Source organism: Pelophylax lessonae (genome assembly GCF_965119305.1).
Source record: "Pelophylax lessonae genome assembly, chromosome: 3".
NCBI lineage: Eukaryota > Metazoa > Chordata > Amphibia > Anura > Ranidae > Pelophylax > Pelophylax lessonae.
The window spans coordinates 304,141,653-304,430,010 of record NC_138770.1 but is presented as its reverse complement, the minus strand read 5'-3'; the positions used below and the strand labels follow the sequence as shown (position 1 = coordinate 304,430,010).

The 288,358-nt window shown below is 42.7% G+C and overlaps 3 protein-coding genes across 5 annotated transcripts; 2 read left to right on the top strand and 1 right to left on the bottom strand.

The window, feature by feature from the left end:
- Positions 1-2,505: 2,505 nt before the first annotated feature.
- LOC309551890 (receptor-transporting protein 3-like) lies at positions 2,506-20,967 on the top strand (the record flags this gene model as incomplete). Its single annotated transcript, XM_082252604.1, has 3 exons — positions 2,506-2,552; positions 14,344-14,519; positions 20,502-20,967. The coding sequence occupies exons 2-3, from the start codon at positions 14,380-14,382 to the stop codon at positions 20,965-20,967; spliced, it is 606 nt and encodes a 201-aa protein (XP_082108730.1). The 5' UTR covers positions 2,506-2,552; positions 14,344-14,379.
- Positions 20,968-56,926: 35,959 nt separating this feature from the next.
- LOC309551762 (receptor-transporting protein 2-like) lies at positions 56,927-87,436 on the top strand. Of its 2 annotated transcripts, none has more exons than XM_082252455.1 (3): positions 56,927-56,969; positions 62,397-62,582; positions 86,812-87,436. In XM_082252455.1, exons 2-3 carry the CDS (start codon positions 62,401-62,403, stop codon positions 87,158-87,160), a joined length of 531 nt encoding a protein of 176 aa, XP_082108581.1. In that variant the 5' UTR covers positions 56,927-56,969; positions 62,397-62,400; the 3' UTR covers positions 87,161-87,436. The 2 variants fall into 2 exon arrangements, with proteins under 2 accessions (XP_082108581.1, XP_082108580.1); XM_082252454.1 differs by having other exon boundaries at positions 56,942-56,969; positions 62,384-62,582.
- Positions 87,437-97,029: 9,593 nt separating this feature from the next.
- On the bottom strand, positions 97,030-272,116 carry MASP1 (MBL associated serine protease 1). Of its 2 annotated transcripts, XM_082249635.1 has the most exons (16): positions 271,942-272,096; positions 249,232-249,457; positions 208,103-208,280; positions 195,555-195,686; positions 191,135-191,331; positions 187,655-187,802; positions 187,320-187,438; positions 186,025-186,103; positions 163,059-163,196; positions 160,241-160,315; positions 136,913-137,053; positions 133,737-133,841; positions 126,800-126,985; positions 115,315-115,382; positions 111,925-112,024; positions 97,030-97,240 (listed from the first exon to the last, which is right to left on the bottom strand). In XM_082249635.1, the coding sequence occupies exons 1-16, from the start codon at positions 271,944-271,946 to the stop codon at positions 97,050-97,052; spliced, it is 2,088 nt and encodes a 695-aa protein (XP_082105761.1). In that variant the 5' UTR covers positions 271,947-272,096; the 3' UTR covers positions 97,030-97,049. The 2 variants fall into 2 exon arrangements, with proteins under 2 accessions (XP_082105761.1, XP_082105760.1); XM_082249634.1 differs by lacking the exons at positions 97,030-97,240; positions 111,925-112,024; positions 115,315-115,382; ... (1 more) ...; positions 133,737-133,841; positions 136,913-137,053 and adding an exon at positions 154,523-155,401 and having other exon boundaries at positions 271,942-272,116.
- Between the last annotated feature and the right edge of the window lie 16,242 nt (positions 272,117-288,358).

Here is a 288,358-nt window from a genome sequence, read left to right as displayed (position 1 = left end):
ATAACTGAATGCGGCAAGGCCGCTGCTTCACCTTGACAATGCAGTGAAGAAGTAGAGCTGTACTGTACTGTAGAACACTCTTCAGGGCCCTACTTGGTACCCCCTTTGTCCCTATTCTTCAGGGTTCTCTACACGGCACCCCCTTTACTGTAACACTCTGTGTGAGCTGGCTCCCTGATACTCTGACTTCACTGGAGTGGTCCCCTTTCCTGGGTTGACCCTTTGGCAAGTCCCTTTAGTACTCACGGACACTGTTTTTCCTGGAAGACTCTGCCAGCAGCTCCACCGTCAGCTTCTCTGGATCCTCTGCAGCTCAACTCCACACCCAGTTCACTAGGCCGACTGCCTAAGACCACCTTCCTCATACACAGCAGGAGGAGAGACAGCCGTCAGCCTCCTCCTGGGACTCTGCTTCCCACCAAAGATACCCTGTCACATTGCCCCCCCCCCAGCTTTTTGGGCAATCCCAGGATACATTGCAAGAATGCCCTCATAACTGGGACTCCCACAAAAGCCAATGTGTCACTGGCTGGGTTTCCTCCACTGTCCAACAAGCTCCCTCATTGGATACAGTGGGGACACTCCCTCAGACCCAGTGAATCCCACCTAGAAACATGTAACAGGCAACCTAATAGATCAGGCATACCTGCCAACTGTCCCGTTTTTCCCGGGACAATCCCGGCAAATAGGAGCCTGTCCCGGGTATTTTACAGTGTCCCTGTTAATCAGGAACATTGTAAATCATTTAAAAAAAAAAAATGTTTTTTTAATTTTGTGCCACACAGTGTCGCTCTCACCCCAGCTAGGAGTTGTAGTTCTGGCAGCAGGTTGTCTCTCTCTCTGTGCCCACTCACTCTTCCCGCCTGTCGCAAATTTAATGTGTCACCGAAGGCAGGGTGTCAGCATGGTGCACTTTCCAAAATCCGCCAGCAAGGGGAGGCAGAGCACCTTCCGACAAGCTGGAGGCCTCACACTCCATTAATTACTACTATCAATAATGTTTTTTTTATAGATATAATTTATACACCTGTTAATTGATACATATATATATATATATATATACAGTTTTCTAGCTCTAGATAAATGTGTGTACATATCCGTGTATGTGTATGTGTGTGCATATATATATATATATATATATATATATATATATATATTGCTCAAAAAAATGAAAACAGACCTCAATCCTCAATGGGAAAAATCTCATGCTGGATATCTATACTGGTATGGACTTGGTAATGTGTTAGGATGATATGGACTGGGTAATGTGTTAGGATCTATACTGGTATGGACTGGGTAATGTGTTAGGATGATATGGACTGGGTAATGTGTTAGGATCTATACTGGTATGGACTGGGTAATGTGTTAGGATCTATACTGGTATGGACTGGGTAATGTGTTAGGATCTATACTGGTATGGACTGGGTAATGTGTTAGGAAGGAAAGGATGCTACATTGTTTTATGTAAATGAAAATTATCACCCTACAGAGGGCTGAATTCAAAGACAGGTGAATAAAGTGTGAAATGTGCTCAGGTGTGACCATACAAAAAATGGAATATGGAAATATAAATTAAGTATTAGGTGTAAATAAGTACAATAAAACCTAATTATACCAGATAGTATAATCGTACTTATTTACACCTTGTACTTTATTTATATTTACATATTCCATTTTTTGTATGGTCACACCTGAGCACATTTGACACTTTAGAATTGCAGGGAATTGTGATGAGAATTTTAAACTTTAGGCAGAAGTAGTGCAGCTGAATGGGAGAATTATTCCAACTCTGCTACTTTGGCCTCAAGTTTTCAATTTCCTTTTCAATTTCCTGTAATTCTCTCTTTATGAAGTAGACCCTATAATCTGATAAATAGGCGGAGATTAATTATGCGGAGTGGGCGGAGCTTCAGGGAAGTGGGTGTGGTAAGTAATTGATAGCTGTGCTGCAAAGTGTCCCTGGAATTTTTTTTCAAATGTTGGCAACTATGGATCAGGCTCCCCTGAAAAGCAAAAGGAGCAGTAGATGCTTTTGCTTAGCATCTACCTACCTAGGAGGGTGCTACATTATATTATATACAGTGTAACACAACTTTAAATGTATCTAACAAATTGTGGGTAACTTTCATATGTTTTACAAATGTAGTTTTACTGAATTGCTTCTTGCAGGTTCTACATTCAACCTTTTGAAAGAAAGCAACAAGGACTTTTATTCTAACAATTTCCTGAATGTCTTTTTAATGTTACATTTACATTGTACAGCTTGGTGTATCCTATAAATAGGTATATATTTTATACACACGTTTGAAGTTTATGGTCAGCATTTCTGCTATACAAGCGCTGGAAGATCAGAATCAATTGACAGTAACAGATGATGCCTGGCACAAAAATAGGAAACTGAGAGATGCTTTAGTTTCGTTTCTCAGGTGATTATCCCATGGGTGGAGAAAAGGGAATGACAAACCAAGCATATATAAAAGCAGAATAAAGGGTCTATGTGATTCTTAGAGAGCAGCTGGACTGTGCCTGAGCAGATTCCCAACACTAATAAGGTAATAATGCATTACAGATTCTTAACACAAATGCTAAATATGATTTTACTCTGTATTGTATTTTTCTTTTTTTTTTTTTTCAAAGTGCTATTCCTAATGTAAGTGGTATCAATGGTGACATGTGTATGTGAAATCATACACATTTGTACATAATCCTATATTTTTCTAAATTATTGTATACAAAATAACCTTTAGATGTTTTTAGAGCCAAATGTTTTGCTAAATTATTTGCTACAGTTACCATATCCAGAATTTAAATTTTTTAAAAGAAAAGTTCAGCAAAGATTCATTTCAGCTTTATTGCAACAATTACCTGAATTCAATTGTAATGCTACTTTCACAGTTTAATTTCTTGATGTGTCTCATAGTTATAATTGGATGTTATATACAGGGTTGTAGATTCTCCCTTTTTATTATTATTTCAGGTACTTATATAGCGCTGTCAATTTATGCAGCGCTTTACATATACATTACATATTCACATCAGTCCCTGCCCTCAAGGAGCGTACAATCTATGATCCCAAACTCACATTCATACATACATAGTAGGGCCAATTTTTTATACAGGATCCAATTAACCTACCAGCATGTCTTTGGAGTGTGGGAGGAAACCAGAGTACCCGGAGGAAACCCACGCAGGCACAGGGAGAACATGCAAACTCCAGGCAGGTAGTGTCGTGGTTGGAATTCAAACCAGTGACCCTCTTGCTGCTTGGTGAAAGTGCTAACCACTACACCACTGCTTTTTAGGCTACGTTCACACCTTGGCGTTGCTATTTACCGACCTTTTTTTGGGAGTTTTTTCAGGCGTTTTTTCAGGCATTTTACAGGCGTTTTTACAGCCGTTTTTGTGCAGGCGTTTTTAGGTTAACAAGTGACCAATGGAAAAAAAATAAAAACGCCTGTAATCTGCCCAAAAAGAAGCTCATGTACTTTTTTGAGCGTTGGGCGTTTTGCTTAAAACGTCAAAACGCTCAGATGTAAACAGGGGCCATTGAAATGAATAGGATCTGTCTTGTTGGGCATTTTTTGAGCTGATCCTAGAGCAGAAAAATGCCCCAAAAACGCCCCAAAACGCCTACATGTGAACGTAGCCTTTTAGGCTACGTTCACATCTTGGTGTTGCTTACAGGTGTTTTTTAGGCGTTTTTTCAGGCGTTTTTATAGGCGATTTTTCAGGCGTTTTACAGGCGTTTTTACAGGCGTTTTTAGGTTGACAAGGGACCAATGGAAAAAAATAAAAACGCCTGTAATCTGCCCAAAAAGAAGCTCATGTACTTTTTTGAGCGATGGGCATTTTGCTCACAGCGTCAAAACGCTCAGATGTGAACAGGGGCCATTGAAATGAATAGGATTTGTCTTGTTGGGCGTTTTTTGAGCTGATCCTAGAGCAGAAAAACTCCCCCAAAACGCCTACATGTGAACTTAGCCTTAGGCTATCTTCACATCTTGGCGTTGCTATTTACAGGCGTTTTTTAGGTGTTTTTTCAGGCGTTTTACAGGTGTTTTTACAGGCGTTTTTAGGTTAACAAGTGACCAATGGAAAAAAATAAAAACGCCTGTAATCTGCCCAAAAAGAAGCTCATGTACTTTTTTGAGCGTTGGGCGTTTTGCTTAAAACGTCAAAACGCTCAGATGTGAACAGGGGCCATTGAAATGAATGGGATTTGTCTTGTTAGGCATTTTTTGAGCTGATGCTAGAGCAGAATTATGCCCCAAAAAAGCCCCAAAACGCCTACATGTGAACGTAGCCTTAGGCTATGTTCACATCTTGGCGTTGCTTACAGGCGTTTTTTAGGCGTTTTTTCAGGCGTTTTTATGGGTGATTTTTCAGGCGTTTTACAGGCATTTTTACAGGCGTTTTTAGGTTGACAAGGGACCAATGGAAAAAAATAAAAATGCCTGTAATCTGCCCAAAAAGAAGCTCATGTACTTTTTTGAGCGTTTTGCCTAAAACACTCAAAACAGCGGCCATTGAAATGAATAGGATTTGTCTTGTTGGGCGTTTTTTGAGCTGATCCTAGAGCAGAAAAACTCCCCAAAAATGCCCCAAAACGCCTACATGTGAACTTAGCCTTAGGCTATCTTCACATCTTGGCGTTGCTATTTACAGGCGTTTTTTAGGTGTTTTTTCAGGCGTTTTACAGGTGTTTTTACAGGCGTTTTTAGGTTAACAAGTGACCAATGGAAAAAAATAAAAACGCCTGTAATCTGCCCAAAAAGAAGCTCATGTACTTTTTTGAGCGTTGGGCGTTTTGCTTAAAACGTCAAAACGCTCAGATGTGAACAGGGGCCATTGAAATGAATGGGATTTGTCTTGTTGGGCATTTTTTGAGCTGATGCTAGAGCAGAATTATGCCCCAAAACGCCTACATGTGAACGTAGCCTTAGGCTATGTTCACATCTTGGCGTTGCTTACAGGCGTTTTTTAGGCGTTTTTTCAGGCGTTTTTATGGGCGATTTTTCAGGCGTTTTACAGGCGTTTTTACATGCGTTTTTAGGTTGATAAGGGACCAATGGAAAAAAATAAAAACGCCTGTAATCTGCCCAAAAAGAAGCTCATGTACTTTTTTGAGGGTTGGGCGTTTTGCCTAAAACGCTCAAAACAGCGGCCATTGAAATGAATAGGATTTGTCTTGTTGGGCGTTTTTTGAGCTGATCCTAGAGCAGAAAAATGCCCCAAAAAACCTACATGTGAACTTAGCCTTCGGCTACCGTCACATCTTGGCGTTGCTATTTACAGGCGTTTTTTAGGTGTTTTTTCAGGCGTTTTACAGGTGTTTTTACAGGCGTTTTTAGGTTGACAAGTGACCAATAGAAAAAAATAAAAACGCCTGTAATCTGCCCAAAAAGAAGCTCATGTACTTTTTTGGGCGTTTTGCTTAAAACGTCAAAACTCTTAGATGTGAACAGGGGCCATTGAAATGAATGGGATTTGTCTTGTTGGGTGTTTTTTGAGCTGATCCTAGAGCAGAAAAACACCCCAAAAACACCCCAAAACGCCTACATGTGAACTTAGCCTAAGAGTAGTCATAATTTTTTTGCTTGATAAATGAAAGACCAAAACCAATTCACAGCACAGAGATGTCGTTATTTTCGGCTGAGCACCTAGAGCTGCCTCAACATACCTGCAACATCCTCTAATCCAGGGGTGCCTAACCTATGGCCCAGGAAAAAATCATAAACGTACTTAAAAATGTTGATTTTTTTTTTTCTAATTTAAACAAAAATGTATTTACAGTTAACAAACGCATGCTGCCAATAGACTTTTATAGGTTTGATCTTTCAATAGAAAAATATTCCACTCTTCACAATCACGCCTTATTCATGTTTCAGTTTATGGCAGACCCTAGATTTGTAAAGAACTACAGTGAGGGAAAAAAGTATTTGATCCCCTGCTGATTTTGTACGTTTGGCCATGTGTTTTGGGTCATTGTCATGCTGGAATACCCATCCACGACCCATTTTTAATGCCAATACCCAAGATTTGACAGTACATGGCCCCATCCATCATTCCTTTGATGCGGTGAAGTTGTCCTGTCTCCTTAGCAGAAAAACCCCCCCAAAGCATAAAGCTTCTACCTCCATGTTTGATGGTGGGGATGGTGTTCTTGGGGTCATAGGCAGCATTTCTCCTCCTCCAAATACGGCGAATTGAGTTGATGCCAAAGAACTTGATTTTGGTCTTATCTGACCACAATACTTTCACCCAGTTCTGCTCCGAATCGTTCAGATGTTGATTAGCATTAGTAAACTTTAGACGGGCCTGTAGATGTGCTTTCTTGAGCAGGGGGACCTTGCGGGCGCTGCAGGATTTCAGTCCCTCACGGCGTAGTGTGTTACCAGTTGTTTTCTTGGTAAATATGGTCCCAGCTGCCTTGAGATCATTGACAAGATTCTCCCGTGTGTTTCTGGGCTGATTTCTTACTGTTCTCATGATCATTGAAACTCCACAAGGTGAGATCTTGCATGGAGCTCCAGACCCAGGGAGATTGACAGTTATTTTGTGTTTCTTCCCAGTGGCGTACCTACGGGGGGGGGGCGGGGGGGCGGGCCGCCCCGGGTGCCACGCACTGGGGGGGTGTCAGGCTGCTCGGAATATGTCAGTGTGAAGGAGCTGCAGTTTCTAAAGTCCGCGCTGCTCGCGGGGGCGGCGGCCGGCGGGAAGAAGGTGAGCACTGAGCAGCCTCCTCCTGTGTGTCTGTGTGACTGTCTGGACTGGAGAGGAGATGGGACAGCTGGATATAGAAGGATTCATCTTTCCGTATTTCTCCTGCTGCCGTTGAATGGCCGATTCTCCTCTCCCTCCTGCAGTCAGTTAGCGGCAGCAGGAGGAATATGTAAAGATCAAATCATCTATATGCAGCTGTCCCATCCCCTCTCCTATACAACTTGCTGGCCCCCTAGTGCTCTCCAGCCCCCCCCCCCTTGCTCTTAACACCCCCTTCTCTTAACACCCCCCCTGCTCTAAACACCCCCCCTGCTCTTAACACCCCCCCTGCTCTTAACACCCCCCCCTGCTCTTAACACCCCCCCCTGCTCTTAACACCCCCCCTGCTCTTAACACCCCCCCCTGCTCTTAACACCCCCCTGTTCTAAACACCCCCCTGCTCTTAACACCCCCCTGCTCTTAACACCCCCCTGCTCTTAACACCCCCCTGCTCTTAACACCCCCCTGCTCTTAACACACCCCCTTCTCTTAAAACACCCCCTTCTCTTAACACCCCCTTCTCTTAACACCCCCTTCTCTTAACACCCCCTTCTCTAAACACCCCCCCTGCTCTAAACACCCCCCTGCTCTTAACACCCCCCTGCTCTTAACACCCCCCCTGCTCTTAACACCCCCCCCTGCTCTTAACACCCCCCCCTGCTCTTAACACCCCCCCCCTGCTCTTAACACCCCCCCCCCTGCTCTTAACACCCCCCCCTGCTCTTAACACCCCCCCTTCTCTTAACACCCCCTGCTCTAAACACCCCCCTGCTCTAAACACCCCCCTGCTCTAAACACCCCCCTGCTCTAAACACCCCCTTGCTTTTAACACCCCCCTTGCTTTTAACACCCCCCTTGCTCTTAACACCCCCCTTGCTCTTAACACCCCCCTTGCTCTTAACACCCCCCTTGCTCTTAACACCCCCCTTGCTCTTAACCCCTCAGTGCTCTTAACCCCTCAGTGCTCTTGCCCCCCAGCGCTCCTTAGCCCCCCAGTGCTCTTCAGCTCCCCGCAGTGCTTTTCATCTCCCCCCTATGCTCTCTGGCTCCCCCAGTGCTCTCCACCCCCCTGTGCTCCCTGCCTCCCCCCTCAGTGAGTTCCACCCCTGCGCCTTCCAACCCCCCTACAATGCTTTTCAAACCCCTCTTAATTCTCTCCAGTCCCCCCCCCCCTCCCCACGCCCTTCAGCTCCTCCAGTGCTCTCTGCTTGCCCTGTGCTCTCCGGCCCCCCTAATGCTCTTCTCAGTCTCTGACCATCTCTTGGATCATGTCCTCAGTCTCTGACCATCTCTTGGATCATGTCCTCAGTCTCTGACCATCTCTTGGATCATGTCCTCAGTCTCTGACCAACCATCTCTTGGATCATGTCCACAGTCTCTGATCATCTCCTGTATCATGTCCTCAGTCTCTGACCATCTCCTGTGTGTTTTCTGCAGTCTCTGACCATCTCTAGTATCCCGTCCGTAGTCTCTGACCATCTCTTGTATCATATCCTCAGTATCAGATTTCTCTTGTATTAGGTCCGTAGTCTCTGACCATCTCTTGTATCATGTCCTCAGTCTCTGACCATCTCTTGTATCATGTCCTCAGTCTCTGACCATCTCTTGTATCATGTCCTCAGTCTCTGACCATCTCTTGTATCATGTCCTCAGTATCTGATTTCTTTTGTTTTAGGTCCGTAGTCTCTTACCATCTCTTGCATCATGTCCTCAGTCTCTGACTATCTCCTTTAGCATGTCTCCAATCTCCTACTCAAACTTAAACACATTGATAATAGTATTAGCTATCTGTCTATGCCAAAGGTAGGGAGGCAGAGAGTGCAAAAGGGGGAACTGTGATTAGAGAGACAGGGGGGGGGGGCAGACTGCAAAGGGCACTGTGATAGGGGGGCTGGGAAATTTGTGCAATAAATATTCTTGGAGACATTACAATTTTTTGCGGGTGTTTTTACATTTTAAAGTGGGGGGGGGGGGGTGCCAGATATAGGATCCGCCCCGGGTGCCAAATGCTCTAGGTACGCCACTGTTTCTTCCATTTGCGTATTATCGCACCAACTGTTGCCATCCTGTCACCAAGCTGCTTGAAGATGATGTTGTAGCCCATTCCAGCCTTGTGTAGGTCTACAATCTTGTCCCTGACACAGTTGCGTTGGGAGGGGGGGGGGCCTTACAGGGGCTATAGCCCCGAGTTGGCCCCCAAAAAGCCCTGGGTCTCATATTACTTTTTTAAAAGGATTAGCCCCGAATCACTCCCAAGGCCTGGGGTTGGGGTTCGTCGGGGGTCAATACCTCAGCATAACATCCATCCAGTGATTGGTGTGGCGGCAGCAAATAAAGAGTGGAGCTGTCAAAATGAAGAATTGATGTCGGGGTGGGCGGGGCCGATATGTGGGCCTCCGCCCCTTGTTCCAATTACCTTATAGACAAAGGTAGTGGCTAGTTCCTGCCCAGTAGAAGGACCCTGGTGATGTCAGCAGACAGTCACATGGTACAGAGAAGAGCAGGAAGTGGACATGAACTAGTTACAACCCATTTGGCTGCTCTGCAAGACAGGTATGTTCAAGGCTTTTATCTGCTTAAACTTTTGGAATCCCTGCCAAGGAGTAGGACTGTCTCAAGGGGTGTCTCTGTCTGTATATGATGGGGGGGATGTCCCTGTCTGTGTATGAGGGGGGGTGTCTCTGTCTGTATATGAGGGGGGGGGTGTCTCTGTCTGTATATGAGGGGTGGGGTGTCTCTGTCAGTATATGAGGGGTGGGGTGTCTCTGTCAGTATATGAGGGGGGGTGTCTCTGTCAGTATATGAGGAGGGGGGTGTCTCTGTCTGTATATGAGGGGGAGTGTCTCTGTCTGTATATGAGGGGGGGGGGTGTCTCTGTATATGAGGAGGGGGTGTCTCTGTATATGAGGGGGGATCTCTGTCTGTATATGAGGGGGGGATCTCTGTCTGTATATGAGGGGGGATCTCTGTCTGTATATGAGGGGGGGTCTGTCCCCCTGTACTCCTCTCCTCTACATGTCTGACCCCCTGTACTCCTCTCCTCTCCATGTCTGACCCCCTGTACTCCTCTCCTCTCCTCTCCTCTCCATGTCTGACCCCCTGTACTCCTCTCCTCTCCATACCACCCCATGTCTGACCCCTTGTACTCCTCTCCTCTCCTCCTCATCTGACCCCCTGTACTCCTCTCCTCGTCTGACCCCCTGTACTCCTCTCCATTTCTGACCCTCTCCTCTTCTCTCCATGTCTGACTCTCTTCTCTCCTCTCTATGTCTGACCCTCTTCTCTCCTCTCTATGTCTGACCCTCTCCTCCTCTTCTCCTCTCCTCTCCATGTCTGACCCTCTCCTCTCCTCTCCATGTCTGACCCTCTCCTCTTCTCTCCATGTCTGACCTTCTCCTCTTCTCTCCATGTCTGACCCTCTCCTCTCCTCTCCATGTCTAACCCTCTCCTCTTCTCTCCATGTCTGACCCTCTCATCTTCTCTCCATGTCTGACCCTCTCCTCTTTTCTCCATGTCTGACCCTCTCCTCTTTTCTCCATGTCTGATTCTCTCCTCTTTTCTCCATGTCTGACCCTCTCCTCTTTTCTCCATGTCTGACCCTCTCCTCTTCTCTCCATGTCTGATTCTCTCCTCTTTTCTCCATGTCTGACCCTCTCCTCTTTTCTCCATGTCTGACCCTCTCCTCTTCTCTCCATGTCTGACCCTCTCCTCTTCTCTCCATGTCTGACCCTCTCCTCTTCTCTCCATGTCTGACCCTCTCCTCTTCTCTCCATGTCTGACCCTCTCCTCTTCTCTCCATGTCTGACCCTCTCCTCTTCTCTCCATGTCTGACCCTCTCCTCTCCTCTCAATGTCTGACCCTCTCCTCTCCATGTCTGACCCTCTCCTCTTTTCTCCATGTCTGACCCTCTCCTCTCCTCTCCATGTCTGGCCCTCTACTCTCCTCTCCATGTCTGACCCTCTCCTCTTTTCTCCATGTCTGACCCTCTCCTCTCCTCTCCATGTCTGACCCTCTTCTCTCCATGTATGACCCTCTTTTCTCCATGTCTGACCCTCTTCTCTCCTCTCCTCTCCATGTCTGACCCTCTTCTCTCCTTTCCTCTACTCTCCGACCCTCTTCTCTCCATGCCTGACCCTCTCCTCTCCATGTCTGACCCTCTTCTCTCCTCTCCTCTTCATGTCTGACCCTCTCTCCTCTCCTTTCCATGTCTGACCCTCTCCTATTTTCTCCTCTCCATGTCTGACCCTCTCATCTCCTCTTCTCTCCATTTTCTTTTTTTCCAAATTTGTTCTTTGTAAGTCTTTTTTTGAGTCCAAGTCTCCTTCCACCCTCTCTGCCTCCCTGTTTGGTGAACAGCAGAACGATGTACTGCATTCCTCTCTGGACCAACTGCTACCCCATTGGCCCCCACCCTACTTGGCACATACAGTATGTCACATTTCATTAACCGAAAGCTTTTATTTCCTCATTTGCCATGCCTATCAACATTCTGACGGTTAATGCAAGGGGCCTAAATCACCCTGAAAAATGCAGGCCACTATGGAGAGAGGCTATGCATCTCAATAGGGATATCCTGTGTGTTCAAGAGACTCATTTCTGCAAACTGTCACCGCCGTCCTGTAGTCACCCCAGATACCCTCACGTGTTTGCTGCCTCATTCACTAAGAAGAAACGTGGGGTGATGACCGCAATTAGACACTCTGGCCTTCAGCTTAATCTCCGAAATTTCAGATCCAGCGGGCAGATACTCGATCCTGATTTGTGACATAAACTCATCACTGACAGGAGCTGTCTAGGTCTATATCAGATGTAAGATTGCTGAACCGGGGCTGAAGGAAAGTATAAGCACAAGCATCCGAGGAACACATGAATGGTGTCACCCTTTCATACAGATATATACAACTGGTGACTAAAGCACGTTCAAAATGATTTTTAATAGTCACGCCACCAGACTCTGCTGGACCTTACAGTAGGAAAGTATTTGCCATGAGGCTCCCACACTCCACTGGATCTCTACAGGGAAAAAAAATGAATGATGAATTAAAACAAAACTTTACCCATTACAGTTTGATAACAATTAATGTTCTTTAACACAAAAACATACATTCCACATATAACACAAATCAACAATTATGCCACTAAAATCAGTGTGGGCTGTAAATTGTGTCCTGTATTGCTCCTGTCTCTTCTTGGCTCAGTTCGGTCCCTTTCACATGAGGGCAGGCTCTGCTGGGGTCTACCTGCTCAGTGGGGAATCTATCTGCTGGTAACCGCTGAGCAGGCAGATGGCTGACCGTCCGTTACGTGTCGTGACGTGACGTGTCCGCTACACTTATGCAGAGTGGAAACAGACACAGCCAGGTCATCTCTATGAGTGGTCGAATGTAAACGGATCATCTGTCTGTTCAAATTTGACTGCCATCCGACCGACTGGTTCAATCTCTCAGCAAGCTGCTTGAGCAAGCCAGATCGACCAGCCAGATGGATCGAGAACAGATCCCCACCCCTCTGTTTTTAGTGGACAGGATCGGATGTTGGCGGGTGTCAAGGGACACATGTCTGATGACATCCACCACTCCACAGAGAGCAATGGATGGTCCAATCGGAAAAACTGGCAGGCGGACCCAATTGGTCCACCTGTGTGAAAGATCCCTTAGAGAGGAAGGCTGACAGAAGCTTTACAGTGCTCAGGTTAGCATTGCAAATGTCATAGAGCTAATATCAGGAATAAAACATGAGACATATTCTTGTAAACTTAGTGTTCCTAAACCCAGGAGCTTGCATTCACTGTATCTGGTCTCCCACAGTACACAGAACATGGAAATGTAATTATTTTAGTAAATATAAACTCCTAAATACCATTTCTCATCAGCAGTATATAGCAGTCTTGTGACTTCTATCAGTGTCTGGTAAAGCTTGTAGGAAGAGTTTTAATTTTACTCTGACTGTCCAATGAGGCTGCAGGACCCCTGGCCCTCTGTCTGGACAACACCGGTTAGCCCTGTGCTGATCGCATGCACCCTCCTAAGAAAAAAAACTCTCTAGCCACTTGCCGACCGCCGCACGACTATCTACGGCGGCGGTCAGCCCCTCACAGGCAAAGTGACGTAGGTCTACATCGCTCGCCTGTGAGGGTTTAGGGAGCGAGCGCGCGCCGCCGGAGGCGCGCTCCCGCTCCTGCGTGGTCACGGACCCCCCCCGCGCGTGTGACCGGCGGACCCGATCGCCGCCGGCCACTCTACGATCGGCGGGGGAGAGGGAGAAAGTCAGGCAGCTTGTGTAAACAAGCTGCCTGTCATTCTCCTCTCTGTATGAGAGATGATCACATGGATCTACTATGTAGATCCATTGATCACTCTGCATACAGTTGAAGCCACAGCCAATCACAGTTAGAATCACGCCCCTAGGGACACACACAGCCCCTCCCTCTCAAATAAAGTTAACCCCTTCACTACCAGTGTATTTTTACAGTAACAGTGCATATATATAGCACTGATTACTGTAGAAATGTCACTGGTAACCCCAAAAGTGACAAAAATGTCAGTCAAGGGTCCGATCTGTCCGCCGCAATGTCGCAGTACCGCAAAAAAAATCGCAGATCGCCGCCATTACGCGTTAAAAAAAAAAAACAACAAAAATGACAAAAATCTTTCCCTTTGTTAGTAAACGCAATAACTTTTGCGCAAACCAATCAAAATACGCTTTTTGCGATTTTTTTTTTTTTTTACCAAACATAGGTAGCATAAAACAAATTGGCCGAAAATATTAAAAAATTTTGATTTTTACATTTTTTTTGGGGGAATTTCATATAAAAAAAAGGGAAAAATATTGCTATTTTTGCAAAATTTACGCTCTTTTTTTGTTTATAGCGCGTGATCAAAAAATCGCACAGGTGATCAAATACCGCCAAAAGAAAGCTCTGTTTGTGGGAAAAAAAGGACGCCAAATTCGTTTAGGTACAGCGTCGCACGACCGCGCAATTGTCCGTTAAAGTCACGCAGTGCCGAATCGCAAAATACCCTCTGGTCGTTTAGCAGCCAAATCCTCCGGGGCTTAAGTGGCTAGCAAACCCACCTGAGCATGTGCAAGTGATTCCAAAGGCTCTGTGTTATTAGGAGATGGATTGGGGACTGGAAGTAGGGGAGGATCAGAGAAGACAGGTTCAAACAGACTTTTTACACAATGAGGATTAACCCCTTAGGTTCCACAGTGAGTGTAACCAGCATGCTTTACTGCATATACAGGCTGATTTTACTGTGGTGGGTTTAGTAACACTTTAACTCTATTGTGTTTCCCTAGCAGCAGAGTTTGTCCTGTCACCTCTCCTACTTTTCATTTCTCTCTACCTAATCTGTGTTAGTGGATTTTAAAAAGTATAGGAACATATTTTTAATGTTTTACATAGCTATACTTGGAAAAGGGGCCAGCCTAAAGTGATCTATCAGGACTTCATTTTCTGACTAAAGTTCCACTTTAAAGGGAATTTAAAAATGGTTACAAAAGTAAATGCCTAATAAAAGTCTAAAAGCTATTACTCTTTTTACCAAGGAATTATTGGTTGTTTTTATGCTGTTATTACAGGAATACTACAAGTGCAAAAAATAACATTGACTGAAAATGAATGAGCTTGTGTGGAAAGAAGCATTTTCCAGCCAGATTGAGGAATTAGAAATTCCCGATAACTGGAATTTCTGTTTTGATATGAGCATTGAAAAGCACAACTCTGGACTGGTTTATACACAGCCAACCTTTGGCAGGTATGTACATTTTTCTTATAATGAAATGACATCACTTGTATAACAAACACATTAATAAATGTAATTTTAAAGCCTATGTAAACCCTAAAACAAAATGTAAAATATTGCAGTTTCCAAATCCTTAGATATGATGACCACATTAGTTTTCTTTTCTATTCTCTTTTCCCTTCATTTTTTTACCTGGTAATCCTGTCACTTATCTTCATCCACACCCTTGGACAGCCGCATTGTAGCGTTAGATGCACTAGCAGATTTAGATGGACTTGACTAACCAATTAAAACTGAATTTTAGCGAACACTTTTTTAAGCAGTTAGAGTAACAGTTTTCCTTTGGGATTAGTATTTTGCATAAATGAATAAAAGCTGGCCATTGTAAGCACCCCTGTAAATGGTTTGTCCCTACCCTCTAACTGCCACTTTTGCTGAACACTTTGGTCTGTTAAAGTTGAAAATAACAGACTTGCTGGCCGGATTAAAAGGTGAAAATAAAGCCTAAGGAAACTGATACAGACACCACAAACAAAAGGCAGACATATTTCTCTTTTTACATGAAGGTCAGGTTGCTATAACCCAGCACAAAGTTTCCTCTTACATCAGAGTCTGCAGGTTTCCCCTTTACAGTGCAAGGGAGAAGTCTGCAGACTTTGATATAAAGGTGAATTCTGATGTAAGTCATGTAGCACTGTACCTGTAGGGCTTGCTGTGTGATGACCATTCCTGGCCTCCCTCTGGTTACCTGCAGACAGTCACTAGGGGATTTTTCAAACATCCATCCTTACTGCTCGTTACTCAATCAGTCCAGGGAATTTGGTTTTGTATTTATTGTTGGAACATGGATATGAGAAGAGAATAGATGGATACTTCAACTCTACTATTCACTGTAGATAAGCTGGTGAGGCCAAGTGAGAGTTGTCCTTATTTGTGGAAGCAGACACACTGCTTTAACCATACTGCCACTTGTATGCATGAATTAAGTCTTCTTGCTCTCTATAGCAGCAGACTTGATGCATCTACTTTCTCTTCAGGACACTCTCTAGCATCCCCTTGACTGACACCCATCCACTGACTCTTCCACTGAAGGGATGGCCCTCTCAGGACAGGCCCCATGACACAGATATGAACTCATTGTTGGCAGAATCAGATCCTTTCCAGTGTCTCCCTTCCAGTCAGCTCTGCAGAACCTCTGGGTTCAGCTCCTATCTGATTTTCAGGCCCTCAGGTCGACCACTTGAGGCCACATGGCAGCTTCTACAGAGGAGGGACAGCTGCCTCCTCCCTCCAGAACCCCGCTCTCCAGCCGAAGACCCGAGCATATGTTCCCTTGGCATTTATACAGTCACCCGTCATGCACCAATGCACTTTCCTCTGCCAATCACAAGGGGTGTAACAATGCCTGTGCCCTCGCTTTTCAGGTTTCCTCCCTCTGTCCAATATGCCTCCCTGTTGGACCAGTGTGAAACATTGACAAGCTAAGGTGCAACTGATCCTGCTCTCTGATAGGCAGAGAGCAATGTAAATTTACCTGGCAATCTCTCTGGTATGCAGAGACCCAAAAACTATACTCTCTTCTAGCACCTACATATGAGGGTGCTACAGTGGGAACTCTGATGTAAAGGGGAATGCTGTGGATCATGATGTAAGGGAGAATGCTGTGGATTCTGGTTTAAAGGGGAACTCTGATGTAAGGTGGTCTCTGGTCACCAGAGCCACCCTTATATCAGAGTCCACAGCAATCCCCTTTACATCAGGGTTCCCACTTACATCATGGTCTGCAGCATTGCCCTTTTACATCAGTTCCTTTTTACATCAGGGTCCTCAGATGTTCCCCTTGCCATTGCACTGTAAGGGGGAATCCTGCAGACTCTGACATAAAGGGGAATTTTAGGGACACTGATTTTATGGGAAACGCCAGGAACTCTGATGTTGGGGGGGGGGGGCTCTGGTGACTACAGGCCACCTTCTCCCAGATAGCAAGCAATTATGCTGAAAGTTTGAAAGTGACTTGCTAAGCTATTGCTAGAGTTGCCAATTGTTGCACCATTGCAGCAAGTCCGCAGTGCATGACTCCAGATCAACTTTCTTTGCAAATATTCTGCAACTCTGCTGCAAGTTCTAGTTCAGTTATGTTGTGCAATAGTCATCCCACCACAGGGGTCACTGTGGCGGAAATGTCATGCTGTAGACTTGCAGAGCTCTTGCTGTAGACTCACCACTGCAACTTTGCTCTTGCAAAAGACTTGCCATGCAAATTTGCTACAAATTGGGAAAAGTGTCGTCTAGAACCTGTCCTTCAAGTGCTCTGCAAATGTACAAATTGCCAAAGAAAATGTGCAGCAAGTTAGCAGACTTACAATTCAACACAGCCACAAATTTGTCCTTGCTATCTGGGCTGGAGAGTGAATACACTAAGGTAAGGTGGGTGGGGGGTTACTGATAGAAGGGGGAACCTTTTATATCAGTGTCCTCCCTTACCTTAGTGTATTCACTCCCCCCCCCTTACATCAGTGACCCACCACAGACTTTGCGTGGTATGGATGGAGGCTGGAGCTGTCTCTGACCTGCCACCTCCATAAAACTGGGGGCACTGAGGGCAGGTTTAGTCAGACCATGGTCCTTCTCTGCTTCCTGATCCTCCATTCTGGACTCCTCCCCCATTGCCATTCCTGGCAACCCCACCTACAATTCGTAAAAGGTGCTAAGTGGCCTTCCCGAGCTTGAAGCCATATATTTTTCCTGCCAGCCACCAGCTGTAACTGACATTTACGGACAGTGTAAAAATCGGGCAAATTTTACAAACTGTCTGTTACATTTACAGACGGATGGCAACCTTGGCTTTCACTAAAGCAATTATAAACAATTACACATTTATTTTTATTATTTATTGATATCAGGCAATGTTACATTTTAGCCCTACTTGCAATTGGGCATATTTTTCACCTCCTGTGTCGTCCTTGTGTTGCCATTAATTGTTAATAGCACCTCAAACATGGCAAAATATATGCGTGTTTTTTTTTTACACGAAAAACATGCATCAAAGGTGACAAAACGCATGGTTAAAAAATGTGTTAAGTTCAAATCTCAAAAAGGTGCATGAACTACTTTGCTGCGTTTTGTCGCACGATACGTATGGTGCAAAAAAACACCAAAAACATGCATTTGCATTTTGCGCTTGCTCACAAAGCTCAAAGTGTGAATGCAGACTTTTAAATAATAAGAAAAAAATACTTGCTGCTAAATGCCATTTCCCCTAAATCAAACAAAGGGCATGGGGGAACCAGGAAAGTGTGGCAGCAAGCGTGCCGCCCCCCCCATCTGAACCATACCAGGTCACATGCCCTCAACATGGGAGGACCCCTCTGGCAAAGTGAAATGTCTCAATGGTGATAAGGACTCTTTTAAGCTCCCGATACCATCCCCCATTCGTGAATGAATAAGAGGCAGTTACTCATTGACAAAATAACTAAAGTAAATAAATAAACTTTGACAAAAAAAAACAAAAAAAAGTCCCACATGTAAATCAATTATTAATCACGTTGCTCAGTGATAAAGACCTACATCATTCATAAGTGACGCCTACTTTCTTCAGAAATGTAGGCCAATATATATTCTGCTTCATATTTGTGGTAAGAAAAAATCTCAAAAGCATATATTGGTTTGCGCAAAAGTTATAGCGTCTACAAACTATGGGATATTTATTGGATTTTTTATTTAGGGTTTTTTTTTTATACTAGTAATGGCAGCGATCAGATATTGACTGCGATATTGCGGAGGACAGTCTGACACTTTGTGGGAACCAGACACACTAATACATTGCTAAAAATATCACTGTACTAATGACACTGGCTGGGAAGGCAATCAAAGGGTTAACTGTGTGCCTAACCAGTGTTTTTTTGTAAACTCTGCGCTGCTTTTAATAAGGGAAAAATCCATCACTTTCTACCTGTCAGAAGAGAGCGCTGCCTTGTTTACATTGGCAGAGCTCCATTCTGTGTCTCTGGCTGACGATCAGCGGGTGCCAGTGGACATCCATTGCCTGGCACCCACAGATCGTGAGTAATCACAACAGAAGTGGCCCGCTGGCAGCGTGCGCCCCCTAGGCGGAGGTGCCAAATTACGTGTATGTGATCCTGCTCAGAACGGCTGTCCTGTAGCAGTATATCTGGTATGGGACGGTCGGGAAGTAGTTATATTTCCTCAGCTGTCAGCAGAATGTAAATAAAGGAGCAGGGTATCCCAGGTCACATCTATTATAGAATTTTGCAAATGAGTAATTTTTTTGTTCATAAATTTGGGCCAACGTTTTATACTGCTACGTATCTTTGGTAAAATAACCCAAATTAGTGGATATTCTTGAGTCTGTGTAAAAGTGAGAGTCTACTCCCAGGTTCACACTGGGAAAAGTTTGAAATCGTGAGAGTTCAGCTGGACTTGCATGATTTCAAACCAGCATTTTCAGTCCAAATTTGGGGGCGATTTCACATACATCTGTGTGAGTTCCTGCACATATGTCTATTGAAATTGCCCCTGAAGTCGCCAAAAGTAGTACAGAAACTACTTTTTGGAATTGGTGAGGCGCCACAAAGTCAGCGTCACACCGATTCGGAGGGTGCCACTGCCGGCAGTTGGCTCCGATTTGACATGCAATTTGACATGTCAAATTGGACCAATGTGAACCTGGGCTAAAAGCTATGGTGCCAATCATTGAAAATCTATCACACCTGATGTACTGATGGAATTTCATTTCTTGAGGCCCTAAAATGTCAGAACAGTACAAATACCCTCCAAATTACCCCTTTTTGGAAAGTAGATAGTCCAAGGTATTTGGCAAGAGGCATTGTGAGTTTTTTTTTTAAGTTGCAATTTTTTTCCCACAATTCTTGGGGGGAAAATAGAGAAATTCATTTTTTTTTTTTTAAACAAAATTATTAGTGTATACGTTTTTTTTTTTTTTTTCTCTCAAACATGATATAGGCATACTTGCAATTGCACAACAAAATACATTCTGCTACTCCTCCGGAGAATGCTGATACCACATGTGTGAGACTTTTCCACAGCCTCATAGAGAGGTCCAACATGCAGGGAGCACCATCAGGCGTTCTAGGGGCATAAATTACACATATAATTCCCTGATTACCTATCGCACTTTTGAAGGCCCTGGGGCACCAGTACAATGGAAACACCCACAAAATGACCACATTTTTGGAAAGCAAACACCCCAACATATATTCTACGAGGCATTATGAGTCTTTTAAACGAGGAGTGTGCACAAAATCAGTGCATGTGACCAGCTGTGATTGGACATTTTCATTAGCTCTTCACCCTGATCGGGGAGGGGCTGTGTCCCAAGGGACATGCCTCACCCCCGATCGCTGGGGGCGCGCAAGAGCGGCGAGAATGGGCAGACTTCATATGACGCCCACCCAGAGGGGAGGGAGGAGAGGTTCCTGCAATGCGCCGGTAGAGAAGGGGTTAATAATACCCAGGACCCCCTGTGATGCCACTAGCCAAATATGGTCATGTTCATATTTGGTCAATGGTGTCAACTGGAATACCCCGTCTCTTTGTTTACATTCAGCTGTGGGGCACTTAGTTACAGGCATGTCACACCCAGCTGACTCCTAAATCAAGAAGTCAACTTTTTTGGATCCTTAAGTGATAAGAAATAACAGGATAGTTGATGCTCTTTTACAGTATTAATTCTGCTATAAATCTGCCAACACTGAGTAGCATCATTCCCAGCTCTTATGAGATTTTACAGATGGCCTAATACAGTATAAAGTAGTCAAAATTAGAATTCATAACAATGCCATAGTTGTACATATTTTAGAAGCTGAACATCGCATTGTTACTGATTGAACAGAAGCAGAATATTCTAACAGTCAGTTTGTTGATTACTGCTGCTCCTTATAAACTATTTATTGTTTAACCCTTGTAATACAAAGAACTTCAGTTGTGACCTACTGTATTTTTCTTCTCCCTTAGCTTCCGTTGCTCACGTTGTGCACGCACCTGGAACTCCTCAAAAGTACTGGTATTGTTCCTTCTAAATCTAAACCAATATTCGAGGCGTGGAACAGTGAAAACGAGAATTTTCAAGCAAGGTTGTGATCGTTGCACCGGTCCTGAGGGAACCCCAACGATGACATCTGACAACATTGAAAGAGTTGTTTGTAATTTAGTCCATAAAATCCAAAGAAAGTTCTATAGGGTGAATGATCCATATCAGGAAAAGAAGTCAAAAATCTATGGGCCCTTGGAAGGTTCACATAACCAAGAGCGTTGTGAGGCATGCAGATATGGTTTATGTGAACAACAGGAGATGGCTTGTGGATATAGCGCACATAGGGAGTCTAATGGGGAGGGAGAATCGGCTGCACCTGCTATTTTGTCTGTCGTGAGCCTGGTCTCGGGTGTAGCAGCATTGGCACTGTATTTTGCAAATAAATGATTATTTTGAGAAAAAAAAAGTAGTCTTATATAGTCATATGTACACATGCATATATACCATAAAGTATATCTCTAGCCACTTTTTTTTTTTTTTTATAGGATAGGTAAGGGTTAAATCCCTGCCAGGCAGTGCCATCTTAAGAGCATTATAGGCCCCCGGGCAATGCAGTGCACTAGGGCCCTGCCTACACAATCACCCACGAGAATGAAAATGCAAATTATCAATAAGGCGATATTTATTGGTACAGCAGTGCCAAGCTAATGACAACTTTCAAGTTTGGCAGCTAAGTCCAGTGAACACACACACACGGACGGGAGTCAGATTTCACTGTCATGTGTGTGCCTGTTCCCGTGGAGACAGACAGGCATTCCTGCATTTGTGGGCATCCCCTCCATCGCCCAAGTGGCCTGACAGCAGCGCAGGGCCGACAGGCGCTTGCCACCTTCTAAGTTCGGCGGCAGGATGCACACAGAATTCAGGACTAATGCTTGGCTGGGCAGGTGGGGCCCCCCAGGCAATTGGGGCCCCCGGGCAACTGCCCAGCGTGCCCATTCGGTAAGATGGCCCTGCTGCCAGGTTATTTTTTTGTTAAATGTGTACCATTGTGTAAATGTACATTTACTTCCTTTGCCAGAAACACAACAGGAATTTAGTGGATATCTCCCAAAGTGAGGGGAATTTCATTCACAGCAAGCTTTTTGCATAAACGCAGGACATTTATTTTTAACATGGTCTACTATGGAACATGTTCACATCAATGCATTTTCATGCATCTGCATTTTTGGAAAAAGTCATGGACGTTTTTAAACGCAAAAACTGTGCTTTTTGTGGTTCAATAGATTTCAATGGAGAAGCTGTAGAAAAGCATGTAATGCGTTTTTACGGCATTATTACTGCGATGTACCCTTTGCATTTTTTTTTTTTATCTGGTTAACAACAAATTTGCCCAAAAAAAAAAAACAAGCATAAAAAATGCAAATCGTTTCAAAATTGCGGTTAAAAAAAAAGCCTTTTGGATCACCCTGTAAGATTTTATTTACTTCAAGAATGTTGTTTATTTAACCACATAAGGACCAGGCCTATTTCTGACACTTGTTGTTTACAAGTTAAAAATCTGTATTTTTTGCTTGAAAATTACTTAGAACCCCCCCAAACATTATATATATTTCTTTAGCAGATACCCTAGAGAATAAAAAGGAGATCATTGCAATACTTTGTCACACTGTATTTGCGCAACGGTCTTACAAACGCAATTTTTATACACTTTTTTTTAATTAAAAATAAGAAAACAATAAAGTTAGCCCAAATTTTTCTATAATGTGAAAGATAATGTTATACAGAGTAAAGAGATACCCAACATCTCATGCTTAAAAATTTCGCACGCTCATGAAATGGTGACAAACATTGGTACTTAAGATTCTTCATAGTCGACGCTTTAAAAATTTCTACAGGTTACCAGTTTAGAGTTACAGAGGGATCTAGGGCTAGAATTATTTCTCTTGCTCTAGCGATCGCAGTGATACCTCACATGTGTGGTTTAAACACCGTTTACATACGTGGGCGCGACTTGCGTATGCGTTCGCTTTTGGGTGCAAGCTTGGAGGGACGGGGCACTATAATTTTTTTTCTTATTTATTTTACCTTTTTATTCTTGCACTGTCCCTTTTTTTTTTTTTTTTTTTTTTACCTTTTTTTTTTTTTTTTTGAATGACTTTTATTCCTATTACAACGAATGTAAAAATCCCTTCAATAGAAATAAGCAGGACAGTTCCTCCTTTTTAATGTGAGATTCGGGGTCTAAAAGACTTCAGATCTCACATCTACCCTTAAAAGCAACAAGAAAAAAGGGGCCCTTTAAGGCCTTTGGGCGGAAGCGACTTATGATGTCGTTCCAGTCCTCCAAGGCCATAGTTGAGTGGGGGCCATCTTGCCCTCACTCGACTTCCTGCCTGGGACTGCAACAGACCGGATTGTTTTCCCCGCTACCGATGGCTCCGGTAAGCGGGAAAACGACTGGGAAGTGGCAGGAGGAAGGGGGGCACCTCTCCCGCCACCCAAAAAAGTGATCTGCGGCGAATCTGCCTCTGGGACCACTTTATTGTGAAAGAAGACAGCCGGCCGTAAAGGAAATTCCAGGGTTATGGCAGCTAACGTCAAAGTACCGATGTAAAACTGTGGCGGGCGGTCCGGAAGTGGTTAGAAAAAATATGACTGCACTGCTATCAATATTATGTGTTATTTAGTAAAGTAGAAGAACTAAGGTAGGACTATATCGTTTTACCTTAGTCCCCCTGTAGAGTGCGAGAAATAACTATTGCTCCCGCCACAAAAGAACAAAGGTTCCGCTCAGTTGGTGGTTGTTAAAGCAAGATTTTTGTTTACGTTATGAGTGTAACACCCTCCTAAATAGGTGCCAGGTTAAGTCAATTTAGTTTTAAGCTCTCCTGTAAGCAATGGAGCAGAGGGGTTCTTGCCCAAGAGGGGAAGATCCCAGCTTGAAGGTGAAGGATTAATGGTGTTTTCATGCTGTATATTCTTCTCTATTTTTTCATGTAGCTATCCTTGATTCATCTTGTTTGTTCAGATATGTCTGACACTGCAGAAATAGTTTCACATGAGAATATCTTGATTAGCAAGTCTGTTATGGCAATACCGTAACTTGGGTAGCATGCCAAAAAGTATCATGTGACTGAATCATATTGAAACCAAACCCCTTATTGCGAAATCGATCTCTCTGATTCAAATTGTATATATGCTTAGGAAATTTCCTAAAATAAACGAACATGCATTGACTCTACCCTCGTGTGTGTCTCTGTGTGTTCCCGAGGCCTCGTAGGGCAGATACCAAGCCATCCAGTTCTGAAGTCTCTAACAGCTTGGTGTCAGTGCGTGGGATGCAAGATCATCTAGGATGAGAGAGGTGCATTCTAAAACCTTAGCTCTGATTTTTTTTTTTTTTTTTGCATTAAAATAACCACTGGTCAATAAAATGGGACAGATATAAAAGATCTGTTAGTACAGATCCGGTTGCGCTCTGCATAAAAGTTGCAGGAACTGTGTTGGAACACAGGAGGTTCGGATGGCTGGGTACCTTCCATTGTGTGCACATAAGCTGTATTATGTGCTGCATGCTTAAACTTATAAGATATACAGAATATGTATGTATAAGAGTTATATGTGAATGTGTGCTCCGACACTGCACTCTTGTGGTTGACCAGATTGTCGAACGTCTCTGTAAAAGGAGATTTGTACAGCCGATCCCAGTGAGAAGCAGGTCTTTGAGACACTTAGTCACATAGCCTCTCCCTTTGCTATCCCTATTTGGTATACGGTGGCTTCCCCGCATCCTTATAGAGTTTTTAAGGCTTGGTTTAAAATGGGCTCCCAAAGTAGCAAATATGCACCTCTGAATTATGGAGAAAATTGTAAGGATTATGTAGACAGAATGTCATCAACTAATTATTACTACATTAACCCTTGGGTTTAAAATTTAGCGGGCTGGACAGAGACTATGGGAAGCAGTAATTCTTTCCCCCGGGATGGTGCAAATGATGAATTTCACATGAATATGGTAAAATGATTTTGTCTGGGAGACAAAGCAGCCTTTGATTCTTTTGGCCCAGACCCAAGTTGGGATATGACTTGTATAAGGGGAGGAGGATTAAATTGGTCAGATGTCTCCCCCTGTGGAAGGCAATGCCCCCACCAGACAATAATACTAAGCCTAAGAAGGAAGGAAAAAAAAAATAAGAAAACACAGCCTGGCTCTGAGCCAGAGAAAACAGCAATGCCCTTCTCCCATACTAATCCATTTTGTACCGCTAACTGTGCCTCTGCTCAAGTTTATCCTCCAGGATATAGCCAAATATATCTTAGCTTGAGTAAGGATGATCTAGATGCTCTGATGGCCAGACATCTGCATCCTACAGCTCTTGCCACTCAAGATCAGCAGGTGTCTGTAGTGGCACCTCCCCCACAGGATCAAGCTGAAGGAGTGGATGGTTCTCAGGCAAGTGGAGGAGTATCTCCCAACTCCACTGAAACTGATGCGCAAATAGCAGGTAGAACATTTACAAAAAGAGGTAAAGAAAATGCAAAGGGTAGAGGACACAAGTGAAAGTAGTAGTGAGCCAGAAGCAGTACAGGAAGAAGAAAGTGTAGAAGAAACTGACCAAATAACCGTTGTAACATCTCCAAGTCCGGGGAGGGTAAGGAGCAGTATTACCTACACCCTTAAACCAGCTTTCTCCCACACTGGGCTATGGACAAAAGCTCCTAAAAGAAGGATGAAGGGGAAACTGAGGGGTAAGTGAACTTAGAAGCCCCTTATATTATAATGGGTAAGGAAATGGTTTTAAAACCTCCATATATTGAAGAGTATTTTAATTGTAAAAGGTGCTCCTCGTCCACAGTGCAATCCTGCTGCGTTTAAAAAGATGTACCAAAGGAAGACAGATGACACAGGAGGACTATAAGTTGATTATAGATGGAATTTTAGCATATGACATGGAAATTGGATGGGATCGGCCCAAAGTTCTTTCCATCAATACTCCCATTGCAGCAGTGGCCCAAGTTGATGCCTATACTTTGGCAACGCCAGAAGGGAAAACATAACTTTGGGTGGAAATGACTGCAGAAGCTGAGAAGTTAAGTAAAGTTACATAGTTACATAGTAGGTGAGGTTGAATAAAGACAATAGTCCATCCAGTTTAACCTGTGTAGGTGTCAGGACCCAGACTTGAACCTGGGACCTCCAGTGTGTCTGCGAATGACTCTACTTGCTGAGCCACCTGGAATGCTGGACAGCTCCTTGGACAAATTCTTGAATGATCGTGCTGTGAATCTTTATTACCTTGAACCTTGAACCCTTTGCTCCTCCCATGAACTTCCTGTTATAAGCCATGTCTTTGCACTTCCTAGTTGCCAGAATATTGTGCCTTAAACAGCCGATATCTTGCTTGTCTCTCCTGCTGCCGTCCGTATCTTTGCTATCATCCGTTATCAACACTTGGCTTGTTCCTCGACTACGCTTTTGCCTAATCCCGAACTGCAACTACTTGTTACCAACCTTTGGCTATTCCTAGACTACGCTTCTGCTTGATCCTAACCTGCTATATCTGCTACTGGACCCTGGCTTGCTCACCTCCTGGTGGGGCGATCCTGAGGACCGCGACCTGGTACTAACACGCAGCAAAATCCATCTCCACCTTCAGGAGCGCTGGTGAACACCGGTAAGTACTTAGATTCCGCACCTCAGGTGAGCCTGCGTCATCTGCCAGTGTGACCGGCCTGTGTTCCTATCCAGCTGGTTCCTGTGTAAGCTGCTATAGCTATTGGTCTTCGAGCCTGACTCCAGATCGTGACAGTAGGTGTGTGGCTGTAATCATCTCACATACCCCTGAATGTTCTGATCCTTGAGATGCACGTCCAATAGTCTTTTGAAAGCCACCATACTTCCCGCAGAAACCACCTCTTGTGGTAGAGAATTCCACAATCTTGTAGCCCTAACAGTAAAGAACCCCCCACGTTGCCTGAGGTTAAAACGCTTCTCCTCTAATCGCATTGTATGCCCCCGAGTCCTCATGCAATCCCTTCGACTAAACAGCTTTTTTTCTAAGCTGAGATCCCCATTGAGATATTTAAAAATTGCTATCATGTCCCCCCTCAGGCGTCTCTTCTCCAGGGAGAATAAATCAAGTGATTGTAGACGCTCTTCATAATCAAGGTCCTCCAATCCCCTAATTAGTTTAGTTGCCCTTCTCTGGACTTTCTCCAGCTCCAACACATCCCTTCTGAGGACTGGTGACCAGAACTGGACAGAATACTCCAGATGCGGTCGGACCAGAGTTTTATAAAGTGGAAGGATTATAGTCTTATCTCTGGAATACATCCCTTTCTTTATGCATGCTAATATTCTGCTAGCTTTGGCAGTTGCCGCTTGACTGTTGCCTAGTCTATCATCAACCAAGACTCCCAGATCTTTCTCCATTTTTGATTCCCCCAAGGGTTCCCCTCCTAACGTGTATTGTGCTTTTATGTTTCTAGTCCCCAAGTGCAAAACCTTACACTTCTCTACGTTAAACCTCATTTGCCAAGTCGTTGCCCACTCCGTTATTTTGTCCAGGTCATCCTGTAGGATATCTGCTTCATGCTGTGCGGTTATTGCCCTGCCCAATTTTGTGTCATCTGCAAAAACTGCTATTGAACTACTGACCCCGACCTCAATGCTGTTTATGAATAAATTGAACAAGGTTGGACCCAGGACTGAGCCTTGGGGGACCCCGCTTACTACCTCAGACCAGTCTGAGTATGCGCTGTTTATTACCACCCTTTGGACACGCCCTTTTAGCCAGTTCCGTATCCAAAAGCAAACCCTGCTGTCAATGCCTGCAGACCTTATTTTATAAATTAAGCGCTTATGGGGAACTGTATCAAACGCCTTAGCGAAATCTAGGTACACCACATCCACTGGTCTGCCCCTATCTAGCTCACAGCTCACCTCCTCGTAGAATGCTAATAGATTGGTTTGACAAGAACGTCCATTTGTAAACCCGTGCTGGTTATTACTGATGATGCTGTTGTCTTTAGCAAACTCTACGATATAGTCCCTTATCATTCCCTCCAGAAGTTTACATACTATCGATGTCAAACTGACAGGCCTATAATTTCCCGGGACATGCCTCTGACCCTTTTTGAATATCGGAATCACGTTAGCTTTCCTCCAATCTCCTGGTACATCTCCTGTCCTAATACTGTCCGCAAAGATCAGGAACAGTGGTCTGGATATAACCTTACTGAGTTCCTTGAGTACTCTCGGATGTACGCCATCCGGGCCTGGTGATTTATTTGTGTTAAGTTTATCCAGCCTTTCCCTGATTTCACCCTCTGTTAGCCATAGTGGCAAGTCCTGTGTACTACTACTAACCAAACAGTCATGGTCAGTGTACCCCCTCCGTTTCCTGTGTAAATACTGACGAGAAAAAAGCATTCAGCACGGTTGCTTTTTCAGTGTCTTCTGTAACCATCCCCCCATCATCGCTAATTATGTGTGCAATATGCTCTGCCCTAGTTTTTTTGCTGTTGATATACTTAAAGAATTTCTTTGGGTTTATTTTACTATCCTCCGCTATTTGTCTCTCAGAGTTGATTTTAGCCATCTTGATTTCGTGTTTACACTTCTTATTAGCCTCCTTGTATTGGTCGAAAGCCAATACTGTGCCCTCTGATTTATATTTCCTGAAGGCCAATTTTTTTCCCCTAATAAGGTTTTTAATGCTACGGTTTAGCCAGCCAGGTTTGGCCTTGTCTCTTCTAAATTTATTTCCCATAGGAATGCACTGCAAGATGCCTTTGCTTAATATGTTCCTAAAGCATTCCCATTTTTCCTCTGTGGTCAGGGATCCCAGGGTTTGGTCCCAGTTTACCCTTTCCATCAATGAGTACAATTTTGGAAAGTTTGCCCTTCTGAAGTTAAGGGTTCTTATGTTCCCCACTTGCTTTGTTCTATTGTTATTTACACTAAATGTGATCATCCTGTGATCGCTAGAGCCCAGGTTGTCCTGGACTCCTACCTCCGAGATTATGTCTGGGTCATTAGTGATCAATAGATCCAGGATTGCGTTTTCCCTAGTAGGAGAATCCACCAGCTGTGACATGTAATTTTCCTGTAAGGTTTCCGTGAATAGACGGAAGTGTGTAGTCCCCTCTCCCCAGTCAATGTCGGGATAATTGAAGTCCCCCAATATGATGACTGATCCTAGCTTTGCCACTTTACCAAAAGTGCTAAAAATTCCAGCTCTACCTCCTCCCCTTGTTTAGGTGGCCTATAGCAAACCCCCACAATTACTTTTCCCTTTACTCCTTCCCTAAGGAGTTCTACCCACACGGATTCTAACTCCATACTCATCCCTTCCGTAATATCACTCCTCTCTATCACCCTTACATTGTTTTTGACGTAGAGACATACCCCTCCCCCTCTTTTTCCTACCCTGTCCTTCCGGTACACCGAATACCCTTGGATATTTGCCAGCCAGTCATGTGAACCTTCAAAGGGCAAACTTCCTTGCCTACCGCTGTAGCTAAGTTGTAAACAAAAGTCAAAGGGAAGTATTCTTGAATTTTGGAAAAGGTTTGTTAAAACTTGGGAAGGAAGAAGCAGGTTTAACTACAGAAGAAAATTTGAGGAAGATGATAACAAACATTTATTTCAGGATTAAAGCCAGAACAGGGTCTTCTGGTAAAGAAATTAATTTAAGGATGGCCTGGTCTGGATGTGAAAGCTTTTAATGAGAAAATGTTAGAGAAGGAAGCTGCAGGTTGTTTTGAAAGTAAGGGATGTTAGAATGTACAGTATCTTACAAAAGTGAGTACACCCTTCACATTTTTGTAAATATTTTATTATATCTTTTTATGTGACAACACTGAAGAAATGACGCTTTGCTACAATGTAAAGTGATGAGTGCACAGCTTGTATAACAGTGTAAATTTGCTGTCCCTTCAAAATAATTCAACACACAGTCATTATTGTCTAAACCACTTGTCACAAAAGTCAGTACACCCCTAAGTGAAAATGTCCAAATTGGGCCCAATTAACCATTTTCCCTTCCCGGTGTCATGTGACTCCTTAGTGTTACAAGGTATCAGGTGTGAATGAGGAGCAGGTATGTTAAATTTGGTGTTATCGCTCTCACTCTCTCATACTGGTCACTGGAATTTCAACATGGCACCTCATGGCAAAGAACTCTGAGGATCTGAAAAAAATAATTGTTGCTCTACATAGATGGCCTAGGCTATAAGATGATTGCCAGGACCCCGAAGCTGAGATACAGCATGGTGACCAAGACCCTACAGCAGTTTAACAGGACAGGTTCCATTCATGCCATGGTCGACCAAAGAAGTTGAGTGCACAAGCTCAGTGTCATATCCAGAGGTTGCCTTTGGGAAATAGACATATGAGTGCTACAGAGGTTGAAGGGGAGGGGGGTCAGCCTGTCATTGCTCAGGCCATACACTGCATCAAGGTGGTCTGCATGGCTGACATCCCAGAAGGAAGCCTCTTCTAAAGATTATGCACAAGAAAGCCTGCAAACAGTTTGCTGAAAACAAGCAGACTAAGGACATGGATTACTGGAACCATTTCCTGTGGTCGGATGAGACCAAGATAAAATAATTTGGTTCAGATGGTGTCAAGCGTGTGTGGTGGCAACCAGGTGAGGAGTACAAAGACAAGTGTGTTTTGCCTACAGTCAGTGGTGGCAGTGTCATGGTCAGGGGCCACATGAGGGCTGCCGGCATTGGGGAGCTACAGTTCATTGGGGTAACCATGAATGCCAACAAGTACTGTGGCATACTAAAGCAGAGCATGATCCCCTCCCTTCGGAGACTGGGCAGCAGGGTAATATTCCAACATAACGACCCACAAACACATCTCCAAGACGACCACTGCCTTGCTAAAGAAGCTGAGGGTAAAGGTGATGGACTGGCCAAGCATGTCTCCAGACCTAAGCAAGCATGTTTCCAGACCTAAACCCTATTGAGCAGCTGTGAGGCATCCTCAAACGGAAGGTGGAGGAGCGCAAGGTCTCTAACTTCCACCAGCTCCGTGATGTCATCATGGAGGAGTGGAAGAGGGCTCCAGTGGCAACCTGTGAAGCTCTGATGAGCTCCATGCCCAAGAGGGTTAAGGCAGTGCTGGAAAATAATAGTGGCCACACAAAATATTGACACTTTTGGCCCAATTTTGACATTTTACTTAGGGGTGTACTCACTTTTGTTGCCAGTGGTTTAGACATTGATGGCTGTGTGTTGAGTTATTTTGAGGGGACAGCAAATTTACACTGTTATACAAGCTGTACACTCACTACTTTACATTGTAGCAAAGTGTCATTTCTTCAGTGTTGTCACATGAAAAGATATATTAAAATATTTACAAAAATGCCAGGGGTGTACTCACTTTTGTGAGATACTGTATTATCAGGAGGGTTTGCAACATTGTAATCCTCGTGAGGCAAGGGCTGGAAATAACACAAGAATGCAGAGGCAGTTTCCATTGGGAGGCAGAGGAAGGGCAGGGACACCCCAGGGTGCTCGTAGGATACACTGTTTCAATTGCGGGCAGGAGGGACACTGTAGGAATAAGTGCCCATACCCTCTGCGACAGAATGTGACATACACCCCTCAGGGTAGTGCCCAACGAGCCCCTGCTCCACGGCCCCAAGCACTTGCACCCTCCCAAAGTACACAAGGTTTGAGATATCCCTTACAATGGCAGCAGCAAGGTCAGCAACAATAGGGATGCCCTGAAGGTACTATCCCGGCATTTCCAGCTCTCTCTGAACATCATCGTGATAATCCATATATACATCTTCGTGTGGGGGAAGATATTATGCCTTTTCTCGCAGATATGGTCTGTGGTCCGGGAGAGAATGCTGAACCTTCAATGGGAATAAATGGGATGGTGACCAAAACTTACAAGACACCTCCCCTAGGTGTACATAATGCTAGAACAGGAGATCTTATGTTTCACCTTTTAGGTTAATACCTGGATGTCCTGTTAATGTGTTAGGGAGAGAACTCATTGGTAAACTACAGCTGCGCATTTCAGCCTACACAACAGGTGGTTTACATGTAGATTCCCCCTTTTGTTTTTTGAGCTCTGATTTAACAGCACTGATTGATCCTAAGGTATGGGCCCAGAACAAATTTGATGTGGAACACATAGATTGCACTCCCTACAAAGCAAGGTTATAGAAAGGAATAACACCAGTGTTTCTTAAGCAGTATCCACTGTCACAGGAAAAGGTTGAAGGCATCTTACCTTTGGTGCAATCTTTTCTGAAACAGGGGACAATAAAAAGAGTAATATCACTATACAACACCCCAATTAATTCTGTGCCTAAGGCAGATGGTACCTACAGATTTGTACAGGATTTAAAAGCCATAAACAATTTGGTCATCCCGATTGCACCCATTGTCCCAGATGTACCATGGCTGATTACTTCTATACCCGCAGTGCCAGAGTTTTTTCTGTAATTGATTTTAGTAATGCTTTTTTTTCTGTTCCTGTGGATGAAGAGACACAACTACTTATGGCTTTTTCTTTTGAAAAAACCCAGAATACCTGGGCAAGATTGCGTCAAGGCTATGTTGACTCACCTGCAGTCTACTCAATAGCACTGCATGAGACCCTGCACTCATGGTCGACTGAGAATGGTTCCGTCCTCCTTCAGTATGTTGATGACTTACTGTTGTGTAGTCCCTCCCTCGGGGCTAGTCAGGTTGATACTGTAAGTGTGCTGAATTATCTGTGTAAAGAGGGTCGTAAAGTCTCCCATTCCAAGGTCCAACTCTGTCTTCCACAGGTTGAGTATGTGGGGTTTACACTCACCCCAAAGGGAATGCAAAATAAGCTCTGCAAGGGTTACAGCTGTCGAGGGAATGGCACGCCACCGTAACAAAAAAAGACATGCTGTCCTTTTTACGTATTATTGATTACTGCTGCCAATGGATACCAGATTGCTTCCATTTTAATAATATACACAGACAAAGCACTTTGACAGAAGTTCCAGACCTAGTGACTTGGGATGATGAAAAAATACATGCTTACACAAGATTGAAAACTGCAATGGTAACTGCCCCAGGGCTGGGACTCCATGATTATTGTAAACCTTTTCATTTGTACAGGAGGAACAACTGTAAAACCATGGCAGCCGTCCTGACCCAGGATCATGGGGTTAAGTTGAGACCGGTAGGCTTCTTTTCCAAAGTAGTTCCAGTTCCGGTACATGGCATGCTGGCATGTCTGCGCGCCCTAGTGGCCTGCGCTATGGGGGTTGAAATGTCTTCCACAATAACTCTGGGACATGAAACACATTTACACACTTCACATCAGGTATTACATCTGCTTAAAATTTGAATACTCAGCACATGTCCACTCAGAGGCTCACTGGATATAAGGTTATTCTCCTCTCCACTGCAGCTCTGACCATTTCTTTTGCTTCACCCACCTCTGGGTCAGCTCCCATTCTGAATGCCATGCTTGGTTTGAAGGAAGAGGGAGATGAGGTGACTGTATTGAGGTCATACATACTGTAACTTGGCCTAGGCCTGATTTACTGACAACGCCCATCCCAGATGCGGTTGATGTTTTTGTGGATGGTTCATGCTCAAGATCCTATGACAACATGTATCATGTAGGTTATGCTGTGGTCATGCTCCCAGACATTATTTTGGAAGCTAAACCACTTAATGTCCCATCTGTACAAGCTGTGGAGCTGGTGGCATTAACAAGGGCCTGTCAACTTTTTAAAGGACAACAAGTAAACATTTATACTGACTCCAAATATGCTTATTCAACTGTTAATGACTTTGGAAGGATCTGGCAACAGAAAGGTTTTGTGGCAGCAGATGGAAAATCGATTTCCCATTCTGCTCTCATAACTGACCTTTTAGAAGCCATTCAGCAACCCTCACAGCTGGCCCTCATACACTGCAAGGCACACACAAGCAGAAAGAATCATGTGTCTTTGGGAAACGCACTTGCAGATCAGGCTGCAAAAGAGGCAGCTTTGTCTGTTTTTAGAGCAGTAGAAATGGTTGCCCTGTCTCCCCCAACTTTACCACATGATCATATGATACAGTCACTGCAAAGTTTTGCAACAACAGAAGACCTTCAGTATTGGTCTTCACAAGGTTTGGAAAAGATCCCTAAAGGGATCTTTGCCAAAGAGGGGAGAGTAGGCATACCTCAAAGTAGTGCCCCACTTTTTATCTCCCAGTATCCTGGGATAGGACACAGAGGGTACAAAGAAACAGCAAAAGTTTTAAATGTGGATTTTTGCATACAGAACTTACAAAGTCTGTGCAAAGAGTATGTACAATGATGCATTACATGTATCAGGAAAAACTCTACTGTTCTACATCATGTACAACATGAACATCTACTGCCACCTAGTGCTCCTTTTACACATTTGCAAATTGACTTTACACACATGCCCAAAACAGACAGGGACATTGCTAAAAGTCCCTTTGAATGCTGGAATTTTTAGGACGTTTGAAACGTCCGTCAGGTCGCGTTTGCACCCGCGTTTAGCGGGCGTTTGCGGGCGTTTGCGTTTAGAACCGTTCCTAGAGGTCAAAAAAATTATTCCCCTTTAAAATGGAAAAACTTGAACGCTAAACGGTGGTCATCGCATTCGGTTGCGTTCAGCCGCGTTCGTTTGCATTCGGTCGCGTTTTTGCATTTGAAATGCCGGGAAACACACGTTCGAACGCAAATAATTGCGTTCCAAAAAACGTCCCTGAACTCAACTGCCTGCAAATGACTGTAAACGACCCTGTGTACATGGACAGATAAGATAACATGTAGGTGGGTTCAGGGGCTTCTGAAAAAAACGCCCAACTGCTCCTAAAGGGCCATTTACAACGTCCCGTGTACATGGAGCCTGTGACTGCAGAGTCAGGGAAACATTGGGGGTCTCTGGCACTAGAGCACCCCCCACCAGACTTCCTGGATCCACCGCCCATTGTTGTGACGGCCACCCGTGTAGTTCAGTTCCTTTTTGCCCGATGGCTCAAGGACAGTCTCCTCAAGCTGTTATTTGTAATCCGAAGATCCTGGCCATGGCCCAAGGGATCTGTAGAACAGTAGACTTGCGGAGTTAAAGAACAAAGGTACAAGTCTTTACCAAACAAAACCTTTTATTTTTCAGCATTATATTCCTTTCCATTGTGTCGGCTAGCCAGCAATTTCTGCCTCTTCTCTTTTCTTTGAAACAATAGTTCCTTCAAATATAGTATTCTGGGTGGGGAACCCTTACAAAGTTTCCCTGGCTGTCCCAAATTCGAACCGACCAAGCCTGGCCTGATCAGTCTGGGCAGCGGACTTCCACCCGGTCCACATAAATTGAGCGTCCAAAGTACCACTGCGTTTTCACAGAAGTAAATTTATCCCATAAGTCTTTCCTGGAGGAATCCCGGAGGGGTTTGGGAACAAAAAGAAAGTCCCAGGTTGCTTCATTGCACCATGACTCTCTCTTTGCCTCAATTTCCAGTATTATCTCCCTAAGAGCATACGGATAATCATAGCCATATTCCATGGCCACTTTACGCTGCAGCCACCGCTGCATTCTTGAAAATCTGGGGAGAGTTTTCCTATTTCCTCTCCCAGCTAAAGAGAATGGGGTCTCCTCTCTCCTGATGAGGGAACTGTAGGCCTCATTCTGGTCCCGAGCCCGGGCATAATTCATGGGTGGGGTTAGGTCTGGGACCCTACTTGAATAGGCCTCACAGAACCCCAAACTTTGGGCCAGCTCCCCTCTCTTCACAGACTCTTTGGTCTCCTTGTCAGGTGCTTCCAGTACATGAGGACCTGGCAAACTGCTTCCAGCCTCAGATCCCCAGTCCCACTCCTCAGACCTCCAATTGTCAATTCCCTCCTCAATTGACCCAAACATGTTCTGGATGCTGGGAGATCCCACATTGATGGCCCCGGCCTCCTCCTCACTACTCACACTGGCCAAAGGAGTCTTGACTGCCGCCGGCCATCTTCTCTCCTTGATTGAAATGGGAGCAGACATTTTCACTGCTGTGGGCACCTTCGGTGCATCAGGTGGCCACTTCCCGACCCCCACTACCTGCACGCACCCTTTATCTGGCAAATGGGTTCCCGGTGATGCACGAGCTGAACCACTGCCTAGGTTGCATGGCCTCCAGCTGCATCAATATTCTGAAGACTACTATCCCGTCTCCGCGGAGGGGTCCCGACTCCATAGCCGTCATGACTCGAGTGGTCCCGGTCTCCCACGACACACACAGCTGTCTGGGCCGACCCTCACTCTTCTCTGCCCGCTGCACTGGCTCCACGCTCGCACCCGCATGGTCACACTCACATACTGAGGACATACCAGGCCTAGGTGATACATGCCTCCTCCTGTGCACAGCACCAGTCCTCCTTCGGGCACCATCCGTACTTCTGTATCCCACAGGACAGTCGCCTCCGGCTCTTTAGTCTGCTCCCAGGTCTGCCCAGCAGGTTCTCCGCCGATGGGTGAAATGGTTGCAGCTGCGCACTCTCGCTCTCCGGTGAACTCCATACTGCTTCTTCTCGCACGTGTCTCCCTCTCAGCCACACCTGAAGGAGGAAGTGATTTATAGACTTCCTTAGTCACTCCTGATTGGCTGGGCGCGACCGACGTCTCCACCCATACTCCTTGTTTGGCGGTAGATGCTCCTGCTAGGCAGTAACCCCTCCAATGCCATGCTCTCTCACCTCAGCTGACACAGAAGTTGCTGCAAAGCGGACCATGTCCCTCACCAGACATGCATCCACTCTTCTTACTTGTAGCAGGGTCCCAGCTGCGCCTCCATCTCCATGAGCCAGCTGTCCCTCTTTACCAGTCCAGAGAATTGTCCCGCTGTCGTATGCACGGTCAACAGTCCTCTTCCCAGCACATGTACAAGTAAGGCCCGTCACCATATTGTCTCCGAAGAAAGCTCCACTGCCCTTCACAGCATGGCCGACTGCTAACTTCACAGTATTGACTCTGTCACCATACAGAATAAATGTCCTGCTGTCTTATACACGGTCAACACCATTCCATATAGCCTTAACACACACACGGCCCCTGGCACTCTGCTCCACGTGCCCCTGGCCGCCATTTTCTATGTCCGTACTTGGACCTTCTCCTGTCAGGCAGATACAGTCTTTATTCACAGTCTGAGGCCTTTTCCTTGTCTCCCAATAACTCATAGGAGTGTACATTTTGTGGCTCAAACTGAAGCTTTCCGCCATTTGTAGATACAGGTTGCGATTCTGACTGAAATCTTTGCGTTGCCACGGGCAACCGTCTTTGTGCAATTTTCTCTTCATCTCACTCTCCCTATCTCCTGTAGAGCAGGCCTCACACTTGAACTGGACTTTAGAACTAAGGAGATTTTGGAAATTTTCTTCAGCCGTTGCCGTTAGCAACCAGCCTGGTAACCCAGGGCGACATCCCGGACAAGCCCCCAAATGTAGCACTGGGTTCCCCTGGGTTACAATTAGCAATAGCAGTACCTTTAAGCATGTTGCAAGTGTGAGCGCCTCAGACAATGACCAGTCCAGTTTCTTTGGTTTTTAGGGTTTATTTGAGAACTTGGATGGGAGAAGGGATGAGTGGGATACTCCAACAACTGAACTATGCACAATTGAGCAGGGAGACTAAAAGGCTTCTTGACGCTGCTTAGTGCTGACTGGCGCTGACTGATGATGACCCCGACTAGGCCAGTTCCTAGAACTTCACCTCTGACTGTCAAAAGTCCCTTTAAGCTCCCCAAGATACTCCTTCCTGAGGCAGCTGACTTTACTGTACTGTACTGCTGAACACTTCAGGGCCCTTTCCTGGCACCCTCGGTACTCCCCAAACTTCAGGGCTTTACTACTTGGCACCCCCTTTACTGTGCACTCCTGGTTAGCTGGCTCCTGGATTCCTCTTGACCTCTCTGGAGTGGTCCCCTCTTTAGGCAGACCCCTGGGCAGACCTTAAGTATTCACAATACTGTTTTTCCTGCAGGTTTCTGCCCAGCAGCTCCACACGGGTAATACACCCTGGATCCTCTGCAGCCCAGCTCAACCTCTGGTCCCTAGGCTGACCGCCCGGACCACCTTCACACTTGACAGGAGGAGAGACAGCCGTCACCTCCTCCTGGGACTGATGCTCCCGTCAAAAGATGCTCTGTCACATGCTCCCCACGGATTTATTCCCAATCCAAGGGTGCACTGCGGCATACCCCGCCCACTGGGACAGTCATAAACCCTGATGTGCTATTGGCCAGATTTCCTCCACTGTCCAACATTGGATACATTTGGGGAGACTCCCCAGACTCAACAGACACACTTGGAAACATGTGACAGACTAGCTAACAATTCAGCCCCCCCCCGATAAGCAGACAGGGCCACATATGTGTTTACCTAGCACCTACCTAGGAGGGTGCTGCACACATATAATAGAAACAAGTGATCTGGAATTAAATCAAGAAGAATATTGTGGGAAGTTAATTCAGACTTTGAATGGCGTCTATGGTGATGTGGCTGTCTCTTTTCCTCTTCCTTCACAGGAGCCAACACACCCTTTCCAACCTGGAGATGTGGTCGTAGTGAGACAATGAAACAAGGTCAATGGATATGAATTCCCCTTTGGACCACAGACGGTGATCACAGTGACCAGAACAGCCGTCCTAACTGAATAGAGTCCCCAGTGGATCCATGTGACCAGAGTACAGAGACTAACAAAGAGGGGCGAAACAGGTGATAAAGACCCTGAAATTAAAGCAACAGACAAGCCAGAAGAGAATACAGAAGATGCCCTTGCTACTGTCTCCCCAGATTTCTGGGAAAGCACTGTGTGGACTTAGTCTTTTGATTTTGTTGGTCTTTCTGCCAACATGGATCATAACAAACTGACTTAGGCCCATTCAGGCCTGTGTGTTTTGAGGACTATGACAAAACAAATAAGCCTATGCACTCCCAATAGGTTATTTTTTCACTGCCCGTAGGTCCAATTATAGATGTACTTAACCTCTTGCCGACCGGGCCATAGCTGAATGCCGGCTACAGCACGGTTGGCTTGTTCTGGGAGGGCGTACAATGACGTCCTCCCAGAATCACGTTCCCGCTTGCCCCCTGGTGTGCGCACATGGAGCTAACCGTGCGCATCACGGATCATGGTAAAAGGCCAATGACAGCGGCCCTTTATCACGTGATCGCTCCGTCCAATGATGGATCGATCACTTGTCAACAAACCGGCGCATGCGCGGTTCATTTCTCTCCTCGCACACTGTACACAACGATCGGTACAGTGTGAGAGGAGAGGAGAGAAACTGCAGCTGCAGCCATCCTCTGCCTCATCCATGCCAGATTCATGCCTCATCCATGCCAAATGCATGCCACATCTATGCCCACCCATGCCGCCTCAGTGCTCATTCATGCCACATCCGTGCTCATCCATGCCACATCAGTGCACATACATGCCACGCCAGTGCTCATCCGTGCCACATTGCTCATCCATGCCACGTCAGTGCTCATCAATGCCACGCCAGTGCTCATCCATGCCACATCCATGCCACGTCAGTGGTAATAAATGTCACATTCATGCCATGTCAGTGCTCATCTGTGCCACACCCATGCCATGTCAGTGCTCATCCATGCCATGTCAGTGCACATCCATACCACATCAGTGCTCATCTGTGCCGCATCCATGCCACGTCAGTGCTTATCCATGCCACATCCATGCCACATCAGTGCTCATCCATGCCACATCCATGCCACGTCAGTGCTCATCAATCCATCCTCAGTGCTCATCCGTGCCATATCCATGCCACGTCAGTGGTAATCCATGCCACATTCATGCCACATCAGTGCTAATCCATGCCACATCCATGCCATGTCAGTGCTCATCCATGCCATGTCAGTGCACATCCATACCACATCAGTGCTCATCTGTGCCGCATCCATGCCACGTCAGTGCTTATCCATGCCACATCCATGCCACATCAGTGCTCATCCATGCCACATCCATGCCACGTCAGTGCTCATCAATCCATTGTCAGTGCTCATCCGTGCCATATCCATGCCACGTCAGTGGTAATCCATGCCACATTCATGCCACATCAGTGCTAATCCATGCCACATCCATGCCATGTCAGTGCTCATCCATGCCACATCAATGCCACATCCATGCCATGTCAGTGCTCATCCATGCCACATCAGTGCTCATCCGTACCACATCCATGCCACATCAGTGCTCATCAATGCCACATCAATGCCACGTCAGTGCTCATCTGTGCCACATCAGTGCCCATCCATGCCACATTAGTGCTCATCTGTGCCACATCAATGCCACGTCAGTGCCACGTCAGTGCTCATCTGTGCCACATCAGTGGTCATCCATGCCATATCAGTTCTCATCCGTGCCACATCCATGCCACATTAGTGCTCATCCATGCCACATCAGTGCCACTACAGTGCTTATCAGTGCCCTACAGTGCCTCACAAGATTGCAATGGGTAGTCAGGAAATTACAGTGCTCACTGCATGTTGGGGCTCTGTATTTGGCAAGGCTGAGGAAAAGTGTCACACATGGGATATTGTCATTCTCAGGAGGAGTAGCAGAATGTATTTTGGGGTGTCATTTTTGCTCTTTACATGCTTTGTGTTAGAAATATCTTATAAATGGACAACTTTGTGTAAAAATGCGTTTTTATTTTCTTTCCACATTTTCCAAAAAACTTGAAAAAATGACATGTTCAAAAGACTCATTATGCTGCCTAGATTATGTGTTGGGGTGTTTTCTTTCCAACATGGAGTCATTTTGTGGGCGTTTCTATTGTCCTGTTGCTCCAGGGCCTTCAAAATGTGATAGGTAGTCAGGAAATTATATGTGTAATTTATGCTCCTAGAACACCTGACGATGCTACTTGGATGTTGGGCCTCGGGATGTGGTCAGGCTGTGGAAAAGTGTCACACATGTGGTATCGCCATACTCAGGAGGAGTAGTAGAATGTATTTTGGGGTGTAGTTTCAATAAAGTGTGTGAGAAAAAACTTGGTAATATGACCATTTTGTGAAAAAGAAAATATTTTTTGTGGAAAAAAAACTACAACTTCAAAAAACTCACCATGCCTCTTACTAAATACCTTGGAATGTCTACTTTCCAAAAAGGGGTCATTTGGGGGGTATTTGTACTTTCCTGGCTTGTAAGGGTCTCAAGAAATAAGATAGGCCATCAGTACATCAGGTGTGATCAATTTTCAATGATTTGCACCATAGTTTGTAGACTCTATAACCTTCACAAAGACCAAAAAAATTATACTTATTTGGGTTATTTCTACTAAAGATATGTAGCAGTATACATTTTGGCCAAAATTTATGAAGAAAATTGACTAAATTTACAAAATTTTAAAACCGAAACGAAGAAAAATGCATTTTTTTTTTACAAAATGTTCGGTCTTTTTTCATGTATAGCACAAAAAATAAAAAAACAATTATGATTAAATACCACCAAAACAAAGCTCTGTTTGTGTGAAAAAAAAGGATGAAAATTTCATATGGGCAGTGTTGCATGACTCAGTAATTGTCATTCAAAATGTGAGAGCACTGAAAGCTGAAAATTGGTCTGGTTAGGAAGGGGGTTTAAGTGCCCAGTGGGTAAGTGGTTAAGCAACAAAGGATATTTTTACAGCACCTTAATAACATATAATTTGACAGTGCATCAGGCAATTGTAAAAATAGGCATTATGAGGGGCAAACTTGCAGCAGCTACCACTCAGTTGTCACAGGATACCCACCATTTATGGTATGATGTGTTTACAGGGTGATCACTCACAGGTAGTGAGGTGGTGGGAACTTTTTTCTACCCACTCGCTGTCTGTGTTATTGTTTTGGTTATACTTGTCCTGTATAATTGCTACTTGGTATGCACTTTTAAGAAAAAGATTAACAAAATGATTTAAAAAGGCTGATGATCAGGCTTGGACAAGCCTGTTGCCCAAATGAGTTAAAGGGATTTATCATATTCATGATAAAAAAAAGGGTATTAAAGAGTTAATGGTGTTTTCATGATGTATAGTCTTCTCTATTTTTCACGTAGCTATCGTTGATTTATAGTCATAATATCTTGTGTGTTCATTAGGGATGATCGAACTTTTGAAAAGTTCGGTTCGGCCAGAACATCCGAACTTCCCGAAAGTTCGGCCCGGATTTCAGAACCCCATTGAAATCAATGGGACCCGAACTTCGGTAATCAAAAAACACAATTTTTAAGCCCTAAAACCCAATAAACGCCCCTAAAAAGTGCCCAGGATTCTGGGTCATGCCCCATTAACTATTAATCACACAAAAAAAAGTTCTTAAAAATTGTCATTTTTGATAAAAAAGCCAATTATTGAAAAAATTAAAAAAAAAAAAAAGAGAGATTTTAGTATCTGGGGGGTCTAAAAGGTGTGCATGTGAAGTTTCAGCTCTGTAGCATGTCCAGAACCATGGAAAAAAAAAGATAATTTTTCAGTAGAACCGGGATGTGGGTCGGGAGCCTCCTTTAACTTTAACACCTATATGATCTTTTTTTCTGGTTCTGGACATGCTAAAGAGCTGAAACTTCACAGGTACACCTTTTAGACCCCCCAGACACAAAATCACACAAAAGTTCTTAAAAATTGTCATTTTTGATAAAAAAGCCAATTATTGAAAAAAAAAAAGATTTTGGATTTCGTATCTGGGGGGGTCTAAAAGGTGTGCATGTGAAGTTTCAGCTCTGTAGCATGTCCAGAACCAGAAAAAAAAGATCGTTTGTATGAGAACACTTTCTTTCAGGACAGGTAGTTAGCTTCTCTCCCAGTTTAATAGAAGGCATTTTTTGGGGTTCTTTTCAGTCAGGAAAAACATCTGAACTTGTGTATAGTGGTACTGTGCACAAGTTCTGATGTTTTGCCTGCCTCCAAAAACCCCCCAAAAATGGCAGCAAAAACACACCTGGGCATTAATTTAATAGCAGGCATTTTTTTGGGTTCTTTGCAGTCAGGAAAAACATCTGAACTTGTGTATAGTGGTACTGTGCACAAGTTCAGATGTTTTGCCTGCCTCCAAAACCCCCCAAAAAATGCCAGCAAAAACACACCTGGGCATTTTTTTTTTGACGCTAGCGTTTTTTTGGCATTTTTTTGGGTTCTTTTGAGGCAGGCAAAACATCTGAACATGTGTATAGGGGGTATATATACACATATATGTCTGAATATATAACCCTGGACATATATAGGTGTGATAGTAGCAGAAATATATTACTGTAAATGATTTCATTAGCGCTAGCATTTATTTCTGCTACTATCACACCTATATATGTCTAGGGGTATATATTCAGACATATATGTGTATATATACCCCCTATACACATGTTCAGATGTCATGTCTGACATCAAACATGTCCTCAAAAAAGCACTGACAGTGGCAGCCCCTGCAGCATAAAAAATGCTTGCTGGTGAGAAGCCATAATGGTGTTCCGAAGCTATTCAGAGAAATGATCATTTCTCTATTGCGGTCACCCTGACATGGAAGGGTTTGGTCACCCTGCCATGGCAGTCACTGTCAGTTAACCCTACACTACATTATGGTCACCCTGGTATGGAAGGGTTTGGTCAGTCGGTCAGCCTGCCATGGCAGTCAGTTTCCCCTACACTACATTACGGTTACCCTGGTATGGAAGGGTTTGGTCAGTCGGTCAGCCTGCCATGGCAGTCAGTTTCCCCTACACTACATTACGGTCACCCTGGTATGGAAGGGTTTGGTCAGTCGGTCAGCCTGCCATGGCAGTCAGTTTCCCCTACACTACATTACGGTCACCCTGGCACTCCATACTTTCCCTACAGAAACAAATTTTTTGAAGCTAACTTAAGTGTAAAGGAGCACTCTAAGTACACTAGATATCCCTTTCCTCACACTAAAAATAGCTAAATGACACTTTTAAAGTAAAATTAACAGAACTGCTTCCACTCTCTTCCATGTCCAGTATAACAATGCTAGGAATTTGGCGGGGGCGATCTTATATACTGGGGGGCGTATTCACTAATGATTGGTCTAGGGACCCCCTAGTCACTCCAATCACATTCCTAGCATTCTCCTGCCCCCTCAATTGGCTTTTGCTAATGGTTCTGGTCCAATCACGGGCTTTTAAAGCCCATTTCCTGAAGCATTGCATTTTGGGCGGTTCTGGTTGCCGAATTCCGAACTTTTTGGGCAAAAAGTTCTAAATTCGGCCGAACCTCGAACACCCAATGTTCGGGCCGAACCGATGGTCGACCCGAACCATTCGATCATCCCTAGTGTTCATATGTGTCTGACACTGCAGAAATAGTTTCACATGAGAATATCTTGATTAGTAAGTCTTGTATGGGAATACTGTAATTTGTGCAGTTTGCCAAAAAGTATCATGTGACTGTGAGTCATACTGAAACCAAACCCCTATTGCAAAACCAAACTCTCTTTTTCAAATTGTATAAATACTCTGGATATTTCCTGAAATAAACGAACATGCATTGACTCTTGTGTGTGTCTCTGTGTGTTCTCAAGGCCTCGTAGGGCAGATACCTAGCCATCCAGTTCTGATGTCCCGAACAAAAGGGCTGCTGCCCTTCTGGGCAGTCCAGCTGTGTTTCTTCATTTGCTTATTAAGGTCCCAGCTGTAGTAGCTGGGGGTCTATTCTACTGAACTTTTCTGGAGCTGATTGAGAAATTTGGTCTGAAGAGTTCACAAAAGAAATGGTTGGCTAATATTGAAAGGAAACATCCAAATATCCAGGGACATTTGTGAGTGCAGACCAATGTGTAAGATCCCAGTGACTGTGTGCTGCTGCTATCCCTCTTGCATGAGAGTCAACCTGTACCTAAATGTGGACATTGCATAAAGTGTCCATGTGTAACTCAGGCCATTAATTGCTGCTACAAGGAATGTGCTAGGAATCTTTGAGAGGAAGACAGGTGTCCTCAACTACTTTATGTTACTGGAGCACTGGTTACCCTGCACCCATCCAAGTTCAAGTTTTTAATAAAGCATCAAAAAAAGATATCCCTAGACTAATCATTGAGCCAGAAGAGTGACTGAGATTGTGTGCCTGGCTGCTAGTGCACTTAAATTGTATATAATACTCGCGCCTAGGTGCAATTAATTAAAATAAATGAAATAAAAAATGGTTGTTGTGGCAAGCTGCAAAGTAATCAGGTGCACTATAATGATATAGTGATCTAAAAATGTGTAATGTAAAATGAATACTGCGCTACCCTATTCAGTCTGGCTGAACAGCTTATAAATGCAATATACAGTGGTATAAATATTATAAATAATTGTTATAAAAATATAAGTGTGGATCACTCCAATAAACTCAAATCCATAAAGTGCATATATAAACATATACAAAATCCATATGTGATTATGGAAAATTACTCCAATAAACTCAAATCCATAAAGTGCATATATAAAAATATACAAAATCCATATGTGATTAAGGAAAATTAGTGACTGTCCATAAGGCCTGACTAAAGTGCAATGGTGCTGGATAAAGTCTCTTTGGTGCAGTATGCAATCGGTGATTGCTCCAGTGACCCTCTGTTTCACCACTCAGTGCTCAAAGGTAAGGTAGCTCACTTACCAGATGTAGTGGATTCTTATGGCGTACGCCAAAAAGAATCTATATGCGCTTGTGTGTTTCTCCTTTTATCGGATGGTCTGGTTCCGTGTTGAGCCCATATACACTCGGGATAAACAAAGAAAGATGCTCCTCATAGCGTAACAAGGTAACGACCTTTATTTTCACTTGAACACATTATACACCAAAAACAATCTTCATATTAAAAACATCCGATAAAAGTCCATAAAAAACACTGTGATAAACTCCAAAACACCGTACAAAAAAACTTGTGCAAACTTGCAAAAAAACCGTGAGGGGTCACAGCAAAAAAGGTACCTGTGTAGGGTCAACAGGTAAGGTAAGGTTACCGCTACTGAGCTCCTGTGTTGCCTCGCGGCACGATATGACAGGACGCTGGTATTCTCCGCTGTTTGCGCCGTACCCGGAAGTGGTGTTACCGGCGTGCATTCCAGCAATGGCTCAGAGCGAGGCAGCGTGCGTACCAACTTGATGCGTTTCGTCAGAGATGTGACGTCTTCGGAAGACATAGTAGCTAGATTTGGTACTTGTTTCGACTGTCATACAGGAGCCTTTAGATTCAGTTTACACTAGTGCAGTTTGTCATACGACTTGGCACCCATTCCAGCGCCTTTAAAAAAGGTTCCTGCACTACTTTATTGTGACTCTCCTGAGACTTGAGTGCCATAGAGTGTAATAAGTCACATTAAAGTCGCATGAAAGTCGCAATGGAAATAGCGTGAATTTAGAGTCACTCCAGTGTAAACCGAGCCTTAGATGTAAAATCATAAGTGCCAAATTAAGAAAACATCAGAATATCTGATGGTACAAAAAAGTTTGCAAAATCCTCTCCATTCTATGTAGCTGATCTGTTCCACATTTCAGACAGCGTTAAACATATTCGGCTTTAAAAGTAAAGGTATGTCCTAACTAGGGATGAGCCAAACATACCTGGGTAAAAATTACTGATATTTAAACCAGTGTTTCTCAACTTCTTTCAGTCAGGGCACCCTTTAGAACAATGCACAATCCCAAGGCATACCCGTCTGTGGACTCATTCACACCAGGAGGTGCGTCTGATCAAGCACTTTTTTTGCGCATTCTCATACGTCATGTTTTTTAAAAGGCTGCTCTATGCATGTAAAACATGCAAAAAAAAATGCAGACAAATTAGCAGGTTGTTTGTTTCACAGGGCATTCTGCACCCTGATTGGGCACAGCTTTGCCAAATCACGGCACAGTGTAAGCTGGTTGTTAGGGAGTTGGCCCGAGAAGCCGGTCGAGGCGTCCTTAACAACCAATGAGTAATCAGCTGTCAATAGGCTTCCCTGCTGACAGCTAAATTAAAAGAAAAAAAAGTACTGGTAAAAAGAATTAAGAAAACAATAGCGTGGGGTCTCCCCCTCCCCCTCCCCTCCAGTCCATACCAGGCTCTGCCCCCCCACCCCAAAGCCCCTTGTCTCCATGTTGATGGGCACAAGGCCTCTTCCCGACAACCCTGGGCTGTGGTTGTAGGGGTCTGCAGGTGGAGAGCTTATCGGAATCTGGAAGCCCCCTTTATCAGGGGAGCCTCCAGATCCTGTTTCCCCTATGTGAAAGTGTATCGGGTACATCGTACCCCTACCCTTTCACCACAAAAGTGTCAAAAAGTAATAACCACAAAAAACTGTTTTTGACAAGTCCTTTATTAAAAAATAAAAATTAGTGTCCCTCAATGTAAATCCGTCACCAATCACGACGCCCGCCAGACCATAAAAATAGAAAAAAATTAAAAAGGGCTCTTGCCTCCTGGGAGGTCTCCCACTGTATGCCCGCTCTGCCCTTTGACATTTCTTATACAGGCAAGGAGCGGGGCCACCCGGCTATGTCACTTGGTGGCACCGCCCCATCTGACGTCACATGACATCACATGACGTTGGAAGTAGGCGGTGCCACTGGGTGACGTAGCTGGGTGGCCCTGCCCCTTGCCTATATAAGAAATGTCAAAGCGCAGAGCGGGCATACGGCAGGAGGCCTCCCAGGAGGCTAGAATGTTATTAGTATCTTCAGTTTTTTAAGTCTGGCGGGCATTGCGTTTATAAACTGTGACAGGAAGTCAGGTAAATCTGTGGATGTAGTCACAGACAGGAGATACATTTCCACCTGGTTTGGAAAGTTCACCAATTACTATAGGGTGTCGGCTGAAAAGGTAGCCAGGATGGCTTAAGGAAGTTGAAAGGCCTTCAGCTGTTCGGAATGAGGAAGTTAAGGCCTCTATAATTTGTCCAAAGGAAGTCAATTGATTGCTGCCTCCTGACGCTGTGTGAAGCTAGGGAGAGGAGGACAGTCAGATGTGTGCCTCCCGACGCCGTGTGGACATGGGAGAAGGACTTCTGCCTCCTGACGCCGTGTGGGTAGAGGAGGACAGTCAGATGTGTGCCTCCCGACAAGCTGTGTGAGCATGGGAGAAGACCTCCTGGAGCGATGGGCGCTGAGGAGGGTAAAAAAGTGTGAAGACTTCTCAAGGTAAAGAAAATGAACTATTTCTATGTGGAAGAAATAAATGAACTGTTTGCTATGTGAAGAGACAAGCAAAGGGACATGTTCAATGTGAAGAGGAAAAGGGACATGTTCAATGGACATTTGTTGTATGAAGAAAAAACATGGACTATTGAGTGTCTGCTGTAGGATCCGCAAAGTTTGCCCAACAGTAGGTTGGAGACAGACTTCCGTAGGTAGGTTCCTGTATGTGAGAAGGTAGCCGCCCACAGTGGCAAGGATTTATTTTGTGTTTTATTTTATTTTGGCTGTTTTTGACGCTTGCACTTGTGTGAAGAAAATTGCAAGAATAAAACCTAACACTGTTGTTTGCAACCACTTCTCGGCTATCTCCCTGTGTAAACGCACCCCCCAAGGGGTCATCCACACCCGCCACAGAGCTAATCTCCCACAAAATTTATAAAACGACCCATCCAGTTTAAAACAGAAATGAAAACATTTTTATAAAAACCTCTGAGGGAATCAAAAATGGAGGTCCTGGTAGATCCCAGACCAGACTCAGCAAAAGCATCCCGTGCCAAGTTGCAGCAAGCAAGGCTAGCAGATTATTAACTTGCATCAGAAAAAAGGAATTTACAAAATATAAAACTATAATTGTATAACTTTACAAAAGTCCGGTTCATCCACATCCTAAGTATGGCATTGAGTTCTGGTCACCAATCATCAGGAAGGATCCGCTTGAACTGGAGAGAGTCCAGAGAATGGGTCAAAGCTAATAAGAAGACCTCAGTTTTGAGGAACAACTGAAAATACTAAAGTGGTTATAAATCCTTTCATATACCCCATAAAGTGACTGGCCTCAGGTGATACACAGAGATGAAACAAATCCTCCTACATCCTCCTACATAGGTTGTACCTGTTTATCTGCAGTCTTCTCTTCCCTACATCCATTCAAAGTCCAGAATTTATAAAGCGTGTCTGATCTTTCAGACAACAGGGAGCGGAGAGCTGAAATTACAAACTGCAGAGATCAGGGGGGAAAGCTCTGAAAGCTGGTTGGAGGGAAGCGACACACCTTCACGCAGCACGGAGGAACAGGGCTGAGGCTGTCAATCACAGGCTATGTACTGGAGCTCCCTCCTTTGTCACCTTTTTTCTCTTGGTGTCAGGAAAACCTGTCAGAAGTGATTCATAGCAGAGGAAAGAGGCAACAGACAGAAATTACGCTTAGTGCTCTTAATTGAGACAAGTGCACACTATAAAGGGATATGCTTTGTTCATAATTGATGTCTTAGATTTACAATCACTTTAATCTTCTTCTCCCTGGAGAGGGGATGTTTAAGAGAGAATATGCAATCACAATTACAATCACAATATACAAATCACAATCACAATTTACAAATCTTTTAATGGTAACTGTTAATGGGAGAAAATGATTGGAGCGAGCCAGTCCCCCGGCAATGTCATCTCTTTGACTAAACTAGTTGGGCGTGGCTACAATGCTTCATCATCACGCACACTTGTTGACAGGAAGGAGAGTCCAGTGCAGCCACACAGCCTGCTGCTTTTTGGGAGAGCAATTGTATCTGTTTTTATTGCTATATACACATTTTTAAATATATTGCCCAAGGATTCGCTTAGTGTGATTCCCTTTGCAATTATAACTTGTTATTTTTGAATAAATATTTTTTATGGGTTACACTATGGGCATATATGCTTTTTTATTTTCATCCTGCTGATGAACCAACTGTGACTGAATCCCGTTTAGTGCTTTGGAGTCACCCTTCATAAGGAGATGTAACATGCGCATTTGACCATACTACATGATGGTCCACAGGATCCGGTAAGAGGCTTTAAAGTGATTGTAAAGTCTGTTTTTTTTTTTTATTTTTAATAATATCAAACACATTATACTGAACTCCTCTGTGCAGTTGGTTTTGCACAGAGCAGCCCAGATCCTCCTCTTCTCGGGTCCCTGGCCGGAGCTCCTGGCCCCTCCCTCCTGTTGAGTGCCAACCACAGCAAGCAGCTTGTTTCGGGGGGACCCGAGCTGAGCTGCAGCTCTGTGTGTCCATTTAGACACGGAGCTTCTGTTTGGCCCCACCCCCCCTCTCTCCTGATTGGCTAACTGACTTTGATTGACAGCCACAGGAGCCAATGGCACCGTGGCTGTATCTCAGCCAATCAGGAGAGAGAATCCCAGACAGCTGAGGGACTCGTGGACATCGCTGGACAGAGATGGGTCTCAGGTAAGTATTAGGGGGTGCTAGAGTGGCTGCTACACACAAAAGTTTTTTTTTATCTTAATGCATAGAATTCATTAAGATAAAAAAGAAACCTTCTGACTTTACAACTCCTTTATGACTTGATGTCACCTGGTGGTGGAAGCACTACGAATTGTGATTGTGGGGACACTGGTGGAGCAAATGAATTGTGGATGATTTGTTTCCTTTGGACTCTCTTGTTTCACATATATTTTTCCTTTTTAGCCCTTGTGTATGGGCTCTTATAGTCACTATTTACAGTATACAGTATATTTGGTGTGATTTCTTTATACACGTTTTTCACCTAATAAGTTTGATGTCATTATCTCAATATTGAGATCTAATTTTTTAGTGCTGCTTAATGTATTTATCATTAGTTTTACACTGTACCTTTACATTTTTTGTTGCTGTCACAAGGAATGTAAACATCTATTGTGACAGCAATAGTCACGTGTCAGGTATTTTTTTGGAGGGATCTGGGGTCTATAAGACCCCAAATACTTCCTTTGCACTTAAAAGCATTCAAAACTCCAAGTTTGGCTGTTTTAAATATGCACATTTCTTTTTAAAATCTGGTGCCTTTATAGCTCCAGTAAAATGGAAGTGACTTTGTGATGTTGCTTCCGGGTTACTAGATTCAAGACCCAAACAAAGCCAATTATGGCTTTGTTTGGGTCTCCGGCCAGCCGGCTGATGTGCCAGCTGGTCACTCGGGCCTCCCAGTGGGACGGGAGAGCTCAGGCAGAGCGACAGATGGCGGCAGGAGGAGGGGAACATCCCCTCCCATTGCTTGTGATAACAATCGAGTGGCTTCTTAGCTGCATCAGTTGTTATACAAAAGAGGAGCAAGAAGTCAAACACTGTAAGGTAAAAGAACTCACTCACCCAGCGATAAATCACAATAAATTGGTAAGAAATAGAAAAAAAAACATGAAGGCTAAAGCTGCTATTATAATCAAATAAATTAATAATAAAGATGCCCTCAGTGGAAGTCTTTGATGACGAAACGCGTCAGAGCGTGACTGCGCGGTTGCCTTAGCAACTGAAGACGCCACGCCATACTGTTTGATCCGGCTCGCTGGGCGCCGAAAGCGGTCGGGTGGAAGACAGAGACGGATGGACGCTGCTTTTATGCATTCGACAATGCCGTTTATTATGCTGTGTTTGTGAGTATCAATTTGTGGGGAAGTGGTGTTTATTTTCAATAAATCATTGCAGAATTACGCTATGTGTCCCCTTGTTGTGCTTACACTTGCATGAATTGATGGGCGAGTATGAAAAGGATTTCCATTTGAGAGCCAAGCGGTGGGTGCCTATGGTCTAGTGGAGGAGTTAGCTGTGATGCTTACAGGCCTTTATTCATTTTATATCTGGTGAGTCTCCATTTTGATGGGTGATCACGGCTTGGTGGTGGAGGCACACGGACTATTCAATTAGTTGCACCTTTATCCTATTTCTATCATCTGCACTGATATATGGGACTGTTCTTTGGCCGAATGTTAATCCTACCTTTTAACGAGTGCATATGATTCCTGATGGACATTCAGTTGTTGACATTTTAACCATTCATGTTCAATGATTTTTTAACCATTTTATGTGCAATATATATGTTTTTAGCGCTGCTAGTGTCACAGATTGGCTTGTCTAAACTCAATCTGTTGCACCTCTGCATCAGTTGTTATCACAAGAAAGCAGACCGTCGGCTCTCAAAAACAGTATTGGGGTGATGCCTGTAGCTGCAGGCATCACCCCTATACAACCACCTGAAGCAGAATGACATACAGGTACGTGATTTTGCGGCAAGTAGTTAACTACTTCACTCTCCCATACCCTGCGGTTGGATACATGGGGTCCCCGTACCATAGGTTTAGTCCCAGTTACTTTTTTGGGGGGAATCGAACGCTAGGCAAAATACTGACTCCCTTGCTACCGGAGGACCTGTCACTTGAGCTGTATGGTACTGCTCCTTGCTGTCTGGTTGCTATTCATTCTCTCCAGTTCATGGTTACCCATGGTAACTAATCTCTTACTGCCAAGAGAAATCTTTGTAGTGACCTTCCTCTTGTACCCCCTGTGCGCTTTACAGGCCATGTTTTCCTAGATACACCATATACCACCATGCACCCCTTTGAATAATTTCATCCTTCCAATGCGGTCCGGCTGGTGGCCCCTGAGTCCAGCCTTCCCCCTATTTTTATATGGATCAGGGTGAAGGGCAGAACCCAAAAAGTCCAGGAAAACACAGATCCCGTAATAACCTTTCCCTACCAGGGCAGTCTAAAACTAACTAAACAATAGCTCACCATTTGTAGGCACCTGCCTCCATATGGAAATGCTTATGTAGTAAAACAGTGAGCTCTCTGTTGATTGCTCTGTCTGTTTGTATCTCTTTTAAATCTAATTACTGTTTAGCTCTTGCTCGCAGAGCACTAGACTGAGATACCCAGATATTGTGAGATACACGTATATAGTTATATATAATTTTAGTCCTCAGACTACAGACAGAAGTCATCTATTAACCTGTGCAGTGTCATTCGACAATGCCTCATGTTTGAACATAAACAAATTTCAGACATCGGAAGATCTACTACAGGCTGTGTGTACAGGGCAAGAAATGTTGCCATGAAATTCACATCTTATGCAGGTGAAGAACACATGGTGCAAGTAGGAAGGTTTATAAGGCCTTTAAAAAGAAGAAAAAATAAATACATTTTTTTTCACTTTGTAGTATTTCTGCAAGGGCAGTTGCCAGAAAAAAAGCCTGTCATCTGGATGTATCTAATTGTAATGCAACAAAATAGTAGCATTGCATTTGTCAACAATCACTGCATTCACTGTACTGTCAGCAGTTGTTGTACATGCACCAGGTTCTCTGCTGCCAACTAAACCTAGTTTGCAGCCGTGGCCAGAAGTTTTGAGAATGACACAAACAATAATTTCCACAAAGTCTGCTGCTTCATTGTTTTTAGATCTTTTTGTCAGATGATACTAAAGCATACTGAAGTCTAATTACAAGCATTGAAAAGTGTGAAAGGCTTTTATTGACAATTACATTACGTTTATGCAAAGAGTCAATATTTGCAGTGTTGACCCTTCTTTTTCAAGACCTCTGCAATTCACCTTGGCATGCTGTCAGTCAACGTCTGGTCCACATCCTGACTGATGACAGCCCATTCTTACATAATCAATGCTTGAAATTTGTCAGAATTTGTGGGGTTGTTTTTGTTCACTCGCCTCTTGAGAATTGACCACAAGTTCTCAATGGGATACGGGTCTGTGGAGTGTCCTTGCCATGGACCCAAAATGTCAATGTTTTGTTGCCCAAGCCACTTAGTTATCACATTTGCCTTATTGCAAGGTGCTCCATCATGCTGGAAAAGGCATTTCCTCACCAAATTGTTCTTGAATGGTTCGGAGAAGTTGCTCTTAGAGGATGTTTTGTACCATTCTTTATTGATGTCTGTGTTCTTAGGCGAAATTGTGAGTGAGATCACTCCTTTGGCTGAGAAGCAACCCCACACATGAATGGTCTCAGGATGCTTTACTGTTGGCATGACACAGGACTGATGGTAGCTCTCACCTTTTCTTCTCCAGACAAGGTTTTTTCTGAATGCCTCAAACAATCAGAAAGGGGATTCATCAGAGAAAATGACTTTACCCCAGTTCTCAGCAGTCCAATCCCTGTACCTTTTGCAGAATAGCAATCTGTCCTTGATGTTTTTCTTACAGAGAAGTAGCTTTTTTGCTGCCCTTCTTGACACCAGGCCATCCTCCAAAAGTCTTCTCCTCACTTTGCATGTAGATGCACTCACACCTGTTTGCTGCCAATACTGAGCAAGCTCTGCATGGTACCCTGATCCTGCAGCTGAATATAGGAGACAGTCCTGGCGCTTGCTGGATTTTCTTGGGTGCCCTGAAGTCCTTTTCACAAGTGCAGTGGACATTTTTTTATGGGATTAGGTTAATTTTCAAGGCAAAGAGAGACTTTGCAACTAATTGCAATTCATCTGATCACTGGTCATAACATTCTGGAGTATACGCAAATTGCCATCATAAAAACAGAGGCAGCAGACTATGTGAAAATTAATATTTGTGTCATTCTCAAAAACTTTGGGCCACGGCTGTATATAGAGCACAATCGTTCATTGGGTGGCTATGTTTGCCCACTCCACTCCACTCCAGTCCGACATCCTTCTATTGAAAAACTAATGGAGATGGACAGAAAATTGTCAACTAAATAACAAATCCTTTCAGATGCATGTACTGTTTGGGTATTCTGACAGCTGGTGACGCCAGCAGTCAGAATACAATAGTTGCAGCAGTAGATTTGTTAATCTACAATGTTTAATGTGGTTTGAGTAGTTTGTTAAATTTTTTTTTGTTCAGCCTGCAAGGACCAGCTAACAGCAGGTTTTGGCAATGATACATTCAAATATGTGCAAGCCACAGGAATGTAGAAAATACTCGACACATTCTGGTGGCTGAAGGCCTGCAGTGTCTAGTATGGCCTTGGCCCATAAATAAATACAATTTTATTGTGCAGGTGAATAAAAAGACTGTTTTTTATGTGATTACAGGTTCTCTTTAAAGCGACAGTGTCACTATGTTGTTCTAAGAAAACGACACCAACTCAGTGAAAGGAGATAATGTATACTTGGCTCTCTGATGCTCCATGTCTTAAAAACTCCACCACATTACTTTAAGTAGTATTCAACCCTCCGAGTTTTATTTTTAGTGTAACACATTCAGCACAATGAAATAAACATTCCCCGATAAACTATTTGTTCAAATTCTTACCCCAGCACTTGCGATCCACAACTTTCATTGCTGCTGACTCCTGCACTCTTTGTGTTGCTTCCCTGAGCTTCCAGTCTTCACAAGAAAAAAGGTAATGGTGGGCAGTGCAGTCCCAAATCAATCTGTTAGCTTGAGGAAGGAAGAAGGGACAACGAAAAGGGAGGAGCAGGGAAGTGCCTTGCTATCCTACGCTATGGGGCTGCGTGTTTCTAATGGTGCATGCAGGGTAGGGAGACACAACTCTAGTCCCTGCATGCAAGCATGGCTCCATTGGATGCTGCAAGAGAAAGGAACCATTCGAGACATGAAAGTTGGCACAGCAGTTGTGATACCAGCCTTAAAGCTTAAATCACTGATGCATCCCATACTAGCACATTATGAGAAACTTCCTTTAGAATGAAGCCCTCCCGTGCCAGGATATCACCAAGAGACAGCTGACATCTTCCCCCAATCTTCCTTCTGGGTTCGCAGCCCCTGGCTACATAAGTGGCAAAGGATGTGATGATGTCACTCCTGTGCATGTGCCCTGTAGCCGCCGTTTCTGGCACGGCTCTGAAGGTCTGGCACTGTAAGCAGGACCTTCAGAGTGCATGCACCGATGAGGTCATCATACTCAGCAAGTGGAAAATCACCTTCTGGATGTGTCAAATATCTGCTCTCACACCAAGTACTGTGATTTCTCCTGCTGGTTTCTACATCGCTACAGGTTTTAAGGACTGACAGAAGTGTCAAATACCTGCCAGAGATCTGTGTGTGTAGAGCTTTAAGACACAGGCTGCCAGCGAGGTAAGTATAAATCATTTAACATTTCAGTTAGTGTAGTTTATCCTGCAACGCATAGTGGTTTATTTACTAAAAGTGGATAGTGAAAAATCTGGTGCAGCTCTCCATATAAACCAATCAGCTTCCAGGTTTTATTTTCAATACTTAATTGAATAAGCTGAAGTTAGAAGCTGATTGGCTACCATGCACACCTACACCAGATTCTAAGTGCACCAGTTTTAGTAGATCTACCTGTAGCACCCTCCTAGGTAGGTGCTAGTGAGAGAGTATATTTTCTGGCTCTGTCTGCCTATCAGAGGAGCAGCAGGCACATCTATATTGCTTTTCTTCTAGCAGAGAGCAGGATCAGTGAGTTAGGTCTGCTCAGTGTGCTCAGTGTGTGATTCATTGGGTCTAGAGAGTGTTTCACACTGGTCCAATAGGGAGGCATTTTTGACAGTGGGAGGAAACCTGACCAATGGGTACATAGATATTGATACAGTCCTGGTGATTGGCGTAAACCGGCTGTCCTGGTGCATTCTAGGATACTGTATAAAATCCAGGAGCACATGTTCTGTGGGGTCTTTGGCTGGTGAGCAAAGTCCCAGGGGGAGGGTGGCGGCTGCCTCCTCCTCTGTAGCAAGTGACATGTGGCATCAGGAGGTCGTCCTGAGGGCCAGAGGAACGGAGCTGAACCCAGGAGGGCTGACTGAGGGGGGGGGGGGAGACACTGGAGACCCTGGAAAAACAGCATTGTGAGTACAGGGGATCATGCCAAGGGGCCTGACCTGGGGGGGCCACCACGGAGTAGGATAGTCAGAGGACGGGTGTCAGTGGTCGAGAAAGAGGATGCTAGGAAAGTGTCCTGAAGAGAATTTAGTTCATCAAGTCATCTTGATAGAGACTTAACCAAAATTCACCTAAGTGGCAGGGTTAATTAACAGCCTGACTGTATCGAGAATTAGAAGTCCTCCATCTTGTGAATAGTTAATTTGGAGTATCCCACTATTCCCTTCTCACATCCCTATTTAAAATAAAACACCAAAAACAACTACATATCCATGGACTGATTATTGACTAAGCCAAGAATAAAGTGTTAAATTGTGAATGCCAGCATTGCTAATGGTAACCCAGGGGGACCCGAAAGTGTAATATCCAGCAGTCCTCAAGGGGGCAGTGCTACATACCCCATAGTCACAGAGTCACTTTAAGACAAAGTCACATACAGTTTATATTAATATAATAGTGTCAGACCATCATGTGCTTATGAGTGTTTAATAACATGGGTGTCTTAGTAATACAGCTGATGATGTGCCATTTCTTCCACCTCATTTATGCTCTATTGAAGCTAGTGGAGTTAATGATAAATTGCAGCAGACTGAAATGGTTTCAGTTTCCATTCCCTTCTCAGACTGCTGACTTATTGGGAGTGGATTGTCTACATGAATAACATTACATTCTCTGCACTTCACATAGAGAGAGAGAGAGAGAGAGAGAGAGAGCTACCATAACACACCAGTATCTAGTATTCTGGTATGTATACTGCAATTTTATCCTTCATTTAATGATTTTTATCATTGTTCATACTATAGAACATCTTAATTAAATTGATGAGGTAGACATTGCAAAGCAGTTTGCTACATATTCATTTTGTGTCCTGCAAATTTAGCGCAATGTTCTAGGTGGACTAGTTTAAAATAAATATTGTTAATGTGAGTTATTATTTTTATGGGGGTAGCTTGTAAAACGTGGCAAAGAGTTAGAGGGGAGGGTATGGGCATTAAATGTGTACACACTAGGGAGTACTTACTTTTGATATATTTTGTTTCCAGTATATATATATATATATATATATATATATATATATATATATATATATAAAACATCTACGTATTACATAGTGATACTTGAGATAAACTTATCTTTACTAGGGGTACCAAGGTTGCCAACTGTACATTAAATTACGGACAGTTTATCAATAAAAGACATCCTGCTCCCGTTTGTGATTGCTTATGCTCAGGGGCAAGCGCTAGTAAAGAACATCGACTGCTAGTAAAAGTAGACTGCCCATGTGCAGTTCCAAAGCTCCACCAACCTAGAATGATATCACTGTAACCATGGCTGGGCCTGGAGTTTGTACAGAATGGCTTCTGAAAAGTCCATCTGCCTCTATCTTCTTTCCAGTCAAGCAACCAGCCAGAATAGTGTCACAGCTTACTAGTAGGGATGGGCTGAACGACCCCCTTTTCGGTTCACACCAGAACTTTCGAACATCATGAATGTTTGCAACCGAATAACGAACCCCATTGAAGTCTATGACGTGAACTGGAAAAAACAAAAGTGCCCATTTTGAAGGCATTTATGCAAGTAATTGGGCATGCCATGGTTATGGGGGGTCCGGGTACTGCACTGGGAGACATGTATTAATGAAAAAAAAGTTTGTAAAAAACATCATTTTTAAATGAGTAGTGATTTACTGATGCCTAAAGTGAAAGCATAAAAAAAAGAAATAACAATAAAAATGAAAAATCCCTTTTAATATAGTGCCTGGGGGTCCCCTTAGTCTACCTGTAAAGTGTCACATCTATACTGTGTCAAAGCCAAAAAAAATGACATTTTCCCTGCAAGCTTTCTTTATTGTGTAAACAATGGCTTGGGGAGCCAGTCTGTATGATGAGGTCACAATGTAGTACACTGGGAACAAGATTAGTGTTTTTTTGGATAAATTCTGTTGTCTCTTCTGTAGACTTTGGATAGAAGTAACGCACAGAAATATATTGCATAAAACGTATACTAACGCACAGAAATATCCTGCATTAAACGTGCAATAAAGCACAGTAATATACTGCATTAAACATGCAGTAATGCACTGAAATATACTGTGGTAAATGGCACGAACGCACTGAAATATACTGCGTTAAACGACACGTAACACACTGAAATGAATGCGTTAAATGCCACTAAATGCACAGATATATACTTCATTAAACGTGCACTAACACACTGAACTATAGTGCAGTAAACCTGCCCTGACAAAACAAACTGACACTAAAGTAAAAATTAATGGTCACTCACTAGACTCACTGAGCCATCACTAGATTCACACTAAAGTAAAAATGAACGTTTACTACACTCACACTGACTGAACTATCACTAGATTTACACTAAAGTGACACTAAAGTAAAAATGAATGGTCGCACTACATTCACACTGATTGAACTATCACTAGATTCACACTAAACTGATATTCTACACTGACAATAGAATCAGAATAGCACACTATAGCACACTAACTCTCTAGTAGCACTGAACAGAGCCCTGTTCTATCTCTCTCCACGCTGATATCACACTACAAATGGCTACTATTGAAAGATTACTTTTATAGTGTGGGGTGGGACTAAGAGCAATGAGCCATGATTGGATAGAGTCATCATTACTTTCTCCAATCATGGCTCTGACAGTGCTCTGTGCCCTGATTGGGCAAAGCTTTCATTGCTTCAGCCAATCAGGGCTTCCAATGCACTGTGCGGTAGCGCAGTGCATTGTGGTCAATCAGCGGGCCGAACAAACATTCGAACACCCCAATAATTCATCAAACGAGCGAACAGCCAGTGTTCAGCCCGAGCTCATGCTCAGGCCAGAAACATTTGCCCATCCCTACTTACTAGGTAACTCCACTTAAAAGTTACATCTGTTGCCAGAAATGGACATTCACAGGTTTACAGTGACACCCTTCTTTCGAATATGATTAACTACCACAGCTATTAGATGTCAGTTGATTACCCAAGAACAATTAATTCAGCATAGAGATATGACTTGCTGAACAACAGGTTCAGAATACAGGGAATAGCAGAGGATGGATGGGGTATGCCTTAAAATAAGATATAACCCAGTAGATTTCACTACTTTTTGAGTCTGTAACTATCCCCAGGACCTGGGGACCTTTCATTCTGCACTTTTATTTATATATCTGTGAATAGTATGCTTTTTCATATAATACATATAGTGCAATTGTTTTGTTTTGGGACATAGTATTCATGGCATCTTGGCAAAATACAATCTTGAAAACTAATCTGTGAAAGACTGACCTTATTCACTGTCCTGTTTAACATGTGCCAATTAAAAATATATATATTTGTTTAGTGGGGAGCAGCTTCATTAAAAAGGTTTAAAGGGCAGCATTAAAAATACACAACTCCTATAAAAAAAACATGCTGGTGGGAAGGCTTAAACCCTGCAGATGAGGTGGCACACCTGTACGATGTACTAAAGCAAAAGTGGCACAAAGAAGACAGGTTTTTCCTTAACATCCATACATGACCCTTATTCAAGAGGAGGGTCCGTTATGGATTGTAAGGAGACACACAACAAATTAAAAACAAAGGAAAAACGGCACGAGGCTTCCTTAAAAAAAAAATTTATACCAGATTCTTAATTCAGATTCCTAATTCTTCTTCAATTCCAAACAAAAACAATAAAAACAGTCTGAGGTCCCCCACAAAATTCATATTGGACCCTTATCAGAGCATGCACGGGAAGGAGTATGCACTTTGACTCGCAAACTATACCAGGCCACATGCCCTCAACATAGGGAGGGTGTCTTGCCAAGAGAGGAACCGGCAAAGCAATCCTGTCCTCTTATTGATGGTGATGATCATGTTTGGTCAATGACGTCACCTGGTATCCCTCTTTTATATTCAGCTGCCAGGCCAAGAAATGTAATTTATGGTCCATTCATCAGGAGCACATCTTCTCGGCTGTCAGTGTGTTTTGTTTCTGTGGGCTGGCATGTGTTGTTCATTGAGATTAATGTACAGTGGGTACGGAAAGTATTCAGACCCCCTTAAATTTTTCACTCTTTGTTATATTGCAGCCATTTGCTAAAATCATTTAGGTTCATTCTTCTTCCTCATGAATGTACACATAGCACCCCATACTGACAGAAAAACACAGAATTGTTGACATTGTTGCAGATTTATTAAAAAAGAAAAACTGAAATATCACATGGTCCTAAGTATTCAGACCCTTTGCTGTGACACTCATATATTTAACTCAGGTGCTTTCCATTTCTTCTGATCATCCTTGAGATGTGTTTGATTATACTGATTGGACTTGATTAGGAAAGCCACACACCTGTCTATATAAGACCTTCCAGATCACAATGCATGTCAGAGCAAATGAGAATCATGAGGTCAAAGGAACTGCCTGAAGAGCTCAGAGACAGAATTGTGGCAAGGCACAGATCTGGCCAAGGTTACAAAAAGATTTCTGCTGCACTTAAGGTTCCTAAGAGCACAGTGGCCTCCATAATCCTCAAATGGAAGATGTTTGGGACGACCAGAACCCTTCCTAGAGCTGGCCGTCCGGCCAAACTGAGCTATCGGGGGAGAAGAGCCTTGGTGAGAGAGGTAAAGAAGAACCCAATGATCACTGTGGCTGAGCTCCAGAGATGCAGTCAGGAGATGGGAGAAAGTTGTAGAAAGTCAACCATCACTGCAGCCCTCCACCAGTCGGGGCTTTATGGCAGAGTGGCCCGACGGAAGCCTCTCCTCAGTGTAAGACACATGAAAGCCCGCATGGAGTTTGCTAAAAAACACCTGAAGGACTCCAAGATGGTGAGAAATAAGATTCTCTGGTCTGATGAGACCAAAATAGAACTTTTTGGCCTTAATTCTAAGCAGTATGTGTGGAGAAAACCAGGCACTGCTCATCACCTGTCCAATACAGTCCCAACAGTGAAGCATGGTGGTGGCAGCATCATGCTGTGGGGGTGTTTTTCAGCTGCAGGGACAGGACGACTGGTTGCAATCGAGGGAAAGATGAATGCGGCCAAGTACAGGGATATCCTGGACAAAAACCTTCTCCAGAGTGCTCTGGACCTCAGACTGGGCCGAAGGTTTACCTTCCAACAAGACAATGACCCTAAGCACACAGCTAAAATAACGAAGGAGTGGCTTCACAACAACTCCGTGACTGTTCTTGAATGGCCCAGCCAGAGCCCTGACTTAAACCCAATTGAGCATCTCTGGAGAGGCCTAAAAATGGCTGTCCACCAACGTTTACCATCCAACCTGACAGAACTGGAGAGGATCTGCAAGGAGGAATGGCAGAGGATCCCCAAATCCAGGTGTGAAAGACTTGTTGCATCTTTCCCAAAAAGACTCCTGGCTGTATTAGATCAAAAGGGGGCTTCTACTAAATACTGAGCAAAGGGTCTGAATACTTAGGACCATGTGTTATTTCAGTTTTTCTTTTTTAATAAATCTGCAACAATGTCAACAATTCTGTGTTTTTCTGTCAGTATGGGGTGCTATGTGTACATTCATGAGGAAGAAGAATGAACCTAAATGATTATAGCAAATGGCTGCAATATAACAAAGAGTGAAACATTTAAGGGGGTCTGAATACTTTCCGTACCCACTGTAGATATTCTATTCAATATTCTATATCCCTGGACGGCCTCCCAAGCACAAGTACCCTCCCCATGTTGAGGACATGTGGCCTGGCATGGTCTGGCCAGTCAGGCTTCATGCTCTGGCAAGGGTATGGTTTTTTGAGGAGGACCCCACTACCAACCAATGACTGTGCAGTTTCTGGAATCCTAGCAACCAATGACATCATTGACGTAGGATGTGGGAGGGCAGAAGATGGCCACAGGTTGCTAGCTGGCACAACATCCTTGGTGGCTGCCAGCATCATAGCAACAAATGATGCTTGCAGCCTGCACCATAGAAATTTGTCATTTAGTGGCATTAGTAATATCAAAACTAAATGAATGACTTCTGGCTGCAGTAGCCATCAGAATTTTGTGTGGGTAAGCACACCAAATCTGGAGATTTAGTTATTTTGACATCAGATATTGTATTACTAATCTGTGAAGGAATAATGTATGGTATGAAAATATTGGGGAAGCAATTACAATATAACATGATCAAATTTATTTCTAGTGTTTTTTGTCAGAGAAATGCCCAGGGAACTATCTGGAAACATCTGGATAGACATTTTTGATGATCTGCAAGAGACAGAGCTGGAGCAAAGGTATGGAAAAACCTGGATTCTGCAGTTCAACTACCGTTTGAAAGCTACTCTAACCCAGGAACAGAGACAAAATGGCTGGAAGATATCACAAACCACCACTAATGCCAGGTAATAGCCTATAAATCCCCATTTCTGTTAATGCCTGTGTGTATATGCATGAGGTAAAGCAACATGTCACCAGGATGCCTTCATCTTCATTTGGCGGAACTTGCCTTCCATCAGAATATAAAAAGTGAATACGTTGTTTTGGGGCAACACAGCAAAGCAAAATGACAATAAATAAGTTCAAACAGAAGTCTGAATACCAATTTCAGATCAATAGAAAGACCAAAAAATATGCAATGTGATGGCTACATATGATTCTCTATGACTAAATGAAGGATGGCACACAAACAACTGGCTATGTGCTAAAAAAAACAATTAAGTACTGTCCAAGATACTTGTTTTTTTTAAATGCACTAACATCTTAATTTTCAGGACAAGCTTTTCGGGTGTACCTCTTCTTCAAGGTCCAAGTAGTACTAATACACAAAGTTTTAGCAGAATGTTAAGAGCCGGTTCACACTGAGGCGACACGACTTCGGGGGACGACCTGTGAAGTCGCGTGCACCGCTGTGCACCGCTGTGCACCGCGACTTCGGCGCGACTTGCAGGGACTTCACATAATGGAAGTCTATGCAAGTCGCTCCGAGGTCGCCCCAAAGTAGTACAGGACCCTTTTTCTAAGTTGGAGCGACTTGTGTCGCTCCTATTAGAACGGGTCCTGTACTACTCAATGGACCGCGACTGACCGCGACTTGTCAGGCTGACAAGTCGCCTGACAAGTCGCGGCAGTGTGAATGGGCTCTAAGACATTCTCTGAGAAAAAAAAACACACAGTCATACACAACAATGATAATTAAACTTGGATAGTTAGGGAGATAAGGCAAGGAAAAGAGTATGGACTGGGGAGGAAGAAAGAGTCACGGGGGTGATACTGGTAATAAATATTTTAGATAGTGATTTAGAAAACTGAGGTCCTCATGTAGTCCATTATCTTTTGTGTCAAATAGAATTGTCGTCAGTTCAAAAGTTTTCTTTTCCTGAGTAGTTTTGAAGTTCTGTTTAATCACTTGGCGCCAGGCACTGAAAATTCCTCTATACGTCCCGGTGTACTTCTTGGTTTGGCAGAGCGCATGCGTGCACCCCCTGCTGACTGGTGCTGTGATTGGACACAGCATGAGTTTGTCAGCAGGGTACAGCCAATGATTATGGCTGTACACCTACTGATCGGCTGTGGCCAATCACAGCACAGAGTTCTGTGTTGGCAAACTCTGAGTTCAGGGAGCAGCCAGATCTGTTAGTGCCGGTTCACACTAACGCGGCATGACTTGCGGGGCGACCTGTGAAGTCGCGTGCACCGTGACTTCGGCGCAAATTGCAAGGACTTCATATAATGAATGTCTATGCAAGTCGCTCCGATGTCCCCCCGAAGTAGTACAGGAATCTTTTTCTAAGTTGGAGCGACTTGAGTCGCTCCTATTAGAACGGTTCCCGTAGCACACAATGGACCGCGACTTGTCAGGCTGGCCAGTCGCCTGACAAGTCGCGGTAGTGTGAATGGACACTAAGTAAAAGTAGTACACATTACACTTGTTAGGCATGCAGTTAAGCCCTTGATTTCCCCTTGATGTTAATTCCTTCCTAGCCAGTGTCATTATTACAGTGGACAGTATTATCACTGATCACTGTATTAACCTCTTCAATACCAGGTACATTTACCCCCTCCTAAACAACCTTTAACACAGCGCTGACTAATATTCAAATCAGGTATTGCTATATGCAATCACAAATCATCAACACCTATGCCAATATAAATTTACAGTCCCAAATAGTGTATACTGTATGGAAGCCCTCCTGGGTATTTAAACAGCAGAGTTCAGCCTTGCTCTTCTCCTACTTGGTTCTTCTCTCCCAGTATCCTTATATTTCTCCTATTTCCTCGTATACCTCCAATAAAATGCAAGGGGACAAAGAGGGGGAACTCTCATGACGCAGCATTGTTCATTTAAAAAATAGGTTTAAACACATTAAACACTCACATTGAATAGATGTCAAAAACCACATGTAAAGACCAGAAACGCCGCCACAGTGTGCATTCCACAGGCTGGAAATGACGGCACCGGATGTCCCACCCAACATACATTTTGCCCAGCCAATCTGGCGTCTTCAGGAGCAGGAAGTCCCCTTGTACACCTACCCTTATATAGTCCATGCTCCGTCTACTACACACAACTAAACCCTACTGTTTTCTGTAATCAGCCTCTTTCTTTACCTAATTTCCCCTTGCGTGTAGTGATTTCCCGGCATATCCGCCCTCTTCATAGCGATCTTTTTATACAACATCATAATTGTAAAGTCTTGTTTGTTTAAAAAACAAAAAAAATAACAAACATGTTATACTTCCCTCCTCTGTGACAGTTGGTTTTGCACATAGCAGCCCGGATTCTCCTTTTCTTGGGTCCCTCTTCGCTGCTCCTGGCCCCTCCCTCCTATTGAGTGCCCCAACAGCAAGCAGCTTGTTATAGGGGCACCCGTGCCAAGCTGCAGCTCTGTGCGTCCATTCAGATACAGAGCCATAGTTTGCCCCTCTCTCTCTCTCCTGATTGGCTAACTGACTTTGATTGACAGCCGTGGGAGCCAATGGGGCCACGGCTGTGTTTCAGCCAATCAGGAGGGAGAGTCCCGGATGACCGAGGGACTCGTAGACATTGCTGGACAGAGATGGGCTCAGATAAGTATTAGGGGGGCAGAGGGGGGCTGATACACACAGAAGGCTTTTTATCCTAATCCATAGAATGCATTAAGATAAAAAACCTTCTGACTTTACAAATCTTTTAAAATATATGAACAAAACCTTCATATTAAAACACTTATTGTTATTTCTACACTCTCTAATACTGGCTCTTCCGTGTATCTGTATTTAGTGCCATCTAGTGTTTAAATTCATATATATATATATATATATATATATATATATATATATATATATATATATATATATATATATATATATATATATATATTATTACCTGCATTAACATATCTATATTAACAAATATTACCTTTTGTACATTTCTATTGCTGTCGTCCTTATAATATTACAGGTTGTTATATTAAGGATGGTATATAGAAAAATTGTTATACAATTTGCTACTACTCAGTCAATTATGTTTAATGTCTACTCAATAATTAGTAATAAAGCAATTCAGAGCTATTGAGTTTTAATTTTTTAATAAATGCTTAAATATTTTTACATTTGATATATATATATATATATATATATATATATATATATATATATATATATATAAATATGTATGTATATCTTTACCCCCCTCGTGCCCAGGCCAGGCCAGCTTTCAGTACTGTCACACTTCCAATGACAATTGCGCGGTCATGCAACACTGTACCCAAACTACATTTTTCTAATTTTGTTCACACAAATAGAGTTTTCTTTTGGTAGAATTTAATCAGCACTGGATGTTTTATATTTTGCTAAATAAACAAAAAAAAAGAGACTGAATATTTTGAAATCAAATGTGTTTTTCTTCATTTCTGTTATAAAATTTTGCAAATAAATAATTTTTCTTTATAAATTAAGCCCAAAATGCATTCTGCTATATTTCTTTGGTGAAAATAACACCAATCAGTGTATATTATTTATTCTGTGTTAAAGTTATAGTCCAAAAATTCAGGTATACAGTATATCTGAAACAACAATCTAATTTCTTGAGGTTCTAAAATGCCAGGACAGTAGAAATACCTAAATAACCCCTTTTTGGAAAGTAGACAGTTTAAGGTATGTAGTAAGAGGCATGTTTTTTTTTTTTTTTTTTTTTAAGTTGTAATTTTTGTCCTTATTTCTTGGAAAATTAAGAAATAAAAAAAAAATATTTTCACAATTCATTTTGTTTTTACTGTCACCAGTGAAATACAGCGTCATCATATAACTGGTGTGGCAGTGACCAGGGACACTGACCGGTGAAAAAAAAAAAAAAAATACCCTCCCAGCCAGTGTCTGTTAGTGCCAGATTGCCCACCCCACTATAAGTCTCTGATCACCGCCATAACCAGTATAGCATCTATAGCTGCTTAAATTCCATTATATAAACACTGCTTAAAAAAAATTAAACAAACACTTTTTATTCAGAGTTCAGCATCAATCAGTTAAACTCCTCTGATATTGATCTGGTTAGATAAGTATCAGAGGGGGTTGTTAACTAGTTTCAGCTGCTTTGGTGTTCATGAAATTAACAACAGGTGCACTAGATGGGCAACAATGAGACAACCTCCAAATCAGGAATGGTTTTACAGGTGAAGGCCACTGACTTTTTTTCCCCTACTCACCTTCTCTGACTGTTTTTCACTGGTTTTGCATTCGTCTAGGGTCAGTCTCACGACTAGTAGCATGAGGCAAAACCTGGACCCTATAGAGAGGTTGCACAGGCAGTCCAACTCCCCCAGGATGGCACATCTATACCTGCCATTGCCAGAAGGTTTGCTGTGTCTCCCAGCACAGTCTAAAGAGCATGGAGGAGATTCCAGGAGACAGGCAGTTGCTCTAGGAGAGCTGGACATGGCTGTAGAAGATTCTCAACCCATAAGCAGGACAGGTATCTGCTCCTTTGTGCATGGAAGAACAGGATGAGCACTGCCAGAGCCCTACAAAATTACCTCCAGAGGGTCACTGGTGTAAATGTCTCTGACCAAACAATCAAACAGACTTGATGAGAGCGGCCTGAGGGCCCAACATCCTCTAGTGGGCCCTGTGCTCACTGCCCAGCATTGTGGAGCAAGAGTATGCAGCCAGTTCTTGGAGGATGCAGGAATTGATACCATTGATTTGCCCTCATGCTCGCCTGACCTAAATCCAAAAGAACACCTTTGGGACATTATGTTTTGGTCCACCTGACACCGCCAGGTTGCATCTCAGTCTGTTTAGGAGCCCAGTGATGCCCTGGTCCAGATCTGGGAGGAAAAACCCCAGGACACCATCCGTCATCTCATTAGGAGCATGACCGATGTTGTCAGGCATGCATGCAAGTACATGTGGGGTGATACAAACTGAGTACCATTTTGAGTTGCTGCAATAAAATTTCAGCAAAATGGACTAACCTGCTGCATCATTTTTTCACTTTGATTTTTGGGGTGTCTTTGAATTCAACCCTCTGGAGGTTGATCATTTTTATTTCCATCAAATTATGTGGCATCCTTTCATCCCTAAAACATTACCCAGTCCATATCAGTATAGATATCTAGCATGACATTTTTACCCTTTGAGATCTGATGTGTTTTTAAAAGTGTTCCTTTAATTTTTTTGAGCAGTGTAGTTTGTAAACGCTATAACTTTATCACAAACCAACTGGACAGGAACATGAATAGGCTGCACAAAATGTGCCACTCCAAAACGCACAAAAAAACACATATGCACTGTCACACCTGAATACCTGTAAACTGAGCATTACCCAGGATATGGTACATTGTGTAGCTTGCACTGAGGGGAATTTGTACAAAGAAAGACAGTATGAACTACAAACCAGTAGTGAGATACTACAAATTGTAATTATCATGTGCAAAGTGAAAGGCCTTACCCCAGCACTTGCAGTTTGCCACTTTTAACCTCCCTAGCGGTATTCCCGAGTGTGGCTCAGGGTTAATATAGTGTACCAAAAGCAGTAACCCTGAGCCACATTCGGGATTACCCCAGAAGCACACTCACCTTCCCTGCGGATGTGCGTGGTTTGTTGCTCGAAAAGAGATGACAGTGGAAAGAAAATAAGAAAAGAAACCAGATTCTATTGTCCCGATTGGGACGTTGGACTTTGTGCAGTCCCATGTTTCAAAATATTTCATACCCGAGATGTTTACTGAACCTTTATTACGGTGACTATTAATATCGCACCCCTTGTTTGTACATATTTCAGTGTTTTTGGTTTGATTATATTATTGAATAAAATGTATTATTATTATATTATAATTTTACGATTTTGTGTTTCAAACTTTATCATACCCGGGATGTCTACTAGACTCTTGTTTGGACAGATTTAAGTGGGTTAGTCCTAAGAATTACAGGCTTAAATTATATAAAACAACAGATTTCCATGTAAAACAATGTACCGCTTTTAGCACCAAAATTCTGACATAATCAGACCGCCAGCGAGGTTAATAGAGAAAATCTTTGTCTATGCAACTTTTAATACTTCTGCTCTCTCAGTGCTGCTTACCTAAAACTCCTGGTCTTTACAGGCAAGAGTTAACAGCGAACAGTGTAGTCTCTAGTCTGTCTGTTCGTTTGGAGAAGGGAGAAGCAGGAGAGTGTCTTAGGTTCTCATAGGGGCACACAACTCCAGTCCCTGCTAGCAAGGCTTGCGCCATAAAATAGTGCAAGAGAAAGAAGCTACTAAAGCCTGGTAGACACAATCAGATTATCAGATGAATAGTCGTCCATTTTTTGTTGCATGCTAGTCTCATATCAAATGTAAAGAGATTACTCAATGTACAAAAATTTTCGTACGACAGAATACAACTTCAGAAGTGAAGTCATGTGTTGAATTGTTTTGTATGTATTTTTTCCTGACAGACTCCATGGCAGCATACGTTCGGGTAGCCCCGCCTCCTCTCCTACCCTATTGGACCCCACTCCCATAAATCTTTGCTCCCTTTCAGCATCCATGTTCCTTTTTTGTCCTCCTCAAGCATATAGTGATGCGTTACTACAAGCGGCCTATATATATATATATATATATATATATATATATATATATATATATATATATATACTGGAAGCAGGATTGGGTCAGCATGGAGCCTCCGCTAAGCCCTTTGCCCTTTGCTCTTAGCAGGGTATGGAGGGGGCAATCGAAGAGACCCTCTGCAGGAGCTTTGTGGTCTGGCCAAGAGAGCCCAGCGGCTGTGGGTGGCCCACTATTGCCCGAAGATAGCCCGGTGTTGCGTCTCCTTGCTCCAGGGGGCAGGGTGGTAAGCCCTGTTATGGGATCTGTTGTTTCCTCTTTATTTAAATGTTTCTTTCTTTTATGTTTGTCTCCTTTATATTGCCATTGTCATGCTATTTTCCCTTGTTTTTTAATGCTAGGTGCCTGGGAAGTTATTAAATACAGTCCGGGTTGCCCTTTTGTTTTTTTGGTACAAGTTAACTCCTTTTCCGGTTCCTTACCTCATGAGCATTTGCTGCATTCGGTCCGGCCGCAGCCGCGATTGCGCCCGCCGCTTCCGGGTTGCGCAGACGTTCTTTGTTTTTTTCCATTTGTGATTAAGTCAAGAAAGGGACTTATTTCTGTGCCTTAAGTATGGAGTCGTCTCCGCCCCCTGGTGGCCAGCCCGCTCATACCAGGTATGTTCAAGGAAAAGAGGGGGGCAGGGAGGCTTTGATCTATCTATGGCCATTGTCTCTTGCTATGTTTTGTCTGTCTGTCTCCAGCTCTTCTAGGTCTGATCAGCAGCACAATGCATGCAGAGAAGATAGGCATTTAAAATCGCAGCACCGGCACTCCTCATCCAGGTCCAGGCGCAAATCCCCTCATAGTCCGGGGCGCGAGGGCCAGTCTTCTTCCGCTAAACATCATGGCCTCTCAGAGCGTCCTCATGGAAGGAAATGCTGGGGATGTGGTATACAGGTTCCGGACGGTACATCCCTCTGCAACCACTGTTATGTCCAAGCAACGGGCGAACGGGAAAACTCAGACCAGCACATAGAAGACGTGGTGCGCAAGGTCCTCAAGGACTCTCTGGCCAAGCTTCATTGTCCAAGTGCATCAGCAGGGCCGTCTCGCTCGCCAGAGGGAGATAATCTGGGTCAAGACCCATTAGAATCTTCTCATCCCAGCCACCCTTCTATCCTTCCCTCGGATTCTGATTCTGAAACGGATGACTCCTGTCTGGGGTTTGAATTCAGTCTTGTTTCCCCCTTGGTAAGAGCTGTAAGGGAAGCTCTTGATTGGGAGGATCCTGCAGTCTCCCCCCCGAAGCAGAAGAAATTCTTCAAGCAATTGTGTAAGGAACGCTTGAATTTTCCATTCCTAGGGGAGTTGGGAAATATCATCACCGAGGAATGGAGCAAGGTCGAGAGAAAAAACTCTATGCTTACTAAAATGGGGAAACTATACCCATTCAAGCAGGAAGAAGTGAAGCATTTGGAGTCTCCACCTCTGGTGGACGCCGCGGTGATGAGGCTTGTAAAGCATGTTACCCTACCAATGGAAGACACAGTGTCCTTCAAGGATCCTCTGGAGAGGAGAATTGATGCTGACTAGAGTTGAGCGGACACCTGGATGTCCGTGATCGGCGGGTTCGGCCGAACTTAAAAAAAAAGTCCGGGTCCGTGTCCCGGACTTTTGCCAAACTTTTCCCGGACACCGAACCCCATTGAAGTCAATGGGGACCCGAACCTTCAGGCACTAAAATGGCTCTAAAACACCAATGGAAAGGGCTAGAGTGCTGCAAATGGCAGCAAAACGTAATTAAGAGCATGGCAAGTGCTCTGCAAACAAATGTGGATAGGGAAATAACTTAAAACAACAAAAAAAAATAAACTGAAAAATAAAACAATGTTCTTCATCTCGGAAGGACGAGGCCCATATGGAGTAGGAGGGAGGTTGAGGTGGTGGTGGATGTGGCGGTGTCAAAGGCGTGCGCACAGGGTGTGCCGGGTGTACCTGGGCACACCCTAATCACCTAGGGCACATAGCATTATCGCTCTGTTTGCCAGTGAGGAGATGGGAAAGATCTCCCTCGGACCTGCTCTGCTCTATTTCTCTTTGCCAGCAGGGAGAGTAATCGATCGGGGCCATGTACATGTAGGCAAACACATGCATGTGTATTTAAACTTTGGGGTGCACACCCTAATGCAATAGGCTGCGCACACCTATGGGCGGTGTAGGTGGAAGCGGCGGTGGAGAAGGACCAGGGCCGGATTAAGAGCATCATGGGCTTGGTGCTGAGGATTTTGAAGGGCCTTAAGGGCCGTGCCTTGGCATGCACCCAGAGGAGGAAGGGTGCAGCCATGCATGCCTAATTCAACATGGGATGCTGTCTCTGAACCCCATAAACACATCCATGCATCGGCAACTGTCCCTCCTTGTCCGGCCTTCGTGCTGTGTGGGGAGGTTCTGAGGGAGCTGCCTGGGGAAGCGAGCATAGAAGCCAGACTTCTGTGTTTACAAGTGACAGAGAAGCGGTAACAGTGAATATGGCCAACCCGGGGCCTATATTAAGGTAGGGGCCTGGAGCTGCAGCTCCAATAGCCCCTATGTTAATCTGGCCCTGAGGAGGACGAGGTAGCCAACACTGCTTTTTTTCAGAAATTTTAAATGAGGGTACACCCCAAAAGAGTGAGAAAGAGCAAAAATAGAACAATGGCTGGGTAAGGTCGGTATCCATCGCTATTCTGCACAAGGTACGGAAAAGTCCCGTGGGATCCATGCCTGGTTCATTTTAATGAACGTGAGCTTGTCCACATTGTCTCTGGACAGGCGGCTGCGCTTGTCTGTGATAACGCCCCCAGCCGTGCTAAATACCCGTTCAGATAATACACTGGCTGCAAGGCACGCCAGCACCTCCAATGCGTAAAGGGCAAGCTCAGGCCATGTGCCCAACTTGGAGACCCAGAAGTTGAAGGGGGCAGACCCGTCATTCAGTACGTCTAGGCGTGTGCACACATACTGCTCCACCATGTTGGTGAAATGCTGCCTCCTGCTAAGACGTTCCATATGAGCTGCTGGTGCTGCTGTTTGTTGTGGCGTGCTGACAAAGCTTTTCCACATTTCGGCCATGCTAACCCTGCCTTCTGAGGTGCTGGCGGTGCCCTGGTTGCGTTGGCGACCTCTTCCTCCTCCTCCTCCTCCTCCTCGTCTGCCTTGGCCTTGTGCTTCCACTGTGGCCCCGCTGTCAGGTGGGAATGCCAGCAGCATCGCGTCTACCAGCGTGCGCTTGTACTCGCGCAGTGAGTGAATTAAGGACGGTACGTTGTCCTTGTAACGGGGATCCAGCAGCGTGGCCACCCAGTAATCAGCACAAGTTAGAATGTGGGCAACTCAGCGGTCGTTGTGGAGACACTGCAGCATGTAATCGCTCATGTGTGCCAGGCTGCCCAGAGGCAACGAAAGGCTGTCCTCTGTGGGAGGTGTATCGTCTGTGTCCTCTGTATCCCCCCCAGCCACGCACCAGTGATGGCCATAAGCTGGCCTGGGTGCCACCCTGCTGTGAACATGGTTCCATCTCCTCCTCCAGCTCCTCCTCCTCATCCTCCTCATCCTCCAGAACTGTGCCCCTGCTGGACAATTGTGTCCCTGGTGTTTGTGTGTGCAGGAACCCACCCTCGGAGCCCCTTGTGAATGACTGCCCTGAAAGCCTTGGAAATGTTACCTCTTCATCCTCCTCCTCCTCCTCATCCTGTGCCACATCCTCTTCCATCATCGCCCGAATATTTTTTTCAAGGAGGCATAGAAGTGGGATAGTTAAGCTGACAACGGCGTCATCGTCACATATGAGGTGGTGAGCGGGAAGGCCGAAGTTACGCTGCAGCGCTGACAGGCGAGCAGCAGCAGGGTGAGAACGCCGAAAGTGCGCACAGACGGCCCGCACTTTCTGCAGCAGCTCTGACATATTGGGGTAGTTTTTAAGGAACCTCTGCACCACCAAATTCAGCACATGCGCCAGGCAAGGGGTGTGCATCAAACCGGCTAGGCCCAGAGCTGCTATGAGATTTCGCCCGTGATCGCACACCACCAGGCCGGGCTTGAGGCTCGCTGGCAGCAACCACTCATTTGTCTGCTGTTCCATGCTCCTCCACAACTTCTGCGCGGTGTGTGGTTTTTTCCCCCAAACAGGCAAGTTTTAAAACTGCCTGCTGTCGTTTACCCCTGGCCGTGCTGAAGTTGGTGGTGAAGGTGTTACGCTGTCTGGATGAGGAGGCGGTAGAGGATGAGGAAGCGGAGTAGGAGGAGTTAGGAACAGGAGGCAAACTGAAGCGCCCTGCAATCCTCGGTGGTGGAAGGACATGCGCCAAATTGCTATCCGCCTCAGGCCCATCCGCCACTGCATTTACCCAGTGTGCCGTTAGGGAGATATAACACCCCTGACCGTGCTTACTGGTCCACGTATCGGTAGTTAGGTGGACCTTGCCACAGATGGCGTTGCGCAGTGCACACCTGATTTTTTCCCCCACTTGGTTGTGCACGGAAGGGATGGCTTGCCTGGAAAAGTAGTGGCGGCTGGGCACGACGTACTGTGGGACAGCCACCGACATAAGGTTTTTAAAACTGTGCGTCTCCACCAGACGGAATGACAGCATTTCAAAGGCCAAGAATTTTGAAATGCTGGCATTCAGGGCTAGGGATCGCGGGTGGGTAGGGGGGTACTTCCTCTTCCTCTCAAGTGTTTGGGAGATGGAAAGCTGAACGCTTCTACGGGACATTGTGGAGATGGTTGGTGACCCAGGTGGTGGTGTTGCTGACAGATCGTCTGTTTGCGGGGTGGCAGGTGCCGGTATCACTACAGATGTGGCTGGAGCGGCCGAGACTGCAGCAGAAGAGGAAGCAGGATGAGCCAGAGACCTTTCTTGGTTTTGAAGGTGTCTACTCCACTGCAGCTCGTGCTTTGCACTTAGATGCCTGATCATGCAGGTTGTGCTCAGGTTGAGAAGGTTTATGCCTCGCTTCAGGCTCTGATTGCACAAGGTGCAAACCACTCGTGTCCTGTCATCAGCACATTTTCTAAAGAACTTCCACGCTAGAGAACTCCTTTGAGCTGGCTTTGGTGCGCTCGTTCCCTTGCTGCGTTGGGCAGTAGCAGGCGTAGTGTCTAGGGCACGGCCGCTCCGCTTCTGCACCATGCTCCCTCTTCTGCTGGGCTGTTGGCTCTGTGCGACCACCGCCTCTTCCTCCAAACTACTCAGGTCACCTGCATGACCTTCATTCCATGTGGGGTCGAGGACCTCATCGTCCTCCACATCATCTTTCACCCAGTCTTCACCCCTGCCCTCCTTGTCGGTCTCCACAATTCTGAACGCCGCAGCAGTTGGCACCTGCGTTTCGTCATCATCGGAGACGTGCTGCGATGGTCCTTGCATGTACTCATCTTGAGAAATAAGTGGTTGGGCATCACTGCACTCAATCTCTTCCACTTCTGGGGCAGGGCTAGGTGGATGGCTCTGGGAAACCCTGCTGACAGAGTCATCAAAAAGAAGAAGAGACTGCTGTATGGCTTGGGGCTCAGACTGCTTGCCTGATTTGCAAGGGGGTGAGGTGAAAGACGGTTGGACATCAGCTGCAGGTGCCAACTCTGACCTTTCTGCAGTAGACTGGGTGGGAGACAATGTGAAGGAACTGGAGGCACTGTCAGCAGCAAACCAATCTACTATCGCCTCTACGTGTTCTGGCATCATCACTTCTAGAGGCGTATGATACCCTACCAAATACTGATGCAGGTTCTGTCGCCTACTAACACTTGAGGAAGGTGTTTCACTTGTGCGTGTAGCTGGCACAGATCGACCACGTCCTCTCCCTGCAACAGGAGCTCTACCAGCAGCACCACGACCCAGGCCACGGCCTCTATTTGACAGTCTCCTCATATTTCTGTAATTTAAGATCTTGCCCTAGAAAGGTGTTTATTGAATAGCGGAACAAAACAACAACAGTATCGCACGGGTGTATCTCACAGTCAAATATGCAAACTATGCCGCAATTTAATGTTCTTTACCCCAAAAGGGTGTATATTGAATAGCGGAATAGGAAAAAGGATAAAAACAGTGTATCTCACACGTACAAACACAGACTAGGCCCCGATTAAATTTTTTTGTACCCTACAGGGAGGATGAGGAAGAGGAGTAGGAGGAGTTGGGAACAGGAGGCAAACTGAAGCGCCCTGCAATCCTTGGCGGTGGAAGGAGATGCGCCAAACAAATTTAAAAGGTGTATCTCACACGTACCGATACAGACTATGCCGTAATTTAATTTTTTACACTCCAAAAGGGTGTATATTGAATAGTGGAATAGGAACAATTTTATAATACGGTGTATCTCACACGTACAAACACAAACTAGGCCCCGATTACAATTTTTTGTACCCTAAAGGCAGGATGAGGAAGAGGAGTAGGAGGAGTTGGGAACAGGAGGCAAACTGAAGCGCCCTGCAATCCTCGGCGGTAGAAGGAGATGTGCCAAACAAATTTAAAAAGGTGTATCTCACATGTACCAATACAGACTATCCCGCAATTTAATTTTTTACACTCAAACAGGGTGTATATTGAATAGCGGAATAGGACAAATTTTACAAAACGGTGTATCTCACACGTACAAACACAAACTAGGCCCAGATTACAATTTTTTGTACCCTAAAGGCAGGATGAGGAAGAGGAGTAGGAGGAGTTGGGAACAGGAGGCAAACTGAAGCGCCCTGCAATCCTCAGCGGTAGAAGGAGATGCGCCAAACAAATTTAAAAAGGTGTATCTCACATGTACCGATACAGACTATCCCGCAATTTAATTTTTTACACTCAAACAGGGTGTATATTGAATAGCGGAATAGGACAAATTTTACAAAACGGTATATCTCACACGTACAAACACAAACTAGGCCCCGATTACAATTTTTGTACCCTAAAGGCAGGATGAGGAGTAGGAGGAGTTGGGAACAGGAGGCAAACTGAAGCGCCCTGCAATCCTCGGCGGTAGAAGGAGATGCGCCAAACAAATTTAAAAAGGTGTATCTCACATGTACCTATACAGACTATCCCGCAATTTAATTTTTTACACTCAAACAGGGTGTATATTGAATAGCGGAATAGGACAAATTTTACAAAACGGTGTATCTCACACGTACAAACACAAACTAGGCCCCGATTACAATTTTTTGTACCCTAAAGGCAGGATGAGGAAGAGGAGTAGGAGGAGTTGGGAACAGGAAGCAAACTGAAGCGCCCTGCAATCCTCGGCGGTAGAAGGAGATGCGCCAAACAAATTTAAAAAGGTGTATCTCACATGTACCGATACAGACTATCCCGCAATTTAATTTTTTACACTCAAACAGGGTGTATATTGAATAGCGGAATAGGACAAATTTTACAAAACGGTGTATCTACACGTACAAACACAAACTAGGCCCCGATTACAATTTTTTGTACCCTAAAGGCAGGATGAGGAGTAGGAGGAGTTCGGAACAGGCAGGAGGCAGACTGAAGCACCCTCAAATCCTCGGCAGTATGAGATGAGCCCCAAAAATTGGAAAGGTGTATCTCACACGTACCGACACAGACTATCCCGCAATTTAATTGTTTATACCCAAAGGTTTTGATTAAATAGCGGAATAGAAAATATGATATCAAAAGGTGCATGTATCTCACACGTACCGACACAGACTATCCCGCAATTTAATTGTTTATACCCAAAGGTTTTTATTGAATAGCGGAATAGAAAATATTATCAAAAAAAGTGTATGTATCTCACACGTACAGAACCAGACTAGGCCCCAATTACTATTTTTTGTACCCCCAAAGGCAGGATGAGGAGTAGGAGGAGTTCGGAACAGGCAGCACCCTCAAATCCTCAGAAGTATGAGATGCACCCCAAAAATTGGAAAGGTGTATCTCACACGTACCAACACAGTCTATCCCGCAATTTAATTGTTTATACCCAAAGGTTTTTATTGAATAGCGGAATAGAAAATATTATCAAAAAAAGTGTATGTATCTCACACGTACAGAACCAGACTAGGCCCCAATTACTATTTTTTGTACCCCCAAAGGCAGGATGAGGAGTAGGAGGAGTACGGAACAGGCAGCACCCTCAAATCTTCAGAAGTATGAGATGCACCCCAAAAATTGGAAAGGTGTATCTCACACGTACCAACACAGACTATCCCGCAATTTAATTGTTTATACCCAAAGGTTTTTATTGAATAGCGGAATAGAAAATATTATCAAAAAAAGTGTATGTATCTCACACGTACAGAACCAGACTAGGCCCCAATTACTATTTTTTGTACCCCCAAAGGCAGGATGAGGAGTAGGAGGAGTTCGGAACAGGCAGCACCCTCAAATCCTCGGAAGTATGAGATGCACCCAAAAATTGGAAAGGTGTATCTCACACGTACCAACACAGACTATCCCGCAATTTAATTGTTTATACCCAAAGGTTTTTATTGAATAGCGGAATAGAAAATATGATATAAAATTGGTGTGATTTATCAATAGCACATGTGAACAGCAGTGTCTTATATCATTCAGCTCTGCTGCAGGCTATGGAGGGAAAAAAAAAAATTCCCCTTTTAAGTTTGTAATTTTTAACTAGATTAGTACAGACTATGCCACAATTTAATTTTTTTAACCCAAGGCTGTATATTGAATAGTGGAATAGAAAAAAGTGTATGATTTTTGAAACCACTCAATAATAGCACATGTGAACACACACAGCAGTGTATTATCACAGTCAGCACAGCAGCACTGAAGGAAAAACGCTGCACACAGTGACTGATAGAAAAAGACTTTTCTCCCTCCTCCTCAGTGGGCAAAAAAGATTGTTTTCACTGCACCCCACACACAGCAAAATCGATGTGGACCAGCTCTGCTGCAGGCTATGGAGGGAAAAAAAAATTCCCCTTTTAAGTTTGTAATTTTTAACTAGATTAGTACAGACTATGCCACAAATTAATTTTTTTAACCCAAGGGTGTATATTGAATAGTGGAAAAGAAAAAAGTGTATAACTTTTGAAATCTCTCAATAATAGCACATGTGAACACAGAAGTGTATTATCAGAGTCAGCACAGCACAGCACTGAAGGAAAAACGCTGCACACAGTGACTGATAGAAAAAGACTTTTCTCCCTCCTCCTCAGTGGGCAAAAAAGATTGTGTTCACTGCACCCCACACACAGCAAAATCGATGTGGACCAGCTCTGCTGCAGGCTATGGAGGGAAAAAAAAATTCCCCTTTTAAGTTTGTAATTTTTAACTAGATTAGTACAGACTATGCCACAATTTAATTTTTTTAACCCAAGGGTGTATATTGAATAGTGGAATAGAAAAAAGTGTATAACTTTTGAAATCTCTCAATAATAGCACATGTGAACACAGCAGTGTATTATCAGAGTCAGCACAGCACAGCACTGAAGGAAAAACGCTGCACACAGTGACTGATAGAAAAAGACTTTTCTCCCTCCTCCTCAGTGGGCAAAAAAGATTGTGTTCACTGCACCCCACACACAGCAAAATCGATGTGGACCAGCTCTGCTGCAGGCTATGGAGGGAAAAAAAAAAATTCCCCTTTTAAGTTTGTAATTTTTAACTAGATTAGTACAGACTATGCCACAATTTAATTTTTTTTAACCCAAGGGTGTATATTGAATAGTGGAATAGAAAAAAGTGTATAACTTTTGAAATCTCTCAATAATAGCACATGTGAACACACACAGCAGTGTATTATCAGAGTCAGCACAGCACAGCACTGAAGGAAAAACGCTGCACACAGTGACTGATAGAAAAATACTTTTCTCCCTCCTCCTCAGTGGGCAAAAAAGATTGTGTTCACTGCACCCCACACACAGCAAAATCGATGTGGACCACTGACACCTGCCTATCTCCAGCCTCTCCCTAAAAGGATTGATAAGATCGGTCACTGCAACCCCCCCCCCCCCCCACACAGCAAAATCGATTGTACAACACTGACCCTAAAAGTCAGCAGCCTCTCCCTAAAATGCCCTACAACTCGTCCTGCCTAACACACATTCCGACCTGTCCCTCAATTCTATCCGGACACAAATGATTTTTGTCTGTCTGTCCCTAATCAGCAGCCAGCACGTATGATGTGTGCTCTGTCCCTGAACTACACAGCAGAATGACGCAGCGGCGCTGGCTCGAACTTATAAAGACTTGGTCACATGCTTCAGATGGCCAATCACTAATACATTTGTAGGCATGGCTGGGATGGCTTAAGGCACACCAGTTAAACGCTTGTTAATTGGCTGTTAAAAGCCTGCCATGAAAAGCGCGCCAATGCATACAAAACCCGGAAATAAAATGACCGAACACGGATTTTTACTCGAATATACAGTAAAGTTTTCGGGTAACAAAAATCCAGTTATTCGGTACGAACACGAATAATACAGTCCGTGTTCGCTCAACCCTAATGCTGACCTCAAGCGGGCATATCTCACAGCAGGCATGGCCTGCAAACCAGCTTTAGCCCTGGCTACAGTGTCAAAAGCCATGGAGGTCTGGATCAATAGCCTTGATGAAACCCTCAAAGGAGTCTTAGAAGAAGCAGCAGCGATTCAAGAGCTAAGGATGGCTGCGGGGTTCATGTGGGAGGCTTCCATCGACATCATTCGCCTCATGTTATCCTCCGTCACCGCCAAACGCGCCCTCTGGCTTCGGTTTTGGGTGGCTGATGCCGCGTCAAACCAGGCATGGTGCCGGATTCCCTTTGAGGGTTCCTTCCCTCTTTGTGAACAAACTGGATGCGGCCATATCTCGGGCCACGGGTGGTAGGTCTGGCTTCCTCCCCCAGGACAGACGCGCAGGTGCTCAGAAGCGGGCCCCTCCAAGGAAGCAAAACAAAAGCCGCGCCAGGGAAGCGCATGGTTACAGACCAGGCAATAGCTTTGGGAGAGGATGGAAGTCCAGACAGTCTGCCTTCCAAAAGGGCTCCAAGGGTACTTTGTCTGGGGACCGGGAGGCCACTAAATCTTTTTGAGAGTGGGCCCGCCCGACCATCCCCAGTAGGAGCCCGTTTGCTCCGTTTTCGGGATGTTTGGGCGGCCTCGATTCAAGATCCCTGGGTCCTCAGTACGGTGTCTCAGGGGCACTCCTGGGTTTTCAACAGTGCTCCCAGGGCCAGGTTCATCACCACGTCTCTTCCTCCCTCGACAGAAAAAAGACAGATTCTTCTTTCTTATCTAGACACTCTGGTGGTCCAGGAGGCTGTAATACCAGTTCCATAATCGGAAAGAGGTCAGGGAATCTATTCACCCCTCTTCTTAGTTCAAAAGAAAAAAGGCACCTGGAGGCCCATGATAGACCTTACGTACCTCAAAAAGTCTATCCGTAGGGAAAAATTCAAGATGGAGTCTCTGGTCACGATCCAGCATTCAGTCCAACCAGGAGATTGGCTAGCGTCAATAGACCTGAAGGACGCTTATTTTCACGTTCCAGTGGCGAAGGAGTTCCAGCAGTTTCTCCGCTTCGCCATCGGACAAGCTCATATGCAGTTCACCTGTCTCCAGTTCGGGCTTTTAACATCGCCTCATACCTTTTCCAAAACCTTATTGGCAGTAGTGACCCTTATCAGGATCAGAGGCATCAGGGGACACCACTATCTGGACGACCTGCTTCTCCTGTCTCAAGACAGGTCTCAACTGCTTGTGCATCTAGAGCAAGTGATTTCAGTTCTCCAAGAATTCGGTTGGATCTTGAACTTCGAGAAGAGTCACCTGGTACCCACACAATCTCTTGTGTTCCTAGGGGCTCTTTTCTAAATGTACCATCTCCCTGCCCGAGGAAAAAAATCCTGGTGGTCTGAGACAGAGTGGCTCTCGCTCTTGCTTCCTCTCATCTCACTGCTCGGCAGTGCCTGAGAGTAGTGGGAACCCTGGTGGCCATGGCCCCCATGGTGAAATGGGCCTTGTGGAAGTTGAGGCCGTTCCAGAGGGGTTTCCTCCAGCAGTGGGCATCAGAGAGCATGTCCCAACACATCCATCTGACTTCATCCATGAAGAGGTGCCTTCCCTGGTGGCTACTACGGGAGAATCTCGTCAACTGCCATTCCATAGCCCCAGTTACGTGGATCACAGTAACCTCGGATGCCAGCAGCACCGGTTGGGGAGCCCACTGCCTGTCAGAAGTGGCACAAGGCAGATGGGTTTTTCCCACCCGCGGAGTAGTCTCCAATGTCCTGGAGCTGCGGGCTGCCTTCAAAGCACTGCAAGCCTTCCGCCATCTGATCCAAGGAGCCTCGGTAATGCTCAGGTTGGACAATACAACGGCGTATGTGAAGAGGCGGGGAGGGACCCGCAGCCTGTCACTGCTCCAAGAGACGGAGCCGATTATGTCCTGGGCTCAGGGGTACCTGGCCAATCTCTCAGGAGCTTATGTTCCAGGAACACTGAATGTGGAAGCGGACTTTCTTTCCAGATATAAACTCAACAACAACGAGTGGTCTCTCCATCAGGAAGTGTTCGACTGGATTCTGTCTCTGGGGTTCTGTCCGGAGGTAGACCTATTTGCGGCCCCCGCAACAAGAAGCTCCAAAAATATTATGCAAGGTTTTGGGATCCTCGGGCGTTTGGAGTAGATGCTCTTACGGACAGCTGGAATTTCCAAAGAGCCTACGTGTTTCCGCCAGTCCCAATAATTCTCCAGTTCCTACGGAGATTGAGGGTGGAGGTGGTAGAAGTCCTGGCAGTAATTCCATATTGACCCAACAGACCTTGGTTCCCTCTGTTGTCTCTCCTCAGCTACCAGGATTCAATCTCTCTGCCCCTCAGACCAGATCTGCTGTCTCAAGGCCCTACACTGCATCCATGTCCTGCACGCCTGCATCTCAAGGCTTGGTTCTTGAGAGGGTGAGGTTGGAGATCCTCGGATGTCCAGTGGAAGTGATCCCTACACTTATGAATGCAAGAAGGAGTAGCACCAATATGGTCTATGAGAGAATTTGGTCAAAATTTGTAAGTCATCAAGCTCCTAGGTCTGGTTCAGTAAGTGCACCTACGGTCCAGGAGGTACTGGGGTTCTTGCAGTCCGGCCTAGATTTCTCTCTGTTGGTCAGCTCGCTCCGGGTGCAAGTCTCGGCCATCTCGGCATTTACAGGAGTATCATGAGCCAAGCATCAGCTAGTCCAGCAGTTCTTCAAGGGCGCAATTAGGCTCAGGCCACAAAGGAAACCAAGGTTCCCCAAGTGGGACCTTCCTCTAGTCTTGGACTTCTTTTCATTTCTTGGTATGGCTTCTCTTTCAGTCAAGGAGCTTACTCTCAAGACAGCATTTTGGTGGCTATTACCTCCGCTAAGAGGATCTCTTCATAACCTAGGATCGAAGGAGCCTTTCTTAACCTTCTACCAAGATAGAGTGGTCCTAATTCCTATGCTGGTGTCAAATCACAAGGTGACCTCCGTCTTTCATGAAAACACAGATATAGTCCTTCCCACCTTCAGGACTGATGAAGATTCTCTGGTTCATCCTCTCGATGTCGGTGATATCTTGAAACAATATCTGGCAGCCACATCCTCCTTTCGTCCGTCAGATTTTCTCTTCGTCCTCCTTCAAAAGAAAAAAAGAGGAATGCGTGCTTTTTCCAGAGTGGTTGCTGTATAGATTGGCCATTCAGTGGGCCTACAGAGCAAAGGACTCTGAGGCGGTAACGGCACATTCGACTCAAAGCATCTCCAAGTCATGGGCAGTCTCTAGGCATGTTGCTCCTGATGTGATCTGCAGGGCAGCTTCTTGGTCGTCTATCAACACTTTTCTTTCTCATTATTGTGTTGAACCAGCTGCCTTATCCTCTGTTAACCACTTAAGCCCCGGAGGATTTGGCTGCTAAACGACCAGGGAGTATTTTGCGATTCGGCACTGCGTGACTTTAACGGACAATTGCACTGTCTTGCGACGCTGTACCTAAACAAATTTGATGTCCTTTTTTTCCCACAAACAGAGCTTTCTTTTGGTGGTATTTGATCACCTGTGCGCTTTTTACTTTTTGCGCTATAAACAAAAAAAGAGCGTAAATTTTGTAAAAATAACAATATTTTTCACATTTTTTTTTATATGAAATTCCCCCCCAAAAAAATGTAAAAATCAAAATTTTTTAACATTTTCGGCCAATTTGTTTTATGCTACATATGTTTGGTAAAAAAAAATCGCAAAAAGCGTATTTTTATTGGTTTGCGCAAAAGTTATCGCGTTTATCGCGGTACTGCGACATTGTGGCGGACAGATCGGACCCTTGACTGACATTTTTGACACTTTTTGGGTTACCAGTGACATTTCTACAGTAATCAGTGCTATACATATGCATTGTTACTGTAAAAATACACTGGTAGTGAAGGGGTTAACTTTATTTGAGAGGGAGGGGCTGTGTGTGTCCCTAGGGGCATGATTCTTACTGTGATTGGCTGTGGCTTGAGGTGTAAGGACACTGATCAAGAACCGTGTGATCAGTGTTTTTACACCGAGGAGAATGACAGGTGGCTTGTTTACACAAGCCGCCTAACTTTCTCCCTCTCCCCCCGACGATCGCCGAGTGACCGGCGGACATCGGGTCCGCCGGTCACACGCGCGGGGGGGGGGTCCGTGACCGCACGGGAGCGGGAGCGCGCCTCCACGGGCGCGCGCTCGCTCCCCAGACCCGTCACTCTGCCTGGCTGACCGCCGCAGTAAATTTACTTGCGGCGGTCGGCAAGCGGTTAAAGCGGAGTTCCACCCTGGGAAAGTTTTTTTTAATAAAAATACCTCTGGGACAGTCAGGGCTAGTGCATTCCACAATGGATAGCCTCTGATCTGTCCCGGGTTGCACTTACCTTTTCGAAGAAATACTTACCTTGAAAATGTATTGTCCAGCGCTGCCATCTCAGGTGTGGGCAGCTTGAAGCCAGCGCGATCCTCTTCTGCGTCCTCTTCCGTCTTCTTCGGTCCCACGATGCACTGCACCGGCCCCGCCGTCACTTCCGGTTCCACAGCGTCATCCCTGCATGCCCAGAAGCTGTTTAGCAAGGTATGACGGCGCCTGCACCGGAACTGACGTCGGGGCCGGTGCAGGCGCATTGATTCCTGGGAGCGATGACGTTCAGCTCCCAGGAATCATTGCAAGCCAGGAAGTGACGAATCGCCGTGGCCGCCGAGGGGAGGAAGAGAAAGTAAGGTAAGTATATTTTCTTCTAAACAAGGTAAGTAAAAAAAAAAAAATTGCGACTATCCATTTGTTTTTCAGGTGACCCGGAGCAAGAAGATGGAGGTAAGTATAATTTTAGGGTGGAACTCCACTTTAATTTTGGTGTTCAAGTGCTGTCAGTTGATGGTACTAATTAAAGCTTTTGTTCAGCATCTTCCCACCCAGGAGTGTATAGCGAGTTATTTCCCGAACTTATGCTGCCATGGAGTCTGTCAGGAAAACGGAAAATTGTTATCAAATACTTATTTTAACTTAATTTTTCTTTCCTGATGGACTCCATGGCAGCAGGAGTCCCCTCCCGATTCCTGAGTAGGCTAGTTACAGAACACGGATGCTGAAAGGGAGCAAAGATTTATGGGAATGGGGTCCTATAGGGTAGGAGAGGATGCAGGGCTACCCGAACGCATGCTGCCATGGAGTCCATCAGGAAAGGAAAATTATGGTAAGTATTTGATAACAATTTTCCGTTTTCTTTTCCGAGCATGTGTAGTTTTGCTCTTACAATTTTTTGGGGAAAAAAACTGTACTAATCAAATGAAAATCGGACGTTCTGTACACCTACGATAACAATTTTATAGCCTGCACATCCAATTTGTGGCATCCAAAAAGTCGGAATTGGCTGTCGAAAGCACCATACTAATGATCTGAAAATCGGCCGATTGTTCATTGTATGAACGTTTACTTCTGATATTTTTATTGTGTGTACGGACTTTCAGAAACAGGAAACCTGGAAAAAAGCTGCACACTCAGTAAGTAATCTAATCAGCTGTTAAGTTTAATATTCAGCTGAAAGTTTAATATCATTTTAAGGAAGCAAAGTCCTGCTCCACTTCCAAGATGGCCAACTCCATGCAGACACACAGTGTGGAAAACAAATTAATAACTAGGAAAATATGCTCTGCATAGAGTTTATGGGCAATACTATTCATTTATCCTTTGCCCTTGCACTCCAGGTCCTCTATCTGCTGAATCTGAATGCACCATGTTGTCAGCTTGTATTATAGATATATTGATGCTCTATTTTTTTTTACATTTAATCAGATTTTTGATAAAGCATAATAATGTTAGGCTGAATTTATAAAGTTGCCAGCACTATGCACTGACATATTGATGTAATTATTTTACAATGTTTGCTCATTTAATAATCAATTACATGTGTTCTGTAGTCTACAATTACAAATGCTCAAAGTCCACAGTCTCTAAACTTTGTTTGACAAATAGATTCTGCAACTAAGGAAGTTGGTGAAAGGTAAAGCTGGCTTACGGCCATGGCCGTTATTTAAAGTGCCAACATAAAACCAGACCTTTGCACATATCTGCTGTAAAACTTTCAGTGACAAAATAACAATGTAATTTTGTGTTAAGCCCCTGCGATTTGACATGCGTTTTGAAAGGTCAAATCGCAGCCTATTGCTGGCAATGGCTCCGTCCCAATCAATGCAACGCTGACTTTGCAGCGCCGCACCAATTTCCAAAAGTAGTTCCTGCACTACTTTTGGCGACTTCGGGGGCGACTTCAAAAGACATCTGTGTATGAACCCACACAGATGTCTTTCAAGCCACCCCTGAAGTCAGACTGAAATGGGGCTTTGAAACCGTGCAAGTTCAGATGACGTTACACGATTTCAAAGCCGCGTTCAGTGTGAATGAGGGCTAAATACTGTGATATCTTGATGCTACTGGGTTCCAACTGCATGATTTTTAATATAATCAAAATGATTAAAAAAAACAACAAAAAAAAAAAAATCTCTGGTGTTACTTGATATGTTTTACAATAGAAAATACTGTACATGGGTCATGGAACTTTAGATGAGGCAACACACGAAATAAGCATATTAATACTTTTATTACATGGTAGAAAAAAAAGATTTTATAGTACAATCAAAAGACAGATATCAAATTATTATATATATTGAGCTATTTCACAATCAATAAATAAGTATAAAAATATAATTACATATTAATCGCAGTATGTATATGAATATTACTTGAAGCTTACTAAAATAATCGCTTGTCAGCCTAACACTCAAAATTATTATATATAATGAGCTAATCCATATAATAATTTTGATTGTTAGGCTGACAAGTGATTATTTTAGTATGCTATAATATTCATGTCCATACTGCGATTAATATGTAATTATATTTTTATAGTTATTTATTGATTGTGGATTAGCTCATTATATATAATAATTTGATGTCTGTCATTTGATTGTACTATAAAATCGATTTTTTTCTACCATGTAATAAAAGTATTAATATGCTTATTTTGTGTGTTGCCTCATCTAAAGTCCCATGACCCATGTATTTTCTATTGTATTGTATTTAAGGATGGAGGCATCTCGCGTTTTGATGCATCAGATCATTTTCTCTTTTTTGACTTGATATTTTTTGTTTTTCTAGTTTTACTTGCTTCGGATGCCAACATTTTTGGAACTCTGGTCGAGTTACACTCATCTTTCACTACTGCCTTGGCAGAACCAAAAGAGGCACAGTCTTGCTACGGCTTTTTGAACAATCATGTCGAGAGTGTAACAACAACTTCTATATAAAACCTACATTTAACGAGGAAAAGGTGGAAACGATTCTGGAAAAAGTTATTTTAAAAATCAGAAAAAACTGCTATAAGGAGGATATTGATACCGGCGGGCAAGTTAGAGACCGACGTGTACTGAGGACCAAACCTCATGAGAAAGACCTTTGTGAAGCTTGTGCTGAAGGAGTGTGTAATAAAGAACTTGATGTTGCCTAGCCTGCATTTCTGTGTACTTTTCTGTGCTTACCAGTGCTTCACTCTAATTCACTGATGAGAACATTTTTAAACTGACTCCAGGTATTGCCCTACCTATAAAACCTTTGTGATTTGATTTCTAGTCCTGCACGTTATACACTCAGTGACCATGTTATTAGGTACATCGGCTCCTTAAAGTTTTTTAAAGCTAAAATGTTTGATATTAGTTTGGATTAGGAGGATAATGGTTGAAATGTCTGTCAGGTTTTTGTTTTTGCTGTCTAGTGTCCCATCAGGATGATCTCTTTTCCATTTCCTGTCCCAGGGACACAGCAGGAAGTAAGAGGAGATCTCTCTAAAATGGGAAATATCCTCTTTTAACCTCCCTGGCGGTAACCCCGAGTGTGGCTCAGGGTTAATTCTCAGTACCAAAAGCGGTAACCCCGAGCAACACTCAGCATTACCCTGTAGTGAAATCTACCTTGTCCCTGCGAACCCCTGATGTCCTCCGGCCGATGCTGGTGTTCTATCAGAATACTGCTACCTATCAGATTCTGCAACCGGAAGTGATGTTGGTACGAGAAAACTTACTGCGCATGCGCCATGCGCTCTAACATGGCCGCTATGCGCTCCAAAAGCTTTCCTAATGTGACAGAACACGAAGCAGCAGCAGGCATGTTCTTACAACCAAGCAACTCTTGAATTTCAGACTGATTTTAGCAGTAAAGCCACCTTATATACAGAAATAGACTATTTAGCCACAACTGAGTGAAATAGTCTATTTCACTATATAATCAACTCAATGAGAGGAGGCGGGGTGGAGGCGGGGCAGAGAACGGCCTTAATACATTCATACAATGCAACTGAATGAGAGGAGGCGGGGCGGAGGCGGGGCAGGCACGGCTCAGTACAGATACAGCTACTGAGATTTCTGGAATAGAATACATCCCAGCAGACACTGCGGATCGCCGAATGACGTCATCGCCGATCGGACCAGGAAGTGAGGAGAGGAGGAATAAAGCCGAAATTAAGGTATTTACTAGCAAAAAAAAAAAAAAAAGTTTCCATTGGTAAAAGCCGTTTTAAAGGGGATTACAAAGATCTATGTATTCCAACCTATTAAAAATGGGTGGAACTCCGCTTTAAACAGCTGTCACTAGAACAGGTTTCCCCATTGGAAGATTTCCCCTGACCTCCTGTTCCTATAAAAACGAATAAATGATTGGATGTCCTATCACTTTCTCCACTAGCATGCTAATCACCAGTACCAGCAGAGAGTATGAATCTATAAGGTGTAGACAGCAATAACAGCCCTAAAGGGTTATTTTCCTTTAATCTTTACCTACTCCATCCTCCTACTCCAAAGGTAAAAATAAAAGTTTTTAGCTTTGTAAACTTAAAAAAAAAAACAGACGCACATCATATGGCTGCATAATACATGCAGATACCAGGACATTATTTGCTCTGGTTTGTTCAAATGTTAGAATGGTTCTCCAATAAATTAGATGGTGAGATTATTGCAGGCTGAAGATGTTTTGGGAGCCAAAATACCAATCTTCTGCATGCAATTGGGTTGATTTACTAAATTTGGAGAGTGCAAAATCTGGTGCAGCTGTTCATGGTAGCCAATCAGCTTCTAACTTCAGTTAGTTCATTTAAGCTTTGAGAAAAAAAAATGGAAGCTGATTGGTTTCTATTCACAACTGCCCCTTATTTTGCATTCTCCAGTTTCAGTAAATCAACTCCAATGTTTCTACCATTTACAGAACAATCAAAAACATTTAATTAGTAGCATGTTGTTGGCAGAAACATTATGTTCATTGAGGTTTTAAAGCTGAGTTCCACCCAAAAGTGGCACCTTTCAGGGGGGAGGGGGGAACAGGTACCCGCCCCAACTTTCGTGAGACCCCGCTGCAGCAAGGTCCCTCGGAAGTTCCGAATGGCTTCACTGCCGGTTTTCCTTACCACGAATGGTGGCAGCAGCACCTGAGAGACAATCTGAACATGGGCTGGGGTGCCGACATTGCTGGATTCCTGGACAGGTAAGTGTCCTAATATTAAAAGTCAGCAGCTACAGTATTTGTAGCTGCTGACTTTAAATGTTTTTGCGGGGTTGGGGGGGGGGGGGGGACTCCACTTTAGGAAGAAAGTAGTCAGACTTGTTTTAGAAGGCCGAAAGTCCCAAATAGCTACTTTTTTTTTACAAAATCTATACGTTTTGAGCAGCAGACCTTTCAGGAGCTGATGTTAAAGATATCAGAGGGTTTATCTCTGTAGTTTCATGTGTCCTGTGAAATTGCCTCTGGATCTATTGTTAAACCTATATGTCATGTGTTTATGTAGAAGTTCATAATATGCTCATTGGATCCTGTATATTTTAGGATGCCTTGGCACGTCATATTTTATGTTCATTCATTAATAAAGATTATTTTATTTCTCTTCAAACCATTCTCCAGTTAGAATTTCTCTTTGCCTTTTATTGCTGTCTGTGTCTCCATTAGGGAGATTCTGATAATGCTGATAATTGTCACTGAGACTACAATGGAAAATCAAATATTTTGAATTGCCACAAAACATCTATAGAGGAGACATCTTCTAACTGAACACATATAGTAAAAAATATCCTAAATGGGGTTTTAATCAGTCTCTACTCTATCAAAAAAAAAAAAAAAAAAAGTTTTGGCTTTAGATTTACTTTAGGCTGGGTTTACATATGCTGCAGCTCACAGCAGGGGGTCCAGTGCGTCCCTGTTCACCAATTCAGGTGCAAATCAGGTCTGAATTTTTGCCTGAATTAACACCTGAATCGGAACCAAAGATGCACAGGAACTGACTCCAGGTATTGCCCTACCTATAAAACCTTTGTGATTTGATTTCTAGTCCTGCACGTTATACACTCAGTGACCATGTTATTAGGTACATCGGCTCCTTAAAGTTTTTTAAAGCTAAAATGTTTGATATTAGTTTGGATTAGGAGGATAATGGTTGAAATGTCTGTCAGGTTTTTGTTTTTGCTGTCTAGTGTCCCATCAGGATGATCTCTTTTCCATTTCCTGTCCCAGGGACACAGCAGGAAGTAAGAGGAGATCTCTCTAAAATGGGAAATATCCTCTTTTAACCTCCCTGGCGGTAACCCCGAGTGTGGCTCAGGGTTAATTCTCAGTACCAAAAGCGGTAACCCCGAGCAACACTCAGCATTACCCTGTAGTGAAATCTACCTTGTCCCTGCGAACCCCTGATGTCCTCCGGCCGATGCTGGTGTTCTATCAGAATACTGCTACCTATCAGATTCTGCAACCGGAAGTGATGTTGGTACGAGAAAACTTACTGCGCATGCGCCATGCGCTCTAACATGGCCGCTATGCGCTCCAAAAGCTTTCCTAATGTGACAGAACACGAAGCAGCAGCAGGCATGTTCTTACAACCAAGCAACTCTTGAATTTCAGACTGATTTTAGCAGTAAAGCCACCTTATATACAGAAATAGACTATTTAGCCACAACTGAGTGAAATAGTCTATTTCACTATATAATCAACTCAATGAGAGGAGGCGGGGTGGAGGCGGGGCAGAGAACGGCCTTAATACATTCATACAATGCAACTGAATGAGAGGAGGCGGGGCGGAGGCGGGGCAGGCACGGCTCAGTACAGATACAGCTACTGAGATTTCTGGAATAGAATACATCCCAGCAGACACTGCGGATCGCCGAATGACGTCATCGCCGATCGGACCAGGAAGTGAGGAGAGGAGGAATAAAGCCGAAATTAAGGTATTTACTAGCAAAAAAAAAAAAAAAAGTTTCCATTGGTAAAAGCCGTTTTAAAGGGGATTACAAAGATCTATGTATTCCAACCTATTAAAAATGGGTGGAACTCCGCTTTAAACAGCTGTCACTAGAACAGGTTTCCCCATTGGAAGATTTCCCCTGACCTCCTGTTCCTATAAAAACGAATAAATGATTGGATGTCCTATCACTTTCTCCACTAGCATGCTAATCACCAGTACCAGCAGAGAGTATGAATCTATAAGGTGTAGACAGCAATAACAGCCCTAAAGGGTTATTTTCCTTTAATCTTTACCTACTCCATCCTCCTACTCCAAAGGTAAAAATAAAAGTTTTTAGCTTTGTAAACTTAAAAAAAAAAACAGACGCACATCATATGGCTGCATAATACATGCAGATACCAGGACATTATTTGCTCTGGTTTGTTCAAATGTTAGAATGGTTCTCCAATAAATTAGATGGTGAGATTATTGCAGGCTGAAGATGTTTTGGGAGCCAAAATACCAATCTTCTGCATGCAATTGGGTTGATTTACTAAATTTGGAGAGTGCAAAATCTGGTGCAGCTGTTCATGGTAGCCAATCAGCTTCTAACTTCAGTTAGTTCATTTAAGCTTTGAGAAAAAAAAATGGAAGCTGATTGGTTTCTATTCACAACTGCCCCTTATTTTGCATTCTCCAGTTTCAGTAAATCAACTCCAATGTTTCTACCATTTACAGAACAATCAAAAACATTTAATTAGTAGCATGTTGTTGGCAGAAACATTATGTTCATTGAGGTTTTAAAGCTGAGTTCCACCCAAAAGTGGCACCTTTCAGGGGGGAGGGGGGAACAGGTACCCGCCCCAACTTTCGTGAGACCCCGCTGCAGCAAGGTCCCTCGGAAGTTCCGAATGGCTTCACTGCCGGTTTTCCTTACCACGAATGGTGGCAGCAGCACCTGAGAGACAATCTGAACATGGGCTGGGGTGCCGACATTGCTGGATTCCTGGACAGGTAAGTGTCCTAATATTAAAAGTCAGCAGCTACAGTATTTGTAGCTGCTGACTTTAAATGTTTTTGCGGGGTTGGGGGGGGGGGGGACTCCACTTTAGGAAGAAAGTAGTCAGACTTGTTTTAGAAGGCCGAAAGTCCCAAATAGCTACTTTTTTTTTACAAAATCTATACGTTTTGAGCAGCAGACCTTTCAGGAGCTGATGTTAAAGATATCAGAGGGTTTATCTCTGTAGTTTCATGTGTCCTGTGAAATTGCCTCTGGATCTATTGTTAAACCTATATGTCATGTGTTTATGTAGAAGTTCATAATATGCTCATTGGATCCTGTATATTTTGGGATGCCTTGGCACGTCATATTTTATGTTCATTCATTAATAAAGATTATTTTATTTCTCTTCAAACCATTCTCCAGTTAGAATTTCTCTTTGCCTTTTATTGCTGTCTGTGTCTCCATTAGGGAGATTCTGATAATGCTGATAATTGTCACTGAGACTACAATGGAAAATCAAATATTTTGAATTGCCACAAAACATCTATAGAGGAGACATCTTCTAACTGAACACATATAGTAAAAAATATCCCAAATGGGGTTTTAATCAGTCTCTACTCTATCAAAAAAAAAAAAAAAAAAAGTTTTGGCTTTAGATTTACTTTAGGCTGGGTTTACATATGCTGCAGCTCACAGCAGGGGGTCCAGTGCGTCCCTGTTCACCAATTCAGGTGCAAATCAGGTCTGAATTTTTGCCTGAATTAACACCTGAATCGGAACCAAAGATGCACAGGACCCTTTTTAAATGCGGTCCGCGGTGGTTATGTTCTCATGTCAATACATAGACCAAAATTCCTAAGGAACATTTTGATAACCTTAGCTAGTATGAGGTAGTCTATGCTACTAAGAATTTAGGCTTTTCAAAATCCAAAAGGGTGCTGTCTTTTTTGATTTTTGTACACCAATGCATAAACATAGCAAGTAAAGGAAATTGTAGGTAGTACATAAGCATACATCATTCAAAAAAATGAATACAATGAGATAAAAAATAGTTAGGTCAAGCACCTCTTAAAGCCTCATTCCTTCTTTAGTGATATAAATTAAATCTCTACAATTTCAGGTGACAGAGGCATGGTTGTTTTCTGAATGCAGTGGGCCTGTGTGCAAGATCATAAGGCAGGACCTTGTCCTCAAGAAAAGAAACCCAGAGAAGAATGTGAACAGAGCTTCAAAGTGAATTGTAGATGTAGTCATATTGTGCTAATAGTGGGAGGGGTTTAAAACGTTGTACTCTACTCTTCGTACTTTACATACAGAGTGCATGGGTCAGGAGTATGTAATATATAGAGTGCAGGAATCAGAAGTGGGGATGAGCTTCGAGTTCGACTCGAACATCGGCTGTTCGCTTGTTCGTCGAATAACAAACAAATGGGCTTCTTCGCGGGAACTTCGACTTCCTGCATTATCATGGACTCTCTGACTTCTGAATTCCAATAAATAAATCACTGGCTGGCAGGGGGAATTGATCTCCCTGCTCTTATCATTACAAGCTTGGTATTCTACCACCTACACCAATAAGCCTGCTTAAACTGAATACACTCTCCCTAACTTTTATCTCATCCACTGTGTGTAGGGTGAGATAGGAGTTAGTTAGGTAGGGAAAGTGTATGCAACTTAACTGTGCTTGATGGTGGCGTAGCTGGTAGAATACCAGACTTGCAATGGTTGTGAGATTAAATCCCTTGGCCAACAGATGATTTATAAGTGGAATATTATAATTAATAATACATTGCTAGCAGGGAAAGAGATTTTTGATTTTAAGTTTGTTGCGATCAAAGATATATATATATATATATATATATATAGGCACTTCAGTTTATATCAGTTTATGTCAGTATTGCTGAAAAAAAACAGCGTGGGGTCCCCCCCCCGGCCAAAATAAAAAAACGGCATGGGGTACACCCATACCAGACCCTTATCTGAGCACACAGCCTGGCTGGTCAGGATGGGGGTGGGGGCGAGCCCAGGCCTGGACTGTGGTTGTGGGGGTCTGCGAGAGGGAGGCTTATCGTAATCTGGAAGCCCCCCTTTAACAAGGGGACCCCCAGTTCTCGCCCCCCCCCCTATGTGAATGGATATTGGGTACATGGTACCCCTACCCATTCACCAAAAAAGTGTACAAAAAAAATAATGACAAAAACCAGTTTTGGAAAAGTATTTTATTAAAAAATGAAAAAATACTGTCCCCCGATGATTGCCTGAAAAATAGAAAAAAATAAAAAGCTCCTGCTTCACCAAAGGCTTCCCGCGGAATGAGCTGTTTTGATTTTGACAGCTCTTATATAGTGACCTGACGTCACAAACCGTCCCACAATGCACTGCTCAAGTGCAGTGAATAAATTACTGACGTCAGTAATTTATTCACTGCACCTATAAAAGAGCTGTCAAACTTAAATAGAAGCTAGTTAGCCAGAGAGAGTCCAAGGTTAATCAGCTAGCTTGGTGGCTTAGCTGGTAGAATAAACAAAAGGTTGTGAGTTTAAATCCCCAGGCCAGTGGGTGAACAATGTTAATTATGGATTTTAATTAAAACCTATTAAATGTCCCGCCCCTTCTGAAGTGACGTCAGTAATTTATTCACTGCACCTGAGCAATGGATTATGGGGCGCTGGTGATGTCAGAGCCCTATAAAAGAGCTACAATAGAGAATTGTTAGGCAGAGAGAGTCTTAGGTTACACAGCTGCCTTGGTGGCCTAGCTGTTAGAATAACAGGCTAGCAAGTGAGAGCCTGTGGGTTTGAATCCTTGGCCCAGCAGATGATTAATAGTCACTTACATTTAAGCTTTTAAAATGAGGACTTGTGATTTTTCGTGTTCGTATGTTCGCTAGAACATTTCCCCTGTTTGAGATGTTCTGGTGCGAACCGAACAGGGGGGTGTTCGGCTCATCACTAGTCAGGAGTATGTAATATATAGAGCGCATGGGTCAGGAGTATGTAATATATAAAGTGCAGGGGTCAGTAGTATGTAATATATAGAGTGCAGGGGTCAGGAATATGAGGGAGACTATTCCACATTTTCACTGCTCTTTTGATGCACAAAATCATGATATTAAAAAGCCTTTCTGTATTTGGAGGTTAAATATCTTTTTCTCCAGACATTAAGAGCAACCCTTGTCCTTTGCAATGACCTTAAAGTTTCCTATATTGACCACGTATATTTTTATACATGGTGATCATACCCCTACTTAATCTCCTCATCTCAAGAGAGAATACATTCTGTTCAGCTAATTTTTCCTAATAGCCTCTAATCAGTTTGGTTGCTCTTCTTTGCACTTTCTCCAGTTTCCCAATATCCTTTTTGTGAACTGGTGTCCAGAACTGCAAATTCCAGGTGAAGTCTTACTAACAATTTGTTTAGGGGCAAAATTATGTCTCTCGCTCTCTTTGGAGTCTATACCTCTTTTAGTACAAGAAAGGATTTTGCTTGGCTTGGTATTGTATGCTGTTAATAAGGCCTGCCATACACAATTCGAATCACGGCCGGTTCAGCAGGAACCCACCGAGATTCAAACCGTTAATGGGCAGGCTGAATGTACCAAGTTGATCATTTGAACATCTTGGGTGCAACCAGCCTGCCAGTTTTGCTTGCAATTATCGCTAGCGGCTGCTATAGCCGCTAATGATAATCACGGTCTTCTCCCAGTGGGGATGGCTTCCCCTGATCTCCCCCACCCCACACAACAGACAAAGGCCCAGCAGGAGGGATTCCCGCATCAACACTGTCTCTGTTGATGGGGGAATCAAGCAAATTTCTTTCCTGCAACAGATGCAGAGAATGGCATGGACAGAATGAGTGCCAATCTCTGCACTAGTACATGTGAATGAATGGCAGTGTCTCACAGTATAGGCAGTCCCCAACTTACATATGACTCAAACTTACAAATGGAGGGAGACAACAGGAAGTGAGAGGAAATCTACCCCTAGGAAAAGAAATTCACTCCTGTAAGAGTTCTCATGGGAAAAAGGTGTCTACACTGAAGTTTATCACTAATCCTTGTTTTCACGACAACCCATAATCTTCAACATCCAGTTGTCACAGGGACAAAAAGTGAGGTGAAATCTTCTGAACAGGGACAAATACAGCAAAACAAATGTTACAGTGGTGTTAACCAAAAAACTTAAAAATTATGTTTTTGGCTGGAGTTACAACTTACATACAAATTCAACGAACAAACCTACAGACCCTATCTTGTTTGTAATCCAGGGACTGCCAATATGTGCTCATTTTTCTGTGTGGAGTAGCAGTATATTTTGGTAAAGAAGAGGTATTGTAGTGAGAGTTCCAGGTTGAAGATGAACATTTCCGCCCAAGTTGCCTTTTCTAAAACTACCTGGGGGATCTTTTGATAAAATAAAATATAACCCAGAGTTGGCTTTAAGCTTAAAGGGAAAACTTTGTTTGAGACCTCATCACTGAGCAACATGGAGGTATGTGTACTTCAAGGTACTTGATTTGCAAGGTGAGCAAGGACAAATTCTTTTAAAGTCTTGATTTTAAAGGAAAATAACGTGGCTGTTTTTGTCATAAAACTCATGCTTTATCTACACATGATCAGCATGGTGGCTTCGCAGTTAGCACTAGCTTGGTAGCACTAGAGTCATAAGTTTGAATCTCAACCACGACACTACCTGCCTGGAGATTGTATGTTCTTTCTCTGCCTGTGTGGGCTTCCTCTGGGTATTCCAGTTTTCTCCCACCCTCCAAAGACATGCCGGAAGGTTAATTGGCTCCTGTCTAAATTGACCCTAGTATGTGTGTGTATAAATGTGAGTTAGGGACCTTAAGCTGGCCATACAATTTTCTTTTTCCTTTAGATTTACCTTTAACTATGTACTGCAAGGGCCCACCTGATTGTTTACAAATTTCAGTGTTTAGGTTTGACCACATATTATATGGATCTAAAGTAAAATTGGACAAGAAAATTGTATAATGTATAATTAGATTGTAAACTCAGGGCAGGGACTGATCCGAATGTACAATTTGTATGTAAATCATTGCGTAAATTGTCAGCACTATATAAGTGCTTCAAATAAAACAATAAATACACATCAAATCTACATTTTAAAAGAATTCATTTTATTATAATGTTGCTCCACTTGTTGACTTTATCCAGTCTACATTTTTATAGACATTTGAATATACACCATATCTATCACTATCCCCACAGCCAACTCCCCAGGACACTGTTCCTGCCAGATACCAGTTATTTTTGTGCTGACTGAAGGTGACCATTGGACCACCAGAGTCACCGGAGCAGGCATCCTTCCCTCCTGCAAAAAATGAGACTGTTAGTTCAGTATGTGCATTTACCTTGTAACAAGAATTCAAAAAACTGTGTTTAAAAGTGTTGTAACATGCAACAACCAGTTTCTCAAAAAAAAAAAAAAAAAAAATGAATATAATTTTAAAGACTTAAGAAGTTTGGAAATAAAAAAAAATAAAAAAACAATTATTATAACTGTAATAAAAATACAGCACAATGTCAACTCATCTGTGAATAACCAACATTGTTTCCACATAAAAAGATCTTTAAGTATCGTGAGTAAGGATATAAATTGACTTAATACAAAAAACTCCAAGTGAAATAAACATACAATGTATCTATTACAACATGTTCAAAGGAAAGAAGTCTCCAGTGATATTCAATCGATCCAAAAAATATATAATCAAATGAATCCTGCCACCTCTGTGAGGGATAACAAACTTAATCAGTCCAAAGGATCAACGGATAATCCTACCACCTCTGTGTGAGATAAACAACTCAAAAACAGGTGCTCAAAAAGACTCCACCACCAGTGATTCCTAGCAGCTCACCTCCAGCTTTGACTCCTGTTTCACCAGAGAGTCAAAGAACGCTATTCCCCATTAGAGATAGTCAAACTCTGAATGGATGGTTGGATGGATGAATCTGGATGCATCAGGATCCCGGCTTTTCCTCCGGCTTTAACTCCTGTTTCACCAGTCAAAGAACGCTATTCCCCATTAGGGATGGTCAAACTCTGAATGGATGGATGAATCTGAATCAGGATTCCAGGATGTCTCTGGTATCAGGATCCCAGTTTTTCCTAGTGCTCTCTGTAAAAACTTTTATTATCACACAAATAAAAAAGAGCTCACTCACATAATGTAATATGGGGGTAGTGGGGAGTAGTGGGGTCCCCACTGAAGAAGTTCGTTTGAGAACGCAATGCGTCTGGAGGCAGGAGCTGACATTTGGCTATACCCATGACCATTACTGATTTTTACGGCTGAAAGCCAGTGGATGTATACTAGGAGCATATTACAGCGGTCACGGTTTAGTGCTACATCATGTGAGTGAGCTCTATTCTTTTGTGTGATAATAACAGTTTTTACAGAGAGCACTAGATATATTGTTTTTGTTCCCTATGGTGGAACATTATATATGAGGAAAAACTGGGATCCTGATACATCCAGAGACATCTATCCATCCATACATTTACAGTTTGATCCCCCCCCTAATTGGGGACAGCGTTCTGTGACATTGGATATTTATTTCACTGGGAGTTTTTTATATTTAGTAACTTTGTATCGATCCTTTCTCACGATACTTAAAATCTTTTTATGTAGAAACATAAATGTGAGTAATGTTGTTATTCACAGATGAGTTAAGATTGTGCTGTATTTTTATTACAGTTATATTTAATGGAGTGAAGTGAAAGCACTTTTTAATACAGGCGGCAATTTATTATTAATAATAATTTTTGCACTAATATTGGGGTAGAGGATATTGTGTGGTTTATATTTTTTAAATACGGTATTGTGCTGAATAATAATTATTATAAAAAAACAATTATACTCACCTAGATGGCTGCAGCACCAATCCTAGCTGCAGCTGTTCAACAGGAACCGGCTGAATTGCGATTCATCTATGGGCAGGCTGGTTTCTTTATGTTCATCATGGCTGCTGCTACCTACAGACAAGGTAGGCGCCGGCCTAGAGCGCACATCAGTCGGGGGCACTGGCATGTTTCGCCACTGGAGTACTTCCCCTGTCCAGTGTGCACCGTGCTTAGTCTCGCTCAGTGCCAAGCAACACAGTCCCCCCCACCTCAACCACCCACTCACCCGCCCGTCTGCAGCACATCTCCCACTTGCTGCACATCCCTCACCCGCTGTATATCCTATAAGAGGAGGGAGAAGAAGGTAGGCTAGGTCTGCCCCACCTCTTCCCTATGTCCACCCTGTGCCCAACAATAACGCCTACATGCAGCCAATCTGTGCCTGGAAAGGGGGTGTGGGCGGGAGATTTCAAAGCAGCCATTGCTACTGTCCTGATATCTCCCTGAGCCTCTGAAGACAATGCAGCCCAGGGTGAGTGATCTTCCCCCTCTCTCTTCCTTAAATTTGCCATAGTCTTCCTGCCTTCCATGTGCCATAGTCTTCTTGCCTTCTACGTACCATAGTGATCCTGCCTTCCATGCATCATAGGGATCCTTCCTGCCTTCCATGTACCATAGTGATCCTTCCTGCCTTCCATGTGCCATAGTGGTCCTTCCTTCCTGCCTTCCATGTGCCATAATGATCCCTCCTTCCTGCCTTCCATGTACCATAGTGATCCTTCCTGCCTTCCATGTACCACGGTGATCCTTCCAACCTTCCATGGGCCAGAGTGGTCCTTCCTTCCTGCCTGCCATGTACTATAGTGATCCTTCCCACTTTCCATGTGCCATAGAGGTCCTTCCTTTTTGCCTTCCATGTGCCATAGTGATCCCTCCTTCCTGTCTTCCATGTACCAAAGTGATCCTTACTTCCTGCTTTTCATGTACCGTAGTGATCCTTCCTCCCTTCCATGTGCCTCAGTGGTCCTTTCTTCCTGCCTTCCACATGCCATAGTGATCCCTCCTTCCTGCCTTCCATGTACCATTGCGATTCTTCCTGCCTTCCATGTACCAAATTGATCCTTCCTGCCTTGCATGTGCCATAGTGGTCCTTCCTTCCTTCCTTCCTGCCTTCCATGTGCCACAGTGTTCCTTTCTGCCTTCCATGTGCCATAGTGCTCCTTTCTTCTGGCCATCTATGCACCATAGTGATCCTTTATACCTTTCATGTGCCATTGCAATTCTTACTGTCTTCCAGGTGTCATAGTGATCCTTCCTGCCTTCCATGTGCCATAAAGATCTCTTCTGCCTTCCATGTGCCATAGTGATCCTTCCTTCCTGCCTTCCATGTGCTATAGTGATCCTTCCTGCCTTCCATGTGCCATAGTCACCCCCTTTGCCTTCTATGTACCATAGTGATCCTTCCTGCCTTCCATGTGCCATAAAGATCTCTTCTGCCTTCCATGTGCCATAGTGATCCTTCCTTCCTGCCTTCCATGTGCTATAGTGATCCTTCCTGCCTTCCATGTGCCATAGTCACCCCCTTTGCCTTCCATGTGCCATAGTGATCCTTCCTGCCTTCCAGGTGTCATGGTGATCCTTTCTGCCTTCCATGGGCCATAGTGATCATTCCTATCGTTTATGTACCATAGTGATCCTTCCTGCGATCTATGTACCCTAGTGATCCCTCCTTCCTGCATTCCATGTACCATAGTGACCCTTCCTTCCTGCATTCCATGTACCACAGAGATCCCCCTTCCTTTCTTCTATATACCATAGTGATCTTTCCCTCTCTCTCTCTCCCCAAGCGTTGGTTCATACTGCAGTACTTATTCTCTGGCTCCATCCCGGGTTCCTCAGGTGCTTCATAATCCTCTATTTTAAGCTCTCTGCCTATTTTTAGTTTATAGAAAACCAGATGTAGTCATGTCATTTTTGAAATGATTATGTTGAGGTTTATATGTATTCCTGAGACTCCAGCTTGTGGCACAGCAACCAAAGCATATTTTATAGGTACAAGGAAGCCCAGTTTTTGTTTAATCATGGCCCTTAATCCCCTCCCATGATCATGTTTGGCCACACCCCCTTTTTGCTGCTGCGCTCCAGGCAACCTGCAGGTTGCTTTCTCCCTAAAGTGTCCCTCATTCTCACATTCAAAAGTTTGGAAGTATGCGTATCAATGGGATGCACAAAGAGGGTGGAGCCAAGGGGGGAGGCAAAATTAGAGAAATGGACAGAGGGCGCACCAGCCTAGCGCATTATCTTTAAAACAATTTATTGTAATAGACATGTATACACATTATACTTACAAAACGATTATGAAACACGAGCAATAAGCAATGAGGGACCACCAGGGGTCTCCACTGGGCATCCTCAGCTGCCGCAGGCCGTGGAGACCTCAAAAATTTCTTACGCGTTTCGGGGTGTTCCCCCTTCATCAGAGCTAGTTGGGGGAATGAGTGGTAGGGCTTTTGTATATTCCAAAAGGTCACATGATCAAGTCCCAAAGCTCCACCCTTTGTGGGTGGGTCAAGAACAATATAAATGTAAAGAAGTATATTACTGATGACAATAAAAGCATAAAAAATATAAATATATATAGAACCAATGCATATGCAAAGAAATCAATAAAAGATGATCACCACAATACATGACAATATGACCATGGAAGAGCCAGCCATGCAGAGTTGCCTGACATGGAACAAACATCAGACCCTATTACCTTGTGCGATCATAAATGCCATCCAAATGCAGCCACAGACTTAGTGTATGGTAAAAGAAATCTATCGAAATTCCCTGCTGTTCCTTGTATATGTTATATAATATGTTATAGTACATGTCAAATCTACATATGCCACAGCTTTCATATAGATTGGAGCCACAATGTCATAAGGAAGGGACTGACTGAAATGTAAACCATCAGTGCAGATTCTGAGAACAGGATTATGTTGCTATTAGAATCATTACCGGAGTGTCCCTGTGTCTGGGGTCTTTGTGTCTCTGTTTCCGCTGATGTCCTATTGTGGATATCCTGTGTGATCCTGGATACTTCCTGTATACATCACTTCTGGTTCCTGTAAGGCATGCGGAAGTGACATAGAATGGTCTGTCAAGACGGATCTCGCAATCCATGCTGTGCCATCTACCTGGCCCCAGCATGAATTGCATGCAGAGCTTTGTAGCTGGAAATTTGGTTAGTTTCTACATTGATTCCAATTTTCAATATGCTGCAGTGGGAACGGCATGATCGCACTTACACTCATAGGGTGGCCAGATGGACTCAACTAAAAATGAGTAATAATACAGTACAATATATACATATATATATAAATATATATATATATATATATATATATATATATATATATATATATATATATATATATATATATATAAATACACATATATATATATAAAAGGACACATATATAAAAAAACGCATATAGAATGCATATGCATCCATAGATGATCAATATTTCTGTATATAAATACCTGTAGCGAGGTTGACCACCACCTTTTGGTGTCAAATGGTAAGGGATGTTATATATATTGTATACAAAGCTTTGGAAGCGTGAGAACTTCTGGATCTTCACCCTTGGCAGCTTGGTGCCCAAAGGGCTGAATGAGGACAATGAGGTTCACAACCTAGTTTAGCAGTCTGAACCAGTGGTTCTTTCCCCCCTTCTCTTCCTTCCTTTTCTTCTCCTCTTCCATATATGCACATAAAGTCAGGTGTTCCAGCATATATGTGCCCATTAGTGTGCAAATAGATGCACAGGGTTTAGCCAGCTACACTGGTATACCAAATTTATCATAGATAATTATATGTCCGTGAGTATATGGATGTAGGTGTGCTTACACACATGCATTTATTTTTTACATATTATATATTCTTCTTTTTGTGTGCATTCTTCAGGCGTATGCAGTTAACATTAACATTGTAATTATTATGATTACTTTCATACGCGCACTTTTCCACATACGCAGTTACATTGTGCACACCTTACATCTCATTCCTAGTAGAATTCTATTTTAGTAATTTTTCTATGGAATTCTCCTGTTACATAATCTTAACCCATCCTTAGGCATGTTTTTTATATATATTTTTTATATATATACTTTCATGTATATTTTATATTATATTTTATTGTAATATAACAAGTTTGTAAACAATATATATAACATCCCTTACCATTTGACACCAAAAGGTGGTGGTCAACCTTGCTACAGGTATTTATATACAGAAATATTGATCATCTATGGATGCATATACATTCTATATGAGTTTTTTTTATATATGTGTCTTTTTATATATATATATATATGTGTATATTTTTTTTATATATGTATATATTGTACTGTATTATTACTCATTTTTAGTTGAGTCCATCTGGCCACCCTATGAGTGTAAGTGCGATCATGCTGTTCCCAATGCAGCATATTGAAAATTGGAATCAATGTAGAAACTAACCAAATTTCCAGCTACAAAGCTCTGCATGCAATTCATGCTGGGGCCAGGTAGATGGCACAGCATGGATTGCGAGATCCGTCTTGACAGACCATTCTATGTCACTTCCGCATGCCTTACAGGAACCAGATGTGATGTATACAGGAAGTATCCAGGATGACACAGGATATCCACAATAGGACATCAGTGGAAACAGAGACACAAAGACCCCAGACACAGGGACACTCCGGTAATGATTCTAATAGCAACATAATCCTGTTCTCAGTATCTGCACTGATTGTTTACATTTCAGTCGGTCCCTTCCTTATGACATTGTGGCTCCAATCTATATGAAAGCTGTGGCATATGTAGATTTGTCATGTATTGCGGTAATCATCTTTTATTGATTTCTTTGCATATGCATTGGTTCTATATATATTTATATTTTTTATGCTTTTATTGTCATTAGTAATATACTTCTTTACATTTATATTGTTCTTGACCCACCCACAAAGGGTGGAGCTTTGGGACTTGATCATGTGACCTTTTGGAATATACAAAAGCCCTACCACTCATTCCCCCAACTAGCTCTGATGAAGGGGGAACACCCCGAAACACGTAAGCGGTTTTTTAAGGTCTACATCCTTCCACGGCCTGTGGCAGCTGAGGGTGCCCAGTGGAGACCCCTGGTGGTCCCTCATTGCTTATTGCTCGTGTTTCATAATCGTTTTGTGAGTATAATGTGTATACATGTCTATTACAATAAATTGTTTTAAAGATAATGAGCTAGGCTGGTGCGCCCTCTGTCCATTTCTCTTTTCCAGTATCTGCTTTGGGTTACCACGACCCGTTGAGAGTGGCAGCACAGCCTGAATTTACTACAATTTGACCTGAATCGCATTTTCAGGATACCAGCCGCAAGGACACCCCTCAAGCGCAGGAGTCATTTGCTCTTTGTACATTTTTGGGAGGCAAAATTAGGTTTCGCCTAGGGTGTTAAAAATCCTTGCACCAGCCCTGATGTTCATCTTTTGGTCAACTTCAGTACAACTAGCCTGTGTTTTTTTTTTCTTCAATTTACTGATGGTGGTTAAATACACTATATAACAGTGATCATTGTGGTATGACGGCTGGGAAACCTCCCGTTGTCAGCATACAATAGCGCAGCAGGATGGATTCCCCTATCAACACTGATCTCAACCTGTTGTGCATAGTGTATGGCCTGCGTTACAGTTTACATTTTTCTTATATGCCAGGAGCATACCTATCGCTATGCTTCCAGTGATCCAAACCTCTTGCCTTAGATCCTGAGGCTGCAGAGTCACATGCAACCACTGTGCTCCCCTTTCTTTCCTCCTGCCAAGTAAACTCATTCAGAAAATACCAAGGCTCCTGTGAATGAACAGTCAGAGCCCCAGAGTATAGTGATAGCTGCACTCCTGGAGCTCCATAAAATTGCACGTGTACAATAAAGAGATAAGTCCATGAGGTGGCATGCACCACATTGAGCCTAATTTATACTATGCTAGCACATGTTCCAGATTGGCTGAATTACTGTAGTTCAGCCTTACGAATGTTTGATTTTATAATTGTTATTCAATTTAATTGTGGTGAGAAAATTTGAAGGAGCAGGACTGAAATTTTTTTGCTATGTTAATGTTAAATTAAACAAAATTTGAAAGTACTTTCCAAATGACATTTATCCAGTCATCTAATGTACAAATCATTTTCCTATGTATATTCATATGAATTTTCAGACCAACTTTCATTCCAAAATCTACTATGTATGACCAGTTTTAGGGTAAGTGCTCTGTATTACTAACCATGGGCTTATACTGATAAAAAGGCCAGCAATCCTAAAGAAATGTAGACATTGCACCATCTGTCACTTTTTGAAAACTCCTTGGTGCTCAGCCCTCACAGTCACATTATTCATTCACATTGATCTGTGAATGAATGAACTCTCTTCCAACATGGCAGATGGCTTGTAGTTCTCAATGAACACGGAGTGCGCTGCTGAGCGCTCTCATACTTCATTGATTCTTTCTGAACTTCTGTAACTGTCTGCCCCTACCTCATGTACAACAGCTGCACTGAGAGTCTGCATAAGCCTGACACCGCACCAGTGATCTACTGATCATAGGTGCAAAGCTCTGAAGGCTCCTGCAAAAATATGTGCATTTATTATTTTTACCCAAAAGATGAACCTAGCCTTTTATGTAGATTAGTTTAGAGATGGTGGGTTAGAGCAGTTGACTTCAATGAAGTAGAATTTTTAGGGCTGTTCATGATCACAATTTGTCTCTCTGGAGAAACTAAACTAAAAAAAAAAAAAACTTTTACCTTCTCTGTCAATTCATTCCTCACAGTTACTACATTTTTTTTGTATCACTTGGCTCTCTGTTTTAAATTGTTAGTTTCCACAAGCAGGACCACCCTGATCAACTGGCTAAACACATCTGAAAGGGTACTGCCTGCCCTTTACCATTAACCCCCTCTTAAACCTGCCCCAGGCTGACTCTCCACATATCCCCCAGCCCCCCCGTTCTAGACCAGAAGTCTAGATACCATGCAGAAAATGGCCTTGGACCTGGGAAAGGGCATCCAGATCAGATGCAGGCCCCCAGGTCTTTGCACCACTTTCCTAATTTGAGCATTTGGGTCTTTTTGGACTTTCTGACTGACTGTCAAAAGCTCTCTTTCTTTCAAGGGTTTGATCAGATTAACAAGATTGATCTGGTAGAGTTATCTTTTTTTGTGTTGGTAGACCTTTCAGTTACATTTTTCAATTTTCTCCACTATCTCAAAGGGTCCCTGCCATTTTGCAAGAAACATGCTCTCCATGGCCAGGTTTAAACTCTCTGACTTTGACAGACTGGTTGTATACTCGACTCTGGACCTTTGCCAGCAGTCTGCAAAAATCTTCAATCCCTTCATCATGTCACATTCCATAGACTGCTTATGCTTTGAACACTGGACTGCCACATGAATGAGTTGTGGCAGAACCAACACCGAACTTCAAGGGGTTTAAGCTTCCACCTCTCAGGAGAGTTTGGTGCTGGGCTGCTCCTAGGGGGAGTGTTATGCCCCAAGCAAACACCATGCGGACAACAGGTGGCATTATGCTGGAACACACCTCCCAGGTCCGGCCCAGCTTTCTGATTGCAGAAGGGCCCCCATAGAAGCTTTCTGCACGGCCGTATCTTTTGACAGTGGTAAAAATCTCATCCAGGAACTGGGGCTCCGACTGAGCCATCCATCGATGCAGCTCCCTAGGAAGACCGTGCAGAAACTGGTCCAGGGCAACCCACTCCACAATCTGAGTGGGTTTCTTCACCTAAGGTTTCAGCCAATCCTGGAATTGGTGCGTTAGATGATACATCTGCACATGGGCTGGCTTAGTCTGTCAAAGTGCCAGGCATAAACTCAGCTCGCCCTTAAGGCAACAGTCACCCCCAGCCTGGCTATTATTTCAACCTTTAGCAGTTTATAAGGGTTGATTTACTAAAAGCAAGTTGACTGTGCACCTTTGCAAGTGCACTTGCACTCTGCAAGTGCAGTTGCTCCAGAACTTAGTAAATGAAGGAAAGCTCTGCTGACTTCCATCATCCAATCATGTGCAAGCAAAAATGTTGTTGTTTTATTTTCTTGCATGCGTTTAGGTGCTCTTTGTAAAGTGTAGCTTTACCACATTTTCTAAGCTCTGGAGCAGCAGCACTTTCAAAAGTGTTCAATCTATTGCCTTTAGTAAATCGACCCCATAGTCAGGTGTTGACTATGGGGCCAAGTTACAGAATGCCTGTTGGGGATCTGTAGTCAGGAAAGGGGCCAGCACATCCACCCAATCTTTCTCACTGAGTCTTTCTCTTGTTGCAATCAACTCACAAAGTGTCAAATAAGCTTCAATATTATCTATAGCCATTAACCACTTACCGCATACTAACGTACCGGTACGTCGGTACACTTTGCAGGGTTATACCGGGATGATGCCTCTAGTTAGAGGCATCATCCCAGTACCGTGGTTTGAAGCCGACGGTCGGCTTTCCATCGGTAACGACCGATGCGGCTCGGGAGCCGCTCGATCGTTACCCGGGGGGGCGGGAGGGGACGTCCCCCCCTCCCGCCGCCTTCCGTGGCTATGCTCGGGGCTCCCGTCCCACCGGGAGCCCCGAGCACCCAGCCGGCATGTCCGCCGGCTGGATGGAGTCCCGATGAATGCCGGAAACTACATCGATCGGGTCTCCGATGACGTAACCCGGAGGCGGCGTCCATGACGTCACTTCCGGGTTACTGTGCTGCAAAAGGCGGCAGATTTGAAAAACGGCTGTATGCAAAAATGCCGTTTTCGGCGTTTTGCATACAGGGAAGTGTAGTGGAGGGGTCTAGGGTCCCTTGATCCCTCCATAAAGTGTACCTGTCACTACATATTGGTGTCACAAGGGATGTTTACATTGCTTGTGACAGCAATAAAAGTGATCAGATTTTTTTTTTTATAAAACCTGTAATAAAGTTTAAAAAAAATAAAAAATAAATAGGAAAAAAAAAAAATTTAGCCGCCCCCGTCACCGTTAGCTCGCGCACAATAAAAACGTATACGCAAGTCGAGCCGCGAATGAAAACGCTGTTCAAACCCCACATGTGAGGTATCGCCGCGATCGCCAGAGCGTGGGCAATAATTTAAAAAAAAGAGCTACACTCTAAACTGGTAACCGTTAAATAAATTTAAAGCGTCGCAGATTGAGATGTCTATTGACCGTAGTTTGTCGCCATCCCACGGGGGGGCGCAATTTTAAACTGTAACATGTTGGGTATCTATTTACTCGACGTGACATCATCTTTCACAATATACAAAAAAAATGGGCTAACTTTACTGTTAAGTATTTTTTAAATGCAGTGAAATGTGATTTTTCAAATTTTTTCCAAAAAAATGGCGTTTTAAAGACCGCTGCGCAAATACCGCGTGACAAAAAATTTTGCAATGACCGACATTTTATTCTCCAGAGTCTTTGCTAAAAAATATATATAATGTTTGGGGGTTCTAAGTAGTTTTCTAGGAAGAAATACTGGTTTTAACTTGTAAACAAAAAGTGTCCGAAATAGGGCTGGGGCTTAAGTGGTTAAGTAGGTAAATTTCTGACAATTGAGTATTTCAGGCTGCATCCAGATCTCCTCTCTGTAGACAGCAAAACAGTCACCAACCACCCCCTCTGATCAGCTGGTTAGTAAACAGGCCTGAAGGGAAAGTACCTTCAGGGGAATTTTGAATGGGCTGAAATAGTATATCACCAAAAGTAGTATATGCACTACTTTTGGAAACTCACAGCAACTGTAACTTGTGTACTATGCATCCAAATGCATTGCATTGGCCAATAGTGTTTGGGGTGTCATTAACCATTCAAGGACTAAGCCTATTTCTGACACATGTTTACAAGTTAAAATCAATATTTTTTGCTAAAGAATTACTTAGAACCCCCAAAAATTGTATACATTATTTTTTAGCAAAGACTCTGGAGAATAAAATAGTGATCATTGCAATATTTTTTGGCATGCGGTATTTTTGGAAAAAGTAAATTTCACTGAATTTAAAATAAAACTAAACAGCAAAGTTAGCCCAATTTTTTTGCATATTGAGAAAGATGATGTCACGCCAAGTAAATAGATACCTAATATGTTACCATTTAAAATTGTGCACACTCGTGGAATGGCGACAAACTACGGTACTTAAAAATCTCCATAGGCGATGCTTTAAAATTTTTAACGGACCAGTTTAGAGTTACCTCACATGTGTGATTTGAACATCGTTTTCATTTGCGGGTGCAACTTACGTATGTGTTTTCTTTCGTGCGCGAACTCACGGGGGCAGGAGCACTTTAAATTTATTTTTAAAAAAATATATTTTATTTATTTTTTATTTTTAACGCTTTTTTAGAAAAAAAAATAAATCAAATCACTTTTATTGTTGTCACAAGCAATGTAAACATCCCTTCTGACAGTAATAGGCAGTGACAGATACTCTTTATGGAGGGATCTGGGGTCTAAAAGACCCCTGACCCCTCCACTGCACTTCAAAGTATTCAAAATGCCGAAAATGGCATTTTTGAATACTGACACTTTTTTTAAACCGGCGCCATTGGCAGTAAACCAGAAGAGACATTGTGACGTCGCTTTGGGGTTACATGATTGGAGACCCAATCAAAGCCGAAGCTGGCTTTGTTCGGGACTTCAACCAGCTGGCAGAGCCGCGGAGGGCAGCGGGAGGAGGAAGATGTCCCCCCCTGCTCACGCTGGGATAACGGCTGAGCGGCATCGGCTGTTATCTCCTGAAAGCCGACCTCTGAAAGCAGGTTAAGCTGCTTTTTGTGAAGTGGTTAACTTAACCACTTACAGCTGAATGACGTATCTGTACGTCATTTGGCTTCAAGTGGCTTTACTAGAGTGATACCTGCAGCTGCAGGCATCACCCAGGTTCTGTTTTATAGACGGTTGGCCCTCTTGTAATACCAACCGATGTGGCTAAGCAGCCGCTCGGCTATTATTACAAAGAGTGGGAAGAGACATCCCCCCTCTCCCGCCACCTTCCACCACTCGCCTGGGCTCTGCTTTGATTGGGTTTTAGATGCAGTAAGTCAGAAGCAACATCATGACATCACTTTCAGTTTACTCGGGAGCCAATGGTGCCAGTTTTACAAAATCTAAAGTATTCAAAAACGCCAATCTTGGTGTTTTGAATACTTTCAAATGCAGAGGAAGGGTTTGGGGTCTTTTAGACCTCAGATCCCTCCATAAAGTGTACCTGTTACTGCCTATTACTGTCACAAGAGATGTTTGCATTCCTCTTGACAGCAAAAAAAGTGTAAAAAAAGAAATAAATCAAAAAGAAAGACATTTTTTTAGAGTGCCTCATCCCTCCATGCTGGTGTGCAGAAGCAAATGCATATGTAAGTCGCGCCCGCAAATGTAAACAGTGTTCAAACCTCACATGTGACGTATTGCCGCGATCAGAGAGCAGTAATTCTAGTGTAAAACCTCCTCTGTAACTCTTAACAAGTGACTGGTAATTTTTTTTAAAGGATTGCCTATGGGGATTTTCAAGTACTGTAGTTTGTCGCCATTCCATGAGTGTGCACAATTTTAAAGCATGACATGTTAGGTATTTATTTATTTGGCGTAACATCTTTCACATTATACAGAAAAATTGGGCTAACTTTACTGTTCTGTTTTTTTAAATTAATTGAAGTGTATTTTTTCCCCAAAAAAGTGCGTTTAAAAGACCGCTGCGCAAATGCAGTGTGACATAAAATATTGCAACAACTGCTGAAAAAGTAACATAAATCTCAGGGTCTGTATCAGAATTGGTCAGCTCCTCAGGTAAGGGCCACCAATGACTTTTGCAGGTGTATTTTATTCTCTAGGGCAGGGGTTCCCAAACAACGGCCCTGCAGCTGTTGCAGAACTACACATCCCATGAGGCATTGTAAAACTCTGACATTCACATACATGACTAGGCATGATGGGAATTGCAGTTCCTGAACAACTGGAGGGACGTAGTTTGGGAATCCCTGCACTAGGGTCTCTGCTGAAAAAAACATATATTTTATTTCAGGTACTTATATAGCGCTGTCAATTTACGCAGCGCTTTACATATACATTGCACATTCACATCAGTCCCTGCCCTCAAGGAGATTACAATCTAAGGTCCCTAACTCACATTCATACATACATAGTAGGGCCAATTTTTATACAGGATCCAATTAACCTACCAGCATGTCTTTGGACATACAGTATATAATGTTTGGGGTTCTAAGTCTTTTTCTACCATAAAATACTGATTTTAACTTCTAAGCAACAAATGTCAGAAAAAGGCCTGGTCTTCAAGTGGTTATTATTGACACCTGCTGCAGATTGCAACTGCGGTGCATTTTGAACGCAGTGCAGAAAACATGCGCAGAACACAGGTTTCCTAAACTGTGTTCTGGTGTCAACTAGCCCTTTAAAAGCACACAGTGGTATTGTTTAACACATCAATTAAAGTAAAATAAATATTACTTTATAAATGATGTTGTTTCCTAATTGCGTAATTGGTGTAACAGATTTGCCAGTCATTAAAAGCAAATGTATCATATTTTTAGCACTAGCAATGTCTGCACACGTTGTTAAAAATGTAATAATTTGTTTTATCAGTAGAATGAGATGCCTTTTTCTAATTAGTTATAATGACACATTGCTAAGTTTGTATCATTTACAATAGTTAGGAACAATTAAAAATGCTATAAACATAAAAAAAGCACATTATTCTTAAAGTTCCACTTGTCTGCCTGTAAGGTGAGGAGACTTTGCAATTGAATTAGGCAATGTCAACTATGGAGATATGTGCTGGACTAATGAAGTATGCATAGTCTCATACTTGTGAGGTGTTTGTAGTTTATGTGCTCTTATATTGCTTTCACTTTTCCCTCACTTTTTTTTTTTTTTCCCTTTTTGTCTCCAGTAAAGAATGTGGAAGGAAATCTCCCCACTAAGGACACTGACAGCAATCAAAACCTAACAGAGGTTCTAATTCTTTGCCTCTCTGTCCCAAACTAGGAAGAACTCTGTCGGAGGGTTCCACCATATACAAATATATAAATACAATGTAGGTATATATTAAGAAATGAATAATAATGCATACCTTCTCTCAGTCCTGCACAAAGCATATCGTCAGTTAGCGCCCTGCCAATCTTTAAATACCCAGCCTTGCACACTTCATGGGCTACCACAGGAATTTCAATCTAAAATAACAGAAGGACATTTAAAGCATTTGTTACCCCAACACTTCATATTCCTGATAAGCGTCTGTTGTACCATGTACTTGTATGAGAAAGTATCCTGTTCCCTTTGTATTGCTTCCTTTGTGTGAAATCCCTGGTGTTCCTGTCGGTGTTCTGTCAGAAAACCATACCCCATCAGATTTCCCTACCTACATAATTTCCAGTGCGGGTTTGTCATGCACCAGCTGTAGCCACATCACACGTCCTACTGGGCATGCACGGAATAGGTAGGGAATTTTGATAACATCGTAAGGGGGTGAGGCAGAAGTCCTACTGCGCATGCGCACCAACGGATCGGGCAGCGGCATCTCTTATAACAAACATACATCCGATCTCCATGGCACACACTGCGCCGAGGCGACAATGGGACAATCCAATTCTCTACCCACACAGGCACGCCCACTGTCTCATTGTCGGGTCGGCGCAGTGTGGGGGATGGAGATCGGATTGTCAGGTCAGTGCAGTGTCGGCTAGGCGCAGTGCGGGCCATGGAGATCGGATGGATGTTTGTTATAAGAGATCCCGCTGTCTGACCCGTTGGTGCGCATGCGCAGTAGGACTTTTGCCTGCCCCCTTACGATGTTATCAAAATTCCCTACCTGTTCTACGCATGCCCAATAGGACGTGTGACGCGGCTACAAGCTGCTGCATGACGAATCCACAGCTGATCTCATCCGGAAATGACATAGGTAGGGAAATCTGACAGGGTAGGGAAATCTGATAGAACACCGGTCCCTCTGCTTTCCTATTAAAAAATGACCACACTAAGCAGGAGAGAACACCGTTGTCAGTCCTCCGGCTATGCTGGAAACTCTGTATGCTCTCCTCCAATGATCAGACTTGTCTTGACACACCCATGCTGCACAGTCATTAACTGGGAAGCTCAGTGTACTCCTGCTTCTTTCCCCCAGCTGTTTTGCAGCTGAGAACAGTGGACATGAGATCACTTATAAAGAAAAAATGAAAAAAGGTATTTATCATTTTCTTTTTTTATATCTAGACACAAATGTTTTGCCTTTCATTTCTATTTTCAACTGAAAGGTGGTCATTTACAATCACTATAAGATGTGCTGCTGCTATACACAACCTGGTGGAAAAGAAAAATAAAGATTTTGTTCATTTCCAGCAATAAAATATTTACATATACAGTACATCGGACATACCGGCACATATTTATTCATTTATTCAGTTTCTAAAATGGGATTCTGTAATTTAGTTTTCAGAATAGCATTTCAGAGAACGGAAATGAAATCCCCTTTGGGAAATTTTCCCTTCTGCTAGCTAAATATGATAAGTGAACTTTAAGTGTTACTAAACCCAGGACCCTGCATTCACTATATCTGGTCTCCCACAGTACACAGAACATGGAAATGTAATCATTTTAGCAAGTATAAACTGCTAAATACCTTTTCACATCAGCAGTATATAGCAGTCTTGTGACTTCTATCAGTGTCTGGTTAGACCTTGTAGGAGGAGTTTTCATATTGCACTGAGCTGTCCTATCAGGATGCAGGACTCCTGACCCTCTGTCTGGACAGTGCTGATTGGCCCTGTGCTGATCACATGCACTCTTCCAAAAAAAAAAAAACTCTCTAGCAATACACCAAATTGAGCATGTGTAGCCTGACTCCAATAACTCTGTCTTATCCGGACATATTTTGGAGTCAGTGGAAGAAGAGGAGGATCTGTTTATACAGGTTCAAACAGCCTTTTTACACAATGCAGAGGATTAACCCCTTAGGTTCCACAGTGATTTTACTGTTGTATAAGTGTATCTGTTGATAACTGTTAACTGTTTAACTGTTGATAAGCAGACAAGCTCTCCCCTGTAGGTTACCTAGCACCTACCTAGGAGGGTGCTACACGGGTTTAGTAGCTCTTTAATAAACGAAAAGCAGGACATGAGTCTAAAGCTTAAGTTAGATGGTAAAGGCCTTTAATGGGAGGCTAGAATCTCAATTACCTTTTTTTCTGTCTTTGCTGCAGATTTCTCTCACTTCCTGTTCTGGTGACATTGTTCTCACAGAGACAGGAAGTGCAAGGGAAACTTCTCAGTGGGGCCAAAAACAACAATAAAAAACCTTTCCCCTCTCTTTCCAAAACTAAAATAAAAGCTTTGGCTGGAATATAAGAAAAACGGGAGCACTGGAGCATTTTCTAGCTCCCCCTTTTCCTCATGGGATAGCGGCCGGAGAGGTAGTTTCAAGTTTCCCCTTATTCTTCCCATCCCCTTTTCTTCCCCCTAGTAAAATCTTCCCTTAGTAACATCTCCACACAGTAACTAGCTGGGAGTGGGTATAAGTTTGGGGGTGGCACATGACACAATGTCTTTGGCGGGAGAAGAGTCCCAAATGGAGAGTGCGGCTGTCTCTCCTCCTGTCTGAGGAAGGTGGATGTCTTGGGGTGTCGCCTGCGTGTCCAGAGAGTGCTGAGTTGAGCTGAGGGGATCCGGTGTGCCGAGAGCCTGCAGAGAGCGAGAGGGGTCCAGTCCCAGGAAAGCCTACACAGGTCGTGAGTACTGAGGATTGCCCTTGGGGGTCTGCCTGAAGTTAGAGGGGACCACTCCGGAAGAGGTTCTGGGATCCAGTGCCAGCTAGTTGTAAAGGGGGTACCTAGGTTGAGGACCCTGAAGCTACAGAGGGGGTATATAGTCAGTGGACCCTGAAGAGTTGTAGTTAAAGGGGGCACCTGCGGTTGGGCCCTGAATTGTACAGAGTGTGTCAGTTGAAAGTACAGCTATACAGAGTTCTACTTCATACTACCTCAAGCTAGTCAAAGCGGGGGACAGTATTCAGTGACTTCCACAGCACAACAGTGTCAGGAGTTCTACAGTTCTCAGTCCTGGATTTTCTGGACTAATAGTCGAGGATTCAGCACTTCTGTGTTCTACGGGATATTTACAGTATTAGTGAGCATTGGCTGGCGCCGGCTGGCGTCAAGGAAGCGCTAACGGGCATTTTTCAGGAGTAAAGTCCCACCTGTAATTAGTTCAAGCCTCAAGGAGTATCCCACTCATTCCCTTCTCCCATCCCCTTTAAATCAAATAAAAACCACAAACAAAGATGCCAGAGTTGTCGCTGCTTCAGTTGTCACACCCAGGGTCGAAGCTCACATGGGCTGGAGAGATTACCGGTACTGATGTCAGACCCACATCAGGCCACAGGCCTGGAAACCTTGCTACATTAACATATTCTAATGTTTTTATATGTTGAAAACAATACTTTTGTAAAAGCTGAAAAAAAATAAGTTACCTCCATAAGGGCTTCTGGCAGTCTTTTTAAGAACTGTTTTCCCCATCCACTGACAACTACAAAATCCTCTAAAATATAATATCATTTTGTTAGACATTGCACAATGACAACACGTTGAAATACATTGTCACATTGGAAAAGCATATTTTATCAAAGGCATCAAGCTGAACAGCATCAAGCAGTCCATTTAGAATACCCATTAAAAGTTGGAGACTCCAAAGAGAGTTTCTACTTCATCATCCTTCTGTCATTTCTGAAGGTGCATCAACATTGGCAACCATAATGTGACATATTAACCACAGATGTACTGCGGCAGTACATCGCCGTACATGTACGGCGCTTGCTCTCGGGAGGCTAGGGGGCGAGCGCACGCCGCCGGCAGTGGGGGCTCCGATGCAGCGGGCAGGCAGCTCTGATTGCCGCCTGACACCCGAGATTGCTCCCTGCTGAGAGGGAAGGACAGTCGGCTGTTGTAAACACAGCTGACCGTTCTTCTCTCTGCAATGACCACAGAGTGCCTTCTATATCGGATCACATGTCTCTATGATAATTTCAGAAGCCACGCCCCACTACCGTTTGAATCATTCCCCTAGGCTCACATTTAACCCCTTGATCGCCCATAATGTTAACCCCTTCCCTGCCAATGTCATTATTACATTAACAGTGCATATTTTTAGCACTAATTACTGTAGTGATGTCACTGGTCTCCCCAAAAGTGTCAAAAATGTCAGTCAGGGGTCCGATCTGTCTGCCGCAATGTCACAGTCCTGCAAAAAAATTGCAGATTGCCGCTATTACTAGTAAAAAAAAAAAAACAATAAAAATGACATAAATCTTTCCCAAAGTTAGTAGACACAATAACTTTTGCGCAAACCAATCAAAATACACTTATTGCGATTTTTTTTTTACCAAAAATATGTAACAGAAAACAAATTGGCCTAAAATGTTAAAACATTTTGATTTTTTAATTTTATTTTTGAGAATGTCATATAGCAGAATATGTTATTGTTTTGATATGATATATTGTTTTTTCTCTATCGCTCATTGACAGACGTAGTCTTCTTGATTCTCAAGAGCTGGTTATGTTGTCTCCGCAGGAGTAGGACTAGGCAGAAAGACAAAACGTTCTGGCTCCACCTTAGGGGCAGTCCCTGAGGGTATATCCTCCCTCTCTCTGCTACAGGGAATCAGTTTTTTTCTGTCTAGTCAGGAGTAAGGACCTAAGTTCCTTGCTGGGATCTTTTTGGTCCTGGCAAGATTTTTTCTTTAGAAAAAATATTTTTTAGGTAGTTTTTCTCCAGTGTTTTTTTCCTGTGAGATCTTCAAGCAAAAACGCCGGACTGGGCGACACTAGTGGTCACCCCAGCCGGCCTACGAGCGCGCGCAGACCATTGCATTGCGCTTGGTCGGCCGCGACACATTCAAGTAAGTATGCGGGGCCGGGCGACGGGCTGGATGTTGAGATCCAGTGGTCACCCCGGTTTCTGCCTACGAGCGCGTGCAGACCAGAGCTCCGCGCTGGGTCGGCCGCGACGGAGTCCCAGTGGAGGGACTGACCTTGCGAGTTAAAAGTCTCGCTTGGACGTCAGGAACCAGAGAGTCGAGGCGTCCGGAGTGGTCCGGTTCGGTATGGTGAGTAAACGTTCCCTTTTTTCTTTCCTCGTTATGAGGCAGTATGAATTATGGGCCCCTCCATACAGTATATATCTGACACTAAAAGTCCCCCTTGTAAATACAGTATGTGTTTGTGGGAAGTGGACTTGGTTTGAGAGCTAACACTCTACCCAGCAGACTGTAGCATTACAGCAGACATAGGAGGTATAATCCTACCTTATTTGTAGTGTATCTCCTGTAGATCAATAAATCGCCACTCAGCAGAGATGCAGGTGGATGTGCTGGGAAAAAACGATTTCGGCGGGCCGCCGCCATTTTGCCGTAGACGAGGTGCATGCATGTCCTCAGGTCACGCCGGCCGCCATGTTTTTGGAGTCTAATGTCTCCTGTATGGGGGCGGCCATGTTTCATGAGCCCAGCTACCTCGTGGAGAGCTGGGAACGCCGGAAGGCGTACACAGGGGGCGGAGCCACGTCCTTCTACCCGGGAAAAAGCAACAGCTCCTTCCAGTCTGTAAAAGACAGACGCTGACTGCAGTTGGTTGGAAACTTCACTGCATCGGTTGGTGAGCCTTGGGGGTCCCTCTCTCTCTCTGTGGGATCGAGAAGCAGGTACTCTGAGGGGCGCTATTGCGCTAGGGGGAGACACATAAAAAAAAAAAAAAAAAATTTAAATAAAAAAAAAAAAAAGAGGTATTTTTTTATTTAAAAAAAAAAAAAAAAAAAAAGTTTTTTTGTGTTTTCTGGCAAAGGTGTCCTGAATTAACATGGACCCTGCCACTCATGTATCTCCTCCGGATCCCCTCGAGGGGTCTGCAGGATCCTCCAGCACCCCACTGACGATTGAATCATTGTCAGCTATTATGGAAACTTTTGTGTCCCGGGTGGAAGTGGCTTGTCAGGGACAGGGCGCAAGTAAGCGACCCCCGCCTAACCCCTTATTATCTGAAACCTCGGATTCAGACTCTGAGCCTATTTCTGCAGTTGCAGGTACTTCATCTGGTATTGGTGTCTCGTGTACTGTCTCTTCAGACAGTGAGGAGGATGTTTCGGCATCAGCCATAGCCCGAGAGGAAGCGTTGGTAAACGCACTCATTGTATCTGTTCAAGAAACCTTAAGATTACAGGGTATTCCGTCAGAAATAGCTGAAACTGAAATCCCTTTTGGGACTAAAAAACGCATCAAAGTGGCGAAGGTTTTTCCATTGCCCAAATGTTTTGGCAATCCAATCAAAGAAGAATGGAGTCTGCCAAAACGCACTTCTACTATTTCTAAACGCATTAACAGGCGTTATCCGTTTGAGGAAACCCTCATTAAGAAATGGACAGAACCACCTGTGGTGGATTCACCAATTGCTAGATTGAATAAAGCCACGGTTATTCCTCTAGAAGACTCTCCGTCTTTTAAAGATCCAGTGAATCGCAAGATAGAAGCTATGTCTCGCACCATGTTTACCTTGATTGGATCAGCTTTCAGACCAATAATTGCTATTGGTCTGGTTTCGCAGGCTGTAACTGTATGGACCAAGTGGTTACGCCGGGACTTAGAAGAGGTCCCTCAGGCGGTATCAGATTTGTTGGAACAAATGATACAGGGGTTACAGTTTGTGTGTGATGCGGCGTTAGACGCCACTTCATTATTGGCGCGAGCATCTGTCTCAGCGGTGGTTCTCAGGCGTACACTGTGGCTAAAAGGTTGGTTAGCCGACCAAGGTTCCAAAAAAGCATTGGCTAATATCCCCTTTTTAGGAGAGCGTCTATTTGGAGCCAACTTAGATGAGATCATTAAGGATCTCACGGGTGGAAAGAGCACCTTTTTACCGCAAAATGTTAAAGGTAAAGGAACTCGTCAAAAACGAGGGCCTTCTTTTTCTGCTCACAAGAGGTTTTTTCGTCCCGCGGGTGAAAAAATTAAGTCCTCCAAAGCTCCTTCAGGAGGCTTCAGGGGACGTTGGTCGGGCAAGCAAAAGCCCGCCCCCTCCAGACCTGAAGATAAATAGTCCAAAGCCTGAAGGTGCGCCCCCACCCATAACTGGGGTGGGGGGACGTCTTCGCCGGTTCCCGGATCCATGGCTTTCCAGAATCCCGGACAAGTGGGTTTGCGAAGTCATAAGGTCAGGGTACAAGATCGAGTTTCGATCTCTCCCACCGGCGCGATTCTTCCCTTCCAATATTCGACTATCCCCGGATCGTTTAGAAGATCTGCGGAGAGCAGTCACGGATTTACTACAACAAGGAGTGGTAGTCCACGTTCCTTGGACAGAACGTTTTCAGGGGTTTTATTCAAACCTATTTACAATACCCAGGAAAGAGGGCAAAGTGCGTCCAATTCTGGACTTAAGGGCACTCAATTCTTTTGTCAACATAAGAAGATTCAGAATGGAGTCCATTCGCACAGTAGCAGCCTTCCTGCATCCAGGGGATGTCCTAGCGTCCATAGACATCTAGGACGCATATCTTCACATTCCCATTTTCGCAGGACATCAGCGGTTTCTACGCTTTTCCGTAGAAGAGAACCACTATCAGTTTGTGGCGTTACCTTTCGGTCTCGCCACGGCTCCTCGGGTCTTCACGAAGGTGTTGGCCCCAATGTTGGCACTACTGCGCCAAAGAGGCATATCGATTCTTGGTTACCTAGACGATCTTCTGCTTCATGCAGAGTCTCCTCAGACCTTGCTACAAAACATAGAAATTACTATGATTTCTTCACAGGAATTCGGGTGGCTGGTTAACCAGCAAAAGTCATTTCTGGTTCCCACCCAGAGGCTCGAATATCTGGGTCTAATTCTAGACACAGTCAGGACAAGAGTTTTTCTTCCGGTAGGGAAACTCCGAAAGATTCAATCAGCAGTCCAGTTGTTACTATCCAACAGCTGGTCTTCCCTTCGGACTTGCATGAGGGTTCTGGGGTTGATGGTGGCTTCCTTCGAAGCAGTCCCATTTGCCCAGTCCCATACCCGAATTCTTCAGCAAGAGATTCTTCTCAGATGGAATCGGAATCCGGAATCCCTGGACAATCAGATCCGATTGAGCAAACAGACCAGAGAGTCTCTGGTCTGGTGGCTTCGGTCTCCGATGCTCAGCCAGGGAAAGTCATTTCTGCCAATATATTGGACGATAGTGACCACGGATGCCAGTCTATCCGGATGGGGAGGAATTCTCGGTCAGTTATCTGTCCAGGGACTTTGGTCCCCGGAAGAATCCAGGTTGCCGATAAATGTATTGGAACTGAGAGCGATCAGACTTTGTCTGATTCACTGGACCGAGCAGCTCCAGGGCAGCCCGGTTCGGATCCAGTTGGACAACGCCACGGCCGTGGCTTATGTCAATCACCAGGGGGGCACCAAGAGTGTCCGAGCGGCCAAAGAAGTGGCTTGCATTCTTCGCTGGGCGGAACGATTTGTTCCAGCTATCTCTGCGGTGTTCATTCCGGGGGTGGAAAATTGGCAGGCAGATTATCTCAGCCGTCAGACTCCGGATCAGGGGGAATGGTCCCTCCATCCAGAAGTTTTCCACCAGTTGTGCCTACGTTGGGGCACCCCGGATGTGGATCTGTTGGCATCACGATTCAACAGAAAAGTACAGAGATTCGTGGCTCGCTCCCGCGATCCTCTAGCAGAGACCGCAGACGCACTGGTCACCCCGTGGGGGCAATACCAGCTAATGTATGCCTTCCCTCCTCTTGGGTTACTGCCAAGACTTCTTCGCAGGATAGAGGAGGAAGGAATTCCAGTAATCCTGGCAGCTCCGGACTGGCCTCGTCGAGCTTGATACGCCGACTTGGTCAGACTGGTGGCGGACGTCCCGTGGAGACTTCCTCTCAGGGAGGATCTACTGTCTCAGGGACCGATCTTCCATCCTGCTTTACGATCGCTGGTTTTAAACGGCCTGGTTATTGAGACCCAGGTGCTGAAGGACAAGGGATTGTCAGCTTCAGTTATTCCTACTCTAGTTAAAACAAGGAAAGCGACTTCCAGAAAGATTATCATCGTACATGGAAGTCTTATATTGTGTGGTGTGAATCCCTTGGGTTCCATCTACATCTTTATTCGGTAGTCCGAATATTGGCTTTTCTGCAACAGGGAGTTGAGCAGAAGCTGGCCTTGAGTGTTATCAAGGGTCTGGTTTCAGCATTTGCTATCTTCTTTCAGAAGCCTTTGTCTACTCATTCCTTGGTGCGGAATTTCATCCAGGGGGTGCGACACCTGGCTCTGCCAGTGCACGCGCCGTTACCATCCTGGGATCTTAATTTGGTGCTGTCGGTTCTTCAGACACCTCCCTTTGAAAATATCAGGGAGATTCCCTTGCTTACTTTATCCCAGAAGGTGGTCTTCTTGGTGGCTATCACTTCTGCACGCAGGGTGTCAGAACTGGCTGCATTATCCTGTTGTTCCCCAGATCTGGTGGTTTCATAGGGATAAGGTTGTTCTTCATCCGAATCCATCCTTCCTTCCTAAGGTGGTTTCAAAGTTTCATTGAATGAGGACAGTGTATTGTCCTTCCTATGTCCTTAGCCCAATCATCCTCGAGAATTGCGTTGCATTCCTTGGATGTAGTCGGGCGATCAGGATATATTTGAATACTACGGATTCAATTTGTAAGACGGATTCACTGTTTGTGATCACGGATGGCCCTAAGTAGGGGTTGCCTGTTCTGCTGCGACCATCTTTAGATGGATCAGACAGACGGTGGTATAGGCTTATTTTATCTAAGGGTCGGGATCCCCCGTTCCCTTTTAAGGCGCATTCTACTCGGGCATCAGGCGTCAGTGGTTCAGGTTTTTCAAGGCGACTGTTTAGTCGTCGGTTCATACCTTTACAATATTGTATAAGGTTTATGTGATGGCACCGTCAGATGCCTCTTCTGGCCGCAAGGTTCCTGCAGGCCACTGTTTGAGGAGACTGTTGGTCTACCTCGAGGATTTGTGGGGTAGGTCTCATATGTTTACTCGATGAGTCCTTTGATACTTCTGGTTGGCTCCGGTTGGGCCTTCTAGATTGGATTTTGATTTCTGTCAATCCCACCCCTCATTTGTGGCACTGCTTCTGGATGTCCGAGCTCTTGAGAATCAAGAAGACTACGTCTGTCAATGAGCGATAGAGAAAAATGGATTTTTGTAAGATCTTACCGTAAAATCCTTTTCTCTTAAGCTCATTGACAGACGTAGTACCCGCCCCTCTATCATTGAGTTGGGTTGGGTTAAATTCTCTGTTACTGCTTTAGAACAGAACTGATTCCCTGTAGCAGAGAGAGGGAGGATATACCCTCAGGGACTGCCCCTAAGGTGGAGCCAGAACGTTTTGTCTTTCTGCCTAGTCCTACTCCTGCGGAGACAACATAACCAGCTCTTGAGAATCAAGAAGACTACGTCTGTCAATGAGCTTAAGAGAAAAGGATTTTACGGTAAGATCTTACAAAAATCCATTTTTTTCAAAATTGTCGCTCTTTTTTTGTTTATAGTGCAAAAAATAAAAATCGCACAAGTGATAAAATACCACCAAAAGAAAGCTCTATTTGTGGGAAAAAAAGGATATCAATTTTATTTGGGTACAGTGTTGCACGACCGCACAATTGTCCGTTAAAATAACGCAGTGCCGAATCGCAAAATACGGCCTAGTCAGGAAGGGGGCAAATCCTTCAGGTCTTAAAGTGGTTAAAACTAAAATTCCATTAGTCTTAGTCATTAGTCTTGTTTACCCATTATGAAAGTCACCAGGACACCATGATGACTGTTAAAATTTACTGGCAACTGGGAACATGAGTCTATTGACAGCCAATACTCGTATTTTTGCCTGACCTGAAAACGTGGGATGCCGAAACATGATAAAGCCACAGCACTGAGATGCCTGGGAGACAGGAGCTACTGTAGCTGACAGTTTTAGTTTTAGGGGGGATCCTTTTTAAAAGGCAACTACTAAACAGAGGTGACAAGATGGGGTGGATGCCACAGACTATCATGTTGTACCATACTTTTAGGTTTGATCTGACTGCGCTTCAGATGATGCTTTCTCAAATGACTAACTACTGGATTCTTATCAATTCATCCAATGGTTACAATAAGGAAGACAGTTACTGGAATGAATCATGTTGCCATGTTGTCTCACTGCAATAAACAATGCTTTGTGTTGTGAAAGTTCTTGCCACAAGTAACTTGTTTGATGTGCCAATGACTGGTTGCCAGATTCATGTTTGATTTAATAATGCTAATAGCGTTTACCAGGTAACATACAGTATATAACCACTTACTGTTCACCATGAAGAACTTTTGCTTAATGTTTGGATTTCAAGTGGTTTTTAGACCAACGTTGTGCCTAATGCTAATTGGTCTTGTAACCCCATTTAGGGACTGGTACAGTTATTTATCAATCCTAATGAGAAGTGGGGTTATATGAATGAAGTGTGGACCATAAGGTGGCATTTCTTGATGTGAGAATGTACTAAATCGACAAAATTTGGTAGTAGGAGCAGCAAGTACCAGAGCTGCAGGATCTGCACTGAACAGTGAAGGTATATGACTGGACATATAAATAAGAAGCGGCGCTAAATCCTAATAGTGCAATCAGGAATAATCATATGGTAAGTAATGTGGCATGAATAAATTATGAGCAAAATATATCATTGAAAAAAATCCATCATAAGAAAGTGATATAATGAAATCGGTGCAAAATCCAATGTTACGCGAACATAAAAAAGTAATTTCAATGAAAAGTCCTTTTAAATATTAAACAAGAGTGTCCATAAAGATCTGACGTTTTGCCTGCCCCTGGGAAGACGCCACCAATGATGAAACGTGTCGGAATTGGCTGTTACTGAAGACATCACGCTTGCTTAGCCATTACTCACGGCGTTCCTTTCTCATGAGCTGACAGTCTGCTTGTTTTTGATTCGTTTGTGCCGGTTTACAACTCATCATAGGTACTTCTTATATATTTTAAATAAATGCACTTAAATGTTAGCAAGCTTCACTATGCTTGTTCATTTTTTTTATTTCTGATCCATTTGGAGCTGCTGTTGAGCAGCCACAGCCTATCTCGGATGCTGTGTTATTTTGTGCTTTTATGACCATTATAATTTATGGTCCATGTTATCTGGTAAGAAGTGTATGCGAAATGTTGGTGCTTGGTGGTGGATTTCATTACCGTATATACTCCAGTATAAGCCGACCCGAATATAAGCCGAGGCCCCTAAATTTACCACAAAAAAATGGGAAAAATGATTGACTCGAGTATAAGCCTAGGGTGGGAAATGCAGCACCTACTGGACCCAACTGGACCACCACGAGACCAAAACAGGGGCTGCGGGCATGATACAGGAGAATGCAGGGCTGCGGACATGGTACAGGAGATGCAGGGCTGTGGGCATGGTACAGGAGAATGCAGGGCTGCGGACATGGTACAGGAAAATGTCGGGCTGCGGGCATGGTACAGGAGAATGCAGGGCTGCGGACATGGTACAGGAAAATGCAGGGCTGCAGGCATGGTACAGGAGAATGCAGGGCTACGGGCATGGTACAGGAGAATGCAGGGCTGCAGGCATGGTACAGGAGAGTGCAGGGCTACGGGCATGGTACAGGAGAATGCAGACTGTGGGCATGGTTCAGGAGAATGAAGGGCTGTGGTCATGGTAATGGTACAGGAGAATGTAGGGCTGTGGGCATGGTAATGGTACAGGAGAATGTAGGGCTGTGGGCATGGTAATGGTACAGGAGAATGCAGGGCAGCGGGCATAGTACAAGAGAATGCGGAGCTGTGGGCATGGTACAGGTGTACCGTGCCCGCAGCACTGTATCTCTTGTAGTATGCCCGGAGCCCCGCATAATGGCAGGTAGTGCGGCTGTGGAGTCTCACTTTCCTGTTCCTGAGGCCCCTACGGCCTTTCCCGAGCTGCGGCGGCGCATGCGCGGTGACATGTTGGTGCCGAGCGGCGCCATTTTTAAATCTAAGGCGCCTCGGAGCACATCGGACCGGCCGGGAACATTTTTTTTTTTTATGACTCGAGTATAAGCCGAGGGGGACGTTTTCAGCACAAAAAAATGTGCTGAAAAACTCCGCTTATACTCGAGTATATACGGTAATTAACATTACTTATACACTTTTTTTGCACTCGATGGACACTCTTGTTTAATATTGAAAAGGACTTTTTCATTGAAATAATTTTTTAATGTTCACACTGGATTTTTCACCTATTTCATTATATCACTTTCTTATGATTGTTTTTTTTTTTCAATTATATATTTTGTTCATAATTTATTCACTGCATGTTTCCTTGTTTTCATGCCATGCTATTTACCATGTGATTATTCATGATTGCACTATTAGGGTTTATAATCATGATTTTGTTTTACATAATTGTTTTGCAGTATGTCTACAGTGGGCTTGTGGTTCTGTTTTCATTTTACTTAGAGAGGGGATAAGAGTAGAGAGAGTAGAGAGGGGATAAGCAGAGTAGTAGAAAGGGGGAAGGAAAAGTAGTAGAGATTGTATAGGCAGAGTAGTAGAAAGGGGGTAGGAAAAGTAGTAGAGAGGGGATAGGAAAAGTAGTAGAGAGGGGATAAGCAGAGTAGTAGAATGTGGGAAGGAAAAGTAGTAGAGAGGGGATAAGCAGAGTAGTAGAATGGGGGAAGGAAAAGTAGTAGAGAGGGGATAGGCAGAGTAGTAGAAAGGGGGGAGGTAAAGTAGTAGAGATTGGATAGGCAGAGTAGTAGAAAGGGGAAAGGAAAAGTAGTAGAGAGGGGATAAGCAGAATGGTAAAAAGGGGAAAGGAAATGTAGTAGAGAGGGGAAGGAAAAGTAGTAGAGAGGGGATAAGCAGAATGGTAAAAAGGGGAAAGGAAACGTAGTAGAGAGGGGATAAGCAGAGTAGTAGAAAGGGGATAGGAAAAGTAGTAGCGAGTGGATAAGTAGAGTGGTAGAAAGAGGATAAGCAAAGTAATAGAGAGGGGATAAGGAGAGATGAAAACCATCAATAGCTTTCACCACCCCCCCCCCCCCATGCTGTCAGTGTCATGAGTTTCCAAGGTGGCGGGTCTAGCTGCGGCCGTTGACAGTTTTCATCTGTCTTCACATGGATTCCCCTGTGCTGGCCATAGGATCTTGTGTAGTTGCCGCTGTAATAAGCCTTAAATCCTGCTTATCCCTGAAAGCCTCTGATGTACAGTGAGTGTGCTTTGTTTTGCATTCTAATAAACTTCTCTATATATTTCATTGGGATTGGACTTCTGGTTTTCTGTTTTTTAAGCTGTTTTGGATCTACCTGAGATCTCACGAGAAGCTGCAGTCCATCTGAAAATACAAGCCTAATTACTATTCCTTGTGATATGTGCCCTCGTCTAAGCTAATTCTTTGAACTTGGCTGACTGGAATTGGCAAATTGGGACATGTTGTGTGCTGCTTGCGGTTTGTGTTATTTTTTCTAACGGGATAAATAGAGTGGTAGAGAGAGGATAAGGAGAGCAGTGGAGAGGGGATAGGCAAGATAGTAGAGACAGGATAAACAGAGTAGTGGGGGGGGGGGGGTGGAATAATATAGAGGGGATAGTGTAGAAGAGAAGGAATAAGCAATGTATCATATGGAGGGGGTTAAGCAGAATACCAGAGACAGGGTAATCATAGTAACAGAAAGGGGAGGGTGTATTTGTCTCGGAACCAGGCCCTGAGGACTTTTGCTTCCCTCCCTTCCTTTAGGATACTAACGATTTCTTTTACTGCAGATTGCACCAGCTTTTATGGGATTTTCTAAAAACTCATTGACAACAGCTACGTTAAAAAAATTAGCTTTTTGTTATATGCAAGTTTTGATTTAAACACAGAGGATGAATTACTGTGAATTCAGTCTCAATATTGAAATGAATTATCCTTATATAAAAATGAATACCTGGCTGCACTTCTTCTTCTGGTATGCAAATAGGCATCACATAGTCATTGAGAAACGCTTGTTCTGAAAGCTCCACGAGGGCGATGTCATTTTGAAAGGTACTGCTATTGTACTTTGGATGGAGAAAAAGGTTCTTGGCCTGAAATATTTGCTCTGAGTCATCCTTTTTTAAGGTCCTATGTTTCCCTGTGAATAGAAAGAGAAGACATAAAACTGTAGTTTCTATGCTGTAAACTGGTTTTACTTTCTTAGAAAGTTCATAGTACACTATAGGAGTGTATGTATAAACAATATGCAGAGCTTCTATGAAACTTCATGTATATTTGTTCTGTGTAAACGGGAGGAAAATCAAATGTAACTAGGGTATTTTCTCCCCAGGGAGAATGTTTTTCATTCAAAAAGATTAAAGGTAATCAGGAAAATATCATATTATAGCCATTAGATGGAGCTGGTGATCATAGGAAATAAATATTTATTAGTTTGATTTCAGATCCATCTAGTGGCCATAGTGCAGTATTTTCCTGGTTCACTCTTTGAATGAAAATCACTTGACCTGGAGAGAAAATAGACTAATAACGCATGGTATTGCCCCGATATGCACAGAGTGAATGTATGCAGAGCATGTATACATGACAATTCATAGGATTAACTATTTTTTTATGAATACAAAACTAAATGCTTGCTACACAAAGCCATTTTTAACATTTTCTGAAGAATAAATAATTATTTTTATAAACTGCCACATCTTTCTGTTTACTAATGTCATACTCAGACCCGTTTACAATAGACCAATTTTTAGGAAAACCTTTTGGGAAATGTAGGGTAGCTCTATTATCATTCTGCAAAAAGTGAGTTTCTTGGCTATCATGCTGATTCTTCGGCTTCAATACTTGGTGCCAATCATTGACTCAAAATAACTATGCAAAAAGGAACTTTAAGCCCCGTACACACGTACCGATGGTCGGCTTACAAATGTTCCTCTTTTCTCCCCGGGATGTCGGTGTCTGCTGAAAAGTGCAAAGACAGCACAAGGACAGCACAAGAATTTTGTCTGCCGACTGCAGAAGTGATGTCATGTAATGGTTAACTTTCCCTGTGTTTTCTATTTTATGAGCATGCCCAGTCTTGCAAATCTGCGGTCTGTCGGCCGAATTGTGTACTGACAGGCGAACAATCGTCCGTTCTGGTGTCGGCATACAAATATTTTCATGTTTGCACGAAAGACTTTTGTCCGCGGATTGTGCGCAGACATCTGTCGGAGGCACCATACTAACACGCGTACAATCGGCAGATCCTTCGTCCACCGACGTTTGTATGCCGACGATCGGTACGTGTGTACGGGCCTTTACTCTGACTTTCTTGATTTTTATACTGGTTCTTGGTAAGTACCCCAGAAAGTAAATTAACCAGTGGACAATATAACAGCCAAGCAACAATCATTTTCAAACATTGTTTCACAATAGTGGTTGCCATATTTCTCTTAGGCCTGGTTCACACCTATGCATTTTTAATGCATCTTCAGTTTTGCAGAAACACACTACAGTCCATTTACATTGTTTTCTATGGTTCACATTCTGTGCATTTTATGGAAAGGGCCAGGGACTTTTTTCTGTTTTTTTATTCCATAGACTTCAATAGATCAAAAACGTATATTGAAAAATGCAAAATGCACCTGGAATATGCAAACTGCAACCTGCATATGTGTAAACCAGGCCTAAGGAAATATGTATTTTACAGCTGGTCCTGAGTGAGAGTGTGACACCTACCAGACAACCATTCTTCAGAGGAGCAGGTTTCTTTGATTTAAATGGAACTAGGCATATCTGACCTTTCCTCTTAAGGTAAAGTACATGTTATACCTAAAACTGAAAGCACAACTGATGTAGATTTACATAAACGAACTTACGCTGCACATGGATGGCAGACACCAATGGCATCATAACATACCTTTAGTGTGCCTGACAACCATCAGGATCACTGCTGCAAACCTCCAAAATGCTATACAAATGTAAACTTTTCTGAAAGTCCACAGCTGTGAGTAGGAAGGCACGCTATCAGCTCAGGAAACATACAATGCATTGAGGAGAATAAGGGCATGCACAAAAACTGAATAACCATTCAGATATGTTGGTTGATCTACAGTGATAGGCCTGGACAGTGGCCAGTCAGATTAACCACTTAAGCCCTGGAAGATTTTACCCCCTTCCTGACCAGGGCCTATTTTGCGATTCGGCACTGCGTGACTTTAACGGACAATTGCGCAGTCGTGCGACGCTGTACCTAAACTAATTTGACGTCCTTTTTTTCCCACAAACAGAGCTTTCTTTTGGTGGTATTTGATCACCTGTGCGATTTTTTGATCATGCGCTATAAACAAAAAAAGAGCGTCAATTTTGCAAAAATAACAATATTTTTCACATTTTTTTATATGAAATTCCCCGAAAAAAAATGTAAAAATCAAAATTTTTTAACATTTTAGGCCAATTTGTTTTATGCTACATATGTTTGGTAAAAAAAATCGCAAAAAGCGTATTTTGATTGGTTTGCGCAAAAGTTATTGCGTTTACTAACTAAGGGAAAGATTTTTGTCATTTTTGTGTTTTTTCTTTTAATGAGTAATGGCGGCGATCTGCGATTTTTTTTTGCGGGACTGCGACATTGCAGCGGACAGATCGGACCCTTGACTGACATTTTTGACACTTTTGGGGTTACCAGTGACATTACTACAGTAATCAGTGCTATACATATGCATTGTTACTGTAAAAATTACACTGGCAGTGAATGGGGTTAACTTTTTTTGAGAGGGAGGGGTTAAGTGTGTCTCTAGGGGCGTGCTTCTAACTGTAATTGGTTGTGGCTTGAGGTGTAAGAACAGAGATCAACGGTCCTACATAGCAGAACCGTATGATCACTATTCTTACACAGGGGAGAATGACAGGCGGCTTTGTTTACATTAGCCACCTGCCTTTCTCCCGCTGTAACGGACAATCGCGAGTGCCCGGCAGACATCGGGTCCGCCGGGCACGCCGGGCACACGCGCGCGCGGGGGGGGGGGGGGGGTCCGTGAGCGTGAGCAAGCAGTACTACGTCGCTTTGCCTGTGAGGGGCTGACTGCCGACGTAAATAGTCGTTGGGTAGTCGGCAAGTGGTTAAGGTCCCTTTTACACTTGTACGACCTGGAAGTCGCAGGACTTTGACACGACTTCGATGGGACTTGAAGCAATGCCTGTGTAATCTTAAGGTCTATGGACCTCAAGTCGCATCAAAGTCTGACCAAAGTAGTGCAGGGACTACTTTGAAGTCGCTGCGAGTTGAAGTTGCACAGATATGAATGGAACTCATTGAAAATCATGGGGTACGACTTGTAATGTGACTTTGCAGTCGTAAGTCGTAGGACAAGTCACACAAGTGTGAAAAGGGGGCCTAACTGTGGGTTATTTTTCTTGGTGTAAATTTCATTTACAAGTATCCTCCCTATCCCCTGAGACTAGAGAGTGAAAGGAGAAGCAGCAGACTGATGAGCTCATCTCTCTATCGCTCTGCTCTCTACTATTAGAATGTTCCTTGCATTTCTTTTCTTGCCTCTCCTCTCCTCTCTGAGGTCTGCGGTAAAAAAATCAGTCCTTTTTTTCAAGCAGGTTAGTGTTGGCTCAGCAAGTGTAAGAAATAATTCCTTGATAGTTTGATGCAGCACCAGCAACCACTTATTAAGGCAGAGTTTGGAGCCAGTCCGGATTATTTTTAAATAGAAGCAGGCTGGAGCTGGCAGTGGAAGGAGCAGGCAGCCGCATTTACCGATCCTGCTCCTCTAGTTCTGGCTGCAGAGTGATTTCAACTGTGCTCTGCCGGTCGCCTCTCTGCATATATAGGTAGTTGGAATCCAGTGCTTGTCTGGTGGCAACAGTTCCGGAGGCCTGTGCCCATGGCCCCACATGCTGTGCAGCTACATTACACTCTCCTCCTGAGTACCCTATCCTGCTCTTCTGCAGCCACAGTTCTCTATCAGGTACTGTCAAGAAGGAGGTTTTGGGGGTGGGAGTAGAGCACTGTACTGGGGGAGGGGCAATTTGGGGGAAAAGGGGGCACCCTTTTACTCTGCATTCTGTACGAAGTGCACATCTGAACCCTGCACTCTGTATGCAAAGCACACCTGAATCTGAGCTCTACGGGCAAGTTTGGCAGGTGATGCTGTCTGTGAAATCTGATATTTCGAGTTAAAACTAAAAAGCTAAGCATCGAGGCCATGACAATGTGTACTCTGATAAGTTAATTTAGAGGTAGGTGGTCAGGAAGCGGTTTTGTTTAATCATCCTCCTTTAGGCCACTCCCACTATTGGATACAATCTCATCATGCCCATTGCTCTCTTTGATATGCATTACAGAACTAGTTTTTCAACTGTATCCCAGCAGGGTGGGTGATAATTTGTCATGCTGTCTTGACTTTTAAAATGTAAACCAGGCCAATTACCTGTTCTGGGTATTGTCAGTGTTTACAGATTGTGTTTATACATAAAATAAATATTGTTTTAGTTTCTGATATGTTACATAGTTACATAGTAGTTAAGATTGAATAAAGACAACAGTCCATCCAGTTCAACCTGTGTAGGTGTGTGTGTGTATCAGTGATGATATTCATTTCCCATTTCCCTGAATATTGTGTTCTTTGAGATGCACGTCCTATAGTCTTTTAAAAGTAGTGATACTCCCCGCTGATACACCAGTTGTGGAAGAGAGTTCCACATTCTTACCGCCCTGACAGTGAAAAACCCCCTACGTAGCTTGAGGTTAAACTGCTTCTCCTCTAATCTCATTGTGTGGCCACGTGTCCTCTTACACTCAGACTAAATAGTTTATTTCCTATGCTGGGATCGCCATTGAGGTATTTGTAAATTGCTATCATGCCTCCTCTCAGGTGTCTTTTCTCCAGGGAGAATAAGTTAAGTGTGTCTAATCACTACTCGTAATTAAGGTCTTTCAATCCACTAATTCGTTTAGTTGCCCTTCTTTGGACTCTCTCCAGTTCCAGCACATCCCTTCTGAGGAGTGGTGACCAGAACTGATCATAATACTCCAGATATGGCTGGGCCAGAGTTTTATAAAGTGGCAGGATTATAGTTTTATCTCTGGAATATATCCCCTTCCTTATGCATGCCAATATTCTGCCGGTTTTGGCAACTGCAGCTTGACATTGCATGCTGTTGCTTAGTCTATCTTCCACTTGGACCCCCAGATCTTTCTCCATCCTTGATTCCCCCAGAGGTTCCCCCCTAGTGAGTAGTTTGCGTTTATGTTTTTAGCCCCCAAGTGCATTACCTTACATTTCTCCACATTAAACCTTATTTGCCATGTTGTTGCCCACTCTGTTATTTTGTTCAGGTCATTCTGCAAGATTTCTATGTCGTGATGTGAGGTTATTGCCCTGCCTATTTTTGTGTCATCTGTGAAAACGGAAATCAAATTACTAATGCCCTTGTCTATATTATTTATGAATGAATTGAATAGAATTGGTCCCAGAACAGAACTTTGGGGTACCCCACTTACAACTCGAGACCAGTCTGAGTACACATTATTTACCACCACCCTTTGGACATGCCCCTGTATCCAGTTTTCTATCCAAAAACAAACTGTGTGGTCGATGCCTGCAGTCCTTGTAGATTAAGCATTTATGGGGAACTGTATTATAATTTATTATTATTTCAGGTACTTATATAGCGCTGTCAATTTACGCAGCGCTTTACATATACATTGTACATTCACATCAGTCCCTGCCCTCAAGAAGCTTACAATCTTAGCTCCCAAACTCACATTCATACATACACATAGTAAGGCCAATTTTATACAGGATCTAATTAACCTACCAGCATGTCTTTGGATTGTGGGAGGAAACCAGAGTACCCGGAGCAAACCCACAAAGGCACAGGGAGAACATGCAAACTCCAGGCAGGTAGTGTCATGGTTGGGATTTGAACCAGCAACCCTCTTGCTGCTAGGTGAAAGCGCTAACCACTACGCCACTGTGCCATCCGTTTTGAATGCCTTCGCAAAATCCAGATACACCACATCAACATGCCTCCCCCTTTCTAGTTCGTTGCTCACCTTCTCGTAGAATGTTAACAGATTGGTCTAGTATGAACGTCCCTTTGTAAACCCATGCTGATTACAACTAATGATACTGTTGTCCTCAGTAAATACTTGGATATAGTCCCTACAAGTGTCTTCCATACAAGTGGCAGTATGTCTAAAGCAGCATGTCTGTTTTGGTATGTTTCCTTGCTGCTAGCTCATGTTTTGCTGCTAGTAGTATAACTTTTTATGCTTGGTACACATGATGAGATTATCGTATGAATGATTGTCTGTTTTTTTTTGCATTTTGTTTTGTATGCTAGTGTAACAATAAAGAGGTTACTAAAGTTATGAAAATTCTTGTACGATAAAATAGAACATTGGAAATGATGTAATGTATTATATTATATATGTTTTGTATTTTCAGATGACAACTGTACTGATTAAATAAGGATCGCTTCGAAAGCGGTATTTTTCGTACGTTTCTTATCATGCGTATGGGCCTTTAGTTTGATGCTTTCAGCCTTCCCAGGCTTTCCAATTATCTTTATTCCCTATTGTTGAGTTAAGAGGTCCCACTTGAGAATCAGAAATTGTATCATTCCAGAATGCTTTTTCCCATGCAAGAAATGCTCAGAAAACTTCCTCTAATGTGCCTAGCAGGTATGAACTATATTTAACTTCAGTCTGACACTGCCAGTGGATCTTGTTGAGTCAGCAATTTACCATATTGTGTGCACAGGCTGGGTCTTGTGAGGTATGTCTTTTACAAAAAGTGACATATACATTTTCAGTAATTTTGCAGACATTTAATACATATTAGCAGCCAAAGATAAAGATGGTTCAGTTCAATGAGTCTGTGTACAGCACTTACCTAGTGTAATGTTAAATGATGAAAGTGTGTTTAGAGAAAGACTTGTGTCCTCTGGGGTCATTTCACTGTGCAGGCAGTGGGCAGCAGTAACAACCCATTTGTTACCTGAAAAATATATTTACATTTTAACACATTTATATCACACCAAAACACAGCAAAGGTCAAGTCTAAGTGTCGGGTCACACTTATGCGATGCGGGAAGGCTGCGAATTTGCAGCCTGTTCCCGTATCGCAAACGCACCCCTGGCAGTTCACACTGCCATATGCGATACACTGGGGGTGTCAATGAAATGTTAACGACACCCCCAGTTTGATCGCATATTGCAGTGCGATCTTTACAGTTCGCACAGGATCGGATTACACAAGTATGAACCACTGTGCGATCCGATCCTGATGCGGCTGAAAAAAAGGGTCCTGTGCGTCTTTGCTGCGGGTGCAGTGCGAATTTAGCCATACAAAGTGTATGGCTGAATTCGCACTGCACAGCCGATCGCATGTAATGAAGGAGCAGTGCGCTCTGATATTACATGCGATCGCCGCAGCCACAAGACTGTGAACCGGCACTAAGGCTGGTCCATATCATGTACCTGTCTAAATAAAGGGTACACTAAAAAAAGCTTGTCTGTGATAACTTAAAGGGGAACATCACTCATTTTCTCAAAAATTTAAAGTAAGCAGATACAAATACTGCCCACATAGCCCATGGGGGTCCAGTGATGTATTCCACGTAGCCTATTCTTCACTTAGGATTCCCAATGTTGCTTTTTTTGAATGTTGGAGTCAGCCATAACTTTCTAAGAGGTTCTGTGAAACTGCTCCTGCAGCCTCCTGAGATGTGTGATGTGTTCTTCCCTTTCTTCCAGGATTTTTCCTCTTATGTGTGGTGGAGCTTGACTCCTGAAGCCCTCTGGCTTTTATACCCAGTCCTCTTTCTCCCTCTGGGGAGTCTTGAGAGTGGCCTATGGCATTTCCTGGCAGTGGCAGGGTTGGTGGTAAATCTCAGACCTTGAGACCTATTTCTCCCTCTGGGGATTGGCTTGTGGATTGTTCTGGCAGTGGTAAATCTCAGACCTTGAAGCCTAGTGGGTGGAACATCTTTAGAAAGTAACTTGGTTTGGGAGTGTGCAACACTTTCTGTGCCCAGAATGATGCAAGTCTGGTCATACCATGACAAGAACGCCTAGGGTGGACAGCATGAGCAGCACAGTGGCACTGACTACTGTGTCCAAGTCAAGAGCTGTGTTGGGAGTCCTTCTCTGCAGTGTATATTTACCTTGGTCAGTAATGCCACTGTGGTGGTGGATAGGAGTGCAGAGTGTTCCCTGGCATTTTCCCCTGGGAATAACAGATACCATTTGGGCATTTTTTTTAAACTGATGCCTTTTCTTTTATTTCAGAAGCACCATTGCCTGAAAAACTTGCTTCCCACAAATTAATTAATTTAAGATATGCCTGCAATGTTAGAAGGGATGCCTTGATAGTATCAAGAAACTAAATGCGTTCACCACCCGCTAAATACCTGGAAGCGTGGACAATAATGTGAGTGCTGCTTCAAGATGCATGGCTTGTAGTATGGGGTAAAATAAGCCACAGCACTCAGTGGACATACCATAATGAGAAATAGGGACTTATATTTATATACTGCATTGTATAAATATAATTTCTTATCACCCCTAATGCCCATCCAGAAATATATATGTTATGCTCAATCAGTGCATTCTGTAAAATGTACAGAAATATTAAAATTGACAGCTACAGCATACGCTATATTGTCAAAGTATTGGGACACTTGCCTTTACACGCACATGAACTTTAATGGTACCCCAGTCTTAGTCCATAGGGTTCTATACTGAGTTGGCCCACCCTTTGCAGCTATACCAGCTTCAACTCTTCTGGGAAAGCTGTCTACAAGGTTTAGGAGTGTGTCTATGGGAATGTTTGACCATTCTTCCAGAAGCGCATTTGTGAAGTCAGGTACTGATGTTGGAGAAAAGGCCTGGCTCGCAGTCTAATTCAACCCAAAGGTCTTCTATCGTGTTGAGGTCAGAACTCTTTGCAGACCAGTCAAGTTCCTCCACCCCAAACTCGCTCATCCATGTGTTTTATGGAACTTGCTGTGTTCACTGGTGTGCAGTCATGTTGGAACTGGAAGGGATCATTCCCAAACTGTTCCCACAAAGTTGGGAGCATGAAATTGTCCAAAATGTCTTGGTATGCTGAAGCCTTAAGAGTTCCCTTCACTGGAACTAAGGGGCCAAGCCCAACCCCTGAAATACACCCCCAGACCATAATCCCCCCTCCATTAGTCAGGTCAGTCAGGTCAGTGGCTGACCTCACAAATGCGCTTCTGGAGAAATGGTCAAACATTCCCATAGACACACTCCCAAACCTTGTGGACAGCCTTCCCAGAAGAGTTGAAGCTGTTATAGCTGCAAAGTGTGTGCCAACTCAATATTGAACCCTACGGACTAAGACTGGGATGCCATTAAAGTTCATGTGCGTGCAAAGGCAGGAGTCCCAATGCTTTTGACAATATAATGTATGTATTAACTATCCTGGGATTTACCACTGCTCAACACTGTTTTACTAACTTCTGCGACTATATATATTCATTGGTTACTTCAAGGAGTGTTCCGCATCAGTGCTATTCCTAAACCCTTTGTTGTTAAATGATGAAAATGCAATGGGCTAAAAGGTTTGGAGAGACACATTTGATTGCAGTCTTTCACATTACTGTCTAGGGCCACAAACCCAAAATAGGACACTATTAGATATCATCCTCCCCAGCTTGTTTACACTTGGGTGCCTTACTAGCACTTACTGAATGTATATGTGCCCAAATCCAGGAGCAGCGTGGCATCTCCTCCACCTCCTCACCTCCTGCTCGAAAGTGTGCACTACCTGGGAAGGTGGATCACATGACATCCACAGACCAATGACTAGTGAATACTGACAGCAGCTAATGCATGCACCACTCCCCTCCCTCCTCCTCCTCCAGACAGCCAATGAGAGAACAGCAACTGTTTCCAGGTAGATTATTATGCAGCCTTTGAGCTGCATTTTTTTTAAAGAAAATGAAATCAGAGACACTTCTTAGCTGGGGACAGCCTCCTAAAATTGGGGACTGTCCTGGCAACCAGAAATCTCTGATCACCCTAACATAGGATTGGGCTTACCAATGAGAGAGCCACCGCAATAGGGTTGGCCACTCCATGCACTGGAAAACATGGCTATCCAGGGAGAAATGCCTTTCTTTGCTGTACTTCCTCGTGCAATTCTTGCCAGCTTTGACCTGGTAAATCGTGGCTCCCCACATACTACAAACAAGCAAACAAACATAATTAGTGTTATTTTTTTTTATTTTTACATGGTGTTATTGCCTCAATGTACAAATGTTTGTGAAAAAAAACATATTTTTAAACCCTAGCCTGTGTTTGCTTCAAATGGCTTATTGGGTGCATGGGCATTTAGAAAAACAGAAATGTTCCCAGTACCCAATTGGGTGTTTAAAGCATACATAGAATAGTTACTAACAGAAGATACCCAAGCTCAACCGCACAATTAAAAAATACTTGCTGAGATTCGGTGCTCAGGCTGAGGGATCCCCACTCCCATGTTTGTATATCCAAAGCATAGATTTAACTGGCAACTTGATAACCCCTTAGTATAATCCTTTATTTGGCCATATCATATCCACAGGATCAATGCTTAGTAATAGCTAAAACATATCAGCCCTGATTTTGTGTAAATGATGTAGCCGAATAAAGAATTATACTAAGATATACAGTATCTCACAAAAGTGAGTACACCCCTCACATTTTTGTTAATATTTTATTATGTCTTTTCATGTGACAACACTGGAGAAATGACACTTTGCTACAATGTAAAGTAGTGTACAGCTTGTATAACAGTGTCAATTTTCTGTCCCTTCAAAATAACTCAACACACAGCCATTAATGTACAAGCCACTGGAAGCAAAAGTGAGTACACCCCTAAGTACAATTTGTCCAAATTGGGCCAAAAATGTCAATATTTTGTGTGGCCACCATTATTTTCCAGCACTGCTTTAACCCTCTTGGGCATGGAGTTCACCAGAGCTTCACAGGTTGCCATTGGAGTCCTCTTCCACTCCTCCATGATGACATCACAGAGCTGGTGGATGTTAGAGACTTTGTGCTCCTCCACCCTCCATTTGAGGATGCCCCACAGATGCTCAATAGGGTTTAGGTCTGGAGACATGCTTGGCCAGTTCATCACCTTTACCCTCAGCTTCTTTAGCAAGGCATTGGTTGTCTTGGAGGTGTGTTTGGGGTCATTATTATGTTGGAATACTGCCCGTCTCCAAAGGGAGGGGATCATGCTCTCCTTCAGTATGTCACAGTACATGTTGGCATTCATGGTTCCCTCAATGAACTGTAGCTCACCAGTGCTGGCAGCACTCATGCAGCCTAAGACCATGACACTCCCACCACCATGCTTGTCTTTGTACTCCTCACCTGGTTGCTGCCACACACGCTTGACACCATCTGAACCAAATAAGTTTATCTTGGTCTCATCAGACCAAAAGGACATGATTCCAGTAATCCATGCTCTTAGTCTGCTTGTCTTCAGCAAACAGTTTGAAGGCTTTATTGTGCATCATCTTTAGAGGTGGCTTCCTTCTGGGACGACAGCCATGCAGCCCAATTTATTGCAGTGTGCGGCGTATGGTCTGAGCACTGACAGGCTGACCCCTCACCCCTTCAACCTCTGCAGCAATGCTGGCAGCACTCATACATCTATTTCCCAAAGACAATCTCTGGATATGACGCTGAGCATGTGCACTCAACTTCTTTGGTCGACCATGGCGAGGCCTGTTCTGAGGGGAACCTGTCTTATTAAACCACTGTATGGTCTTCACCACCAAGCTTGAGCTCAGTTTCAGGGTCTTGGCAATCTTCTTATAGCCTAGACCATCTTTATATTGAGCAACAATTCTTTTTTTCAGATCCTCAAAGAGTTCTTTGTCATGAGGTGCCATGTTGAACTTCCAGTAACTAGTATGAGAGAGTGAGAGCGATAACACCAAATTCAACACACCTGCCCCCCATTCACACCTGAGGCCTTGTAACACTAATGAGTCATATGACACCAGGGAGGGAAAATGGCTAATTCAGACCAATTTTGACATTTTCACTTAGGGTGTACTCACTTTTGTTGCCAGCGGTTTAGACATTATTGGCTGTGTGTTGAGTTATTTTGAGGGGACAGCAAATTTACACTGTTATACAAGCTGTACACTCACTACTTTACATTGTAGCAAAGTGTCATTTCTTTAGTGTTGGCACATGAAAAAATATAATAAAATATTTACAAAAATTTGAGGGGTGTATTCACTTTTGTGAGATACTGTACATACAGTAAAACAGCATCAAACAATTTAACATACACTAGATGGATTTCTGGTGTCTAAATTTATGAAATTATATTAAACTTAGTAATATTTTACATGCATATCAAAACAGTTTTGGAATAACTGTACGTGTTGTTTACAGTTTTTCCAGTAGATGTCAGTCAAGTAACATCAAAGTTTATTTGATGCTTGAACTGAAAGCATTAGAATTTTTTCAAGCATGATTATGGCATTTGGAAAAGTTGACATTTGTTATTTTGCAAAATTGCAGACATGTACTAAAAACCACCTCAATCAAATACTTGATTTCTTTCTTTAATTTAAATTAGATACATCAAAGTAAGTAGCTGGCTTGTCACAGCTCATTAGCAGTTTATTCATTGTCAGCCTCTATGGAGATTGTTAGGTTAATCCCGGAATGCATGAACCTTAGATTCTTTTGCTGTTCTATTTAGGAAGGTAATGCAAATTATCTAAAAATTCTCTATTGACATTACAGTAGTAAAATAATTTTGGTTATTAGACTTGACAAATCTTCATTGCTTTGTGTTTTACTTTACTACATAAGTGTGGTAGTCTCTGTTTCTAACCTATTCACTGTTTCTATAGTCTAATGGTAAAATTACATATACATGCCTATCAACGAAAAAAGCAAAATACAACTCAGTCAATTTAAAATAGAAATAAAAGGCATGACATTATATACAGTATATATATATATATATATATATATATATATATATATATATATATATATATATATATATATATATTAAATACCCTTTTTCTTCTTTTTTTTAGTAAGTGGTCACATAAGCTGTTCTCAGCCGCATAAGGGCCTTAGAGAGGTGGGGGTGGAGAGAGTGGCTGTGCAGGGGGGCATGTCAGCACAAATCTTGGCCATTGAAAGACAGGCAGGCTGTTCTCCCAGCACAGCCAGAAAACTGACCATGCTGGATGTGCACTCATGCCCTGGTCAGTTTGAAATAGGAAAACACTCGCAGGAACACCTGGCATTTACCACAAATTAAACAATACAAAGAGAACAGTATACTTTTTAAGTACATAGTACAACAGACACATATCAGAAATATGACACTTTGTGGTTTAACTTTAATTAAAGTTGTATGGCTTTAAAGTAGATGTAAACTCTAATGACATTTTGTTTACTAAAGGATTCTGTATCATCAACTATTTTAATTAAAATACAGTTTTCACCAAGTCCTAGTTGGCTGCAAAATGTTACATTTGTGTTTTTAGGTATGGGTATAATTTAAATATAGATACAGCTGTGAGTTAGATATATTTAGGAACACCCATCTTAGAAGAAATGTAGGTGCTGACATTGCTAGTTTCTGTCTAAAAATGCAAGTTAAAGCGGTGTTCCAGCTGTGGTAAAAAATTTTAAAAGTCAGCAGCTACAAATATTATAGCTGCTGACTTTTAATATATAGACACTTACCTGTCCTGGGAGCCTGCAATGTCAGCACCCCAGTTGATTTTCTGATCGGCTGCTGGGTGCTGCCGTTGCCATTCACTCTAAGGCAGTGGTGTCCAAACTTTTTTCAAAGAGGGCCAGATTTGATGAAGTGAACATGCGTGAGGGCCGACCATTTTGCCTGACATTTGAACCATTAAAATTAAATACACACACACACACATACATATACATACACACACACACAGTGGAACTTCTGAGGGACGGCGCCGCAGCACTGTCTCCCAAAAGTGGGGAAGGGTACCTGTCAAAAACACGTACCCATTCCCTCCTCCCCCCTGAAAGGTGGCACAGACTGCTGCAATTAATCATAGTCACACATATATTTTTAATCTTAAATTCCTGTGTGATGGACATCAATCCTTTCCTTTTTATGACTCAAAGGAAATTATAGTGTTTACTGCATATATGTTTAAAGTGTTGCTAAACCTAGGACACTTCATTCACTGTATCTGGTCTCCCACAGTACACAGAACATGGAAATACAATTATTTTCATAAATATAAACTGCTAAATACCTTTTCTCATCAACAGTATATAGCAATCTTGTAACTTTTATAAGTTCCTGGTTAAGCTTGTAGGAGGAGCTTTCATACTGCACCGAGCTGTCCTATCAGGATTCAGGACCCCTAATCCTCTGTCTGGACAGTGTTGACTGGCCCTGTGCTGATCACATGCACCCTCCCACGAAAAAAAAAGCTCTCTAGCAATACACACCAAACTGAGCATGTGCAGCCTGACTCCGAAGGCTCTCACTGTACCATTATTGAATTTGAGTTTAAACCTCTTACTGTACCACACTCAGTTTGATAATGCATGCCTCACTGTGGTGTCACTGGGTTTGCGTATTACTCTCTCGCTGTACCATAACTGAATTGGTGTATGAATTTCTTACTGTGCTGTCATTGAGTTTAGGTTTGAATCATTCATTGTGTCATCACTGACTGCCAGTCTGATTTTAAATCCCTTACTATGCTGTCACTGAATTTGAATGAGTTTGAATTGCTAACTGCGCCATCTCAGAGTTTGAGCATGAATGCCTCACAGTACCTTCACTAGAGTTGTAAAATTTCTGGAAATTTGAAAGCCATGAGAAAAAAATTTTTTATTTCCCCCTGTTTTGTTTTTTGGAAAAATTAAAAAAAAAAATCAATGTGGAGTAGTTTTACAAATGAAAAGTCACTATGTTACAACTGGAAGGGGAAATGCAGTGTGTATAAAAGTAATATGCTTGAAAAAAAAGTAAAGCTTTTTCAGTAAATAAACAAAACTTGTTTTTTAAAATTGTATTTTTTTTTTTTACAAATGGAATAACAAGAACTGTATATGTGTAGAACATTCAACTATATATGAGAACAGGTACCCCCCCCCCCCCTTCCCTTGTAACAATTTAAAAGCTTCCTTGCCAATATGCATTTTCATGTATTTTAACAAAGCTGATCCAGAAGCATACAGTATATTGCTCTTTCAAGAGCTTGATCAATTTTCTTCTTATTTTTAGTTCTCTGGTTATCCATAAATGAAGTTATTGTGTATTTTTGTGTGGCCGTGGTTTGTAACACTTCCCTACTTGAAGATGCTGCTGATGAAGAAACACTTTGTGATGATCCAGAACTCGGGCAGACTGGCCTGGGGGGGCAGAGGGGAAATTGCCTCCCGGGACGCTCTAATTCCTGGTAAAAACTGCATGCACAGTTCTGGAGCTAGCCGAGTGCTACTGCACAAGTGGTGCTAGCGGGGGAGTGGGTAGGGATGGATTGAGGTCCAAGAAGCAGGGAAGGAATGAAGTGATCCCTCCATCCCACGCTGCAGCTGCGAACCGGCGGTGTGTCCTGTGACAGGGATGTTAGCTGCACCTGTCACAGGGCTAAGAGTCTGTGTTCTGTTCTCAGTCTTACAGAGCACAGCCTCCCCCACCGCTATCCAATCTGATCCTGTCTGCCAAATCCAGACTAATGGTAGTCCTTTTTCCATCCGTCTGGTGGATCAAGTCAGATAGGATCAGATGGAAACGGACAGGCGGTCCAGTTCCATCCGATTTCCCCATAGAGGAGAGCGGAACTGTGTTTGTGTCTGCTCTGCATAGCAGGGCGGACACAGACCTGTCATCCACCTAGTGGAGCAGAGGTGCCTGTGTAAAAGGGGCCAGAGAGTTTTCTTTCAGCTGCCTGTGACAATACCTGGTCCTATGTGCTATGAAATAGGCTCACACTGGTGTGCTTTGATTAGGTTGCACATTTTTCCTGCATTTTCTGAAAGTGCACAAAAAAGCCTGCATGCTGCATCTTTAGTGCGCTTTCAGAAAAAGCAGAAACCTAAAAAACGCACAACCTAAAAAGTCTTCAGTGCACTGTCACTCCTCTAAAAAACTGATCGATGCTCAGGTCACTTTTCAGAGGCATTTGACAGTCAGTGAGGAGGTGATATCACATTTCCTCTCTGCCTGTTTTAACTTCCTAAATGCCAGTCCGTCCAGGTAATGGCACAGTTCATTTCCACCTCCATCTTATTTCCATAACTCTCTTACGGATTAGATGTGCTCTCACCATATTTTTTTGCACATCTAAGACCTAAAGAGAGTTATGGAAATAAGGTGGAGTTGGAAGGGAATTTCTATACCTAAGTGGAGCACTTTATAGAAGATTTGGGGATATTGTGTAACCCAGAGACTTGTGGACTTAAGCCCCCCATGGACAAATCAAAATTTCTGCTGAACCAGCTGAATTTTGATCCATCCACGGGCAGGTTGGCTGTACTCAAGTTGATCTATCAATTGACTTCAGTACATCCAGTCTGTCGTTTTTTTTCAATCACTGCTGACTGCCATAGCTGCTAGCAGTGATCACTGTATTCTGATGGCTGGGAAACCTCCCAATAGACAAAATACAATAGCGCAACAGGAGGGATTCCCTCATTAACACTGTCTGCGTTGATGGGGAAATCAAGCGATTTTCAACCCGTGGTTAAAGGATAGAAAATTGCATAATATATGGCCAGCCTTATAGTAACAGCAGGAATATGGCACATCTAATGTGGACACTAATATCAGACATAAACAAATCTATGATCTGTTTCCTTGCATGGGGCAGGCTCCCTGTCTCGGTCTCTCTAGGGGCAATCATGTGGAGCAGTCTGAGAGACTGCTCTGCAATGATTGCCCCCCACTGAGAGAGATTGTTTCTCTCATTGCAGGCAATTTGCAGTCTCCCTCCCTTTCTGTGCAGGCAACGTGGAATGGTCTCTCTCTCTCTCTCTCTCTCTCTGTGGGCAATGTGGAGCGACCTCTCTCTCTGTGTAGGCAATGTGGAATGGTCTCTCTCTCTGTGCGGGTAATGTGGAATGGTCTCTCTCTATGCATGCAATGTGGAACAGTCTCTCTCTCTCTGTGCAGGCAATGTGGAACGGTCTCTCTCTCTCTCTCTGTGCATATGTGGAATGGTCTCTCTCTCTCTGTGGGCAATGTGGAGCGACCTCTCTCTCTCTGTGTAGGCAATGTGGAATGGTCTCTCTCTCTGTGCGGGTAATGTGGAATGGTCTCTCTCTATGCAGGCAATGTGGAACAGTCTCTCTCTCTCTCTCTGTGCAGGCAATGTGGAACAGTCTCTCTCTCTCTCTCTCTCTCTCTCTCTGTGCATATGTGCAATGGTCTCTCTCTCTGTGCAGGCAATGTGGAACAGTCTCTCTCTCTCTGTGCAGGCAATGTGGAATAGTCTCTCTCTCTGCAGGCATTGTGGAACTGTCTCTCTCTCTCTCTCTGTGTGCAGACAATGTGGAACGGTCTCTCTTTCTCTCTGTGCAGGCAATGTGGAACAGTCTCTCTTTCTCTGGGTGGGCAATGTGGAATGGTCTCTCTCTCTCTCTGTGTGGGCAATGTGGAACGGTCTCTCTCTTTCTGTGCGGGTAATGTGGAATGGTCTCTCTCTCTGTGCAGGCAACGTTGAACAGTCTCTCTCTCTCTATCTGTGCAGACAAAGTGGAACAGTCTCTCTCTTTCTGTGCAAGCAATGTGGAACGTTCCCTCTTTCTCTGTGCGGGCAATGTGGAACGTTCCCTTTCTCTCTCTCTCTATGCAGGCAATGTGGAACGGTCTTTCTCTCTCTCTGTGCGGGCAATGTGGAACAGTCTCTCTCTCTCTGTGCAGGCAATGTGGATCGGTCTCTCTCTGTGTGGGCAATGTGGAACAGTCTCTCACTCTCTGTGCAGGCAGTATGGACAGGGCCGGACTGGCCTACTGGGATTCTGGGAAATTTTTCCCAGTAGGCCGGCAAGTCCCCCTGCGCTGAGGCTGCTAAAACCTGTAAAGAAAATGGCCGCGGCCGGCCCGACATGTGCACTGTGCATGTGCCGCTGCTCAGGAAAGCCCGTACACGTTCGGCTATTCTCGGGCAGACGAAGCATGCACGGTGACGGGTTGGCGCCGGGCGGCGTCATTTTTAAATTTAAGGCGCCTCACAAAAAGGTAAGTGAGACTCCTCCGCAGCCCCTGCATCTTCTCGGGAGATGCAGTGCTGCGGACATGGTACAGGAGATTCTCCTGTACCATGTCCGCAGCACTGCATCTCCTCCACTATGTCCACAGCCCCTGCATCTCCTGCACCATGCCTGCAGCCTCTGCATCTTCAGTACCATGTCCAAAGCCCTGCATCTCTTGCACCATGTCCACAGCCCCTGCATCTCCTGCACCATGCCTGCAGCCTCTGCATCTTCAGTACCATGTCCACAGCCCTGCATCTCCTGCACCATGCCCGCAGCCCCTGCATCATGCCTGCAGCCCCTGCTCTTCCTGTACCATGTCCACAGCCCCTGCACCTCCTGCACCATGCCCGCAGCCCCTGCATCTCCTGTACCATTTCCGCAGCCCCTGCACATCCTACACCATGCCCGCAGCCCCTGCTTCTTCAGTACCATGTCCACAGCCCTGCATCTCCTGCACCATGCCCTCAGCCTCTGGATCTCCTGCTCCGTGTCCGCAGCCCCTGCATCTCCTGAACTGTGTCCGCAGCCTCTGCATCTCCTGCACCATGTCCGCAGCCTCTGCATCTCCTGTACCATGTCCGCTGCACCTGCATCTCCTGTACCATGTCCACAGCCTCTGAAATCTCCTGTACTATGTCCGCATCCCCTGCATCTCCTGTACCATGTCTGCAGCCCCTGCATCTCCTGCACCATGCCCACAGCCTCTGACATGTCCTCCTGTACCATGTCCGTAGCCTCTGACATTTCCTGTACCATGCCCACACAGCCTATGACCACCTCCTGTACCGTGTCCGCACTTTTACACCACTTGTAACCGGAATTTGCTTATATACAGTATATATATATATATATATATATATATATATATATATATATATATATATATATATATATAAAGCCCTATATGCTTTCATGTCTGTCTTATCTATACATAATACACTCTTCAAATGTGCTTTAAAATGCATGATTTTCCCTTTAATGAACAAGAAAATAATGGTGTTATGCTGTTGGGTCGGTATAATAATGCTATGGGGCTGGTATGAAATTATTTCCAGGGCTGAATTTTATTCCCAGTCAGGCCCTGAGTATGGAACGGTCTCTCTCTCTCTGTGCAGGCAATGTGGAACAGTCTCTCTCTCTGTGCGGGCAATGTGGAATGGTCTCTTTCTCTCTCTGTGCAGGCAATGTGGAATGGTCTCTTTCTGTGCAGGCAATTTGAAACAGTCTCTCTCTCTCTGTGCAGGCATTGTGGAACAGTCTCTCTCTCTCTCTCTCTCTGTACAGGCAATGTGGAACAGTCTCTCTCTCTCTATGTGCAGGCAATGTGGAACAGTCTCTTTCTCTCTCTCTCTCGCTCTCTCTCTCTCTGTGCAGTCAATGTGGAACGGTCTCTCTCTCTGTGCAGGCAATGTGGAACGGTCTCTCTCTCTCTCTCAGTGCAGGCAATGTGGAATGGTCTCTCTCTCTCTCTCTGTGCAGGCAATGTGGAATGGTCTCTCTCTCTCTCTCTCTGTGCAGGCAATGTGGAACAGTCTCTCTCTCTGTGCAGGCAATGTGGAACAGTCTCTCTCTCCTTTCCGGCAATGGGGAATGGTCTCTCTCTCTCTCTGTGCAGTCAATTTGCAACAGTCTCTCTCTCTCTCTCTCTGTGCAGGCAATGTGGAACGGTCTCTCTCTCTCTGTGCAGTCAATGTGGAGTTGTCTCTCTCTCTGTGCAGTCAATGTGGAGTGGTCTCTTTCTCTCTTTGTGGGCAATATGAAGTGGTCTCTCTCTGTGTGGGCAATGTGGATATATATATATATATATATATCTCAAAAGTGAAAAAAGGTGTAAAAAAGTGTAAAATCCATAAATGAACACGTTCCATACACCATTTAGTTTCCGTACAATCTCATATTGTGATTGCGAAGATCTCCAAATTGTGAACATGACTTCACTTTCCACACCATGCACACCCAGGTGCCCTTTACTCCATCTTGTGGGTATTTGCTCACCTTCTCTATTAGACAATAGCGCTTTATTTTCATATAGAAACATTGCTCCTCTCCAGTCCTCTTCTTTCACCAATGATCATCTCCCACAAGCAGGATAATATATAGTAAGCAGAAAGGATACTGATAGTGTACATCGTTTTTGCATTTTTTTAAAGAAAACAGTAAAACCACTCACATTTCAGTAGGTGAATATAAGCATGTCATAGAAGCAATTCCAGTACATGGCGTCCAAGCTCCGCCCAATTGATGCCTTCATCGCTAGCCTCACGCGTTGGCACTAAAACAATTTACTGACCAGTCTATAGGTAAAATTATGCTGTGATGGTGGAGAACAATAATAGGAATCATTTAAAGGTTATAAAGATAAACTAATTTGTCAGGCAAATTGACCTTCTTACCTGTCAACTAGGAGGACAGAAACTATCATATACTGTATCCCAACAATCACCCAACTGTAGAAGGTACAAGATGGGGCCACAAAAAAAAACAATGCAGTGCCCCCTAGTGGCAGAAATACATGTTTCTCTTGTTTGAGAACTGCATTGAGAAGTACAGTGTTTCTTAAATTGTATTCCAGGGTTTGTTTTTCCTGGAATTGTATTCCAGAATTTGCAGCTAAGACTTTACATATATCTTTCATTAAGGTCTTCATGTTATACAGTTTAAATATCATGTCATAGATGTATTATTTATCATTTTAAAAGAAACAGCTTTAAAGAAAAAAAAAGTTTTTTTCCCCCCATTGTTCCCATTACTGAGTCTATGTATGAATTTCTTGCTGTGCCATCACCTAGTCTGCATATAAATACCATCTGTATTGTCTCCAAGTTTAAAGTGACATTAAAGAGGAAGTAAAGCTTCCTCTGTAACTTGTATCTAAAGGTAAGCCTATGATAAGGCTTTCCTATAGATACTGTAAATATCTCCTAAATGTGCACTGTTTAGGAGATATTTACTTTGCATGCAGCCAGTGACATCACTGGCGCATGCGCTCTAAAGAAACAGCCACCCTGTGCCTTTCCTTCAGAGCCCTGTGCCTGAAAGGCGACTTCTGCGCGCATGTGTGGAAGTGACATCATCACGGCTCCGGCCAATCTGATTGCTGGAGGACCCAAGCCCAGAAGGAAAATGGGTGAACATGTCGGTCATGTCAGTGATGAACGGGCGCCGCTGCGGGGGCTTCATTCTAAGGTAAGTATTTCATGATGAGCTAGTATGCGATGCCTTTATGCCTTTGTCTTTCAGGTTTATATTTTTTTGGAGGTTTACAACCTCTTTAAAGCTTAAATTTTAAAATTAAAATAACAAACATGGTATATTTACCTGCTCTGTGCAATTTCTTTACATAGAGCAGTCCTGATCCTCTTCTTCTGGAATCCCCTGCTGGCACTCCAGGCATCTCCTTATTGGCAGGTGCCCAAATGGGCCACTATTGACACAGAGCAGGTGGCTTAGCCTGCCTTTGCACTTCCTGATTGCCAGTGTATTGTGTTCTCTCCAGCCAATATCTCACTCTTGTCACTCCTGCTGCCAACCGTATCTTTGTCACCACTCGTTATCGACCTCTGGCTGGCTCCTTGACTACACTTCTGCTTCATCCCAACCTGCTATCACTTGTTAATAACCTTTGGCTTGTATACTGACTATGCTTCTGCTCGACCCTTACCTGTTAAATTTGCTTCTGGACCTTGGCTTGCTCAACCCCTGCTGAGGCAATCCTGAGGACCATGACCTGGTACTAAAATACAGCAAAACCATCAGGAGCTCTGGTGAATATCAGTTAGAGCTTTTTCCCTGCACCTCGGACGCTATACCTATACTTATCCTGTTTGTTGGTGAAAGCCACTACAGCTACTAGCCTCTGTGCCTGATCTCTGACCTTGACACCCTCAATCTGTCATCACTGAGTCTGAGTATGATCTCATATTGTGCCAACACTGAACTGAGTAGGATCCCTCACTTTTGTCATCACTGGGTCTGAGTATGACTCCTCACTGTGCCATCACGGGGTTGAAGTATGATCCCTCACTGTGCCATAGGGGGGTTTGAGTATGCCCCCTCACTGTGTGTCAAGGTTTTACCTTGCCCTCCTGTTGGCAGCCATCTTGGACATGTGCAGACTGCTGCCTCTTATAGACTATGATTGCATCATCACTTCCTGCTGCTTGGTTGTCACACACTAATGATTTCACACACCTGACTATAGCTATCACCTGCTGGGTTGCTATCATTGCCCTTGTGTTGTGCTCCAAGGTGGATCTCTGCTAGCAGTCTTTTGTTCTCTGTGTTCCTCCGTGCATGACCTGGCTTGGCTGACGACTCTCCTGGCTCTCAACCCGGCATTGGCTGACAAACCGGCTTTGGCAGATGACCGGCTTTGACAGGCTACCCACTTCTGGATCCGACCCATGCTTGGACTACTACCTGCTCCTGGACTTGACCCTAGCTTGTTCCTGCTCTCATTTCCTCACTGTTGCTATGTGATTATTTTACCTGCATTACTGTGTGGTCTGATTTCCTGGCACCCTGACACTGTACCATTACTGTGTCTGAATATGATCCCCTATTGTGCCAACACTGATTTTGAGTATGACTTACTCACTTGGCCATCACTGAATTTTTCTTGTTAGTTATAATTAGGTTAATTCCCATGTTTCCTTACTAATTTTTTTACTAATCAAAATTTAGGCGATCACTAAATATGGATGAATTTTCACATAATGTCTCGTGTAAAAAAAACATGCTAAGGAATGTGAATTTACTATGCGACTGTGGTCTGGTTATGTTCTTCTAAAATAATTCCTATTCTGTGCTGTCAGTGTCTGGAATTATACTGCCACATGTCCCTTTTTCTACAAGAGTACGTTTTTACTGCCAGAAAAAATATATCTTTGCATTGGCATTTAACTTTTGCTTTAAATAAAACACAACAACTCTCAACATGTGTTTGTATGCCAATTTAAGGTGAAACCTTTCTCTACTTTTAAAAGTAAATGTCCTGCCTAACTGCACACACCACAAAATGCTAACTGTTAAAGGAGAAGTAGGGCCAAATTTTCTTTGACCCTACTTCTCCTGTGGGTTACAGGAGTGCATTCCTGTGACCCATATTCAGGCTAAAGTCTGCTGTCGGCTGACGTCACTCATCCAGTCCAGGCTCTGGAGGGATCCTGACTTTATTGTCAGGATCCATCCAGATGCCTGGACCTGAGGCTGGCTCATCCTCTCAGCACATTGCTGAGAGCCTGAGCCAGCTGCTTCTGCCCCCTTCACAGACTAACGATCCAGTGAGCACTGGAGGGGTAGAACAAAGAACTAGTGACTGTCAGCCACCTTGCTCTCTGCTCACTGAAGACCAACCACTGGCAGCGTGGGGCAAATACAGCATCAGGATTGATACTGCATCAATCTAGGTGAGTATGTATGTTTGTTTTTTACATACCCCACACTTTTAATTTTACTGCGTTACTTTGGAATGATATTCCCATTGACTCCCACTATACAATTGGATCAGATCTAAGTAAAAAAATAAACTTGGGGGGCATCGAATAAGCTTTTCTGGCCAATAAAAGTAATAGCAAACATCTTGCTGTACATGGTAAATCTAAAACAAAAAATACATTTTTGTGTATTTTCTAGTAAATAGAAATTTACTAGAAATACAACCCCGAGCAAACACAGCTGAATGGGGTTGTACACATGCTCCCTGTCACCTTCAGCATGATTTGGTTGCAGCGGAAAGGTATGGGCTTAAAACAGGCACTAAGGAGATGATTCCTAGTTGCCTGCCAAATGTCTTCTGAAGTGAGCCACTGTGAATCACTTTCCAGAGGGGTGGCATGGGCTGCTGCATATGTACACTAGGCCTTCCAGCTTAGAAACATCTGTTGTGTGTTTTCATTAGAGACCTGGCAGGATGGTAAAATCTGCTCTCATGGATAAAACTCATTTTCAATGGCTCTGTTCTGAATTTAGAAGATTAATTTTGTCACAATGCCCATGGCTACTGAGATGAATAAGGGCTTCTTTTATATTTATTGCTTGTTCACAATATGCAAATAAACTTGTGTGCATAGTCTGGGCACTGGTTCACATTAAGCCTGGTAGATGGGGAATTTCCAGTTTCCAGTTGTGCTCCCATCTATGAGCAGAATCTTCGTAAGGCATTTAAATGTAAGTGCGGATGAGTTCCCAATACTCAAGACACAAATACTACTTTCTGCATTGGAAACCTGGGAATGTCACCTGTGGCACACAGTATCATTCTCTTATATATGCAGAGCAGATGCTAGTTGTTTTTCACTCTTCACAAAGAAATAAAAAGCATAATTTCAGAGTAAGTGTGGTTTGCATTATAATAATGTTTATTTGTTTGTTTCACAATACTTACGGTAATAATGTAAAAAATGAATAAATACAAATTGTGATAACAAGTAAAAAAAAAAATCATATATAAAGCTGAATGTGTTACAGTATAGCAACTTTTGGTCTTATTTTGATTACTGTATTGCAACATTTGATTTTTTTGTTTTAAATGCTTGATGATTTATACTTTTCTTTTTGTATCTTTCACTTTTGTTGCCCATTAGGGGGCAAATTTAAATTTTCTTCAATGCAGGCATAAATAAGGCATAAGTTATATATAAAAAAGTATCATGTTTTAACAATGCATAAGCAAAACTGCACTATGAGTAGACAAACGAATAATATATAAATTACAGTTTACAAAAAAGAAATATTTCAACTTTTGGAGTGAAGACATGTACTTTGCACTACTATGCATTTACACTTGAAGGACTTACACTAATAGTTTATGTGTGTGTGTAAGCATCGGTGGTGCAATCAGAATCCAAGTCCAAATTATGTTGTGCGCATCATGTGGACCTGCATTAAATGCATTTATGCTTTACATTATTTATGCTGGCCATACTCTATACGAAAAATCGGTCGTGAAAGCAAACGATTGTGCCATCATGTAATGACCGATAAATGGTTCAATGGACATAAATTAATCATTTTTTTGTTTGTTTTTTCACATATACCTAGTGCAAACAGTTTGGACGAGAAACACATTAACCTTTCAATTTATCGTTCATTCGGCAGAAAATTTCCAAACTTGTCCTTCGTTTTTTCGGCTCAAAAACATCACAACCGATAACCGATTTGTGCTCATTACCTGGCCGAAAAACGAAAGAACTGTCCAAATGACCGAATTTCGGACACTTTTTCCTATACTGTATGGCCAGCATTAGTTAGATCTTAGTGTATAAAAATGAAACTCACTGTCATTTATAGAAAATGCAACACAAACTAAAATCTGAAATTCAGAACTCTCAGTATTACAAAATCTACATACAGAGTCTAAATACAAATCCAGTGATATCCTAAAAAAGATATAGCTCTGCAACCTCAAAGTAATTTCAAGAATGATGTAATAGATGACAGGGATCATTTTTATTAAAAACAATATCTGCACATAGAATAGGCATGAAGGGTTCAGTGCATAAACTTGAGTTTCAATTAATTTGTTTTCTATCTATAGTGGTGACAAATTATTAGAAATTGTCAATGGACACTGTATGTAGGCAGGGAAAGAACTACCACCATAGAAGCCAATGTAGTGGTTATAGGTCCAGAAGAAAGAGAAAATAAAGGGTCTATTAGAAGAATCCTCCTCCTACATGCCTGCTTTATGGTCCCAGACAGCATAGATACAATATAATGCCTAAAGTACTGGGACACCCCTCCTAATCATTGGATTCAGGCGTTCCAATCGCCTCCTTGGCAACAAGTGTATAAAATCATGCACCTAGGCATGCCAACTTCTTCTACAAACATTTCTGAAAGATTTGGTCGCTCACAGGAGCTCAGGGAATTCAAGCATGGTACCGTGTTACTTTGCCACATGTGAAATAAGTCCATCCGTGAAACTTCCTTGCTACTAAATATTACACTGCCAACTGTTAGTGATATTATAACAAAGTGGAAGCAACTGGGAACAACAGCAACTCAACCAGGAAGTGGTAGACCCCGTAAAATGATAGAGCGAAGTCAGCGCATGCTGAAGCGCACAGTGCGCAGAAGTCGCCAACTGTCTGCAGAGTCAATAGCTACAGACCTTCAAACTTTGTGTGGCCTTCAGATTAACACAACAGCAGTGTGTAGAGAGCTTCATAGAATAAGTTTCCATGGCCGAGCAGCTGCATCCAAGCCTTACATCACCAATTGCAATGCAAAGCATTGGATGCAGTGGTGTAAAGCATGCCGCCACTGGATTCTAGAGCAGTGGAGATGTATTCTCTGGAATAATGAATCATGCTTCTCTGTCTGGCAATCTGATGGACATGTCTGGGTTTGGCGTTTGCCAGGAGAACAGCACTTGCCTGACTGCATTGTGCCGAGTGTAAAGTTTGGTGAAGGGGGGATTATAGTGTGGGGTTGCTTTTCAGGGGTTGAGCTTGGCCCCTTAGTTCCAGTGAAGAGAACTCTTAGGGCGTCAGCATACCAAGTCATTTTGGAGAATTTCATGCTCCCAACCTTGTGGGAACAGTTTGGGGATGCCCCCTTCCTGTTCCAACATGACTGCGCACCAGTGCATAAAGCAATGTCCATAATGACATGAATAAACGAGTTTGAGGTGAAGGAATTTGACTGGCCTGCACAGAGTCCTGACCTCAACCTGATAGAACGCTTTTGGGATGAATTAGAGCGGAGTTTGCGAGCCAGACTCTCTCATCCAACATCAGTGCCTGCCTGACCTCACAAATGCACTCAGGAAGAATAGTCAAACATTCCCATAGACACATTTCTAAACCTTGTGGATAGCCTTCCTAGAAGAGTGGAAGCTGTTATAGCTGCAAAGGGTGGGTCAACTCAATATTGAACCCTACGGACAAAGACAGGGATGCCATTAAAAGTCATGTGCGTGTAAAGGCAGGCATCCCAATATTTTTGGTAATATAGTGTAGATGGTGTTTGACCTTTCACAAAAAAAAAAAAAAGCAATCACACATGTCTAATGTACTTACAAACTATGGAAAGGAGTGTGTTAAACAGCATTTCAAATTGTCAACCTCTGCTTTCCAGTACCAATAATATTTTCTTTACATACTACTGCTTTCCAATGTGGTGCTTTGAGGCCAGCAAAATGAACTTTTATGAACATAGCATTTCTGGTTGGATTTGCAGTTCTTTATTCTAGTAGCTTTAGTGTGCTAAAATATATAGCTTGAGTGATAATACATATATAAGAGAAGTATTTAATGAAGTGCATTACATCAACAAGGAGTGTATCTAGAAATGATATAATGTTGCTGTACATTTTGTAACCAAAGTTAGGAACATTGATGCAATGGTTTTATTTGTTTCTCCTGTGGCTTCATGAAAATCCTGCTTTATATATTGTTGACCACTCAAGCTAAAATGCTACTGAGATGCATTGACTTGTTCAGGTGTAGATCTGGTCATCTAGCCAGTTCACATAATTTGATACTTTGGTATATACTCCATATACTTGTTTGCTTCCACATTCTTCTGGGCCTCCCCAGGACACCAGGCCTTGGGCCACCCACCTCTTTGTATCAGTGTCCTGAATTACAAAGGCACCTCCACTGTCTCCCAGACAAGTGTCTTTCCCACCTTCATAAAATCCAGCACAGAACATGTTTTCAGTTACACTATAATTTCCGGAGCGAGACTCATAGCTTGCCTTACACTCTGCATGGAGCACCACTGGTAATTTGACATATTGCAGGACATCTGACAGCGTCCTCATGCCAGAGCTGATCACTTCATCCACTGTGATATTAGGGTTTGAGATACCCCACCCGGCCACAAGGCCAAGAGTATTGGGCTGTGGACCTTTTAACTCATGGTCAAGCTCAGGTAGACATACTGGCAATATATACTGGTTCATTGTTACTTTTTCTTTTAACTTCACAAGAGCAATATCATGGTTGTAAATCTTTGGGTCAAAATCTTCATGTAATATTATTTTGTCTATGGTTCTGCTGATGGCATCTGTTTTATTTCTTACATCATGCAACCCCAAGTAAACAGTGACGTGTTCCTTTGACACAGGAATGACGGTGTTATCACGGCGCTGAGACTTTAACACATGGGCAGCTGTGAGGACCCAGTAATCTGATAGAAGGGCACCACTGCCAAACCATTTATCCTCTGGAACACGGGACATATCTTCTACCACAATGAGCGCCTGCCAAGGGAAAAATCCTGGTTCTGCATTACGACCTCCGATGATACGCTTGACTATTCCAGGGAGCTGACGAATCGGCTTTCCACATACTGACAGGACATAGAAACAGAAAGGAAAAAGTAACATTAGCAAGTGTTAAAAGACTACAGACCATAGTAAGTAGTGCGTTAAGTAGATTATGCCAGGTTTTGCTAAATTTAAAAACCACATGGACATAGGATGATTTTTATATTTGATATTCCTTTTGGAATTAAGCAAAATATTTCAAAGAAGAGCAGTACCTGAAGTCTTTGTACTTTTATCTTAAATGGTAAAAATACTGACACATTTCTAATTAACAATCTGGTACTGCATACTATTGTTAACTTAATTCTTACCATCCTAAAAAGGAAGTTCCAATTCCAATAAGAAAGTAAAGAACCCCCTCCTATGGTGTGCTTATGCAGAATGGCACAGATTTTCTGCTTCTTTTGAGACAATTGAAAATAGCAAGGAAATCCCCTTTAACGGGGAAATTCCTAAATACTAACACTATAGCGGAAGTTATAGAAGTTATAGTAAAGAATGGTGTTCGTCTTAAGCCATAGATTCTTTATTCTTTGATGAAACAACTGGGCTGTTGTTTTTTTAATCAAATATACAGTATATTATACACAGCCACATGGAATAATATTTTTCTAGGCTTTTAAAGCATCCTTTAGAATTTTGTGATTATATTTTATTAGGTATTTTCTTGATCTTGACATGTTTGTCCTGGCATAATCTATCAACAATGATGTATCATGGGAATAATACATCATTGCACACCTAAGACCTTCAATACCTGCCAGTGAATTCAGTGGTCCATCCCAGCAAAAGCTCTGATTTCTAAGGATATGATTGTCAGTAAAAAGACAATAGCAGCATGTGTTTACAAACGACATTCTTCAAAATCCCTGTCAGAACCCAAACCCTGAGTCATGCATGGATGATCTTCTTTGACTGTAATTTTTATGCTCCATTGTCACCAGAAGAAATGATCCGAAAAAAGACAATTGTAATAAGAAAATGATACAACAGACATAACACGCTAAAGCGTCTTTCATAAATCATGTGAGCACCGTGTAGCAAGCTGTAACCACACAATAAATGCCAGACCATACACATCTCCGCCACAAATATGTTCCAACATTCTTGGCCCCAAAATCTCTTCGACAGTAAGGTTTCCATAGACACCAAAAATATCTGGAAAATATGGTCTCTCGTTTGCCTGGAGTAGAAATGCTTGGATACCTCAGGGGACAATATTGTGTCAGGAATTGCTAGACATTGTGCATTAATGGTTTATTAGCACCAGCCACTAACATGCTGCTGAAGTAATTGAGAGAAAAACAGCTTCTGGCATCGTTGACACTATTTGTTCAATGGAATCTACAGGCAAAGTTTAGTCATACACTCCTGAACTACTCAGAATGTTATTATTCATTGAATTAAAGTAGCAGTTACATTCTAAATGGCCACAAATTTAACATACAATAAGATTTTTTAGAAAAAAACAAAAAATATATATTGCAAGCAAAAATGCAACAGTGATGTTTTAAAGTGGAGCTCCAGTCTCCTTAGCAACTTTTTCATAAAAGCACCCCTGTGATTCCTAGTACTTGTACTATATTATTTTAATATTAGCATACCTGTCCTCATAATTGTTACTTATATATCTATAATCTCTTGATCTCGGAAGCAAGCAGTGGTCATCAAGGATGTGCACATCTGAATCCCTGTGTATTTCTGGGATTCGGTGCAGCTGGCTACCCACCAAGCACCTCCCGATTTCGCGTCTCTGCAGTGAAGCCACTGAGCGTCTCTTGCTCTTCCTGGCAGGCAGCGCAAGTTCCCACCCCGTTGCTATTTCAAACTGTCAATCATGATATCCCGGTCCTCCCGTGCACGTAATTTCCGGTCTGAAAATAATGCAAGATTTTATCACTAGGCTATTGGCAAGGGCTGCTGGGATACATGACACCACTATCTCAGGAGCCCCTGCAAATCGCCTAATGACATAATCACCTAGGCGGCTGCAGCCGGAAGTGCTGCAGAAGAAAATTGAAAAAAATGTAAAATTTTAATATTTATTGCCATTCATTTGAGCATTCAGGGTGGGCATGACAGTAATTGGACTTTAAAAAAAAAAAAACAGGTGGAACTGCGCTTTAAGTTTTATTTTATTCAGGTTTTTTCCCCTTTATTTTCACCTGTTAATTTAGAAAGTTGCACACTTCCTGTCCTAGAGTGACAACGCTTCCACACTTTACTGTTTCTACTGTCAGCCTAAATCAGGACTACAGAATACCTCCCCATAATTTTTAATCCATATAGATAGCTGGGATATAACTGATATAAGTGCAGCAGTACAGGAAGTTATCAGCCCGCACGATTTCTGGCAGGGTCAATAAGTATTTTCAAACAGATACGACAAAACATTTTCATCAGTGTATTTAATAGACCAAAAGGGAACAAGTAAGAAAAGTTCATTTTTAGGGTTTAATTATGCTTTAAACTTCTTTGTGTTGGAAGGAGTACATTTATGTCATTTGTGTTAACCTGTGACTGAACAACTTTCTTCTGAATTTTCTATATCAATTATAAACACGCAAGACAATTAAAATTTAAAAGGGAAAATTTTTAGTAACCACTCGGCACTCATCTTTATCTAGTCCAGCTGCTCTAAATTGATTATAGGTAAATGCTGTTAGCTGTACTCTCATCCCATTTGACATTATCAACTCTTTCGTATTGTATTATATAAATAAACCAATTTTTTCATAACCATCCACTGATATCAACAATGGGACATAACTCCCCCCACTGACACCAAAGATGGGGCAGGATTTCTACCAATGACACCAACAATGGGGCCAATAACACCAAAGATGGGACATTGTTTATTCCCACTGATGTCTGGACCTTTTCTACTCCCAATGGTCACAGTTCAGCCCCCCTTAAGTCTGAAAAACAGTATGCTGGCCCTTTGTTTAGAAAGTCTGGAGACCCCTGCACTAGATCAATTATGTTTCACAAATGTCTGTAGCATTTGTTTTTCTACTTTAATTCAGAAAATATATTTTAGTCATTGAATGTTAAAATTGAAGTATGTATGTAAATCTTACATTATCTGATATTAACCACTTGCCGCCCGCCGCCCGACTATATACGGCGGCGGTCAGCCCCTCACAGGCAAAGTGACATACCGGTACGTCACTAGCCTGTGAGCCAATAGGGGGCAAGCGCGCCGCCGGAGGCGCGCTCCCGCCCCCGCTTGTTCCCTAAGCAGCCGACGCGGTTGCTCGGGATCGTCAGATACAGCGGGAGAAAGGCAGGCGGCTTATGTAAACAAAGCTGCCTGTCTTTCTCCCATGTGTAACAGCAGAGATCTAATGGTCCTGCTATGTAGGACTGTTGATCTCTGCTGTTACACACACAGCCACATCCAATCACAGTTAGAAGCACGCCCCTAGGGACACACTTAACCCCTCCCTCTCCAATAAAGTTAACCCCTTCCCTCCCAGTGTCATTTTTACAGTAACAGTGCATATGTATAGCACTGATTACTGTACTAATGACACTGGTACCCCCAAAAGTGTCAAAAATGGCAGTCAAGGGTCCGATCTGTCCACCGCAATGTCTCAGTCCCGCAAAAAAAATCGCAGATCGCCGCCATTACTCATTAAAAAAAAAAAAACAATAAAAATGACAAAAATCTTTCCCTTAGTTAGTAAACGCAATACCTTTTGCGCAAACCAATCAAAATATGCTTTTTGCGATTTTTTTTACCAAACATATGTAGCAGAAAACAAATTGGCCTAAAATGTTAAAAAATGTTGATTTTTAATTTTTTTTTGGGGGAATTTCATATAAAAAAATGTGAAAAATATTGTTATTTTTGCAAAATTGTCGCTCTTTTTTTGTTTATAGCGCATGATCAAAAAATCGCACAGGTTATCAAATACCACCAAAAGAAAGCTCTGTTTGTGGGAAAAAAAGTACGTAAATTTCATTTGGGTACAGCGTCGCACTACCGTGCAATTGTCCGTTAAAGTCACGCAGTGCCGAATCGCAAAATAGGCCCTGGTCAGGAATGGGGTAAAATCTTCCGGGGCTTAAGTGGTTAAACAAGCATTTTAACTGAACAATAAAATGTATGTTATAGGTCACCTTTCCTGGGGGAAAGATGTAGGTTGTCATTAATGACCTTCCTTCTGCTAGTTACCATGCGGGCATACTGAACCATTATCTTTACTGACCTGTATGTGGGTCAGGCCTCAAGAGTTATAACTTCACTTTGACTTTGCTCACTGCATGCTTTTTTTCAGATAGCTCTTAAAGCCAGAGAGACCCAGAGAACTAGGAGCAATTGCAACCTATGTGTGTCTGCATGCTAGAGGGCTTAAGCACACAGGGACTCATAAAACCAGTTTACCTGCACCCAGAGGATTTTGCAGCATGAGAAAATAATGAAAAAATGTGATGTCTATGGTACATGCAAACAGTCCTGGTTGACAGTTCTCCTGGGGATACAACCGATAAAACACCCTAAATTCCCCGTGTCTTTCAGCACACGCACTGCCAAGGTGTGTATCGCAGTGCCTGGTAGATGGGTCTGTATGTATTTTATTGGAGAATGCCTAAAGAAATGTTAAAGCATAAAATTGTGTGTGCCAATAATAAGATATAAAAAAAAGAAAAATAGATATGTAGGAATCACATATATTAGTATGCTTGAACAATTTAACATCCTAGGCTACAAAAATTCTGCACAAGGCTTTTAATGTGTGTTTTTCTACATAAAGTCTGTTTTGCTTTGCACCAGAGATTCATTGTCCATAGCCAATATAAAACAGGTTTATGATGATTAGATACCTTTTACAGCACATTATGTATTTAGTAATTACCTGGCTGGCATACGGGAAGCTTGGTTCCAATTTCTGAGTTTATCCACTCTCCATTTTCTTTACAGAAATAAAGAGCTGCAACAAATGAAACATAAATAAATGGGATTTTTATTTGCATAAAATTGAATAATACCATCAATACTATAATTTGTAATAAATAAAATACTTTTAAAGCCTGAACTTTTACTGGATATATAGGCAGCAGTGATGAGGAGATCAAATCCCAAAACACCACCAGCCCCCCTCCCCTGGCCCACTAATTTCACCTTCCACATTGACTCCCAGTTTTGGATGAAACTTTGGATATATGACCAACTCCCACTAATGAATTGAGCGTTTCTTTTTTCCAAGTCTGGGACATCCTAATTTCCTTGTTTATCATCCCCTCTTAGGCTATTTTCAGTGTGCTCTTGAATACAATCTTTTATTGCATATGATAATTTTATGTACAAACCCGATTCCAAAAAAGTTGGAACACTGTACAAATTGTGAATAAAAACAGAATGCAATGATGTTGAAGTTTCAAGTCTCAATATTTTATTACATAGTAATACAACATAGATGACATATCAAATGTTAAACTGAGAAAATGTATACTTTTAAGGGAAAAATAAGTTGATTTTAAATTTAATAGCATCAAAAAAGTTGGGACAAGGCCATGTTTACCACTGTGTGGCATCCCCTCTTCTTTTTATAACAGTCTGCAAACGTCTGGGGACTGAGGAGACAAGTTGCTCAAGTTTAGGAATAGGAATGTTGTCCAATTCTTGTCTAATACAGGCTTCTAGTTGCTCAACTGTCTTAGGTCTTCTTTGTCACATCTTCCTCTTTATGATGTGCCAAATGTTTTCTATAGGTGAAAGATCTGGACTGCAGGCTGGCCATTTCAGTACCCAGATCCTTCTTCTACGCAGCCATGATGTTGTAATTGATGCAGTATGTGGTCTGGCATTGTAATGTTGGAAATTGCAAGGTCTTCCCTGAAAGAGACGACGTCTGGATGGAAGCATATGTTGTTCTAGAACTTGGATATACCTTTCAGCATTGATGGTGCCTTTCCAGATGTGTAAGCTGCCCATGCCACACTCACTCATGCAACCCCATACCATCTGAGATGCAGACTTCTGAACTGAGGGCTGATAACAACTTGGGTTGTCCTTGTCCTCTTTAGTCCGGATGACATGGCGTCCCAGTTTTCCAAAAATAACTTCAAATTTTGATTCATCTCACTACAGAACAGTTTTCCACTTTGCACAGTGCATTTTAAATTACCCTTGGCCCAGAGAAATCGCCTGCGCTTCTGGATCATGTTTAGATATAGCTTCTTTTTTGGCCTATAGAGTTTTAGCCGGCAACGGCAAATGGCACGGTGGATTGGTTACCAGACAATGTTTTCTGGAAGTATTCTTGTTGTGATTTCCATTACAGTAACATTCCTGTATGTGATGCAATGCCGTCTAAGTTCGAAGGTCGAAGATCACGGGCATCCTTATGGTTTTCTGGCTGTGACCCTTACGCACAGAGATTTTCCAGATTCTCTGAATCTTTGGATTATACTATGCACTGTAGATGATGATAACTTCAAACTCTTTGCAATTTTGCTCTGAGAAACTCCTTTCTGATATTGCTCCACTATTTTTCGACGCAGCATTGGGGGAATTGGTGATCCTCTGCCCATCTTGACTTCTGAGAGACACTGCCACTCTGAGAGGCTCTTTTTATACCCAAGCAAGTTGCCAATTGACCTAATAAGTTGCAAATTGGTCCTCCAGCTGTTCCTTCTATGTACATTTAACTTTTCTGGTCTCTTATTGCTACCTATTCCAACTTTTTTGGAATGTGTAGCTCTCATGAAATACAAAATGAGCCAATATTTGGCATGACATTTCAAAATGCCTCACTCACGTTCAACATTTGATATGTTATCTATATCATATTATGAATAAAATATAAGTTTATGGGATTTGTAAACTAGTCCATTCCTTTTTTAGTCACAATTTGTACAGTGTCCCAACTTTTTTGGAATTCAGTTTTTACATATAACTGTTGTAGTAATGCTAATTACACTTGTGTATTGTGCCTATACCACTTGTGCCAGGAATGGTGCATTCCTGTGTACAGAAGTCTTAGGCCAATTCACAGATGCACAAAGGGATGCGCAAGCGCGCACAAATGCCAGGCGAGCTATTTAAGCTGCACTATGACCTTGGGTCCTTGTTGTGGTGTATTTCCTGATTGTCCACTACCTGCTACTGTGTTGACTCCCTGTTACCCACTTGATCTTTGATCTGCTCCTGATTCTGCCTGAACGCTGCCTGTAACGACCCCTGGCTTGTCTTTGGATTTCGTCTCTGCCTGCTCCTTCTGTATATCTGCCCCCTCTGTCTGCTGTTACCAACCCTGGCCTGAATTTGACTACTCTTCTGCCTCCCGTTTGTACTTGATCTGCCTCTCGGTTGACAACCCGGACTGCCTGACCCTGCTTACCTGCATCTGAACCTGCTGATCTGTGCCTATCTCCTGTTCAAAGCTCCCTATTAGCACAGCCTACTCTTCAGCAATGCACTGCTCTTCAGCAATGCACAGCCTGCTCTTCAGCAAATGCATGCATTGCTCTTCAGCATCATTCAACCAACAGTCAGGCACTCATGCCCACTCTGTGCTCAGGTGCTCCTGTCACTTTACCAGGGTTCCTGAGCTAAAAGTGTGGGGGAAGCCTACCTTCACACATGGGGCACCACCACCAGGTATGTTACAACTTGTATTTCACCATTACTCTTAAAAAATAGGAAAGTATAGTTTAATTATAGTCTCTCACCAGTAATGTTTGGAGTCATTGTGTAGTATGGTTCTCTGCAGGAATATGTAATACTTGATTGGTATGTGGTAGTATTTTCTGATGTAGAGAAGGTCATAAATCCATTTTCAAGCTCTTTTGGCAATTTGCAGTCAACAACTAGAAAAAGTGAAACAATCCTGGTGTTAGATTTCATAATTAGTCAGTTTGAAAAAAGACACTAGTCTATCTAGTTCAACATAAAAAAAAAACACAAATAGAAATTCTCCATATACACTATACCCATAGTTGATGAATGACCCCCCAATAATCATGGTCCAATTTTCTCCAGTGAAGAAGATTAAAAAAAAAAGTAAAAAAATAAAACAGTTAGTGTTCAGTTATATTATGTGCATTTAGGAATGCATCCAGCTCTTTTTTTTTTTTAAAACCCCACTGAGCTGGTCAGAACTAGTTCTTGAGGGAGTTTATGCCACATTTTTACAGCTCTTACTGTGAAGAAGCCATTCTGTGTGTGAAGGTTAAATCTCTTTTCTTCCAGATGTAAAGAGTGCCCTTGTCCTCTGTAATGACCTGATAGTAAATAGCTCTATACTAAGTTCACTATATGGACCACTTATGAATTTATACATATTATTCATATCTCCCCTTAACCGCCCCTTCTAGAGAGAGTTCAGTTCAGCTAATCTTTCCTCATAGCCGAACTGCACTCCTCCATTCCTCTTATACGTTTGGTTGCCCTTCTCTACAGTTTCTACAGTTCCCTAATATCCTTTTTGTAAATCGGTGCCCAAAAATGAACTGCATATTTCAGATGAGGATTTACTAATGATTTATACATGGGCAAAAGTATGTCAGGTAATTGTGACTATTCCATTGCTGCTACAGTATTGAGGAGATTTACTAAAACCGCTGGACACAGAATCTGGTGGAGTTGTGCATATTAACCAATCAGATTCCAGGTTTTATTGTCAAACCTTAATTGAACACGCTGAAATAAGAAGCTGTTTGGTTACCATGCACAACTGCACCAGATTTTGTGTGCACCAGTTGTAGTAAATCTTCCCTTTGGGGTGGAAGTCAAATAAAAAAAATATTAGATATTATTCCTTGTGTAACACTTCTTACCTGGCCAGTCCTTTGGAATAATTCAAATAGTATAATATTTCAGCTCATTAAAGTCACAGCTCATACAAAAATTTGCCTTTAGTGGAAAACCCATTAGTAAATTAATCACTGTTCCAACAGCAACATTATATTTACTGACATCCCAATTTCTGCATCACTACCATAAAACAAAGCTATTCCTGCAAGCGAGAAACACTTCTCTGTCCTTTATTAATGAATTGTGTGCAAAATTAGGTCTGTTCATATTGATTCAGCATTATAAATATATCAAATGATAGGGAACACTAGGTGGACCATTTTGTCTTTATCTGCTAGTTTAGAAGCCTATGTTCTATAATTTTAATAAAAGATAATCTTTATATATATATATAATCTTAAATTTATTTTCTGGTGTTGAGAAATGTTGAGCCTAAATATAGTGGACCTAGTAGCTTAATCTGTTACAGAAACAGATACAAAATAAGGCAGGATGGGGCCCTAGAAATAGTAGTAAAATTCCTTTAACTGCCTGATTAGGTTTGCAATAGGCACAGAGAAGCTGCCCCCATTTGCATTGTTGGCACCGCCAATGCCATCAAAAATGAAAAGGCATTCTCCCTTGTGAAGGTGCACAGCTTTGATCAATTACGCTATCCCTCTAGTTTACTGAAGGATCATGAGGTTTGTAGCTGTCCCCCTAGACGTCAACTGGGCCCTAGACTCCTGTCTATGGTGCCTGCACAGGATAACCACTTTTTAATCACACAAAGAATATCTCATAACCTTTGTACAGATGACCAACCCAAGCTGATAGTTTGAAGATGAGATAAGTTTACAAAATACTCTGGAGGAAAAATGTAAAAGGCTAATTTATTAAAACTATCTGCAGGTAAGTTAACGCTGTTTATTTACAAGTTAAAATGAGTATTTTTTTGCTAGAAAATTACTTGGAACCCCCAAACATTATATAAATATATATATATGTTTTTTTTTAGTAAAGCTTCTGGAGAATAAAATGGCGGTCGTTGCAATATTTTTTGTCACGCGATATTTGCGCAGCGGTCTTTGAAACACAATTATTTTGGAAAAAATACATTTGCATTTAAAAAAAACAAAACAGTAAAGTTAGCCCAATTGTTTTGTATATTGTGAAAGATGATGTCATGCTGAGTAAATAGATACCTAACATGTTACAGTTACAAATTGCGCAAACTTGTGGAATGGCGACAGACTACGGTACTTAAAAATCTGCAAAGGCAACGCTTTCAATTTTTTTAATGGTTACCAGTTTAGAGTTACAGAGGAGTTCTTTTTCCAGAACTATTGCTCTCACTCTGGCTATCGCGGCAATACATCACATGTGTGGTTGGAACACTGTTTTCATTCGCGGGCGTGACTTACGTATGCATTTTCTTTCGTGTGCGAGCTCACGGCGACAGGGGCTCTTTAAAAAATATTTTCCCCATTTATTTAATATAATTCTTTTTATTTTTAGCACTGTTTTTCTAGTAAAAAAAAAGTTTGATCACTTTTATTGCTGTCACAAAGAATGTGATAGTAATAGGCATTGACAGGTACTCTTTATGGAGGGATCGGGGGTCTAAAAGACCCCAGACTCTTCCACTGCACTTTAAAGTATTCAAAATGCCGAAATGGTCATTTTTGAAAACTGATTGTTTTTTTTAAAATCAGCGCCATTAGCAGCCGAGTAAACCGGAAGTGACGTCATGATGCCGCTTCCGGGTTACTATATCGGAGACCCGATGAAAGCTGAATCTAGCTTTGTTCAGGACTCCAACCAGCTGGCGGACGTTTCGGCTGAATGCTCGGATCTCCTGGTAGGACGGGAGACCAGGGCAGAGCAATAAAAGGTGGTGGGGGGGGGGATGGTTCCCCTCCTGCTCGCAGGGATAACGGCTGGGCAGCTGCTGAGCCGCATCGGCTGTTATCTCCTGAAAGCCGACCACCGGCTCTAAAAATGGTACTGGGTTGATGCCTGCAGCTGCAGGCATCGTCCCGATACAAACACTTCTGCATGTTGACATACAGGTACGTCGGTTTGCGGGAAGTGGTTAAAATCAATAAAGTAAATAGAATACAGATGTAGCACCCTCCTAGGTAGGTGCTAGGAAAATGCATATGTGGCCCTGTCTGCTTATCAAGGGGGCCTGAATTGTTAGCTAGCTGTCACATGTTTCCAGGTGCGTCTATTGAGTCTGGGGAGTCTCCCCACTGTGTCCAATGAGGGATCTTGTTGGTCAGTGGAGGAAACCTAGTCAATGGCACACCAGGGTTTATGACTTTCAGTGGGCAGGGTTTACCGCAATGCACCCTGGAATTGGATATAAATCTGGGGGGAGCATGTGACAGAGTGTCTTTTGGCAGGAGCATCAGTCCCAGGAGGAGGTGACGACTGTCTCTCCTCCTGTCAGAGAGTGAATGTGGTCCAGGCAGTCGTCCTAAGGGGACCAGAGGTTGAGCTGTGCTGCAGAGAGGGATCCAGATTGTTGCTGACAGAGTGGAGCTGCTGGGCAGAAGTCTTCAGGAAAAACAGTATCGTGAGTACTTAAGATCTACTTAGGGGTCTGCCTAGGAAAGAGGACCACTCCAGAAGGTCAAGGGGATCCAGGAGCCAGCTAACCAGTAGTACTGGCAGTGAAAGGGGATGCCAAGTCTTCAAAGTCCTGAAGATAGGGAAGTGAATGGGGGCACCAATGTGGACCCTGAAGCGTTCAGCAGTGCAGCAAAGCTGTACAAGTAGCTGCTTCAAGAAAGAGTACCTCAGGGAGCTAAAAAACGACTTCCGCAGTAAAAAGGGAAGTTACAGCATCAAGTCAGCATTAACAGGCATCCAGCCAGCGTTAACCGGCATCAAGCCAGCGCTAATCAGCGTTAAGCAGCATTTATTCAGAGTCCCCGTCAAGTTGTGTATAGTTCAGTTGCAGGAGTATCCCACTCATCCCTTCTCCCATCCAAGTTCCTAAATAAACCAAAAAAACCCGAAGATACTGGATTGGTTCTTGTCTCAGTGCTCACACTTGGAGAAACATGTTCAAAGGTACTTTTATTGCACCCAGTGACTCAGGGGGACCCACAGCCAGTACCTATGCTGGGAATTGTGCTTTATTTGGGGGCTCGTCCAGGATTTCACCCTGGGTTACCAGGCTGGTTGCTAACGGCAACAGCCGCAACAATTGTGCAAAATCTAAATTTTTGTGTCCAGGACTGTGCTCTGATATCCAAGCCAAGTGTGAGGCCAGCTCTACAGGAGACAGGGAGAGTGATTGAAGTGCACTTGGAAGGTTGCATTTGGCAACACAAGTGTTCCAGTCAGTTCTGCAAAATGGCGGGAACCTTCCACTTCACTTATGAAATGTACTCTGCTATAAAGTTTCGGAGAGCAGGGAAGAGGCCTTAACGGTGAATAAACACTGTATTTGCCTGACAGTAAAAGGTCCAAGTGTGGATGGAGAAAATGTGGCCAGGGGCACGTGGAGCAGAGTACCAGGGGCCGTGTGTGTGCCAAGGCTATATGGACTAATGTTGACCGTGCCATGTAGGGAGGGGCAGTAGGACTATCTTCGGAGACAGTATGGTGGGCCTTACTTGTATATGTGTTGGGAAGAGGACTGTCGACCGTGCATGTGACAGCGGGACAATTCTCTGGCCTGGCAAAGAGGGACAGCTGGCTCCGGGAGAGTGAGGCACATCTGCGGCCCTGTTACAAGTAAGAAGAGTGGATGCATGTCTGGCAAGGGACATGGTCCACTTTGCAGTGACTTCTATGTCGGCTGGGGAGAGAAAGAGCATGTAACGCTCTGGGTTCTTAGTTCAATGGGGCTGGATCTACAGCTGCAGAATTCCACTCAGTAGTCTTGTAGAGATATGTTAAATCACCTGATCCAACACTCTTGACTCATCACAGTGGTTCAGCCTGATTCAGTATGCACATACACAAACACTCAGTTAATGATGTTGCAGGAGTGATAGGTAATTATGCAAGTAGCAGTGAAATGATACACTGAAGGTATAGGCTTTGAAGAGTGACAGTAGATGATGATAAGCACTCAGATAGTGATGTTGCAGGAGTGATAGTAGATGATGATAGGTAGAAGTAATAGTTACAATGGATAACACAGGTATGTTAGTCTCTTTGTAGGTGTGTGGAGGTAGGTTGGTAACTGATGCGAGAATCGGATATAGCTGGTAACCGATGTGAGAATCGGATAGGGCTGGTAACTGATGTGAGAATCAGCTAGGCTGGTAACCGATGTGAGAATCGGATAGGGCTGGTAACCGATGTGAGAATCGGATAGGGCTGGTAACCGATGTGAGAATCGGATAGGCTGGTAACCGATGTGAGAATCGGATAGGCTGGTAACCGATGTGAGAATCGGATAGGCTGGTAACCGATGTGAGAATCGGATAGGCTGGTAACCGATGTGGTGTTCAGAGGTATGCACAAACAGAGTTGCAGGGTAACAGATAGCAGTAGACACAAGAGCTAGCAATCTAGTTCAGGAATGCAGGGTTTAGTAAGCAGTAGGCACAAGAGCTAGCAATCTAGTTTAGTAATGCAGGTGATAGATACTAGAGAGCATGTATCCTAGAGCTAGCAACAGTTCTGTAATGCAGGTATTAGTTAGCAAGTGTTGTTGATAAGAGGGGGTCCCCTGTGGGGTACTTATCAATAGCCAGTAGTGAGGGAGTGCAGGACAAGGTAGCGAGGCTCCAGTCAATCCAGGTATAGGGTATGTAGCTGGAAGATTTGGCAGCGTCAGGTTAGGCAGGTATCAGGAGCGGTTGCACGAACCATGTGTGAGTGCAGACTGTCAGTTGAAATAGCCACTCAGTGCGGCGCCTGATGATGATGTCAGCACTGTTAAAGGAATACACACCTATATGCGTTCCACCTACCTGAGTGGTGGAACGCAACCCAGAAGTGAGGTGATAGAAAGGCACTGAGAGTACCAGGATCTTACAGCGCAGCATCAGAAGGGTTACTGCACCGCGCGGGAAAGCACAAGCCAGAAAACACTGCCTAGCAGGAGGAGCCACTGCCAAACAAGGAGAATGGGTGGAGACATTGGTTGCGCCCAGCCAATCAGGAGTGACTAGGGGAGCCCATATATCATTCCCCCCTTCGAGTGTGGCTGAGAGGGAGACACGTGTGAGGAGAAGCACCATGGAGCTGGCTGAAGAGCAGAAGTGTGCTACCGTGATTACTTCACCTGCTGGGTAGATCCGGGAGCAGACCGGGAAACCGCTTCAAACATTCGTATGGGATACCGGCATATGGATGGTGCCTGAAGAAGGACTGTGGCTGTGCACAGGAGGAGGCATGGAGTACCTTGGCCTGGTATGTCCTCAGTGTGCGAATGTAACTATGAGAATGTAAGTGTGGAGCCAGTGCGGACATTGTGGCTATCTGCTGCTGCAGGCAGAGAGGAGTGAAGGTTGGCTCAGGATCGTGTGTGTGGTCTGGGAGACAGGATTGACTTGGGAGATGACGGCCATGGAGTCAGGTCTCCTCCATGAAGGCGGGAGGGGCATTATTAGAGTCCTAATACAGCTGGAGATCATGCAACCTGGCAGTGATCCAGCCCCGGCATTAGGAGGGACTCGGCCACATGGAAGAGGGGGCATGCAAGTTCAGAGGGCCGGGAGGTGGTCAGAAGATGCACCAAAACCCACCACAGCAGAAACCAGGTCTGCCCCCATTCCCATTACTATAGAAGGATGGCCAGCGGCCGTCGAGGCCTCAGCAGCTAGTGTGAGCAGTGAGGAGGAGGCGGGGGTTATCGATGTGCGGTCTCCAGGTTTCCAGTGCAAGTATGGATCAATTGAGGAGGGAATTGATGACTGAAGGTTGGAAGATGAAACGGAATGGGACTGGGGATCTGAGGTTGGGAGCAGTTCACCAGGTCCTGATGCAGTAGATGTGCTTGACAAAGAGACTAAGGAGTCTATAGAGAGAGGGGAGCTGGCCCAAAACTTGGGGTTATGTGAGGCCTACTCAAAAAGGGTCCCAGATCTAACTCCGCCCACGAACTATGCTCGGGCTCAGGATCAGAATGAGGCCTACAGCTCCCTGATCAGGCGAGAGGAGACCTCATTCTTTTCAGCTGGGAGAGGTAACAGGAAGACCCTTCCCAGATTTTCAAGGATGCAGAGGTGGCTGCAGCGTAAAGTGGCCATGAAATATGTCTATGATTATCCATACGCTCCCAGGGAGGTTATGTTGGAGATCGAATCAAAGAGAGAGTCATGGTGCAATGAGGCAGTCTGGGACTTTCTTTTCATTCCCAAACCCTTTAGGGATTCAACCAGAACTGACTTGTGGGACAAATTTACCGCAGTAAGGACACGGTGGCTTTATGGACGTTCGATATACGTGGACCTGGTGGAGGTCCGCCGCCCAGATGGATCAGGCCAGGCTTGGTCGATCTGAGTTCGAGACAATCAGGGAAACCTTGTCAGGGTTCCCCACCCAGAGTACTATATCTAATGGAACTAATATCCAGAGAAAATTCTTATTATAAAGTACAAAGTATGGCTGGCTAGCCGTCACCAAGAGATGTAATGCTGAAGTTAAAAAGTTTGCTGTCTAGTTTGAGTTGTTATTCTTCATCTACACAAGTTCACCATTTACAGACCCCTTGGGCCATCGGGCCAGGGTCCTAAAGAGGAACTTAAACCTCACAGATCCCTTGGGCCATCAGCCCAGGATCTTTGGATTACAAAACGATTGCTTGGGGGAAACTGTCCTGAAGCTATCAGGCAAAGTAAAAGGAACTGAACCAGATGGGTGGCCATTGCGGAGATGGGCGGTGCATCCAGGAAGTCTGTTGGGGGGTGCTCTGAGGGCCCCCAACATTTCCCTGACTCAGCAGGACTATAAGCCACTCAGGCTCCAGTGATTTATCCTGTTTCCACACAAGGAGAAGTGTCAGCAGGAAGATGCTGTGCATGCATTTCTCCAGAGAACTCTGAAAAACAAAAGGTAGCCAGTGATAGGGCACAGATTCCCTTAGGAGAAAGTGGAATTGGACCCGGCGTGTCAAGCACTGGATAGCAGAGGAGTCAGGGACTGGAGTGAGAAGGTCGCCCCTGCGGGGAAGGTCTTCTCATTTAACTTGTAGAATAGACAGCAATGTTATGTACATGTGTAAAGTGCGGTTAACTCCTGCTTTTCTCTACAGGTGGGCTCAGCTTTAGAGATAGTCAGTCAGGATGTATGTCATTTGTTTAAATCTTCACCAAATGAAGTTTGTTTGGTGGGGGGTGCATCGTTTTCATGCACCTTAAAGTGTATATGTGTACAGTACATGGAGATATATATTTTTGCATTTAATTTATTTGTTCATTCCTTCTCCCATCCAAGTTCCTAAATAAACCAAAAAAACCCAAAGATACTGGATTGGTCCTTGTCTCAGTGCTCACACTTGGAGAAACGTGTTCAAAGGTACTTTTGTTGCACCCGGTGACCCAGGGGGACCCACAGCCAGCACCTATGCTGGGAATTGTGCTACACGAAAATGGAAATTATCTTTAACTGGAGTGGTATTAGAAGCAAAGAATGTTTGGTAGAGATAAAATACTTCAAAATAGGTTCAATTTGTGTTCATGCTGTTTTAACCTGACAACTTCTTCACAGAGGCTGTAAGAACTCAGGTATATGGAGAGTGTGTTCTATACATAATTTGTTTAAAAATGCTGACATTAGTGGCGTTCAGACCTCTATCAGATGTGAAAGTCCCCAGTCATTTCCCCATATTACCACACAAAGCTAGGCTGATGAGTTAGTGAGTGCATTGACCCATTCAGCTGAATAAACCTTTCTACATCAAATATTAGGATGTACTCTGAGAATCCTTCTTCATACCAGTGTGTCTGGATCCTGAGAAAAAACACATATACTGATAGTATTGAGTGGATATACTTGTGTATTTTCACTCAAAAATTGTAAAAATATTTACTTTAATTACCCAATCATGTGAAAAATATCTGCCATTGATTTGGCAATCAAAGTGAACAGGAATTTGCTTTCCACATGCTTGGATACATGAAGTGAATATCCGCACAATTGTTTGAGTGAAACTTTTCAACTCTTCTAGTAAATCAGCCTCATAGAAGAGTGAAGATTCACTTCAAATATCCAATTACCGTATATACTCGAGTATAAGCCGACCCGAGTATAAGCCGAGACCCCTACTTTTACCACAAAAAGATGGGAAAAATCATTGACTCGAGTATAAGCCTAGGGTGAGAATGCAGGGCGGCGGGCATGGTGCAGGAGAATGCAGGGTGACTGGCATGGTGCAGGAGAATGCAGGGTACTGGCATGGTGCAGGAGAATGCAGGGTACTGGCATGGTGCAGGAGATTGCAGGGTACTGGCATGGTGCAGGAGATTGCAGGGTACTGGCATGGTGCAGGAGATTGCAGGGTAGTGGCATGGTGCAGGAGATTGCAGGGTACTGGCATGGTACTAGAGGATCCGGGGTTGTGGGCATACTACAGGAGATGCAGTGCTGTGGACATGGTACATGTGGACCATGCCCGCAGCACTGCATCCCTCGTAGTGTGCCCGCAGCCCATGGCAGGCAGTGAAGCTGTTTCACTTACCTGTTCCAGAGGCGCCTTCATTTTAAAAATGGCGCCGCCCGGCGCCGACACGTCATTGCGCACGCGCCGCCGCCGCTCGTATACTTTCGGCTATTCCCGGCCTCTCCCGAGCGGCGCCGGGAATAGCCGAAAGTATACGAGCGGCGGCGGCGCGTGCGCGGTAACATGTATGCGACGGGCGGCGCCATTTTTAAACCTTAAACCCGTCGGAGAGGACATTTTTTTCCTTGACTCGAGTATAAGCCGAGGGGGGCGCTTTCAGCACAAAAAATGTGCTGAAAAACTCGGCTTATACTCGAGTATATACGATATGAAAAGAAAATCACTGTTTACGTATTTATTCTGCACACAATTGGATATCTGAAGTGAATCTTCACACAATGTATACTGCTAACATTTACAAATGCTTTAGTAAATCATCCTCCTAGTCCAATCTGAATACCTGAACTGGAAAAAATGCATGAAAACTTTGCTGTCTGCTAAAGGCTCCTTTTATGTCATGAACTGTGTATGAATTAGGTGCACATATAATGAACTATATCATATGTGACGCATGCTCATTGAAAACACTTAGATTACTTTTGCCCTCCCTTAAGGCCATTATTTTTGCAAGCGAAGCCTTGCACTCATAAATATTATGTTTATTTTTGATGAAGGGTAGTAGGCGCAGAATAAGTTTCCAATGGTCCTTGTAGCCCTGTTGTTTAATTCCAGGAAGTGTCTCTACCTATCTCTTACATATTTTCCTTTGAATGCTTCTAATTGTCAGAGATTGGCCCCAAACCAATTCAAAGTCTTTCTCACCTTCCACAGAATATGTTATTCCTCTGCAAGTGGCAAGTAGTGTCCAGCAGCACTCTCCAATATTTTAGTCTCCTAAAAATCAGCTGATTGGAACCCACTGCAAGGCCACTAAGGACTTCTAAAATAGAGAGCCTTCTTTGATTTCTGGAAACCAGCTGGTTTCAATGAGCTTCTTAATTTGAATTACATCACCTTTATTCCCATTTTGAATCTCCTTATTTTGTAGATTCAGTTTTAGGCCTCGTGCACACAGGGCGTTTTTGCAGCTGCTTTTAGGAGCATCAAAGGTTTTTTTTTTGCAGCTTAAAAACGCCCCTCCATGGTATTTTATGGCCTCATGCACACACAGATGTTTTGAAGCTGTGAGTGGCATAGGCGTTTTCAAGCTGCAAAAAAACCCAGGGCCAGTGCGTTCTGAGGACCAGCGTTATAGCTGTAAAAAGATCTGATGCTGCTAAAGGCTGCTAAATATTGCTTATACAGCTATATATAAAAACAAGTTGCGCTATAGATTGAAACATAAAATGAAGTAGTCCATATGAATGTCCAATACAAAATTGTGAAATGAAGAGACTTGTGCAGGTACCGCTTACCGGAAACTGAATGAAAGAAAGCCAAATAGTATAAGATGACTCCAACTGTCCTCAGGAAGTAAGACACAGTGGACCTCAACGGTTCCGGTGTGGATCTCCTCAGTGGGACGTTATATAAAATAAAGAAGAGCAAACGCCATAGTGTAAAACCGAAAAATAAATTTGGAATAACACCCAAAATTGATGAGTAACTTGTGCAGGTACCGCTTACCAGAAATTACATATGAGATGGCCAAATAATGAAAGGTGACTCCAACAAGCCTCAGGAGATATGATAGGAGGACCTCACGGTTCCAGTATAGATCTCCAGCAATGGGATATTATATGAAATAGAAAAAGGCAAACGCCATAGCTTAAAACCAAAAAAAACCAAAAATAAAATAAAAAATAAAAGCAACACCTGAAGTGATGAGGAACACAGAGGTTCCAGTGCTAAAAAGTATAAATGGTGAATAAGTGTAGATAAGGTGAAACACAAACACCACCTGACCCTTACCGAATGATGACAGGTGATAGCAAGAGGATTATTCAGACACCTTCCCCAGTGGGAATAGCCGCTTACCAAAAGGACCTTAATGGAGAGCGTAGGGAGAAGAGGGGGTCCCGATCATGCAAACCAAAGGGGCGACAGTAGGTGTGGGTACTCTTACCAGCTCCAGATAATTAATAAGCAGGGGTTCAAATGGACACTCAGCTGTGACCTCCGCTAGAGACTCCACCATAGGACTCAGGATAAAGTTGTGAGGATTACCCAGGGAACAAAGAGGAGAGAGCCATAGCGTAAAACCCAACGATATTTTATTGTATAAAAAGAGAGACACTTACAAGCATCAGAAGACAGGTGCATGGATTGGAGAGGGATAACAGCCGACGGCTGGACGGCTCCGCTCACCCGTCCTTCGTGGACAGATACGTAAGGGTGACGTCAGCACGCCGTGATCTGACGCGTTTCATCAAAGATGATATTCTCAAAGGGTTATACAGCATTAAGCCAGCCACGCCATATGTTTTTTTTTTATGTGAAAATAGATGGTTCGCTATAAGAGCCCATTGATTTGAATAGAAGTTGCATCCAAGATGATCCGACTTGTGGTGCGAATTGCGCTCTGAGGATCTTGAGGGGGAATGCCACGCCAAAATGAAAAGAAAAAACAACGGCGTAGAGGTCCCCCCAGGTTCCATGCCAGGCCCTTTGGGTTACAGGGGGAAGTCCAGATTCCGATAATTCCCCTGCCCACAGACCCCCACAACCACCACACAGGGTTGTCGGGAAGAGGCCCTTGTCCCCATCAACATGGGGGACAAGGTGCTTTTGGGGGGGGGGGCGCAGAGCCTCCCTGTCCCAAAGCACCCACCTCCCCTTGTTGAGGGCGTGTGGCCTGGTATGGTCCAGGAGGGGGTGGGGCCGCTTGCTCATCCGCTCCCCTTTCCTGACCTGCCAGGCTGCAAGCTCGGATAAGGGTCTGGTATGGATTTTGGGAGGGACCCTACGCTGATTTTTTGGGTGGGGTTCCCCTCAAAATCCATACCAGACCCAAAGGGCCTGGTATGGAATTTGAGGAGGCCCCCGCGCCATTTTTATTTCCATTCTGGCATGGAGTTCCCCCTGAAGATCCTAAGAGCGCAATTTGCACCACAAGTTGGATCATCATGATCCAGCTTGGATGCGACTTCTTTTTTTTAAATCAAACGGTTCTTTATTGAACAGAAAAAAGAATGTAAATAACGGAAACAGGGTAATACAGTAATCCACAAGTATTTGGCCAAGCAGTAACCAGAACAACTGGGCATGAACATCAGAAGGATACATCAGCAAGTGCACATTCTTGAAAATATCTTAGACAAGTAACAACGAAGTGGAACAACTACACGACCTTGTAAAGCGGGAAGATCAATAGCATTGTGAACGATCTATGGACCATGGCATTATGTAGGAGGGGGGGCGGGACATCGGGACCTGCACATGTCTCTGGGGCCGGAATCCATCTGTCCCATATCTTAGTAAATTTCGTGGGACATCCATATACAGAAGTTTTTTGTACCGGACAGTTGCATTGACTTCCCTCAGCCAGTCATGAAAAGTAGGAGGTCGATCTCGCATCCAACTTCTCGCAATCAGCTTTCGGGCAGAGAACAGGGTCTCGTGTAGGAAAACAGTAGTAAACTTATTCATGCTGACGTCAGGAAAAATTCCTAATAGACACGGTTTGGGGACCAGTGAGAGGGGAGAGCCCATGGTGTCATGCAGGAATTTGACTATCTGTGCCCAGAATCCCTGAACCTCCGGGCAGCTCCAAATCAAATGGTAAAAGGTTCCACGTTCCCGTTTACACATAGGGCAGGCGTCCGAGGTGTCCCGTCTGTATTTGGCCGTCAGAATGGGGGTAAGGTATGCTCGATGAAGGATATAAGTCCGTGAGGCGGTCGGACAATTTAGGGGAAGCCAATTTGCAAGTGTCACGGGCATCGCTCCACTCGTCATCCTCCAGGTCTCCCACAGCCTCCTCCCACCTTGCCTTAGGAACATAAGCCAGGACAGTGGACGCCAGCTCGTGCAACATAGTATATAAAATTGAAATGAGGTGACTAGGATTCGAGCAGCTAACCACCTCCAGCACAGGAACAGGAGGAAGTTCGGGTAGAGGCTGAGGAAATTGTGCTTGGAAAGCATGTCTCAGTTGGAGGTAACGATAACGCATATGAGGGGGAAGATGGAACCTGTTGGAGAGGGACTCAAAGCTCCTAATAGTACCATTAGTGAGGATATGTGACAAGAAAATGACACCGTGTCGGACCCATACATGCACATCCGGCACAGTCTGGAACTCAGGGAGGGAGGCATTACACCACAAAGGGGTATATTCGTGAAGGCCCGGGAGGGACAGCTTGCTCGAAACCACGTCCCACAGCCTCCGATAGTGATACAACATTGAAGTCCTGCTGTCCCTGTTAACCGCTCCCCGAACACCCGAAACAATGACAGACAGCGGATCTGTGAGTGCATGGGTTCGAGACGGCGCAAGGAGAGCCAGGAACCTATCCCTATCAGATGAATTAAAATTGAAAAAATGAGACAGCTGAGCTGCAATATAATATAAGTTAAAATCCGGGAGAGCCATTCCTCCAAGAGTGGTAGCATTCTTCAGCTTCCGCCAGGACAGCTTGTGCCTGGAAGATCCCCAGACAAACGGTTTAAGAAGAGATTCCAGCTGAAGAAAATATCGGAGTGGAAGATACATCGGGGAATGCCACAAGACGTAGAGCAGTTTTGGAAGCACCACCATTTTTATGAGATTAATGCGTCCCATAACCCTAAGTGGCAATCGGGCCCAAGTTTGAGTCCGCGTTTTGACCATGGTAAGGAGAGGTAGCAAGTTGTCCAGGACATAATCAGACGCCCTCCTCGTGACGTGAACTCCCAAATATTTAATGCGGTCCACCCTACACAAGGGGAACTCCAGGCTATGGGGAATCGACGAGATGTCGTCGATAGGCAGGATTTGGGACTTATCCCAGTTGATTTTTAAGCCCGAAAAGTGGCCATAGCGGCCGATCAGGGACAGCGCAGTATGGAGAGAAGCCTCCGGGTCCGCAAGAAACAACAATGTGTCGTCCACGTACATGCTAATTCTTTCCTCGAGGGGCCCTACACGTAGGCCACCTATATCCAGGTGGGTCCTAATAGCAATGGCCAGCGGTTCCGCAACTAGAGCGTATAACAGTGGGGATAGCGGGCACCCCTGACGCATCCCTCTGCTAAGGGGGAAAGGATCAGATGTTCAGCCGTTTGCCAACACTCTGGCCACCGGGGCCTGGTACAGCACCTGCACCCAGCGGACAAAATGCGGGCCAAAGCCAAACCCCTCCAGGCATCGCCAAAGAAACCCCCACTCGACTGAGTCGAAAGCCTTGGCGGTGTCAAGGGACACCACCACTCTAGCTCCCACATTATCATGCGTGGCCTGTAAATTCAAAAATAGCCTTCGCAAATTGAAGGAAGTGTTCCTGCCGGGCATAAAGCCCGACTGGTCAGTGTGGATCAGGGAAAGGATGACCTTGTTAACCCGAATGGACAAAAGCTTGGCCAAAATTTTCACGTCCACCTGGAGAAGGGATATGGGTCTATAGGACTCTGGACGTTGCGGATCCTTACCAGGTTTAGGTATTAGAATCACCAGCGCCTCTCTCATGGACGGGGGCAGGGTAGAGGTCTCAAATATATCAGTAAATAGTGCCAGCAGGCGGGGAGCCAAGTCTACAGTGTAGGTTGCATAGAATTCTATTGGGAGGCCGTCCAGGCCGGGTGACTTGGCTCTCGAGAATTGCGATATGGCCTCCATGATCTCCTCCACCGTAAGCGGGGCCTCCAAAGACTCCACCTGCTCGGCCGACAATCGGGGGAGCTCTATGGAGGCCAAAAATGCATTCAGGAGGGAATCATCCGCCGGGGCCACAGAGGTGTAAAGATCCTGAAAGAACACCCTAAACAAATCTGCCACCTGCCTGGGGTCAGCGGTCAAGGAACCCTGTGGTGAGCTCAATTTAATCATCACCGGGGGTCTGTCTTCGCAATGCACCAGATAAGCCAATAGCTTACCCGCACGCTCCCCATGCTCAAACAGTTTCTGCTTCTGAAAAAACAGCTTCCTACGTGCCCTTTCGTATTCCATCTGTGCTACCACACTAGTCACCAACTTGAGCTGGGCGGCTCCCTCCGGCGTCGGAGCCGCCTGGAAGGCCTGCTCCGCCGCAGCCAGGTTGCGCAGGGCTCCATTATAACTCTCCGAAGATGCAGCCTTGATCTTATTAATTTCCTGCGTTAAGTGGGATCTGACATGTAGCTTAAACGTCTCCCAGACCACCGACGGGGAGGCAGAATGCTCATTCTCCGCGAAAAACTGTCGCCAGACCGACGATACATACGCCTCCTCAGGTAGAAGCCCAAGCCAATGTGGGTTGAGCCTCCACGCCGGGGGAGGGCGGTCACGGCCAAAGCCAATCTTCACCCAGTAAGGACAGTGATCCGACACACCACGAGCCGCAAACCCAGCGTCCAGCAGGCGTGGGAGAAGGGAAGGGGATACCACGATAAAATCTATGCGAGACATGGATTGACGAGCAGAGGAGTAACAGGAGTAGGCCAGCTTGTCAGGGTATTTAGCTCTCCAGGTGTCAAATAAATTAAATTCCGTCAACAGTCTAGCAAATCTGGTCGAGGTGGGTAAGGGAGAGGACGGGGGCACCATATGGAGTCTGTCCAAACTGGGATTCAGGGTATTATTGAAATCTCCTAACCAGAGCACAGGTATGTGGGGGTTCGACAGCATAAAATCTAGGCCCTCCATAAGGACATATGCCAGCTGTTCAGGAGCCCCGGGAGTCCCTCAAGACCCGCAATAATAAAAGGCACAATGCGTCTTAAGGGAGTGACCTCGGTCAGGCCCAGAGATAGTCGTTCCATTGGTACTGTAAATAGCCGTGGTACAATGAACATGGTAAGCAATATACGTTCCCACAGATACTGATCATTTATGAACAATAAAGAAAACAATTCCCCCCACCCCGCCCTGCACCAACCCAAACACGTGCGGGCATCCAAATCCCATACCCAACCACAACAGAGTCTGGACCTGTAAAATTTGAGAAGATGAGGACCACAAAAAAAACCCCCCGCACAAAAATGAGGGGGAAAACAGGTCCAGCGTCTGGCCAAGGGAAACAACAGCCTGAGCATATGACCCCACTGTCCACACAGACAGAGGAGGGGTGGTTGGTGCGCCAACACAGAGCCCCCGGGGCGAAACTTCGCTGGGTAGCAAATGCACAATTGTAGGAAAGCTAGAAAAATAAAGAGGGAGTACCAAGAGAGAAAGAAGGAAGAAAGAGAAAAAAAGAAGGGAAGGGGGTAAGGGGAGAGGAAGAAAAAGGATAAGAAGAAAAGAAAACCAGAAGCAGTGACAAGGATCAGAAGACAACAGACAAGAAAGGGAAGGTAAAAGGGGAAAAAAAAACAAAGAACAGAAAAAAGGGAAGAGAAGAGAGGTTGGTAAGAGAGAGAAACAAGCGAAGAGGACCAGGGCCCGCCGGCCAGAGAACCTCACGGGCAGTAGCAAATAAAGACATATATGGATTCATAGAAGGAGATAGAGGAGAAGGCAGATACAAACCATATTCACCGAGACCAAGAGAAAAGGGGAGGAAGAGACACAGAGCAGCAGATTCAAACATTTCAGGAATACTAAGGCACACGGGAGAATTGCATGGTCCTCCTCCAGACCAGGGGATGGATCGTGGACTGGGTAGGATGCAAGGAAGAGTTTAAGGCAGCCCAGGAACAGTCATAGTCACCTGCCTACCAGGGAAACAGGATGCAGACCCCTGAAAGGGGAAAAAGCCGCCAAGCAAGTAAAAGTACCAACAATCCAGTCACCAACAGGAAATAGAAAAAGAGGCAGGGAGGGGAATTCAGTTCCGAGTGTCCAGGCGTTCCAGCCACGCTATGGCAGCCTCAGGGTCATCGAAAAAATGAACTCTGTCACCCCCCTCCACTCGCAGCCGAGCCGGGAACAACATAGCATATTTTATGTTCTTGACACGTAGTCTTCGTTTGGCCTCAAGGAAGGTCTTGCGTTTCTTCTGCACTTCGGCCGAGAAGTCGGGAAAAATCGCAATCCGGCCGTTTCCAAAAGGGATATTACCCTTTTCCCTGTAAAGTCGCAGTATGGTGTCTCTGTCTCTATAGTTCAACATCTTGGCAATAAAGGTGCGGGGGGGGGGGCGCCCCCTGCGGAGGAGGCTTCCCCGATAAACGGTGGGCCCTTTCCACTGTGAATGTGGGGGAGAAGGCCTCCCGCCCATACGTATCGGTCAAGAGCCTTTCCAGGAAATCCGCCGGGTCTCTGCCCTCTGCCCCCTCCGGGAGACCAACCAGCCTGATATTACACCGTCTCAGTCTATTCTCCATGTCATCTCGTTTGAGCAATAGCTGGCTCACCTGAAGCTGGAGACGCTCGGAGACATGCTGCAGGGGGGGCAGGGAATCCTCCACACTGCTGATCCTGTGTTCAGCCTCGCCGACCCGGTCTCGCAGCTTCTGTTGGTCCTGGCGGATCAGGTAGATGTCGACCTTAACCTCCTCTATTTTGGCCGTTAGGGAGGTCTGGCAGAGCGAGATCGCATCCAAGACACGAACTGTGTCTGCAGCCGCTACGCTGCCTCCCGCTCCCGCCTCGGCGCCATCTTGGGAGGAGCCCTCCTTCTCCTGGCGGCGATATTTGTCGAGTTTAGATCCATTGGCTCCTGTTGCTGTCAATCAAATCCTGTAAGGAGGGAAAGGGGGGTTGGGCCGAGCCACTCTGTGTCTATAGGGATGTGAGCCTGCATGTTTGCTCCCATAGCAAGCAGCTTGCTATGCGGAGACTCAGAAGTGGAGAAGCAGAGACATCGCCGATAGGGGATCCCAGAAGAGGAGGTTTGCGGCCACTCCGTGCAATACCATTGCATACAGCAGGTAAGTATACCACATTTATTATTTTAATTTAAAAAATAACTTTTTCAACCATTTTGACCTGGATTACTTCTTAGATTACCACAAATAAAACTGAAAAATTATTTGGAGACAAGCAATTTATGTAATCTAGCTAGAAATAAAAATAAATAAAATTCATGGCGCAACTGAAACCAACCAACAATAATAGCAAAAAGAAAAAGAGGGAGTGGCCTTTGGGTGGGACTTTATATGAGGTGTAAACAATCAGTGACCATAGTAGTAGGATGGCAAAAAGATGACAAATTTTATTGATGCAATCGTACATAAATTGTATCAAAATATACAGCACAGTGGGCATGTAACATAATAACAACAGTGACAAATAAATATCATGAATTGAACTCAGCATTTAAATAAAATTGGTCTCACACAGTCCAATGTAAACACCTCCATCCCGAATCAATACAAGAAAAAGAGGGGGTGGCCTTTGGGTGGGACTTTATATGAGGTGTAAACAATCAGTGACCATAGTAGTAGGATGGCAAAAAGATGACAAATTTTATTGATGCAATCGTACATAAATTGTATCAAAATATACAGCACAGTAGGCATGTAACATAATAACAACAGTAACAAATAAATATCATGAATTGAACTCATATATTGTAATAACTCGACGCGTTTCGTGAGTCTTGAGTAAGCTCACTCATCAGGAGTATATATGAGATAAAATGTATCTAAAAGTAAGACAGTAAACAGCATGTTAGTATAAAATTAAAACAGTGAGTGTGATATTTAAGCATCTATTTGAGAAACCAAAATAGGGAAATTGCACTCACACATGACCCAGAGAGGAATGGTGGATTCATGCTCCCATAAGATGGGGGCTGCCATAGTCACTGATTGTTTACACCTCATATAAAGTCCCACCCAAAGAGCACCCCCTCTTTTTCTTGTATTGATTCGGGATGGAGGTGTTTACATTGGACTGTGTGAGACCAATTTTATTTATTTGCTTGTACCCGGGTGCAAGACACCCATGCCCGCTTTTGGTCCTACACTGTCCTACTGTGGCACATACAGTCATTTGGCTATACACTTTTTTTATTTACTTTTTTACTTTATTGAGATGTATATTTATTTATTTCCAGTCCATGTGTTACCACCAAGCAGAAATCTTATGTTCCACAACCCTTGCCTCCTCACCTGGCTTCCCACTGTGTTCGCCATCGTCTCAAGTCTTGTCAGCTCCCGGGTAAGACTATGGCAGCCCCCATCTTATGGGAGCATGAATCCACCATTCCTCTCTGGGTCATGTGTGAGTGCGATTTCCCTATTTTGGTTTCTCAAATAGATGCTGAAATATCACACTCACTGTTTTAATTTTATACTAACATGCTGTTTACTGTCTTACTTTTAGATACATTTTATCTCATATATACTCCTGATGAGTGAGCTTACTCAAGACTCACGAAACGCGTCGAGTTATTACAATATATGAGTTCAATTCATTATATTTATTTGTTACTGTTGTTATTATGTTACATGCCTACTGTGCTGTATATTTTGATACAATTTATGTACGATTGCATCAATAAAATTTGTCATCTTTTTGCCATCCTACTACTATGGTCACTGATTGTTTACACCTCATATAAAGTCCCACCCAAAGGGCACCCCCTCTTTTTCTTGTATTGATACGGGATGGAGTTGTTTACATTGGACTGTGTGAGACCAATTTTATTTATTAACCAACAATAATAATAATATTATAGTAAAAAACATAGTTCAAAAAAACAATCCTTCATACAACATATTTGTGATATTCCAAACAATAGTGTTTAACTGAGTATAAATCCCCTGCAAAAAAAAGTAAGCTCATAAAGTGTCAGTGTCCTTTTAGAGACACTGAGGGGGGCGCACTCCCACCCCCACTAGGCAGCGGGAATGCAGATCCACGGGCTAATGGCTGCAATTGCCACTGGGCACCCGCGATCGTTTCCCGCTGAAAGAGAGAAGGACGGTCAGCTGTTGTAAACACAGGCGACCGTTGTCTCCCTGAAATGATCACAGAGTGCCTATGATCCTTCTATATAGGATCACAGGTCTCTGTGTTCATTTCTCAAGCCCACCCCCCATATAGTTAGAAAACACTCCCCTAGGCTCACACTTAACCTTTTGATCACCACTGTGTTATTACAGTAACAGTGCATATTTTTAGCACTGATTACTGTAGTAATGTCACTGGTCCCCCCAAAAGTGTCAAAAATATCAGTTAGGGGTCTGATCTGTCCGCCGCAATGTTGCACCCCTGCTAAAAATTGCAGATCACCACCATTACTAGTAAAAAAAAATAATATAAATAATAAAAATAAATAAAAATTACATAAATCTTTCCCCTAGTTTGTAGACGCGATAACTTTTGTGCAAACCAAACAAAATACGCTTATTGCAATTTTTTTTACCAAAAATATGTAGCAGAATACAATTTGGCCTAAAAGGATGAAAAAATTTTATTTTTACATTTTTTTGGGGGAATGTTATATAGCAGAAAGTGAAAAATATTGTTTTTTTTTTTTTCCCCAGGATTGTCGCATTTTTTTGATTATAGTGCAAAAAATAAAAATCGCACAGGTGATCAAATACCACCAAAAGAAAGCTCTATTTATGGGGAAAAAAGGACATCCATTTTTTTTCGGTAGTGTCGCATGACCGCGCAATTGTCCCTTAAAATAACGCAGTGCAGAATCACAAACAATGGCCTGGTCATTAAGGGGGCAAATCCTTCCTGTCCAGAACTGGTTAATGTTGGTTGGTTTGAGTTAGCGCCATATCTTTTATCTATTTTTATTTCTGGTATCTAGTGGTATTTTACCACTTTAAAAGGGAGCAGCTGCACTCACATTTTATTTCGTTTTTACCCAATCGGCGCCATCACTTATCACATCTTTTTTAATTCATGTAATCTAAATAATAACATTTTTGAAACATGCTTCAGATACAGGACATATGTCATATGTTAATAATTATGGTATATAAATGTTATCGTAGTAATATTAACATTTTACAATGAGTAGCATTTACTAATCATTGATAAAAGATGAATTTCACACAGGCTATTCTTTTTTCTCTTGTATATGCATCATTTTATTTGAACACATGTGACATGTATGGCAAGATCTGTAATTACTGATAAATACAAACAAAAAATGTGCAACATGGGGAGTGTGTATATATATTGTATAAATAGAGTAAAATATAATAAAACCCATAATATTAACAAAAATAATACTGTAACTTAAAAAAAGAGTTTGTACCAAGAACAATAGTGTGCTGCAAATAATCTACATTTACTGCATACCATTACTGTCTGCATGGTATTAAATATTGTTTGTCCAAAGCTGCTTCAAATTTATTTGAACACATATATGGTATTTCTGGAGCCAAGGTTACTGTCAAGGTGCTTGGATATAAATATTTCACTCTTTATCAGAAGGAAAGCTGTTCAAATACTAAAAATCATGCTGGGGATAGGCAAATGACACTTTATTAGGACAGTCAGTCAGTCAGCGGACAGGCTGTCCAGGCTATGTAATAATAATTGCTCCTCTGACAAATGTGCTGTAAGTACATAATGAGAGCTACAGGCTGAAACTGAAGCAGGAGCAGGCCATTTTTTTGCAGGCCACACTCTTTTCGAGAAACCTTCGGTAGCTTGTTGTGTCACACACACACACACGCACACACACACACACACACGCACACACACACACACACGCACACACGTTTGTCTTGTGCTGTTACTATAAGAGGTGTACAAAGTGTTCTGAGACACTGGAGCATATAATAATAGGCCAGCAGCAGCTTGTTCTTATTCCAGTCTTCAGCTCATCCTGAAATCCATCTCTGCAGTTTTGTAAGAACAGGGGGAGTAAGAGGGAAATTGTAGATTGTAGAAAGAAAGAGACAAAAGAGGAAAGGGAAATTAGAATTCATGCAAACAGGATACATGCAGAAAACCCACCACCAGAGATCAGACGCAAAACAACTTTAAAGGAATTTTTTTCTTTAGACAGTAAAAGAAAAAATAAATAAATAAATAGGTGTATACAATTGTAGCACTCTAATGAACTGTGTCAGCAGACCATACAGCCAGGAAAGAAGGTAAGTACATTTCTAATCCTAGAGAAAGAAAAGTATCTATGGATCTGATTGGTTGCTATAGATGACACAATTCATTTGAATGGAAATATGATTATATAAACCTAGGATATTATCTCTGTGCTGCATAGAGTTACCACAGGATGCCCAATTTTACAAGGTGTAAAAAGCATTCATGAGTATATGCAAAATATGCAGTCTCTTACTTTGACATCGTGGGACTTGGTTACTCCACGTTCCATCTTTCCTGCACTCAATCTGGAAACTGTCCATCTCAACATTGTCCTAGGTAAGAATGACAACACATAGCTTTACGAAAATGAAAATGCTTTGAAATACACAGCAATGCTGAGTAAGTAGTCCTGACTCCTGAATACCATTGACTCACAAGAGAGAAATACATTTTTAGTGTGACTGTTAATCTATGATTGTTCATTTACAGTATTTTCTACAGGGGAGAGATAAGCAAACTTTTACAAATCTGCCTTGTTCAATTTGAGTTCAGAAATATAAACTGATTCCTAATCCTTGATTGACAAAACAGTCAACAACAGTAAAAAAGAGTTATACATTTCTATAGTAATTCTCTTTATATGCTACAACCAATAAATGTGAGAGTCACATTCACTAGGGCACTCAGTCTGGGAGCATGGCTAAAATCATCGAGATATTAAAGCGGTTGTACACTCCACGTTATCGCTTTTACCTACAAGTTAGTTTAGAATAAACGTACATGTATATAAAATGAATATCTCCTAAACGTTCCACTGTTTAGGAAATATTTCCATGTTTTGCAGCCAGTGACAGCAGTGGTGCATGCACACTGCACTCTGAGATGGCACTCTCGAGTTTGCTGTGCATTCAAAGTGCTATGCCACATGCGCCAGAGTGACATCATCACAGCTCAGCCATTCAAACTGCCGGAGCCTGTGAACCCTGAAGGAAAACTGGGTGAAGATGGAAGCCATGTGAGTGGTGACAGCATACCACTGGAGGACTTTGTTTTACAGGTAAGTCTGTCCTAATGTGCTAGTAAGCAATGCATACTGCATTACGTAACTTGCAGGGGGGACCAGTTTTTTTTTTTTTTTTAATTTGACTTTAATATTGCTTTAATAGTTATTTAATTGGTTTGAGTGAAGAGTAGTGATGGCATACAACTTAATGCAATTATTTATTCTTATATTTTTTCCCCATTAAGGAGGATTCCCCCTGACCTCCAGTGATGGTGGCCACTGGCCACCGCTTCAGTAAGTGAAACACAGAAGCAGCAGAAAGAAACATTGTGTAGTAGAGCTGGGAAAGGTTAGAACCTGTGTCAGTTTTGTATTGTTTTATGCATCTGTACTGGGGAGATTCCCTTCACTACCTGTCCCAGTGATGATGATAATGACTAGGGCAGGAAAAAAAGGGAAAATCTCTCTGCTTGGCCAACACTATTCTATGGGATTATTTGAATAAAGGCCTTAATGAATAAAGGCTTTTAATAAATGCTACTTACCTTTAGAACCCGATATCCAGGGTTACATGTAATTACAGCTTGGTCTTTAAAAGTGTACTTTGCTAGAAAAGGTTCAATTTTTCCATTTGAGGGTTCCTGAAGATTGGGGCATGAAATGCCTAAAATGACAAGTTCCAGTAAATTGGTGATTCCTTCCCTTTTGACCTAACTGTCATCAAGAAGTAACTGATCATGATTATAGGTTGTGATAAATATATATGCTCATATTACATATCTCATTCACATATACTTAGATATAACAACAATCTATTCTACATGATAAGCTCTCCAGAGTTGACACATAACGTACATCAGCTAAGTTTAAGGAGTCCTACCTGTGACTGTGTAAGACAGCTTCCATCCTCCATTTTCTCCAGAACCGTCACTGTGAAACAAGATCTGAACACTGTTGCTACCAGTTTCTATTCTTCCTGGTGATTTATCTCCACAAATTGGACCAAATTCTTTTTTTCCAGCTTTGATCTAGTCAGACATAAGTTAGATGATTTTTTATACTTATTAGTCCAACTGTGTTAAATAAAAATAGGGGTTGTCTATAAGGAATACATGCTGGGCTTTTTAAAAAATGTGCTGTGTTTTGCAAACCGATTGTGGGGTGTCATTAACTTAACATACACTACTCCACAATCAGTTTGCATGGATCGGTCGTGATTTAGATGCGGTGCTGAATCCGCAGCGAGTTTGCTGTGAATTCACAACACATCTAGTGTGAACCCAGGCTTAGGGTTTCTAAGAAATTTCATTTTATTGACATACAGTGTGCCTAAAATATATTAATAGATTACCCTTTTGGTACAAGAACTGGTTGATCCATTTGCTGCACTACTAAGGAAAAAACAAAGTGAGTTTGGCAAAACTGATTTCACTGATTAGGTAATGGCTTTTTTTGTTGGGGGGGGGGGGGTATATTTAGGGATTTGTTAATTGTATTTAATGTTCTTTGTATTTATGTTCTTATGTTTTTTTAACTTTATTGGCATATTTCATAGTAATTTGTGTACAGATATGTTTAATATTTTATTTTCATTTTTTTCCCATCTGTTGAAATAATTAAAATATATGTGCATTTTTTAACCAGAATATCGATAGTAGCATCTAAAACCTACAGAAGCCATCTAAAGCCCATTGTACCCTTAAAAACACCAAAATACCTAGCTTAACTTCACCTTCCCCATTTAAAATACTGCTGCTTTTAGGAGGAATTGGAGACTGGCAGATACAAAAGCCATTGATTTTACAGTGACTACAAAAATTCTGTTATCTTTTTAATTTTTCAGGAAACAAAGAATGAAAAGAAAAACATAAACAATTGGGACATCCAAAAGCAGTTCATCTGGGGGGTGGGAAACACAGCAACAATAAATGTGCTTACAGCCCACATAATAACAGTGAACCTACCTGGGGCAGCTTGAGGCTCAAAGAGCTTTTTGAGGCTCCTTATACCCACAGCTTGCATCAACTCAATCCTGAACATTTTGATAATCTTTTTTGAGCATATAAAAGGTGAATGTGAATTTTAGAAACTGATACCTGATGCCGAAAGGGGTCTTCAAACTATGGCCCTCCAGTTGTTCAGGAACTACAATTCCCATCATGCCTAGTCATGTCTGGGAATGTCAGAGTTTTACAATGCCTTATGCGATGTGTAGTTCCGCAACAGCTGGAGGGCCATAGTTTCAGGATCCCTGTTGTAGAGTGTGCCTTGATAGGAAAGGTTGGAACTTTATATGTATGCCTAAAGGCTTGTATGATGAGGTCTGAAAGAAATTATATATGATTAGCTGATTGTCCCTTATGGAAACCCTCAGGGAGGTCAAAAAGAGAATAGAGAATTGTTTTGTTTAAAGCAAGAGGTTGCTGTAATGCTGGGCACACACAGGCTGTAAACCGTCAGATTCAGCAGTAACAATAGCTTTGATCGCTTATCAGTGTGTTTTGGTGGGGAGAGGGGAGTCCCGCTATCAGAATACAATAGCACAGGGGGGAGATCGCCACACCAACATAGCTTGTGTTGGTATGGGATGGAAGAACAAAGTCCTGGTTAAGGGTAAATGAAGAAACCACCTTAGACAGAAAAGAGGATCTAGGTCACAAGACGACTTTGTCTTTGTGTAGAATGAGAAAGTGTTCTTTACAACACTGGGCAGTCAATTCAGAGACACACCTCTCAGAGTTGCTGGAAATAAGAAAAGCAACCTTGTTGGTGAGTCAATCAGGGGATATCCCTAATAATATTTAAAAAACTTTTTGAACATAACAAAACCATGTTGAGAACCCACTGTGCAGCATTCAGCAGTGCATTGCAGGGTGTTTAGCGGGGCAAACATCCTGCAAATTCAGGTGTTCTGTGAACGGCTGGGCCGAACCATTTGCCTATTTCTAGCAGGGGGTGGAGGTGAGAGCTGTGTCAGATGGAGCAATAGAGGACTCAAAGGTGTCTACAGGACTCAAACAGGGAACAGTGATCTAGACTAACAGCATTAGTTCCTTGAGAAGGGTCACTGCTGGACATTCCAGAGATGTTAAATAATCCTGAGTTGGAGACGCCTGCAGGACCACTTATTTTGTGTTTGGGATCCAATATGTTGCACTACAACATGGTGGTGGAGCAATGGAGTTGCCATCTGTGAAAAGCATTTACACAGTATGCCCATTGGATATGGGCTTTGTGTATTGTGATTTATTTTAACTATATTCTTTAAAAAAATGAAAATCGCTTACTTTTTTGGTTGCACTGTTGCAACTGATACACCAAGTTGAAACTCGGGTACTCACAAATCAGCTGCAAAAAGCAAGGGACGTTAATGAGGAAGCAGCAAGGACAAACCTTGGGTAAAGATCATGTGACCTTTGTGAGTAATGCAGCAACAGAAAAACTACCTCACGCTGAAGGTGAGAAGAGAGAGTACAGAGTGTGAGAGCAATACATCTGTTAGGGATGCAGCACTTTTTTCCCTAGTGCATTAACCCTTTGGGGGAAAACACGATGTCTGGAGAAAAGTATAATGTGTAATGCTCACACTCTGTGGTGAGCAAGCACAGTACTAAGGTACTGGGAAAGTGCCGTATGCAGAACCCAGGGATTCATGCCATATTCCAGTCATTGTTGGTTGTTCCATGATCGTAATCCCAAAGTAGTCATAAGGGACAAGCTCACACCAGAGGCTGGACAATAACCCTGGATCTGTAGGCACTGAACGGCTAACAAACAAGTAGTCATATGGTCACTGGGCTGAGGTTGAGGCATGCCGCAAACTGAGCCAAATGCTCAGGGGTCACAATGCAGGCAAGCTCTACAATTTTTGGTTTAACAGGCTGAGGGAAGAGCCTTCGAGGCAATAATAAGGACTAGCCAATATAGAAATCTGTGTAAAGAGTTCAGGAGCAGGACAACATTCTTGAATCATCAATGTAAAATGCTTTGCTAAAATCCAAAAAAAGTAATAAATCTGGTAAAAAAGGGAAAGATTTTCTCCAAAGAGAAAAGATGCCCATCATTGTAGGACATTAGAAAAAAATTAAAGCATCATGGGATTGTGAGGGTTATACCTAGCTGACCAACAACTTTTTTGTTTGGCACTGTCCAGTTCCTCCTGACCTCCTGAAGGCAGCAGTGTAACCAAATTGTATTTGATTTTCTTTTGATAATAAGTCCCTTAATAATTAACAGGAGAAACAAAGAATTCCTAATTTAACTCATCATTATATACTATATAAGGAATCTGGTAACCATTTGGGCAATATGGGCTATTGCCTTGATGGAAGCATGGATACAATAAGAACTAATGTTGTACCTTCAGGTAGTCATAAGGACAAGACACTTCTGGGTGGTCTTCAATATCAAAGCTATCATCAAATTGAAGATTGACCACAAATCCTTCCTCCAGCTCAATTCTATACAGGCAGTCAGAGCTCTTGGGATACGAATTAGGATAATCTGCGCTTGAAATTGTTCCACTCCTTTGTGTGTACAGATTATCGCTGCATTCCACTGTAAATAATAATATAAATGCAAATCCATTATCATTACCACAGGCAACAGTTCCCTGCACAAATATTTGGGAAGGTGGAGCTCCAATATTTTTTTTTAACATGCAAAGTGTTTTATCACTCTTAGCTACGCTGAAAAAAGTGTTTTTTGCAGAATTCACTGATTCATCAAAGAAGTGACTTTTCCTTTATCATGCCTAGCCTCAGGTTTAAGTCAGACACATAGAGCCTCAAAGCAAGCTCCTTGTGCTGTACTGTCTCTTTTGCTAACACATATGGTTCTGGGAATTCTTTGTCATGTATTAAATATGTATTTGTAAAACAACAATTATATAATAAAAAATGTTTATAAGCATATTTATAAACTTTTTAACTTAAAAAATAAATAAAATTAAATTAACCCAAAATGGTTATAATTTCACCTAACGTTTCATATGTAAATAATTATTATAATTGTGCTTTGGGGCCATAATATGTTGAACACTACTCCCAATGATGTTAAATGAATAAATAACATTACTGTTATGCTAATTGTTAGTTAAGATATTATTGAACATGCCGTGTTTCATGGCGGCTGAATTTAGGTGGGCTGTACATGCAGCACTATAGCCGCTCAATGATAGATTTCTGGCTGCATTCATTTAAATTTACCCCTGGAAATCATGGGTAATTTAATCGATCAAATTTGTTCAATGGTATTACCTGCAATTCCCTCCCACAATCCTGCTGTTAAATAACAGATTCTCACCTTCTATAGTTTAGATTTACCACTGGGAATCCAAGGTGACATCAATGACAAAATGTGGAAATCCGTGTCTTTCATGGGTCATCTTGATTGAAATAGAATATATTGCTGGACGCCATGATTGACAAGGATTATATCACTTGACTTGATGATCAATGTTGATTTACATCAAAGAACATTCATAAACTTTATTTCTAAAGCTAGGTATGTGTTTGAGTTTTATTTAATTAAAAAATGTTTTCATGTTGTTGGTGTGTTTTTACTTTGAAATCTTTGAGGGAATGGGTAAGGGATACTAATACATATTATTATAAAAGGGGCATCAAAAATACACAATTAGACCCTCTAAAATACCAATCTTCCCTTCTATTTGGAGACACTGAGGTGAGGAGGGGGCCTTTGTCCTTCAGCATTGAGGAAAATGTCCTCAGAGGTAAATCAAGCATCAATAATGGTGTCCAGTTAGGTAGTTCATGTCAATCATGGTGTCCAGCGATACAATCCATGTCATTCACGATGACCTGTGTTCTGCCAATCTGTACAAGCCACACTCACTTTGCTAAATGACAGATTCCCAGCTGGGATTAGACCTCTGGGAATCCCAGATAATAATATTGACTACATTTTGTCAGACATCATTCAAATTAAGTAAACTCAAACACTGCAAATGTTTGGTTCTAGCTTTTTAGAACCTAATCTGCAGTGTTTTGTTTTAAAGCATGCGGAGCTGGATTTATAAATTCTTTAAGATATCACAACTGTTCAAATTCTAAGTATCTAAGTTTGACCTGTTATTAACTTCTTGCAATTGCCTGTACAAAGAGTAGGAGAAGAAAAAGCAGCAAGGAGCCAGTCAGCTCTGTTCATGTGCTTGTGTGGAAAATGTCCTATTCCCTTGGCTCCCAAGGTCCTTGTCATTTACTATTTAGTAGATGTACACAACGACCCCTCTATTCCATCAGTGAATCTCATTATTAGCAGTATTTATTTAATAACAGAAAGAATAGGACAGGGCATAGATGATGTTTGCAACAACTTGAACATGCATCCCTATGATGCATACTAAGCACTGAAAAATGTTCTTAAAATCATACAATATAAAGATGGTTATCTTTTGGCCACTGCAGATGTTTCTTCTATTTGCACAATTATTTTGCACCAACAAACTTTAGAAACAGTTATATTATTATACTATTACTGTATTGTATAATGTTAATTATTGTAATAATATTTTACCAGAAAATCAGACATTTGTGCAAATTCATAAAGAGATTGTAAAGGCAGAAGATTTTTTTTTTTATCCTAATGCATTCTATGCATTAAGATAAAAAAAAAACCTCTGCACAGCCCCATTCAGCCCCACTAGTACTTACCTGAGGCCATATTTGTCCAGCAATGATGCAGGAGTGTCTAAGCTGCCTGGCACTCCCCTCCTCATTGACTGAGACAGCAGTGTGCCGCGATTTTCTCCCACCGCTATCAATCAAAATCATTCAGCCAATCAGGAGAGAGAGAGGGGATGGGGCCGGGTCACGGCTCAGTGTCTGCATGGACACAGGGAGCTCTGACTCGGCTCTGGTGCCCCCATAGCAAGCTGCTTGCTGTGGGGGCACTCAACAGGAGGAAAAGGCCAGGAGAGCCTAAAAGGTACCCGAAAAGAGGAGGATCTGGGCTGCTCTGTGCAAAACCAACTGTACAGAGCAGGTAAGTATAACATGTTTGTTATTTAAAAAAAAAAATGAGGATTTACATTTACTTTAAGTTTGCCATGCAACATGATTACTTTTGGTTCATTGGAATGTTCTTTTTACAAAACAGTGGAGTTGCCATAGGAGAAAAATATGCTCCAAGCATGGCTAACAATTATGGACCGGTGGGAGGAGGACATCATCAGTCCTAAATTCTTGTCTCAATTGGTTTTTATGAAGGAGATATATAGATGACATCTTCCTAATTTTGACTAGTAACATGCCTTCACTACATCAGTTTATGCAACAACAAAATCCAAATGTTAGGGCAACTAAGTTATCTTTTAGGTTTAGCAAATATGCAGTTACATTTTTGGATTTCACCATTTCATTAAGGGAAGGAAACATTTTTACAATTTTTTTTTTCAATTACAAATACTGATAGGAATGGGTTTATTCCTAATAATGGTTGCCATTCCTAAAAGTTTATCCCTATCAAGCATAGCAGCAAGACAAAAATCAAAGTCAGGAAAAGTAAAAGTTTGAAAAAAATGTTTTCTTAGAAAAGGGTTACAAAGAAAAGTGAATTGATGAAGAAACTAGGACAGTGAGTTTATTAGATAGGGATAAATTATTACACGATAACATGAAAATAAATTATGGGGAAAAAAGGATAATATGAGCATATTTTCTTTACAGCTTTTTCCCCTCAATTTTATTTGCTATCAGAAATATATAGAGTAAATGCTAAGCTATTTAAAAAAGTAAAGATTTTCATTACTGTGCTACCTGAAAAATAATGTATACTACAATAGAACTAATATATAGGAATAAAAGTATGTATCAATCTTTTTGCAATGCAAGGACTAATATTAATGTTTGATCACAAATCATTATTTATTGACTATTACTTTGTATTATTGTCCATTTGTGGTACACAACACTGTTTATGTAAGGGCACTTGTTTTGTTTCAACACAATAAACCATCTTTATTCACATTCACCTTTAGAAATATATTAACCAATAAAAATTGTGACGTGTTCAATACTTATTTTTCCCCCTGTATACATCAGTCTTTTTGCAATTCAAGGAGCATGCTGATAGGAGGAGAGCAATGTGACAGAGAGATGAGTTCATCCATCTTCTGCTTATTTGTTTTCCTTTCCAGTCATAGGCTGAGGGAGGGACACAACCTGTAAGTGTTTCTGAACTGCAGCAGTTGAAAAGCAGGTCACCAACACTTTCAGGAAGGACTTTGCTGTGTAGCAGAGCAATGTAAATCTAAGGACTGGATGGAGAAAATGCTAATTCTTCGGCAAGTAAAACAGGTACTATAAACTATAAAGTTCAAGTTTATACTGAATATTCCGATGATAACAATGTATCTTTAAACAGCACTTTAGGGATTCTGATCTCCTTTCATAATCTTTATGCTAGCCCATAAATCGTTTGCATAGCAGTGAGCATTAAGCCTGTACCATGAAAGCCATTCTTCCTTTGATTTGACTACTTATCAGTATGATATTGCATATATCAATATTAAATCCATGCAGAGTTCATTTTATGGCTGCTGATAATAGTAGTGTGGGATGTATATTTCATAATTTTTCACTTTTCTCACATCATTTTTCACAATCCTGGAACTACTGTATTATTAAAAATGTTAGAGGGTTACGAAAGCAATAAAGATGGCTATTTTTAAATATACTGATTATTATTTCTAATCCACAAATAAACAACAATACAATTCGGACATACAGTATAAACTGATGTTATTAATTATGTCACACCTTTGCATGTCCTGTTATCTGAGTGGAGAAGATAGCCAAATCTGCAGGAACAGTAGAATCCACCAATATAATTGTGGCAGTGATGGTCACATACCATATCCTCATCAATTCCCTCTGCACACTCATCTACATCTGCATTAGATAAATAATAGAAGTGATTATTGCATACCACCAGTACAAACAGAAAACACATTCACTGTTCGCTTGTAATAGAATGTCTGCATTTTTTGTCTTAGAAATACATCCTTTACACATGCTACTATGATATGATAGATGTTTCTAAACAGAAGAGAACTTTATGTTAATGAACTGCAATAGGAAACAGTCAAAGATAATTGTAAGAAATGTGCATGTTCAGTATAGATGACAGCTACAGACTCCATAGTATTATCATAATGTGATTCATACTGTATAGTAGACAATTTGTTAAAAAACTAAAATAAGACTAACAGACAGTGAGTCCCCATAATCATTCTCATATATATGATAAAATTCAAGGTGTATGCATTCATATAAAGAGACATACTGATGGATTCAGTGTGGGCAATATGATTTATTTTTATCATACTGTTGAGATGTCCTAGCTGAAATATTTCTAACATACACTAGCGTCTCACCCCTCTGGCAGCAGGAGAGGTCAGCTTTTCTGCTGCATATTTTGTAGTGTAATTTAAATGAAAATCTAGCAAGGCGAATAAGCTTGTCTGATAATGTTCACAACAGGTGCATTGATCTCGGATTGCTGAGAAAAGATTGTGGGTGAATGAATCCAGTAGACAGTAAGGTTTGGGTTTGCCATTGCCATGTGTTTAAAGCAAATTCCTCAGGCTCGAGATTGAAGGTGGCCCATGGAAGATTGGTGTGCCACTCAGGTTCGTGTAATGATTTGGGGAGCAACATGAATGGTGTATGTGTCCTGTATGTGTCCGCTGCTGCAGGAGTGCTGGTGAGGGAGTAGAGCTCTTCCCAGCTCCTGTGACTAGTGTTGAGCGAACACGGACTGTATTATTCGTGTTCGTACCGAATAATTGGATTTTTTTTACCCGAACACGGACACGGACACTTTACTGTATGTTCGGGTAAAAATCCGTGTTCGGTCGTTTTATTTCCGGGTTTTGCATGCTTTGGCGCTCTTTTCATGGCGGGCTTTCAACAGCCAATCAACAATCGTTTAACTGGTGTGCCTTAAGCCATCCCAGCCATGCCTGCAAATGTCTTAGTAGCTGTGATTGGCCGTCTGAAGCATGTGACCAAGTCTTTATAAGTTCGAGGCAGCCGCCGCAGCAGCGTCATTCTGCTGCTTAGCTAAGGGACAGAGCACACATCAATGTGCTGGCTGCTGATTAGGGAAAGATAGGCAGGAAAAAACCATTTGTGTCCGGATAGAATTGAGGGACAGGTCGGAGTGTTTAGGCAGGGCGAGTTGTAGGCATTTTAGGGATAGAGTCTGCTGAATTATAGGGTCAGTGTCTTCTACAAACTACAATCGATATTGCTGTGTGGGGGGTGGGGTGAATCTGCACTCAATCCTGATCTACGATCTCTTCTCAATCCTGTTAGGGACAGAGTCTGCTGAATTTTAGGGAAACTGTGTTCTACAAACTACAATCGATATTGCTGTGTGGTGTGGGATTGGAGATAGGCAGGTGTCAGTGATCCACATCCATTTTTCTGTGTGTGAGCTGCAGTGAACACAATCTTTTTGGGCTGCAGTGAACACAATCTTTTTGGGCTGCAGTGAACACAATCTTTTTGGGCTGCAGTGAACACAATCTTTTTGGGGTGCAGTGAACAAAATCTTTTTGGGGTGCAGTGAACACAATCCTTTTTGGTGTGCAGTGAACACAATCTTTGTGGGGTGCAGTGAACAAAATCCTTTGTGGGGTGCAGTGAACACAATCTTTTTGGGGTGCAGTGAACAAAATCCTTTTTGGGGTGCAGTGAACAACATCCTTTTTGGGGTGCAGTGAACACAATCTTTTTGGGGTGCAGTGAACAAAATCCTTTGTGGGGTGCAGTGAACACAATCTTTTTGGGGTGCAGTGAACACAATCTTTTTGGGGTGGAGTGAACAACATCCTTTTTGGGGTGCAGTGAACAAAATCCTTTTTGGGGTGCAGTGAACAAAATCATTTTTGGGGTGCAGTGAACACAATCTTTTTGGGGTGCAGTGAACACAATCTTTGTGGGGTGCAGTGAACACAATCTTTTTGGGGTGGAGTGAACAACATCCTTTTTGGGGTGCAGTGAACAACATCCTTTTTGGGGTGCAGTGAACACAATCTTTTTGGGGTGCAGTGAACACAATCTTTGTGGGGTACAGTGAACAGAATCTTTGTGGGGTGCAGTGAACACAATCTTTGGGGGGTACAGTGAACACAATCTTTTTGGGGTGCAGTGAACACAATCTTTGTGGGGTGCAGTGAACACAATCTTTTTGGGGTGGAGTGAACAAAATCATTTTTGGGGTGCAGTGAACAACATCCTTTTTGGGGTGCAGTGATCAAAATCCTTTTTGGGGTGCAGTGAACACAATCTTTTTGGGGTGCAGTGAACAAAATCCTTTGTGGGGTGCAGTGAACAGAATCTTTGTGGGGTGCAGTGAACACAATCTTTGGGGGGGTACAGTGAACACAATCTTTTTGGGGTGCAGTGAACACAATCTTTGTGGGGTACAGTGAACAGAATCTTTGTGGGGTGCAGTGAACACAATCTTTGGGGGGTACAGTGAACACAATCTTTTTGGGGTGCAGTGAACACAATCTTTGGGGGGTACAGTGAACACAATCTTTTTGGGGTGCAGTGAACACAATCTTTGTGGGGTGCAGTGAACACAATCTTTGGGGGGGTACAGTGAACACAATCTTTTTGGGGTGCAGTGAACAACATCCTTTTAGGGTGCAGTGAACACAATCTTTGTGGGGTGCAGTGAACAACATCCTTTTAGGGTGCAGTGAACACAATCTTTGTGGGGTACAGTGAACAGAATCTTTGTGGGGTGCAGTGAACACAATCTTTGGGGGGTACAGTGAACACAATCTTTGTGAGGTGCAGTGAACACAATCTTTGTGGGGTGCAGTGAACACAATCATTGTGGGGTGCAGTGAACTCAATCTTTGTGGGGTACAGTGAACACAATCTCATACTTCTGAAGATTTGAGGGTGCTGCCTGTTCCATACTCCCCCTACTCCTCATCTAGCCTTTTAGGGGTACAAACAATAGTAATTGGGGCCTAGTGTGGTTGTGTACGTGTGATATACATACACTTTTTTTGGATCATATTTTCTATTCCGCTATTTAATCAAAAACCTTTGGGGATCAGTTAAATTGGGGGATAGTCTGTGTTGGTACGTGTGAGAGAGATCCACCTTTCCAAGTTGTTGGGGTTCATCTCATACTTCTGAAGGTTTGAGGGTGCTGCCTGTTCCATACTCCCCCTACTCCTAGCCTTTTAGGGGTACAAACAATAGTAATTGGGGCCTAGTGTGGTTGTGTACGTGTGATATACATACACTTTTTTTGGATCATATTTTCTATTCCGCTATTTAATCAAAAACCTTTGGGGATCAGTTAAATTGGGGGATAGTCTGTGTTGGTACGTGTGAGAGAGATCCACCTTTCCAAGTTGTTGGGGTTCATCTCATACTTCTGAAGGTTTGAGGGTGCTGCCTGTTCCATACCCCCCCTACTCCTCATCTAGCCTTTTAGGGGTACAAACAATAGTAATTGGGGCCTAGTGTGGTTGTGTACGTGTGATATACATACACTTTTTTTGGATCATATTTTCTATTCCGCTATTTAATCAAAAACCTTTGGGGATCAGTTAAATTGGGGGATAGTCTGTGTTGGTACGTGTGAGAGAGATCCACCTTTCCAAGTTGTTGGGGTTCATCTCATACTTCTGAAGGTTTGAGGGTGCTGCCTGTTCCATACTCCCCCTACTCCTCATCTAGCCTTTTAGGGGTACAAACAATAGTAATTGGGGCCTAGTGTGGTTGTGTACGTGTGATATACATACACTTTTTTTGGATCATATTTTCTATTCCGCTATTTAATCAAAAACCTTTGGGGATCAGTTAAATTGGGGGATAGTCTGTGTTGGTACGTGTGAGAGAGATCCACCTTTCCAAGTTGTTGGGGTTCATCTCATACTTCTGAAGGTTTGAGGGTGCTGCCTGTTCCATACTCCCCCTACTCCTCATCTAGCCTTTTAGGGGTACAAACAATAGTAATTGGGGCCCAGTGTGGTTGTGTACGTGTGATATACATACACTTTTTTTGGATCATATTTTCTATTCCGCTATTTAATCAAAAACCTTTGGGGATCAGTTAAATTGGGGGATAGTCTGTGTTGGTACGTGTGAGAGAGATCCACCTTTCCAAGTTGTTGGGGTTCATCTCATACTTCTGAAGGTTTGAGGGTGCTGCCTGTTCCATACTCCCCCTACTCCTCATCTAGCCTTTTAGGGGTACAAACAATAGTAATTGGGGCCTAGTGTGGTTGTGTACGTGTGATATACATACACTTTTTTTGGATCATATTTTCTATTCTGCTATTTAATCAAAAACCTTTGGGGATCAGTTAAATTGGGGGATAGTCTGTGTTGGTACGTGTGAGAGAGATCCACCTTTCCAAGTTGTTGGGGTTCATCTCATACTTCTGAAGGTTTGAGGGTGCTGCCTGTTCCATACCCCCCCTACTCCTCATCTAGCCTTTTAGGGGTACAAACAATAGTAATTGGGGCCTAGTGTGGTTGTGTACGTGTGATATACATACACTTTTTTTGGATCATATTTTCTATTCCGCTATTTAATCAAAAACCTTTGGGGATCAGTTAAATTGGGGGATAGTCTGTGTTGGTACGTGTGAGAGAGATCCACCTTTCCAAGTTGTTGGGGTTCATCTCATAATTCTGAAGGTTTGAGGGTGCTGCCTGTTCCATACTCCCCCTACTCCTCATCTAGCCTTTTAGGGGTACAAACAATAGTAATTGGGGCCCAGTGTGGTTGTGTACGTGTGATATACATACACTTTTTTTGGATCATATTTTCTATTCCGCTATTTAATCAAAAACCTTTGGGGATCAGTTAAATTGGGGGATAGTCTGTGTTGGTACGTGTGAGAGAGATCCACCTTTCCAAGTTGTTGGGGTTCATCTCATACTTCTGAAGGTTTGAGGGTGCTGCCTGTTCCATACTCCCCCTACTCCTCATCTAGCCTTTTAGGGGTACAAACAATAGTAATTGGGGCCCAGTGTGGTTGTGTACGTGTGATATACATACACTTTTTTTGGATCATATTTTCTATTCCGCTATTTAATCAAAAACCTTTGGGGATCAGTTAAATTGGGGGATAGTCTGTGTTGGTACGTGTGAGAGAGATCCACCTTTCCAAGTTGTTGGGGTTCATCTCATACTTCTGAAGGTTTGAGGGTGCTGCCTGTTCCATACTCCCCCTACTCCTCATCTAGCCTTTTAGGGGTACAAACAATAGTAATTGGGGCCTAGTGTGGTTGTGTACGTGTGATATACATACACTTTTTTTGGATCATATTTTCTATTCCGCTATTTAATCAAAAACCTTTGGGGATCAGTTAAATTGGGGGATAGTCTGTGTTGGTACGTGTGAGAGAGATCCACCTTTCCAAGTTGTTGGGGTTCATCTCATACTTCTGAAGGTTTGAGGGTGCTGCCTGTTCCATACCCCCCCTACTCCTCATCTAGCCTTTTAGGGGTACAAACAATAGTAATTGGGGCCTAGTGTGGTTGTGTACGTGTGATATACATACACTTTTTTTGGATCATATTTTCTATTCCGCTATTTAATCAAAAACCTTTGGGGATCAGTTAAATTGGGGGATAGTCTGTGTTGGTACGTGTGAGAGAGATCCACCTTTCCAAGTTGTTGGGGTTCATCTCATAATTCTGAAGGTTTGAGGGTGCTGCCTGTTCCATACTCCCCCTACTCCTCATCTAGCCTTTTAGGGGTACAAACAATAGTAATTGGGGCCCAGTGTGGTTGTGTACGTGTGATATACATACACTTTTTTTGGATCATATTTTCTATTCCGCTATTTAATCAAAAACCTTTGGGGATCAGTTAAATTGGGGGATAGTCTGTGTTGGTACGTGTGAGAGAGATCCACCTTTCCAAGTTGTTGGGGTTCATCTCATACTTCTGAAGGTTTGAGGGTGCTGCCTGTTCCATACTCCCCCTACTCCTCATCTAGCCTTTTAGGGGTACAAACAATAGTAATTGGGGCCCAGTGTGGTTGTGTACGTGTGATATACATACACTTTTTTTGGATCATATTTTCTATTCCGCTATTTAATCAAAAACCTTTGGGGATCAGTTAAATTGGGGGATAGTCTGTGTTGGTACGTGTGAGAGAGATCCACCTTTCCAAGTTGTTGGGGTTCATCTCATACTTCTGAAGGTTTGAGGGTGCTGCCTGTTCCATACTCCCCCTACTCCTCATCTAGCCTTTTAGGGGTACAAACAATAGTAATTGGGGCCTAGTGTGGTTGTGTACGTGTGATATACATACACTTTTTTTGGATCATATTTTCTATTCCGCTATTTAATCAAAAACCTTTGGGGATCAGTTAAATTGGGGGATAGTCTGTGTTGGTACGTGTGAGAGAGATCCACCTTTCCAAGTTGTTGGGGTTCATCTCATACTTCTGAAGGTTTGAGGGTGCTGCCTGTTCCATACCCCCCCTACTCCTCATCTAGCCTTTTAGGGGTACAAACAATAGTAATTGGGGCCTAGTGTGGTTGTGTACGTGTGATATACATACACTTTTTTTGGATCATATTTTCTATTCCGCTATTTAATCAAAAACCTTTGGGGATCAGTTAAATTGGGGGATAGTCTGTGTTGGTACGTGTGAGAGAGATCCACCTTTCCAAGTTGTTGGGGTTCATCTCATACTTCTGAAGGTTTGAGGGTGCTGCCTGTTCCATACCCCCCCTACTCCTCATCTAGCCTTTTAGGGGTACAAACAATAGTAATTGGGGCCTAGTGTGGTTGTGTACGTGTGATATACATACACTTTTTTTGGATCATATTTTCTATTCCGCTATTTAATCAAAAACCTTTGGGGATCAGTTAAATTGGGGGATAGTCTGTGTTGGTACGTGTGAGAGAGATCCACCTTTCCAAGTTGTTGGGGTTCATCTCATACTTCTGAAGGTTTGAGGGTGCTGCCTGTTCCATACTCCCCCTACTCCTCATCTAGCCTTTTAGGGGTACAAACAATAGTAATTGGGGCCTAGTGTGGTTGTGTACGTGTGATATACATACACTTTTTTTGGATCATATTTTCTATTCCGCTATTTAATCAAAAACCTTTGGGGATCAGTTAAATTGGGGGATAGTCTGTGTTGGTACGTGTGAGAGAGATCCACCTTTCCAAGTTGTTGGGGTTCATCTCATACTTCTGAAGGTTTGAGGGTGCTGCCTGTTCCATACCCCCCCTACTCCTCATCTAGCCTTTTAGGGGTACAAACAATAGTAATTGGGGCCTAGTGTGGTTGTGTACGTGTGATATACATACACTTTTTTTGGATCATATTTTCTATTCCGCTATTTAATCAAAAACCTTTGGGGATCAGTTAAATTGGGGGATAGTCTGTGTTGGTACGTGTGAGAGAGATCCACCTTTCCAAGTTGTTGGGGTTCATCTCATACTTCTGAAGGTTTGAGGGTGCTGCCTGTTCCATACCCCCCCTACTCCTCATCTAGCCTTTTAGGGGTACAAACAATAGTCATTGGGGCCTAGTGTGGTTGTGTACGTGTGATATACATACACTTTTTTTGGATCATATTTTCTATTCCGCTATTTAATCAAAAACCTTTGGGGATCAGTTAAATTGGGGGATAGTCTGTGTTGGTACGTGTGAGAGAGATCCACCTTTCCAAGTTGTTGGGGTTCATCTCATACTTCTGAAGGTTTGAGGGTGCTGCCTGTTCCATACCCCCCCTACTCCTCATCTAGCCTTTTAGGGGTACAAACAATAGTAATTGGGGCCTAGTGTGGTTGTGTACGTGTGATATACATACACTTTTTTTGGATCATATTTTCTATTCCGCTATTTAATCAAAAACCTTTGGGGATCAGTTAAATTGGGGGATAGTCTGTGTTGGTACGTGTGAGAGAGATCCACCTTTCCAAGTTTTTGGGGTTCATCTCATACTTCTGAAGATTTGAGGGTGCTGCATGTTCCATACTCCTCTTCCTCATCCTCCCTTTAGGGTAGGAAAAAATTTAATCGGGCCTAGTCTGTGTTTGTACGTGTGAGATACACAGTTTTTTATCCTATTCCGCTATTCAATACACACCCTTTTGGTGTAAAAAACATTAAATTGCGGCATAGTTTGCATATTTGACATTTGCATATATTGTGCCTTGTTGCGCTGTTTTGGGTACTCCACCAACATGGCCAGTGGCAATGACGCCATTCTCAGCTTAACTATCCCACTTCTATGCCTCCTTGAAAAAACAATTTGGGCGATGATGGAAGAGGATGTGGCACAGGATGAGGAGGAGGAGGAGGAGGATGAAGAGGTAACATTTCAAAGGCTTTCAGGGCAGTCATTGGCAAGGGGCTCCGAGGGTGGGTTCCTGCACACACAAACGCCAGGGACACAATTGTCCAGCAGGGGCACAGTTCTGGAGGATGAGGAGGATGAGGAGGAGGAGGAGCTGGAGGAGGAGATGGAACCATGTTCACAGCAGGGTGGCACCCAGGCCAGCTCATGGCCATCAGTGGTGCGTGGCTGGGGGGATACAGAGGACACGGACGATACACCTCCCACAGAGGACAGCCTTTCGTCGCCTCTGGGCAGCCTGGCACACATGAGCGATTACATGCTGCAGTGTCTCCACAACGACCGCCGAGTTGCCCACATTCTAACTTGTGCTGATTACTGGGTGGCCACGCTGCTGGATCCCCGTTACAAGGACAACGTACCGTCCTTAATTCACTCACTGGAGCGCGATCGCAAGATGCGCGAGTACAAGCGCACGCTGGTAGACGCCATGCTGCTGGCATTCCCATCTGACAGCGGGGCCACAGTGGAAGCACAAGGCAGAGGAGGAGGAGGAGGAGGTCGCCAACGCAACCAGGGCACCGCCAGCACCTCAGAAGGCAGGGTTAGCATGGCCGAAATGTGGAAAAGCTTTGTCAGCACGCCACAACAAACAGCAGCACCAGCAGCTCAGATGGAACGTCTTAGCAGGAGGCAGCATTTTACCAACATGGTGGAGCAGTATGTGTGCACACGCCTACATGTAGTGAATGACGGGTCTGCCCCCTTCAACTTCTGGGTCTCCAAATTGGGCACATGGCCTGAGCTTGCCCTTTACGCCTTGGAGGTGCTGGCGTGCCCTGCAGCCAGTGTATTATCTGAACGGGTATTTAGCACGGCTGGGGGCGTTATAACAGACAAGCGCAGCCGCCTGTCCAGAGACAATGTGGACAAGCTCACGTTCATTAAAATGAACCAGGCATGGATCCCACGGGACTTTTCCGTACCTTATGCAGAATAGCAATGGATACCGACCTTACCCACCCATTGTTCCATTTTTGCTCTTTCTCACTCTTTTGGGGTGTACCCTCATTTAAAATTTTTGAAAAGAAGCAGTGTTGGCTACCTCGTCCTCCTCCTCAGGGCCAGATTAATGTAGGGGCTATTGGAGCTGCAGCTCCAGGCCCCTACCTTTTATATAGGCCCCGGGTTGGCCATATTCACTGTTACCGCTCTTCTGTCACTTGTAAACACAGAAGTCTGGCTTCTATGCTCGCTTCCCCAGGCAGCACCCTCAGAACCTCCCCACACAGCGTGAAGGCCGGACAAGGAGGGACAGTTGGCGATGCATGGATGTGTTTATGGGCTTCAGAGACAGCATCCCATGTTGAATTAGGCATGCATGGCTGCACCCTTCCTCCTCTGGGTGCATGGCAAGGCATGGCCCTTAAGGCCCTTCAAAATCCTCAGCACCAAGCCCATGATGCTGTTAATCCGGCCCTGGTCCTCCTCCACCGCCGCTTCCACCTACACCGCCCATAGGTGTGCGCAGCCTATTGCATTAAGGTGTGCACCCCAAAGTTGAAATACACATGCATGTGTTTGCCAGCAGGGAGAGTAATGTATCGGGGCCATGTACCTGTAGGCAAGGAGAAATAGAGCAGAGCAGGTCCCAGGGAGATCTTTCCCATCTCCTCACTGGCAATGCTATGTGCCCTAGGTGATTAGGGTGTGCCCAGGCACACCCAGCACACCCTGTGCGCACGCCTATGTCACCGCCACATCCACCACCACCTCAACCTCCCTCCTACTCCATATGGGCCTCGTCCTTCAGAGATGAAGAAGAACATTGTTTTATTTTTCTGTTTTTTTTTGTTGTTTTAAGTTATTTCCCTATCCACATTTGTTTGCAGAGCACTTGCCATGCTCTTAATTACGTTTTGCTGCCATTTGCAGCACTCTAGCCCTTTCCTTTGGTGTTTTAGAGCCATTTTAGTGCCTTAAAGTTCGGGTCCCCATTGACTTCAATGGGGTTCGGTGTCCGGGAAAAGTTCGGTAAAAGTCCGGGACACGGACCCGGACTTTTTTTTAAAGTTCGGCCGAACCCGTCGAACACGGACATCTAGGTGTCCGCTCAACCCTACCTGTGACCACTGGAGAGAGGAAGGAAGAAATCCCAAATGCTGCACATCCATGCGTGTGGAATGATGGTGGAAGAGACCACCTCAGCCTGGGCTTCTGCCGGGCCACGCCCCGAACACATTATTGGTCATGAGGATCTCCTTGACTAAGCACTGCGGGGGTGGGGGGCAAAGAGAAACTTGTTGGGTGCGTGGCCTAGGCTCCACAGCGGTTGTCTCTTCCACCATCATTCCACATGTATGAATGTGTGGCATCAGGGATTGCTTCCTTCCTATCTCCAAATTGAAGGCCCCGCTGCTAATTTTCTGCAGATTTGCCACAATTTTTTAAAAAAATATTGCACTGCATGTCTTTTGAACTATGGCCTCCAAGCTTAGAAAAAAGTCAATAAGCGAGCTGTTGGATAAGCTGGACTACTTACTATAAATTGGGAGGGGGGGCAGCACCCATAGTTTCAGTAAATTGAAAGCTGTTATAGGCAAAGTATAGGTAAAGCTAACACACCTCATAAGGAAAGGTTAGAATCAGTTACATTACATTACTTAATCCTTCAGTTCTTTGCCTTTAGTAAATTTGGGTCTAACCTTGCTCATTCAAATTGTCCTGCTGCTGGCCACTAGTGCATCATCAGCAGTGTTTTAATTCTTGCAGTAAAACAGCTGTCTGTTCTCCTTTTTCTAGTAGATTTCATCCCATTCTCCCTCCTCTTCTGTTGATGGGCAATTTTACACTGACTTTTAATTTGCTACCTCTTCAAAAAGAAGTGCGGGATTTAAAAAAAATAAATATTCATATTCACCTAGGTGAATGCAGCCCCAATCCGATGCTGCATCTTTACCTTGTCGCCTCTTCACTGGGAACTCAGTGATCAAAGGACACTGATCGCTCAGTTCTTAGGTCTGCTCTAAGCACAACAGAGCGGTGATTGTCCCCTCTATGAGCTCTGCCCCCCCAGAGCTAATTGGAGTGCACAACTGTGAAGGGGTGGGAACAGCTGGCTCAGTCACCCAGTGGCACACTGAGAGGCTGAGCCAGCTGCCGGTCAGGCATGTGGGCAGATCGTGACATTATTGTCAGGATCCCTGCCGAGCTTTTACCCAGGCCTGTGATGTCAGCTAACAGCGGACTTTAGCCTGCTGTCAGCTGAATCTGGGTCACAGGAGTCCAGAACTAGGTGCACTCCTATGACCTACAGGAGAAGTATGGCCAAAAGAGCTCATAGAACTCTTAATGAGGGCTTGATAGAAATTGGCTAGCAGCAGGACAGTTTTTCATCCGCGAGAACAGGGTAAGCCACAGTGAGCTACTGACCAATTTCAATATGCCAGTCAAAGCAGCCTTATTACCAATGGATGAAACAGCATGTGTCACTTCTAAAGCTATCTGAAAAAGAAGCCTTTGTCAAACTGTGATAAATCAGATTGGGGTGCTGCAGTATGTAAGCCAAGTTAATTATAAATGAAAAAATCTATTTCACAGTCAAATATAAACTGAAAATGTATGCTGTCACTGAGAACCATATGGAAAACGATGCTGTTCTATAACCATTCACAGCTTTGGTGTCAACAAAACATGTTATTTAAAGGATTTTTGTATTTTAGATTTAGCCATATTAAAAGACCTTCTTGTCACTGTATTGTATTTCATTTTTTTATGCAATGACTTTTACCTCTAAGTTCTGGTTCACTGAAATTCAAACAAGATTCACAAGACCCATGGCAAATCGAAGCAATTTAGATTCTCTCATCACAAGAATCCACCAATATTTTCACAAAATTGAACATTTTTGGTTGTAGTAACACTTTAACAAGTGGTTAACCATATATAGCATTTAGGATAACTAGTTCTGTGTTTAAATAAAGAGACCTTACCAACTGCACTATAGTGAGCATCAAAGCCGGTAAAACGTTCCTCATTGGAGAAATCAGACCTAAAGGTAAGGCTGAGAAAGTTTCCAGGAGATGTGATTATTTGCTTCCCTGGAGCTTGTTCTGTGTCAGTACTTTCCTTTCCACAGAATGTTGCCAACACTTGTTCATCAGTCTCTACCTGTAGAGAAAACAATAGCCAATATTCAAAATACTGTGTATATTCTGGAGTCTAGTGCAGCATGAATATGAGATCAGTACAACTTTGTTTTGCCAGATGGTAAAGAATAAGGCTGAGCATGTGACAAATTCACTAGTATTTTTTTTTTTTGTAAGGTTCCAGAAATGGGTTTGACATTGTTGTTCAATTTTATGCTACCACCCTGTGGTCATTATATTAGTTGTTGTCATTCTTTTTTAATCTTCCCTTTTCTATGATGCAGTATCCTTCTTCTTTGTTGTGAGTTCATACTTTCTAATCTATCCTGCAAGACATATTGAGGTAAGGAGAGAAATATTCCTTTTGATCACTACAAATACTGCCATCTCGACCTTTTTACCTTGGAGAAACCCTAGAAAAGAAGTTTGCGATCTCGGGGAACCCCTAAAATAAAAAATGATATATTTATTGTAGAAATAGCATTAAATTAGTTTTTTTTTTTTTAACCGGGGATTTTGTAGAACAGGTTTTGTGAGGACTCCCCAGGGGTCCTGCCACAATTCAACATTGTGGCAGATGTATATCCAAACTGTTTTCAGATTTCACTGTCAGTAAGCACTGTCTATGTACATTTATATCTGATACCTCTCTATGAGTTGCGGCTCATGTGAACTCAGATGGTGGCACCAGGAGGAGTAGAGAAAGTAGGAACACATCACTGAAAGACGAGGTGAAATCCTGTGAATGCAGACTGCAGAGAGGGGAAGAAGATAACTGGATCACATGACTGAAACAGGAGGTGACATCCTGTGCATGGCAGCGCTGAATGCAGACTGTGGAGAGGGGAAGCAGAGAGTGGGAGCATGTGGCTGGATCAGACTGATCCAGGGGGGTCAGTCTCATAATAGCTTTATGTTAAGGCATAACATAAAGCTATTATGAGCTCAACTTCTGTTACATTCAGTCTGATCCAGCCACAGACCCAAGGGTAAACTGGGACCAAACCCTGGGATCCCTGACCACAGAGGAAAAATGGGAATGCTTTAGGAACATATTAGCTAAAGGCATCTTGCAGTGCATTCCTATGGGAAATAAATTTAGAAGAGACAAAGCCAAACCTGGATGGTTAAACCGTAGCGTCAAAAAACTTATTAGGGGAAAAAAATTGGCCTTCAAGAAGTATAAATCAGAGGGCACAGTATCGACTTTCGAGCAATACAAGGAGGCAAATAAGAAAAGTAAACAAGAAATCAAGATGGCTAAAATCAACTTTGAGAGACAAATAGCGGAGGATAGTAAAAAAGCCCAAAGAAATTCTTTAAATATATCAACAGCAAAAAAACTAGGGCAGAGCATATTGCACACATAATTAACAATGATGGGAGGATGGTTGCAGAGGACACTGAAAAAGCAATCGTGCTGAATGCTTTTTTCTCGTCAGTCTTTACACAGGAAACGGAGGGGTACACTGACCATGACTGTATGGTTAGTAGTAATACACAGGACTTGCCACTATGGCTAACAGAGGGTGAAATCAGGGAAAGGCTGGATAAACTTAACACAAACAAATCACCAGGCCCGGATGGCGTACATCCGAGAGTACTCAAGGAACTCAGTAAGGTTATATCCAGACCACTGTTCCTGATCTTTGCTGAAAGTATTAGGACAGAAGATGTACCAGGGGATTGGAAGAAAGCTAACGTGATTCCGATATTCAAAAAGGGCCAGAGGCATATCCCGGGAAATTATAGGCCTGTCAGTTTGACATCAATAGTATGTAAACTTCTGGAGGGGATGATAAGGGACTATATCGTAGAGTTTGCTAAAGACAACAACATCATCAGCAGTAATCAGCACGGGTTTACAAATGGGCGTTCTTGTCAAACCAATCTATTAACATTCTACGAGGAGGTGAGCTGTGAGCTAGATAGGGGGAGACCAGTGGATGTGGTGTACTTGGATTTCGCTAAGGCGTTTGATACAGTTCCCCACAAGCGCTTAATTTATAAAATAAGGTCTGCAGATATTGACAGCAGGGTTTGCTCTTGGATACGGAATTGGCTTAAAGGGCGTGTCCAAAGGGTGGTAATAAACAGCGCATACTCAGACTGGTCTGAGGTTGTAAGCGGGGTGCCCCAGGGCTCAGTCCTGGGACCAACCTTGTTCAATTTATTCATAAACAACATTGAGGTCGGGATCAGTAGTTCGATATCAGTTTTTGCAGATGACACAAAATTGGCCAGGGCAATAACTGCACAGCATGAAGCAGATATCCTACAGAATGACCTGGACAAAATTACAGAGTGGGCAACGACATGGCAAATGAGGTTTAACGTGGAGAAGTGTAAGGTTTTGCACTTGGGGACTAAAAACATAAAAACACAATACACGTTAGGAGGGGAACCCTTGGGGGAATCAAAAATGGAGAAGGATCTGGGAGTCTTGGTTGATGATAGATTAGGCAACAGCATGCAATGTCAAGCGGCAGCTGCCAAAGCCAGCAGAATATTAGCATGCATAAAGAAAGGGATGTATTCCAGAGATAAGACTATAATCCTTCCACTTTATAAAACTCTGGTCCGACCGCATCTGGAGTATTCTGTCCAGTTCTGGTCGCCAGTCCTCAGGAGGGATGTGTTGGAGCTGGAGAGAGTCCAGAGAAGCGCAACTAAACTAATTAGGGGATTGGAGGACCTTGACTATGAAGAGCGTCTACAATCGCTCGATTTATTCTCCCTGGAGAAGAGACGTCTGAGGGGGGACATGATAGCAATTTATAAATATCTTAATGGGGATCCCAGCTTAGAAAAAAAGCTGTTCATTCGAAGGGATTGCATGAGGACTCGAGGGCATACAATGCGATTAGAGGAGAAGCGTTTTAACCTCAGGCAACGTGGGGGGTTCTTTACTGTTAGGGCTACAAGATTGTGGAATTCTCTACCACAAGAGGTGGTTTCTGCGGGTAGTATGGTGGCTTTCAAAAGACTCTTAGACTTACATCTCAAGGATCAGAACATTCAGGGGTATGTGAGATGATTACAGCCACACACACCTACACAGGTTGAACTGGATGGACTATTGTCTTTATTCAACCTCACCTACTATGTAACTATGTAACTATGTATGTAACATGCACCCGCTCTCTGCTGTCTGAATTCAAGGCTGCTAAGCACAGGAAGCCCCCTCCTGCTATATTCATCTACGTGGTCCCTGTCTCTTCTCCCCTTCTCCGCAGTCTGCATTCAGCACTGCCATACACAGGAAGTCACCTCCGGCTACATTCATCTACAAGGTCCCTCTCTCTTCTCCCCCTCTCTGCAGTCTGCTTTCAGCACTGTCATACACAGGATGTCACCTCCTGTTTCAGCAATGTGCTATACATGCTTTCTCCCTCTGCAGTCTGCTGTGCTGCCATACACAGCATCTCATGTCCTGCTTCAGCTCTCACTCTCTCCACTCCTCCCTGGGCCGCCCTTTGAGTTCACAGGAGCCAGAACTGAGATGAGATTACCTAATCCGGGTTACTGAGCCACCATGACTTTTCTCCAATAGTATCAATTTGCAGTGATACAATTACACCTATTCAATGGAGAGAAGAGATTCTAAACCAGTGCAGAGATCTGACCACTAGGAGTGTGATTCAGCAGTGTGCTCCTGCTCTCTAGACTCCTGCTGGCACCGCCTTTGAGTTCACAGGAGACGGAACTACAGAGGAGGTATCGGGTATCAATGTGCGCTAACAGTACTCACTGTCAGTGTGCGATGAAAACAGAATTGGGCGGATATACCTTTGCCACAAAACTGATTTGCGGTGGGCCCCCTGGATACTTTCCGTGGAAACCCCAGTTGAGAAACTCTGATGTACTGCATCATATTGTTTACCTAAACTCTTCTGCATGCAATAAAGATATTTGTGGATGCCAAGTGTTTGGTAAGTTCAGCTATCTGATAAATATTTTCTGCAGTGATTGTCTCTGCCCCATTCAGGCCAGGCACAAAAGTCCCATGAAGGCATAAGGCACAATTACAACAGGTTGAGTGAGAATAGTTGAAAGGAATAAAAGGAATAAAATAAAACAGCCTTCTGTATATTATAAGCCTTCCTACCTGCACATTGTGTTTTCACCCACAAAAGATGTGCATTGATTATGTGGCCTCTTGTAGGGATGATCGAACGGTTCGGGTCGACCATCGATTCGACCCGAACATTGACTGTTTGAAATTCGGCCAAATTCCGAACTTTTTGCAGAAAATGTTTGGAATTCGGCAACCAGAACCGACCAAAATGCAATGGGACAGGAATTGGGCTTTAAAAGCCCGTGATTGGACCAGAACCATCAGTAAAAGCCAATTGAAGGGGCAGGAGGATGCTAAGAATGTGATTGGAGTGACTATGGGGTCCAGAGGCCAATCAGTAGTGAATACACCCCCCAGTATATATATACAGGGGCTGTGGAAGAGAGTGGAAGCAGTTCAGTTACTCCTGCTTTAAAAGTGTCATTTAGCAATTATTAGTGTGAGGAAAGGGATATGCAGTGTAGTTAGGGTACTATTTTCCACTATAGTTAGATTCAATAATCTAGTTTCTGTAGGGAAAGTGTTAAGTGTCAGGGGAACCGTAGTGTAGTGTAGGGTGAACTGACTCTAAATGCTATGGCAGGGTGACCAAACTCTTCCATGTCAGGGTGACCGCAATAGAAAAAAGATTGTTTGTCTTAGAATTGCAGTAGAGCAGGCATAGGGCTCCGCTCCTGTCACATCTGGCCGTTTTTGTTGCAGGCGTTTATTGGGCTTTTTTGTGGACGTCTTTGGAGGCAGGCATAACATCTGAACTTCTGTGTAGGGGTATATATACACACACACACACATATATGTATATAGACATATACACACATATAGGTGTGAAAGTAGCAGAACCCTATGCCTGCGCTAATGAAATTATTTGCAGGCATAGGGCTCCGCTCCTATCACACCTATATGTGTGTAGGTGTATATATACATATATGTGTGTGTGTATATATACCCCTATACAGAAGTTCAGATGTTATGCCTGCCTCCAAAGACGCCCAGAAAATGCCCAAAAAAACTCCTGCAACAAAAACGCCCAGGTGTGAAAATAGCGGAGCCATATCACTGCTCTACTGCAATTCTAAGACAAACAACATCTTTTTTTTCTGGTTCTGGACATGCTACAGAGCTGAAACTTCACAGGTACACTTTTTAGACCCCCCAGACACTAAATCCAAAGAAATCTCATTTTTTTTTTCAATAATTTTTTCAATAATTGGCTCTCTATCAAAAACGACAATTTTTAAGAACTTTTTTTGTGTGATTAATAGTCCCTGGGGCATGACCCAGAACCCTAGGCACTTTTAGGGGCATTTATTGTTTTTTAGGGCTTCAAAATTGTGTTTTTTGATTACCGAAGTTCGGGTCCCATTGATTTCAATGGGGTTCTGGAATCCGGACCAGAACTTTCGGGAAGTTCGGGTGTTCTGGTCGAACCGAACTTTTAAAAATTTCGATCATCCCTAGTCTCTTGGTGTAATTTGTCAACCTGTACACAAAGTTTATAGTAGAGTAAATCTTCACATTCCTGTGTCACAAGTTTCTGTTTATGTGGCGCATGGCACATGGCACTGTATAGGTCAATTCATGACCTCTGTCTGTAGTCTATGAACTGACATTTTCTGTGAAGAAACTATGAATCCCACATTCCCTGGGTCTCCAAGTCTGATGCTCTTCACAGGTGCGGACTGATAACTCATGGGGCCCCCGAGCACTAGGAGATCATGGGGCCTTCTGTGTCCCTGCCTACACTCAAGCCACACCAACACAAAGGGAAAAAAATGGAACCAATCTTTTGTGGCTCTCACTGCAGCAGCTGGAGCAGGCGATGTTGGCTTTCAGCTGATGCAGTGAGAGCCACAAAAGATCAGCTTCAGTTATTTTCCCCACCCGCTGCACTGATTACCTGCTCTATCCACACACGATCCCCCCTGTTGGGGGGGGGACTGCAGGAGCCCCCCATGTACCATCCCAGGGGTGCCCATGTGAAAAGAAATGTGTGTAGCACACCCTCTTAAGGGCCACAGATGAACTGGGATCCCCCACCCTGCACAGCCAGGCACACTGAATTTCCACAGTCATTCAGAGTCATAGAACGGTCCGTGAATTTTTTTTATTTTTTTTTTTAATGAGGGTAATGAACTTGGATGGGGTATTATGAAATTCCCACTTGACTTCAAATAACAAACTTCTCTACTACTCTTGCTTACAGAAATCCAGCTATGTCACCCTGTTGTGGTTTTGTAGCAAAGGCCCATTACAGGTAGGGACTCGAAGCCCCTATACTTGAAGATACCAGCACCACCTCTTCAGGGACTCCCAGCCTGCCTGGCTGCTACTACCCTTTCACTAGCCCTCCTGGGTAACTTCCAAACAGTCCTCCTAGATTGAACACTTACCGCCCCACCTGACTTCTCAGGAAATCTCCTGGACGTGCTCCTGGTGTCCTCTCACTTGCTCCCGTGCCTCCAGGAAAGGAGTCCTCTGTGTGTTGTAGAGGGTCCCTCCAGCACCCAAGCCCCAGGCCTGAGGTCACCCCCCCCCCCCCAAGACTAGGGAGAGCCCTGCTAGGGCCTCAAACTGCCTCCTCAGCACTCCATCTCCATCTTCCACCCAACTGCCCCTGCCAGCATGACTCATGCCCATTTATGAGATGCCTATCCTCTTCCAGCCCCTTTTTGCTGGGGATTGGTCGATGACCTCATAAATATGCCAAGCAGCTCCTCCTAGTCCCCACCCACTACATCTGGAAGGTTCTGTAAGGTTTCAGAAAACAGGGGAAAGCACCAGAGATTCTGCTTGCTGAGTCATCCAGCCTCCCTGCTAAGTCACTCAACCCTAACCCAGGCCTTGCTCTCAGCCAAACCATTTTTCCTACACTAACAAACCTATTTACATCTAGCACACTAGCTAAAGGGTGCTACATGTGAAAATTTGAAGAAATGTGAAAAGAAATACTGCGATTGTGACCCCTGAGGGAACACCTCTCCTGTTATGCTCTCATGACCATATCCTGTACTTTTCCCCTATATACAGTATATGTTGCCAAACCTATATGCTCATTTATATGAAGAGTATATTTGTAAATTAGGGAATAACAGAATAAATGTTCCTTCAGGGATCACAATCCCAATATTTCTAGAACTTTGTGTCTGAAAATTTTTTATGATATCTTTTAATTAGTTGTGTGAATAAAATACTTTTTACGAGGCGCATGCGCGGAGGACTCCAAGATGGCCGCTTAGCTTTGGAGTTCTGCACCGCTCCAGTCCTCTAAGCCCCACCACAGCCTTCAGAGCACTTGTTCCTGACCCGCTCCACCAGCGATTGACTGGGAATACCCAGAGAATAATCTGATGTCCAGAGGCTCTGCCAGGAGAAATCTGTCCAGGCAGCTGGATCACATCCTGCGGCAGGCCGGCCTATCCAAGATGGCGGCCGCTACCACAAGAGGCACAGACGGTGATACAGAGAATTCCATGGCTGACTAAGATGCCTCTAACACTGCAATGACTCCTATAATACATGTCACATAGAGTAATCAGCCCCATGCTGCCCCTTTCCCAGCATCTACTGAATCACTGATTGGGAGGACATGTGACACCCATCCTGACACCCATGAGTGGCGTTTTGGCTACCCCAGATGCATGTTAGAAGGAGGCCCACAATCCACATATCACCCCTACTGATTTCCCTTCCATGATAGCAGCTTTTTCCACTTTTTCCAGGGGTCTGGCCCAAACAGCTGCACAGATCACCTCCTCCATCCATGCTGAACTGCAGCATTTTGGATCACGGATGGAAGTCATGGAAAAGAAGTCTGATCAATCTGTAGCCAGAATTTACCAAAACACTTACAGAATACAGGACATCCAGGATCAATTGGAAACTGCATTGTCCAAAATAGATGACCTTGAAAACCGTTCAAGACGATACAACTTCAGAGTCAGAGGACTCCCTGAATCAGAGAAAGAAGTTAAGCATGCAATTAGCTCCTTCAACAAGGACTTAATCCCAGACATCCCAGAACACCATTTGGAATTGGAGTACACAGAGCCTTGCAACCAATGCGATCTGACAGTCTACAGAGAGACATTATAGTTAAACCCCACTTTTACTCTGTTAACCACTTAAGCCCCGGAGGATTTGGCTGCTAAAAGACCAGGGGGTATTTTGCGATTTGGCACTGCGTGACTTTAACTGACAATTGCACGGTCGTGCGACGCTGTACCTAAACGAATTTGATGTCCTTTTTTTCCCACAAACAGAGCTTTCTTTTGGTGGTATTTGATCACCTGTGCAATTTTTTGATCATGCTATAAACAAAAAAAGAGCGTAAATTTTGCAAAAATAACAATATTTTCACATTTTTTATATGAAATTCCCCCAAAAAAATGTAAAAATCAAAATTTTTTAACATTTTCGGGCAATTTGTTTTATACTACATATGTTTGGTAAAAAAAAATCGCAAAAAGCGTATTTTTATTGGTTTGCGCAAAAGTTATCGCGTTTACTAACAAATGGAAAGATTTCTGTCATTTTTTTTGTTTTTTTTTTTTTTTAACGCGTAATGGCGGCGATCTGCAATTTTTTTGCGGTACTGCGACATTGCGGCGGACAGATCGGACCCTTGACTGACATTTTAGACACTTTTGGGGTTACCAGTGACATTTCTACAGTAATCAGTGCTATACATATGTACTGTTACTGTAAAAATACACTGGTAGTGAAGGGGTTAACTTTATTTGAGAGGGAGGGGCTGTGTGTGTCCCTAGGGGCGTGATTCTTACTGTGATTGGCTGTGGCTTGAGCTGTAGGAACACTGATCAACGGTCCTACATTGTAGAACCGTGTGATCAGTGTTTCTACACAGGGGAGAATGACAGGTGGCTTGTTTACACAAGCCGCCTGACTTTCTCCCTCTCCCCCGACGATCGCCGAGTGACCGGCGGACATCGGGTCCGCCGGTCACACGCGCGGGGGGGTCCGTGACTGCGCGGGCGAGCGCGCCTCCGCGGAAGCTCGCTCGCTCCCCAGAGCCTCACAGGCTAGCGACGTAGACCTACGTCGCTCTGCCTGTGAGGGGCTGACTGCCTCAGTAAATATACTGTGAGCAGTCGGCAAGCGGTTAAGGAAGAGATGATGAAATTGTCCAGGAATTCAGATGGGCTCAATTTTCAGGGACTTCAGGTTCAGGTCTTTGCGGATCTCTCCCCCTTTACCGTACAAAGACTTCATTCTCTGAAACTCCTTCAAGCTCTGGCTCAAAAGGACATAACATACAGATGGTCCTTTTCATTTCACCTGAACTTCTCATATCAGAATAAGGCTCACAGCTTCTCATCATTCTCAAAAGGTGATCGCCTGCTCCTAAACCTGGGGCTGATTACCCAAGAGATCCCTCCTCCTTCCACCGCCAGGGGTCCCTCACCTGCCAAGAGGTGTTCTGCTCCTAGTCCACTTACTCCAGTTTGGTAGAAACAACAACCAAAGTGGTCAAGGGACTCTCAACCTCCCCGAGGAAGTCATCTGCATTAAGGACAACTGGATCCTGTTTAGCACTTTCTGGAACTAATCTTTCAGACGGGCCTTCTTCTCCCCACGATTCGTGCTAGCTTTTGGCAGGAGCTTACCTCTTTGTTTACTGGGGGACTCCTCCAAGGGGGAGAGGGGACTGGTAGTCCTATTCCCCAATGTTTGACAAGTTCAAAGTCTAATTTGTTTTAACCACTTCCCGCCCGCCCTATAACAGAATGACGGTGGGAATGTGGTTGTGTTATCCTGACCGGACGTCATATGACGGCGGCAGGATAACACAGCTCTGGGCGCCCCCTGGGGGCACGCAGAGCGACGATCGGTGATGCGAGGTGGCAGTCTGACACCCTGCATCTCCGATCTCGGTAAAGAGACTAATGACGTAGCTCTTTACCATGTGATCAGCCATGTCCAATCACGGCTGGTCACATCGTAAACAGGAACAGCCGTTGATTGGCTTTCCTTAGTTCGTGCCTGACAGGCACGAGTAAAGGAGCGCCGATCGGTGGCTCCCCTGACAGGGGGGGGGGGTCGGCACTGGTAATCAGATCATTGATTACCAGTGCAGACCCTCGGGGGGGGGGGGGTTGCCACTAGATCCACCAGGGATGCCCACTATGACCCAAGGGATGCCCACCATGACCCCAGGGATGCCCACTATGGCCACCAGGGATGGCAATCAGGGCTCAGGGAGCCCCCCATTGCCCTCCCCATCAGTGCTGCCCACCAGTGTCCTTCCTATCAGTGCTGCCCACAAGTGCCCATCATTGCCATCCTTTAGTGTCGCCCACCAGTGCCCATTATTGCCCACCAGTGCCGCCTATAAGTGCCCATTAGTGCCCATCAGTGCCGCTCCATCAGTGCCCACCAGTGCCGCCTATCAGTGCCCATTAGTGCCCATTAGTGCCCGTCAGTGCCACCTATCAGTGTCCATCAATGCCGCCTATCAGTGCCCAGCAGTGCCGCCTATCAGTGCCCACCAATGCTGCATATCTGTGCTACCTATCAGCGCCACATATCAGTGCCTATCAGTGCCGCCTATCAGTGCCGCCTATCAGTGCCGCATATCAGTGCCACCCCATCAGTGCCACCCCATCAGTGCCACCTCATCAGTGCCTCCTCATCAGTGCCTGTCAGTGCAGTCTCATCAGTGCAGGAAAAAACTTATTTATTTACAAAATTGTATAACATAAACAAAAAAACTTTTTTTTTTTTCAAACTTTTCGGTATTTTTTTATTTGTTTAGCAAAAAGGAAAAAACCCACAGGTGATCAAATACCACCAAAAGAAAGCTCTATTTGTGGGGGGAAAATGACATAAATTTGGTGTAGGTACAGTGTTGCATGACCGCGCAATTGTCATTCAAAATGCAACAGCGCTAAAAGGGTAAAATTGGCCTGGGCAGGAAGGGAGGGAAGTGCCCTGTATTAAAGTGGTTAAAGTTTTCAAGGTTTTTCTTACAGCTTCCTTTAGTTCTACTTGTTAGTTAGTGAGGTTGAAAAAAGACATCAGTCCATCCAGTTCAACCCATGATGCGTGTGTGTGTTTGCTTTTAACCGTACATTGTATACCCCTGTATGTTGTGGTCTCTAAGGTGTCCATCTAATAGTTTTTTGAAACTATCAATGCTCCCTGCTGATACTACTGCTTGTAGAAGAGAATTCCACATCCTTACCGCTCTTACAGTGAAGAACCCCTTACGCACTTTAAGGTTAAACCGCCTTTCCTCTAGTTTTAGTGAGTGGCCACGTGTCTTATTGTATCTCCTTTCTCTGAATAGTTTGTTCCTTATGCTCGGGTCACCAGTACAGTATTTGTACATTGATATCATATCCCCCCTCAATCGTCTTTTCTCCAGAGAGAAAAGGTTCAGTGCTTGTAGTCTTTCCTCATAGCTGATGTCCTCCATTCCCCTAATTATTTTTGTTGCCCTTCTCTGGACTTTCTCCAGTTCCAGCACATCCTTCCTGAGGACCGGTGCCCAGAACTGGACAGCATACTCCAGATGTGGCCGGACCAGAGTCTTGTAGAGTGGGAAAATAATCTCTTATTTCTGGAGTGAATCCCCTTTTTTATACATCCCAGTATTCTGTTGGCTTTGCTTGCAGCGGCTTGGCATTGCATGCCACTGCCAAGCTTGTTGTCTACCAGTACCCCCAAGTCCTTTTCCATCCTAGACTCACCCAGAGGTTCCCCCCCTAGTGAGTAGCTTGCTTTCTGGTTTCTGGCCCCCAAGTGCATTACTTTACATTTTTCAACATTAAACCTCATCTGCCATGTAGTTGCCCACCCCGTTATTTTGTTCAGGTCTGCTTGCAAGGTTTCCACATCCTGCATAGAAGATATTGGCATGACTAGTTTAGTATCATCTGCAAATACTGAGATTGTACTAGATATCCCCTCCTCTAGATCATTTATGAATAAATTAAACAGGATTGGTCCCAGGACAGAACCCTGGGGGACCCCACTTTTCACACCCGCCCAATCCGAGTACTCCCCATTAACCACCACCCTCTGTACTCTCCCCTGGAGCCAGTTCTCTATCCAGGTACTCACCTTATGTCCATACCTACCTTCCTTAGTTTGTACAGTAATCGTTTGTGGGGAACGGTGTCAAAGGCCTTTGCAAAGTCCAGATACACCACATCCACAGGCTTACCTTTATCTAGGTGGCAGCTCACTTCATCGTAGAAGGTTAATAGATTGGTTTGGCACGAACGATTTTTCATGAATTAATGCTGATTACTACTTATAATACCGTTTTCATTACTAAAGTCTTGCATGTGGTCCCTTAACATGCCCTCCAAAATTTTGCAGATTACTGATGTTAGGCTGACCGGCCTATAGTTACCCGGGATATATCTCGGCCCCTTTTTAAATATTGGTACCACGTTGGCTTTTTTACAATCAGCTGGCACCATACCCGTCTGTAAACTATCCTTAAAGATCAAGAATAATGGTCTGGCAATCACCTGGCTGAGCTCATTAAGAATCCTCGGGTGCAAGCCATCCGGTCCCGGGGATTTATTTATGTTAAGTTTCTCTAGTTTAGCTCTAAGTCTATCTTCTGTTAGCCATGGCGGCACCTCCTGAGGTGTATTATTTAGTTCGGCCCCCCGATTCCTTTGTGAAGACTGAAGAGAAGAAATTATTTAACACTTCCGCCTTTTCTCTGTCCTCAGTGGCCATATTTCCTTTATCATCTTTTATGGGGCCAATGTGTTCTGGCCTCGCTTTCCTACTATTTACATACTTAAAGAACTTCTTGGGGTTCTTTTTACTCTCCTCCGCTATATGTCTCTCGTGTTCTATTTTAGCCGCCCTGATTTCATCTTTACATTTCTTATTACACTCTTTGTAATGCTTAAATGCTGCCAACGACCCCTCAGTCTTGTATTTTTTGAAGGCCTTTTCTTTAGCACTAATATACATTTTTATGTTGGAGTTTAGCCACCCAGGGTTTAGTTTTGCTCTTTTAAATTTATTTCCCTTTGGAATGCATTGGCCAATCCCCTTGTTAAGTATGCTCTTGAAGCACTCCCATTTTTCCTCCGTGTTCTTTGTTCCCAGGGTTCTATCCCATTTGATATTTTCTAGCAGAGAGCGCAGTTTAGGGAAATTGGCTCTTTTGAAATTCAGTGTCCTTATATTACCCTTGTGTTTCCTATTACTGTAATTAATCCTGAAACCAATTGACCTATGGTCACTGTTCCCTAAGTTGTCCCGTATTTCTATATCCGTGAGCAGGTCTGTATCGTTGGTAATCAGTAGGTCAAGTACCGCATTGTTTCTTGTCGGTGCATTCACCATCTGGCCCATGAAATTGTCCTGCAAAACATTTAGGAACTGCCTAGCCTTGGCTGAGTGTGCGGTTCCTTCTGCCCAGTCTATATCAGGATAATTAAAGTCCCCCATTATAATGACATTTCCCATCCTTGCTGCCAATCCTATCTGTAACATGAGGTCCGCCTCACCCTCCTCCCTCTAGTTGGGGGGCCTATAGCATACGCCCAATATTACCTTCCCCACCGTGCCTTCCCTTTGAAGCTCTACCCATAGGGATTCTGCCTCATCCATAGCTCCATTATTAATATCATCCCTCATATTTACCTGTATACTGTTCTTAATATACTTGGGCATATTTTTTGTTAAGATACAACTGGGATGTCATCCAGGGTGGCTCCTAGGGTTCCCCCCTTTGGTGGGGCGAACTCTGGGACTCACTATATTTACTGGATACATTACTCTACGGAATACTATTATTGACCCTGTGCAGTTGCCTCCTTGATGCTCCTGGTGGGTAACAAAGAAATCTTTGCTGTCTGATTGCTTGACAGGGGATAGGGGGCAGCTTGGTGACAACTGTTCATGCCCTACTCCTTTCATGTTTTAAGGAACAGTACTCTGTTTATTTGAAGTTTGTTATTATATCTTTAGGCGGGTGGACCGAAGTGGATACAATGCGCCTCCATCTGCCGCTGATGTGTTTATGCTTAAGGCTCCATGTACACGGGACGTAAGAAAAAACATGCTGCAAAGCTAGTCCTGACGCCGTGAAAAAGCAGCTGTTAAACGTGCTTTCAGTAGCTTTTTCCATTTGCGTTATTGCACGTTTGGCCACGTTGCTTTTAGCAGCGTTTTTTCTGCCTCCATTCAAAATCAATGGTTCCCTATGGGAGCCTATTGATTTGAATGGAAGTCGCACCGCAAGTCGGAGCAGAAGAGCGGACAGCAAAAGAGCAGAAGATCGGACAGCAAAAGAGCAGAAGACCAGAAGACCAGGAGAGGGAGAAGACCAGAGCAGAGAAGAACAGATGAAGATTTTTAATAAACTTTCCAAAACGTCTCCTTTAGTTATTTACATACACTGCCTTTGATGGGGTGAATGGGTAGGGGTACAGTGTACCCCATACCCATTCACATAGGGAGGGGGTCCGGGATCTGGGGGGCCCCCTTGTTAAAGGGGGCTTCCAGATTCCGATGAGCCCCCTGCCCGCAGACCCCCACAACCACCGGCCAGGGTTGTGGGGATGAGGCCCTTGTCCTCATCAACATGGGGGCAAGGTTCTTTGGGGTGGGGGGTGCAGAGCTCCCCCTGCCCCAAAGCACCAACACCCCCCCCATGTTGAGGGCATGTGGCCTGGTATGGTCCAGGGGGTGGGGCCGCTCGCTCGTCCCCTCCCCCTTCCTGCCCTACAGGGCTGCATGCTCGGATAAGGGTCTGGCATGGATTTTGGGGGGGACCCCACGCCATTTTTTCAGCATGGGGCTACCCTCATATTCCATACCAGACCCAAAGGGCCTGGTTTGGAACCTGGGGGGGACCCCCACGCAGTTTTTTTCCCATTTTTGGCGTGGAGTTCCCCCTCAAGATTCTCACAGTGCAAGTCACGCCGCAAGTCGGATCATCCTGATCCGACTTGCGGTGCGACTTCCATTCAAATCAATAGGCTCCCATAGGGAACCATTGATTTTGAATGGAAGAAAAAAAACGTATAACGTGGCTGAATGTACGTTCATCACGTTCGGTCACGTTTGGTCACGTTCGGCCGCGTTTCTGCATTTGAAACGCCGGGAAACACACGTTCGAACGCAAATAATATGCGTTCCAGAAAACGTCCCTGAACTCAACTGCCTGCAAATGACTGTAAACGACCCTGTGTACATGGACAGATAAGATAAAAATGTAGATGGGTTCAGGGGCTTCTGAAAAAAACACCCAACTGCTCCTAAACGGCCATTTACAACGTCCCGTGTACATGGAGCCTTACTCTCGAGGGCAGATTGATGTTCCCCACATTTCATGGACATCACCATTCTCAGGTTTTTTGGTGGGAAGTGGCTGGACCCTTCCTCACCCGGGTGGGTTACTGGGTTTTTGGTTTCATTGTCTCTCTAATTGTTGTCTTGTATTTTATTGTTTCCCCTTCTCTACCTCTTTTCTTTTTCTTTCTCTAACCTTTCCCTTTCGTATGGTCTGCATGGAACTCCTCTGCACGATTGAGACATTGGAAAGGACGTGGATGCACTGCATGATAGGGCGACCTGTTTTCAACGGAGGAGATTTTTTTCAATTTTGAGTTGCCCTGACCTCTGATCCATGGCTAATTCTAAACCTTCCAATATGATGCAGATTTTATCCCACAATGTACAGGGTCTTAATTCCCTGGTATAACGGCGGAAATTGTTCCAATTATATCATACCCTAAAGACAGATGTTATTCTCTTACAGGAAACTCATTCCCCAATCTCCTACAACCCCTCCTTCCTTCACCAGAGCTTCCCCTAAATTTACCTGGCTAATGCCACAAACAAGACACGCGGAGTAGCAATTTGCTTTTCCAAATATTTAAATTTCTCCCCTTCCAAAATACTAAGGTTGTTACCTGTTGGTGGTGGGTACCATTGATGGAAAATGTATACATTTGTATCCTATTAAACCCCAAATAAAGGTCAAGTGGGATTTTTCGAATCCATGACAAAAACCTTGAAGCCCTATTTACAGGGCACCATCATTTTTGGAGGAGACTCCAATATAGCATTTGATCTCTCTTTGGATAAATCAAGTAAGGGGACCCCAAATTTAAAATGCCCCCCCCCCCCAGACAAAACCTTAAAATAGTGAAGGTTCTTCACGCCCTTAGCATGATAGATATCTGGAGGGAATTAAACCCCCATGTCAGGGACTACATGACCTTCTCGGCCCCACATCACACGTACACCAGGATTGACCATACTTTCTTCAGATCTTCCTCTATTCCCCTAACCATAACATCAAAAATTCGGAGCACACCCCTATCAGACCACTCCATGCTGACACTTTCCCTCCAACGCTCTTATGGGACGAAGGCCCATCCAAATGGCGTCTTAATGAGGCCCTCCTGAGTGACCCAATACAATGTACAATCCTAGAAAAAGCTCTTAAGGAATATTTTACAGACAATAACAATAACAGCGTTTTACCAACAAACACTTTGGGCAACAAAGCAGTGCTGAGAGGGAAACTCATTCAAATTTCTTCCCAACTGAAACTTGAAAGCAGAGCTGAAATCCAGAAACTGAATGAGAAATTCCTTGAAATGAGCAAATGTCACAAAAGTAACCCTACCCCTACTACCCTGTCTCAGCTAGATTCTGCCAAGGTGAAATTAAATCTAGCTCTGACTATAGCAGCAGAAAAGCACATTAAATGGACTTGTGCTAAATTCTACTCACAGAAGGACAAGATAGGTTCTAAATTGGCAAACAAACTATGCCCTAGACAACTTACCTTATACTTCCCCAAAATTCGCACTTCATCGGGGTACTTGACCCAAAACCCTATCCGTATCATGGAAATCTTTCAAAATTTTGTATATTCACCTTTTTCTCGGGGCTATGTTTCCTACTTTAACCACTTCAGCTCCGGCAAGGTTTACCCCCCTTCATAACCAGGCCGTTTTTTGAGATACGGCACTGTGTTACCTTAACTAACAATTGTCGTGCGACGCTGTACCCAAATAAAATTAATGTCCCTTTTTCCCCACAAATAGAGCTTTCAGTAATTTTTAGTGGGACTGCGACATTGCAGCGGACAAATCTGACACTAAGTGACACTTTTTGAGGACCAGTGACACCAATGCAGTGATCAGTGCTAAGAAATGCACTGTCACTGTATTAATGACACTGGCTTGAGAGAGGCTAACATCAGGGGTGATCAAAAAGTTAAATGTGCTCCTAGGAAGTGCTTTCTAATTGTGGGGGGTGCTTTGTCTATAAGAAGACAGAGATCCGTGTTCCTGCTTAGCAAAAACACAGCGTCTCTGTCTACTAGCAGAACAGCGATCTGCCTTGTTTACATAGGCAGACCGCCATTTTGCCTATCTTGTGAATGACTGGCGGGTCCCGCCGGACGCGCTGATTGGCTCCTGCTGTGTTGCAATGTGGCAGCGCCCAAAACAACACAAAACTGTTTTGACAAGATGGCAGCAATGCATAAACGGAATGGTTGCTCCTGCTAAAATGTTTTGTTTTACTTTTAAAGTTTCAGCAGAATTTCTGATACTCTGACTTTCTGACAAGCTGTTTGCAACTAAGACAACTTCCCCCCCCCCCCCCCATCTTCCTGTTAGATATGCACTTGCTAGAAAATAAGTGCCATTTGTTTTTTTTAGATGCTACAGAAGATGTATGTTATGCATAGGAAAATGAAATATGTACAATACTATGTAAATACTATGTATTTAACAAATAAAAAACTGAAAAATTGGGCGTGCAAAATTATTCAGCCCCCTTAAGTTCATACTTTGTAGCGCCACCTTTTGCTGCGATTACAGCTGTTAGTCGCTTGGGGTATGTCTCTATCAGTTTTGCACATTGAGAGACTGACATTTTTGACCATTCCTCCTTGCAAAACAGCTCGAGCTCAGTGAGGTTGGATGGAGAGCGTTTGTGAACAGCATTTTTCAGTTCTTTCCACAGATTCTCGATTGGATTCAGGTCTGGACTTTGACTTGGCTATTCTAACACCTGGATATGTTTATTTGTGAACCATTCCATTGTAGATATTGCTTTATGTTTTGGATCATCGTCTTGTTGGAAGACAAATCTCCATCCCAGTCTCAGGTCTTTTGCAGACTCCATCAGGTTTTCTTCCAGAATGGTCCTGTATTTGGCTCCATCCATCTTCCCATCAATTTTAACCATCTTTCCTGTCCCTGCTGAAGAAAAGCAGGCCCAAACCATGATGCTGCCACTACCATGTTTGACAGTGGGGATGGTGTGTTCAGGGTGATGAGCTGTGTTGCTTTTACGCCAAACATAGCGTTTTGCATTGTTGCCAAAAAGTTCGATTTTTTTGGTTTCATCTGACCAGAGCACCTTCTTCCACATGTTTGGTGTGACTCCCAGGTGGCTTGTGGCAAACTATAAACAACACTTTTTATGGATAGCTTTAAGAAATGGCTTTCTTCTTGCCACTCTTCCATAAAGGCCAGATTTGTGCAGTATACGAATGATTGTTGTCCTATGGACAGAGTCTCCCACCTCTGAAAGTTTAGAGGGACGGCCAGGTCTTCGTAGATTTGCAGTGGTCTGATACGCCTTCCATTTGAATATTATCGCTTGCACAGTGCTCCTTGGGATGCTTAAAGCTTGGGAAATCTTTTTGTATCCAAATCTGGCTTTAAACTTCTCCACAACAGTATCTCGGACCTGCCTGGTGTGTTCCTTGTTCTTAATGATGCTCTCTGCGCTTTAAACGGACCTCTGAGGCTATTACAGTGCAGGTGCATTTATAAGGAGACTTGATTACACACAGGTGGATTCTATTTATCATCATTTGTCATTTAGGTCAATATTGGATCATTCAGAGATCCTCACTGAACTTCTGGAGAGAGTTTGCTGCACTGAAAGTAAAGGGGCTGAATAATTTTGCACGCCCAATTTTTCAGTTTTTTATTTGTTAACAAAGTTTGAAATATCCAACAAATTTCATTCCACTTCATGATTGTGTCCCACTTGTTGTTGATTCTTCACAAAAAACTACAGTTTTATATCTTTATGTTTGAAGCCTGAAATATGGCAAAAGGTCGCAAAGTTCAAGGGGGCCGAATACTTTCCCAAGGCACCGTATATGACGTACACGTCTACATCCTGCGCTCATTCTCTTGAACAGGAGTTTAGTGAGAATAAAAAAGGTTTGTTTTCCTGAAGTCTGTGTCCGGAGTCCATTACTGGTTTCCCAAAACTGTTTGCTGCTACAGCCGCAGACCCGGTAGAGGAAAATCATGTACCTGTACTTGATTTTGTGCAGAAGAACCGCAACCCCGCAGTATTTATACATGGGGCGGTCAGGAAGTGGTTAAAATTTTTTTTTTTCTTCTCTTTTTCTGCCATTTATGCTCTGCATATAAGAGCTAAATTGTAGATAGGTCTGAAACAGACGATAGCAGGCATGGCAATAAGCAGAGCTCACAATACAGTTTCATATCATTAGCACTCCCACATTTGTGATTCAACACAGAGGAAATTACAAACCATGCACTGGAAACTACGTGAACTGGAACAAAGAAAAAAAAACTCTCTAGAAAATACACACCAAACTGAGCATGTGCAGCCTGTCCCCTGGCTCTGTATTATCAGGAAATAAATTGGGGACAGTGGAAGGAGGGGAGGATCAGAGAAGACAGGATCAAACAGCCTATTTACACAATGCAGAGGATTAAACCCTTAGGTTCCACAGTGAGTATAACAAGCATGCTTTACTGCAAATACAGACTGATTTTACTGCTGTGGGTTTAGTAACACTGTAAGGAACAGAACTATACATTGCATGTCAAATTTTCCATGCTTTATTTATTAAGCAGCATAATTAAGAGATTCCATAGATCAGCTATCTGTCTCCTATGAATGTTCCTAATGATTCTCTGCAAACTATATATACTATATTTCCTGAGGGACACTAATGCTGAGGACTCCTTAACAAAACTAAGACTAAAACTCGAAATCGACAAAGAAATTCCTTAGTGCAGGGTTATAAGGAAAAGGCAGAACTCCGCTTTGCTAATCTGCAGGGGACCGGATCTCATAGATCCACATCAACTAAACTCACAACGTCATCTTCTACAAATTCTTCCTCCAGGATTTCAGCATTAAGTGACAAGCTTATAGAGGCTAGTACAAATAAAAAAAGCAACTATTCCTTTGCTAGAAAGGAAGTGGAAATGGGAAACTCGAAGCAAAACAGGCAGAGATGGAAGTGGAAATGAAAAATGATTTAAATGGAGAAGGAAGGAGCAGCTGTCCTGGCAAAGTTAAAAGTCCTCGAGCAAGCAATGGAAGAGAGCAATAATCCAGACTGTGTTTTTCTTGGAACCACTAGAATATCCAGCTGAACGCACCAGTGAATCTGAATGTGTTACAGCACAATGTTTGCACTGACGCAGAGCCATACCAAGAGCTCTAAGCTGTAAATAACTGTGCCACTTCAAATCCAACAAGCAGATGTATTTACACAGCAAAAGATATCACCTCCTACCATAATCAAGGTGACTTCCAGCAAATGTGCCACCTAAGAATGAGGGATAAGATCTTCCAGACTTTGTCAGATATAGGAAGTGACCTAGCACTGCCCAGAGAACTACAGGGCATGGAGATCAACCTACAAAGCTACAATTGCTGATCCCAAGTTTACTCCCAAGGAGGAGCTTGATTCATTTTTTAACCACTTGACCTCCAGAAGATTTACCCTCTTTCGTGACTAGGTCATTTGTAGTGATACAGCACTGCGTTATTTAAACTGACAGTTGCGCAGCCATGCGATGATGTATCCAAATACAATTTCTGTCCTTTTTTCCCAATAAATAGAGCTTTTTTTTTAATGTATTTGATCACCTCTGTGGTTCTTATTTTTTGCGCTATAGAGAAAAAAACAACATTTATTACTTTCTGCCATAAAACACATCCAATAAAAAAATTTCAAAAATGTAATTTCTTCATCAGTTTAGGCCAATATGTATTCTGCTACATATTTTTGATAAAAAAAAAATCCCAATAAGCACATATTGTTTGCGCAAAGTTATAGCGTCTACAATCTATAGACTATTTTTATTTTTTACTAGTAATGGCGGCGATCAGCGACTTATAGCGGGGCTGCGATATTGCGGCGGACAATTGGGTGCTAACAGACACTTCTGACACTTTTTGGGGACCGGGGACACTAATACAGTGATCAGTGCTCTAAAAAATATGCACTGTCGTTGTGCTAATGACACTAGCTGGGAAGGGGTTAAATATCAGGGCCGATCAATGGGTTAACTGTGTGTCTAGCTAGTGTGTTTGTGTACTGTAGGAGGTGCTCTTACTAGGGGAAGGCATAGATCCTTGTTCCTGCTTTGCAGGAACACATGATCCATGCCTTCCCTACTAACAGAATGGTAATCTGCCTTGTTTAAATAGGCAGATCACCTTTCTGGCTCTCTGCCTAAGGATCGGCGGAGGCCAACGGACAATGAGTCCACAGTACCCGCAGATCAGCTCCCATTGTTTATAATCACAGTTGGAGCAGGTCACAAGCAATGGGCATGCGTGCCCCAAACCCAGAAGTGTCGGATCATGTACTAGGTATGTGCAGCAGAGCCACCTTGCCGCAGTGTAAGTACGTTATGCTGGCGGCAAGTTATTAGGTTGCTAGGCCTAGAATATGCAGATCATGTTAAAAAGCTGAGATCAGTACAGGTTGGTTACCTAGATGTAGATCTTAAAGAAGAACTACAGACACAACTTTTTTTTTTTCATTTTGTGTAGAGTGAGGGAGGGTTATAACCCCTGCCAGTTTTTTTTGGCCATCTGTGTCCCATTGGGAAGATTTCTCCAAACTTCCTGTCTCAGAGCTGTTACAGGAAGTGAAAGAAAATCTCTCCAAAGTGAGGGAATCCGTTGTTGTCACCAGAACTACTGACCCATAGGAAGATATCCCCTCTATTTCTATTCTAGGGACAACTTTCACTTCTGATTATAACAGGACAAAAAAGAGAGTGAATCTCCCTAATGGGGGTGGAGACAGCAAAAAAATATGACAGGTATTCTAATCCCACTTCACTCTATCCACAACTAAAAGAAAAAAATGTGCTTTTAGTTATACTTTAAACAGTAAATGAAATGTTACACTGTGCTCTCCCCCAGGGATGCAGCCAGCAAATGCATCATCCCAAGTGTTACTTACATTCAAAAATTAAAAGGAAAGTCAGCACTTCCCAAATTGCTAGAATAGTAACTTTAACTAACTAATGAACCTCTTCACAATCAAATGTAGCCCTCATAGTACCTTACTTCTCATTAGAAGGTTATCTAGCGATAACAACCCTCTTTCTCCAGTACAATAACAAACAGAGAGCAGGTAAACTTTTACACTGCTTTTTCAACTATAAAGCTCCAAGATATAGTCCAAAACAATGTCCCTCCTCATCCAAAATGTAAATAAACATACTGTATATACATATGTAACACACACAGACAGTGAGTGTAGAAAAAAGCCTTTTTATGGCCCAGGAATAAACCTGGGTCACTGAATCTGGGTCAGGGTTATTAAAGGCCAGGCCTTAAAGACTCCTCCTGGCAGCTGTCTGGTGCCATCCCCTGTTTCTGGGATGTTGGAGAATGTTCAAGAGTTAGTGGGTGGAGGCTAGGAGCGGCTGCCATGAATATTTATGGACCCTTAAACAAGTCCTAGGAGTGGGCCTAGCAGGAGACTGGGAAAACACATAAACAGACATGGGCCATGCCAGCAGGGGAGAAGGGGGGGAAATGGAGAAACAGTGTTGAGGAGACGCTGTTGGTGGACTTCGAGGGACCCCTTACCTGGGGGGTGAACCTCGGGCTGGGAGCTCAGGAAAACTGGCCTGGAAGGATTCCACTACAGAAGTTGAAGGGATTCATGCCGTAGAGGCAGCTTGGGTGCAGGGACAAGACAAGGGGAGAGACTGTCAGCTGTAACAGTGCTCTCTTGAAGACCATGGTGTGCCAAGTCCTCATCTAACCTTGTCCTTGGAGATCTCCGTGTGTGAGTGCCAATCAGGCAAGACTGGTCCAGAGACTCAGTCAGGAGGACTGGGAGAAAGAGCAGCCAGGCGTGGCTGGTGGCAGCAAGGTCGGCTAGCATTCTGCAGCCAAGTGGAACTGGGATCAGTGATTACAGAGAAGCAGAAGGAAAGATGTTATGCTGTTCACTCCATTCATGCTACTTTTGTCAATGGACTGAGAGTTTCTGCCTGTAATGGGCCTTTGCTGAATATACTGCTAGTTCTACCAGGAGTGAGCAGCAGGTTTTGTACAAAGGAACCAAGTTTGTGCAGGAAGAAGGAAGAAGAATATCTGTGTCAATAGGGGGGAAGTTGTCCCTTTGTTCGGTGTTTGAACATTTTCAAGTTGGGCATCCCATAATTACCCTACCTCGTCCAAGTTATCTTCCACTAATAAAAAAACAAAACAAGCCAAGGATGGATTTTTCTGTGTTGGAGTGAATTAAGGAAATGCTAAGTGACCGGCTGTACAGCAGTGGGGGATCTTAACTCAGCAGCTCTTTTTTAGGAGGGGTGTGCTACACTTTATATATACAAATACATACATATATTCATATACACATAAACAAATATATGTGAATATATGTGAATGACTTATCTAATACCAAGAATTTAGGAAAACTGTAGTACACACTGAGGGGAAGCATATTGCAGTAGCTCACATACAACAGTCCTTTCAATCTATGCTGTTTTATGCTATTTTATGTTCAATCAATTTAGAGATTATAACAAGTAGAATGTCTCACATAGTGATGGATGAACATCGGCTGGGGCGGTTCGCGAACGCTAGCCGCAACTCTTCTCAAAAGATTATTGACTTTAATAGGAGGCAAACTTCAAAAACCTTTAGGTCATATTTGCAGCCACAAAAGACGAACTAGCTGTACACAAATAGTCCCAGCACATGGACAATGTCATAACAGAAGTATTGCAATTGAAAAAGTTGCCCTAAATTTTTTTTTTTTTACAGCAAAACATATATATATTTTTTTCATAAATCAGCCAGAACTGACAGCAGCCGGTAAATACATTGTCTAATACATATAGGGTCCATTCACACATCTGTAAAATGGGTCCACATCCATTTCACAATTTGGCGGAACCTTTACAGACCCATTGTTTTTCATTTCCAGTCTGAAAAATGAGGCATTTACAGGATAAAGAAGTAAGTGTCGGCCATTCCAGGCCCCAAAAATTAGCCCACGTGCGTTTACCTGACAGCTAAGAACGTAGTATTCCGTGGCTGAAGGTACATTAGGCATTCACATGATACAGAAGTAAGTGTCGGCCATAAAAGGCCCCACAAATTAGCCCATATGGGTTTAACTGACAGCAAAGAACTTCGTTTTTGATGGCTAGAGGTACAGTAGGCATTCACAGGATACATAAGTAAGTGTCGGCCTGCATAGACTTCAAAAATGAGCTCACATGGTTTGAACTGACAGCAAAGAACTTCGTTTTTGATGGCTAGAGGTACGGTAGGCGTTCACAAGATACAGAAGTGTCGGCCTGTATAGGCTCCAAAAATTAGCATGGTTTGAACTGACAGCAAAGAACTTCTTTTTTGATGGCTAGAGGTACGGTAGGCGTTCACAGTACACAGAACGGTAAGTGTCGGCCTGTATAGGCTCCAAAAATTAGCTCACATGGGTTGAACTGACAGCAAAGAACTTTGTTTTTGATGGCTAGAGGTACAGTAGGCGTTCACAGGATACAGAAGTAAGTGTCGGCCTGTATAGGCTGCAAAAAATAGCTCACATGGTTTGAACTGACAGCAAAGAACTTTGTTTTTGATGGCTAGAGGTACAGTAGGCGTTCACAGTATACAGAAGTAAGTGGCGGCCTGTATAGGCTGCAAAAATTAGCTCACATGGGTTGAACTGACAGCAAAGAACGTAGTATATGATGGCTAGAGGTACAGTAGGCATTCACAGTATACAGAAGTGGCGGCCTGTATAGGCTCCAAAAATTAGCTCACATGGTTTGAACTGACAGCAAAGAACTTCATTTTTGATGGCTAGAGGTACGGTAGGCGTTCACAAGATACAGAAGTGTCGGCCTGTATAGGCTCCAAAAATTAGCATGGTTTGAACTGACAGCAAAGAACTTCTTTTTTGATGGCTAGAGGTACGGTAGGCGTTCACAGTACACAGAACAGTAAGTGTCGGCCTGTAAAGGGCTCCAAAAATTAGCTCACATGGGTTGAACTGACAGCAAAGAACTTTGTTTTTGTTGGCTAGAGGTACAGTAGGCGTTCACAGGATACAGAAGTAAGTGTCGGCCTGTATAGGCTGCAAAAATTAGCTCACATGGTTTGAACTGACAGCAAAGAACTTTGTTTTTGATGGCTAGAGGTACAGTAGGCGTTCACAGTGATGAGGAAAAGGGAAGCAGCCATTTTGTTTATCAAATATTTACTTATGGATTTATGATTAAGCAGAAATATTGGATATATATTGTGTGAGAAGTCCTATTGTACAGCAGCTGTTGTATTCAAAAGTAATTTACAGCTCCAGCTGTTAATGATTACTATCTCAACATTTGAAGACCTGTTTAGCCAACAAGCTTCGGAAGTGACATGTCTATGTTAAATGTCCATTTCGCATTTCAAAGAATATTATCAAAGAATGAGATGTGACTTCAAAAGAAATTAGATAGCTAGGTGCCACCCCCTGTAGTGTATAAAAATGTATTACAAACCCTAGCCAGGTAGAGCAATGTTCATTAAGCCAACAGAATGTAATGTAAGATTGACTTGCTCTCCAAACATGGCTTCCTATCTACATGTTTGTCTAAATAAATATAAATTTCAATCTGGCTTCAACAGTCAAAATGTTATTGAAACCCGTGAGTTTTGGGATTACCCTTACAACAGTATACAGAAGTAAGTGGCGGCCTGTATAGGCTGCAAAAATTAGCTCACATGGGTTGAACTGACAGCAAAGAACGTAGTATATGATGGCTAGAGGTAGGCATTCACAGTATACAGAAGTGGCGGCCTGTATAGGCTCCAAAAATTAGCTCACATGGTTTGAACTGACAGCAAAGAACTTCGTTTTTGATGGCTAGAGGTACGGTAGGCGTTCACAGTACACTGAATGGTAAGTGTCGGCCTGTATAGGCTCCAAAAATTAGCTCACATGGGTTGAACTGACAGCAAAGAACTTCGTTTTTGATGGCTAGAGGTATGGTAGGCGTTCACAGTATACAGAAGTAAGTGGCGGCCTGTATAGGCTGCAAAAATTAGCTCACATGGTTTGAACTGACAGCAAAGAACTTTGTTTTTGATGGCTAGAGGTACAGTAGGCGTTCACAGTATACAGAAGTGTCCGCCTGTATAGGCTCCAAAAATTAGCTCACATGGGTTGAACTGACAGCAAAGAACGTAGTATATGATGGCTAGAGGTACAGTAGGCGTTCACAGTATACAGAAGTGGCGGCCTGTATAGGCTGCAAAAATTAGCTCACATGGGTTGAACTGACAGCAAAGAATGTAGTATATGATGGCTAGAGGTACAGTAGGCATTCACAGTACACAAAACGGTAAGTGTCGGCCTGTATAGGCTGCAAAAATTAGCTCACATGGGTTGAACTGACAGCAAAGAACTTTGTTTTTGATGGCTAGAGGTACAGTAGGCGTTCACAGAATACAGAAATAAGTGGCGGCCTGTATAGGCTGCAAAAATTAGCTCACATGGGTTGAACTGACAGCAAAGAATGTAGTATATGATGGCTAGAGGTACAGTAGGCGTTCACAGTATACAGAAGTGGCGGCCTGTATAGGCTGCAAAAATTAGCTCACATGGGTTGAACTGACAGCAAAGAATGTAGTATATGATGGCTAGAGGTACAGTAGGCATTCACAGTACACAAAACGGTAAGTATCGGCCTGTATAGGCTGCAAAAATTAGCTCACATGGGTTGAACTGACAGCAAAGAACTTTGTTTTTGATGGCTAGAGGTACAGTAGGCGTTCACAGAATACAGAAATAAGTGGCGGCCTGTATAGGCTGCAAAAATTAGCTCACATGGGTTGAACTGACAGCAAAGAATGTAGTATATGATGGCTAGAGGTACAGTAGGCATTCACAGTACACAGAACGGTAAGTGTCGGCCTGTTTAGGCTGCAAAAATTAGCTCACATGGGTTGAACTGACAGTAAAGAACGTAGTATATGATGGCTAGAGGTACAGTAGGCATTCACAGAGTCAGGTCACCTAAACTACACTACGGTCACCCTGACATGGCAGAGTCAGGTCATCCTAAACTACACTACGGTCACCCTGACACTTAAAAGTATCCCTACAAAAACTAGATTATTGAATCTAACTATAGTGGTATATAGTACCCTAACTACACTGCATATCCCTTTCCTCACACTTAAAAAACAGCTCCATACAGCAGAAGATAATTGCAAAATGACACTGGAGCTTTACAAGCAGCAGGAGAAAGACAAATGCTTCCACTCTCTTCCACAGCCTCTGTATTACAGTGCTAGAGGTTTGGCGGGGCTATGTTATATACTGGGGGGCGTATTCACTCCTGATTGGTCTCTGGACCCTGTAGTCACTCCAATCACATTCCTAGCAGACTCCTGCCCCCTCAATTGGCTTTTACTGATGTTTCTGGGCCAATCACGGGCTTTTAAAGCCCAGTTCCTGTCCCATTGCATATTGGGCGGTTCTGGTGACCGAATTCCGACCTTTAACCTCAAAAAGTTCGGAATTCGGCCGAATTTCGAACACCCAATGTTCGGGTCGAACCGATGGTCGACCCGAACCGTTCAATCATCCCTAAATATCACCACCTTGTCTCCCCCACTCCACAGTAGCCCCTTCCCTTTAAAGTAGGCACAGATATATTCTCCAAAGATAAATAGAAAACTAATAGTGCTCTCTGTTCAAAATGTTTATTTAGGATAAAAAAATAAAAGACAATACACACTAAAGGTGCACAAAACCTGTGCACAATGATAAAAACTCTTTCAGAGCCTGCCTCTATCTCCCTCAGTGTTCTGAGCAGCTTTCACGGCACTTCTCAGTCGCAATGTGAAGATGTAATCAAGCTCCACCCAACATGTTTCATCATCAAGACTTTGTCACAGGGCATCACTGAACATGCATCACTCTTGTCCTAAACTGAACTTTGCTTCATCTACACTAGAAGAAGAAATTTTCCTGACACCCCAAGAGAAGAATGTATCAAGAACATTATGCTGATTCTACGTGCAAAGTAACCCTGTATTTTATATTTAAGAGGCTGGAGTGTGCTTACAAAGCAGTTGCAGGGACTGATCACAGTGCTGGAGGGAGTCTGCTGAAATGAGGAGTAAGGTAAGTATTTTTTGTTTAATGCTCTGCTGCTACAATAAATGAGCATTTAACCCTTGCAATGCGGCCTCCTGGATTTTTTTATTTTCCCGGAGCCGGCTTTAAGCTATTCGCTGCCGCCGCTGTATGTCATACGTTGGCATCAGAGGTTGCATGTAAGTAGGGCAGGCCAACTGTTTAAGATGAAAGTGATTTGGGAACTGTTCCACAGGCCCCCCCCCCCCCCACAAGTTTTCCTGGGCTCTGTTATCCAAATCCAACCTGCTGGCTCAGGACCTGCATCACATTTGTTGCTGAGTGGAGAGAAGAAAGGCCAGTGAATATCCATTTGCTCATCTCCTCTAGCACAGAAGAGATGTAAGCTATGGCACTTCTGGGATCAGCTGTCACTGGATCGTCTGTTGTTGCTGTGGAAGAAGCTAATGGAGTGAGATCTTCACTACAGGGAAGACATCAGAACCTTTCATAGAAAAATTTTAGCACATACAGGTCTATTTGTTTCCTATGTCATGTTCCTATGTAATACAAATAAAGTTTAGTGAAAAAAAAAAACAACTTAAAGTAACACACAAGCATTTATATACCCCCTAAAATGTTTTAACCCTTACCCACTCTTACCTCATACCTACAAACACATACAAATGTAAACCAAGTAGTCAGTGTACCTACAAAGGAAAATGTCAATTACACTACACATTACTTATCAATGTGCATGCAGGTATGAGATCAATAATTTTGGGGCTATTATTCAGGGTTTACTTGAAACTAAAGCCCTGTAAGAGCTTTTAAAGCATCACCAATTGAACATTTTAGGTGCCGAAGTTGGTTGTTGTTTACAGGCACACTCAATTTTAAGGTTTGTTGGGTACTCAGTGAAACCTCATCTTTTATATTTTATCAAAAATTGTGAAATATAGTTGGTTTTATTGCTCTAAAATTAACTTTAGTGTAATTTTTACAGAAAATTTGCCCTCGATAAACTGTTGTGCTGATATTGTGTAACATAAAAAATTGGAAATACCAGTTTGTTTTTTTCCAGGGTCTCAGCATGCAGAAACTATATACTGTTTGGGATTTTCGGCTAATATTCAGGCCTAAAATGATTTTGGAAACGTGTGCAAAAAAGTGCAAAAAATGTCTCAGTCAGTGAAAGGATTAATGGTGGCTTCAGTTCATTGGGGGGAATTCAATAACATTTCTGCACCACTTCTCGGGCATTAATCCTTTTAGGGGTCCAGTTAATGAAGCATCTGCCACACTTTTGGTTCTGACAGCGACTAGTGCACCAAATTCAGGTAGTTTTGAAATGTTCCACTTTTACATTGTGGTGTGTTGAATGCGTTAAGTTTAAAATAAAATACTGACAGTTCGTATCTTACGAAATTGGAGCAAATTAGGACCAACTCTCTTTTGGTGTATCTAGAGAAACTGGCGCAGCCAGATTTTGCATGAGTGTCTGGCATTCGTCCCAAAAATGGCGCAGTATGCACCAAAATCAAGTAAAAGTTCTAGACAGGTACATGAATTTGGAGCATGCTGCACTACTTTTAGGACGCATGAGAGACACTTGTGCCAGTCTTTAAGAATTACATGGATTGTTTGTTGCAGTATATGCCTGTTTTCTTTTATTTCTTTCAGGTTTAAAAAAACAAGAAGCTTCTAATTTAAACTACTCACATTTAAAATCATCTTGCACATTGCATGCCAGTGGGTAGGTATCAGTTAGGCAACAATTCATACAATCAATTCAGCCAAGCGCTCACTCCAAAGGGGAAGGCCGACGTGCTGCTGTCCTCAGGTGGGGAACTCCAACTGGGATGCATAAAAGAAAGGAAAAAGAGGCGCAACACCTAGTGCATTACCCGTGGTCACCGTATAAAATATTTTATTAAAATGCCAAATGCATACTCACATACAAGAAGAATGTAAAATCGCATTAAAAGAATCCACCACACATGGAATGAAACATATCCTTGTAGATAAGACCACTAATGCATTTTGGGAGTCAAGCTCCCTTCATCAGAGCAGCTCTGCTTTATACGGTGACCACGGGTAATGCACTAGGTGTTGCGCCTCCTTTTCCTTTCTTTTAGGCAACAATTCATCCCTCGCTGGCTTCAACTGTCAGTATAGTCACCTTCCACACTTTCCCACAATCACCACATCAATCGAGCTCCACATAGCCATGCCCAATGCGTTTCAACATATCTGACTTTGTCATGGGGTATATGATGAAACGCATTGGTCATGGCTATGCAGGGCTCGGTTAATGTGGTGATTGTGGGAGAGTGTGGAAGGTGACTACACTGACAGTTGAAGCTAGCGTGGAGGTGGTGAGACTAGGATGAGTTGTTGCCTACTTGATACCTACCCACTGACATGCAATGTACAAGATGATTTTAAATGTGAGTGGTTAACTTGGGTTTTAATAAATGTTTAATGGGATTAATATTCTTGTTTTCTCTCACAGACATGCAATGAGAAGAGACCTGCTAATTGAGGGGTAATTCTACCAGGTGGATATTGATCCTATCCTAAAAGCTTATTTGCCTTTTCATAAGAGTCTGATGTGACACTAAACCACTTGTCTGGACATTTTCATTCCCTTACAGTCCAGGCCAATTTGCAGTTCGATTTCAGGGCTGTCACCAGAATCTGAATGACAATTACTCGATCATGCAACATTGTACCCAAATCAATTATTGATCATTTTTTTAAGATAGATAGAGCTTTCTTTTATGGGTATTTAATCACCACTGTTTTTTTTTTTGCTACATAAAGGAAAAACATTTTTGTGTTTTTTATTATTTTTTTTTCAAATAAATAATCTTTCTTTATAAATGTAGGCCCAAATGTATTCTGCTACATTTCTTTGGTAAAAAATAACCCAAATCAGTATATACAGGTGCATCTCATAAAATTAGAATATCATAAAAAAGTTAATTTATTTCAGTAATTCAATTCAAAAAGTTAAACGCATATATTTTATATAGATGCCTTGCAGACAGAGTACTATATTGCAAGCATTTCTTTCTTTTAATTTTGATGATCATGGTTTACAGCTAGTGAAAACCCAAAAATCAGTATCTCAGAAATTTTTAATATCACATAAGACCAATGAAAAAAAAGGATTTTTAGTACAGAAATGTTGGCTTACTGAAAAGTATGTCCATGCACAGTATAGTATGCACTCAATACTTGGTCGGGGGTCCTTTTGCATGAATTACTGCATCAATGTGGGGTGGCATGCAGGCGACAAGCACGTGGCTCTGCTGAGGTGTTATGGAAGCCCAGGTTTCTTTGATAGTGGCACATCTGCATTGTTGGGTCTGGTTTCACGCATCTTACACTTGACAACACCCCACAGATTCTCTATAGGGTTTAGATCAGGCAAATTTGCTGGCCAATCGAGCACAGTGATACTATGGTTATTAAACCAGATATTAGTACTAATGGCAGTGTGGGCATGTGCCAAGTTCTGCTGGAAAATCAAAATCAGCATCTCCACAAAGCTGGTCAGCTGAGGGAAACATGACATGCTCTAGAATTTCCTGGTAGAGGGCTGCGCTGACTTTGGACCTAATAAAACACAGTGGTCCAACACCAGCAGATGACATGGCTCCACAAATCATCACTGACTGTGGAAACTTCACCTCGGACCTCATGCAACTTGGATTTTGTGTCTCTCCACTCTTCCTCCAGACTCTGGGACCTTGATTTCCAAATGAAATGCAAATTTTCCATAGTACGTGATGCCCAGTGTATTGCTTCACACTGACCTAAAGATCTATTCTTTCCTGCTGCTGGCACCACTCTGAAGACCGCTAGCCAAGATAAGAGGTGGAGTACAGTTGGTATCACTCCGCATTGGTCAGGAGCCAGCACTACAGAGGAGGCATTGGCTTATGTGGTTTTTGCTCCCTACTACAGATCCAACTTTATAAGTAGTCCTTCTGCATTGCAATCTGTTTAATGCTCTGGGATGGCGAATGAGCAAGACCAGACTGTGATCTACCATTCACCTGGCCGCGATGTTCTGGTTGCTGACCCATGCATTGGAGAATAGCTTAAATTCTGCTCAGTTTATTTTTTATGGCCTGTGTCCTGTTATGAAAATACTGTGTGTAGGGAAGTACCCTAAGAGGTAATTTACTAAAATGCAAATAGGCTGTTAACTTTGCAAAGGAAAATATTAGTGAATGTGGTAAATGTGAAGATTGCCCAGTCAATACTCAATACCCAAGGAAAAAACATTATTTTGCTTGCATACGATTGGATGATGTAAGCGCTTCATCTTATTCACTAAGCTAAGGGAAAATCACCTTGCAAAGTGAAAAAAATGCCCCAGCAAAGAAAACAGCCAATTTGCCCTTAGTAAATCAACCCATGTTGCCTCATCTAGTGATATCCTTTTATGTGAGCAAACTTAGGCTCTTCAAAATAAGTAAGTGCTAGTAAATTGAAGGTACAGCGTATTGCAAAATATTTGCTTTTCATCATCCCTATGTAAAAGATGAGCTGTTCTATTATTTACCATAAAGAGTTAAATGTTCTAAAGTACATATGATCACAACGTTCTATTCTTGGCTTGAAGACAACCTCTAGGTCATTGTCATTTGCTGTAAACACTCTGAGATAAAGCTTTAGCTGTTGATCACATCCCGGCAATGATCAGTAATGTCAGCTGAAAATGACTAATGTATTCATGAACTTTCTCACAATGATGTTCCAATCCTCACTATTAGTAAATGGGATGTTCATTATTTCATTCATACTCATAAAGATTTCTGTATTGTCTGGTGATAGAAAGGAAATGCAAAGGTACATCCAGAAATCAATGTATACATGTACAATAGAGACAATTTAACCTGAGCTCCTGTTATAGGGATACCAAGCGAATGCCTCCTCCCCTATTGCCATCCAAGACTACTTTTGGTCCCATATATGATATCTAGTCTCTATGACCAATATGGGGACCCAGGAATTGGGGCACAGGAAAAGTCAAGATTTGAAATTAAATCAGTATTCTATATCTTTGGATCTCATGATCATTTTCACTTGTTATATTCAGTGAAAAATGACTGCTGAATTTTTAGAATGCACTTAGCATGAATTGCCCAGGTTTTTGGCATGTATACTTTAAAGTACCCATAAACATTAGTTGATTGTTTAAGTAGCCACAATAGATGACTATTCAATGTCTATGAATCCCCTAGAGACCTCTCTAACACTGAGGAGAATACCACCCAGGAGGATCATAAAATTCTTTTCCATTTGCTGTGGTCTTCTTCCTGCTGATAATCCAGCACTGAGTGTCTGCAGTATCTCCTACCCCCAACTTCAGGGCTAACTGAATACCTAATGTAACCTTTTGTATTTAGCAGTGCACTGAATGGCACAAATTCTTGTGAGTGGTTTTATTTTTATTTCTAGTGTTCATCATCTTTAGAGCCAATATTTCCTACAGCACATGGTAATATACCTACCCTTTCATTACACACTGCTGATAATTAGTACTAAAACAGATAGACAACATGTGGTTTTCAGCTATGGTAGAGCCACAAATCAAAGAAAGCCTGCTGGGTATAACTGGAAAACAACATATTAACAGCATTGATTTTCACCCCCACAAATGACAGTTTCCAGCCTTGAGAATTATAGTTAAATCTACAGCACTGGTATGCTGACTTGCATATAATATTTATGCTTGAAAATTTTCAGAAACTGTTGTTTTCTTTTCATGGGATTTCTATGGATGGTTATATGTGATGATGTTCTTTATGTCTACCTTGCGGGCACATATTTTCTAGGTCCTTTGGGTCTCTCTTACCGGTAGGACTTAATAGTGTGAGTGTCGATAGAGCAGAGAAGCCAGTTAGGAGGTACATGGTTTAATAAGTGATGCATTAGCAGAACCGGACTCTAGAGGCATCAGGACAAGGGAGTTGCTAGGGTCAGAATGATCAGGTACGATTCCTGAAAATGGTAGCCCAAATAGAAGACCATGATTAATTGTAAAACAACAATAATAGTGTCATTTTTTGAAGGATGTTCATAAATAGTAGCAGACTTGTTCCTTTAAAAATGTTAAATCATGCTTGCCCATGGTACAAGCACTTGCTGACACCAGTGGGCTTGACAAAATAGTGCAATGCTCCAACTCTCAGACAAAGATTAGGCTCAATATTTGGCTAAGCTGGAAAGCTTTGACATGCTGTTTTATATCACACCCCAAGCATCACCCCTTACAGGCCATTTATTGTCTTTATTGCACTGCATAGGCATCATGCACACATGTGAACTCTTACATCACCTCATATTTGCGAGTCAACTCAACCATAGTCAATGTTACAATGTATGTGCTCAATGTAATCAAGTGGACAATATACATTAGTTATCTACAGACATGAGGTGATTTTCCCCAAGCTGTCTAGTTATGGTCAGACAACCAGTGTATGACTAAACACAATTTTCGACTTCTACAGATGTTGTCTTAAAAACCCTTCTTGGGTGAAGAATCTGGGTTAGATTTGTCCAGCCAAAAACACTCTTTTTTTCACTGATATTTGCCAGGTTTAGGAATCTCTAACATTGCTCCCGCTTTCATAGGCCCACATATGCACATTCAATCTAAAATTGAGGCATATTAAGAAATCTTCTATAGGGCATATCATTTGCAACTGCCTAGTGCCTGCACATCTGTAGCTTAATGGTGATCATACATGGCTACATCTTTTTGAATGAAAGGTCACTGGTCATTTCCTCTTGATAAAGAACAACAAACATTGTTTTTGCAACAATGTCACATGCTCTAAGCATTCACAATGGAGTACCAATGGTAATGTTCATGTGTCCATAAAGGTAGAAGCTGAAGTGGCAGTAAAACAGTGGCAGGAGATCCACAGATGCCAAATAGATCAAAATGAGATGACTAGTACAGTTTGAAAGCCTGGGTTTGAGCTTTAGTGGGCTGACATTAAACAAAGGGACAAAGGGGTGGTGCCCGTAAACGTGTATGCCCACCCACTCCCTCTTGCAGCACCAGTCCTCACAACTTGTCAAAAGGGTACTCCACACATGCTGTCAATTGAATGGTTACCCGGTGGCTTGCCATATCTTTATCAGGCTCAGCCATCCATTCCCCACTCCATGTTGCTGCTTAGTGGATGTCCGACTTACCCTTGGAGCTGTTCTCCGAGAGCCTCTGTATAAGTCAGAAAGTGTTGTTATAATAAATTTGTGTGACTCCTTACTGATTTAGCACCTTTGTTGTTTGTTTCCAAACATTGTATTTGATGAGTCTGGAAAAATATTATAGTGCAGGGATAGGCAACCTTTTTGAGGTTGAGATCTGCCTGGACAACATGGAGTAAATCAAAGATCCCCAGGGGTGGGTACTAGGCAGCGCCCTTTAAAAAATAAAAAAGATCAAGCTCCCAATAAAACGACAGAATGAGGGACATATAGTGTGTCACAGTAGTGTCCTCTGCCTCCCTTCCCATCACTCTCCCGCTGTAGTGTCCTCTGCCCCCCATGCAGTGTTCTCTGTCTCTTTCACATCACCCCCCCACTGTAGTGTCCTCTGCCCTCCTCCCCCCACAGTAGTGTTCTGTACCCACCAATACAGTGTCCTCTACCCCCTTCATATCACCCCCCTCACTATAGTGTCCTCTGCCCCCCATAGCAATGTCCCTCCCCCCAGTAGTGTCCTATACCCCCCAAAGTGTCCTCTGCTCCCTTTCTCATCCTCCTCCCCACTGTAATGTCTTCTGTCCCTTTCCCCCCAGTAGTGTCTTGTACCCCATCCCCAAAACAGTGTCCTCTGCCCCCTTCAAATTTCCCCCCCCTCACTGTAGTGTCTTATACCCCCCTATAGCAGTGCCCCCCCCACAGAGTGTCCAATGCCCCTCTGCCTCCCTAAAGCAGTGTCCCCTGCTCCCCAACTCCCTAAGCAGTGTCCTTTGTCAATTTCTCATCACAACCCCCCCCCCCCACCTTTTGTGTCCTCTGTCCCTTTCACATAATCCCCCCTCACATACACACAGTGCTGTGAAGCACTTCGTACCTATCAGCGTGTGTACAGTACAGCAGAGAGGAGATCAGGAGACAGCATAGTGCTGTGTGGAAGGTGGGAGCTACCGAAGTTAATTTTTTTATAATTTCAAGCTGGTAATTGGTCGCTAGGGCCCACCCTCCATCTAGCACTATGCTGCCTCCTGCTCTCTGCTCTGAAGTGAACATGAGAGTGGCAGAGGCTGGGGGAATGCAAAGCCATGGTCACAATCCACCTGTTGGCTTTCCCGTGGTTGAACGTCAAACGCAGTCGATGGCTTGCCGACCCCCGTTATAGTGGATCCGAGAAATTCAGAGATGCACCTGAGATTGGGGTAATGTTTCATCCTTTATCACTGCTGCTGAATATAATCTTTGGAACCCCCTTTGCTACCAACAGGCACTTTGGCAAATAATGACACCTGTGATGTGATATCTGAAAATGTCTGTTAACTAAATGAAAAAAAAAAAAAAAAACGTCAATGTAATCTGCTGTTGGAAATAAGAATTGCGTATAGATCAATTTTGCTTAACCTTACTAGTACTGTGTACCACTGTCTATCTTTACCAAATTCTTCTCGGTGTGGCATGCACATGTACATTATCGGTATAATTTAGTTGTGTACATTTTTATTGAACAACCTTTTATGTTGTAATATACTATAATTATGTTTACTTTTTTTTTTTTTTATAATTATGTTTACATATGATTTATTTGGAAGAAGGTACCACTGGTCAAGAACATCTGCTTTGGGTGTCAAGAAGGAATTACATTGTGAGGCTCACACTTTCCGTTCACACAAATGAAAGGAACTGGCTTAGACTGAAGGGCATTCCACAAGTTCTGCAAGTCAAATGCCCAGCCACTGAAGGTAGAATCCATCAATGTAACAAAAGAAAGATTTACAGACCTATCAGTAGGGAGCATGCAAAGAGATGAGGAATACAAAGGGAATGGGCTGATATTGAGTTGGGAGCTTGTTCTCACATATATTGTACAGCCCCACTTGATCTACTGATGTCAAACTCATGATTTAAGGGCAAGGGTTATGCAAGCTGTGAGAGTAAAGGAATAAAAAGAGAACTGACAATAGGAGTCTTCAATCAGACAGACAGCAGTCTAGAGTATTGTGACAAATCAGCAGGGAGCAATTCACAAAGTCTCTTACTCCAACAACAAGGGAGCATGGTATGATATGCTGACATTGCTTGTAAGCAAAATCATTGCTAACAATACCAAGATCAAAACCATACATTTGTACAATAATAAGTCAAATGAAACATCTGGGAAATTACAGCACATTTTCAGGTAATTAAATAATACTAAAATGTAAGTCTCAGTCATCAGAGAAATGTATTTGAATGGTTCATGAGTGTGTCACCCTCCCCCATCTAGATTCTTTCTTCCATATGCTGTTTAATCCTCAGGTTGCTGGAAAGGAAAATCTCCCACAGCAAGAACGACACAGCTGTCAATCATGTGAAAATGTTTACATCATTATCTAGGTCCAAGAAAAACATTTAATTAGCAGCAACCTCTGTAGGCACAACCCTCAGCCAGAGTGATGAGATAGGACAGGAAACAGCAAATATTAACTCAACCAGAGGCCGCTGTGTTTATTCTAGGGCAGAGGACATTTCTCTCTTTTACTTACTTTGGAATGAAGCCTATTACAATTGATAAGATTCTCAACCAAACTATCGGAACATGCAAGATTATAATTGGCATTCTCGGCAGTGCTCAAAGTTGTATATACCTGAAGCCAAACACTGATATGAACTTTGGGATAAAGCAATTAACTGAAAATGACACTGAAACAGACACTTATCAATATCATTTCATAGGTTTAAATTATTCATACACAAAGAAAACTGATCTTTCCAATAGTTCTTATCTGGCACCATTAAAGTTTAAATATGGGCAAAATAAAAATTTCATATACATTTACCGGACACTTTATTGGTTACACCTTGCTAGTATCGGGTTGGACCCCCTTTTGCCTTCGGAACTGCCTAATGGGCCATACACACTATGCAATTGTCTTTAGATTTTTTCCTTTATCAGGGGTGTCCAAACTTTTTTCAAAGAGGGCCAGATTTGATGAAGTGAACATGCGTGAGGGCCGACCATTTTACCTGACATTCTTTGGACCATTAAAATTAAATACAAACAAACTATTTTATGCAACGTTTATTGCAAACGGCATACTTTTCCTTTCATCACATGGATGACAAATCTAAACGGGTGTTAAATCGCTCCGCCTTTCATATCTGAAGGCCAGATGAAAATAAAAATCCAGGAAGCTGAAATATATGTACATTGTAAAGTACATTACATATTATTGGTAATAAAGGTTGTCTGTCAACTTTTAAGTTAAAAAAAATATGAACAGGAACATAACACCAAGTATACATGTTGTGTTCAAATATATTGATAACTGATTTAGACCAACTGACGTTAACTGAGATTTTACAATGTATTTATCTCAATCCGGAGCATGCGTGCTTCCTAATCAGTCACACAAGGGTTAACCACATATAAGCGCTATATGAACCCACCGATGATGATTAATGATGGCAGCAAAAAAAGTCATGAATGATGCCAATGTATTTTTCCAAATTACCTGTGGGGCCGTATTAAAACAGCCCGGGGGCCGAATTTGGCCCGCGGGCCGGACTTTGGACATGCCTGCTTTAGATTTACCAAAACCATATAATATGAGGTTAAATCTAAACGCTTTCAATTTGTATGCAATCAGGCAGGCCTTTGCACTACATAGTTGAAGGTAAATCTAAAGGAGATCTAACAACAAAAGTATAGTGTGAAAATCCCAGTAGATCAGCAGTTTTTGAAATACTCAGACCAGCCGTCTAGCACCAACAACCATGCCACGTTCAAAGTGACTTAAATCGCTTTTCTTCCCCATTTTGATGCTTGATTTGAACTTCAGCAAGTCGTCTTCACCACATCGAGAGACCTAAATGGATTGAGTTGGTGCCATGTGACTGGCTGATTATCAATTTGTGTTACTAAGTAATTGAAGAGGAGTATCTAATAAAGTGGCTGGTGAGTGTATAATACAGTCTTTCAAAAGCATTAATACATAACTTTTTTTGTGAGTCCTCCCATAACGTATGGATCCTTTTACTAAAGGCAATTAGACTGCTCAATTTGCAAAGGAAGGTTCACTTTGCAAAATAATTTTCCCAAGAACTTGGTGAAATTTAAACATTTCCAATTTGAAAAAAAGACACGCAAGGTCAGACAAATTAGCTATTATGCATATTAATATGTCATTATTGTCACTATTTTCAGGAATAAGCAGTAACAGCAGAGCACAGTGATTACATGGCAACACCATCAATATTCATCAGTGAGTTGTATATTGGCACTATAGTTATGCCACTACTATTAAAGTATATGTACAGTATATACTAAGGGCTCATTCTGATCTAAGCTTTGTGATAAAGGACAACAAAAACACACTTTATAACAAAGCATAGCTCAGAATTGGCCCCCTAGTTTCCACACATACAGTATCTCACAAAAGTGAGTACACCCCTCACATTTTTGTAAATATTTTGTTATATCTTTTCATGTGACAACACTGAAGAAATGACACTTTGCTACAATGTAAAGTAGTGAGCTTGTATAACAGTGTAAATTTGCTGTCCCCTCAAAATAACTCAACACACAGCCATTAATGTCTAAACCACTGGCAACAAAAGTGAGTACACCCCTAAGTCAAAATGCTCAAATTGGGCCCAAAGTGTCAATATTTTGTGTGGCCACCATTATTTTCCAGCACTGCCTTAACCCTCTTGGGCATGGAGTTCACCAGAGCTTCACATGTTGCCACTGGAGTCCTCTTCCACTCCCCCCCCCGTGACGACATCACAGGACTGGTGGATGTTAGAGACCTTGCGCTCCTCCACCTTCCGTTTGAGGATGCCCCACAGATGCTCAATAGAGTTTAGGTCTGGAGACATGCTTGGGCAGTGCATCACCTTTACCCTTCTTTAGCAAGGCAGTTGTCGTCTTGGAGGTATGTTTGGGGTTGTTATCATGTTGGAATAAGGCAGTGCTGGAAAATGATGGTGGCCACACAAAATATTGACACTTTGGGCCCAATTTAGACATTTTCACTTAGGGGTGTACTCACTTTTGTTGCCAGTGGTTTAGACATTATTGGCTGTGTGTTGACTTATTTTGAGGGAACAGCAAAATTACACTGTTATACAAGCTGTACACTCACTACTTTACATTGTAGCAAAGTGTAATTTCTTCAGTGTTGTCACATGAAAAGATATAATAAAATATTTACAAAAATATGGGGGTGTACTCACTTTTGTGAGATGCTGTATATATAAATTAAAATACAAATCTTTAAAAAAAAATGTTGCAATTATTTTCAATGTTATTATTACCTTAGCATAGTCATATTCACAGAGGTAAGATGGTTCCAGGTCAAAGTGAATAAAGTACAGCCTGATTCTGAATCCTTCTGGCACAGTTATATTCCAGGTCACCTCTGAATCACTTGGATACAAATCTGGAAAATTGGGTGTTCGGATCTCACCATACATTGCTCTTAGTACAAGGACCTCACCTTCACACAGCAACCATAATAATGGAAAAAAGAGTTGGAAGAACCTAAAAGAAGAAAAAAAAAACATGTATTTTATGCTTGCTTACATACAACGTAAAACACCTCAATATTTTTGTCAGTTTATCTAATATCCTCTTGATCCTTTTGGGTTAAATGTTTTAATGATATTAATCTCTGTAAAGGAACTTCCCTCAAGTGTTCACATTGTTCTGCATGTTTGTGGTCAGGAATCTCAAACAGAGAACAAAGATTTCTGGATTTATTTCCCCACAAGAAATAAAAAAATCAGCTTTGATGGTGGTAAACATAAGCCATTTGTCAGGTGTCAGCTGGTGATAGCAAACACACATCTATCCCTTTATAAAGAATGTAGAAAGGAACAATCATGGTCTCTGTTCATATACAAACCGCATTCTGTAGGATACCTCTAAAAGTTAAATCCTTAAATTCAATACTGTAAAACTTGTACAAAAATGGAAGAGTATGAACAAATATCCAAGTGTTTTTTTTTATCCATCCAGATAATCCCTAAAGGGTCCTTTCATGTGATCAGCAGCCAATCCCCGGCTAGCTCAAACAATTAGCAGGTAGATAAAAGTCATAAAATACAATATAATAAAATATGCAATCAGAAGTCCCATATTATAACACATTTCTGAAGCATAACAATACAATAGGCACAATTCTTAGGAGTCTACAATTAAATCCTATAGAACACATTTTTTTCAGCTTGTTTATCCATTTTAACACCACATAATTCAGAAATCTACTAAGCAATCCATCCATCTAACCACAGCCCACTTTCCCAATAGCCATCAATGAAAAACATTTTTCTGTAGGATCATTATGTTTGGAAAATGTCTGGAGGCCTCTGAATGATATCATAAAGATACCCCTAGTACATTCAATAGCTCCTAAAGATATCTGGTCAACATATTGGGGTTCATTTAATAAAGGAGTAAGGGCCGGTTCACATTTGTGCGATTACAGAGATCATTTAATTCGTAGTGCACTGCTCCTTAAATTACATGCGATCTCTGTGTGGTGCAAATTCAGCCATACAGTTTGTACGGCTGAATTTGCACCGCAATCACACTAAAAGACATACAGGACCCTTTTTTGGTCCGCAGCAGAATCGGATCGCATGGTGGTTCACACTAGTGCGATCCAATTCTGTGCGAACTTTCAGATCGCACTGCGATATGCGATCTGATCTGGGGGTGTTGTTAACCTGTAATTGACACCCCCAGCATATCGCATATGGCAGTGTGAACTGCCAGGGGTGCAGATGCGATGCGGGAACACGCTGTATATTCGCAGCGTTCCCGCATCGCACAAGTGTGAACCGACATTCAAATTAAAATAAATGCTCTCTTCCCAAATGATATGTCTACATTGGAAAGAGAAAATGTTAGTAAATATTATGAACCTGTGTTCACTTTTAATACACAGTTATCTGCAGGAGAAATTTAAAAGGCAAGCTTCTATGCTGGCTCATGATTGGGTATTTAAAGTGAATACATATTCACCTTTTTAACAACAGTCAGTTCGCTAATAGCCAAGTATGGGAAATTGTATTAACCAAAGTATTACAATAACTGTATAAAGTTGTTCCTCTTAAATATGGTCTGATTTTATCTAAATGCATGAACGTAGGTTTATAGCAGATAGAAAACTAGTACTTATTGCAAACTTCTTTGGTTTGCTGCTAGCTGTTGGGAACAGTATGTCGGAGACCTAAGTTATAAGCAGACTCTCATTACTTATTACAGACTTATTTACAGGTAAAAACTAAGTTTGGGTTTGCCACCTTCTCTACCTTAAACCTTCCTATTGGTAAACAAAGCTACCCCTAACCAATGTATTAGGGGGTGGGATCAAGCTGGATTTTAACAAGAAAAGTCCTCATTCATGTATATTATCAGCTGCCTATATCTCTGGATCTATTCATTTTTTTGACTCTACTTATACAGGTCCTTTGGTGATTGTTTTATGCAGTGTGTACAACTGCGGCATCGACAAAATTCTCAGCATAAATGAGTAATGAACTGCGAAATGATGTAAGAACAAGCAAGCCTAAACAAAATGTATTATGAAAAAAAACATGGAGGATACCACAATTCCCTGAAAATGTTCTTGTTTGACAGCTGGCAGGACTGGCTGTCAAAATAACATAGCCACAGCTAGAGAATCATTCATCTGAGCTGTGTATAGCCAACTTTAGCCACTGACCCAAAGAAATTTGCAGATAAGAATCATCGCAGTTGTTCCTGGTCAGTGATTCGGAAACATTAATGGTGGCCATAGATGGATCGAAATGAAGCTGGTTCAGCAGGGACCAGCCGAATTTCAACAGAAGTCAATTATTAGATCGATTTCTGTTGCAAGAACAAGGTGGGAATCTATTGTCTATCAGCGATTGCAGCCGTCTGGCTGCAGCTGCTGATCAGTGAATTCTAACAGCCCTCAGTCCCGCTGTAAAAATACAATGTCCCGCTGGTGCAGATTCCTACATTCACCTCGTTTGCGAGGATGGAGGAACTAAACAAATCATATATGGCCAGCTTAAACCAGTAGCTATGATTATCAGCCTGGCAACTGGTGTTTTTTTTTTTTTTTTATTTTAAAGGAGAAAAAAGATTAGCAATGGCAGCCTCTGTATTGCTTACATTGAAAATGTATTTTACAGTGTACAAGCAACCCAAGCGGAGAGTAAAATGAAAAAAAAAATAAACATAACTTTTTTGTTTAAATTTCATACATATACACACAAAAACATGTTATTTTCATTTCTTATGATTAAAAATGATAATGTGCTATTAGAATCTACTTACGTAAAACATTTGCAGCTATTTGTGGAAAAAAATAGAGAATGTATGATTTAGAGTATATCTTTAACCACTTGCCGACTGCCGCACGACTATCTACGTCGGCAGTCAGCCCCTCACAGGCAAAGTGACGTAGGTCTACGTCGCTAGCCTGTGAGGGTCTAGGGAGCGAGCGCACGCCGCCGGAGGCGCGCTCCCGCGTGGTCACGGACCCCCCCGCGCGTGTGACCGGCGGACCCGATGTCCGCTGGTCACTCTGCGATCGCCGCTGCAAAGGGAGAAAGTCAGACAGCTTGTGTAAACAAGATGCCTGTCATTCTCCCCTGTGTAGAAACTGTGATCACACGGTTCTACTATGTAGAACCGTTGATCACTGTTTCTACAGCTCAACAGACAGCCAATCACAGTTAGAATCACGCCCCTAGGGACACACACAGCCCCTCCCTCTCAAATAAAGTTAACCCCTTCACTATCCAGTGTATTTTTACAGTAACAGTGCATATGTATAGCACTGATTACTGCAGTAATGTCACTGGTAACCCCAAAAGTGTCAAAAATGTCAGTCAAGGGTCCGATCTGTCTGCCGCAATGTCGCAGTACCGCAAAAAAAATTGCAGATCGCCGCCATTACGCGTTAAAAAAAAAAACAACAAAAATGACAAAAATCTTTCCCTTTGTTAGTAAACGCGATAACTTTTGCGCAAACCAATCAAAATACGCTTTTTGCGATTTTTTTTTACCAAACATATGTAGCATAAAACAAATTGGCCGAAAATGTTAAAAAATTTAGATTTTTACATTTTTTTTGGGGAATTTCATATAAAAAAATGTGAAAAATATTGTTATTTTTGCAAAATTGACGCTCTTTTTTTGTTTATAGCGCATGATCAAAAAATCGCACAGGTGATCAAATACCACCAAAAGAAAGCTCTGTTTGTGGGAAAAAAAGGACGTCAAATTCGTTTAGGTACAGCATTGCACGACCGCGCAATTGTCCGTTAAAGTCACGCAGTGCCGAATCGCAAAATACCCCCTGGTCAGGAAGGGGGTAAAATCTTCCGGGGCTTAAGTGGTTAAAACTTGTATTTTTATCAACTCATATTTTGTTGGTAGTAGAATTAAATAAAAGGGAGACCTCTTTTGTGAAACGTGGATCTCAATAAAGATGAATGAAGTCTCAATCTGAATACAGGGCTGGGTTGCTATGTAGAGGGTTATATTTCAATTTATTGAAAAAAAAATACATGAGATTGATGAACAATAGCTCCCATGTTTTGGAAGCTTGATACTCTCAGATACATGCATTTTCTAGAATGCACAGTACAGTTTGAGTTCTTTTCTTTGCAAATGTGTTTTCAATAATCCACTGAAATTTAATTCAGAAGCCTTCACGTGACCAGAATAAAAAAGGAAGAAGAAAAATTATATTTAACCATTTTATTGACTGCAAGATTCATACTGCAGCTAGGAAAAGAAACCATAGTTTGCTGTGTGGGTGAAATATATCTTTATATATTAAACTGAAGGTAAATTGTCGATCTCTGTTTCACTACAATTGTGCTAGGAATAATCTTCACTGTCTGAAAGTTATGTAAAATGTCTCACTAATACATCCGTGGCAAGCACAGCACACAAAACATCAAACACTGTCTGTGGACTCAGCTGTCCTAAAAGTTGATGTTTTTTGTTAAATCATTCTGACAGGAATGAACAAGTTGGAGAATTGAACAGGAGATGGTATAAAAATTCGATGTTTTATCTTTTGAAGACTATCACGTGGAAAATGAACTTGCATTCTATATCAGAACCTATAAGATGACTCTTACTTGGGATTTCCTTTCTTTCTGGCTTTATTTAAGAGAGTCATTTCCTACAATCTCTGTAATATAATTTGAAAAAGAAGAGAAGCTAGTAAATAATTAAGTAACAGATGTATAATTTGTGGTATTTAAATTGGTAGTGTGTAGCACTGTGGCTGAAGGTGTGGTAAATATGTAAGCAGAGCCAGGATGCTTCATTGCCATGAAGTTTTAGACCTTACCATGACCCATGCAGTTTATCAGTTTATTTTTTATATATATATATATATATATATATATATATATATATATATATATATATATATATATATATATATTTGTAATGAAAAGTATATGGTGCTTTAGTAAATCATTCCCCCCAAAGAGGGTGAGTAAAATATTCCCTTTGCACATGTTCCTGCAAAAAGCTAATAAGAGATGGGTGCTGTCGCAACAGCTGGCTGGGAACCAGTATTAACACAAGGTTGAAGCATATATCATTAGCACACTGTAGGACTTCAAATAGCGTCCAAAATGTTTATTAACCACTTGCCCTCTGATAGATTTACCCCCCTTTAAGACTAGGCCATTTTTGTGATGCGGCACTGCGTTACTTTAACTGAAAATTGCGTGGTCATACAACACTGTACCCAATAAAATTGATGTCCTTTTTTCCCACAAATAGAGCTTTCTTTTGGTGGTATTTGAACCACCTCTGCGGTTTTTATCTTTTGTGCTATAAACAAAAAAAAGACCAACAATTCTGAAAAAAGAACAATATTCTTTACTTTCTGCTATAACACATATCCAATACCAATATTGAAAAATAAATCTTCATAATTTTCATCTTTTTCTTCATCATTTTAGGCCAATATGTATTCTGTTACATATTTTTGGTAAAACAAAATTCTGATAAGTGTAAATTGGTTTGCGCAAAAGTTATAAAAGTTTTATCTATTTTTATTCATTTTATTTTTCCTGCAACCAAAAGAAATTTGCATAATCTATGGCTTTCCTTACGCAAGACTTGTAATATCTTGAAATGGCTGACAGGTTCACTTTTAGTGGTGAGCTTAACTTTAGTGTTGTGCTCAGGTGATACGTTGAATAACCGTTACGTTTTGGGTTGAAGTGAGGTTTAGAAATTTGGTTATGAGTTGGTTTTTGTGATTGGATGTAAGTTTTGTGAAAGCTTTGGGGTTGGATTAGGTAATGGTCTGAAATTAGGATTAGGGATGATCGAACTTTTTAAAAGTTTGGTTCGACCAGAACACCCGAATTTCCTGAAAGTTCGGTTTGGATTCCAGAACCCCATTGAAATCAATGGGACCCAAACTTCTGGAATCAAAAAACACCATTTTGAAGCCCTAAAACCCAATAAATGCCCCTAAAAAGTGCCTAGGGTTCTGGATCATGCCCCAGGGACAATTAATCACACAAAAAAAGTTCTTAAAAATTGTCATTTTGATAGAGAGCCAATTATTGAAAAAACTATTGAAAAAAAAATGAGATTTCTTTGGATTTAGTGTCTGGGGGTTCTAAAAAGTGTACCTGTGAAGTTTCAGCTCTGTAGCATGTCCAGAACCAGAAAAAAACAAGTTTGTTTGTATTAGAATTAATATAGAACAGGGATATGGCTCCACTATTTTCACACCTTGCCGGTTTTGTAGCAAGCGTTTTTTTGGGCATTTTTTGGGGGGTCTTTGGAGGCAGGCATAACATCAGAACTTCTGTGTAGGGGGTATATATACACACACATGTATGTATATATACACATACACATATATAGGTGTGAAAGTAGCAGAACACTATGCTTGCGCTAATGAAATAATTAACACCCATATGGCTTCTCTGCTATAACACCTATATGTGTGTATGTGTATAAATACATATACGTGTGTGTGTGTGTATATATACCCTTATACAGAAGTTCAGATGTTTTGCCTGCCTCCAAAGACCCCAAAAAAATGCCCAAAAAAACGCCTGCTGCAAAAACACACCTGGGCGTTTTTGTAGCTGGCATTTTTTTGGGCATTTTTTGGGCGTCTTTGGAGGCAGGCATAACATCAGAACTTCTGTGTATGGGTATATATACACACACACATGTATGTATATATACACATACACATATATAGGTGTGAAAGTAGCAGAACACTATGCTTGCGCTAATGAAATAATTAACACCCATATGGCTTCTCTGCTATAACACCTATATGTGTGTATGTGTATAAATACATATAAGTGTGTGTGTATATATACCCCTATACAGAAGTTCAGATATTTTTCCTGCCTCCAAAGACCCCAAAAAAATGCCCAAAAAAACCGCCTGCTGCAAAAACACACCTGGGCGTTTTGTAGCTGGCGTTTTTTTGGGCATTTTTTGGGCGTCTTTGGAGGCAGGCATAAGATCAGAACTTCTGTGTATGGGTATATATACACACACACATGTATGTATATATACACATACACATATATAGGTGTGAAAGTAGCAGAACACTATGCTTGCGCTAATGAAATAATTAACACCCATATGGCTTCTCTGCTATAACACCTATATGTGAGTATGTGTATAAATACATATAAGTGTGTGTGTATATATACCCCTATACAGAAGTTCAGATGTTTTGCCTGCCTCCAAAGACCCCAAAAAAATGCCCAAAAGAACGTCAGCTACAAATATGCCCAGGTGTGTTTTTTGCAGCAGGTGTTTTTTTTGGGCATTTTTTGGGGTCTTTGGAGGCAGACAAAACATCTGAACTTCTGTATACGGGTATATATACACACACACTTATATGTATTTATACACATACACACATATAGGTGTTATAGCAGAGAAGCCATATGGGTGTTAATTATTTCATTAGCGCAAGCATGGTGTTCTGCTACTTTCACACCTATATATGTGTATGTGTATATATACATATAAGTGTGTGTGTATATATACCCCTATACAGAAGTTCAGATGTTTTGCCTGCCTCCAAAGACCCTAAAAAAATGCCCCAAAAAAACCCCTGCAATAACACACTTGGGCGTTTTTTTGGGCATTTTTTGGGGTCTTTGGAGGCAGGCAAAGCATCTGAACTTCTGCATAGGGGTATATATACACACACACTTATATGTATATATACACATATATAGGTGTGATAGGAGCGGAGACATATGCTTGTCAATTATTTTATTAGCGCAAGCATAGTGTGTATATATACATACATGTGTGTGTGTGTGTATATATACCCCTACACAGAAGTTCAGATGTCATGCCTGACTCCAAACATGTCAGCAAAAAGCATAAGTGTTCTAAGAGAAACGATCTTTTCTCTATAGCTGTCACCCTGACATGGAAGGGTTTTGTCACCCTGCCATAGCAGTCAGAGTCAGTTAACCCTACACTACACTACGGTCCCCTTACACTTAACACTTTCCCTACAGAAACTAGATGATTAAATCTAACTATAGTGGAAAATAGTACCCTAACTACACTAGATATCCCTTTCCTCACACTAATAATTGCTAAATGACACTTTGAAGCACGTCATTGTATTGCAATGCTAGGAATTTGGCGGGGCTATCTTATATACTGGGGGGCGTATTCACTAGTGATTGGCCTCTGGACCCCCTAGTCACTCAAATCACATTCCTAGCATTCTCCTGCCCCCTCAATTGGCTTTTACTGATGGTTCTGGTCCAATCACGGGCTTTTAAAGCCCATTTCCTGTCCCATTGCATTTTGGTCAGTTCTGGTTGCCGAATTCCGAACTTTTTCAGCAAAAATTTCGGAATTTGGCCGAACCTCGAACAGTCAATGTTCGGGTCGAACCGATGGTCGACCCAAACCGTTCGATCATCCCTAATTAGGATGAGGTTAAAGAAAACCTGCACTGAGTCCAATCCAGGAGCTACCATTACTGAGTTCCCTGTAGGATGACTAGTTGCCTGGCTTTTTCTGGATTTATTAATTAGTAAGTCACTAACCTGGAAAAACATGGACGTTTAAAAAAGTCACAGCAAAATCAGCACACTGAATCTGTAAATTTGTGACTTAGAAAGTATTAAAGCCATTGGATCAATGTCACAGACATGCAATTGGCATTTTGATAAAGAGAGGTTAACAATGATAGCCATATTATCTTACTACAAGTTCCATTTAAAGGTAAATTGGTACTTACATATTAAACTGTTAGGGTTGTAAAATTTTATCTTGCTGTGTTAAATGTAATTGGGCCCAAAGTATGGTGCCTTTGTCATTTTTCCCAAAAATAACATGCAGCAGCTATACATTTAATTATATAATGCATATATACAGTAAGAATGTAATATATTATAAATGATAATAAACCCTCATATATTAATGTAATCTAATGTTCTTCAACACTAACCTTAGTCATAAAGCCCAATTTGCTGTTTAGTAGATCTTTCTTTATTTTCTATCTCTGGCTTTAAATGTGGTTCTTCTGCTTACCTCCTCTGTGGAGTGCCCCCTATTCAGTGCCAATCCCATGGGGCCAGCTGTGCGTGCGTGCTCACGGTGGTAGGACTCCATTTTGGCACCCTACTGCTGCCTGTGTCCCCCTGCATCACAAGATGTTACACCTCCTGCCTATTAGGTGTTAAAGGTCATGCCTGTTAGGCATAACATTCCTCAGCTATGGACGAGAGTCTGCTCATTCTCACAACCACAGCTATCACAGTGAAGCAGTGCGTATGCACGAGTGAAAAGCATGATGGGACATGAAGTCCCAAAACCTTAGTTGGGATTGCGCTCTGTCGAAAGGAAGTGTAGATGAAGCAAAGCAAGAAAGGATGATAACAGACATAACAACAGTTAGTGAATTGTGGTAATAGTTAAATAAAAAAAAATGATATATAATTAATTCATATAGTTAATAGATGTATTTCCAGTAAAAATGTGCAAGCCTTTATAAGTACTTTAAATGCATGGTTTAAAAAAAAAAAACAAGCACATGTGCTACTCAGAATTTCCTTCTCTCTTTTGCTGACTTCATGTTATATTGAATAAAAAAAGTCAGTAAAGGCATGCCATTAACCACTTTAAGACTGCAAGGATTTTTCCTCTTAATGACCAGGCCCTATTTTGCGATTCGGCACTGCATTACTTTAACAGACAATTGCGCGGTCGTGTGACGCTGTACCCAAATAAAATTGATGTTCTTTTTTTCACACAAATAGAGCTTTCTTTTGGTGGTATTTGATCACCTGTGAGATTTTTATTTTTTGCGCTATAATGAAAAAAACGAGCAACAATTTTGAAAAAAAAAAAGTTTTCACATTCTGCTATATGACATTCTGAAAAAAAAAATTAAAAATCAAATTTTTTTAAACATTTTAGGCCTAAAAAAATAGCAATAAGCGCATTTTGATCGGTTTGCACAAAAGTTATCGCGTCTACTTACTACGGGAAAGATTTATGTAATTTTTATAGTTTTTTTTGTTCACTTAATGGCGGTGATCTGCGATTTTTTGCGGGACTGCAACATTGCAGCGGACAGATCGGACCCCTAACTGACATGTTTGACACTTTTGGGGGTACCAGTGACATTACTGCAATAATCACTGCTAAAAATATGCACTGTTACTGTAATAATGACACTGGCAGGGAAGGGGTTAACCCTGTGGGTGATCAAGGGGTTAAATGTAAGCCTAGGGGAGTGATTCTAACTGTGGGGGGGGGGTGTGGCCTGTGAAATGACCATAGAGACATATGATCCTAAATAGAAGGATCACATGGCCTCTATGGTCATTGCAGGGAAAAGGACGGTCAGCTGTGTTTACAACAGCTGACTGTCCTTCTCTCTCAGTGGGGAGTGATCGCGGGTCTCGGACAGCAATCGGAGCCGCCTCACCCATGGATCGGCCTCCCCGCTGTCGAGTGGGGGCGAGAGCGCGCCGCTGGTGGTGCACGTTTGCCCCTAGTTTCTAACGCGTGACTGACATAGACCTACGTCGGTTCGCGCAGGGGAGCCACCCTGCCACAGTAAATCTGTGGCGGGTGGTCGAGAAGCGGTAAATATTAATGAATTCTACAATGAATATTGACTAATGTTAGTCTGAGTTAGTTTTTGCGGTTAAGCAGCAGATTATTCATATATATTGCCTCAATAGAAGATGTTACTGATTTATCAAGTTCCAAGAAAATAAACGTGGGACAGGAGCTTTAGAGTGTTTGTTGGTCTGTGTTTCTAAGAGGATGATTTGATTACTGCAGCATTTTGCATTTCAAAGATTTTTTCTTTAACTCAAGACACTTGCAAGAATGATTTTCATTTTGTGCGCTAATGTCAATCTTCCTGCTTATAATTCTTATGCAAATTAGCCTATTCAGCGAAGTCTTAGGAATAAGTCAAGTGATTTACATTTACATTTGTTTGTAACAGAAGAGACCTAGACAATTAGAAGCTAGTAGAAAACAAAATTATACATTTTAGAAAACTGACAGTGGGTACGATAAAGTTTGATGCACGCCACTGTTTTACTATTTATTGTTTTTTTTATTTTCAAGAGTTTGTATTTTTGCATTATTAAATATGTAAAAATGAGAACATTTCTCAAATGTTTTGAGCTTTGCTTGGAAGATTAAATATAAATGGTGCTGTGCTGTAAAATGTAATACATGACAGTCCCCAGCTCTTTATTTTATTAAAATATATGGCATTCAACTATAAATAAAGAAAACAATTTGTTAGCTCACTTTAATTAAACTTCACACAGTTATGCAAATAATTCTTATTGAATGCGTTTTATAATGCATAGCAAATTAAGCAATCCCCCAAATAATATCCCTAATTTTCTTTGAGAGAAAAAAAGTTATAAGAGCTTTTTACCAATATGACAAATGCTGGATCTCATGGAATAGGGCTTACAGACCTGGTATAGGAGAGTTTAGTTATATCAAGGACAGTGGCTATGCTCATGTGTACTAGTGATATTGGCATTGATTTATTACAAATAGGCTGTTCACTTTGCAAGGGAAGTTGTACTTTTAACCTCCTTGGCGGTATTCCCGAGTGTGGCTCGGGGTGGAATTTCAGTGCCATTAGCGGTAACCCCGAGCCACACTCAGGGTACCGCCAGGGAGCATCGCTGGATCCTGGTAGAGGTTACTTACCTTGTCCTCGGGATCCTGCGATGTGTCCCTGCAGCATACGGCGGCTGGATCTTCCGCCTGATGCTGTGAGCCCCGGCTTCCGTCTCCTGCGAGCGTCACGTCGCAGGGGGGGTGGAACTGGCGGCAAATTTAAATAGTAAAACACACAAACACACTGATACATTGTAATCCTATTAGATTACATTACTAAATAAAATAAATTGACATTAGTTTGCCCCCCAGTGCCCTTTCCTGAAGTTTTACTGTACTTTATATATATATATATATATATATATATATATATATATATATATATATATATATATATATATAAAAAAATGTATATATATATATAGATAGATAGATAGATAGATAGATAGATAGATAGATAGATAGATAGATAGATAGATAGATAGATAGATAGATAGATAGATAGATAGATAGATAGATAGATAGATAGATAGATAGATAGATAGATAGATAGATAGATAGATAGATATACACGTGTATATATATATTTATATATACTTTAACTTACTGATAGTTATTTATTATAATTTATGATTTTATGTTTCAAACTTTATCATACCCGAGATGTTATAAAAATTCTTATTGTTAGTAATTCTTAAGAATTACTAGCAAAATAATGGTACCGCTTTCAGCACCTACAATCGGAAACAATCATACCGCCAGGGAGGTTAAAGGAAATTTTTCCCAAAGCTTTGTGAATGAGGGGAAGCTCTGCTGAATTCCATCATCCAGTCATGTACAAGAAAAAATACAGTTTTTTTTGTATTTTCTGTGCACTTGATTGTGTATTCTTTGCAAAGTGAAACTTCACCCCATTCGCTAAGCTCTTGTGCAGTGCAGCTTCTCTTTCAATGTGAACAGCCTATTTGCTTTTAGTAAACCAACGCTGTTGCGTCTATTTAAAATTTCAGTCTGTGATTGGGGCAGTTTGAAGCAGTGGGCAGTGGTTGAAATCATGTCGGCACAAGGTGTTCAGAAGCACCCAGCTCAATGGGCTTGTTTCGGTTCTGAGTTGTGACCTCAGCCCCCTGTGCACAAATGAGATTCTCTTGGACTAAGGCTGGCCATACATGTTCAATTTTCTTGTATAATTTTCTGTTAGATTTACCAAAATCCATCTAATATGAGGTCAAAACAAAAACAACACTTTCAATTGTATCCTATAAGGCAGGCCTTTGTACTACATAGTTGAAGGTAAATCTAAAGAAAATTGTATAGAAAATTGTAAGAAAATTGTATAATGTATGGCCAGCCTTAGGGGTTGATTTACTAAAACTGTAGAGTAGAAAACCAGGTGCAGCTCTGTATAGAAACCAATCAGCCATCAGGGTTTTTTTTTTTTGTAAAAGCTTAATTGAACAAGCTGTGGTTAGAAACTGATTAACTACCATGCACAGCTGCACCAGATTTTGCACTCTCCAGTTTTAGTAAATCAGCCCCTTAGTATATTTCTTCTGTGCTTGTAAAAGGAGCATGTGAATCCTACTTATATACAAGAGTAATATTAGAAGGTAGAGGATCCTCCTGGTCAGAACTAAATACAAATGTTATAACTTCTTACAATGACACAGGCTAGGATGAAAATAGCTATTTTATTCACAAAGCCCATAAACTATTGCTATACTGTATATCTAAATATATAAACTGGGTGTAGAAAAGAATTACCCCCCTTTAAAATAATCACATTTTGTTGCTTTCTCAGCCTGAAAAGAAAACAGACATGTTTTTCTTTATCCAGCTGTATTTTTTCAGTGCAACTTATAACATCTAAGGCCCCGTTCACATAGAGGCGACGCTACTTCGTTCACATAGGGGCGACGCTACTACGTTCACCTCGGAGCGGCTGCCACGGACTTCATAACATTGAAGTCTATGGCGGTCGCCTCCTGGTCGCCCCAAAGAAGCTCCAGACCCTTTTTCTAGGTCGGAGCGACTTGTGTCGCTCCTATTAGAACGGGTCCGCAGCTTCCCTATGGGAGGCGACCTGTGAGGCAACCAGGTCGCCTCACAGGTCGCCCTAGTGTGAACCGGGACTTAGTGAAAGATATAACACCAACATGTCAGAAAGAAAAACAAAAAAAAAAAAACCTGAAAAACAAAATCCCTGATTTTGAAAAAGGATCATCCCCCCTCCTAAAAATTACTTGTAAACCTAATCAGGTGGAGCTGATCACATTTTCAATGCCACACAAAGCTATTTGACTTTCCACTGTGACCAGTTGTGGTCATTCTGATTAGCTCTGCATGAAAAGAGCTTTCATGGAGCATTTCAGTCCCTGGTAGTGCAACTGAAGCAAACAATTAACTATGGGTGGAAAGGTACTGTCAAAATATCTCCAGGATAAAATTGTTGACATGCATAAGTCAGGAGATGGATAAAAAAAAAAAAATCAAAGGCTTTATTAATTCCTAGAATTACAGTTAAGTCTATTATTGGGAACTGGAAGATATTTGGTACAACACAGACCCTCCCTGGATCAGGACGTCGCTCCAAACTGGATAAAAGAGCAAGCAGGAAACTGGTCAGAGAGGCTACCAAGAGTCCTACAGCAACTCTGAAACAGTTGCAGGAATTTATGACAAAGAATGGTCATTGGGCGGCACAGTGGGGTAGTGGTTAGCAAGTTCTCCATGTGCCTGCGTGTGTTTCCTCCGGGTACTCCGGTTTCCTCCAACACTCCAAAGACATGCTGGTAGGTTAAATGAATTCTGTATAAAAAAATTGGCCCTACTGTGTATGTATGTGAGTTAGGGACCTTAGATTGTAAGCTCCTTGAGGGCAGGGACTGATGTGAATGTACAATGTATATGTAAAGCGCTTCGTAAATTGACAGAGCTATATAAATACTTGAAATAAATAAATAACTTGTGTGCAACAATATCACAAACTCTCCACAAATGTGACTTGTATGGGAGGGTTGCAAGAAAAAAGCCACTCCTCAAAAAAAGGCCACATGCAATCACAACTAAGCTTTACCAAAAGGAATCTTGAAGATTCTGAGGCCACATGGAAAAAGGTGTTATGGTCAAATAAAACTAAAATTGAATTATTTGGCCTCAGCGTCAAATGGTATGTGTGGCGGAAACCCAATACAGCTCACCATTTAAATAACAACACAATTCCTGCACTAAATCATGAGGGTGGCAATATCATGTTATGGGTGTCTTTCTCTGCAGCAGGGACTGGAGCACTTGTCACGATAGAAGGAAAATTGAATAGGGCAGAATACCATTATATTCGTGAGGAAAATCTGCTGCCCTCTGCCAGAAAGTTGTCAATGGGAAGGTGGTTTACCTTCCAACATGACAATGACCCAAAGCACACAGCAAAAATGACAGTGGTTGAAGGAGAAAAAGGTGAATGTCCTTGGATGGCCTAGTCAGAGCCCAGACTTACATCAGACCCCATTGAACATCTGTAGAATGACTTGAAGACTGCAGTCCACAAACGGTCACCATCAAATTGAACTAAACAGATTACCCTTGCAAAGAAGAGTGTGCAAATATTGCAAAGTCTAGATGTGCAAAGTTAGTAGAGACATATCCCAATAGGCTAATGGCTGTAATTAAAGCAAAGGTGATTCAACAAAATACTGACACAAGGGTGTCAGTATTTTATACAAAAGTTTTTGGATATTTTTTAAAAGAATTTCTGACATGTTGATGTTATATACATCTAAAGATGTGCATTATGGAGTTGATGTGTAAGGAAAATAAAAAAAAAAAAAAAAAAACAGAATTTTTGCTTGCACATGTTGGGTTGATGGAAGTCAGCAGAGCTTCACCTCATTTGGTAAGCTCTGGAGAAATTTACCTTGCAAAGCAAAACTTTACTTGCAAGGCGAGCAGCCTATTTGCTGTTAGTAAATCAACCCTCGTGTGTATTGTTTCTCAAAATGACATAAAGGGTTAATTTGCTAATGGAGTAGAGGCTGTTCACCTATCAAATGTAAGTTTAGTAAAGTATTTGAACTTGCGTTCACTATAAATAAAACAAGTTTTCTGGGAAATGGCTGGTTTATTGAACACAGGTTGACCTGCTTTACTAAACACAATGAGCAGTCACTGCCAAGTGAACAGCCTTTACTCATATAGTATATCAACCCCTATGCTTTCTATCTTAGTGGTTTACAGTGGCAGCCACATCATATGATGGTGTCAGATGGACAAAGATATAAAAATGTATTATAGGTATGCCTGCACTTTGTTTATTGAACTAGAAATGCCTGAATCCACATTTTTATGTGTGAATTTATGGAGAAGTGTTGGTGGTCGCCTATGAAAATGAAAATAGTGGTGGTCGCCTATAAAAATGTACCTAATAAAATCATCACCTCACTTGGGATTAGGTAGACATGTTTGACTTGTTACTGTGATCTTTAGTAGCTGCTAATCCTTGGCAAATGCTGTATATGGTTTTCTTGGTGTTTATGTCTATTGCATCCAAATATGTCACTAGTTTTTATCCTGACAAAAAAAAAATAAATAAATTCTAGCACAGCTACATCCAGTAAATAATATAAATATTTTAGCTCATAATTCCTGAGCATGTTTTTTGTTAGGCCTCATTCACACGCAATGTGATTTTATATATATATATATATAACACCTATAAATGCATGTAATACAATTTAATAGTATAATTTACATTGTGTGTATACATGCATTCAGGGGCACTTAGCTTAGCTACATTTAGAAAAAAACAAAGAAATCTGTGTGTCAAAGAACAGAGTAGATAATCTGAATGTGTCTACATACAGTACATGTAAATTGCATGTACATTGAAACACAGGATAAATTGGTCTGGACAGTAAACATTTGTGAATGAGGGCTTTAAATGACTGCTTCCAAATATAATCACCGTTATAAAAGTAACTATGGATAACCACTGAAATATAAAGCTCTCCAAACTAAAAAAGAATTGTGATGTTTTGTTTAATTCTTACATTTTTCTTTGGCAGAATAATACTTTTGTGGCTACTTTTGTTAAATGCCATTTGTATACTTTTATAGGTGAATCCTATTCTTATTATTTATGTTTCTCTGCTTTATATTTTACTTTCCATGGTAACTGGCACAGACAGAGATTACAGCATATATTATGTACCACCTGGTTACCCAAACAAGTATAATGGTCACCATCTGTTCCTATCCACCCCCCTATGAACCTTGTGTATGAAAATAATAAAATAATAAAATCTATCATTATTTCCATACTGTCTGCAATTAGATCTAGACATTATTTTATGTGGCAAATTGGAAACTCATAAGCAGTTGTGGTGAGGTGTAGTTCACGAGTCCCAAAGAATACTTAATATAGGAATTAAAATTGAACTATCGACAAATTTAAAAAAAAAAAAAAATATATATATATATATATATATATATATATATATATATATATATATATATATATATATAATGCAATCTGTCAAAAGCATTACCAGCACAGTTTTGGCCGATCATGTAATGTATTTTTATTACCAAGTGGATCCATTATTTTTCCACTTCCCATAACAGAGCAAGCTGTAAATATACAGTGACAGTTTACAAACCAAAAAACATTGACAGGGGTGCCCTCGTATATATTTAAGGCATGGGTAGGCAACCTTAAAGAGATGGAGATCTACCTGAACAACTTGGGAAAAGCCAAACATCACCGGGCACAGTGTGGCCCAGTGTCGGCACCTCACACCTGATTTAAACCTCAGATTGCCGTACTATTGTGTCAAACTACAAATGTAAATGAACTCTTACTGTTCTGAGCCCGCTATAAGTCAACCTTCACACTGATGTGCTGCAGTTTGCCTGCACGCGAGTGCAGCGCAGTGCATCTGCAGCTTTCCTGTGTTAGCTGCACTTTGCCATAAACATCTATTATATCCTGCAGGTGTGGTGCACTTTTTGAAAGTGCAACAAAACTCTTGCATTCAGGAGTTTTGATGCACTTTCAGAGAGCGCATCAAACCCTCAGGATATAATAGGAGTCTATGGCTAAGTGCAGAAAACCCACAGGAAGGCTGCAGATATGCTGCACTGCACCCACAGTGTGGGTAAACCACAGCACATCAGTGTGAAAGCAGCTCTATACTATTATGCCCAGTGTATTGCTTCACACTGACCTTAAGATCTCTTCTTTCCTGCTGCTGGCACCACTCTGGAGAATGCTAGGCGGGATAAGAGGTGGAGTGCACCCAAAAATGTCAGATCATGTACCCAGTACGTGATCTGTTGCAGCCAAACTGCCCTTGCCACTGGATATCTATATTATATGGTCAGCAAGTGGTTAATAAATGCTTCCTTTGTCATATAAACACAAAATATTATTTTTTGGAAAATAAAATCATAAATGAAACTATTTTGAACATAATTGTAAACATTACTATTGCAAAGAATTGGTTTTCTGTTACAGGCACTGTATCAGTTTTCACTACAGTTTAGGTAAGCCAACAATTACTTAGCACCCTGGGCCACCAGAGTGGAGCTCCATTGGCAGCAAAGCAGGACTGTACAGGGAGGATTTCCGTTGTAGGATTTCGCTCAGAAAGGGGTTTTCCACTCCTTATTTACATTAATATTTTCTTTTTATTTCAGTAATCCCACTTATACCTTTTAGGAAACAATTCCAAAACAATGATTTGCTCAGCTCAATTTCATTTAATTCTTGGGATATTATTATTGTATTTGTTTATTTCTGATGCATTTATAGGCCTCATGTACACATTTTTAGGGGCGTCTGATATTTTTTTCCTGCTTCTAAATGCCCCTGCATGTTAGCCTATGTACCATTACACACAAATGTGTTAAAAGGAGTTGAAAGGTAGGGGCATTTAGCGGCAGAAAAAAACCCGCACAGCCAGTGCGTCTAAAACACTTGAAGCATGTAAATGCGTCTAAATGCGCATTAACACTAGGCACATCAAGTGCTTGAGTGTCAATCCATTTCAATAGCCGGAATACATTATTATTCTGAGAAATGAAAAGAATTAATGGCCAAACGCTTGATGTGCCTAAACATGCCTAAATGAGTTACAAGCGCCAACCCTTTTTTTTTTTTTTGCCAAAACACCACTGCCAGTAGGAAAGGCATCTAAGAGAGATAGCAAACATGTCTAGTGTGTGTGAAGCCTTACTCTTTGACCTCTTCTGTCTACACAGAAAAAAAATGTTTTCTGATGAAACTCTGAGTTTGGCTTTGAAGCAGCCAGATTTTTACATTAGCTGATTGATGTGACCACATTTCTCCTCCCCCTTATTCCATTGGCCACTTTTACATTGCATTGCTCTGTCACTCATTGTTTGCAAATCTGAAAGGCTAGCCAGATGTGTAGGCATCCAATGTAAAATGGCCTTCAAATTCTATAGCTCTATGTATAGACTAGACTTTTCTTCCCAGCTTTCTCTAGGAATGATAAAAGGATTGGATAAGCATAAGCTACCTTCTTTTTTTACCATTTGTGTCAAGAGTGATCTATGAACCCAGTCACAGGCAGCTGAAGTTATAAGCAGATCTCAAGGGGCATCTGAGGAAAACCTACTACTCCCTGCATCATTCACTTGTAATATTTATGTATTCAGATTTTTACTTGGCCATTTTTTTGTCTGATGCAGCTGTAGTCGCATGATTGTGCATTGCCATTTTGTATGTATATATATATATATTTATTATCTTTTATGATGTTCCAATAAACGTTATTTTTATTATATTTGGATAGTGGTCACCTTAATAATCCCACCTCTAGGGGGTATCTTCTTGTTCACATTTCAATCAGAGATGATAGCCACCCCTATCCAGGACCTCCAATGATTGGTATTCCTCTCTTTAAGCAGATCTCAAGGACGTACTACTCAGTAGCCCTGCCCGTCCCATTAAAGGGCCAACAGTGAGGCTACAGAGATGGAAAGGAGTGAGGCTAAGTTGATCTTTTAAAAGGGAGTTTAGAATATGGATATACTGTTAGCTGCTTATGTCTACGGATCCATTGGCATTTTGACATATGGTTTTCACCAAAGTTATCTAATGTATTTTTTTAAACATGCTAAATTTTAATTGCAGAGAATTATACCCAATGACCCTTGGGTTATTATTAAACTAGAAAACAGTGCTTATAAAAAAACAATGTATTTAACAGAACCCGCCAAAGGTATAAAAAACAAAGTGGAATTAAACCTAAAAGCAATCATTTATTATATTGCAGCCTACTAATTCTTAGATGTGATGGCTGCATTCGTTCTCTCTTTTTAGGCTATCTTTACTTTATTTTCACATGCTGATCTGGGCAGTAAGTCTGTTTTTTTTTCAACAGAACAAGCTGTTTTGCAAGTTGGAAGGTTGTGACAAACAATTTGCTATCAGCAGGGGTGCTTACAATGGTCAGCTTTTATTTATTTATGTAAAACCATTATTCCAAAAGGAACAAAATGGTTTCCTGTGATTGCTTATAAAGTATTAGATGGAGTTAGGTTTCAATTTGTAAGTGTACCTCAAGCCCCGTAAACATGGGCCAAATATCAGAAACCGGCCAACATTCGGCCCGTGTGTACGGCAGCCTGTCCGACTTCTGTTGAAGGGGCATCACTGAACATCTGACGATCAGCATCCTATCAGCAATATAACTGGTGTTTTCTGATAGGGGGGCAGTACCCCTGTCAGAACACAATAGGTCAGTGGGAAGATCGCTATATTAACATCAGATTGTTAGTTCAGCAAGGTCCTCAGTTTTTTAGTTCAGCCTGCTGGGTTGAATGAAAAAATAAAATGATAGTGTGTACCTAGCTTTATTCTACTAGTCCAACCAACATTCCCCTACCGCCATACTGACAATGCTGCTGTCCAAAAGTTCCCCTGTGCTCATTCATCCAGAATGGGGGCACTCTAATACAGGAGGTGTGTTACTGGCCAGATAACCAGGTGAAAATAGAGGGAAAAAAGAAAATTAATGACTGGTAAGCTGTAATATATTACATTTTTGGTTTTGGGTTTAATACCACCTTAAACAAAAAGTAAAGGTATGTATTACCATTCCAGTACTCAAATCAATACTATAGAGATAGTAACTACAACCTGATTTGTCTCTATTGGTAATGCCTCCTCCTTATTGTTTGCTGGTGCGATATGCTGCTGTACACTAAGAGACAAGTACACTTCATTGCACAACAACTCCACAACCTTATATCAGCTAGCTGAAAATTGGGACTTTGGGCCATTGTGCATTAACAAATGTTTATCACTGCATGAAATACATAGGGAAATCAAGATATGGTTGTAGCAAAAATTCCCCTACTACAAGCATTTTATAAAATGGTTTTTGTATCGGTATATATAACACAACTTTTTTTTTTAATATATTTTTTTTCAAAATGTATAACTTGCTTGGTACTTTGTTATCTATCCGTAATGTTTATCCTATATGACACTACTGGATGGGAAATTGGGGGGACAGGAGTCTTACTTAGGATGATTAGCATCGTTAGCATACTTACTGTTACAAAATGACATAGAGCACTAAGTGCCGGTTCACACTGTTCCGACTTGTTAGGCGACTTGGTCGCCTGACAAGTCGTGCTCCATTCTGTGCAATTGGAACCGTTCTAATAGGAGCAACTCAAGTCGCTCCGACTTAAAAAAAGGTTCCTGCACTACTTTTGAGCGAAGTCGGAGCGACTTGCATTGACTTCCATTATGTGAAGTCGGTGCAAGCCGTGCCGAAGTCGCGGTGCACGGCGACTTCATTAAGTTGCCCTGAAGTCGTGTCGCCATAGTGTGAACCGACACTTACCCATATAACTTGTTTGTTACTTTGTTATCTATCTGTAACATTTATCCTATATGACACTACTGGATAGGAAATTGTGGGACAGGAGTCTTATGATTAGCATCGTTAGCATACTTACTGTCACAAAACTGCATAGAGCACTTACCCATATTGGCTAGATTTTTTAAGACTGGCATTGAGTCTTAATAAATTGTGTCATTATTTATGATTAATGTTATTCTTTGAATGCTGTTAATAAACATTTGAATTCAAGTTAAATAAATTGGTAACATTGATTGACCAAATTTAGGCTTGTTTAGTAAGATAAAGAGCAATCTGTAAACTATTTTATCAAGAATGCTCCAATAATAATTCAGCCACCTAACTTAAGAAACTGACTGGTTTCTGTTCTGAGCACTTTGGATTTTGCACTACTTTTGTTTTTTTTTTAAAGAAAATTTATGATCAAAAGTCCTGTCTAAATGGTTTTGAGTCATATTGTCATCAAACAGTATTATATATATATATATATATATATATATATATATATATATATATATATATATATATATATATATATATATAGATAGATAGATAGATAGATAGATAGATAGATAGATAGATAGATAGATAGATAGATAGATAGATAGATAGATAGATAGATAGATAGATAGATAGATAGATAGATAGATAGATATTATGGTCATCATTATCTTTACCTTCCAATTTAAGCAAAATTGGAACACATTACTTTTAATTTCATTAAAAATAATCAGAATTATTGCTTTACCCTGCTTATTGCACTTGTGACAGTTGGCCACGACACATAAAAGACTACACTAGAGCAATGTGAGCAAACTAGCATTTAAGTCCCAGTTAATAATGTAACAGTTTCCCAATACCAGCTGTGTTAGCTTCCACTAGCAGCCAGGCAACATCAAAAAGTATCTTGAAGTTCTGAATTCATAAATTTTCCAGTATAATAAGTTGGCACACTGCACTTTTATCACTAACCTCATGTTAGCAGTCTGTGCTGTTCTTTCTCCTGTTTCTCCTTTGTGTATGTGTGTATGTGCCTGGTCCCAAAAGCTGATCAGCCTGGCTCTATCTTTGTTCTGAGGTTGCTGTGTTATGTGCCTGAGAGCTGCTACTCAGTACTCTGGTCACGCCTCCCAGTCTGTAACTGTTCCCCACCAAAAGAAAAAACCTGACAGACTTTAAAAGAAGTGCTTAACTTGGAAAGGAAGAAGACTGTAATAAATGGGATTGTATTTGTTCAAAATAGCTTGCTAAGCACTGGAGTTTAAAGAGAGCCTGTCATTCGCAAACCACTGCACAGAGACTTTAGCTGAAAAAACACTGAAAATCACTTTATATGATACTATGACTGATGCTTACATTTACTAAAATGTAACAGCTCTGAAATGACATTTAACCACTTAAGCCCTGGACGATTTTAACCCCTTCCTGACCAGGGCCTATTTTGCGATTCGGCACTGCGTGACTTTAACGGACAATTGCACGGTGATGCGATGCTGTACCTAAACGAATTTGGCGTCCTTTTTTCCCCACAAACAGAGCTTTCTTTTGGTGGTATTTGATCACCTGTGCGATTTTTTGATCATGCGCTATAAACAAAAAAATAGCGTAAATTTTGCAAAAATAACAATATTTTCACATTTTTTTATATGAAATTCCCCAAAAAAAATATAAAAATCTAAATTTTTTAACATTTTAGGCCAATTTTTTTTTTTTACCATATATTTGGTAAAAAAAATCGCAAAAAGCATATTTTGATTAGTTTGCGCAAATGCTGGACTGCAACATTGCGGCGGACAAATTGGACCCTTGACTGACATTTTTGACACTTTTGGGGTTACCAGTGACATTACTACAGTAATCAGTGCTATACATATGCATTGTTACTGTAAAAATGACACTGGCAGTGAAGGAGTTAACTGTATTGGAGAGGTAGGGGTTAAGTGTGTCCTAGGGGCGTGTTTCTAACTGTGGCTTGATGTGTAAGAACAGTGATCAACGGTCCTACATAGTAGAACCGTTTGATCACCATTCTTACACAGGGGAGAGTGACAGGCGGCTTTGTTTACACTAGCCACCTGCCTTTCTCCCGCTGTCACGGACGATCGCGAGTGACCGGAGGACATCGGGTCCACCGGGCACACGCGCGGGGGGGGGTCCATGACCGAGCGGGAGCAGGAGCACGTATCCGGCGGCGCGCGCTCGCTCCCAAAACCCTTACAGGCTAGCGACGTAGCCCTACTTCGCTCTGCCTGTGGGGGGCTGATTGCCGACGTAAATAGTCATGCGGCAGTCGGCAAGTGGTTAATGGGAATGACACTGTATTTGAATGTCATCCAAATTTAAAGTTATTTTTTGTACAGTTTATATTAAAGGAATATTACATGTGATTTTCTACAAATATTTTATATCAAATATTTTATTTAAATATTAAAGGTTTATTAAACATTTTCAAAGTATGCAGACAGTACAAAAAGTACAGATATGTAATGTTGCCTTTGTTGATCAAACAAAAGACAATTAACTTTTTTTGGAGAGCCCACAGCCTGACTGTAAATTGGGAGTTGAAGAAAAAGACCAGGAACAACTCTATAGGCTAATTTGGAAGAAGACAAGAAATTGTGGCTGCGTGGATATTTCAAACATCCCATGTACTAGAAATAGAAATATAGAAGAGTACAGAGAGCAGAAGGGTAGTATCACTAAGAAGGTTTGGAGGAGAAGGCAGGATAGTCGGGAATTGGGGTGGGGAGCAGGTGTCCACTTGGGAGGAGGCAGTGCCTGTTCCTGTTTGGTAAGTTAATGATCTACGCTACCGGAGAAAGCTCAAAGAGTTAATGAAAACGATCCAGATGCTCCAGGTAGATACACGGTATTGTCAAAAGTATTGGGACACCTGCCTTTAAACACACGTGCACTTTAATGGCATCTCAGTCTTAGTCTATAGGGTTCAATATTAAGTTGGTCCACCCTTTCCATCTATAACAGCTTTAACTCTTCTGGGAAGGCTGTCCACAAGGTTTAGGAGTGTGTCTATGGGTATGTTTGACCAATCTTCCAGAAGCACATTTGTGAGGTCATAAGACCTGGCTCACAGTCTTCTCTCTAATTCATTGCAAAGGTGTTCTATCGGGTTTGAGGTCAGGACTCTGTGCAGGCCAGCCAAGTTCCTCCACCCCAAACTTGCTCATCCATGGACTTTATGGACTTTGCTTTGTGCACTGGTCCTAATCATTTGGTGAAGGGGGATTGTAGTATGGGGTTGTTTTTCAGGGGTTGGGCTTGCTCCCTAGTTCCAGTGAAAAGAACTCTTAAGGTGTCAGTATACCAAGACTTTTTGGACAATATCATGCTGCCAACTTTATGGGAACAGTTTGCGGATGGTCCATTTCTGTTTCGAAATGACTGCGTGCCAGTGCACAAAGCAAGGTCCGTAAAGACATGCGTATTTGGGGTAGAGGAACTTGACTGGCCTGCACAGAGTCCTGACTTCAACCTGATAGAAAACCTTTGGGATGAATTAGAGAGGAGACTGCGAGTCGGGCCTTCTCGTCCGAAATCAGTGCCTGACCTCACGAATGCGCTTCTGGAAGGATAGTCAAACATTCCCATAGATCACATGTAAACTAAAGGAAAAACTTTTTTTTTTTTTACGTTTGGATAGAGTGGAGGTGGATTAGAACACCTGTCAGGTTTCTTTTTTGTTGCCTGTGCCCCTATTAGGGAGATTCACCCTCTCCATCTGCCTGATTACCATTATCATTGAAAGTGAAAGTAAAAGAAAATCCCACATTTTGGGTTGTCCCCAGAATAATAGAGGGGAAATCTTCTAATGGGGACACAGATGGCAAAAAAAAAAACCCACAGGGGTTATAACCCTCCCTTACTCTATCCAAAATGAAAAAAAGTGTTGCCTATAGTTCTACTTTACTTTACAAAAAATACCCAATCCCATGCAAGGAAAAAAAAACAGCATTTTGCTTGCACATGATTGGATGATGGAAGTCAGCGAAGCTCCCCCACATTTACTAAGCTTTGGAGCAACTTTACTTGCAAAGTGCAAATTAAGGGAATCCCTTGGGGTCCCCCAGGTCACCAGAACTCGTGTCCCCATTGGAAAATTTCCTCTCTTACTTTTTTGGACAATCCAAAATTTGGGATTTTCTTTTAAGTTCACTTTTAATGGCAATGGTAAATAGGACTAATGATGGCACAGACAGAAATAACAACTGATAAGTGTTGTACCTATGCAAAGATAAAAAAAAAAGTTTTTCCTTTAGTTAGTGCCGGTTCACACTACCGCGGCACGAATTCGGGGGCGACCTGTGAAGTTGCGTGCACGACTTCGGCGCGACTTGCACGGACTTCATATAATGAATGTCAATGCAAGTCACTCCGATGTCGCCCCGAAGTAGTACAGGAACTAATTTCTAAGTCGGAGCGACTTGAGTCGCTCCTATTAGAACGGTTCCCGTAGCACTGCATGGACCGCGACTTTTCAGGCTGACCAGTCGTCTGACAAGTCGCGGTAGTGTGACTGGGCACTTAGACTTTAAATAAATACAAAATATCTTTATAAGGCTCCGTTCACATCTTAGCGTATGGATCACGGGCAGAACCGCCGTGGTTCCGCCCGCGATCCGGAGATTATTGCAAATCGCGGGACACCCGTGCGTTGCCCGTTGATTTGCAATAGACCCCCAAACGCTGAGCGATGTTGCCACAATTTCCGCCTGCCGAATCGCGGAAACATCACGCAAAAAAAAATTGCGGGACGCAATACGATCCAAAGAAGCTCTTGTACTTCTTTGGTCGTAATGCGTCCCGCGATTTTTTTTTGCGCGATGTTACCGCGATTCGGCAGGCGGAAATTGCGGCAACATCCCTCAGCGTTTGGGGGTCTATTGCAAATCAACGGGCAACGCACGGGCGTCCCGCGATTTGCAATAATCTCCAGATTGCGGGCGGAACCGCGGCGGTTCTGCCCGTGATCCATACGCTATAATGTGAACGGAGCCTAAATGTCAAATTTTGAAAGAAAATTGTATCAAAAATCACACACATATATAAATACTTTTCACCAATAAAAAAAGACAACATTGTATTTTTTATCAGTGGAAGAAGGGTATTTATATACAGTTCCTTCCGAAAGTATTCGGCCCCCTTGAACTTTTCGAACTTTTGCCACATTTTTAGGCTTCAAACATAAAGATATAAAACTGTAATTTTTTGTGAAGAATTAACAACAAGTGGGACACAATCATGAAGTGGAACGAAATTTATTGGATATTTCAAACTTTTTTAACAAATAAAAAACTGAAAAATTGGGCGTGTAAAATTATTCAGCCCCCTTAAGTTAATACTTTGTACCTTTTGCTGCGATTACAGCTGTATGTCGTTTGGGATATGTCTCTATCAGTTTTGCACATCGAGAGACTGAAATTTTTGCCCATTCCTCCTTGCAAAACAGCTCGAGCTCAGTGAGGTTGGATGGAGAGCGTTTGTGAACAGCAGTTTTCAGTTCTTTCCACAGATTCTCGATTGGATTCAGGTCTGGACTTTGACTTGGCCATTCTAACACCTGGATATGTTTATTTGTGAACCATTCCACTGTAGATTTTGCTTTATGTTTTGGATCATTGTCTTGTTGGAAGACAAATCTCCGTCCCAGCCTCAGGTCTTTTGCAGACTCCATCAGGTTTTCTTCCAGAATGGTCCTGTATTTGGCTCCATCCATCTTCCCATCAATTGTAACCATCTTCCCTGTCCCTGCTGAAGAAAAGCAGGCCCAAACCATGATGCTGCCACCACCATGTTTGACAGTGGGGATGGTGTGTTCAGGGTGATGAGCTGTGTTGCTTTTATGCCAAATATAACGTTTTGCATTGTTGCCAAAAAGTTTGATTTTGGTTTCATCTGACCAGAGCACCTTCTTCCACATGTTTGGTGTGTCTCCCAGGTGGCTTGTGGCAAACTTTAAACAACACTTCTTATGGATATCTTTAAGAAATGACTTTCTTCTTGCCACTCTTCCATAAAGGCCAGATTTGTGCAGTATACGACTGATTGTTGTCCTATGGACAGAGTCTCCCACCTCAGCTGTAGATCTCTGCAGTTCATCCAGAGTGATCATGGGCCTCTTGGCTGCATCTCTGATCAGTCTTCTCCTTGTATGAGCTGAAAGTTTAGAGGGACGGCCAGGTCTTCATAGATTTGCAGTGGTCTGATACTCCTTCCATCTCAATATTATCGCTTGCACAGTGCTGCTTGGGATGTTTAAAGCTTGGGAAATCTTTTTGTATCCAAATCCGGCTTTAAACTTCTCCACAACAGTATCTCGGACCTGCCTGGTGTGTTCCTTGTTCTTCATGATGCTCTCTGCGCTTTAAACGGACCTCTGAGACATCACAGTGCAGGTGCATTTATACGGAGACTTGATTACACACAGGTGGATTCTATTTATCATCATTAGTCATTTAGGTCAACATTGGATCATTCAGAGATCCTCACTGAACTTCTGGAGAGAGTTTGCTGTCAGTTTTTTATTTGTTAAAAAAGTTTTAAATATCCAATAAATTTCGTTCCCCTTCATGATTGTGTCCCACTTGTTGTTGATTCTTCACAAAAAATTACAGTTTTATATCTTTATGTTTGAAGTCTGAAATGTGGCAAAATGTCGCAAAGTTCAAGGGGCCGAATACTTTCGCAAGGCACTGTATGTGTGTGACTTTTGATACTATTTTAATTTAATATTTGACATTAAAGCCCCTTTCAGATGGGGTGGACTCCATCAAGTGGATCCGCTTGGTCAGCAGGGGGTCCCTCTGCTGATCCCCGCTGAGCAGGTATTTGACAGGTCCGTGTCTACTCCGCTATATAGAGCGAACACGGACATAGCCCAGTGTTCTCTATGGGGTGATCAGATGGAAACGGACTGCCTGTCTGTTTTCATTCGACTGTCATCCAATCCGATCCACCGGACAGATGGGGAATGGATCTCCATTTGTCTGTTTTTAGTGGACAGGATTGGATGGAGAGCTATGGATGGTCTGATCAGGTCCGCCTAAAAAACTGACAGGCAAACTTGATGGATCTGTCACTGAGAAAGGGGCTTTATAAAGATATCTTGTATTTACCTAACTTAACCTAATTGTTTTTGATACACCACGTGTGTCCTGTGAAAGCAGCTCCCCTTTGACTGTATTCTAGTCACCTTTTTTCTTTTGTTTTAACCACTTGCCTAGTGGGCACTTTCACACCCTTCCTGCCCAGGCCAATTTTCAGCTTTCAGTGCTGTCACACTTTGAATGACAGTTGCATGGTCATGCAACACTATACTCATATGATATTTTTATCATTTTATTCACAAAAAATAGAGCTTTCTTTTGGTGGCGTTTAATCACCACTGTTTTTTTATTTCAAAACAAAAGAAAAACACTGAAAACATTGAAAAAAAAGTTTTTCTAAGTTTCTGTTATAAAATGTTGAAAATAAGTAATTTTTCTCCTTCACTGATGTGTGCTGATGTGGCTGCACTGATAGACACTGATAGGCTGCACTTGGTTGCACTAATAAGGCAGCACTGATGAGTAGACTCTGATGGGACTTATTAGGAGGCACTGATGAGGCTGCACTGATGGACACTGATAGGCAGAACTGGTGGGCACTTATGAAGCGGCACTGATGGGCACTGACGAGGCAGCACTGATGTGCACTGACGAGTAGACTCTGATGGAGACTTATCAGGAGGCACTGATGAGGCTGCACTGATGGACACTGATAGGCTGCACTGGTGGGCACTTATGAGGCGGCATAAATGGGCACTGATGAGGCAGCACTGATGTGCACTGATGAATAGACACTGATAGGGACTTATGAGGAGGCACTGATGAGGCTGCACTGATATGCGGCACTGATGGGCACTGATAGGCAGCACTGAAGGGCAGTAATATGTGGCGCTGATGGGCACTGATAGGCGGCACCGATGTGCCCTCCCAGAACTGGATGACTGCACTGCAGCTGTCATTTGGCTATAGCGCAGTTAAGAAGTGATTAATACATATGCTGCAGGGACCGCACTGACTTAGTAAATTGGCATATTTCTATGTTTAATCCATTTTAATCAATTTGAATCCATTTTAATCCATTTTACCCTTTCTATTAGCAATAAAAACTTCTCCATTGTATCCATCCCACTGGATATCGGATGAGATAAACTACTGCATGGTTTCATGAGATAAATACTGCATATTTTGAAAAAAAAAACAGCATGCGGTATTTTTTTAGTGAATGCTAGAAATGTTTTGAAAAATAATATGTGCTATTTTACCACATTTCTTAAAGTGGTAGATACCGCTTCGTGAATGGAGCTCAGTGTAACAGACCCATATAAACCTTGGGAAAAAACTGAGCTCTTTTGTTACATATGCTTTTCTACACACTTATACTACCTTAGCACTTGAACACTAGAATGTTATACCCCCTTCCAGCCCAGGACATTTTTCAGTTCTCAACGCTGTCAGACTTTGTCTCAGTTACTCGCAATTACTCAGGCATGAAACACTGTACCCAAATACATTTTATGTATTGGTGGTATTTATTCAAGGAAAAAAGACCAAACATTTAGAAAAAAAAACGTTTTTATTAATTTCTGTTATAAAACTTTGCAAATTAATAATCTTTCTTCATAAATTTGGGTTTAAAATATATTCTGCTACATTTTCTTGTGAGACTTTTTCACAGCTTAAAGCGGAGTTCCATTTAAAAGTGGAACTCTGCTCATCTGCTTCCTCCCCCCCCTCTGGTGCCCCATTTGGCACCTTTCAGGTGGTAGGGGGGAACCAGTACCTGTTTTTGATAGGTATCCTTCCCTACTACCTGGGAGACAGCGCTGCGGCGCTGGCCATCGGAAAAATCGTCCCCCTCCTTTTTCCTCCGCCGCTGGGCCAATTACAAAGCACACTGCGCTTTTTGCATGTGCAGTTGGGAACCAGCAGTGAAGCCGAAAGGCTTCACTGCCAGGTTCCCTTACCCTGGATGGCAGCGGCGGCACCCAAGAGCCGATACGTAAATCAGCTTCGGGTGCCGACATCTCGGGCTCCCTCGACAGGTAAGTTCTACTATTTAAAAGTCAGCAGCTACAGTACTTGTAGCTGCTGACTTTTAATTTTTTTTAAGGGGGGCGGAACTCCACTTTAAGCCTGGTACACACTAGTACTGTAGCTTATCTTCGTTCAACCCAGTGTGCTGAACAAAAAAAACTGAAGAGCTCAGGAGGAACCGCTGTACTAACAATCCAATATTAGTATAACGATCTCCCCTGCTGTGCTATTGTCAAATTAATAGGCTATTTTTCACACACAGCACTCCAAATTTGACACCAAAACACATTCTAGTACTCTTCCCAAGTATGTCAATACCACATAGTTACATAGTTAATTTGGTTGAAAAAAGACACCACTCCATCCTGTTCAACCAACATGTGGGAGAATTTTTCAATGTTTGGACTGGTTATGTAATGGACTTTGTATATTTTGTTTCACAAAAATAAACCAATTGTATCAAAACAAGGAATGCCATGTTTATGGGCCAGAAAGTATAGGAGGCTAAAGAAAAGAATAACAAAAGAGTTCATGCGGTTCCAGTACAGTTGTTCAACAGGGGATAGCTGGGACTGGTGTCTTGGCAGAACGTAGTCAGTGGGACATACAGTTGCATCAGTTTAGGCAGCAGGCAGAGACATGGTCAGCAAACAGAAAAGGATCGAACCAGGCAGCAGGCAGAGACATGGTCAGCAAACAGACAAAGGATTGAACCAGGCAGCAGGCAGAGACATGGTCAGCAAACAGGCAAAGGATCGATCCAGGCAGCAGGCAGAAACATAGTTAAAAAAACAGGTCAGGGCCAGTATAGGCGGAAGGCTGAGGCAATACTGCACTGATGTGATTATTGTGTGTTAAACCGGCACTAAGTGCCTAAATATCCACCAATAACAATAACACAACAGCAACACTCACCGATATTCAAATACAAAAAATATCTAGGTACAAAAATGCAAAAATTTGCTGTGCTGTTCTTGTAAATATATCACAATCAAATCATATTCATATTACTCGAGAAACATGTCAACTCCAAAGCCCCTGGGAGGACATCTTGTACGATGAAACGTGTAGGATGAAGTATAGCTGTGACATCATCATGCCCACTTGTAGGACCGTTGGGTGTTTATGTAATGTGTGCATTTCTTCCTTGTTTGTGAGTATATGCCCTATAAATTTAATAAAAGTAAATCCGGTTATACAACACTGTTGAGTTCTCTTTACTCTTTCTTGATGTATGATGAATATGGTATGATTATGGTTGTTGGGAGCGAATGTTAGAGCCATCCATCCAGGGTCCTGAGGATTGTTCTTAAAAAGTGCTGTTGGACCTCCTGTGTATTGAGGACCTAATGTCTGGTAAGCAGCTGTGGTTGTTGGCGATTAGTGCACTGGAGGTGGTGATGGTTATGAAGAATTAATTTAACTCATGGTGGACTTTCATTTTACTTTTTCCCAATCATTTTTTGGACTCTTTATTTGTCACATGGAACTGTGCTGATACTACACTGTTTGCATACTAATTTGTATTAGACATTTTATATACTGATTTTCCTAGACATATGTTTCTGAAATATAAATATAAATATGATCTGATTGTGGTATATTTAAAGCGACAGTGTGCCACATTTTTATATATTTGCATCAGGAAAATGTTTGCTGGCTTATACTGGTCTGACAACACTGGAGACTAGTGTGACTGCAAAGTTTACATTAAATTGGTGACACTGAGACTGATGTGATGGCGATAAGGGACACTGTTGCTGGCTTACCCTGGTCTGGGGAGACTAATACTGCTGTGGCAACAATCAGGAACATCTTTGTTGACTTTCACTGGTCTGGTGACACTGGGACTTGTGTAGCGGTGATCAAGAACACTGTTGCTGGCATGCACTAGTCTGGTCACACTTCGACTGGTATGGAAGTGATATGGAACACTGTTGTTGGACTATACTGGTCTAGAGACACTGAAACTGGTGTTGTGGTGATCAGGAAAACTTTTGCTGGCTGCTCTGGTCTGTTGTGGTCAGGAACACGTTTCTAGTTACACTGGTCTTTTAGATACTGTAACTGATGTAGTGATGATCATAGACACTACGACTGGCTGCACTATTTGGGCTCATTAACATGTGTGGCTGGGTGTGGTAAAACTTGCGGTTGAGCTGTGGTTTTACACCCTTTAGCAGCAGAGGCAGTGATCAGGCGTTTACATGTGCTGTGGATGTAATTCTTTGCAGCTTTGGCATTGATTATATCTCCTGTTGCTTTTAGCAGGTTGAGCACCCACTGATCTCAGCCAATTCAACTGAATGCGGGGGGCCTTGTGTGGGGTCTAAGGGGTTAAAGCAGGCAGTGAGGAGGCAATAAAATGGCACCTCACCAGAAAACAGAGAGGGGGAGAGTATTACTGCCTAAGCTTAATAGTATTAGGAAAATCAATGAAAAAAAAACTGGATGATAAGTATTGCACTCACATATACTGTACATAGATAAAACACAGCATATCAATATGTTCAGTGGAGACATTAGTGGATGGCAATTTTTTTAATAATAATAATACTGCACACCACTCCCAATTCTACTTCCTGTTCTCCTCTCCTCTTCCTTTCTCTGTTGTGGTCCCCCAAGGCTATGTTCTTCCACCTCTTCTATTCATGATCTACACCTGCTTCTGGGTTAGTTAATTGAAAAATTGACACTGGTGTGTTGTTCTCCTCTTAGGGGGGGGGGGGATTTTTAAGGCAATCTTAAAAATCCCCCCCCCCCCCCCCAAGAGTAGAACAACACACCAGTGTTAATTTTTCAATGCCTTATGGGATGGCAATCATGGGTCACTCACCATCTGGGACCACCTTATTCCTGGGTTAGTTAATAGCCTCCCATGGCTTTCAATACGATCTCTACACTGATGACAAACACATGTATGTCTCTATCACTCAGCACACTCCTTCAGTCTCCTCACGTATCACTAATTTACTAAAATAAATATCAGCCTGGATGTCACACCACTTCCTCAAACTCAACCTATCCAAAACCGAGCTCACAATATTTCCTCCCCCACGTGGCTCTTCCCTTGACTTCTCTGTCAAGATAGATGGCACAACTATCAACCCATCCCACATGCCAAGGTTTTAGGTGCAATCCTGAACTCTGCACTATCCTTTTTGCACCACATCCAATCACTGTCCAAATCTTGCATAGTTACATAGTAAGTCTGGTTAAAAAAAGACACAAGTCTATCTAGTTCGACCAAAAACAAGGAAAATTAATAAATACATGTATATATGTACATGAGTATATATATATATATATATATATATATATATATATATATATATATATTTTTTTTTTTACAACCCTATATACATAATCCTATATCCACAGTTGATCCAGAGGAATGGCGAAAAGCATGATCCAATTTGCTTCAACAGGGGAAATCATTCATTCCTGATCCCCCAAGAGACAATCGGATATTCCTTGGATCAACTTTACTTGGAAATATTAGTATCCAGTTAAGTTGTAGATTTAGGAAAGAATCCAGGCCTTTTTAAAGCAATCAACTGAACTCTTGAGGGAGTCTATTCCACATTTTCACAGCTCTTACTGTGAAGAAGCCTTTTCATATTTGGAGATTAAATCTCCTTTCCTCCAGATGTAAAGAGTGCCCCCCTTGTCCTCTGTGATGACCTTAAAGTGAATAATTCAACACTAAGTTCACTTTATGGACCGCTTATGTATTTATACATGTTGATCATATCCCCCCTAATCTTTTCTTCTCAAGAGAGAATTAATTCTGTTGCTTTAATCTTTCCTCATAGCTGAGCTCCTCCGTGCCTCGTATCAGCTTGGTTACTTTTTTCTGCACTTTCTCCAGTTCCCCCGATATCCTTTTTGAGAACTGGTGCCAAAAACTGAACTGCATATTCCAGATGAGGTCTTACTAACGATTTGCACAGGGGAAAAATGATGTCTCTCTCTCTCTGGAGTCTATAACTCTCTTAATACAAGAAAGGATTTTGCTTGCTTTGGAAACCGCAGCTTGGCATTGCATGCCATTATTAAGCTTATAATCTATGAGAACAACCAGATCTTTCTCCCCCATTGATTCCCTTGATTGTACTCCCCCCTAGTATGTATGATACATGCATATCCTTAGCCCCAAAGTGCATAACTTTACATTTATCAACATTAAACCCTTATTTGCCACATAGTTGCCCAATGAAATGGTGCATTGAGGTTGGTTCATAAGTTGGAGACATCCTGTAAGGATGCTATTCCACTGCATAGCTTGGTGTCATCTGCAAAAACTGAAATGGTACTTTTAATGGAAAAATTGTACTTTTAATCTCAGACCCTATATCATTTATAGGTATTAAAAAGAAAGGGTCCCAGCACTGAACCTTGGGGAACACCACGGATAACCTTATACCATTCACAGTAAGAATCATTAACCACGACTCTCTGAATATGGTCTTTTAAGCTGGTTTTCTATACATTTACAAACTCATTTTTCCAGGCCTATAGACTTTACCTTACTCGTTAGTCGTATGTGGGGAACTGTGTCAAACGCTTTTGCAAAATCGAAGTATACTACGTCCACAGCCACTCCTCTGTCTGTCCTTCATCTTGTTACCTCAACCTACACAACATCTTCAAAATACGCCCCTTCCTAATCAATGACACCACAAAGCTCCTAGTTCACTCCCTGTTCATCTCTTGCCTTGACCACAGCAACCGCCTCTTCAATGGATTATCTTTACATAGGCTATCCCCCCTTCAGTCCTTTGTGAATGCTGCTGCCAGGCTCATTCATCTTACTAACCTTTCAGTGTCTGCTACTTTTCTCTGTCAATCCCTCCATTGTCTTCCATTCATCCAACAAATTAAATTCAAAATACTAACACTACTAACAATACTAACAATAACTTATAAAGCCATCCACAACTCTGCCCCCTGCTACATCACTAATCTAGTCTCATAATACCAACCTAATCATTCTCTTCATTCCTCCCAAGACCACTAGATCCCTCTTCACCTCCTCTCATGCTTGCCTCCAGAACTTTTCCCGAGGCCGCCCCTATTCTATGGAACTCCCTATCCTAATCTGTCCGACTATCTCCTACTCTGTTTGCTTTGAGACAATCCCTGAAAACCCTTCTCCTCAGAGAAGCCTTTTCTGGCACCACCAACGGTACCTTTATTTTCTGCATCAGCTAATCCCCCACAACGATTACCTTTTATATGACCTAACCCTCTCTCCTAGATTGTAAGCACTAATGAGCAGGGCCCTCTGATTCCTCCTGTATTAAATTGTATTGTAACTGTACTGTCTGCCCTCATGTTGTAAAGCGCTGCACAAACTGTTGGCTCTATATAAATCCTGTATTTTAATATTAATAATAATAAAAGGCAATGTACAAAAAGTTAATTAAGAGATGCATTCACATGAAGGTCGTGTAACATTGGAATTACTGAATGTGTCTAGAAGGTGACATCCTTCTAATGGTCCCCAGTGCAAATGTATAGAGGGTGCATAGGGAGCTGCTTCTGATGGATGGTCTTATCAGTGGATGTAAACCTTCGGTGGCAAAAAACAAAAACCAAAGGGAGAGTTGGCTGCTCTAAATGTACCGTAGTAATATTTATTAAGTAAAAAGAACTTCCAGCCTAGGCATTATATCATGGGTCCAAATGGATAGTCAGTCCTGGATGGTCAAGGGTGAACACGTATGCCAAGCAGTATAGTTTCTCATAGGATGAGAACCAGGAAGAACACCCTCAATGGTGGTTTATGCTTTTTTTTTTTGCCATTGTATTTTCACATCCACTTATGAGACCATACACCAGGAGCAGCTCCCTATCCACCTTGCATACATCTCCATTGGGTACCATTAGAAGGATGCCATCTGCTGGACACATAGAGTAATGCCTGTGTTACACTAACTTCATGTAAGTGCCTCTCATAATTCATTTTTTGTACATTGCTTTTTATTATTACTACCCTGAGAGTAGTGCGCTTCTCTTCTCACCCCTTCCTTCCTTATAATACTCCATCAGAGTAGTATTAAGAACCTGCCATCTATTTATGACTCCACTGAACATACTGATATGCTGTGTTTTATCCATGTATATGTGAGTGCAATACTTATCATCAGGGCTTTTTTTCAGGGGGAACGCGGGGGAACGCAGTTCCCGGCACCTCCAACACTGAAAGTATTTAAGTGCAAGGGGTGCTGGGGTGTGCTGGATGGTCTATTGATTATGGCCGCTGGGGGATCTATTGTCGCTAGTGGGGATCTATTTTTGCATTGGGGTCCATTATTGTTAGGGGAGGATCTATTGTTGCTGGGAGGGATCCTATATTTCTATGGAGTCAGTTTTTGCTGGGAGGGATCTACTGTTGAGAGAGAGGTCTATTGTTGCTAGCTGCTGGAGAATCTAATGTTGCTGCTTGAGGTCTATTGTCGCTGGGGTCGATCTGTTGTTGCTGAGGTGGTATTTTGTTGTGGGGGGGCATTGTTGTGTTGGTGATCTCTTGTTTGCTATTAGAAGGATTTTGAGTCAAAAAGGGATGGACAATTGGGCATTTGACCAATTTATTTTGTCCATGCTGGACTTTATCCTTCATAACAATATTTTTGTGTTTCAAGGCTCCCACTACCTCCAGGTACAGGGTGTGGCTATGGGGACCTGTTGTGCCCCACCTATGCCAATCTGTACCTGGGGGAGTGGGAGCGTGCAGTCTTCTCAGACGAGGCCTTATCTATGTACACCTGCCATATTCTTATCTGGTAGAGGTACATAGATGATGTCTTTCTCGTCTGGGATGACTCCTTCGATCTTCTTGAAACCTTCCTTGAGCGTCTCAACCAAAATGTTTTTAATCTATTCTTTACTATGACGGCCGACCAGTGGCGAATCAACTTCCTTGATTTGACAATCTTCAAGGATGAGGATGGCAAATTTTCAAGCAAACTTTTTAGAAAAGAGACGGCCGGAAATAATATCCTACATGCCGACAGCTTCCACCCGGAGTCGCTCAAGAGGTCGATCCCTTATAGTCAATTTCTCAAAACAAGACAAGACTGTTCGACCCTTGATGATTTCCAGCTGGAGGCTGATGATCTTACAAGAAGATTTCTGGCTAGAGGATACACCAAGTCATGTTTAAGGAAGTCCTTCAACAAAGTCAGGGATCTCGAACGAAAGGATCTGATTTTCAAACCAGGTAAACAACGGGAGGATCATACAGTCAGAATGATCACCCAATACTCGAAAGAGCATGAGGCTATTACTAAAGTTCTCACTAAACATTGGGACATTTTGACGGATGATCTTGCTTTATCAAAATTTGTTCCTATTAAGCCATCTGTGGTTTACAGAAGGGCAGGGTCTATTGGTGAAAAGTTGGTTCAAAGCGAATTTAGGGGAGATCACAGACATGATCCATGCCGTACTCGGGGCACTTTCCCATGTGGCGCATGCTCTCTCTGTCCTTTTGTACAGAGGAGACTTTCTTTCACCCTCCCCAACAGTGGGAGTTTTAGATTGCACCACTTTGCCAACTGCAAAACAAGGGGGGTGTGGAGTGTGAATGCGGTTCATTCTATGTGGGGAAGACCAAACAGGAGCTACAAGCATGGGCCAACAAACATCTAGCAGGCATGATAATAGGCAACCTCTATCTGCCTTTGGGCAGACATGTTGCCTGGGACCATCACTATCACATGCCTCGGGTCAACTTCACTGTTTTGGACCGCATTCCCATTCCACCAAGGGGCGGTGACTGGAACAAGCTTTTACTCCAGAGGGAGGCACGATGGATCCGGACCCTTAACGCTACGACACGACCAGGTCTCAATGAGGCGGAGAGCTTTATACCCTTCTTGGAAGGGTTTAGCTCTGGGAAAAAAGATTGAGCAACCTATAGGCTTCCCCACCTTTCATTTGTATTTTCTTCCTTTTTTATTCATTCCAAACCCTCTCCTTTTTTTTTTTTCTCCTTTGCCATTTGACATATGCTTTAAAACAGGGCTGATTTTTTTGGATTATGTACAATTTTTGTATACACATTGTTGTTCAATGTAGAAATCTATGTGTGCTTTATTTTTCATATTATGTTATTTCATTATTGGTATTATTTGTTTGCTGATTTGTTATGAATTCATTTTTCTAATCATGTATGTACTGCATTTTATTGCTTGTCTGCCACAGCCCTATAGACTGTGAGTGGTCCTCCGCCTGCTGGCACATTTAGCATTGACCACCTTCATTTCTTGATTGCCATTTCTACA

Bases quoted from the DNA above. Each gene is read 5' to 3' on its own strand.
- LOC309551762 (XM_082252455.1), top strand. From the start codon at position 62,401: ATGCCCAGGGAACTATCTGGAAACATCTGGATAGACATTTTTGATGAT. The intron at 62,583-86,811 runs GTAATAGCCTAT...TTGTTTTTCTAG, and splicing joins CAAACCACCACTAATGCCAG to TTTTACTTGCTTCGGATGCC.
- MASP1 (XM_082249634.1), bottom strand. The intron at 195,687-208,102 runs GTAAGGTCTCTT...TATCTAATGCAG, and splicing joins TGCTCACTATAGTGCAGTTG to ATGTAGATGAGTGTGCAGAG. The intron at 187,439-187,654 runs GTAGGACTCCTT...TTGTCATTTTAG, and splicing joins GCTGTCTTACACAGTCACAG to GCATTTCATGCCCCAATCTT.